Source organism: Talpa occidentalis, unplaced genomic scaffold, assembly GCF_014898055.3.
Source record: "Talpa occidentalis isolate TD23 unplaced genomic scaffold, MPIMG_talOcc4v2.1 talOcc4.14, whole genome shotgun sequence".
Lineage (NCBI taxonomy): Eukaryota > Metazoa > Chordata > Mammalia > Eulipotyphla > Talpidae > Talpa > Talpa occidentalis.
This window is the reverse complement of record NW_023601433.1, coordinates 79684760-79973117: the sequence shown is the minus strand read 5'-3', so window position 1 is coordinate 79973117 and position 288358 is coordinate 79684760. Positions and strand designations below refer to the sequence as shown.

General features: G+C 46.0%; 2 protein-coding genes and 1 long non-coding RNA gene across 3 annotated transcripts; 2 read left to right on the top strand and 1 right to left on the bottom strand.

The window, feature by feature from the left end:
• Positions 1–78937: 78937 nt before the first annotated feature.
• SRRM4 (serine/arginine repetitive matrix 4) lies at positions 78938–220641 on the top strand. The gene is made up of 13 exons (XM_037509862.1): positions 78938–79068; positions 180112–180258; positions 184646–184732; positions 186919–186990; positions 189376–189402; positions 191074–191124; positions 193970–194068; positions 196787–196940; positions 209970–210274; positions 213749–213949; positions 218033–218143; positions 218708–218845; positions 220368–220641. The coding sequence occupies exons 1-13, from the start codon at positions 78938–78940 to the stop codon at positions 220639–220641; spliced, it is 1797 nt and encodes a 598-aa protein (XP_037365759.1).
• LOC119244928 (uncharacterized) lies at positions 138599–143490 on the bottom strand. Its single transcript, XR_005125160.2, has 3 exons — positions 143261–143490; positions 142251–142356; positions 138599–138862 (listed from the first exon to the last, which is right to left on the bottom strand). It is a non-coding gene; the product is annotated as an uncharacterized LOC119244928 (long non-coding RNA).
• A 19768-nt stretch (positions 220642–240409) lies between the features above and the next one.
• Positions 240410–253552, top strand: HSPB8 (heat shock protein family B (small) member 8). The gene is made up of 3 exons (XM_037511080.2): positions 240410–241257; positions 247152–247215; positions 252442–253552. The coding sequence occupies exons 1-3, from the start codon at positions 240891–240893 to the stop codon at positions 252599–252601; spliced, it is 591 nt and encodes a 196-aa protein (XP_037366977.1). The 5' UTR covers positions 240410–240890; the 3' UTR covers positions 252602–253552.
• Positions 253553–288358: the final 34806 nt, after the last annotated feature.

The following is a 288358-nucleotide window of genomic DNA, read 5'->3' as shown; positions in this document are numbered from 1 at the left end:
CATCACACATAGCTTAAGTTTCAATAGAGAAAACTTGACAAACAAATGCACATACACTTAAACAACTTAAACAAAAGCACATACACTTTCATTTAGAAGTAAGTGTTATTAAGAAAACAAGACATGTAAGGGGCTAGAGAGTGCTGAAGTGGTGTAAAGGGGAGCTATTTTAGACAGGGATGATTCTTGCAAAGGAGGTACAAAGACCTGCATCATGAGTAGTGCAGTGTGCAAAGATCTGAAAGGTGATATGCCAGGCAAATAGAACACCATGTGCAAAGATCCTGAGGCAGGAATAGAATTGCAAGTTCAAAGACTAGCAAGGCAGATGGTTTTGGAGGGATGTGAGCAAAGGAGAGAGTGAGAGAAGATGCAGTCAGAGAGGGAGACAAATGCCAGATCTTTATCCTGGACTTTGACCATGAAAAAGGAAACAGATTCCATTTTAGGAGAGAAAGTACATCTGAATTACATTGTAAAATATCACTGCTGTGGATTGTTCCATCACTCTTGTCTCAAATCAGTGAAACAATTTGATCAGTTAGTATAAGAATGAAAAACAGTTGTTTGTCCTCTTTTGAATGATTTCAGCTGTCTTTCTCTTCCTCTCCCTTCCTCCTTGGGAATCCATTTGTAATTGGCACTGCCACCTGTTGGCACCAGCATCTTTTCTGGAAGTCATCCATTCTTCCTCTGCTCTTTTTGTCTCTGGGGACCCTTGACCTAGCTATGCATCCCCAAATCCAATCCTACAGAAAAGGAAAACGACAACTTTTATGGCCAACAATAGGGGATTTGTTAAGCAAATCCATTCACTATAATGCTTTTGGCCACCAAAAATAATGTAGGGGAGAGGTAATTGCTGATGTTACAACAATAATGATGATCGCTGCTAGAACATTTATTATGCAACAGGCTCAGTGTTAATAACTTACACATTTTCCTTCATTAAATCTTCTCGACACAGAGAGATCGATTTCACTTTTGTCCCCAGTTTATAGATGAGGAAATTAAGGTTTAAGCATATTGCCAAGAGAACTAAATAGTATGTGGTTCAGCAAGAGCAAAATGTGGGTCTATCTGATAACAAAGTTCATGTTTTTAACTGATGCCATCTGCCTCCCATTGGAATATAATTGTGTTGCCTTGCTAAGTGAAGAAGGCTGGCTATTAAATAATAAGTGCTGCCTGAAGCCCGTATTTTTCAGTATCAAAGGGCATGCAGCTAAATATTAAGAGTTGTTATCTCTGGGTGGTTAATTATGAGAGATTTTTGCGTGTGTTTATGATTTTTGTAATTAGAGTGAAACAAAAGCAATAAAAGGTCTCCACGTGTTTTTCTCTCCTACTCAGCCTCTCTCTTCCCCCTCTGTGGTCTCCAGATAGGCTCTGGGGTTCTCTGTGAATATAAACTAGCATGGCCTCTTCCCCTTGGCCTCCCGGCTTTGCAGTTTCAGCACAATCCTCTAGATTGCCTCAAATTTTGCCAGCATTCTAGTTGCTGAGTTAGTTGCAAATTTTTCACCTCCAAAAAAAATGTGTTGTTTCTGAGCTAGAGGCTTAAATAATGCATTTGCAAAAGATCCCAGTCTCTACCATCTTTTTCCATTTATGGCTTGGTCTTGGTAACGGCCTTGGCTCTTGAGGTGAGGGCCTGGGGGGTCTTTGGTGATAAGAGGAGCTACTTGATCTGCTCACTGAGGGGCTGGAACTGAAAAGTAACTGAGGCCCTGTGCACTGAGACCCTGCTACCAACACTGAGATCTGAAATCACCCACGTATCCTTGCACACCCTTTCAGAGCATGGGGATCAGTGTTTGTCCCATGTTCAGAGATCATTTCAGTGGGAGATAACTCCCAGACTCTGCCAGCCGTGCGCGCATGCATTCATTCATAAATGCAATGTTTATTGAGCACTGACTCTCCCCAGGATGGTGGTTAATGCAGAGAACCTAGCAGTCGGGAGAGAAAACCAGTCCCTTCCTTGGTGGAGTTCAAAAGGTAGAGTCTATGGGAAGACACACGCGGGGAGAATGCTCAAATGTTTACATGTGGCAGAAGGTGGAAGTGCAGGGTGCAGTGAAGACATGTAAGAGGGGCGCTAGCTGAGCCTGAGAATTCAGAAAAGGCAGCCCAGGAAGTGATGTTTAAACTGAGGATGGAAGGATGCTTAGGAATTAACCGGGTGGGGAGAGAGGGAGAGGAAAGAGGGTTTCAGGAGGAAGGGTGCTTATCGAAAGCCCTTAACGTGGGGGAAAGCAGAGCCTCCTGTCCATTTGAGGGAACATATGAGAGCTGTAAAACAGAATAGAGCCCGTGATGGGTGGGAGGGGGAACCTCAACTGGAATGGGAGGCCTCATACTATCTGAGGCATGAGGAGGAGAAAGCTGTTGTAGGATTGAACTAGAAAAAATAAGTATCATTTTTAAATGACATCATCAAGCAAGAACTGCAACTGGAGTTGCTTCCTGGAACCAGAATACTTTTGAGTGAACACATTGCTTTTTCATTCAAAAAATATTTATGAAGTTATCTGTGGTTAACAGCCACTGTCCTGCAAAGATCTCTAACTTCATGGGAGCAAGGCAATAGATGAACTAGTGAGTAAATATCTGGTACCATGAAGAGTCATGAAGAAATGCAAAGGAGAGGGCCTCCCTGGTGGCCTTGGGGTTCAGTGTCAGCGCTTTTCACCGCTACGGCCTGAGTTCGATCCCCGGCCAAGGACCAGATTCACATGGCACAGCAGACCTCTCCCGTCTCGCCTGCTGCTCCCCCCAGCAGTGTATTTCAGTGGATCCACCTGTTCTGCTCCCCGCTCTGTCTCTGGTGAGTCCTCTCACCTCCGCACCTCTGACCTGTACCCCAGTTCTTCTACACAAAAAAGAAATTTTTAACAAAAGAAGAAGAAAGACAAACAATAGTAAAGGGCAAAGAAGGCCAGAGAGGTGAGGCCGTACTATCCCCAGTAGGTAGTCAGAGAAGTCCTCTGGGAGTTGACAATGGAATAGGGAACTGGAGGAAGGAGAGAGCAGCCCAGAGCTCTGATTCACCAGAACTTCTGATGTGGTCTCCCCTCCACCGACTTTTTGATGGTCACAGAGGGTTGGAGCAGGGGTGGCAGGCAGTAAGGCTTTTGAACAGTAAGGAAGATTGCCATCACCACCACCATTTTCCCCCACCCCCCACCCCTGGTCACTTAGATCCATGACCTGAACCTTTAACCTCTTTGACCTTGCATATTTGAACCTACATGGTGACGAACAGAATGTCCAACTACGCAGTTTGCATCCAGAGCTGAGACAAACCCCAATGATTATTTCACAGTTGCTTTAACTTCATCTCCTGATCACTAGTTACTCTACTGGCTGCATGTACTTATTGACCCTTTTATTTAAAAACAGAAATGAGCCGGATCAAACATAGAACAGCACCGGCACCGCCGCGCAAGTGTGTGATAACAAAGTATTGCTGAGATGGAAATCTCCTGATGATCTAACAGGCATCTATTAGGAAGCTAGTCCAGGGCTTCGCTCATTAATCAGAGCCTCCTGATAAAGTCAGCCGCTGCCAGGGTAGAGGTGTCTTCTTTCTTTATTTTACAGCATCATTGTCTGCATCCATCTCTACAACTATTATTATCAGAATATACTCTCTCTAAGTCACTTCCTTTAGCTCCCCTTTGCACACCTTGTCCTGTAACCTTGCATTCAGAGAGGCAGTGCCTGGCCGTGAGTGAGACCAAACGTTTGATGTCTGATGTCCCATGTTTAGATCACACCTCTGTCATCTCAAGACCTTCCTGAACCGCAGTATCCCTCATCACAAATTAAGGATAATCATACCTGCTTCCTTGAATAGTTGAGAGGATTAAATGAAATGGTCAACTTGGTGCATTTTGGAAACAATTCCCAACGTGTAGTTCATAAGAATGGATTTGGGAGTTAGAATTTTGGTCTGTGAGCTTCAGCAGCAGAGATTCTGACCCAGCAGGTGAGGGATAGTTATTTCCAGGTGATTTTGTGTAAAGAGTTTCTTAGGACACACTCAGAGAAACATTATCCTACATTGATGTTTTGCTGACATTTTAACCTACTGTTTCCTTAGCCTGGATTGTGCTGAGTCCAGACAGCCTGCAGCCATGTCAAATATCTCTTCTTCTATAATGCCTTTCCCAATTTCTGCAGGTTGGAAGCCATTTCTCTTTCTTCTGAATGCCCACATGCTTTCATTCTTCCTACATGGTATCTTCTACTCTAGGTTATAAACAAAATATTATAGACTCAATGTTACCCTCTGGAACCATGAAAGTAATGCAGATTAGACATAAATTCTTCACTGTATATTACCTGCTTGGTAATGCAGGTAACATATGACACTGTCATAGACAGGCAGCATGCTTTATGGATGTCTTCGTTCATCCATTCACCTACACTGTGAACATTTACTCTGTGTAGCTCCTGGGAATATGGCAGGAGGAAGACTGACAGGATCTCTAGAATCGATTTGTCTCTCCTTCTTTTGTCTCCTAACCCCCACAGTAATCCAGTCACACCGAATAGAATGACATCCATGTTCTTGGAGCAAGCAGACTAAGCCCAGGCTGCCTCCACATCTGCACCATCCAACTTGTACCTGCAGCTGATGGTCAAACATTTTCTTCTTGAAATTGAGCTAAATCTCTCTGTGGATTTTAGTCTCTTAGCAGTCAAACCATTCCTCACTCCCCTGGGCTTGTGCATTTGTCACTTTTGCAGCAGCTGGACTAGCATCTTTGGGTGTTTGCCATATAGCCATCTCTTCTAGCTAATTTCCTTTGGATGTGAGTGCTTTTTTGAAAATTCAATTTCTGAAAGAGGAAGCATCTTGGATTTCACAATATAAAAACTTCCATCCTTCTATTCATCATTGAAAAAGAATTGATTTCACACCTACCCACACAGTAGGCACTGTGTTAGCTTAAGCCTCTTCCCTACAGGTGCTCAAGAAAGGTTGGTAGAATTGGTGCTTTCTGGCAAACACTGTCCTTCTCTGGCTTTGGGCATTTTCTCTGTCTTTACTAAGCAGTGGCATGTGAGTGTAGTTGATCCAGTCATTTCTGTCATCCCAGTTAGTGGTGATGGTGCATTGACTGGCTTCCATGCAGAGCCCTTACGAACATTAGAGCCCTATTACCTTCAATGACAAGGATGTGTTGTGCAAGACCAAAACACTGATGTGCCAACATGGGAAGAAAGAAACACAGAATTTTACAATGACAATAAAACTCCCATCAATCACATCACCAAGCCTCAGAGCAACTGAACTAATAATCTGAGCTGTAAGATTGCACTTTCTCTGACTTCCCGTCAATAGGAAATGTTTGTGCATAGCAAATCACCAGCTGATACAAACACCAAGAGACAAGAGAAAAGGAACATAACAAGGACACAGAAACATCCTGTCAATCTGCCCGAGTGTGCTAATTACACTCAAGCCTGTAATGGATTCCAGATATATGATAGATCCATATCCATTCCTGATCCTATTTGGTATGTATTCCAGCCAATCCACATTGCCCTAGAATGAAGCAATGGGATAGGGGCAGTATCATTGTGTCAGTGATGATGTCACTATCAATGTCATCATAATCATTGTCATCCCAAAAAACATTTGTGAGGCCTACTCTGCCCTAAAGAGTATCTGCCTGTCTGTCTGCCTGTCTCTCTCTCCATCCATCCATCCATCCATCCATCACCTGTCTGTCTATTATATATCATCCCTCTAATTCCTTATAACCACTCCATAGGAAAGGTACTAGTATTATCCCCATACCAAGGATGACGAGATTAAGACCAAAACAGGAAAATTTTCCCAAGTAAGTGACGGAGCTGAGGTTTGAGCCCAGTTCAGTTCTTGGATCCCCGAGGCAGCTAAACTGTCATTTGGATCACTGCTCATCAGAAAAACACAAGCTGATAAACTTGACGGCCATTTGCTTCAGTCAACTGAGTTGGTGAGACCCAAGCTGACCCAACCCAACCAAGCTGGTTGACATGGGTACCTTGGACTGAACCAAACTGAGGATGAGATCCTGTCTTGATGCTTGGCTTTATTGCAGCTGAAGGAAGCTGACTCGTGGGTTCACATTTCCATAAGTGCTTAGAATCAGCCAACACTGATGTGAACAAGACACAGTCCATGCCTTTGAGAAGCTCGTAATCTGGCAGAGCAGAGGAGGATGGAAATATTTAGAACCTGGAAGCACAAGGTCTGTGGGGGGCAGAGGAGGAACCCTGAACCTATTATTGGCAAGATTAGTAAAATTTCTATTTTAAGGATGATCTTACTCAGTGAACAGGTTGGATGCCTGTCTTCTTGCATGTATTAATTACCTCTTTTTATAAAGCAGCTAGAGAAAGCCTCAGAACTAGAAAGAACAGAAATAATCAGTACAAATTTTTTTTCCAACTAGTATTCCAACTAGCCCCTTTATTTTCTACCATTAAGAAATAATCAACTATTGCCCCATTGGCTTTTGAACTCTTTGCTCATAAAGCTCTCACTTTTAAATGATTTCAAAAGTCTACGTGAAATGAAAACACATCCATCTTAGATCCCTTTCCTGCCTCAGTCTTAGCAAAATAGGATGGACAAGATCCATTCTGATCAAGTTCCTTATATCAACCTGGTCACTTCTCTGCTACTTCCTCAGTGGGGGTAACCTTCCCCCTACCTTGTACCCAGGATGATCAATGTAATGACATCAATTGCCATATTTTATTTCTATTTGGGCAAGGAGTGGAGACTTCCTATTTACTGTAATAGAAATAACTAACAACATGTAATATTTTTTTTGCAACATAGAGCAAGTTGAACTTAAAGGCTCAAGGTCTTATTTCTTCCCCTTTTGTAACTCATAGAATTCATTTCATAGAATGGCCCAAATCTATGGTACTAGGACTTCCAAGTGACAATTTATTCAACTCTGTATTTCAATCTCATTTCAAATGACTAGGAGTTTTCCACTGCTGTAATGGGACTATCTAAAGGTCACCTGATACAAATTCTTGAACAAATTCTAGAAGTGGACATCTAAGCCAAAATCTGAAGGATAAGGAGGAGAGAGCAAGGAAGAGAGAATGTCCCCATAGATATTCTGTGTGTGCACAACCTAGAGAGAGGAACTACGCAGTGTTCCCCAAAGTTTGTAATAATGGGTGGAAGGTAACATGCAAGAAGGGAAAAGTAAGGAAATGGAGTGGGGGTACTCCATAAGATGGAGAAATAACCTTGTAATAATAATTCTGATAATGGGAAGAGTTGCAGAATGGAGGTGGATTGGAGAAGGAAATGTTTCTGCTTTAGGGAAAAATTTCTGTTTAGGGAAAGTCTTCAAGCATTGCTTCTTACATGTCCAAATGCCCATTTTGATATCAGTTTGTGATTGTTACCTTTATGTCAAAAAGAGTCCTATCTCAGCCCCTTTCTTCCATCCTGATATTTCCATGGTGATACTGACAAATGCAATTTTACCTACAGCTCTAAGTCTTTTGCATCATTGATGCCATTTCTGTTTTCCTCATTGGCATCATTATTTTAAGTAACCCAGTCTGTTTGTGTTGTTGTTACTATTACTATCATTTTTGGTCCAAGACCTTTCTATATACTCCATTTTTCACCCTCCCATGGAATTCCTGTCATGTTTTTCCTCTAGGAGATGTGTTTCCTGAATAGGTCTTTGAGTTGTAGTGAGTATATGAGGGGTTTATATGAGCATAAAATCTCTCAAACCACCATTTTATAACTTCCTTCACCTTGCCTAGACAAGCAGAGAGAGTATTTCCTCCTGGCACCTCCATAGTTCTCCCTTAGGTCCCCAGGGAATGGGGGGAATGGCCATTGTCAGGAGTGGGGAGGTATATCTTTTCTACAATCTCATGAAGGAAGAAAGAAAGATTGAGAAAGAGTCAATCTGCCATCTTTACCCACTGTCACCTTTGCCCCAGTCACATGTTGGTTTGGTCAATCGAGATCAACCTCCTACTCTTTGATGATGGGATGAGGGAAGGGAACACTATGAGTATGGTGAGAATAACTCAACAAATATACTTCCACTCTTGGTTCTTTCCCCTATTAACTAATATTTCTTACCAACCATGTATATTGCAGTCACCCTGCGGAGGGGAAATGAGCGCAGTAAGTTGTGCCTGGAGTGGGATAAGACAAGCCCCGAGCACCATGCTCAGAAGGCTTTGGTAGAGCAATGGCTTATTTCGCCAGTGGCCCTTGAGTACCTGAATGCTTTGAATTCTTCTAGAAGAAGGTGCCATAGTCTGAGCTCTTGGGGACACTTTTCAGATTGCCCAAGGATCTTACCAGATGCTACAGAGCCAAAAACCAAAAACTAACACAAAACCCCACAACAACAAATGTGGGGACACAATTCATTATATCATTTCCAAGGGTAGGGGACAGGAATTGTGTGCTAAAAAGTGGTCATAGCAAGTCACAGCACATCTGGACTATGTATCAGTTAGTTTTACTGTGTAACAAATGAGCTCAAAAGTCAGTGACTTCAAAGAATAAACACTGACTGCTCTCACTAGTCTATGGATCAACTTGGCAGTTCTTCTGATCTAGGACAAGATGGGTTGATATCAGCTATGTCTCATGAATCTGTGCTGAAGTTGTGATTGCTGGAGGCTTGCCACACTGTGCCTCATGGACACACCTAGATGTTAGCTGATGGGTGGGGAGACTAACAGATAGTGACTAGATTCAGGTATCTTTAATCATCCAGTAGAGTAACCCAAACCAGTTATGAGAAAGTGGTCATGTGTAAGCTCTCTTGAGCTCTAACCTTGGTACTCATACACATTTACTTCTGCTGCATTCAATTAGCCAAAGCAAGTCATATGACCTGCCCATGTCAAGGACTGGGAAGAGTCTCTGCCTCTTGATGAGGGAAACTGCAAAGCCATATTGCAAGGAGCATGCAATATGGACTGCATATTCATGTGGATGATTCTGCAACTGATCTCCCACAGACCTTAAGGAAGCAAAAGGTTTCTTGAGAGACATAAAAGCTGTGAAGTGAGTTTCATAACCTATGTAACTGACCTCATGAATTTTTGACAGATTTATCACATTTCTGAAAGATACAAGAGATTTTTTTCCACCTCTGGGAAGGCAGAGTGGGGTGGTAGATCATATCCTTCCTCCCCGTCAGCTTCTACTTTCCCTTCTACTTTCATGAAACCTACCCCTGGCTCCAGTCACCTTTAATCCTCTAGTAAGTGCATTTGTGTTTGATGGAGTCAATGAGATGAAGTCAACCAGATGGGAAGAAGATGCCAGGATGTGTATAAAGGCAGCAGAGGAACAAACCCAGACTCTTCCTCTGCTTCCTGACTCTGCCAGCTGCTGATCCCCCCCCCCCCCCCGCCCAGATGGATGAGTCAGAGCCTTTCCAGAAAGCTCAGCTCAGGCCTGGCACCACCACGCAGGTATTTAATATGGGAAAATTTTAATCACGTTTGTTTTCCCATGTTTCGTCCTAACGACAAATCATTTTTAATGGGAGACTAGGGGGTGGAAAAAAAAGATGTAGCAAATCTTGGCTGACGGTTTTATCACCAGTCTCAGATCTCTAGTCCCAGGGCTGAATTTGCCACCAACTGCAAATCATCCTGAATGAGTGAGATGCACAGGAAGTGGAAAAAGGAACTGATGTAAGGTTTTCCTGGAAGGGCAGCCATACTCCTTGCTCCTGTTTTGTCCAGCTCCTTCCTGCCTCAGTGAGAATTTGGAGGTGTCTACTGTGTCCCTATTTCAAACTTCTCCAAGACTCCACAGGATAGGGAATTTCTCTCCCCTTTTGGCAATATATGGATATTGACACTCTCAAGTCCCCAATGACTTGTGAAAAATTCACCTCCCTTGTAACACACAACAGGGGCTTCCATCCAAGTCTATCTTATTTGAGAACCTCTGTTCTTCATTGAGCAACATGCTGCCTCCCTACAAATCAAAAAAATCTATAGCTTTGTGATATATTTTTTTGTCATCATTATAATTTTCCAAGATTTGAGTGATCCAACATTGATTTCCCTACCAGGAATATATTTTCGTAAGTATGTTTCCATGTACAGTGAGACCCACTTCAGCGCGGATATACATGCTGTTCAAAGTCCCATATATGAAACCTAGCAGAGCCAAATCTAGAACCCAGGTTTTGTGCCAACAGGTACAGGTTTCCTCAATTGTCATGTACACACCATGGTTCTTTACCTCCCCCATGTAAGGCAGGCCATTATGAACCCTTGCTTGGCTAAGACCTCATTTAGATCATCTGATGTGTGTTGATTTTTGTGGAAGAGCATTGGTTTTAGAACTCCAAGAACTTGTTTTCTAAGATGGGGTCATGGTGGTGGATCATGCAACTTTTTATCTTATTTTTGAATTATACTTACCTTTTGGATTTCACAGATACCACTTGACTATATCTGGCGTATCTTAAAGCAATTTCAAGATAAATCATGTCCCTCAAAAATGCCTTAATGAATATCTTTAACTGATGAAGACTTTGGAAAAACATATTCAAACCATATGGCTTATTTTATCCTTTGTTTATTTACCTGTCAAATGGCATGAAAAACCCAGAAATTTCATTAGAGGGAAATAAACAGAAATCACAGTCAAAGATGTAAGTAAAGAGCCAGAAAATATTTCTACAGACATCAAAGGATAGAAAAATTTCAAACCCAGGGCAGGTGGTCAAGAGCATTGAATGTTACCAAGGGTCAAGTAGAGTGAAGGCTTAAAACTGACCATTGAACTTGGCATTAGGTGGTCCCTGGGGTACTCCAGAGCTATTTCAGTGTATTTGTGAGAACAGAAGTCAGATGGTGAAGGAAGGAAAGGGTGAAGAACTAGAAATAGTAAACTAGAGTTTCTAGAAGTTTGACTGAACAGTACCATCTTGGAGGAAGCCAGGATTGAATGAAAGGGCTTTTTAGGATGAGGATGTGTGAATTCTTCTCCTTCTGTTTCTTCAACTTCTGTTGTTCTAGTTAAGAGGTTGAGCTTGAATAAATTAGAGAGAGAAAAGACAATTGATGGAACAGGACTTTGTGAAGTAGGTAGAGTTGGTCTCAAGAGCAATAGTTGGTTATAAGGGGAGGAGATGGCATGAAGAAAAGGTGGGGTTATTCAATCACCTGACACATTTATTGAGCTCTTCTGTGTCCTGCTGCAGGGAACTGGGGGATATAGTGAGAAACAAGACCTGATCTCTTTAGGTTTCCAGTCTATTAGTTGCTAAGAGTCAACTAAGCAGGCAACCATGGTGCTGCATGCCTGTTTTCTAAGCCAGCCGTTTATGGAGAGTCAGAAAGAAATTCTTAAAAGAAAAGCTCTGAGCTGAGACTTGAAGACTGAGTACAAGTAAATTGGGTGAGAGGGATGAGGAGAGAGCATTCTTGGCTGAAGGAACAATGTGAGTAAAGGTGTGAAGGCCAGAGCAAATGTGGTCTACCTTTCAGCTTCTGGAGAACAGGCACAGGTAAGGATGGGTAAGGGTGCAGGTAAGTTTGGAAGAGGGGTTCATAATTGCGTATTGATGGCACACTTTCTTGCAGTGTAGAAGGCTGGGAGAGCTAATGGAGGCAACAGAGACATGGTGAGCAAGGGCTGTAAGAATGGGGATGAGCCAATTTATTATGTGTTTAAAGGACACCCTTAGGCAGTAGGGCTGCTCTACACCTCCACTAGCTGCAGTTGGTACCCAAGTTCTCCTCCCCTCTTCCTAGACCACAGAAACAGTCCCCTCACTGATCCCTGGCCGTCCATTCTTGCTTCCTGCATTGACTTCTCTATGCACTGGCCTTTAAATAGATCACATAATTGCTCTACTTAAAACCCTCTGCTGGCTTCCTAGTGCATATAGTAAAAATCTAGACTCAGTCACATCCAACGAAGTCTTGTGTGATTTCTCTGCACAATCCCAGAGCTCATCTTGAGTCTCTTCCTCTTTCTGTTTCAGCCATTTCGCCCCTTTTCAACTCTTCCTCACATCTACTGTGCTCCCTCTTGTCCCCAGCCCTTGCACGCATGGCCTCCTATAGCTGGATCACTCTTGTGTCTGTCCTATCTCCCAAACTCTGCCTCCACGCTCACCCTAGCTAACCTCAAATTACTTACTCTTTAGACCTTAACTCAATCATCACCACCTCCAGGAAGCTCTCCTTGACTTCACAGAATAGGTCACATCTTCCTCTTTATGCACTCAGGACATTATAAACTCTTCTTTGTGGGCACTCAACATGCAGGAAGATTTACTTTTAGTTACCTAATTATTTGACCGACACACCTTTCAACCACTACTAAACACTCCATGGGAGTGGAAATGGTATTTTTTTTCCTCCCTGTCATTGTGTTCCCAGCACTCAACACAGGGTCTGACACATAATAGGCACTCAAGAAATAATGAATGAATAAAAAAATGAAAATGTGGTATTTTTACTCCTTGGAATACCACTACACCCTTAACAATTTTTTTTTAAGATTTATTTATGCATACAAGAACTGGCGCACAGGCCAGAGGAGTGGGGGGTGAGAGGTTTCACCAGAGAGAGTGTGGAACAGAACAGGCAGATTGACTAAAATACACTGCTGAGGGGAGCAGAGGGAAAGTCAGGAGAGGTCTTCTGTGTCATGTGGGTAGCTCCCTGGCCGGGACCAAGCTCATGGTGCAGTGGCTGCGGATAGCTTCATAGGTTGCATCTTAACCCCTTGTGTCACCAGGGAGGTCCCACCCTTCACAAATTCTTTTAGAACTGTTGCTTCAATCCTGATTCATCCACATGATGGTTTTCATCTTTTTGTACAAATGTTTCAACTCCACACTCGCCCACACATGTGTGTTGGTGTACACCACCCCCCTCCCTCAGTAAACACATCGTTTAGACAAGAAACAGCAGACACGTTCTCATCAAATCCACGCCTGCGACCAGGAGGTGAAGCAGCCCTTGTTACTTTAGCACACATGTTTATTGATGATGCAGATTAAACTTTAATCATATTGCACAGTTTCAATTTCCAATTGAAATTGAAACTCTGAGCCACGTATGGGCTTTTATTACCTTCCACTTACGCTGCTGATGGAAGCAATCGGAGGGGAGCCATCTTCTTGGGCCTCAGGTGGGGTGTCTGGGCCATAAATCAAATTAATACTGCAATGTAGTGGAGGTGGTAATGCACAATAGGAGAGGAAATAGGTGGGGAGCAATTCAGTGAGTGTGGGGCTCATCACCTGGGCAGGATGGTGTTTGGGGGGGGCTCCAGTGGAGAGAGGCTTCCTGCCTCCAGTTATCTGTTTGGCACATGCAGTGACAGGTGTTTTTATAAGCAAAGGAAAACCCCATTCCACCATGATTTCCAAAACAGCTACGGGGGCAAAAGTTCCTCCAGACGAAGATTACTGCTGTTGCATGTATTTTAACACGTGAATCCCTCTGGAGAGCAGTGCCTTGTGAAGAGGATGGCAATGGAAGCTTATCTCATATGAGACTGGAAGGAATTTTTGCAAATGTATTTAGTAATGCTATAATAATACCTGTTGCTCAAAATGTCGTATCCGTGTCTTCACCAATGCATGATATCAGTGCCCGTGGTTTGTAGTTTTCATAGTCTCCTGGAAAGATTGTTTATCTATTTGGGGTCGATGGCAGCAGCCATGAAGTTGTCTTAGGTATCAGACTGATCCTGGACAGGAAATGAAAATTATGTAACCTTCCTGCCCCAGTGGGAGAATAACAGCAATAAGTAGCAATTGTTGAGTACTTCTGGTGTGCCAATCTTTGCACTGAGCACTTATCTAGTTTCCAAAAAACATATGAATGTAGGTGCCATTAATGATCAAGGTGTGAAGTACTGTTGAGCACGTGACACATGCTAAGTACGTGATATGCATTAGTTAGATGTTCTTGTTATTGTCGCCCCATTGCACACTGGGGAGAATGAGAGTCCAGAGAGCTGAGATGACTTGGCCAAGGTCACAGAGCTAGGAAGTGGCTCAGGTGTAATTGGACATCAAAATGTTTGACTTCAGTGCCTGGATCTCTAATCACGGCATACTGATGTCCCCTCACTTAGAAATCCTTCCCAGAAGAATAGATATGTGTCTGAGGGGCAAGACTGAATGGGTGAGTTCAGTGTGGGTGCAGATAGAAGAATTTCAGAGCTCATGAGAAATTGGAGATTCAGGTTAATAACCAGCTGAATGAATCAGTGACCTGATCATTATTTATAAGCTGTCCACTTTTGGTAGGCTCCTGGGGTGCAAGAATGAAAGGAGGCAGATGGTCTTTAGGGATCTTGGTCTGTAAGGAAATCCACTGTTTCTATGACTTCATCTGGTACCTCCGTCCACTTCACAGCAAATCCTTGGTTTGCTCAGATCCCTGTCCCAGAGTGTACATTAGTGTGGCATCTTGGCTTCCTGCCATGAGCCCTTTTCCTTGTGTGGCTTTGTTTTTGCTCAACTGCATCGAAAACACTGTGGGGGAGCATCCTGAGTTCCATCTTGTACATCTTTAAAGACCCTGGCTCTCTCGTTCACCTAAGACAAATGCTTAACAATTCAGCACTGGAAAATCCCCATGCCACTAACTGACAGAGGAGGGAAACAGGTGGGAAAAGCTGAACTAAACCATCTAAAAACCCAGCAGGATAACAGAAGGTAGTAGCTCTATGGCCTGTGTGGCAAGGTCGTAGTGCCCACAGTGTGCTGGGTATGTCCTGGATGCATTAGATACAGTATTGCCACTGTCTTTCAAGGGAGATGGAAGAATCCCCATTTTACAGAAGAAGATACAGTCTTTGAGAAGTTGAGACACCTACCCAGAGTCACACAACGAGAATCTCTGGGTGCAGATATGCACATCTGATTCCAGATGCATGCTCTTTCAACTGCAACATTGCCTCTCCTTTTTGTTATAAATTTTAATTTCCCTCACCTTTTGAATAAATATCTGCAAATGTCACAAAATCCAAAGGTGCAGCAGTGTGTAGGGCACCTCTATCTCCTGTTTCTCAAAGTTTGACAGTGAACATCCACTGGAGAAGGAGGGCGGGCTCTTTGGACCTTGTCCTTATGGAGTTTCCAAGTCAGCTAAGTTGCCAGGAAAAGCACCCCAGAGACAGATTTATTGGACAAAACAGGCAGCATGATGGGTTAATCAAGCTGGAAGCAAAAGCTTTGGGTGAAAAGCTAGACTATTTCCAGATATTGGAGAGAAGAAATCATGGATGACTGCATGGAAGAGGTGGCATTTGACTTGTCTTTGTATAAGATGCCAGAGAGGAAGATCTGTGAAGAAAGTCATCAGCTTATTTGTTTTCTGCCCCGGGGTCTTTCCAGAGACTCTTCTCAGTTCCTGGGAAATGCTTCCTGCCTCTCTTATTACCCAACCAATTCTCAGTCCCTGAAGGAACGCCCCCTCCTTAAGAAAACCTTTTCTGATAAGCCATACTTAGATTAGATACCTAACCATACTTAGGTTAGACACCCCTCTTCAGATGCAGATCAAAAGTAATAGTTACCTGAATTCCCCCAACTTCCATCAAACTTGGCTACAAATATGTACCCATGACCTCCTTTTGGATTTTCAATATTTGCTAGAATGACTCACAGAACTCTGGGAAACTCTAACTTAACTTTTAACATATTGTTAAAGAATATAATAAAGGAAACAAATGAACAACCAGATGAAGAGACAAATAGGTGAGATTTGGGAGGATCCTGAGTCAGGACCTGCTGTCCCTGTTGGAGTTGGGGTGCATCACCCTCACGGTACATGAAACTCTTCACCAGCCTGGAAGCTCTCTGAAGCCAATACATTTGGGATTTTATGGAGGCTTCCTCCCATAGCTGTGATCAATCATGAACTCCATATTCAGGCTTTCTCCCTTCTCAAGAGAATGGAGGACAGGACTAAAAATTTCTAGCTTCTACTGCTGGCTTGGTCTTTCTGGCAACCAGTCCTCATCTAATAGTCATCTAGGAGTCAGCCAGAGTCATCTCACTAGAAAAATGATGCTCCTGTCATCCAGGGACTTACAAGGATTTCAGGAGCTCTGTGTTAGGAATTGGGGGCCAAAGACCAAATATTGTAACAGAAGATGCTCTTTGTGCTCTGATTACTTAGGACATTACCAGGATTTAGGAACTCGGTACCAGGAATGGAGGGCACATATACCCATATATATACATATTTATATAATTTTCTCTATTATGTCACAGGGACTTGACAAAAGTAGAAAGAACACAGCCCTGACTCAGAGGCCTGTGTTTCATTCCCCAACCATAATTGACTTTGATGATAGAAAAGTTATAACTTTATTCACAGGAAGGCTTAATATTTCGACAAAATTGGAATGCATCTTTCCCATGGGCAGAAAAATGTGAAATATATCCTGGTTCCCTCTTTATCAGCCTTACCAGAAATTTGCATAAAACTGAGTTTTATGCTTATACAATGGCCTTTATTAGCTTTTTCTCAGTTTCTCGTTGATGTCTCATCTCTGATTTTACATTTTTGCTTTTCTTTATAGAGAGCAGTTTTCTTCTTGGTATGTTTATATACACTAAATGATGTAAAATTCTTTATATATGGCTACTGGCCTTTAGGAAAACACAAGTACATTTACAATAGTATGAGGATCCAAGAAATTCACAGTGTTTGAAGACACCCTTGACTGGTCTGTTAGTAGCATACCTTGAAATGTCAAAACTTAAATCCAAAGAAGTCAATGCCTGAATTCTTCCCTTATTTGTTATTGCTTCTACTATTTTATTATAGAGCACAGGTTGTTATGGTGATGGACAGCTAGGTTATTGAGAGACTCTTGGAGAAAATATATTATCTATGTGAAATGATCCATTTCTAAGTCAAGTTGGGGATGGTGAATACACTCCTCCTATGTCCCAATCAGTCAGGCGTCGTAAGGTTAATAAATATCTAAATGTTACTTGATTCACACCTTAAGAGGTCTTCTTCAAAGCTCTCAGGACTCTAGTGGGTTTTAGCAGTGGAAAGAGGAGAAGCCCTCCAAACACACAGGGATTTAGTAGAGGTAAATAAAGTTGTTTATAAATAAAACTTTATTGAAACACAGTCATGCCCATTTATTTACAGATAGTCTAAGACCCTTTTGTGTTATAACAGCAGAGTTGAGTATTCATGACAGAGACAGAAAATGGATTGCTGAATTCTAAAATATATACCATCTGGCTCTTTGAGTAAAAGTTTTCCAACCCTTGGTGAAGTCATGCCTGTGGGAGAAACATAGACTCTAGAATGATGATGAGTTCAGGAAACCTGAGCTAATATCTGCTTGGCTAGCCAGCTGAGTAACCCCATCTTGGTCTGTCTCCTCTTTTGTAAAGTACAGATACTTCTGTCCACAGCTGGCATTCTCCTCCAGGGAGGGGCTATGACCTTTGGCCTCTCTTTCCTTCTTCCATTTACTCCTGGAATAGCACCAATGACATAATAGCAGGAGCCGAACAAATGTTTCTTGAATGAATGTGTGGCCAACATTATTATCTCCCGGAGTTGTCATAAAGCACAAAGGGGATAATGGTACATACCATTTGAGAAATGTGCTTCAGACACAAGAGGCTATTCTAGACAGATTCACTTCTAGCTTGGATGCTGGGGTCAGAGAATATTGGAATTGGTTCATGTGACCCTCACCTCAGTCTTTGTGTACTTGGTTTCAGTTTGGTTCTTTTGGTCACAAGAAACAGACTCCTTCAAGTTACTACCAAAAGTAAGGTGTATTAATAGGAGAACTGTGAACTTTAATTAGAACTGCAAAGCTGTCAGGACCCGTGGCTGCTTTAGAAGTTAGTCTTTCCTTTATTCTCTATCTCATCCTGTGTCTTGTTGTCTTTAATTATTTGTTCAATTCTTTTTTTTTTTCTGTTGGCTAGTTTCTTCACACTCTTCAGCTTTTCTGTTCACAATGAAGTTTGGTTTATTCATGATTTGTCTCCTGTATCTCAAGGTGTCTATTCATCCTTAGGCCTATTCTATCTCAATACTTCCAAGAAATCTGACTGACCCAATATGTATTTTCATCCCAGGTCACACAGTGATAAATCACTGGCCATATTTTGGATCCATCATCCTTGGTTAACATATAAACAGTTCACACATAGCCTAATTAGCTGGGGGGATGTGAGGAGGTTGTCAAAGCAATGGGGACATGGGGCAGACAGTTTTCCTTAAATGGGTGTGTGTTGGCAAGCACTGTATCACATCCAAAGTGTGACACCTTTTTTGGCTCTTCTTTCTAGTATTGAGTTAATAAAATAATATTACCTTGGTGGCAATTAAAGGTAGAAGAGTACTCTCATAAGCCTCCAATTTGTTTCCTGACATGTGGACTATTGGAAAGTCATGACATATTCAGATATGGTGTCCCCATGATGCTCTTGAGATTTTTCCCCTCTGTGAAATCTCTGAGGTTGGAGCATTTTTTGTAGATAAGGTGTGGATCCCATGGCTGGGCACTAGGACTCCCTTGGAAATGAAACCAAGAAACTAGATACAAGGAGAACTATCAGGAAGGTCTTTGAGTTCTGTTAATCATGTGGAATCTCTACTTCCCTACCTGAAGCTAAATTGATTAGAATTTTTTAACTGACTTGACATTGAAGGCTAACAAAACAGGCACAAGACTGGTCCTTTAGCTGACCTCTGCTATTGGTTTCCTACCACCACTAGGTGGTGACATCCTCATTAACATCCTGATTTTTCTCCCCCTTATTTCTATCATGAGACATTGACTTCTTTTGGATTATCTTCGTTGGAAGTGGATAGCCAATAAATGTGATAAATAACCTGTATCATTGGAAGAGAGTTTGGAAACCCAGACAATGCCCCATCTCTTGCCTCAACTCTTGCTCTCCAACTCAAAGTGTCAGAGATGTTTAACATGTCTGTATAATTAATTAATTAAAACATGTCTCTTTTAATTTAAGAAAATGAATTCATTAGAAGGATATTGGATCATAGAATCAATGAGAAGACTGGAGAACCCAACTCAGAAAAGGAAAGGAAGCTCTGATATCTGGATGATGTGAAATGATAGTATTCTGGAAACAGTGATATCAACCACTTTTCCTCCTTATGTCACTCTTTTCAAAGATTCAGTGTCACGACAGGAATCAAATGGCCTTGGGAGGGGACAGTAAAGTGACTTGATCTTTGCTATCATTAAGACTACATGTTGAATGAACATCCATGGTGATCTGGGGGTTAAGTCTCGGCACTATCACCGCTATGGCCTGAGTTCGATCCCTGACAGGGGAGTTGACCTACATATAGCACAGTAGACCTCTCCTGCCTCACTGGCTGCTCCCTTTAGCAGTGCATTTCAGTAAATCTCCCTGTTCTGCTCCCTACTCTGTCTCTGATGAATCCTCTCACCCCCCACACCTCTGGCCTGTACCCCAGTTCTTCTATGCAAAAAAAAAAAAAAAAAAGACTACATGCTGAATAAGAGGAAATTCTCAGAAAAGAAATGAAAGAACCAAAGTTAAAAGGAAGTGATGGTGGGCTCTCAAAAGCCATGAAATGGCCTTTACTCCAAAGCTGAGACAATAAAGTTAGGGGTTTCCAAAAGAAGAGGGGAGAAAAGATGGAGGGGGACCTGTTGGCCCCAGGTTACCTGATTCAGGTCAAATCTTATCAAGAATCAGATTGTATTTTCTCAGACACTTCACACATTGTGAGAATTTAGTGGTCTTTTTGCTCCACTAAATGGACAGTTTCTGTTCACTGAAGCCAGACCAGCATGTAATCAGAGGAGATAGACATCCACAAGCTGTAATTTGATGAATTATTGGAAGTATCCTCTCCCAATACTATCCCTTTAGCCTCTATCCACTTGTCAAGGCTGGAGTAAGCCATGAGCCAGCCATCTGTAAGGATTCCATATTGCTATATATACATATTGCTATCTATAAGCCTCTCACTCAAATTGCAAATGCACTGGCAAGAGTAGCATTTGGAATCCTTAACATCTGAAATTGAACAAGAGTTTTGCTTATTTACATTAGATAAATTCAAGACAATACTGAATACCTATTGTTTCCAGACAATATGCTATATGCTGGCATGTAATAGTAAACAAGATAGAAGCAGTTGTTTAACTCATGCACCTTATAGACCTGTAGGTCTATAAAATGCAATGGTAATAAAGCAGCAGAGCTTCAGGAGCATTAGGTCCTTGGAGGAAAGAAGATAGAAATAGGCACTGAACAAAGAGGTGGGGCAAGAAAAGGTGAGCTCAGTAAATTTTTTGGAGACCCGTATTGTTCTTAGCCACTAGCTGCTGGGCGCTCTCCAGGGTTCTGAAACACCTCCCAAAGCTGTTTTTCACTCTACCTTTCTATGGAATCCCAGTGTGAAGATCTCAACAGAGTGTTGGGCCTGCGACCTGCAATTAGCACTTCTGGCACATATGTTTTAAGATGAGTAGGAAAACCCTTGGTCATTCCAGAGACTGCCAACCAGCATGTGTCTGATTTACCCAATTGTTTGCTCTATATCTTGCAATGGAAGATTGCTTTAGTATTCTTCTTCTAACAGGTCATTAATTCTCATTACTTTGGCATCTACACATTTTTGCATGGATATCAGATTCCTGAGTTTTGGGATGAGAAGTTTCAAAGAAGGAATCTGTCAAGGTTGTGATATATGAGTTAAAATCTTTTTTTGCCTATATTTTTTAAAAGGGATCTATTTTACCCTTTTAATATTCCTCCAAGTATGAGGCTAATGTGATTACAATAACAAAATTAGCTCATCACTTACTAACTGTTAATTTAATTTTTAATTGTCCATTAAATCAAGCGCTCGGCTGTTTATATTTTAATTTTTAATGTCAGGGAGTTAAATTGCTTTCTAAATGAAGGTTAACAAGGGAGGGCCATTTCTGACTCTGGAAACAATTGAAATCATGTGGAATCATAATGCAGCTGTGCATGGGGGACAGTGTAAAGAGTGGACAAGGCGTGAGATATGGGGACAATCATATCTTGAGTACTCACTGTGTGCTAGATTCTCTACTGTTTTAGATATATTAGCTCATTATTCCTTACAAAAATTCTATGATGTAACTCCTATTCTTATTGAGAGGATGAAGAGGATGAGAGGATGAAGGCTCTGGGGATGAGAGGTGGGGATGCATGAGCTCAAGGCTCACAGCTTAAACTTGCTGAGCCAGGAATCAAACCAAAGTCTCTCTTGCACCAATTCTGGCACTCTAAGCTAAAATGCTACACTGTCTTGTTCAAAATGTTGCTCTGAGGAAAACAATAGGGGAAAAAAACAAGAAAGTGGAAAGATGGTGTACTATAATGATGGCCAGGCCTTGGGGAAAACTAGAGGATTTCCCTAAATTAAGATCAAGAAGTCCTAGACAAGATGATCTCACAGGACCTTTGGGCTGATGTGTTCTCAGATTCTGTGACATTTCACCTGCAGTTAAATACTATCACTCACTGAAGTTCTTATGGCCAGAAAAGAGCTTGGAACTGTAAGTATATCTGCTGCCCAAAAGGTCCTTGCTCTGGGTCTCTGTTGAGCCAAAAAAGTAGCAGAATGTGAGATCTAGGGGCTTAGCTAGTTAGGACAATGGTATTCTGGAGGGAGGGACGTGTGTGTGTGTGTGTGTGTGTGTGTGTGTGTGTGTGTGTGTTTGTGTTGATTTTTCTCAGTAGCAGGTAAGGGATATGAGGTAGAAGGGGTATTGCAGAAGAAATTCAGAGGGGACAAAAATGATAGTCGTTTCTGAAATTATTTCTTTTAAGAGTACCTTGAAACATCCTTAGGAGAAGCAACCTTCAAGCTCTCATCAGGTGAACCCAAGCTGTGGATTAGATGGATAGTTGAGAACTAAGGAACGTCCTCCTTCCTTCCTTTTGTTACAGGGCAGAAGGAGGGGCACTCTGGGACTCCCACACCTGCCTGCTCTAAATAGGTTCTGCTACCCACAACGTCAAACCAAAACATACTCTAGTGCATAACCTTTAACAGAAAACACAATTAATGTGCAGTAAAGAGAAGAGAAAGAAACTTAAAATGGTTTCTAATTAAACACCCAAAATTACCCATCCCCTCATGAGTAAATGTCCAGCCAAACAGGATTGGCCCAAACCAGGACCACTGAGGCCCAAAACCTTGCCACAAGTCTAAGGCCCCTTCTGGTGGGGACCCATAGGGAAGTGGTAGAAGAGGCCAGGCAAGACTGGGAAGAAAGGAGTAAAAGCAAAATCAAGATAAAGGCTGCCACTGTCAGCCTCTCCATGAGTCTCTCACCCCCCACATCTGTTTATTTGAAGTGTCTCCTTCCATGTCCCACAAGTGCCTGGCACAAGTCCAAGGCTGAGAATGAGCGCAGCTTCTTCACCTGTTTCTCTGTTCCAAGTGATGCTTCCAGGTCTTCTTAAGCTCCTTCCTTCCTTCTTCCTGCCTTTTCTAGTTTTCCCTCTCTGCTCAGCCCCACCCTTCATTGGGTGGGGACAGGGACCCTGGAAACTTCCCTTTCCCTGGGGACCACCCTGTTACATTTTTTTCCTTCCTCCCTCCTTCCATCATTCCCTCTCTGCTTCTTTTCCTCCATTCCTTCCTTCTAAGAAATACTTATTTGGCGTTCTCTCATTCAGGCCCTATATTTGGGCCTATGAACCAGTGGTGCAAAGAATTGCTCTGTTCCTGCACCATGGGCATTCACATTCTAGAAATTTCCCAGAAACATGAAATATTGGGGAAATGTCTAATGTTCAATCTCCAACCCATTCTGCTTAGCATCACAACTGAAAGGGAAAGTATACAGTTTTCTCTGTAATCGGTTCAGTTTTACCAAGATCTGATTTCTCCATGCTGATGTAGAAGCCTCACAGCATAGAAATCAAGAGTATGGTCTCTGGAGGCAGAATTCCTGGGTCCACATCTGCCTTCTCCATTTCTAGCTCTTAGAATTTGGATAAGTTATCTAAACACTCTGTGCCTGAGTTTCTTCATCTGTAGAATAGGGTAAGAGTTTCTACTTCAGAGCATTGTTGCCTGTGTTAGGTAATGAAATCTACAAAATGTTGAAAAAACTGTCTGGAATATAGTATTTATTATATGAATGTTTCTTAAATAAATGAAACTTTCATTGCATATCCCTGTCTAGTTCCTGGACTAATTCATAGAAAACAGTCCAGTTCCCCATGTGCTTTCTTGAACCTCGCCCTGAGTCTATAGAAAGGTAGAGGGACATCAAAGCAAATATCAGCCTTTCTATCAGTTTCCTCATGAACAAGCTCCAGGCAGAGCCATGATTTTTGAAATTTTATTTTAATTTATTTTCAGATTTATTTATTTATGCATACAAGAACTAGGGTACAGGCTGGAGGTGCAGGGGGTGAGAGGATTCACCAGAGACAGAGCAGGGAGCAGAACAGGCAGATCTACTGAAATACACTGCTGAGGGGAGCAGCGGGCGAGACCGGAGAGGTCTGCTTCACCATGTGGGTCAGCTCCCTGGCTGGCCGGGGGATTGAACTCATGCAGAGGAGGCTGTGGATAGCTTCATAGTATTGTACTTAACCCCTTGCGCCACCAGGGAGGCCCTAATTTTTTTCATTTTTGATTGAAATTTTATTTTCTTACATTGTTGTTGATTTTTGTTCAATATTTGATTTCTCCATTCATGTGTGGTCCCCATAAATCTCCCACCACCGCATCACCTGTGAACTGTCACCACAGTCCCTTGTACATAGCCATAATTTACCTGGAACCAGGAGGGCCCAAGGACAGTCACTTTGCAGAATTCTCAGAACTCTGCAGGACAGTCAGGTTGCCTGGGTGACACAGTCCTTTTCCTTGCATACTGAATACTGAAGGCCCAGATCTAACTCCTGGGAATTCAATGTTTATGCTCTGAATGATGCCCCAAAGAACAAATTATATGTGTGTAGATGTACATTTTTAGGAAGAATTAGCTTTGGTGGCAAGCCTGCCTGGGTGCCCAGATGTCCCTGTCATTCCTAAGAAGAACATCAGCAAAGAATGAAATCCCACATTCTAATCCTGTCCCACCAGACCACTTCCAGGTCTTTCCGAGGGCTTCTGAAAAGCAATTGAGTCCTAAAAGCAAAGAGGGACAGTCAATGGAATCTGGTGGTACTGGCCAAATTCTCATGGTGATTAAATTTCATATTTTACCCTGGACTGGGATGGTTTCCAGAGACCAGTTTATGAAAACAGCTATACTGAGCCAACTCTGTTTTCCTAAATAACTGTAAAATTCAGAGCCCTTTTCTGACTTGGCAAGGACTCAGAGAGGAAAGGGCTCTCATTGGTGAAAAACACACCAGCTTGGAGTCTGAAGATACTTGGCTTTCCAGATTATTACAGGAGCTCTGCAGAAAGAGACATTATCTTTCACCAGAATGACCTTGTAGAATAATAGCTTGGAGAGAGGGGACAAACTGAGTTTGAGTACTGGGTACTGATTACCAGATGAGTGCCTTTGAGAAAGGTGCAAATTCATTTCTTGAAGCCTTAGATTCTTCATCTGTAAAATGGGAGGGTTAGTCAGCTGCACTGAGTTATGCTGCAGTAACAAACAGCCTCTCCCCAGCTCTTGATGGCTCATAGCAACAAAGCCTCATTTCTCCCTTATTACATTTTTTGTGGCAGATTAGCTCTCAGCTTTAACTCTGTGACTTTTCTCCATGCGGAGATCTTCTTCGTTGGAGATCCAAGAGGAAGAAATATCTACTCACCACCTTGGTATTGTGATTGGGTGTCCAGATGTCCTTGTCATTCCTAAGAAGAGCATCAGGCATTGTGGCAGAGTCTTGCAATGGTTCTTTGGGTTTTGCGCGAATGTCTCCTCTATTCCCTTCTGCTCACATTCTGTTTGCCATGGGGGCAGGGCTGTTATGTAAATCATCTGGCTACAGTAAGCAGGGTTGTATAATTTTCTTACAGGCCAGGAGGTTCATAATTTGGGACAATAATATAGCCTACCATGATGAGACAATAATACTCCCTTCTTCACAGGATAGTAATGAAGCACAAAGGTAGCACATGAAAGTTTATTATAAACTATTAAATTCTGTTTTCATGCTAATTATTACCCCATAACACTAAGTTCTCTAGGGATCTTATAGAGGTTGAATGGACACATATTTTGTGCATGTCTCAATTTGTATGGAAATCTATTTGTCTTCAAATATATTCCCCATGTGCTTTGATACTGAAATTGTTGTTTGGTATCAATTTCACTCCACCCAGCCTTTTTTATAGAATCCTGGAATCTAAGGAATTTAGTTCATTTTCATGCAGTTGAATTTCCAGCCCAATATGTTGGGAACTCATGATAACAAATTGTGGCTATGCCTTGTTTTGTGTCACTGTGAATGATAGACTCCCCTGAATGGAGCTGGGCTTTGTCAGTTGGGATATGACCCCTCCATATCAACTACTCATTGATTGACTCCTTGGTCTTACTACAGGAGAGGACATTTACAGGCCCACTTAGAGACTGGCCAAAAAACCCCACAAAACTCCATGGACAATTGGTTGGAAAACTGGACACTTGAGAAGAGCATTGAGAAATATGAAAAAGGCAGGGAAAAAAACTCATTTATACTTATCAGAAAATTTCACTCATTAATTTACTCAATGAATTATATTGAGTGTCTACAATATAATAGGCATGTTGTATTGAAATGGTTTGTTCATTTTTTTAGCAAATAATTACAGACCATCTACACTGTCCCAGGCACTGGATTTAAATCAGTTAACAGAACACTCAAAAATCTTGTCATTAAGGAACTGATCTTTTGGGGATTGAGGCTACTTAGGATACACACAGTAAATAAATGGACAGGTAAAACATGCTTGTTTTAACACATATGTTATAATGCCTCAAAATTAAGAAAACAACAAAGGAAGATAGAACCTGTGGAAGGGACTATAATTTTAAGCAGGATTTCTAGAAAGGTCTGATTGAAAGAGTGACATTTGAGAAAAGACATGAAGGAGGTGAGGGAGCAAACCTTGCAGAGGATGGCCTACACAGAGGGAATAATAAGTGTCTGACCCGGGGTTGGGCGGGTAGCATGCCTGGGGTGCTGGAGGGACTGCAAGTGGCCATGGGTGCTGGCAGGGCATGAGCAGGCAGGAGCAGCGATTTAGCAATATAGGACATTGTAAGCCATTGTAGGGACTTCCATTTTTGTCCAAGTGAATGAGAAGCCCAATTTAAGGTTTTAAGCGGGCACTCAAAAGAACCGAATTACAGTTTTCGAGGTTCATTCTAGCTGCTGTTTTGATTATGAATGGGAAAGAATCCAGGGAACCTGGTGGAAGGCTAAAGTAACAATGTAAATGAGAAATGGTGGTGACTCAGACCAAGGTAGTATGTGACAGTGGTTGGATTTGGGATGTAGAAATATATCCTCAAGGTGGAGTTGACAAGGATTTGCACATGAATTAGACATGAAGTGTGAGCAAAAGAATAAGAAAGACACCCAAATGCATAATCACAGAGTGGAATAAAGTGTGGGGATAGAGGTACACACGAGTCCTTTTGCAGGTGCCTAGTGGAGAGGTAAGGAAGATACACTGGATTGTAAAGGTGAGTGAGTGGGGTTTCCATAAGAGAAGAGGGGGCTCTGCATGTGGCCTATGCAGTGAGTAGAAGTCACCTGGTGTTTGTGCAGGTGAAAGTGTCAGAGGGGATGAGAAGAGATGCTAGAACATAGCCAGATGCCAAACTTTGGAGGGTCTTGAGCCACTGGGACTCTTTTTTTCCAGGTAATATACGTGGGATTTAATAACAAGTAACATGGCCAGATATGCATCCCCAAAAGTGTCCTCCAATGCAGTGTGAAGAGTGGACTGGAGGTAGAAGAAAAATTGGAGGTCGGTGTGCAAGTTAGGAGGGTCATGAAAGGGGAGAGGATGAGGCTTGATTCATGGAAACAACTGGGTGTGCAGGCTGATCCTCACAGGGTTCACAGCTCTAGAATGAGAACAAGCACACTCAGCAGAACAGAGTCACAGAGACATGATCCAAAAACTGCACTCAATGCCTCTTCCTCTCATGTGCTATAAGCTTCCTACCCCCTTCCAGAGCCTGCAAGAGGTTTTGCAGCATTCAGATGAATGCAGGAGAACATGACCAAACTTAAAATTGGGGCAACCCAATTTAAGCTACAAAAACAAAGTCATGGAAGTATCATGGGGCAGCCCTCCAAATCAGTTTCCAGTTGCTTTTACCCACAGTAGAAAAAAAAATATTTTTCCAAATCTGTCTGTAAAAGATATGACCCTGATTGGTTAAATCTGGGCCATATAACCAACCCTAGCCCAGTCACAGTGAACAGGATCATCCGGAACATGATCGACTTCTCCTGTAGCCAGTGATACCCCTGTGGACCTGGAGGGAGTATCTCTTAACAGAGACAGGGGCATGGGGGAAGCTTACAGGGTACACTCAAGACGACAGAGTCCAGAGCACATGCCCTTATGAAGAAAGCTCTCAGGGGGTATACTGAAGAAGAGATGACTTATGAATAAGGAATCCAGCCTAACACCGCTGTTCTCCAAATCCTTCTCTTGCTTGGCCATCGGCCCTGCATTACACTCATAGCCATCACTCACTTTGCTATTAAGCCAGAAGCTTCCACACTGCAAGTGCGTTCTCAGGTAGTTCTCTATTCCAGGATAACCCACACTTTTCCAACTTGGCCTCTTCCCAAGCACAACACAAACGTCTTCTCCACGGAAGTGTCTGCAGCCTCAAGGCAGATCCAGCCTCTCCTCTGTCCCTGTGGCTGTCTATTCATACCTCTGTGGGAATTGCTAGAATGTTGCTTGTACTTAGCTGCTTATTGTCTGCCCCAGAGTTTTGCTTCCCTGACTCTGAACTTCTCAAAGATGATGACTGTATCTCATTCACCTGTGCATCCAAGTTCCATGAACAGAAACAGGCACTTAATAATACCCCAAAAATGGCAGCTCAGAAAGATTTCCTTTCCTCTGTTGAGATGGAGTTTGTACAGAATCAGCATTTTTATTTTATTTATTTTTTTTAAAGATTTATTTATTTATTTATACAAGCACTGGGTACAGTCAGAAGCGCGGGAGGGTGAGAGAATTCACCAGAGCCAGAGCGGGGAGCAGAGCAGGCAGAAGGACCGAAGTACACTGCTGAGGGGAGCAGCGGGTGGCAGGAGAGGTCTGCGCGCCATGTGGGACCCTCCTCCAGTGGCCAGAGAGCAGCCGGGGATCGAACCGGCGCTGCAGAGGCTGCGGGCAGCTTCGCAACCCAGCGCTCAACCACTGCGCCAACAGGGAGGCCCAGAATCAGCATTTTTAAAGGAACAGTAGCCAGTCAGATGAAACGCTAAATGTTTAGAGTAGGTGTGTGTTTTTTGTCATCTTTGCAACTCTTGGGGAAACACCTGCATAGTTTATTTTCACCTGCCGGTCAAAAGACTTTATATTCCAGGCCACAGAAATTAAATCAGAGATGGGTCTGTGACCCAAGAAAGGTAAATAAGGGAGATATATTTTCTTTCTTTGTATCATAATGATACAGGGCAGGGTGAAGTGTACCCCAGGACCCCCAAACATGCCTGTTCTAAATAGGTTCTGCTATCCACTGCATCAAGACAAAATAAACTCGGGTATATGACCTTCAATAGGTAATAACTTTAATACAATTAGTGGGTAGTAAAGAGAAGAGAAAGAAACTTGAAATAGTTTCTACTTAAGCACCCAAAATTACCCATCCCCTTGTGGGTAAATGCCCAGCCAAACAGTGTTGGCCCAAAGCAGGGCCACTGAGGCCCAAAAGCCTGCCACAAGTCTAAGACACCTTCTGGTGGGAACCCACAAAAAAGGAGCAGAAGGGGCCAGGCAAGCCTGGGAAGAAAAGAGTAAAATCAAAATCAAGATAAAGGCTGCCGTTGTCAGCCTTCCCACGGGTCTCTCACCCCTGTCTCTGTCTCTGTCAAATGTCTCCTGCCATGTCCCCTAAATCCCTCATACAAGTCCAAGGCCAAGAAGCAAAAGCAATTCTTCACATGTCTCTGCACCCTGTGCCTCCTCCAGGTCCTCTTCTTGATCTCCTTGCTTCCTTCTCCCAGTCTTCTCTTGATTCTTCTCTGTGCCCTGTTCCACCCTTCCCTAGATTGTAAACTTGGGACTTCCATGGAGCCATACTCTTGCCAAATGCAAAAGCCTAATAATGAAGCTCAACAGAGAAGAAATATTCAAATAGATAAAGACAATAAGAGAGGAATAAAAAAATGAGGGAGGAAGGGAGTGAGCGAGGGAGAAAGATAGAAACAGAGAGGAGAGATCAGATAGCCTAATTTGAACCCCTGCATCCAGTTACCCTGCTTCTGTACACCCTGAAGTATGTACAATCCTAGTACTTAGAACTACATGAACCAATAAATTCTTTTTGCAAAAGCTAAATTCAGCTGAACTTCTGCCATTTTCAGTGGAAAATGTCAAGATCAATAAAATATTATATCTGCCTCTTAGAGAACCAGGAATCCCTTTGGATGACAAAATGCTCTGATACGTCCTGCAGGAAAGAAATTTGTTTCACTTTGTTTAACCAAGTGTCTCCCAAACATATTGGATTGTCAATTCCTGTTTTCCAGTAACAAGTATCAATATCTGTAGCTCTATTGTTTCTACACTTTGTAAAATACAGGGCGGAGACATTTGCCATCTTAGAATAAAAATAGAGCATACATTTAATAAAACAAAATTAAATTAACTAGTGTGCACAGATCTATGACTTAGGTCAGCTTAATGGGGAAAGAGCTAATGTTCTGAATTAGGGGAGTTCTCTTGTCCCTGAAGTGCTCAAATTTATAATGCTAGTAATAAAATACTAGTAATTTAGCTACTACTACTACTTGAAGCAGCTAATATTTGTCAAGCATTTTCTATGTACCAGGCCCAGTGCAGAAGCTCACAGAAATTGAATGACTTGGCTGTGAAGCCAGGAGGTGGAGGGTCCGGGGTGGTCAAATAGGGACTTGCCTATTTGAAGCCAGCCTTGGCTGACATTGAGATCCCATTCTCTTTGCCATTACATGTTTATTCTTTTATTTTATTTTAAAATTTTTTAAATTTTATATATTTTTTACATCATTTTTCATTTTTGTTCTTGAAAACTTGAAAAATAAATCATTTAACTTGATGCACTGGGTATCTCTGATAACTGTTGCTTGGTTGGCACATCTGCATTTTTACCAAGGAATCCGGTCTAAGAACTCACATTTTAACAAGCATATTTGCCACTATACCCGTCTGAAGCAGCTCATGGAGATTATAAATGCAGGCCATTACCATTGTATTGTCATTTGTCTCAGTGCTCTTGGAATGGCCTAGTGTTTGCAGATCCTTGGAGGTGTGGTGCTAAATAGCAATTCTGCACAGCAAAAGAGACAATAACAAAAACAAAGAGAAATCCCACCAACTGGGAGAACATTTTTGCACACAACACTAATGATAAAGGACTGATCACAAAAATCTGCAAAGAGCTGATGAGACTCAACAACAACAAAGAAAATAATCCAGTCAAAAAATGGGCAGAAGAGCTAAAAAGAAACTTCTCTGAAGAGGAAATGCAAATGGCCAACAGGCATATGAAAAAATGTTCAACATCACTTGTCATCAGGGAAATGCAAATCAAAACTACCATGAGATACCATCTTACACCAGTGAGAATGGCACATAATAAAAAAAACTAGCAACAACAAATGCTGGCGAGGATGGGGAGAAAAAGGAACTCTCCTGCACTGTTGGTGGGAGTGCAAACTGGTCCAACCACTATGGAGAGCTGTGTGGAGATTTCTGGACCTACTAAACATAGAGCTTCCATAGGATCCAGCAATTCCACTCCTAGGTATTTACCCAAAGGACACAGAAACATCAATTCCAAAGAACACCTGCACCCCTATGTTTATAGCAGCACTGTTTACAGTAGCTAAGCTTTGGAAACAGCCCAAATGCCCAAAAATAGATGACTGGATCAAGAAGATGTGGTACATATATACCATGGAATATTACTCAGCATTCAAAAAAGATAAACACATGCAATTTGCAGCAACAAGGATGGCGCTGGAAGGGATCATGCTCAGTGAAATAAGCCAGAAAGAAAAAGAAAATACCGGATGGTCTCACTCATAGCAGGAATCTAGAAAACTTAAATAAGGGATCAGGAAAATGAATAACTATAAGAAAGTGAAAATCAAAATCAACAAAAAACTATGAACCAGAGACACTTTTTGGGGGGTGGGGGCTGGGAGGGGAGGGATTGGGGTCAGAATGGGGCATGTGCAGTTGTATGGGGGAATATAAAAATAAAATTTATTATTTAATTAAAAAAATAAAATAAAATAAAATAAATAGCAATTCTGGAAAAAACAAACAAATTTATACCAGCTACCCCCTGAACACTGCTATTTGGGGATAAAGTTGTGGTGTAAATAAGAAAGTGACTTAGCTGGGTTTCTTGTCCGTTGGTAGCTGCTGACTCAACACTGCACTTCTTTCTCTGGCGTCTGGGGACCCGCTCCCCCATAGTTTGGTTATTTCCTGGCATGGGAAGATCACGATCTGACACATGACCAGTCACAGAGGGAGTCAGCAGAAGGGAATTCAGGGAGTGCTAGAGACGGGCAGTTAAAGGGAAGGACATTGATTCACAGCAACATAAATAAAGCTGGAAGGGATTATGCTCAGTGAAATAAGCCAGAAGGAAAAAGAAAAATATAGGAAGATTTCACTATATAGGAGGAATATAGGAGAACCAAATAAGGGATCAGGAAAAATAATAATAATTTGAAAAAACAAAACTAGCAAGCAACAATCAGAGACATTCTGCAGGGAAGGGGAAGGGAGAAGTAGCAAAATAGGGGCAGAAAGAGCACGAGGTACTATGGTAATTGTTCATGGATGAATTGGTAGAGGTAATTTTACCTGGACTATACCTGAGAGGAGAAAGCAAACACTGTACAAAAATGAAAAATGATGTAAATATATATATATGTATATATTAAAATAAATAAACAAAGAGAAGGTCATTGGATGAGCCAGCCAGGGCTCTGAAACCCAACTCTGTCACCTACTAAATGAGTGGCTTTCTTTATCTCTCTAGGATCTAATCTTCTCTGGAAATGGGGAATCAGAGTTTGCATTTGCAACTGATAAGGAGCTTATTGTAAGGCTGTAAAAATTCTGTTATGTGAAAGCACTTTTAAAATTCTTATGTGCCCTATAAAATATAAGGTAGTAAGTACTGCACTAGATTATTGGTTATCTGGGGAAGGCCAGAGACGAGTGGGAAAGTGTTAATAATATATATGTGTGTGTTTGTGTGTGTGTGTGTGATGTCAATAATAACAACTGCATATTTTGTATATCATTTTCATAAAATATACATAGATATGTATATGTATAGAAAATATACAAAGGATTTTTGCAAAATATCTAGCAGTTCTGGATGACTTTTACCTTTTCCCATTTACTTCTTTATCTTCACTTTTTTGAATGGACATGGATTATTTAGGTAGTCAGAAAAAAGAAAGAATAATAGCTATTTTCATTTGGGAGTTGTGGTGGACACAGAGATACGTTGGTTAGATTCCCCTTCGAGAAAGGAAGTGCCACCTGGCTGTGAGGATTGTGGTGGGCTGACTGCCTTCAAGGTCACACACTTGAAGGTGGCCCAGTCAATGATGAGACTTGAAAAGGATGGAGGGCCCAATCATTTCCACCCACAGTAGAATCTTTTTTGTAAAACAAAAACAAAAGCAAAACCCAACATTGTGGTTTTGATTTGCATCTCCCTCATAATTAATGATGTTGATCATTTTTTCGTATGCCTCTCAGCCATTTGCATTTCCTCTTTGGAGAAGTGTCTTTTTAGCTCTCTGCCTGTTTTTTGACTGGATGGTTTGCTTTGTTTTTGTTGAGTTATGTGAGCTCTTTGTAGATCTTTGTGATCAGTCCCTTATAGCTAAGATATGGAAACAACCTAATACCCCTAAACAGATGACTGGATCAAAAAGTTGTAGTATATGTACACAATGGAATACTATTCAGCAATCAAAAAAGACAAACTCAAGTCATTTGTGGCAACATGGATGGAAGGGATTATACTTAGTGAAATAAGTCAGAAAGGAAAACATAAATTAAGGTTGGTTTCACTTATAGGTGAAATGTAGAGAAACTGAACAAAAAGTCAAGAGAAAGATAAAACTCACAAGTTGACCACAGATCTGAAGCATACAGCAGTGACAGGGGCTGGGGATGGGGGTGGAGTGAGAGGTCAAAACAGGTGTGGGAATGAGCCCAAGGGACTATGGAGATGGATCAAGGGAGCTATGGTGGTGGGAATACTACAGGGACTATACTTGACAGAAGAAATCAAATACTGTCTAAAAATGAACATTGATGTAAGAAAATAAATTAATTAAATTTTTTTTTAAAAAACAGCTTTATCAAGGTATAACTGATATGTATGTATATGTAGATATAAAACTAAATGCATTTAATATAGGATTAATTACTAATTAATCTATGAATTTGGATAGAGGCATCAACCTCACAACCATCACCATGATCCATCCAGCAAATATGCGTCCATCACCTGTATAAGCTTCCCCTTTTTTTGTAGTGGTGGTAAGAACACTGAACATGACATCTACCCTCTTACATTTCTTGGTGTGTTTGAGTTGATTCTCATTTTCCTTTCTGAGGTAATGATATAAAAGTTTATATTAGCTTCAGGTGTGTGACCTCACACCCACCCATACCCCTCTTTGTTCCCTTGAGAAAAAACACTGTATTCACTGGATGATTTGTTTTTGTGTCTGTCTCTCTCTCACTAGCTCTGAATAGCCCAATGGCAGGGATGTGCTTTGTTTGTATTTGAACCCCAGCCCTGTGAATAGTTCTTAGTCTGGCACATAATAATTGTGCAGTGAATTTTTACTACATAACTTCACCATTTAAACTAAATAAATGATTTATGGTATTGGAACAAGAACAGACACACAGACCAATGGAATCGAATAGAAAATCCAGAAATAAATCCACAGATTTATGGTCAACTAATTTTTGACAAAGGAGCAAAGAATATGCATTGGAGCAAAGAAAGTCTGTTCAATAAATGGTGCTGGGAAAACTGGGCCGCTACATGCAAAAGAATGAAGCTTGACTACTACCTCACACCATACACAAAAACCAACTCAAAATGGATTAAAGAACTAGACATAAGACCTGAAACCATAAAATATATAGAAGGAAATATAGGCGAAACACTACGTGATTTGCACATCAAAGACATCTTTACAGATACATCACCCAAAGCAGTGATAGTGAAGAGAAAGATAAACAGCTGGGACTACATCAAATTAAAGAGCTTCTGCACAGCAAAAGAGACAATAACAAAAACAAAGAGAAACCCCACCAACTGGGAGAACATTTTTGCACCCAACACTAATGATAAAGGACTGATCACAAAAATCTGCAAAGAGCTGATGAGACTCAACAACAACAAAGAAAATAATCCAGTCAAAAAAATGGGCAGAAGAGCTAAAAAGAAACTTCTCTGAAGAGGAAATGCAAATGGCCAACAGGCGTATGAAAAAATGTTCAACATCACTTGTAATCAGGGGAATGCAAATCAAAACTACCATGAGATACCATCTTACACCAGTGAGAATGGCACATATTAAAAAAAACTAGCAACAACAAATGTTGGCGAGGGTGTGGAGAAAAAGGAACTCTTCTGCACTGTTGGTGGGAGTGCAAACTGGTCCAACCACTATGGAGAGCTGTGTGGAGATTTCTGGACCTACTAAACATAGAGCTTCCATATGATCCAGCAATTCCACTCCTAGGTATTTACCCAAAGGACACAGAAACATCAATTCCAAAGAGCACCTGCACCCCTATGTTTATAGCAGCACTATTTACAATAGCTAAGCTTTGGAAACAGCCCAAATGCCCAAAAATAGATGACTGGATCAAGAAGATGTGGTACATATACACCATGGAATATTACTCAGCATTCAAAAAAGATAAACACATGCAATTTGCAGCAACAAGGATGGCGCTGGAAGGGATCATGCTCAGCGAAATAAGCCAGAAAGAAAAAGAAAAATACCGGATGGTCTCACTCATAGCAGTAATCTAGAAAACTTAAATAAGGGACCAGGAAAATGAATAACTATAAGAAAGTGAAAATCAAAATCAACAAAAATCTATGAACCAGAGACACTTTTTGGGGGTGGGTGGAGGGAGGGGAGGGATTGGGGTCAAAATGGGGGAGTTGAAATTGTATGGGGAATATAAAAATAAAATTTATTATAAAAAAATAAACTAAATAAATGCTTTAATGGAAATTTTTTATGACAAAATCCTACTTAAGGGAATAAAAAACATGTATGGATACATAAATGAAAACATTAGGTAAAAATAACATCAAAAAAGACGGGCGGTCTAAGTGAAATCATTTGCAGTCAACCTTATTCCTGTCTCTTGGCCCTGCCATATCCTCTGTGGTCTTCATTCTCAGGTGGCCTCTCCTGGGGGGGTTGCGCTAAGTCTGAATCCCATCAGATAAGGAAACTGAGAGGGAAAACAATGAGTCTCTCTCTTTTTTTAAGATTTATTTCTGCAAACAATAACTGGGGTGTAGGCCAGAGGTGTGGGGGGTGGTGAGAGGATTCACCAGAGACAGAGTGGGGAGCAGAACAGGCAGATCTATTGAAATACACTGCTGAGGGGAGCAGTGGGTGAGACAAGAAAGGTCTGCTGTGCCATGTGGGTCAGCTCCCTGGCCAGGGATCAAACTTGTGCTGCGGATAGCTTCATAGTGCTGAGACTTAGCCCCTTATGCCACCAGGGAGGCTCCAGTGAGTCTCTCTTGATGGTCCCAGTGAAAAACCAGTGTTGAATCTCACTGGCCCAGCCTGGGCCGCAGACCCATCCCTGAGTCAATCCTTGTGGCCAGATGAAATATACGGACTGGCTCCACTTAGATCTCTGTTCACCCTTGGGAGGCCAAGATGTGTTAGCCCCACCAGAATTACACCTTGAAGATTGGAAAGGGAGTGAATTAGCAAAGGAAGTTACGGGTATTTTTACCGGAAGACAGGGAATGGATCACATCAGGCCAAGAAAAGATGTTAGGATTCTCTATTGGGGATGTTAGCAAAGAGTAGAGAGGTGTAACCCATTAGAGAAAATGTTGCAGGCCAACAGCAGATCCTGGGGGACAGATAAATGAGGGAGTATTTCTTCCCTTTATGAAATCAATCTAGTTTTTCCCTTTTCCTATGGTATAATGCTCTGTAACATTTTAGCATTTGTCTTCAACATTGTATGTAAACGCTTCTATGTGTGAACTGCAAAAAGTAGATATTGAATGAAATTCCTTCTAAAATAGAGAAGCAGCTCTGTGGCTATTGCACCTCTGTCTCTTTGCTTTCTGTCTTGCTTACCTGACAGGGCTAAATTAAAGGCATACCCTGCTCCCCCTCGCCCCAGGTAGACACAGGATAACTGATTCCATTCCATCAGGATATTTACAAGATTACTCAAGACAGGATTTCTATGATCAAGGTTTGTGAACCCCGAATTCAACAAAGTTCCATGGATATCTTTCCTGCAAGACTTCTCAGAGTCTTGTGTAATCTGATGATCATTTTGGGATTTTCCATGAGGGAGAATAAATATGGCAGAATTTCCCATTCTTTCCCAATGTTGAACACTCTTTGGGGTGTGCCTATCCTGGGGCTGGTTCTGCTAAGAAAATATTTTGGATTAACTCAAAGATAGCATCTTTCAAAACATTTTAAAAATTCTAATGATGGGATTTTATTGTTGCACTGAGCTGTCAAAAATGAAATTCGTTTGTGTTTTTATTGGACACATGATTGACCATAGGTACAGCTATTAAACAACTTCTCTATTTTAGAAGGAATGTCACTGGGTTTATGTGGACACCAACACGACCTCAGAAGGTCATACATCCCTTCTCCCCATCAGCTTCCTTATCCAGGAAAGTGACATCAAATCCCTTCCCAATCATACCTCAATCTTATTAAATTCTGATCTCTACTTAATCCTCCTTACCATCCTCGGCTTCTGGTACTTTCATTCTTTGCAGTTTCCCCTGCCTGATGTGCCCTCCTGAACAGCCCACTAGGTCACATCGAGCTGTCAATAGACTGTGAGTCTCTCCCCTCCCACTCTGGGTCCGGTTTGCCAGATTAAAGCTGTGTTTTGGGAGACCAGCTGTCAGGGAAAAGGAAGAGTGTTTAGGCGTGTGTGTGTGTGTGTGTGTGTGTGTGTGTGTGTTGGGAGGGTTGGTGTCTGGGAATCAATATTGAGAAATCCGGTTGTAGTAAGATCATGAAGGTGGTGACTCATGGGGCCTTGTCCCCCAGTGAGGATGCAGCCTGGGACAGGTGATGAGCTATAAAAAGACGAGGGGACTGAAAAGCAGGAAAGCTCATCTTATTCCTCCTCTCTGCTTCTTCCTGGAGGTGTGACTGGGTGAACTACTTCCTCCTCGGTGCCTCACTTTCTTCCTTGGTAAAAAGACAGGGTTGGGATAGAGCAGTGATTCTAAAGCTAGCTGCCTGCTAGCTTCACCTGGAGAACTGGTTAAAAATAGTTTCCTGGGCTGCTTGCTGTTCCTGGAAACAGGTTTAGAAGTTTGGTACCTAGGAATGTGAATTTAACAAGCTCCTCCTCCTGGACTAGATTATTTCTAAGATCTTTGCCCAAAACGAAGCATTAATAAGAAACCTACCCTTGCTGGGGCTGGGAGGTTTCTCTCCACATCCTCCCTACTGCTGGAGTTCTAGTGATGGCAGACCTTCATCAGACCTGAGTCTATCCAATCACATGACCACTCTCTTCTGATCACTGAAGGGAGCCCATGAAAGTCATGTGACCAAGCTAAGCCAATCAGAGCTCTTCCCTGGAAGTTTTAACTTAGAGCTGGAGGAGAACTAATCTATTCCCCGAGGTCATGGACCTTGAAGCTCCTTATCCAGAGCTTTCAGTTACTGTATGCTCTGCCCCATGGAGAAGGTCTGTCTGTTGCAGGAGAGTGTGACACCAGGCAGAAAAAAGCTGAAATGAGATGGACAGAGTCAGGTAATCCCACTATGTCATCCAAAGCCACAGTCAAAGCCTTCAGCCCCTAAAGTCCCCAGAGCTTCCTTAAATGCCCCTGTGAGCTTCCCCTTCTTCTGTGAACCAATTAACCCCTATTCTACTCAAGCCAGCTTAAATTAGGTCTCTGTCATTTTGAACTTAGAGAACCTCTGGGCAATTCAGAATTGAAATCTGCATTGGGTCTGTCTCCAAAGTCTGTGCTTCCAACCACTGTTCAACCTTGTTTTCTTCAATGGGGGAAAAGCTAGCATTTTTATTAATGTCCTCTGCTCCCTGCAGAAAATTTCCTGCTCCTTAATCAGCTCCAGCAGTTTTTAAAGTCTCAACCCTCCTGCATGAATCACATTGTGCGCTTTCCCTCCTCCTTTCTGCTCTTCTGGCACTACTTTTTGCACAATCCATTTGCTAATGATCATTTACTGCCATGCACCATAATTTCTCATATCTATATAAAACCTTTGTAAATTTTTTTGTCTGTGGCCTCAATTCAATTTTAAACTCCTGCAGGGCAGAAGACATAAGTTGTATTTTTAAACACCGATTCTTCACCATTATAGGCATGGGGATGATCAAAACACAATTCCAGTTTTTTAAATGGAGGAGCTGGGATTTGAACCCAGGAAGGGTGGGCTCAGAACCTGTGCTACTAGGCATTAGGCACCATGTCATCCAAAGCCACATATGTGATGGGTTGGGGAATCCGAGGAGTGAACACTCAGAGCAACCTGCCTGTTTATTTGATATGATTTGGAGGAAGTCCCTTCCCTCTGTAAAAGCAGCCAGCTGGCCAGCCATAGGCAGGATCCCCAAAGGAAATGGAAGCCTTGGTTATAAATCTGGTAGATATGATTTAAGTAGATGCCATTAACCTTGAATCCCTTGCCTCACTTCCTTCCACCACTGAGAATGGTGGGAGCTGCCCTCTCAAGATCCAGAACTCGTGCTCCCAAATGATGAGAGGCTCATGGTTCTCCAGGGCCACTGCTGGGAAAATCATTCAGCCTGACCTTTACCCCTGCTTTGGCTAAGTCCTCATGCTGAAGGCCCCACCTCATACTGGGACAGTCAGAAGCCAAGACCCACAGCAAAGTGAGACCTGGTCTCTGCCCTCAGAGTCTAGAATTTATTTGAGGACACAACTCACATCCACACATGAAAACCAGTTTGGAATATTTATGAGGCCGCCTGGTATCCAGTGTAAACAAACACTGTGTATGCCGAGAACTGATAGGGACAGCAGGTCCTGCAGAAAGAAAGGACCTTGCAAAATATCTAGCCCAGAGGTCACTGAATGTTAGTTCATAAGCTGAACTGACCTTTAGATGCATATGTTTGACTCATCAAGTGTTTTGTTTTATTTTAATTTTCTTTGAACCAACCTTTAAACTTGGGGAGAATTCATATAAAACAAAGGCTTGGGTTTCTCTTACAAAAACAGGTAATCTACAGCCCTGGGCTTATATTCCTCCCTGGTAATGCCTGACTAGAGCTAAGAAGTAGGCTTTCTCAAGAAAAGAGTATATGTTCTTCAATTTACCAGAGTCCTTACTAATCCCTATTGCCTCCCCAACTCTTAATACCAGTGTCCTTTGCTATGCTTCATTGCATGTGTGTTCTTGACCTGATTTTCTCACTTAAATAACTGCATTTTGCATTCAACTTCTGAACATGGGATCCCTGGTTTCTTCTCAATGCTGTATTTAATGATATTGATCCTCTGAGAGGAAGAGACTTAAGACTGGCATCATGGAATGATCTCTGGGCTCAGACTACATCAAGATGGCTAGGAGCCTGTGTCTAAAGCCCATCACTAGCACCTTATGATTATATATCATTAGGTTACCCCAGCAGTATAAACCTCAGGTGACCCATCCATAAAATGGACATTGTAGAAATCATTCTACAGGGGTTATTGTGAAGATTAAAAGAGATAATTGAACAAGCACTATACAGACTTTAAAAAGTACCAACAGCCATAATAACACATCTATTTATACAGTCTCTGAATGTTCCAGCATTCATATTTTGTACTTGATTTCAGCCTCACAGCTCCTGCTATTGGCTTACTGAGCTGTAATGCTGGAAGGAAACTTCAGCCTTTCTGACTTTTATTGCCTTATCTCCCTCTGTTTAGGTTGGATAACAGAAAAATTATTCTTGGTTCTTTATCACCTGTGCCTTAACAAATTTTCTAATACCTCTTCCAGTGCATAATTTTATAGACACACTTCCCAGAACCCTTGAATCAGAACAAAAGCAAATAATTTTTATTATGGCCAAAAATAACAATAATGAGTGCTATTTCCTGAAATGTTATTATAGTCCAGACACCGTGCAAGGCAGAATCTTCACATGCATTTAAAGTTCATAGTGGCTCTGTGAGGTGAGCAGGCTAGGTATCTTTTCCTAATATGGATTGATATTTGAATCATTCTAAAAAAAATTCATCTTTAAACAGCAAAAACACATTTCCCACCACACATAAAATTTTTGATGGGAGTGATTTAGCTGAGGGGTTCTAGTGATTGGGGTGTCTCATAGGGTTGCTGTCTCATCTGAAGGCTTGATGGGGGCTGGGGAGTCCACTTTAATGTGTTTAACTCACACAGCTGGCATGTTAGTTAAATAGTGAACTGGCTATCGGCAGAAGACCTCACCTTCTTGCTGCTCAGATTTCTATGCGCAGGGCTACTTGGGTATCCTCAGAACATAATGGCCAGCTTCCCCCAGAAGGGCAGATCCAAGGAATAATAAGAAAGAGGCTGCAATATCCTTCATGGCAGTCTTGGGAGTCACATGCCATCATTTCAGCAACATCTATTTATTGTAGAGTGTCAGCCTTATTCATTTTCTTTCTTTTTTTTTTGTAAAGAAGACTGGGGTGCAGGCCAGAGATGCGGGGGTGAGAGAATTCACTAGAGACAGAGCAGGGAGAAGAACAGGCAGATTGATTGCTAAGGGGAGCAGCGGGCAAGACAGGAAAGGTCTGCTGTGCCATATGTGGGTTAGCTCCCTGGCCGGGGATCAAACTCAGGCCTTAGCAGTGATAGCTTTGAGACTTAACCCCTAGGCCACCAGCCCTATTCATTTTCAAAGGGGCTCCACAAGAAGTGGCACATCAGCAGCCAGGATCATTGGGGGCCACCTCGGAGGCTGGCTAGCACAGCGAGATCCCCTGTCCTTCCCATATGAAAAGCAGCAACTAAGGCTTAGAAGGATTATAACTTGTCCCAAATCACATGGGTGGTATTGACACAGCTGGGATTCAAACCCAGATTTGTCCATTTTTTATATGCAAATATAAACAACTACTCAGCCATACTGCATTCCTGTATTTTCAAAACTGCAAAGCACCCTGCAAATATATTCTATTACTTGATAGAATATTCCAGGAATAGGAATAATTTTACTGATGAGAAAGAGAACATGTGTTCATTCATCAACTTAAAATTTATCCATGAAATCCTTTATTTATACTAGTATCTGAGGTCAACAGCATATCTAAGGTCAAAATCATACAGTTAGTAACTGGCTAAGCAGGACCCACACCCAAATCTGTATGACTTTAGTATAGTTAACTTTCCACTCTATATGATTACTTTGAATTTATTTTACATATCTTCAGAGCATCTTGAGGGGCTAGAGCTATTGAAACAACTTCCCACAATGTAAAAGAATAGACAATGGGCTGGAGAAAATACCAGTCTCGGCTTCCTCCCTAGAAATGTCTCTGAGCCCGGGACCAGACAAGCATCGAGACCTGCAAGAAAGACTTAGCCAGGATCATCATTCAGATGGTGCAGAATTTGTAACAATGGTTGTCAGATCTAAATCCTGAACATGTTCTAGACACTGAGCAAAAATATTGTCGTGACCAACCAGCACAAGAAAAGATGCCCGGTGTCGCTCATCATTAGGAAATGCACATCAAAACCACATGACATGTCACCTTACACATCCATTAGGGTAGCTACTGTCAAAACAAACAAAATAACTCTTGCAAAGATGCAGAGAAATCGGAACCTTTGTGCACCATCGGGGGGGGGGGCAGGGGGGGCGGGGGGGCGGGTGTAAAATGGTGCGGCTACTATGGAAAACATTATGAGGGTTTCTCAAAAGATTAAAAATAGATATTGCTTTATGTTCAGCCATAATAGCACCCTGCAATTCCACTCCCAGGTATACACCCAAAGGAATTGAAAGCAGGGACTAAAATTGCTGTTTGTACATCCACGATCATAGCTGCATTGTTTGCAGTAGCTAAAATGGGGAAGAAGCCCAATGATGTCTGCAGATAAACAAACGTGTCGTGCTGTGTGTTTACAGTGGGATGTTTTTCAACCCAGATGTGGTGTGTTGTATACATGAAATGGAATATTACTCAGCTTTAAGGGGAAGAAGATTCTGACACAGGCTACAGCATGGATGAAGCTGACATTATTCTACGTGAAATAAGCCTGTCACAAGAGGAAAAATACTGTATGACTCTGGGGCCTCCCTGGTGATGCAAGGGGTTATGTCTCAGCATTATGAAGCTATCAGCAGCCACTGCAGCAGGAGTTCGATCCCTGGCCAGGGAGATAATCCACATGGCGCAGCAGACCTCTCCTGTCTGACCCGCTGCTCCACTCAGCAGTGTATTTCAGTAGATCCACCTGTTTTGCTCCCCACTCTGTCTCTAATGAATCCTCTCACACACACCCCCCACAACTCTGGCCTACACCCCAGCTTTTCTATGCATAAATAAATACATCTTTAAGAAAAAATACTGTATGTCTCCACTTTTACCAGGTACCCAGAGTGGCCCAAGGCATAGAGGAGACAGAAGGTGAAATAGTGTTTGGCAGGGGTTGTGGGGTGAGAGGAGAATGGGGAGCTGTTTAATGGGGAGAGTTTCAGTTTTACAAGGCAAAGAGCTCTGAGGATGGAGGGCGGGGTTGGCCACACAACCATGTGGATGTCCTAATGCCAGGGGGCTGTGCCCTTAAAAGTGGCTAAGATGACAAATTTGACACTATGTGCATCGACCACCATTTATAAAAGAACTACAACTACATCTTTTTTTTTTAAAGATTTATTTATTTATACAAGAACCAGGGCCAGAGGTGGGGGTGAGAGGATTCACCAGAGATAGTGGGGAGCAGAACAGGTGGATCTACTGAAATGCACTGCTGAGGGCAACCGCGGGCAAGACAGAAGAGGTCTGCTGCACTATGTGGGTCAGCCATGCTGCAGAGGCTGCTGATAGCTTCACAGCGCTGTGCTTAACCCCTTGTGCCACCAGCGAGGCCCTACATTTACATCTTGAAGTCAGCCCAGAGAATAAAGAGCGGCTCAGGGATACTAAGTTACTTGCTCCAAATCATAGATCTGGGAATCCTTGTGCTCCTTCTCTGGCCTCTCTCTGGCGTCCTCAGCCTTGGGTTGTCTCGTGGCCTCACCTCATCCTGTTCCACAGATGTGGGGGACTGGACCCCCAGTTCTTTCCAGTGGGACCTGCCACCTCTTTTTCCCTTGCTCCTGGACTTGCCGCCAGAGGAAGGCCTGGGAACCACTTCGCCATTCCTCAGCAGCAATTTGTCAGTCACTGAAGGCCTCAGGGAGGCAGTTGGCTCTCCTGGTCTGAAATCAAGCTGGGGAGGAGGAATTGCTGGGGCTCTGAGCTCCTTGGCTAGGGACAGCTGAAGTCAGAGGGACATGTTTGCTGTGAGCGAGTTCTCTCAAGGATGCCCCGGTGGGCTTCGCTGCACAGCTGGGGGAATGGGCTGGCCCAGGAACACCGCGAAAGACATTTACAGACCCAGCTGCTGTTGACTATTTCCCTGTACCAGCTGAGCCAAATGCCCTCAGTTTTTAAGAATCTCCATCATATTGGGGCTTATTTTTGTTTACCTTGCAGGTGAGAGATAGTGGGGAGTGAAAGGATCTTTGTGGCTCCAGGAGAGGGGGTGGGCACCACCTGGGGGCTGCCCTCCTTTTCCTCTCCTGCCCCCCAAGCTTTGTGCTTATACTTTCCACCTGCAGCCCCTTGCTGGGGAAGGTGACGCTTTAATTCAGAACAAGTGAAACGGAGGCTACGCTCGACTTAATGAGAAGTGACCGGGGAACACGCTGGATTAACCAAGGGAGATTGTAAAGTGCTGTGTAAATAGCAACTGCTGTGCCGCCGGCGGGGAGGCGTGAGAGGCTGTCTCCAAGCAGCAGCAGCTCCCGGGCCCAGGCTGAGCTCGTGGCTTTGCAACCTGCTGAAATTTGGGACCTGCCGGGTGCTGTCTGACACAGACGAACTGGTTCTGAAAAGAACTTCCAGGCCTATCTGGACCTGGCAGGAGTTTCTTACTGGTTAAGATTCTGACATGGTTCCAGCACGTGGTTTCTCTGGCGCCTCTCTCTTCTCCACCAATTTGCTGACACCAACTGGATGTCCCGTGGTCTATTCAATTCTGGCCCCACCTACCTGAGATAGCATCAGATCCTGCAGGCTAAGGGTTCAGCCTCACAAGACAGCCCCCCACCACTTCAGATGCCAATCACAAGTCCATGTCACCCCCTGTGCCTCTGCCCATGGGGCTTGTAATGCAAGCATGCCTAGGTGGGCTGCTTCACTGTCCATTAGGGCAGATGAGTAAAGGAATCTTGGAGGCCTCGGTGGATTTTAACAGGCCTCTAACGCTCTCTCGGGGAACTCTGTGTGCAGGCACACCAGGCCGGGAGTCTGGCATGTGAGGAGGCAGGCGTGGGCCATGCAGGAGGCTGGGAGGCTGGCAGGTAACTGAGCCTCCCAGTCTCCTATGAATCCTTATGCTCTTTCTCTGTCCTCTCTCTGGTGTCCTCAGTCTTGGGTTGTCTCATGGCCTCACCTCATCCTGTTCCAGAGGTGTGAATCTGCCTATCTTTTGGCTTGTTGGGGAGACCAGGAGGTTAGCTCTTCACTAGTCAGCATCCCACATGTGGGATTTGTTCATTTTATTGCTGCTATTGCCAATTGCCATCACAGGGGATGTCAACCCAATGCACTTGAGGAACCCGAAGTGTGGGTAACTTTCAGTAAGGGTCATCCCTCTTTTCACCTACAGTGGGATCACCAAATTTTTTCTGTAAAGGACTGTGGACTAAATATTTTTGACTTTATGGCCAGATGGTTTTGGTAGTGATTGTGCAACTCAGAAAGAGCCATAAGCATATATGTAAACAAACGGGTGTTGCTGTGTGCCAAGAAAGCATGTTTCACAAAAATAGGCATGTTTCACAAAAATTCAGCAGCTGAATTTGACCCAGGCGCCACTGTTGGCCGGTTCCCGTCTTACAGACCTTCACCTCCTTCTTCTCTATGGCCTGATCAGTTTTTATCATGTGTGACAGCTAGTGGGGAATATGCCTGGGCTCAGCCTTTGAGTGTAAGCTCCTTTAGGAGGGAGGGATTCCAGAATGGCTCCTCAGTATCCCCAACTTCTCTCAATAAATAGCACCCCACTGGATAAGCACAGGAGATGTCTCATGGGATGCAGGACAAGAGAATGATTGACAGCACAGGGTTTGGTGTCATGAATGCGTCGGTTCCAGCACTGGTGACTTCAGTCAAATGATTTCACTTCTCTGAATCTTAATTTCCCAACGACAAAAATAGAGATATACAGAGTACCCATTTCATTGGCTGTTGGCAGGACTCAATTAAATGACGCATGCACAATTCTTAGCGAAATCCTTGACTGGTAGGAAACACATAGTAAGTGTTAGCAGAAGGAACAGATCCCTCAAACAGAAACAAGATATCCCAGATACTCAATAAATGTGTGTGGAATGCCATCACATCGCCCGAGGGGAGATCTCTTTCTCTAAGCCTCAGTTTACTCATCTGTTAGATGTACAGGACAGTCATGAAGTTCTAGTTCAAGAGCGCGGTAGATCGAACAGGTCCTCCACCAATTGGGCTGCTCTTACAAGTGCCTTTGTTTGCATCCTCTGCCTCCTTCTCAGCTGCCAGCTCTCCACTCCCCCTCCCTCTAATCCTTTTAGACAAGGGTCTGTCAACCTCGGCACTATGAGTATTTTGGGCCATACACATATCTATTGGGGAGCTGTCTGTGCATTATAGGATGCTTAGCGGCATCCCTGACTCTGCTCTAGTAGATGGCAGTGGTACTCTGTACCCAGCTCCCAGTTGTAACAACCAAAAATGGCTTCTGACGTCAACTGTCTCCACTGTATTAGAACAAGCGAGACACATTTTTGGAGGAGGAAGAATCCTTTGGAGGTGGCTGGGGCATCTTGTGTTGCAAAAGGTACATAGGGAAATGAGAGACCCCAGAATAGTCCAGCTTGACCTTGGCAAGTGACTTAACCTCTGTGAGCCTCAGTTTCCTCCTGAGTTGGGATAAATATTTCTATACCCCAGGACTGTGGTGAAGACTTAATGGATAACATAAGCAAATTCTTCAGCACACAGGCAAGTTGTTCCTTGCTCTGTGTGTTTCATTGTGGTAATTGATCATGTATTAAAATTTCCTTCTGTCGCTGGAATTTTGAGTTTCTTCTCAAAACATACCACAGTTTGCAAACTGGAACAAGTAGAATGGATTTGAGCTTCAGATGTGTTTTATTTGATTTGCAATGGAATTTTAAAATGTTTAGATTCATAGCTTCCATTTAAATGGCAGATTTCACCTAAAGTTCCAGGTTTGGGGAGTTTCCTGGAAATTGGCCCATGTGCTGGAGCTGCAGACCCATCCACTGCAAGTAGCTGGAACAGATGGCTGCCAGCTTTAATGGGGTGAGCACTCTTCTGTTCCCCAGAAGCCTCCCTAAGTTCATTTCAACTTCACTTAATGCTGGTTTCCTATTGGTGCCTATAGGATTTGAGTTTGCAACTCCTATATCTGGAATTCTTTTTCCAGAAGCTCAGGCCCTTTTTCAAGATTCTGCCCAAGGTATCTTGACTCCTTAAAGCTGAGCTTCCTTTCCAACCTGAGAGATGAGTCACTTACGACTCACTCTGTCTCATCTCAACGCCCCTTTGACTGTCTCACTCTTGACAAGGAGTCAACTCAGTTTGGGGTGCTGTGCCAAGTTGAGACTCTGGGGTCTCCATCCTGTCATCTATTCCTGTTCCCTTGACCCATGTTCCTCCCCCAATCCAATCTCCCCTGGAGAAACCAGAACTGGCAGCTTCTCAACAACCGTTTATCAGAAGCAAGGAAATAACAGCTTTTAACCGGGGTTCTTATGCTTGAAGACTGTGATCAAATTCTGAAACATTTCCAGAAGTGCCCCTTGGGGCCCAGAGGGAGACGTGGTTTCCATGATAACAACTGCTTGCTGTCTCCTGTCCCTCAAAGGGTAGCAGATCTTACCTCCCAATGGTGCTGGAGGAAATCTAACTACAACCCTCAGCGGAATGTCATGTTCCACACAGACAGCCCCCCACCTGTGGGACCTGTGGTGGAGTGTGCTGTGGGTGGCTGCAGGAGAACAGGAAGGCTGGTGGCACTGTCCCCCAACCCCCACTTCCAGACTTGCCTGCATCAGTGTGCAAACCAGAGAGACCAGGGGAACGTGGATGGGGAGAAAGACACAAGTTCTTTCCCAGCAGGATTATTGCCTCTCTCAGGCTCTCTTGGGTCTTAAGTGCTTTCCTGGGAGAGATAAAGAACTAACTAGACAAAAGAGAAACCAGAAAATTAGACTACAAGAGGCTGGGGTGGTAGCGAAGATGCTTCCTAGATATATAATGGTAATATATGCAAATTACTCTGAGTTCTCTGGTATTGAGAAAGCACTCCATATTAGTGATAATATTTATTATCATCTGATTGGTTCTGCTTCAGAGGCTGCAGTGATAACCATAGCAAACATTGATGGAATCCTTATACTGGTTTATGTCCATGATCTTATTTAATTCTCACAGCAATCATATCATAGCTGAGTATCTGTACTGCTCTTTGAGATCATCTGAGACTCAGAGTAGCTAACTATCTTGCACTGGGACACACAGCCCTTAGGGGGTGAAGCTTGGCCCCAAACCCAGGTCTGTCTGATTCTTCAGTCTGCGATCATATCATCCACACAGTATTATTGCACCCCCTTATTTGCATCTGAGTAGAGGACAGTGTTAAGTCTATTGGGAGGGGGGAAGAATCTGTGAACTTCTAAAGGCAATGGATCGATTTACTTAACCTGTTATTTTATCTCCAGTGTCTAGTACAGCACCAGGAATCTAGTAGGTGCACAAAAAATACTTGGTTATTGACGAGAGCAACCATGCATTCATATGGGTGCAACTCTGTTGGTAGACCTTCAGGCAGAGTGAAGAGATATGTTTTTATTATAATTGTTGACTTACTTTTACTTCTTTCTGAGCATAATATGTGGTGTCTGTGTTCATTTTCTAGAACTGCCATAGCAAAATGCCACAGGCTGGGGGACTTAATCAACTGAAAATTATTTTCTCATGCTTCTGGAGGTTGGAAGCCCAAGACCAAAGTGGGCAGACTTGGGTTCCTTGGGGCCTACTCTGGCCACCTTGCACTGTATGTTCACCTCGGCACATGTTGCCCTCCCAATCTGTGCCCTAGTTTCTCCTTCATATAAGGACATTAGGTGCTTTGTATTAGGGTACCCCCTAATGACCCCATTTTAACTTATTTCTTTAAGGGCCTTATTTCTAAATTTGGTTACATTCTGAGATGTTGGAGGTTAGGACTTCAACATATGAATTTGAAAGAAGACACAATTCATTCCTTAATAGTGTCTGTCTTGTTCATTTTTGGAATCTGTAGAACTTCACAGGGGGGTCAAGCACACAGTTGGCTGGGTAGATTGGGTAAATAAAGGAAAGAGGGAAAGAATAAATTGTAGACAGATGGATAATGGGGTAGATAGATGACTTAAGGAGTAGACAAATAGGGGGATGGGTGTATGACCTGTGACCAGATCTGGATGTAAGCATGGATCAGCCATCACAGATGGTTCAACATGGTGTCATAGTGGTGGCCTCTTGCCAAGAGAATCCTGTTTCTATAACATCATCTTACATGCTTGAAATGCATTTCCATCAAAGGCCTCTGCTATGTTCTTCTTTTCCACGCTTGCCACCATACTATAGGCTAAGTGTTTTGCCTATCTATTTTATTACCTGTCTTCCCCAACTAGATTCACAAGGATAAAGGGGGTTTTTCTTTCTTGTTTACTGTTTTCTTCTTGGCACCTAGAACAAAGTAGATGTTGAGTGAAGACCTTGTGAATCAACAAATGAATGAATGAATGTCCTCCTGTGCTCCCCCATCTAGATATTTCAAGACCCAACTGAAGGCTGGTTCTCTTCCTATGAGAAAGCTTCCCTAGCCTGCAGTGAGCTTCAGGATTTCCCAGAGGTGGGAGGTGTGTTGGATTATTCTCACCAGTTGCTAACTATGCTTCACCAGCATTAACATGTCTTGATTAAGTGAGTCGCATAAGTACAACAGATTATATTTCTTCAAATTTTAGATTCCCCAGCCCCAACTCCAAATGGACTGAATCCAAGTGTCTGGGTATAAGGCCCTGGAATCAGCATTTAAGATCCCCACTCCCCCAGTATATTCTTTTTTTAAAAAAAGTTTTTATTTATTTTGCAAAAGAAGAACTGGGGTATAGCCCAGAGATGAGGGGGTGAGAGGATTCGCCAGAGACAGAGTGGGGAACAGAACAGGCAGATTGACTGAAACACACTGCTAAGGGGAGCAGCAGGCGAGACAGAAGAGGTTTGCTGTGCCATGTGGGTCAGCTCCCTGGCTGGGGATCGAACTCAGGTCGTAGTAGTGATAGTGTAAGGTCTCACTCATAGCAGGAATCTAGAAAACTTAAATAAGGGACCAGGAAAATGAATAACTATAAGAAAGTGAAAATCAAAATCAACAAAAAACTATGAACCAGAGACACTTTTGGGGGGGTGGGGGGCGGGAGGGGAGGGATTGGGGTCAGAATGGGGGAGTTGCAATTGTATGGGGAATATAAAAATAAAATTTATTATTTGAAAAAAAAAAAAAAAGACTTAACCATAGGCCACCAGGGAGGCTCATCAGCATATTCTGAATCAACTTTGATAAACTACACAAAGCCAAACATTATCTAGTCAAATGTCCCATATTTCTTTTGACAAACAGGTATCTGGCAACTTTCCCTCCTTTGGCTTAGAAGGTCTTGCTTTTCCTCGGAGATACATGTATAACATATAAACCCTGCCACATGGAGAGCTGGTCTGATTACAGATGCTGAAAATGAGGGCAGGTCTTAGCTCCCAAAGATTTTATGAAGCCCAGATCCTTTGGTGTTTTTTTCTCAGGGCAGTTTGCAGATCCAAGGGCAAAGGTCCCTGGGGCCAACTGATTTATTTCATTGCTTTTGTTCACACATCCTTTCTCAACCTCTCAACCCCCACCCTTGCCTTACCATGTGGGTGGTTGTAGTATTCTCTTGGGAAGAAGGTAAGGTTGTGGGGTTAGGGACCTTTCACTGGGGAAAGCATATTTTTTTTCTTCCTGGTTGACCTTTGATGTATTTGGAAATTGAATAAGAATTATTTCCCTTCAATTCCCTTTCCCTCCATTCTTCTGTTCCTCTGTCCCTTTTTTCTCTGTCACCAATTCCTTTTACTTATCCTTCTTCCAACATCCAGCCACCATATACTGAGTGCTTACCATAGCCTGGCTCTACATCAAGAGTTTTGCAAGTATAAGCCATTAAATGCTTATAGCATCTGGAGTTCATTCTGCTTCCTTTCCCACTTTACCTATTAGGAGGCTGAGCTCTGAGAGGAGAGGTCACTTGCTCAAGGTCACATAGCTCATTTGAGGGCAGAGGTAGCATTCAAACTCATGTCTGATGCTAAACAAAGCCCATGCTTAGACCCACAACACAAGGTCAAACAAATACAAATGCTCACCTGGAACATTTAGATTATAGGGAGTGGTGGAGACTGTGGCAAAGTGAAATGCCATGTTCCTGTGAAAGGTTGGTGCTACTCAGCTCCACTACTTCGGGTGGGTTCTTCTGATGTTTCTTGAGAAGCCGGAAGTCTTTATGGAAATCTCTTGGTTTTTGAATGTTAGTACCAAATATTTTTTTTCACTGATTTAGTTAAATATGCAAGCAGTTGAATTTAACCCATGGACCACCTCTGCTCTAAACTTGTCTATAGCTCCCATGGCACGGAGCATCATGGCACCCATCCATCAACCCTGAATTCTGTGAGTCAGACTGGTCTTTGTCTCATCTATTATCCATGACTCACAAAGAACTGTGGCTAATGTGCAAGGGGATGGTCCAGAGAACCTCAGAATAATACCTTACAGAGTCTCAGTTTTCAGCACTCTAGCCACTAGCCTCTCATTGCTACTGACATTCAAAATAAATGGAATTAAAAATTTAATTCCTTGGGCCTCCCCGGTGGCACAGCAGTTGAGCGCTGGGTTGAGAAGCTGCCCGCAGTCTCTGCAGCGCCGGTTTGATCCCCGGCTGCTCCCCGGCCACCGGAGGAGGGTCCCACATGGTGCACAGACCTCTCCCGTCACCCGCTGCTCCCCTCAGCAGTGTCTTCGGTTCTTCTGCCTGCTCTGCTCCCCGCTCTGGCTCTGGTGAATTCTCTCGCCCTCCCATGCTTCTAACTGTACCCAGTGCTTGTATAAATAAATAAAATAAATCTTAAAAAAAAAATTAATTCCTCAGTCACACTAGCCATCCATCTTTGCTGTAGTTTGTAGCTCCTCCATCAGACAGCACAGGTATAGAACACTTCCATCATCACAGAATTTTCTCCTGGACAGTGCATTTGAGAATCAGACTCTAGACTTGCCTCTTTGTTCTGCTCACTCTCCCGTTACTGTCTCCTAATGTCTCTTTATCTAGAGGGAGAAAAGAAGCTCATGCCGTATGTGCTAATAGGAGACCAGTCCATCAGCTCACCTTTCTTTCTCAGTAAAAATGTGTATTTACTGAGTGCCCTTTGGGAGACTTTTTTTAAAAAGATTTATTTTTATACAAGAGCCAGGGTACAGACCAGATGCACGGGAGGGTGAGAGGATTCACTGGAGACAGAGGGGGGAACAGAACAGGCAGACTGATGAAATACACTGCTGAGGGGAGCAGCAAGCGAGGCAGGAGAGCTCTGCTTCGCCATGTGGGATTCTCGCCAGCCAGCTGGGATCGAACCCGTGCTGCAGAGGCTGTGGACAGCTTCACAGTGCGGCGCTCAACTGCCTGCGCCACCAGGGAGGCCCCTTCTGGAGACTTTTGACCACCTCTGATACTCAAGCAAAAGTAATTCTTGGAAAGTATTTCAGAACAGACAGAGGAGAAGCAGGCCCTTGGAAGAGATGTCTTAAGGGCCCCCAGTGCCAGGAGTCTCTACCTGGGACCCACCCCCCAATGCTGGGTCTGGAGCTGCTTCTGCAAGGACATGATTAGAGTAAGTTAGTCCAGGCTCAGTAATGGGAAAGAAGATTAAATGAGGGTTTTCAAACGCATCAAGGAGGAAAGAGTTCTCGGTGGGAATGTAGGACAGCTAATAAAAGAAGACAAGCTTGAAATTAATGATGATTCAAAAATGCCAGAGTTACCAAGTTTTTTTAAATTTTTTTAATGATTCAGTGAGAAAGACAAAGTAGAGAAGTTGGAACATTTACCAGACAAGAAGAAATTGCTAGAGTAGTTATCAGCCAAGAAGTAATTAGAAAAGACTTGGATGAGTCAAGGCATCTGCAGGGTTGGCAGAGGGTAAGGCTTGGGTATCAGGTGGATCTGCCAAATTGCTCCATGATTCAGGACCTAGGTGGGTGGGGAGCCAGTGTGGCAGGGGAGAAGGGAGCCAAAGCAGAGCTATCTCTGCAGAAAGTTTGCTTAGGATAGCCATCTGGAATCATGACAAGGAGACTTAATGAAGGATTGGAATGAGCAACATAAAAAGAGAGGAGTGAACCCTTTCAAAACTAATTGTAAGAGACACGAAAGAATCAGTCAGATGGAGATTGGAGTGTCAGCTTTATTACTGATAAAAACTTCCTTTGGAAGACACAGCTTGCTAAATAGCTTCTGAATTGAACTTACCCTCCATCCCCAGTTTCATGTAAACTGATGAGCAAGGTCTGCTCTGCTATGACCAGGATGCACCTTCACTGTAGGCCGGATCCCAAGGGACAGAAAACTAAGCTTGGCATGTCTGGTTCCTTCTTGCAGATGCACCCATCAGAGGCAAGAGGCTAGGAGTGCCCCTCGCCTGGAGGTCCCCCATAGCCAAACAAGAACAGTAGGGACTAAGCATTCTCCTTCCTACCCCCACCCCAACTCCCACTCAGCAGTAACAGGTTGGCTCAAGAAAATGACTTTCAATTAGTTTTAAGGATGTGAAAGAATCTGCACTGCAAAGTCGTCAGAATCTGAGGAAAATAATGGGGTTACCTGGTCTTTCTCTCAGTTTCCCCACTATTAAGTTTTTACTTGGACAGGTTTACTGAGGCCCTTTAAGTTCAAGGCATCCTCTTATCTTCACTGCTTGTGTTTTCTGTGCATTATCACATTGACTCCACGAGTTAGGAGTCGCGAATCTCTCCGTTTTACTGTTGTGAAAATGGAAGCTCAGAGATATCCATTACCTTGCCAAAGGTCACTCAGCTAGTATGTGGAAGAGCCAGGATTTGAACCCAGGCCTGTGCCCTTATCCACTCTTCTCTATTATGGCCCCAGGGTAGAGAGAGAACCTGACTGACCCAGCCTCTGGTCTATGAGAAGAATGTGTGAGCCCCAAGTATTAAGAGATTTGTCCAGAAAAACTGGGTGCCTCTCACTTTTGAGTCACCTCAAAAGTTACACAGCGAATCGGGGAGAGAGCTGCTCTAGAGTCAGACAGACCAAAGTTCATGCCCAGGTGAGCTTGTGACTCTCTGGGACCTTGAGCAAGTCACTTCTACTCTCTGTGCTTCAGTTTCCTCATGATGAGCGATTTTTTTCCCCACTTCATAGGAATATTATAGGAATTCAATGAGATTCTGAGTGTGGAGACTTAACAGAATGAACATTGAGTAAATGCAGACTAGGAAATGATGTCAATATGGAGAGGTGTCGGGTTCAGAGAGGGGGTCCTTGGGTTACCTCAGAAAAGTTTCATCGGTGCTCCCCTCCCAGCGGCATGCGGTGAGTTTCCACAGTAAAGTTTCCCTGTCAGGTAGAGATGTTTTGTTATATCTAAAAGGGCAAGTTTGTTATAAAAAGGGAGGGAAGGAAAGGACTCTTGCCCAGATACAAGCGGGCAGAAAGAGGTGCCCCTATAAGGGCCAGTTTGGCTAAAAGAGAGGCCTGCATGGTCAGGGGCAGGCAGCCTGGGGAGGAGCTGCCTCTGCTGCTTTGCAAAGGGAGAAGGTGTGTGGAGAGAAGCACTGGCTTAGTCATAGGTGGGCAGGAGGCTGCTGCCCCTTGCCAGGCAGGAATTGCTCTGAGATAGTCTTCTTCTCTTTGGGAGGGGCTCATTCCTTTGTGGGACTGTTAACTGCTGTTGAATTAATTATTTCTAAAGTTGGTGCCTAAGGATTTTTTCTATATTAGGTTTGACTAGGTCAGTTGGGAAGGAATGGGGATTCTCTACAATGGCCCTCAACCTCCATATCCCCATCTCCTGTCTGCACCTCTAGATAATTTGCTCTTCTATATAGCTTGTTTAATGACCGTGATAATAATTTCTACCCCTAACTCCAGCTGCTGGCCTAGTGTAAGTGTGTTTCTGGTCTTGTGATGACTTCTTCCCAAATTTTCTACTCTTTGCTTCCATCAGAAATACTAAACTTTTCATTTGTGTCAAGATACATGCCCCTACTCCCAGACTGCCAGCGGGCAATCCACATGGCATGGCAGAACTTTCCTGTTGCGCCCGCTGCTCCCCTCAGCAGTGTGTTTCAGTCAGTCTGCCTGTTCTGCTCCCCGCTCTGTCTCTGGTGAATTCTCTCACCCCCTACCCGCCCCCATGCCTCTGGCCTATGCCCCAGCTCTTGTATGCATAAATAGATAAAAGCTTTCTTTAAAAAATTGTTCATACCCCTATATCTTTATCAGAATGTTCCTTTTGCACGGAATGTCCTTCCCTCACTGGTACCCAACACCATCCATTTGATGACCCCCAACTTGTGCTCTAAGGTGAGCTCAACATTCACCTTTTTAGAGCCCTCTTGGATTCTTCCAAGTAGAATGAGTTGCTGTCCCTCTCCATCTCTACTGAATATCTCTTCCTTCCTCCATGAGAACTCTTGGATGATTTGATATTACAGTGATCTGATAAGTTGTCTCACTTTCCAACTCCCAACTCGCCTAAAGATTTTCAAAACTGAAGCTCCATACCCAAGTCATCAAAATGTGCCCCCATTTAAAAAGGACACCATGTTAAATGCTTAACAAATGTTTGAGTAATGAACGCTTAGTGTATTTGTTATCTATGGCTGTTTAACAATTCACCCCACTAAAACAACATATTTATCTCAAGCAGTTTCTGGGGATCAGGAGTCTGGGCATGGTTTAGCTAGATCCTCTGGGCATGGGTCACTTACCAGGCTGCATTAAGGTATGTCCAGGACTGCAGTTGTCAGTCATCTCAAAGCTCAACTTGGAAGGATCCACTTCCAAATCCATTATGTAGTTATTGACAGGACACATTTCCTTGAAGATTTTTGTACTGACACGTCACTTCTTCACGAGTGCTTGGTCAGAGGCATTCTTTGAGTCTTTGCCATATGGGTCTCTAAATAGAACATTTTACAACATGCAGGAAACTGCCTTCACCAGAGCAAGAAAGATGACGAGAAAGAATTCCAGCAAGAGAGTACTAACAGGAGAGACACAGTCTTTTGTAATTTAATCATGGAAGTGACATATCATCATTACCTTCCCTCTATTCTTTTCATTAAGAGTCACTAGGTACAGCCCACACCAATGAGGGGGGATTGCACAAGGCCATGAATTTCAGGAGGAAAAGATCACTGTGCTCCATGTCAGCAGCTGTTCGCCACACTTAAGAATACAGAGGGGAGCCGAGGGAAGGGAATGCCAAAGGGAGAGGATGAGAAGTGGGTGGAGAAGAATGAAAAAGAGAAGAAAAGACAACAGGAAGGCAGTCAGAATGGGAGAAAACAGCTACATATCATGTGTCCAACAAGGGGCTAAGATCCAAGATCTACAAAGCACTCAACAAAAAGAAAACAAAAATCCCGATTAAAAAAAATGGGCAGAAGAGCTAAATAGTCACTTCTCCAATGAAGACACATTGATGGCCAGTAGGCACATGAAAAAATGTTCACTATCACTTGTCATTAGGGAAATGCAAATCAAAACCACAATGAGATGCCATCTCATGCCAGTGAGAATGCCCATATCACAAACAAAAACAACCCAGAAACAGCAAGTGTTGGTGGTGGTGTTTAGGGAGTGGCTTAGAGAGATGTGTTATAGGGGCCCCCTGGTGGCACAAGGGGTTAAGTCTCAGCAGTATGAAGCTATCCGCAGCCACTGCAGCAGGAGTTCGATCCCCGGCCAGGGAGCTGACCCACATGGCACAGCAGACCTCTCCTATCTCTCCCACTGCTCCCCTCAGCAGTGTATTTCAGTAGATCTGCCTGTTCTGATCCCCACTCTGTCTCTGGTGAATCCTCACCCCCCTCCCCGCACCTCTGGCCTGAACCCAATTCTTTCACATAAAAATAAATAAAATCTTTAAAAAAAAAAAAAGAATATGTGGTGTATATATATATATATATATATCCCATTATATATATTATATATATAATATATATATGGGATACTACCAGCTATTAAAAAAAGATAAACTCTTGCCACTGGTGACAACATGGATGGAACTGGAGGGGATTATGCTAAGTGAAATAAGTCAGAAGGAGAAAGACAAATACCAGATGATTTCACTCATATGTGGACTATAGAAAAAGAAAACAAAGGAGCTGACAACCCCTAGAAAGCTGCCTGTAGACTTGAGGCTCCTGGAGGGGCAGGGAGATTATGTTGGAAACAAAGGCAGAAGGACCCCAATGTTCTATGATGAAGGACCGTGGGTGATTTGGTGGTGGGTATGATGCAGTGACTACGTCTGAGGAGATGGGCCTCTGTTCCCCCAAACCATCCATAGTGTTGCAAACCAATGTTACCTCAATGGAAAAAAAAATTTTAAAGAAGAATTGTAAAAGAAAAAAGAATGAAAGAAAAGGGCATTAGTCAGCAAACACTGATTGAACATCGCCTGTGTTCCTAGGAAGGTGACACAAAAGACACACAGATTGTGACATGCCTCTTCCCGTGGGTGTCTGTCAAGATGGGGAGCTGAAACACCCACCTGAGAGATGATTGCAGACAACTTGAGGTCACCGTGGGATGGGCTGTGTGGTGCATCAAACCCCAGGTGTGGAGAGACTGAGGTGAAGGTGAGCTCACTGGGTCTAGGATGCTGACAAAGGTGGAACTTGAGTTGGGATTTGCACCATAGGTAGATTTGGGATGGGGACACAGCAGCTGGGGAGTGAGGAATAATGTGAGAAAAGGCTCAATGAGAAGAGACTTCTGAAGCAAAAGGAACTCGAATATACCTGCCATGGAGGATTCCAGCAGGGTGTGAGCAGAAACAAGACTGTGGAACCAGTTCTTGAAGGGTCTTGAAAGCCCACAGGAGCATTTTGAGTCCCATTTAGTGGGCTGCTAAACAGGGGCTGAGAGGACGCCATATTAAGGAAAGTTAAGCACAGACTTTTAGAACCAAGAACACTGGCTTTCCAACCCCCAGCCCCACAATTTTAGCTGCGCGAGAAGCTCCAAGGGCAAGTGATTTAAGTTCTCTGAGCCTCAGTTTCTTGACTGTAACATGATGACATTCCCCCAGGGGGTTGTTGTGAAGATGAAATGAAATAACTCTGGAAAAGACTTAGCCTCATGCCTGGAGATAGAAGCTCTCAAAAAGCAGTTAAATAGTTGCTATTGTTATTATCACTCCCATGTTGGAGGGTTGTGGGGGTAGAGGACATGTTGATCCTGAGAGATGGAGACCTTAAATATGCCAGAGACTTCCTTTCAGTGGCAAAACATTCATCTGGCCTTTCCTTATCTCTTCCTGGTGGTGGACCGTGACAGATAAGCAATGGTGGCTTAAAAGTGACAGATGTATCCATCTAGGATAAGAAAAAGAGGGGAGGGAAGGATGGAGGAAGGGTTGAGGAATGACCTAACAAAGCCTGGCATCGTGGTCAATGGGGCGACAGAGATTTAAAGAAGTGTCTTCACAGAGGTCTAATTCTGGGGGCCGAGGCAAGGGGAAGTTCCCAGAATTTGCTCAGGGCACTAGCAAGGCAGTTCTCATGGAGCGGGAGGAGCCTGACTCGGATCCCAAAGACAGGAGGAACCTGGAGGTCACGGGATGAACATCCTTCCTTGTATTGCATTGTTGTTCTTTGAAGGAGGGTGTTGACTTGGGCCTTCAGGGGAGGGACACTTGGGAGGGCCTTGGATTTCAGTAAATTTAGATCCTAAATTGTGACTTGGTAGGGTTATGTCCTGGGTAAGCTGGGAAGTTAGGGAAAGTTTGTTTGCTTTTTTCATCCATCATTTTGCTCCCCCCAACTCCTTTAAGAGTTGCCATTTAGATAAAAGGCACCTCCTCTCCATTTCTTCCCATCAAAACTTACCAGTCATGGGTTACATTTCCTCCAGTTCTGTTTTTTATTCTATTATCTCATTAAGTGGTAGTTCTCAGACTTTTGAATTTCAAGTGCTAGTTCATTTTCAATATTGAATCTTTCTTGTTGAAATAGATATAGATGCAGAGATACGGATGTATCTCAACACAGAGGTTGCTAACTATTTTGTCAAATAAATTTAAAAATTATTCCATAAATGTCATTTTTTTTTCACTCCAAAGAAGACAGGATTGTCTTAAAGGCAGGCCTTCAAATGGAATGATTTTAACCTTTTGAGAACCTCCCTATACCCATTGTGTGTGTGTGTGTGTGTGTGTGTGTGTGTGTGTCTGAGTGTGTGTTTGTGTGCATTTGGGAACTATAGTCATAGATAATATTATGCTAAGGTAGTAATGGTTTGAAAACATGTTCACTTAGGAAATATTGAGCTCTTCCTATTTGTTAAGTCCAGTGCTACTTGCTAGACCTATGGAGATGAAGGGAATTTGGCATCTGATATCAAAAAATTCAGTCTGGTAGGGAAAACATTCATGAACTAGGATCTGATACCATCCAATAACATCTCAGAATGGCAAAGGCATTTCTCACAGTTTAGACAAAATGGTATGGAATGGGCGGATGAGAAGAAGGAGACAGCTTCTCGGGTGAGGAGGAAAAAGAGGAAGGGCTTTCCAGGAGAAAGGAGCTGTCCACGGGATGGTGGAGAGGCCTGATAATAAGAGCTGCCATTGTCACAAGCCCCAACCCAAAAGAGTGGGTCCTTGGCCCCCTAAGGGAGAAATTCACCAGAAACTACTAAGTGTAGTTGAACGAGGTCAGGCTTTATTAGAGACTCGTGCATGAGGGAACCAGTTCTGGAAAGGGGAATTTAGGTTGACTCCATGAAGCAATTAGAAGGTGACATTTGTGGGTAGGGTGGGGGAGAGCGGTGTCTAGCTTTTTCTAGGATGAGCCTTGGGCATGAGGGTTACATTCCAACTTCACATGCAGGCTCCTGGTCTCCTCCCTCGGGGAAATGATGAGATAATCAGTAGCTGCCTAATGCTTCCTGTTCAGCACACTATCTCGTGGTCAGTGTGGTGGGTCAACTGTCTGGACATGATGTTGGAACGGAGCTTGCCAGTCCATCTGTTCAAACAGGGCTCAAGGCAACTCATCCTACCAGCTTACAGTTTGTCTTACCTAGATTTTCTTACTATTTATCTAGGATCTACAGTGAGTCTGGTGCCTTATCGTCACCTCATTTTAATCTTCACAATTACTCTGTAAGTTAGATAATGTGATTCACATTTTACCATAAAGAAAGGAGACTCAGAAGGGATGTCAGTTGCTGGAGATCATTTAGTAAGAGGCACCCGTGGAGTTAGAATCTAGCCCTCCCTGACATCAAAACCCATGGATATAAGCAGCCCAGTAACTTCCCCAGAAAATCTTCAGTGACTCTTATCTATACTCCTGACACTGTATAAATAAATGAAAGAGAAAATGCAGGTTGGAGTTAGTTTCTTAATAGGTGAGGTTGTCAAAAAAAAAAAAAAAAAAACAACAACAACAAAAACCCACAGTTTAATTTGAAATTCAGATAAACAATGGATTTTTCTTTTTTAGTATAAGTATGTCCCAAACACTGCATGGGACATGCTTATTCTCCTAAGACATGTGTCATTTATTTGAAACTCAAATATAACTGGTTGTCCTATATTTGTATTTGCTACATCTGTCGAGCTTATCAACAAGCCAACACATTTACATTTATATTCCAACCAGAACTTTCAGAACCCAAGAGTGATTTGAGTAGAAAAGTTCTTGCCTCCCATGAAAACTCAAAACTCAAGTTCTTCAATTGCCTAGGTGAAATTGGATTTCAGTGAAGCAAGATGGATTGAGGTTAGCCCCCTCCAAACTTCCCCAATCCCATCTTCCCCCACTCTGCTCAAATCTTTTTGAGCGGAATACTTGTTTTCCTCCAGAATAAGATTTCCTGTATGGAGCATGTCATGGAACAGAGTGGTTTCAAATGATGCAATGTCCCAAAAAGAAAGGTGTGGTCCACAATCCTATGGGATGTTTTTAGGGCCCCCCCACCCCATCCCTATTTTCTCTCCTGTTCTTTGCAGCTGAACCTCAGCTTTGGTTGCCATCTCCCAAGTCCCTTTGTAGGCACTGGTTCCCCTAATCAGCGGGAGCTGGGAGGGAGCACCTTTCAGAGCACTTAATAGCTACAAGAGCTTCCCTTTCTTCTGGTCTCCCTGCTATTCAACAAACAGGAGGGTTGTTTAATCACAAAAGCAGACTGAAGTAGAGTTTTTATCTTGAGCCATTCACTAAAGGGATCAAATTTGGGTTGCCTTTGAAGAAATGAAAAAGAGTGGCTTCTTTTTTTTTTTTTTCCTGTTCCATGAGCTTTTAAAAAAAAAGCACAGTTTGAAAAGAAAATGGCTACAACATGGAAAAAGACATAGAAAGTTCCCTGTTTGTTAAAGCTGCATAACCAAGCCTTTTGGATTAATGAAACCCAATCCTGTTCAACATCATTTCTTTCTTTTTTGCACTACCACTTTTCTGTAAACTTTGGAACCCAGAGCTTCACATTTTGCCTGCTGCATTGCTGTGGCTGCCTAGAATTTGGAATCTCATGTTAATCCTAAGATTGTGTGTAAGTGTGGGCTAGTGTCAGGGTCCGGGAGATAGAGAGGTAACTATCCCACATACATGATCTCATAAGCTCCCAACCATCCTATTAGATCAATGTTTTCTCCAGTTTCACAGATAAGGAAACTGAGGCTCACACAGGTTCAGGCTACGTGAGGTAAGATGAAAGCTTTGGGGAATCATGGCCATTGGGTGGGAGGCAGAACAGGGAGGCTGATGCTGCTAATTCGACGCCCACCAAAAGACTGTTGACTCACCGGGGTTGCACTCTTTGCCTTTGGAATTACTCATCCTTACTCTAATAATATTAATCCCAAAGCTGCTGTTGTAACGTGGGTATTTTTTCTTCTCTTTTCTTCAGTTGGGATGATGTAGAACAAATGAAAGTCTTCCCACCTTCCTGACAGCCCAGAAGGAATTAGCCAAATAAGGCAACTTGCTCTTAGGGAACAGGTATCTGGATTTTCAAAATAGAGGCAGGAATGACCCGCGGGTGCTGGTCAGTGATGGAGTTTGCAGACCACTCTGGGAAGTGGATTCTCACCCAGAGACTGAATCTGCTCACTAAGTGATTAAAAGTGTCCACATGAAGCCACTGGGTCAAGTTTTGGAGATCGGCCTGGTACATTCGATTCCCTACAAATCTTTCCCCCTACATTTCCCTGCAATTCTTTTTCATCACACACTGGACAAAGGTCTATGGCTCTGCAAGGGTCAGAGTTTAAAATACAAACAGATGAGCTGGGTGATGATTTGAGTTAAGATTTGAGAAGGGAACAGATTCAAGTGGTAATGATCCGCTATGTGAATCCACTCATTCATTCATTAAAATAGTCATGCAATCGGGGCCTCCCCTGGTGGTGCAGCAGTTGAGCGCTGGGCTGCAAGGCTGCCCACAACCTCTGCAGTGCCAGTTCGATCCCCAGCTGCCGGCGAGGGTCCCACAAAAAAAAAAATAGTCATGCAATCACTCAATAAAATTTGTTGAGTCGCCCTATGTGCCAAGTCCTGTTCAGGGTATTAAAGTTATAGTTATGAAAAGAACAGGTGTATCTTCCCGCAAAGGGTGTTTATTCTAGTCTAGTGTGGAGAGCTGAGTGATGAATTACATACTTCATTATGTCACGACAACGTGTGGCAGTTGTTTCGAAGGCGCTATGCCCTGACCTCGTGGGGGAACACGGGTCACTCTTCCCCAAGTGGGGAAGATTTTGAGTTGTGTTAACTGGCTGGCACCAGCAGAGAGAAAGAGTGTCCTAGGCCCAGAGAACTGATGTGCAAAGCTTCAAGGGGGAAGGTAAGAATGGGGTGGTGGGTTCATCCTCTATTGCTGGACCCTACACCCCAATGTTTGTCATATCCCTTTGCTTCCACAGAATGAGCCCTCATCAATGGCTCAGTGGGGCGCTTAAATCCCACATCCAGCTCCCAGAGAGTCTTACCTATCTGCAGATCTGCAATCCTTTGCAGAGTCTGATGGAAACCCCATAGTTTTTATCCCAGCACATGCAAGATTTTATCTTGTATAGACAAGAAGATAAACCTTTTCAGACAGTGGTCAGGGGCTTCATAGGCCCAACAATCCTGTCTTCAAAAAGAAGTAGAAGTGCCTACGTGTGGCATTCCAGTCCCAGCATTGCAGATCCAATGCCTATGGGCTGGGCTGTTTCCAGGAAGAGATTTGCTCTAACTTCCTGTTTTAGGCACTGCTCTCCCCTTGGTCTCTCTGCTCCCACCTCCTGGGTAAGTCTTGTTTATCTTTCAAGACACAGCTCAGCCATTGCTTCCCCTAAGACTCTTTTCATAGCTCCAGTGGGCTGGGCCAAGAACCTTTCCCTAAAGCTCCCTCCATGAGAGTACTGGGCACTTTGGATTCTGAATTGTGTCTGTTTAATGGTTGGTCCCCTTCAAACTTCCAGGCCCTTGAGCTCCCTGAGGGCAGGAGCTGTAGTTACAGTTAGACCCTGGTGCCCTGGGTTCTGGCAGGTGCTCAGGAAAGAGTCCCTGAGCTAATCAATGGAATGTCCTAACCTTGTCCCTGAAATTTCACTTCCTACCCCTCTAGTTTTGATTCCTGGCATGAACCAAGACTCCTGCTGGCTTCCAGGCCAGGGTGTCTGGTTCACAATTATTATACCCTCAGGCCTCACAGTTCCCATCTCTCTGAGTATCAGGAGACACTCTAAAGGATTATTCACTTCAAATAAACCCCACACTGATGCAACAGGCTCTTGCTTCCTCTCGGAGATGGTGGATTTACTCTTACCACTGGCTCACTCGCACTTACTCCAGAGCCCCCTAAATGTCATTCCTCTTCTTAGCTGACATTTATGAGCACTTAATCTGGGGCAGACTGGGCCTGGCTTGGGCTTTTTAGAACCTTGAGACTTCAAGTGTGGACTGGGGACCAGCCTCCATGGTGTCACCTGGGAATTGATTAGAAATACAGCCTCCCTGGCTCCCGCTTAGACCCACGCTCTCAGAATCTGAGTTTAAATATGATCCCTGGATGATTCTTAAAGAACACTGGAACACACTCTTACCCATTTTATTTGCACTTTAGAGTCACCTGGTGAGCTCATACACACACACACACACACACACACACACAACCAAAAAGGACTGGCACTATCTAGGACCAATTGAATCACAATCTTTGGGAGTAGGGTCCAAGCCCCAGGAATTTTAAGAAGCATCCGGGTGTTTCTGATGTGTAGCCAGAATTATTGGGATTGGATGACTCAGCCACAGCAGTGGCATCGCCATCATCCTATTAATTCCCTTCGAGGGAGATGCTATTATTGCCCCATTTTACAGATGGTGAAAACAGGCTCAGAGACGGCTTGTCTCTAACCCGAATTCAGAACGTTGCTAGTGGAAGAGGAGTTTATATCCAGGTCTGGAGCCTCCGTGATCAACCCACACTCTTACCAAGGGAGCTTTCTGACTTTCTATTCTGCTATTGCTTACACTTATCTCATAAGAGGGCATCTTCTTCCTCCAGATTTTGCTTTTCACAATTGAGGAGCAAGTCTTTCTCTTACAGAACTAGCCCAGGGTTTTGAAGACAGGATGTTCTCATGAATTCCCTTGGTCTCTTAACTCCCCCAAGGTGGAAGTAAGACTGCTGCAGTTTAATTCTTGTTTATTCCTGGCTTCCTTCTTCCACACTGCGCTGCTTTCCTGGCCTCTTTGGCTTAGAGTCAGAGGCACTGACTGTGCCAGTGCTAGAAAAACTGGCTGTGGAAGAGCAGACTCCTGTGCGGGGAATGCCTGCCTGTCACTCTCCTTGAGGCTGGTCCCCTGCTTTCTCCCCTTCCTTTGTTAATGTCCACTGTCTGGGACTGACCGAGAGTCAGGGAGTCTACTCCCAACATCACCACCCAAGGTCAATGCCGAACTCACTTCAGGCTTCCATTCTTTAACATGTAAAATGAAGGGCAGTTTCCTAAAAAAAAATTGAACATGGAATTATCTTACGATCCGGCAAACCTTCCCCATGTGCATCGTCCAAAGAATTGCAAGCAGGGACTCAAAGTAATATTTGAAGAGCAGTGCTCTGAGCAGCAATAATCACAAGAGCCAAAAGGTGAAAATCACCCAAGTGTCAGTTGGTGGGGACAAGGATAGAGAGAAGATGGTGTATGCATAAAATGGAATATTGTCCTGCCTTTAAAAGAAATGAAATTATGATGCATGCTACAATGAGGATGAACTAAAAACAGTTTACATGAAATAAGTCACGCATGAAAGGACAAATATCATATTTTTTCACTGATATGAAGTGCCTAGAGTAGTAAGTTCATAGAGATAAAAAGTGGGGTGGTCATGGCCACAGGCTGGGGGAGGAAGAGAGCTATTGCTTCGTGAGTTTTGTCTGGATGATGGATAGTGATGGTGTCCAACATTGCAAGTACACTTGATGGCATTGATTTGTCTTGAAAAATGGTAGTTTTATATTATGTATAGTTTTTACCATAATAAAAATATCATATATATACATAAATATATATCCATGTATATAGGTGTATATACACACCTGGATGTGTGTGTGTGTGTGTGTGTGTGTGTGTGTGTTAGAGAGAGACAGAGAGAAGTAGATAGATAGATCTGTAAAGTTAGTGATTCTGTGAATTTAACTATGACTTACATGCTGGGTAAAAAGTCCCTGATTCTGCTACTTATTTTAAATATACTCAGTTACTCCTCTCCAGCCTCCTTTTGGAGCTGACTGATCACATCCAGGACAATGCTTCAAAGTGCTTTCTCCTGGTCAGATGTGAATCTTTTCCACCAATTTCTAACAAAATAAGAAAAACCCCAATATTGTGTATATTCCATAGTGTGAGATTGAGTCAATTTAGGAGTAAATTCTTTATTCTGAAATAATGTCTCTCTCTTTCCTACATTTGGGGTATCAAATGGACTCCCTTTTGTGAAGTGATGGTAATGATTTATGAGAATTGATTCTTTAGAAAACTATCAACATGACACATAATCGGATGGATACTATTTCATTTGTTTACATTTTAAAAGTTATACTTGATTATGGAAATCCAGTGTGTAAGAACACTCATTTCTAACTTAGCCAGGGCCAACAGTCCTAGTGGGATGGATGAATAGCTGGATGTCTGGCTGGATGGATGACTGGATGGATACTATTTCATTTGTTTACATTTTAAAAGTTATACTTGATTATGGAAATCCAGTGTGTAAGAACACTCATTTCTAACTTAGCCAGGGCCAACAGTCCTAGTGGGATGGATGAATGGCTGGATGTCTGGCTGGATGGATGACTGGGTGGAGGGATGGCTGGGTGGAGGGATATCTGGGTGATTGAATGCATGGACACATGATCATATGGACAGATGGATGATGATTTGATGGATGGATTTATGATGGATATATGGATGATTGGATGGGTGGGCAGATAGATGGGTATACAAACAGACAGATGGATAATGATTGGATGGATGGTTGGATGGATGGATGGATGGATGGATGGATGGATGATTGGATGGATGGATGGATGGATGGATGGATGGATGGATGGATGGATGGATGATTGGATGGATGGATGGATGGATGGATGGATGGATGGATGGATGGATGGATGGATGGTACCTGAAGCAGTGGCTAATGTTTGCTTACCTATAATCTCCATGTTCATGATTTATGAGAATCCCTTCCTACTCCTCAGACCTGCCTTCCTCCTCCCATCCACCTTCTGCATTATTTCCCTTCTCTGTTTTGCTCTGGCACACTTAACCCCTTGAGTTCCTTGCTTTCAACTGGCTCATTCTGGCTCTGACCTGTCCTGGGTTTTCTTCTTGCTTCTTCTTGCTTTCTTCTTGCTTCTTCTCTTCTCTTTGCTTGGTTTATTGTTCTGAAGAAAATTCAAAACCTGCCTCTTTCTGGAAGCCATTCCAGGTAATACACTTGGTTTCAGGCCCTCTCCTCTGAGCTCTCTCAGTGTCTGTGTGTTTTGATGGTCATCATGAGAATTCCCTCTGCTTGGATTCCCTCTGCATCTTGTATTCACTACGTTCGGTGACAGAAAGCACCCTACTGTGTGCAGGATGCTGCCTTGGAGGATGGTGATACACAGGTATGAACAAGGCTTTTTTCTTTCTGGGCTTACATTTCAGTAGCAAGAAACAAAAAATAAACTCACAATAAGCAGGGTGGTAGCAGGTAGAGATGAGAGCTGCAAGACATAATGCAAGCTGGTGGGGAAGAGGAGAACAGAAGGACTGTATTTTGTATTTTGGGGTGATCAGAGGAAGTAGCATTTGACCTGAGATCTAAATAATGAGAAGTAAGCATTTAAAAACCTGTGGGATAGAATATGCCACACAAATGGTACGGCAAATGCAAAAGCTTAGAATTAAGAACAAACTCAGCTGTTTTGAGGGACATTTATGTGGGGAAAAGCAAGTGACATATCACTGCTCCCCCTAAAGTTCCTCAAAAGCTCCCCATTGCCCTCAAGGTAAAACCTGGACCACATAAGACTTTTGATGATCTGACCCCGCCCACCAACCATACCTCTGAGCGCTCAGCCATGGAATCCTGTTCTTGGTGTTCCTCAAACTTGAACCTGAATCAGAGTAACTTGGAGGTCTTGTCAAGACAGATTGCAGGGTCCCCCCCACCTCCAGTATTCAAATCAGTAAGTCTAGGCTGGGGCCTGAGAATCTGCATTCATTGGGTTCCCAGGGCATCGTGCTGCTGCTGATCTGGACTCCGCTTTGAGAATCACTGCTGTATGTGGTGCTCAGCCTGACTTCTGGGTCTTTGTAGATGCGAGGTCTCCCTGCCCTGGTCTCCTGGGCCTGTATAGCTCATACTGCGAGCCTCATTTTTCCCTGATCGCCCCAACGCAGAGATGGGGGCTCCTTCTGTGGTCACCCGCAGTCCTCTGAGTCTAGCTCATATATCACAGATCACACTGGAGGACTGTCAGACTGCTCATCTGGCCCCTCCCTCTGGACTCTGAGCCTATGAAGGCAGAGATGTTTCCTTGTTGAAATATCAGCATTTGGTCTAAATCCCTCGCACATAGTCTGTGTCCCATAAGTTATGTGAATGTGTTATAAAGTTAGAAAGGGCATGTGACTTGAATTACGTTTCTAAGGGTCCACCACATTCTCTATAGTTTGCGGCCAGAGCCATATGATATGGTCCATGTAATATCAATGCTGGCCCCCTTTACTCAGGGAGAAGCCCACGGGACTGTCTTTCCAGGTCAAGTCCACCTTTCTCTGCGATGTGCAAGTCTCTGACAACAGGGGTACTGGATGTCATTTCTGAGTTTTCCCCGCCTCCCCATCTCCCCTAAAGCCTCCATCCCTCTCCCCAGGGCCACCTGCCCTGCTGCCCTCTGGAAAGCACTTTGGACTTTGTGCTTTGTGACCAAAGATTCTAAAGATACTTCCAGTGCCTCCTGCTCAGTATGGTGAGGGGTAAGTGGAGTGATTAGCAGAGTCTGACCTCTGGGTCAGAGAGCTCAGTCACAGCCACACTGAAGTTCAAGACTGAAGTACTTCCATTCCACTGTAAGCCTGGGCCACCTCCAGGCCCTCTGTCTGCACTGGCCTGTCCACTTCCTTGGGACCCCGGCTGCCCTGTGCCCAGCATCCATCTCACTAGGCAACTCCATATGGACTGGTTGTTAAGTATTTTGAACATGTCTCCTGTGCTCAGAATGGCCTAGATCTAAATCCCAGCTCTCCCACTGTGTGATGTTGAGCAAAGCACTTCTTCTTTTTGAGCTTCTGTTTCCTTGTAGACAAAAGTGGGGGGTCCTAATAATAGCCTCCTCTTTGGAGATGATGAGGAGTGAACATGATGTATTGAAAGAGTTTAATCCAATCCTAGGCAGATAGTAATTGCTCAACAAATGCTAATTTCTGCTAATATTAAAGTTAGTTTTATATATATTCTAGAAGAGAAAAACAAAAAGTGACTACAGAATGTCACTCCTGGGAAGGACCTTAGAGATGCGTAAGCCCAGGAGATACCATAATGTTAAGGTGGAAAATGTATGTGGATAGGGAAGCCTGGATGAGAGACCATTAGGAGTGGTGGGGTCTGTGTCAAAAAGGAGAGTAGTCAAATCCCTGTTTTTAAATATTTTGTGGTCATCAAATAGAACATACCACAGGCTGGATTCGTCCTGTGGACTGCCAGTTTGAGACCTCTGAGAAGTCTATCCCTTAATTTCACAGAAAACTGAGGCCATGGTGAGGATAAGAGTTGCCTCAGTTCAGTGAAAACAGGCATCCTGGCTTTTCAGGTCCTCCACGCATCGCACAACTTCATCTAATTTTTGCATGAAGGATGTGGGGCTGGAGACCTAAGCTTGTTGTTCAAATTCTCCATAAAGTCAAGTTGAGAGGAATTAAAAAAAAATAACACATTGCTTTTCTAAGAACAAAATTCTATGACACATTTATTTTAATCACCCCCAAAGAAAAGCCAAAGGAAAAGGCATGCCAGACTGAGCTGGAGGCTCAGTCAAGTCTCTTCACTTCTCACAGAGCCTGCTTCAAAGGGCCACAGCAAGAAACAAATATAAAAATGTCCATAAAGAGCTTGTCCACAGAGGAACCAAGAAATGCTCCAGAAGTCATTCTGGCCTTTGGGGTTGTCAGGAGCATACACAGGATCCTGCCTGCCTGAAAGGTACGCTGTTTCCAGGAGAAAAATGCACTAACAACCGTGGTCACGTCACAACACTATCAATTTGCTGGGTAGTTATTTCGCCAACATGCAACCCTGGGGCAAGCGGAAGGGAGGTGTTGCCTCAGAGAGTTAGCCCCCCAAGCCCTGGCTATGGGCTGCCTGCAAATCTCTGGAGAGTAGGGACAGAGGAGCGGCCTTGGTTTCTCTCTTTCTGGTTTTTTCCAAACCAAAGGTCAGTTGCTTTTGTCTTCTGCTTCAAAGCATTCCAGGGGAGAATTCTGTATTCCTTTCCTGTAAAAAGAAGTAACAGACAAGACAAAGCAAGCCACATTCAGAAGTGGCTTCCTATCTTTAAAAGCAGAAGGCACTGGAGGCCGTATCTCTCTGACACACACACACACAAACACACACACACACACATTAAGGTGAACCATGACAGATGGAGGGAAGCTTTTACATGCAAAACTGCGTTCTCTAAGGCAAGTTCTTTTTTCACCTTCCTATTTAAAAAAAACACATAGTTTTGTGTCTACATTTAAATAGGACACTGACTTAGTACTGTAGATGTGAAGTCTACAGTGGAAATACTCCCAATTCCTGCTGCTTGTAAGGAAAGCAGCTATGCTACATACCTCTGTGCAAAAGGGGTATCGGTTCCAGTGCTGACAGGGCCCCAGAAAAGGTGGTGTCCACCTATTACACACAGAGAGATACTAGGGTGTGACCGGAACATAGTGCTTTAAAGACTTCTTTCAGATTTCTGTAGCGTCTTTGTCTCACCTGTGCTTTTGCTATTTGCACTTAAAAGTCATGGAATAATTTTGAATGAGAGGTATCTTTTCAATGGAAATATAAGTCATGCAATTTTTACAAATTTTACTGGAGAGGTAGGCAGGCGTGGACAGGACAAGGTCTGACTAGTCTTGTCCAAACACACCTTTTTGGCAGCATTGATATTTGAACCATGTAAATGTTATACATAATGGAAGTATTATGTATTAAAAATATAACATTCAGTTCCCTCAAATCAAAAGTAAATGTGGGGCCTCCCCAGTGGCGCAGCAGTTGAGCGCTGGGTTTTGAAGCTGCCCGCAGCCTCCGCGGCGCCGGTTCGATCCCCGGCTACTCCCTGGCCACCGGAGGAGGGTCCTGCATGGCGGACAGACCTCTCCTGCCGCCTGCTGCTCCCCTCAGCAGTGTACTTCGGTCCTTCTGCCTGCTCTGCTCCCCGCTCTGGCTCTGGTGAATTCTCTCACCCTCCCGCGTTTCTGACTGTACCCAGTGCTTGTATGAATAAATAAATAAATAAATCTTTAAAAAAAAATGTGAATTACTAACTTTTTTTAGATTTATTTATTTATGCAAGAACTGGGGTATAGGCCAGAGGTGCCGGGGGTGAGAGGATTCACCAGAGACAGAGTGGGGAGCAGAACAGGTGGATCTACTGAAATACACTGCTGAGGGGAGCAGTGGGTTAGACAGGAGCTGTCTGCTGTGCCATGTGGGTAGCTCCCTGGCAGGGGATTGAACTCGTGCTGCAGTGGCTGTGGATAGCTTCATAGTGCTGTGCTTAACCCCTTGCGCCACCAGGGGGGCCCTTAATTAATAAACTGCTGTATCACTATCCCAGCTGCCTTTAAAGCAGAGTAAGTTGAATAGACACCCAGGGCGTAAACTGATTCCATTTCGGGTGGTAGTGTAAATCTAGATGTTTTCAAACTGGAATGTGTGTTTGGTGGGATAAGGGAATAAGTCATTATTTTGGTGCCATAGAATTTGAATTTTTGGTGGTCAGAAAGGAGATACAAATGTAAGATATCTGATTTATGAGAAAAATAAGTAGCTCTTGTTTGCATGAGAAATATTAGTAGAAACTCATGATGTTTTGTGTCTTAAAATGACTTAGGCACCGACTAAAGAGGCTCTCCTAGCTTTAAGGTGACATCATTTTTGCATTAATAAGAATAGTAATGGCCACCCATTTAAACCCAAAATAAATTTAAATCTATGAGTTCATCATAAGAATAAACAAATTTGGGCCTCCCTGGTGGCGCAAGGGGTTAAGATGCTACCTATGAACCTATCCGCAGCCACTATAGCACTGAGTTCAATCCCCAGCCAGGGAGCTACCCCACATGGTGCAGCAAACCTCTCCTCTCTCACCCGCTGCTCCCCTCAGCAGTGTATTTCAGTCAGTCTGCCTGTTCTGCTCCCCACTCTGTCTCTGGTGAGTCCTCTCACCCTCTCGCGCATCTGGCCTGTACCCTGGTTCTTGTATGCATAAAAAAATAAATCTTTTTTAAAAAGAATAAACAAATTCAATAGTACCTTTTAAGGATGTAAGAGCACCAACTTATTTTAAACTAGTAAATAAATGGAAAGGTCAAAGTATTTATTCTGCCTCTTCTATACTAATGGTAACCTGAGCTACCCAAATAGTTGATGCGGGGAAATTTCTCTGCAGAAGTATTCCAGCTAATACATGAAAAATAAATGCTAGATAGGAAGACCACCACTATGCAAACCCTAATAAATTAATAAATTAGGCAAAGATCTTCAGTGTCAGTAGTATCCCAGGAAAAGAAAAAAATCATACATTATTAACTTCCTGGAGGAATTTCACTAGAATTTAAATCTGATTAAACTTCTGGATCTTACTGCCACTAAACAGGAAATAGATGGGGTAGAGAATCATACCATCAGGGCCACAGGTATACGGCCAGGAAAATACAACTGATGGGAAACTCAACTAGACAAACAACCCAGTTTCTTATTGAAAGCTAAGAAGAAAGAGAGGTGGGATGTATTTATGTATGTGTGGTGGTGGGAAGAGGTTTACAGACCTGAGAATACTTAAGGAGACATAGTAACTATCCACAATGAATGAGCCTTATTTGAATTCCAGTGCAAACCAACAAATATTCAAACACTTAAAATACAAGTGGGGAAAAGAGGACATTGACTCTGTATTTGAGGATATCAAAGAATTAATGTCAATTTTGTTTACAATGATAATGATATTGCAATTATACTAAAAAAAAAAAAAAGGTTCCCATTTTTTATAGCTACATCCTGAAGTATTTACAACTGGAAAAATCAATGTCTTGGATTTGCTTAAAAATGATTTAGGAGCAGGAAAGTGGGTCAGGGTAAGATGAAACAGAATTGACTATGTATTGAAAGGAGTTGAAATTGAAAATGGGTACACATAGGGTTCGTTAAACTCGTGTCTTTACTTGTATATAGGTTTATACCGTTCTCTAATGAAAGTTTCTATTCTTAAAACGACTCACCTCTTTGTAGAAATGAAAAACCAATATCATAATGGAAGGTAGCTATAAAAATAAATTCAATGAAGGCAAAGCAAGTTTATTAAATTCTAGTTTCCCATGCTCTGAATCTGAAGTTATTTTCTCATTGTTGATAAGTGAACACTCAGAGATGTGTTCAAGACATTTCAAGAAAAGCTACACATGGAGATTTATACCGGAGGTAAACTAGTGGGAGGAAGACAATTGATAAAAGGAATATCTTCTCACCATACATGACCAGAAATCTAATGTTACTTAGTGCTCTGTGTGCCTGGCCACCACCTAAAATTAGGTGGGGCACAGCCAGTGTGCTGAGAAGCCTCACTTTGAATAATAATGAGCTGATATCTCTGGCTTTAAAAGCGGGCAGAACAATGCCAGTTCTTTTATTTGGTTGCACAGAGCTCATTCTTCTATCACTCACTCTTGCATTCACTCCCCTAGTCTTCCATCACTGTGTTCTCTTGTCTCCTTTCTCTTCCTCCAGTGTTTCCAACTCTTCTCTCGCTTTTCCAACATGTGGTCTTTGTACCCATTGGAATCTCTTACTGCTTTGAGACTCAGTTTCCAAATCTGCAACGTTCGGACAATATAGTTCCATAGAATTGTTGCAAGGATTAGAAAGGATAATGCTTATCAAGGGTTCGGCACACTTGGTGACTAGAGTAGAGACCATAGTAACATCCGCTGGATAAGTGCGGTTGTTATTATTATCTGAGTCAGCAATGTATTTGTCTTGTAGAATCTTGACAACTACGCAAGCAGGGAAGGAGAATTCCTAGTTTATCTATATTGGTTCTGGGGCCTTTGAAGCAGTATATATCATTCTAGAAGAGGAATGAGCAATCAGCAGCAGAGTTGGAATTCAGATGAGACACACAATAGAACTTTCAAGAAGTGAGGATTGGTAAACCCTGGATAGTGCAGGCATTCTTCTCTTTCCAGTGTCTAGGTGAAGAAATAGAGAATTCTGTAACTTGAATATCATAGCACGATCCTGTGTAAAGGCACAAAGACAGATGAATTGGTCTCATTATCATATTTCCCATTATCTCAGTAATTATTTGAATCATTCACTGTTCACCGGACATTTGGAAATGGGTACAGGCTGTCAAGCGCCCTGATGTCCCTTGCTTCTGATGGATGATTAGCCCTATCATCCTCAGGGGCATTATGGGCACAGAGATAGTAAGGGGCTCACCCCAGGTAACACAGTAATACCAACGAGGAGGGACTTGAACTGCATCAGGAGGAGCCATAGCTATGTCTCTGGACTGGAGGTGCTGTCTCTGTGGATCACTAGGGAAAAGCATGCATGAGTCAGTCTAGCTCCTGCTTTAGAGTGCCAAGGTAGTCAAACCCTAGAATCACTTTTCCCTAATCTTTTGGAATTCTGAAACCCATTTCCAGTGTAGGAGAGGTGGTGCCCCAAACTTCCAAAAAATGATGCTAGGACACCAAGTGGGTATTTTAGAACCATCTCAGTTCTGACACTGTCTACCCAGACATTGCATCATATTCCATAGGTTAAGAACTGAGCCCTAAAAGATTGCCCCCACTCTAGTTCAGACTCTAGTTGCAAACCAGGGTGTTACCTGGACTTCTGAGTAACTGACTACAGAGGTTCCCATAAACTCCTCCTCGCATTTGAAACATTTGTTAAGTCAATTCCCAGACCTCTGAGAAACACTTTACCTATTAGACTACCAGCTTATAACCAAAAGATATGATAAAGTATACAGCTGAGCATCCAAATGGAAGAGATGCATAGGGCAGAGCCTGAGGTGGGGGATGGAACTTTTGTGCCTTCTATAAGTGTTTCATTCTCCCCAAATCTCCACCTGTTCACCAACCTGGAAGCTCTCTGAATCCCATCCTTTTGGATTTTGATGGAGGTTTTATGATGTAAGCATAACTGATGAACTCATTGGCCATTGGTGAGTGATTCAACCACCAGGCCCTCTCTTCACCCTGGAGGTTGGGTGATGAGACTAGAAGTGCCAACTTTCTGATGCCTTGGGTGGTTTCCTTGGCAACCAACCTCCATCCTGAGGTGGGGACCAAAAACCATCTCAAAACACAGAAAAACACATCCTTATTACTTATAACCTATGTGATTCCAAGGATTTTAAGATTTCTTTGCTAGAAATGGGGGCTATGACCATATATATCTCTCTCTCTATATATATACACATACACATACACATACGCATATATATATACACACATATGTATATATATATATTTATTAAAGAGATAGGCAGCTATATAGGACTTACACTTTTAGGTCCTGCTTCTCCAATATAACTCAAACTTCAGTTCTTCCATCAGTTTATCAAAATAGAAGCATTTTGTTCTCATTCCCTCAGGCTACTGCTTTCTGTTTTCCCAGGTAGAAGCAGCCCATCTCATAAGCTGAGACCTATCACTATGCTAGTTAGTGAAAACAAATATGCAGTACAATTGCTGCCTGTCCTCTGTGCTGTGCTGGTGGCAGACATTACTAATCCATCACAGCACTTTTCCTGGGATACAACCTCAGAAACCTTCTCCAAACATCCTTTAGATAGCCACTGTCTAAATAGCCACTATTGGAGTTGGCATTTCAGATTTAATGATGGAAAGGGGATAATTGTGGATAATGGAGACCCAGAAGGTGAATTACATTGTGAACTCCTTCAGGGAAGGGAACATGTATCATTTACCATTGGTTCCCTCCATGCCCAAGACTGTACCTGACCAAGTCTAAGCATTAATTAATGATTATTTAACCAAATATGGCCTGACTTAAGGTGCTAATAGATGATAATTTCAACAGCATCAGCAATTGTAGCTTCATTAATGAGTGTTTCTCTGAACTGGCTGGCCACTGAACTGGCTGGCTAAGCCCTTCTCAGGTGATATTTTATGTAATCCTCACAAAATACTCATGAAAACCCTATGAAATTTGGACTAACATTTCCATTTTGTAGATGGGGAAACTGAGGCAAAGATTAGTAACTAGCCCAAGACCCTTCAGATGGACACAGCTAGACTTCAGATCTTTTTTTCTAAGTATAGTGTTCTTAATCATATGAATAGAAACTATTATTTTTTAAGCAAACCACATTCTAAATGCTATTGTATGAAATGTGTGTGCATTAACTCCATTCATCCTTATAGACAGTTAACTTAAATATAACATTGAATCTTTAGAAAAGCTTTATATTACTGATAAAAAAAAAAAAAACAACTCAGTCACAGATCAGAGAAGTCACTCTTCCAGGATACAGCAGGGCTGGAGTTTGAACTGAGGCAGCCTGACTTCCAGGTCCTGAATTTATTCCCCAAGACTCCCAACTTAGAAGTCTCCACACCTCGTTCCTCTCAGTATGTTGTTCACCAGTTACTGATGTAGTGATCTTTTATACACAATCCCATGCACCCTGGTATGTCTGGGCTACCAAGGACCACGCCCCGCCCCCTCCAGCAGAAACAGAAACTGTATTTTTCACAGGCTTCACTTCTCCCCACAGAATCACAGCATCCTACACTTCAACTTCTTCACCTCTAAAACCGAGGGATAAGAGCAGCTTCCTCTCCCACCTCACTTGGCTGCTGTTTCAGATCACAAAGCAAATGGGAGTGTTATCAACATTCTAGGAACTTAGAACAGAAGCAGCCTGGGAGATGTTGATTGATCTTGATGGGTAGACTCCCAACTACCTCTCCTCTGCAGGTGACTCAGTTCAGACCCCAAATGCCATGACGAAGCATGGTTTTAAATAGCCCAGGCTACTTAGGGAACCAATTCTCCATGGCTTTTAAAATGACATCAGTTCAGTGTTACTTCAGTTAATTTTTTTAATTCAATGACACAGCTTCAGGGTAGGAAACAGGGCCTGAGCGTCATCGGGGAGTGAGAATTTTCTCTTGGGGGAGAGAAGTGAGTCTAGTTTCCACTTTCTTCTACCTCCCAACTCCCCAGCCTGACCCCCACCTCCTGGCAGTGGCCAACCACCTTAAGGCCTCAAGTGCAGCTCCAGTTGTCGACCAGAAGGGGTCGCTGTGGAGCGACAGCGCTCACAGGCACTCGCAGAAGCGGACACGCACCTACCCACATGCACAGGCATCCAGATGTCGGTTTTGTAGCTTCTGCACCCATGCTCGGCTGCTCCAAGGTTCTTTCTCCTTCTCGTCCCCATTTTTTCTCTCTAACTTCCTCCTTCCCTTTCTCTCCTATTCCCTTCCTGTTTCCTTGCAAAGAACTTCTGAAGTTCCCATTGGTGCCCTGGTCCCTTGGGTCCCGGTTGCTAGGAGCCTCAGGAAGAAGCAGGGGTTTATATCTGCTCTGGACAGAATCTGATACCAGGTGCTGGGAGGCCTTAAAGATCGGGCGAGGGCTCCTTCCAGGAACTTGCAGCCTGCGCGTGGGAAGGCTCCAGGGCAGGACACCTCAGGGGTCCTGCATCTGTCTCTTTCTTAATGTAACCCCATGGAAAGGGAGAGGAAGAATTAGAGAAATATTGTCCAGATCCTCTGATCTCAGGGCTCAGGTGTGATTTCAAACTTCCACTTTCTCAGATTAGACTTGAATTGCGGGAGAGAAGATGGGGAAGAGATAAAAAAGTAACTATCACCTGCAATCTTCTGCTACCCCCTTCCACCTTATCCCCCAGTATTTTCTGAATTTTTTTTTTTTTTAAACCGGTTGAGCTGAATTCCCCCGCTTGCATGGGCTGGATGGGGCGGGGGACTCTCCCATTTGGAAGCGCTTGGCGGCGGGGACTCGGGCTGGGCTGGCTGCAGGCACAAAGCCCGCTCCCCGCCGCGCCGCGTGCACAGATGCCGCGCTGCGCCCCTCTGCGGGCTGGGGCGCTGCTGGGCAGATGGCGAGGAGCCTGAAAAGCCGAATTGGGGACGGATTGTCCATCAAACGGCACTTTCTGGGTGGTGGGGATTTCGCAGCGGGCAGGGCACCTTCTTGGCCGGCTTAGGCGGCCCCTCCCGGGAGCAGGGGTGGGCGGGCGACTCGGGCGGAGAGGGTAAGTTTTGCGCTTCCCTTCCACGGGGAGACCCGCTCCAGGACTCGTGAAGCGAAGCGGCTGGGAAGGGAGGTGGCCGGGCCCCGAGGCACGCAGGAAGGGCTGGGTGGGGTGGGGGAGCGGGCGGTGGGGGGTGGGATAAGGGGGTGGGAAGCAGGATCTCCAGCTGGGTTCGGTTCGGGGCGCCCGGATTGCTTCCCCAGGGGTCAGCTCTGCAACTCCGTGGCCGCCGGCCCGGGTGACAGGCGCACGCCCCGCCCTTTCCCCCTCCCTGGACCTGCGGGCTTTTGTTATGCAGATGGCGGCGGGAGGCTGAGCCGAGGGAGGGGGGAGTCGGTGGGAGGAGCAGAGACCGGGAGGGGGAGGAAAGTACAGCTCTCGCGACCAGCCTCCTCCTCCAACGTCACATTGTGCGAGAGACAAAACCCGGGCGCGCCTGAGCTCACACGCGCGCACACTCGGCGACCCCAGGCTCCTCTCTCCTGGCGCCGCCGAGGAAGCCAGCCCTGCCTTCCCGGGCCGGGGCGCGGGCGTCGGAAGCCCAGAGCGCAGCCTGGAGCCAGCCCAGAAGGCACACAAACCCGAGGACCAGCCTCCTTTCTCCCCCGCCTGCCTGGACGGAGGCGCCCCATCCCCCGCCCCGAACCCCGATCTCTCCCTGCGCACCCCTGTGGGTTTCACGCGGACGGAGCCCGGCGCCGGGTGTGCCCCGTGGCGGAGCCGCGTTTCAGCACTTCGGACAGCGCCCGGGCACCCGGCCCTTGGGTTGGCGATGGCCAGCGTGCAGCAAGGCGAGAAGCAGCTTTTTGAGAAGTTCTGGCGAGGGACCTTTAAAGCTGTGGCCACTCCGCGTCCCGAGAGCATCATCGTCGCCAGCATCACAGCCCGAAAGCCGCTGCCAAGGTAATGACCTGCTCCTCGAGAGGGGAGACTCTGACCGCCCCTCTTGCTGGCCTGTGCCCCGGAGTCCTGAGGGGTGGAGGATGCTGGCAGCTGGGCCAGGGCGCCTGTCTCTTCTGCCAGTCCCGGGTAGCTCCCGCTGGAGGATGGGAACTAATTGCTTGTCTGAGGGGGAAGCTGCTGAGAGGCAGAGGAGGGTCCTGGGGAAGCAATACTCCTCGGTCTGCTGACCGGCAGCTGCTATTCAAGAGGTGTCGCCTGCTCAGGGTGGGCGGTGTCGGTTGGATATGACTTGACTGAGAAACTTTTCTTGATATCACAGAGCTCGGGGTGGGGGGGGTTGGCGAAGGGAGGGTAGGTTTTGTGGTGTTTGGGGGTGTTGTGCAGAAAGAGACGACCAGGCTTGAGCCATTTCAAGCAGTGTTCAGAAACAGGGACACATTTCTATACTCAGCTCAGAAACTAGCGAGCTCTGAACGATTTGCAAAAGCCCATATGCTGTTCTTTCAAATACACCCTAAACAGCACCCTCCCCCACGCCTCTGGCTGCTGTTGCTACCAAATCCTCTCCCTCTTCAGCATCCAAAGCCAGGACTCTGAGCTCAGGAGTCAGGGGGAGCCTCCAAGAGTGTGAAGACAGTCTTGGAAGAGTTTTATTTGTTGTTTTTTTTTTTTTTTTTTTTTCAAAAAGAACCTGATTGCTTTGAACTCAGGGATGAGAACAGATCCCTGAGGGGGGAGAGCATAAAAAAGGAAAGAGAAAAAAGACAGAAAGAGGGAATGGAGAGAAATGGAAGGGAGGCTGGGGCAAACAGAAATGTTTTGAGACAGAAAAACCCAATTCTTTTCACCAATCATTCGATTTTGAGGAGTTTGAGAATGAAAGGGAGAGGGCTGTGCCCTCTGTCAGGAAGCATCTAGGCAGGAGGAGAATTCATCTTTTCCTGGTGTTGGATGAGTGGTTCAATGGGAGAAAAGGGAAGGGAAGGGCAGGGGAGGCTGCTTGGAGGATTTATTAATCGTGGCAGACTACATTAGGGAGTAGATTGAAAACATGTCTGGAAAAGCACTTTGGACAGAATGCCTGTTCTAGCACAACTGAATCTGAACTTTGCAGTGGGTGAGGGGTGCAGGGCTGGCGGGGAATCGTATCCAAAGAATCAAACTCAGACTGGAGAACTTTTCATAGTCTGATGGGAGCCTGGCTTAGGTGGATATTTGGGGGAATGCATGCTCCGTGTTGGGAAGGGGAAGCCTGAGGGCAGTGGGGTATGGCAAGCAGCAGGCATGGCCAGTTTTTTGTGGACATGAGGGAGGGGACACCCGTTGACACAGGCTGGAGGCGGGGAACAATAACACCGATGCCTCCAAAAGCTCGTGTTTCTCTGCCAGGAAGGAGGTTCTTTGTAGAGAGTTTTGACGTCAGAGGTTTTTTATCTTCCTGGCTTTCTGTCCTTCCTGTCTACCTTTGGAGTGCCCCTGCTGCTGGCAAATCAGGTGCTGTGCTGACCAAAGAATATGCCCTTGTAGAAGGGACGAGAGGAAATTTCATCGGAAACTAAAAGTCTGGCATTTGGTCCAGAGTCTTTCTATAATTCAGGGTGTAGGGAGAGGAGAGCAGTTTCCTGGGGGCATTTTAAGTTAGAAGAGCCTGTCTAAGTCCACCTTGCTTGGTACCTTCACCCTTTGCCCATCAGTCTGCTACTGCCATGCCCATTTCTTGGCCACAATCTCAACCATAGGCATTGCCCACAAGGTCTTCCCACCCCTGTGCTTTCTGCAGCATAATTGAATCCATCTGAGACTCACAATAGCCAGCCTTCCCCGCCCAGGTGTCGTTTCACTTCTGGTGTCTTTTAATGTCCTGGGTCTTCTTTCTGTTGCTAGCAGCTCCTGAATTGAAATTCTAACCCAGAAGTCCTTTTGTCTGTCATGCTGGAAGGATCTTCTTCAGTACTTCTATAACAGGTGTGACCTCTCTGTAGAATACAGTCCTGCTTTGTAGCTGTTACTCCTGGTTTGGGATGAAGAGTGAACAGGGAGCATTTATATTCGTCTTCGTTCAGAAAGGCTAGGTTTGTGTTCTCTTCTAGCAGACTGGCTATAAACCCTGACTCATCTCTATTCTCACCCAAAACAGCCACATCTAGTGATGGTCAGTTTCCACCTCATTTTTTAATAGTCTATAATAAAAGAACCCCTCTTTCTAAAACAGAGTTCTCAGGAAAGAAAGGGACAGATCCTGGTAGAGCATCCACTGGGCCCCAGTGACTTCCACTAGAGGCAATCTGGGGACTTGGTCTCATCAGAAACGTTGTTTAGTTCGAGTCAAGCCCAGTTCAGTCAGCATATCTGCCCAACTAGCTGACTGCAAACCACCAGCCAGTCCTGTTGGTTTCACACTTACTATTTGTTTCTAGATGAGGGCTCCCTTGTCAGTGAACTTCCCTGGGATATTTTAAGTCTGTCCCTGAAGATAATTTAGTACTAAGATAGAAGCACACATTCAATTGGTTGATTTCCTAGCAATAGGCATACATCATACACCCGCACGCCAAGCAAAACCTCCCCTCTCGTCCCCCTACTTTTAGTCCTCTCCCCCTCTGTGAGGCATACTTGATGAGGCAATAGCTTTGTCATGTATCAAATTGCAAGCAGATGTCTGACTCAAATGTCAGAACAGTATACAGAGAGGGAGGCAAGATGTTATAGTGGTTAGGAGGGCTCAGAAGGACCTGGAGCCCTGTCTTAGCTCTACAGTTTAGATGAGGGTCCTGGTTAAATGACTTTACCTGGCTAAGCCTGTTTTTCCAGGTTGCAAATAGAAATAATCATAGTTGCCAACTCAGACAGTGAGTTATGAGGACTGAGCCAGGTAAAGCACTTTCTACAGTGTGTGGTGATTGTTTAATAGACATGGCTTCTAAAACAAACAGCCCAGAGCTCTCTTGGCTAAAGGAAATCAACAATGCCTTCCAGGACCGAGTTCTTCATGCCTACCCATTTCTCTCCCGAATAATGCAGACAATAAAAATTGTGGGATTTCTGCTTCTGACAAGCAAGGGCATGTGTGTGTGTGTTGGGGGGGGGGTGGCTGTGGAGAGGGTTGAGGAGTTGGGGTGGGGGAGGCCTGGAGAGGCCCCTCTCCCCTCCAAGGGAAGGTTAGCTGCTTTCTGATCCGAATCAGTTAGGAGGTGGGTAGCTGGTGATGAATTATCTGGTTTCAGAATTGGTTCATACAACATCCTCACAGTGTGTTTTTACTTTGTGTAGAGATGACCAGGCTCATACTCCTTGAAAATCACAATTTTAATTGCTAGGTCCATCAAATCTAGAGGAACCAGATAATTTTTTTCATAATGGAGTTCCTAGCCTTCTTGAAAGGGGTTGCTGTGAAAAGCAGTTTCAGAGGGAAAGATCTCATAGGGGCTGTCCCAGGCAAACCAGGATGTCGGGGGTCTCACAGCTCGGCAGGTGGAGGAGAGCCAGCCTGAACTGATACAATTCTCGGAGTAGAAAAGACCCCCCCCCCTTTTGTTTCCACCAAAAAATTGTAGTCATTTTTCCTGGCATTCTCTGTGTTAATTGCTTAATCCAGAAAAGTTTGTACCTAAGAAGTTTAGGCTCAAAGTGGTAAACCTAACATTCGAGGCCAGCTCAGACTGAGGTACCCATAAGACAAATATAGTCAAGGACTTTGTGGACATACAAAAATCATTCCAAATGAGCCTATCAATCCTTTGTGGGTATAGGGCTATTGTCAAGCCCTGGCAAGGCAGCCCCCTTAAAGAGAACAGCTTTTCCCTTACAATTCTTTTGGCAAGCTATTAATTTTCTTCGAAAATCCTTTCTATGCAGAATAGTCCAGAAGCAGACTTCAGCCTAGTCCCTGTCCAAAAGATCATAAATTCCAAACTATTGGAGATTTTACTGCATAAAAGAGAAGGTGTCCAAATTGCAAGGCAGGAAAAATGCCTTTGAACCATTTAATTCAAGTCTCCCCTTTGTGCCAAGAGATCAGTTAGCACATTTGTGCTGACTCTGTCCTCAGAGCCAGTGAGGGGCTGTAGGGAAGTGATTTCCTGACAGCTGGTGGTTGAGATCCAGTGCACCCAGGGTCAGGGAGACCGCTTGTCCTGGAGACGAAAGAACATTCTTCTCTGGGAAGGGAGTGTTAAGGTTTGGGTCAAATTTTCCTCCTTCTGGAAGGTGAAATCTGTTGATTAGGGCACAGGGAACAGTGCGGGGGAGGGGGGTGTCACTTCTGATGTGGCTGCGTTTACTCATCAACTGGGCTATCTTAGAAATGGGCTGGCGTGAATGTGCAGTGAAAGTTGGATGCATTAATTGAATGAGTGCACCTGCTCCAAATCCAGCATCAGATTAGCTCTCTCCAGCCCTGCCCCCAGTCCTGACACACTGGGGATTCTGATCAATGCAACCCAGGAGACGCACACACTGCAAATAGGTCTGACTCTTCCCTGGTGTCAGAATGGAGCTCCCTAGGTAGAGGCAACTCTCTGGCAGGGAGAGAAGAGCTGTCAGCAGGGATGGGGGCAGGAGGTTGGGCTAACTGCCACCTGCAAGTGTTTTCCAAGCCTATGAGTCTCCAGCCCCACTTCAAGTCACCAAAAAGGAAAATAACCTATAAGCTTCCCAGTAATAGGAGGGAAGCTGGGGTCCCATGTCTTCTGCTCTGTGAGCCCCCCAAGCAAGCCCCCACAGGCACAGTACATTTAAAAACCATCCTTTCTTCCGAGTGCCTGACTTCACCTTCCGGTGAGGACAAAAATTTGTAGGAGCTCCACAAAACCTGAGCTCTTTCATTGCTGGCCACTAAGACTTTCTCTGAGGTGGGAGAGAATATTTCTGAGGTGGAAGGAGTAGAATGGTGAGGAGCTGGGGTACTGAAGTGAGTTCTAGTCAAGCTGAAATCCTGTTTTGCTACCGCCTAGTTTTGGAATCTGCTAGTCACTTGACCTCTATGGGCCTCAGTTTCCCCTTGTGTGAAATACTCGTCTCTTGGGATTGTAGTGAGGAGGGCCTGGGGTAAGTCATATAAAGAACATGGCACAGGGACTGACATAGGCCAAGACGTTCCAGAAATGGTGCTGTTGGCCCCATGACCTGAGCTCTAGGAAGAGAAGCAGTAAGAGTGTCAGGGCCTCGCCCCTGGGCTGGGACAGCGTCAGTGATGGGGCTCCTGGCCTTGTCAGTGACCGCTCAGTGCCTTCTTTTCATTTTTTAATATGGTTTTGACATTCGCTAGAGAATCTCTGGAGATAGGTAGAGCTGGCAGGCCCTGATGGCAGACTGAGCAAAAGGATTGTTTCCTTCTGCTGTTTGCAAATACTCCCTGGCTCTGTGACTTCTGGTGACCACTTGACCTTCTCCTTCTCAAGTTCCTCATCCAGATGATGGGGTTCATCACAGCTCACCCGAGAGCTGTTGGGAGGACCCAATGAGCTCATTTATAGAAAGTGCTGCTTGGCACACGGTAAGGGTTCCGTCAGTGTTAGCTCTTATTGCTAATAATAGAGTGTTTATTATTACTATATGCCAGGCCCATCAGAGAGGAAAAGATGAATGAAATGCAACCTACCCTTTTGTGGGCCTTTCAAAGGTGGACACGCACATGACTAGGTTTGATGTGGGTCAATCTTTACGTACTTCACTACAGAAGAATAAAGAAAGGGGGAGTGTGGAAACTAGAGGAAGGGGAGACCCTCACTGAGGCATGATATGTAAAATGGAAATGACTTTTTTATTTCATCAATTTTGCCAGCAAATGCAAAGAATGATCAGAACATATCAGGTCTTTGTTCCCAGTAGAGTCTCAAGAAAGACCTTTTCTTTTCCCAGAAAATAAAGCAGGGTACCCCTCCTCAAGAGGGAACATTGCCTCCTGGGGTTCATAGTCGGTGCTCATAAAGGGGAGGTCTGTGGAAAGGAACTTCCCTTATAATAGAACATTTTCAACTCTCCTGCCATTAGATCAGGGATGCAGACTCTGGTGTGGGCCATTAGGTTTCCTGTCCTTCATGGTCTAGCTCTGGCTAATATGAAATCTAGTCTGCATTCCTTGAGCAACCAGCAATGGTGGGGGGATGGGAAAGAGCCTGAACATGTCAAAGATAAAATTAACTCCAGGGGAATAAATGCAGAAAATGGAAGAAGCATGTGGCTACAAAATAAAGTTGTACTGTCATTCATTCATTCATCCAACAATTTTATTGAGATCCTACTTGATGCACAGTGAATGACATCAAGTCCCTGCTCTAGTGGGAGAGGAAGAGAAGAGATGAAGAATAAATAAATAAATAATAATTCAGGGGGTGATACACCCTTTAAAGAAGAGTGAAGCAGGCGAGAAGGAATAGAGGGCAAGGAAGGGTGTTATCAGGGGTCTGGATGGAGGGAACAAGCCAGCTGCGAGCATAACTGGGGAGGAGGTGCTTGAGATAACAGACACAGCAAGCACAGAGGCCCTGGGGCAGAAGCACACTTGGTATATTTGAGGACCAGCAAGGAGGTCAGGGTGGCTGGAACAGTGAGTGAAGGAGAGAGTGACACGAGGCAGGAAGCAGATCAAGCAGACCTTGTAAGCCAGTTAAAAATTTCACAGGTTTTCAGTGGTAGGCTGGGGTCAGGGAGGGGCCCCCCTGGGATCCTGCCCTCTTAGCGGGTTCCTGGATCTGCTCTGCTTCTCTTGGCTCCTCTTCCCCCACTCAAATGCCACCAGGAATGACTTTGAACAGCAGTGTCAGAAGCTTAGCTGGGCCCCTCCCTGTGTTATGGACAGGCATGAAATTTACAATCTCTCTGATTGTGATCAATCAGATTAGAAAATTCAAAGAGACACGGTTAAGACTTTCAAGTGGCAGTGGCAAATCTTGTTCCCATGAACCTGAGAGTTTGGTCTGTCTGTCATGTCCTTGCAGCCAGACTATCCCTGGAACCCAGCAGCCCCCCTCTACTGCACACCCTTGAAGCTCCCGCCTGCTCCCCCCCACCCACTCTTTTTCCCTCTCCCTCCCTCCTCCCATTTCCATTTGAGAGTTTGCTGAGGGAGCTCCCATATGCCACAGCCTGTGTGCGGAGCTCCGTGAAATAAAACACAGAATTAAGATGTCATAGAGACAAAGCCAAACCAAACACAGGAACAATGCCGAACCCTAAAACAGTCATTAAGCAATTCACGTCTACATGTGTCTGTTCAAAACAAATATTAAGATCCTCTGGACGCAAATGTTTCTCATCAGGAGAATCCCCTAGCTGCCGGATTCCCAGAGCTTACATCCTGCTGACAGCTTTGCAGAGCAGAAACATCAACGGCTCACTGTTCTCTGGCTTCATTAAAAGTTAAGCTTAGGCAAGTGAGCTGGAATTTTACAAGACAGTTAGCACTCCTTCGGGAAGAGAGGGGCCATCTGGACCGCAAGTGTGTGTATTCATGGTGTGTGTGCGAGCTCACTCGCCGTGGGAAACGTGTGTGCCCAGCTCTATGCTGAGCTTGTCTCACCTGTCACCTAATTCCACTCACACTCATTCCAGGAGAGAGGGGTGTTTGAGAGCCTATTGAACAGGTGGGGAAAGGGAGGCTCAGAGAGTAGAAGTGACCTGCTCAAGGGCCTGTCCCTGGGGAGAGCCAGAGAGCTCTGGGGAGCTCTTAACTGGTATCTTTTACTCTAGCGCATTTTGGACACGAGGGAAAGCTGAGACCAGGGAGGGCAGAGGTGGCTTATCCCAGGAGGAACAGTTTGTCATTATAAAACCAGGATCTGAACTCAGGTCTGCCTGATTGCAACTTTATTCTCTGTCTGCTATACCTCCTGTCACTGTGGTCTGGATTTTAAGGTGTGGTCATTTTTGTTTTGTTTGCTCACCTCGTTTTATGTTCAGTCAGCCTAGGCACTCGTCACTGCGAAATACACGACTCCTGAGACGAGGCAGGAAACAGGTCAGCACACTCAGGAATACAGCCTCTCTCTTCCTAGTCTTCCTCACCTTCCATCCTCCATGTGGAGCACAACACCTCTTTTTTATTTATTATTTTTATTACTTTATTTTTTTGTTTGCTTACATTGTTGCTTATTTTTGTACAACAGTTGATTTTTCTCCACTCAGATGTAGTCCCCATAAATCTGACATCACCACATCACCTGTGAACCGTCACCACAGTCTCTGGTGCTCAGAAGAACCTCTTTGAAAAGAAAGGCAGACCATACAAACCCTCTCTCCCCCACCATCTAAAGGCCCCCGTTGCTCTCCATTGGTTTGCAGAATGCAGAGCTGACTCCCTGCCAAGGACTAAAATCTTTTCATGGCCCAGTTTACGCTCATCTCCCCAAGACCATTTCTAAAATGCTGCCCCTCATTCTCTCTGCTCTGGTTGCCCCCCACTTTTTTCATTTACTCAAATTTTCCATGCTCGACCTGCCACAGGCAGGGCCTTTGCACCTGCTGCTGGGGACACTCTCCTCTCCCTTGGTGTCTCCTTTACACCAATAACATTTACTTCTAGATCTCAGCTCAAATGCTGTTTCTTTGGGAATCCTGTGCAATCCTTCCACAATGCTCCAGACTAGGTCATACCCTGAATTAGAAACTTTCAAGCTTTTTTGCCATCACAGTCCCTGACTTGGTTCTCAACATACTTGTAATGTTACACTGATTTGTGGGATAGTTGGTTAAAGTGTAGCTGACCATCAGGAAGGTGGGAACTATTTGATCATTGGTTGTCTCTTTCACCTGCATCACAGGGGGGGCAAACAAACATTGGCTGAATGCATAAATGACATCACATTCCCCTCATCTAAACCTTTTCATGCCTAATAGTCTGAACAACATGGAATTGCCAGTTCTCAAGAGCAGCAATGCTGATTCCTCTGATTGCAGGAGAGCGCTCTGAGCTATTGAGGGAAGAGACCATGTCTGTCTCATTCCTTACTGTATTGCAGCACCTAGAGCAGTGACCCATGGGTTTTAACCACCCATGGGGGGGTGGTTAAAATGTTTGTTGACTAATTAATTCATTATTAATTATTGGACATGTAGGTGTAAGCAGATGGTACAGATGGCAAAACTCAGACACCTACAAGGTACAGCATCAGAATCTGAAAACTAAAGGAACATTGAAGATCATCCAGTCTCCTCATTTTATATGTGGAGGACAACCCAATATATTGGAACCATACATTAGATATACAATACAAGGCACATATTATTTATAAATAAATAGGTGTAAATATATGAGGGTTTCATCCTCAAAACACCTCACTGAGAGAGAGAGATGAGATCAGAAGAGCTTTAGGTACCTCCGTTCTAACTCATTTTCCAGAAGGAGACTGAGTCAACCTGGGTGAGTCCTGGGATCAGTGAAGTATTTCCCCCTCGTCATGTGTTTGAACGACCTTGCTGTGATCAGGGGACCAGACCCCACTCAGGCCATCCCACCCCCAGTGTGAGACATGGCGTCCTGCCCTGTAAGGCCCTCCTGTGGCATATGCTGGCCTGGGGTCCTGAGGAGACATCCATCTGTACCCAGCCTGTGCCCAGCAGAGCAGGCGAGCAGCTCTGGCTATTTCTGGAATCACATTTCAGAGCTTCCAGCAGATAAGGAGGCTTTTGTTTGGCCAGCCTCCCTGCCATGGGCCTCCCTTCCAGGTGCCAGGTGATTCTGGGGCTACCTTCCAGGTGACAGGTGATTCTGGGGCCCAGTCGCCTCCCACAGCGGGCAGGTGTGTGAGCAGCAGTGCAGGATGAACTCAGGGCCTTGATTTCCCACGTGGACAGTTGTTGCTGGTGGGAAACCATCACCATCATAGCACCTTCCAATGGTCACTGTGGCATTTAGTTGTGTCAGGCTGGGAATGCCAGAGGGGTTTTGGGGGGAACTCAAATGCAGCCTCTTCATTTTATAAGTGGGGAAACTGAGGCACATGTGTATCCAAAGGTTAATACCAGAGCTATAGCTGAGATATGAGCTTCCTGACACCCCCAGTCTTAAGACTCCACACTCTTAAGAGTTCCATGGGGAAGAGGGCAGAAAGGTTAATTTAGTCGCATTTTACATAGAGGACAAATGAGCCTCAGAGTTATGAGATGAATTGCCTAAAGTTGCATTGTGAAATGGTGTATTATATTGTTGCCGCTGTTTTTGTGAGACAAATACTATTGAGATCATTTGATCCTCACAGCAGGGCATGCCAGTTTTATGTCCATTTTGCAGATGAAGAAACTGAGGCTCAAAATCTTAGAAAGATCCAGAATAAACCCCAAGTCCCCTGTAGGATAAAATCTCTGCCCCCGAGAGTTTGTGCCCTGAACATAGCTCCACAGAACAAAGGAAGAAATGGTGTGGTCATCTCCAGTTGTTGACCAATCAGCGATGCCAGTGTGACCCTCAGTAAGTCCCCCCCTTTTTACTCTGCCTTATCCCTGAGGGGACCAGCCTCAGGCCCTTTCAACTGCCCCCACAGCATCCTTTTCCAAAGTACAGTTTTATAAAGTGACATCCCCTTTAATGGTATGGTGGGGTTGGAGTGAGACCCCAAAAATTCCAAGGGTATTCAGAGTTCAAGAACCTTAGAAATAAACATCATTGAATCCCATGCCTGCAGAAGCCAGATTGAGGGGAGACAAACTGGATGCTAAATTGCAGCAGAGGGACTTAGTCTAAAAACCTTCCTCCCAGGAGGAAGCTTTCATAGGACCCTCAAACAAAGGACATTTTGGCAACTAAGAGAGTTAGGGGTGGCTTTCAGAGTCATCTATCCCACCCTCTCTGACTCTTCAATTTCTCAAAGGAATCCAGCTCACAGTAACTACCTAAGGTCTCACATACAAATAATGCCATAGATAGCGGGTCCATGGTAGAGCTCCTGGGGGTTCCAGGAATGAGAAAAAGACCTAGTATGATTGCCATCCACTGTCTGCACCCAAACACACCCCAAAACTCTGGCTGACCCAGAGTTAGCAATTAACTCTCAACTGTCCCCACCAGTGGGTTGAATTCAAGAACTAGAAACTGTGGTCTAAATGTTTCTAGATGCATATGATGCTTTCCACAAAAACACAGGCACTCTTGCGGCTTGGGCAAGATGCCCTCTAAGTCACCATGATAGTTATTATCCCTGACTCTGGTCCCAAAGAGCCTGTTGCCTCCAACCCATGGAAGGCTCCAGCTTCCATTTACCAAGCACATGTTACTGTGCAACAGGCCAAGGGAAGGGTGTTGCATTGTTGGGTGAGAGGCAAGGAGACTAAGCCCTTCTTCAGTGAGAAATTTGGGACTTCTAATTGCAGTGCTTACCCCAAGCTGACCCATTTAGATACAGTCATTCTACAATCATGGTCCTCTTCGTAGGCATAATGCTTCATGCTTGCAGAGAACTTGATCCATACCTTCACCCAGTCTTCCATGCATCATACATTCATTCATTAGCTATTTCTCCATCCATTTATTTGTCCATCCAATATCTAGTCATGGTATCCATCAATCCATCCATCCAACCACCCATCCATCCATCCATTGATCAAGGAACCATTCACTCACTCTTGCATCCATTTGGCATCTGTTCACTCATTTTTTTCTCCAACTGTATTCTTTCTCCATTCATCCATCCATTCATCCATCAACCAACCAACTCACATATATTGAACATCTATTTTGTGCCTTTCTTAGCTGTGTCCCTATATTTATGGAACATAAAGCTTATTCATTTCATTTATTGGATGATAAGAAATAGTAGCTCAGATCATTTCTTTTCCAAAACCTTTCATCAATAAAGTCTGGGGCCCAGAGAAGTTACTTGGTATGTCCTAGGTTGCCCAGTCTGGCAGCATTCCGGCCATTGGCAGTTAGTCCTCACATTCACCATGGAGACCTCTACCTCTATCTCTATCTCTAACTCTCTCCTCTTTTCCTCATCCCCTGCCAGAGTCCATATCTTACTATTTTGAAGAAATCATTTTTCCTCTGTGTTTCTTCAAGATGCTCTCAAGTCCATAAGTCCTTCCTCTAAAGCTTTTGACTTTTTCAAAAAGCTAAATCTCATGTTCCTGCTTTCAGCCCTGATACGTGCCTCCCCTAAAAGAAAGAGGGTAGAAACAACGTGTGATCTCCATAAAAGTCAAAAATGAAAAGGGGAAAATGTATGGAAGAGGGAAAAATTGCCTAGGTCAGTATCTCAGAATATTATTCAATTGCACATGCAACGTCTTTAAGCTTTTGAGATGGGCATTGTTGTTATCCCCAGTTAGCAGATGAAGAAGCTGAAGTTCAGGAAGATTATGTGACTTCTGCTAGGAAACACGACTAAGATGTGGATTTAGGATTCAAACCCAAGCTTCTGAGTCCCCAGTACTCAATATTTTAGCCACCATGTCCTACTAATACACAACCTGTGAGAAAAAATATCAAAATTTCCCAGAAGGGAGGAGTGGTTTGCTCAAGATCATTCAACAAGTCAGCAGAATGGAAGCCAAGTCTGCAGATCAGAGGTACATCAATCAGTACCTATATTTAATGGGCACCACCTGCATGTATCTGGGCCTATGCCTATGTAAGTTCAGTCGCTAAGGCAGTTACACTCAACACCCAAGGTAAAAATCCAGAGAAAGAGCTATTCCTTAGAGTGTCGGCCAAATCACAAACTTATGCAACTGTGTGGGTTAGGGCAGGGGGCTGAAAAATGTTCCATAGGGAGTGTCAGCACTTCCATTAATTAGTGATGGTTGCCCAGAGCACAGTGTTGAGATGGCTTCTTGGGCTGTGTCTGAGCTCAGTAGCAAAGAGTGCTTTGATTGATTAGTGATGTCTGCTATTAGTGCAGAAAAGGGAGGTGGCAGGATGTATGCTATGTATTTATCTTTCCCAGAAAGGAAAATCTACAGATTTTGGAAGGATTGGATCAAGTACCAACCACTGAACACCTAATATGCCATTGGTATCACCCTTTTTACATTCATCATTTCAATTAATGCTCTTCACAGGACACCGTCCATCCTCATCCCCCTCAATTTTACATATGTGGAAACAGAACCCAGAAAAGTGAAGTCACTTGCCCAAGGCTAAAGAAGCTAGTCAGTGGCTAACCAGCTCTGATAATTACTGTTAAATACATAAACCATTAGGCTGATGAATAGAAATGTCAATAGAAGAGCAATGCTGGAAGCTGTTAATTAGCATGTGAATATATGTATTTGACCAGAAGGTTTATATCCATATATCCACAACCAGCATAGTGCCCTAAACCCAACAGGTACCCAATACATATTTATTTAGAACTATGAACAGGCACTGAGCCAGACACCCTAGGAAGGGTGGTTCAGAGAATAAAGGTATTCAATGCACACACAGGAAAAATCTAGTCCAGTGGTTGGCCCATGATAAATATTTGTTGCACCAGTGAGTGGTAGATGAGTTGGCTACTGGTGGGCTTTGGAAGGTAAGATGGAGACAATCTTGGCAAAGACAGGGTTCAAGGATCAGCCTGCCCAGTGCTGATTCTCAAGATGTCAAGCTAAGTGGACACATTTCATGGTCTTCTCAGGCAAGCCAGGGAGCCAAAGCAGGAGGAGGAGAAAGTGGGTGTCTTGCACCAAGGGAGATATTTCTGGCTTTGTATTCTGCCAGCAGGTGCTGGGAGGCTACAGGAGCCCTATCTGCTGCTGGAGCTCTGGAACTTAATGTTGGGGCAATGCCAGCTTCTGTTTGCCTGGGCAGCTGAAGGCTGTGCAAAAGGAAGAAGACAGAAGGATGGGATGGCCTCGGGGAGCCCAACCTTCTGCCACACCCTTTCCTAGTTGCCAAGTCTGTATTAAGTTTGAGCAAGATCTGTCTTATCTGCAGAGTTGGCATATTGCATTTTGAAAGATTTTCAATTGTGACATCACTGTGAGCTGGATAGGCTTATTTTTTCCATTTCACAGATGAGAAAACAAAAACTCTTAGAGCTCTTGATAATATAATAATGTGAAAGACTCATTAAAACTTCACAATGCCCCACAAGACAGCTGATATTCTTATCTTTTTGCTAATGAGAAACTGAGGCTCAGAGAGGCCACAAGTTCATTGAACCCAGCCTTGTCTGATTTGAATTCCTGCACTAAACCTTCATGCTAGTCTACCTCTTTGTCAATCAACTGGTCAAAGTATTGATTAATAATTTGCATTTATATAATCTTCCACATTTTCCAAATGCTTCATGTATATTTGTGCCTTTGGGCTGTGCTCTAATCCTCTAAGTGAGGTGGAAAAGATATTCTTTTTTTGCCCATCTTTTGACACATCAAAGATGGTGCCTTCAGTGGGGGAGGGACTTTCTGCTCTGCTCTGCACTGTACTTTGTACAGTATGTTGTCACACGCTACTTTAAACAGTACAGCAAAATAACCCTGCACTGTATTATACTTTACTTCCCCAAGCCTCAATTTTATCATCTCTAAAGAAGAGAAATAAATTTTTCCAAGGTTACCGTGAGTGTTGGAGATGGTAAATTGGAAAAGAATCTAACCACCTTGCCAGATGAGAACAGTAGCCAGCGCTACACCTTGGAGGCTGCTATTTCATAAGTGAGCACATGTTTCTCTTGCCAGTTCTCTTTAAGGGCAGGAATGAATTGTCCTGGCTGGAGAACCGGCCAAATGGTTGTCAAGGTGACTGGCTGGAGTTAACCTGGTCATCTGTAAAGGAGGAGTAGCACCAAGTTTATTCTTAGCATTGTCTTCTCACTGCCCACACAGCTAGAAAGGAAGGCGCTCTGACCCACAATATTTAACCCCACTGTTTCCTGCAATTCCAGGCACTGGTTCTGTGCCAGGACCATAGGTGTGTTAGTCTCCACTTGGGCAAAGTCACGCCAGAGCTTTAGCCGGAATTGGGTTAACTGTTTCTAGGTGCAAGAGGCATCTCTGGAAAAATAGAGGCAACTAGAAGAACACAGAAAATCTATTCACTCCTGGAACATAGATTTTTTTGATTACAAGTCATCTCTCTAGTCATGCACAGCTCCGTCCTTGGATTGTAATTATGCTTGTTTGGAGTTTTTTCAAGTAATAGCTAGAGTGAAAGGCATTGCAGAGTTTAAACTAAGTACATGTTTAGCATTGGCCACAGTCATGGGATTGCTTGGCCCCCCATTGGGGTATTACCCTGTAGAGATGGGAATTCCTTTCTGATGGATCTACCAGCCTACTGGAATCTGCTCCCAGCTCTCCTTCTCTCAAGGAACATATCCTCATGCCTTCTCTCAAGGAACATAAGAGAGTTTTTGCTGGCTGAGTAGATCATTTGGACTTGAAAAATAAGCAGATGTGTCATCTTGGATGTGACAAGAAGATTATCCAGTGAGGACAGTGTAGTTAGAACAGTCAAGATTAGTGCTCTGACAGATAACCCCTGGGATCTCAGTGGCTTCATATGATCCATTAATTTCTTGCTCATATCTTAGTCCCAGATGGGTGGAAGGAGCTGGGGGCCTAGCTCTGTAATGTGGCTTTGAGGTGATGTGGCATAATCCAGTGGAAGTTAAGGAAAACGAAGCAAGATAAGGAGTCCCACTTGCTCATACCTGCCTCAGCCTGGAAGTGATCCTGCTTCTATTTGCATCCCATGGCTGAAAGCTAGTGACAAGTTCCCACCTCCATGCTAAAGAGAAGAGGGAAGTGTCATTTAGTAGCAAGTCTAGGTGAAAAGGGAAGAAAGTTTAGTGCCAGCCTTCCCCATATATAAGAATCACTTTTCATCACTGGAATCACATACTCGGGTGAACATCTGAGGCCTCTCTGAGTTCTTCAAAGGAATGGAAGATGGCATGACAGTTACTATTGGGTTTTCAGAAAAGTCATGACACATTTTTGCTTGAAAAACAGAAAAAAATGTGTCATCACTTTTCTGACAACCCAATATATATTGAGCATTTACTACAGCCGGGCCAGGCACTTGCTAAGCTCTCCATATGCATTCTCATGTTTAATATACTAACAGTCTGGTACATATTGCTATTTCCATCTTAGAGACAAGGAAAGCCCAGAAGAGAAAAGCAACAGATCAAGGTCATGTAGTTAGAAACTGCTAGAGCCAGGATTTGAACATAGGTCAGATTCTAACCTTTGGACCACACTGTCTGAGCAGCTTTCAAAAGTGAATTTAGGAGGCTTGAACATGGTGATAACCCAGTACCTGACCCACATTTAATGTTTATCAAATGTTGGCTACAAAGAAGGGAGGGAGGGGAGAGGGGAAAGGTAAAAAAAAAAAAAAATCTCAGCTGTCAAGAAAGTTTCTCTTGATCTTTGGAAAATAATCTCCCCTGGTTGTCTTCTCCTTTGCAAATCGGTATCCCAGGTATTCACTTGCACATTCAGTCACATGTATTGAGTATATTTATGTCCCAAACCTTGTGTTGGGCACTGGGGATGTGATGAGGGACTAGATACAGATTCTGCCCTCAAGGAGCAGAGATCAGGTGTGGGATGAACTCATTCTCAGAATTCTTAGAGATGCTGCGATCTCCAGGTCTGTCAGATCTCTGTCTCTATTTCCCACTTGTGGTCTGTCTGTCAGTAGACAGACGTAAGGGGCTGGAAATATTTTTATTTAGGTCTTCCCGAAAGCTTTTCCTTTCCATGTAGTGACAGAGCCTTGCTCCCATACTAGTTAGGGCCACGAGACACAAATGTATTTCTTAATTACCCTGGACACTATAATTGGTGCAGGACAAGCATATGGTACTGGGAGAGCCAATCTCTGCTCTCCTCTGGGATCAAGTTCGGGGTTGGAGGGTGTGGGGGGCTCTCATTGGGCTCCGGTGATGAGAAAGGCCAAGCTGGACAGGAATGTGATAGTAACACCCAGCACTGATGGAGAGTTTATCCCAATGCCAAGCACTGTGCTGAGTATTGTATATGAATTATATGACTTCATCATCACAACTGCTCTATAAGGTGGATACATTTTGATCATGCTTATTATTTTTAAGATTTGTTTATTTATGCATACAAGAGCTGGGGTACAGGCCAGAGATGTGGGGGGTGAGAGGATCCACCAGAGACAGAGTGGGGAACAGAACAGGCGGATCTACTGAAATCCACTGCTGAGGGGAGCAGCGGGCGAGACAGGAGAGGTCTGCCTCGCCATGTGGGTTGCTCCCTGGCCGACCGGGGATCAAACTTGTGCTGCAGAGGCTGCGGATTGCTTTATAGTGCAGTGCTTAAACCCTTGCACCACGAGAGAGGCCCATTTTTATCATACTTATTGCGCAGTTGAGAAACATGGTGTTCAGAGAAGTTACAGCTTCCACTCAGGGTCACACAGCTGGTATGGAATGAAGCAGGGACTTGAGTTCCAGGCTCTGTACTGTCCCACATTGTGACTTATCATGTTTTAGAGTTATGAGATCTGGGGGAGGAAGGGCATGTGGGTAAGGCTTGGGGTGTAGGCTGTGATCAAGGACCAGCTACAAGTAGATTAAACCCATCCCCTGGTTTATGCTCCCTTGTGTCCCCATCCCCCCAACAACAGTGTCATCCAATCAGAGCCCCAAACTGCATAGCTCTGTATCCTTATAGTCCCAGCATGTCCTGAGCCGCAGTCCCCAGGGTTCTGTGGCATCCTTGATTCTTGATTCTTGATTCTCTCAGGAACAAGCAGCAAAAAATTGAAGTCAGCAATTGTATAGATCGCTGACGATCAAAAATGAGGGCAATTGGGCCTCCCCGGTGGCGCAGCGGTTGAGCGCGGGGTTGCGAAGCTGCCCGCAGCCTCTGCAGCGCAGGTTCGATCCCCGGCTGCTCCCAGGCCACCAGAGGAGGGTCCCGCATGGCGCGCAGACCTCTCCTGCTGCCCACTGCTCCCCTCAGCAGTGTACTTCGTTCCTTCTGCCTGCTCTGCTCCCCACTCTGGCTCTGGTGAATTCGCTCACCCTCCCGCACTTCTGACTGTACCCAGAATAAATAAATAAATAAATAAATAAATAAATAAATAAATAAATAAATAAATATTAAAAAAAAAAAAATGAGGGCAATTTTATATATATTTTTGGTTTCCTATTTCCCCAACCTGCTCTTCCCCAAGGGTTTGAGACTGTCAAGCAAGCGAGCTGGTCGAGGTTATGAAGGGAGGTCACCGAATCAAAATGAGACATCTTCTATGCATGGACATCCAAATGTGCTGAGACTCCACTCCCTGCATGCCTCTGAAGTCAAGTCCTCTTAATGGACAACAGACACGCAAGGCCTTATGCTCCCAAGTGCCTTTGGCACTTGTCATAACCTGATCTGTCACTTTCACCGTTTCCGTCCGCTTTCCTATCTCAGTGGGAACTTCAGATCTCTCTGTCACGTGTCCCCAAAGTCCTGCCCAACAAACCATCCTAGGAAATATTGTTACCTTCCTATTCTCTCTATAGATGACATCACAAAATTGTCCTATGAAGAAGTGATGAAGAGATGCTGCCCAAAAGTCTAGGGAATAAGATAGCATAGAGATGTTTGAGGCTGTTAATTTTAAAATGTTGTGTTCTGGATTGGAGATGTTTATGGTTTTTCTCAGCTTTTAAAAATTTGTCATGTGTTATATTTACCCTCTCATTCTGAATAAATATTCACTCGCATACCCAATTTCATTTTTGAAATTTTATGTTGTTTTACATCAGAGGGGCTGTCAAGCTGTGTAAGCTGCAGGCCCCTCACACCCGGCTGGGGCTCTGCTTCTAGGACTCTGGGATCCTAAGAGTCAATATTTTTTATGTTCCATGGATGCAAGATTTGTCGTCAGCTGAGCCCCTGAGTCTCTCCTACCTCCCATGGGACACTGTTCATTAGGACATCTGATTCTTAGGCTTCCCAATCCTAGATGACCCCCTTTTGTGCCCCAAACACTTATAGAGCAGGACTGAGTTTCAAGGGCCTTGGCCAAGCCCTGCAGCCTCCGGGGTGGCTCTCCTGATGGGGTCGGGAGGTCCCCCAGAGCTCTCAGGAGGCCTGCTTTCTTTTGATTTCTACATCCCTTTGGGTTCCTCTTCCATCCTGTGGCTGACAATGCAGGGAGGGATCGAGGTAGATCAGGCTCAGAAGGGGCTCCAACTTCCTTTTTTCCCCAGAAAGGAAACTGGCCAGGGTGGCAGCAGCTAGGCAACCCACTCACCCAGTCAGCGGGCACCAGGACTGGAGCCCAGGGAACAGAACCCTCCTCTACACTCTGCTCCCACAGCCTCAGCAGGAAGGCAAGCACAAAAAAGGCCCTTTGCTTCCAGCGGTGGAAATAGGGGGTGATCTCAGAGATAGAGTGGAGTGACTCCAGAGCCTGGAAAATAAAAACTTCTCAGTTCCCAACAAGCCATGGCCTCTTCTTCCAGGATCTCTTCTCATTTGCTCCCTTGGCAGCACCCTGGGTCCCCTCTCCTTCCCCATTATGATTTCCCTGAAGAGGTAAAATGCTGGTCATGGCATCCTGGTCCCTGTGGCTGCAAATTCCAACATTTGTAGTTGCACAAAAACCTAATTTGAAATGAACCGTGTAGCAGTTTGCCAGCAGGTTGATGAAGGTGCAGGGTCCCCAGACTCCAGCTGACTCTAGGAGAGCAGGAGAGGGCACAGCTGGGAGCAGGCTGCTTTCTGGAGCTCTGAGCTCCAAGCTCTGGTGGTTAACACCTTCCTGTCCTCTCCTGGAGAAGATGGCTCGCCACCTGTCAAAACTGAAAAAGCTCCAGGGCCTCCCCGGTGGCGCAGCGGTTGAGCGCTTGGTTGCGAAGCTGCCCGCAGCCTCTGCAGCGCCGATTCGATCCCTGGCTGCTCCCCGGCCACCGGAGGAGGGTCCCGCATGGCGCGCAGACCTCTCCTGCCGCCCCTGCTCCCCTCAGCAGTGTACTTCGGTCCTTCTGCCTGCTCTGCTCCCTGCTCTGGCTCTGGTGAATTCTCTCACCCTCCCGCGCTTCTGACTGTACCCAGTGCTCATATAAATAAATAAATAAAAAAAAAACAAAAAAAAACTGAAAAGGCTCCATTTTACAGATGGGGCAACGGAGAGAAACTCTCCTGAGATAACAAATGGTACCGATCTTGGAACCACCTGGGATCTTTACAAACACTGATGTCTGGGCTGCAGGTGCAGGCATTCTGCTTTAACTGATTGGGGCTGGTACCTGGGCATCAGGATTTTTAAACGCTCCTTAGGTGATTCCAGTGGGCAGTGACGATTGGGAACCAGTGGCATGGAAGTGACAGAACAGGGACATCTGTGTTTGGCTCTTAACTTCATTGTTTTATAACTGTCCTTGAGCAGGATATTTCGTTCCTGTGAGCCAAAGTCTCCTACCTCTGTAAGTGGAAGCCAAGAATAATATGTCGGGTCAAAGTGAGGATGAATAAGGTATAGACATCAAGTGCTTAAAGCAGTGCCTATGGTTTTATAAGTAGTCAATGCATGTTGCTGTTATTGTTATCTTCCTACTAACATAGATTGTCACTCCAAGATCCCACCTTAAAAATGGGGGTACGAATCGCAAGTCCACTGATGGGTGAACTAGGATTCAGGAGACCCGGTTCTCTTTTTGACTGTCCTGACAGCAAACGAGCTGTGTGACCTTGGGCCAACCTCTTAACCTCTCTGGGTTTAGTTGCTTCATCTTGCCAGATGGGTCTCTCAGCCCCTGGCCATCTACTGTCCAGGGAGATGTGAGATTCCAATAAGATAATGGATTTGAATGAGTTTTGAAAGAGGACTGCACCGGAGGAATTTGAGCCATTATGATTATGTCGGCCATTTCATCCCCCTCGCGCCCCAGCCGGCCCATCTGTTCTGGGAGCTTTTGCCTCTCTTCCTGCCTCCTCTGGCCGCCAGTCCTGAGCTGCTCTCTGACATTTGGGCAGGTTCCAGGGAGGATTCTGTCCCTCCTCCATCTGTCCCTCAAATTAACTCTTTTCTCTCTCTTTTGGTCTACCAGAGACCAAATATCTGATTCTGGGGTGTGCAGAGATGGTGTGCAGGAAGAGAGGCTTACTGGACTCTTTTCCTGGGGTCAGGAAGTAGCTGGAGGCTTTGGATTTGCCACAGTGGAAGACTTGGAGGGCTCCTGAGCCCTTCTAGACAGGTGAGGCAGAGTGGAGAGGTGCAGTCAGAATTTGCACCCAGCTTTCTGGACCTCTTCTAGTGCTCTTGTACCCACCCCCTTCCATCCCCACCTCACTGCCCTGAGCTCTTGGTGATGGGCTGTGGAATGTGGGTTTCACCTAGCACCTTACCTGCTGTTGGAGAAGTTAAGGCCTGTCGGAGGGTATCAGGGCAAGGGGGGGTTGCTGTTTCCCCAAGATCCTGGCTGTCTTCTAAGGAGACTCTATGTCCTTGTCCAAGTCCTTTAGCTCATAGGAGACTCAATGGTCTTAGCTCTACAATGGGAGAACCAGCACCTTTTCTGTGGTTCCACAAAACAATAAATGAGAAAGCGTGTGTGACTTCCCTTGCCTTGGATGCTGGTGCTGCTGCTGGGGATGGAGAGAGGATGTGTTCATCTGCCAAGCCAGACCCCCTGGCTGAAGACGGAGGCCAAGGCGCAGGCATCTGGGTTGGGCTGCTCTGAGCGGTGTGGGCTGGGAGGAGCTTGGGAGAAGGCAGGGCCTGTCTGGGATTGGCAGCTGCAGGGCCTGCTGGCAGATGGTCTCCTAAGTGGGCCACCCCAGGGTCAGCTTTATGGATTTGCACACTTAACCCTTCCCTCTCCAGCTGCTGCTTCTTTATGACTTGGACACAATTAGACAGAATTTGCTGGGTCTCTAAGTGAGCTGTAGACTAGAACACCCCCCAGTCCACATCTATCCCTCCCCTCACCACCCTGAGAGAGAGATAAGCCATCCCTCCCATGTGGGGGGCACTTTACAGTGTGCAGAGCCAGACTGTTCGGGTCCTCACAACACTTGGGCCTGAGTAAGATTGATGACAAGCCTTTTCATATCTGTCACTTGTGTTAATATTAATTTTTATAAATGTTGGTGTACCAGAAAGAAAATATCACTGCACAGAGTAACCTCCATGAATATTTTGGAGCTGGTCCTTTTGGACTCACTCTTGTATTTCCTCTCTCCTTTTTTTATGTCATTCTTTCTCTTCATAGAGGATGATATTGGGCATTTTTAAAAATGTCAGGCTTTTTTTCCATTTAACAATACAGTCTGAGTATTTTCCCATGAAAAATATTTCCCAGGAAAAATCCATCCTCCTGATCATTTTTAATGCCTGCATAGTGTTTCATTATAGGCATTTACCAACAGAGTAGTTGCGTGCCATTTAATGCTGTTGTGGCAAACACTGGATATGGCGGTGATCCCAACAGGTTATGCTATTTAGCCTGTCTGTGTAGGAGGCAATTCCATCTGGGTTTGTGTAACTATACTCTATTATCTTCACACCAGGACAAAATTGCCAACTGACAGATTTCTCAGAATGGATCCCGGTAGTTAAGCACACATGACTGTAATTTACCCATCCCCCATTGTTGGATGACAACCTAGGATGGAAGAGGAAGTGAATTCCGGAGACAGTGATTTGCTCAAGGTCAAGAGCTGGAACTTGAATTTTGGTCTTGGGACTTGAAATTCAGTCCTCTTCTTTAGGGTAAAACATAATGAGAGCTTAATAGTGCTGCTCCTCTAAACCAGTATGACCCCACCCTCTAAACCAGTATGACCCCCACCCCTGCCTCAAAGGAGGATCCAAACCAGTCTAGCTTGTTGATTATTTGGTTGGCTCAGTTCTGGGTTAGAATCTCAGCCCAGTCTTTATTTGCTGTGTGACTCTGGGCCACCAGACTCCAGTCTCTGAGCCTCAATTTCTTTATCCATAAAGGCTATTAAGATCCAGCTTGTCAGGCCTTTGGGTGGATTAGGTCAGATAAGAAATTGTCTGCCAGGTGTGGAGTGGCATACAGTGGGTGCCCACCAATGAGGCTAATGCTCTTCCATGGCTGCTAGAATTTGTGATATTATTAGCTACTAGCCTATTACTAATAATATCAATATCACCTAATACTAATAGCATTATCTAAAACCTAATGTCCAATATCTAATAATATTAGAGCTCTAATAGTAATACAAAAACCCCAGTCTGCAAGGGACATATAAGGGGTTTGTAAGCCTTCAGGAAGTGCCTTGCCTCCTCCAGCCTCAGTTTACCCTTCTGTGAAAGCAGGCTGCTGTACATGATGATTTCTGGGGTGATTCTATTCCTCACTCTCAGCTGCCTGTGAGCATGCATGTTAACTCCTTGTGGGCTGAGAGCTGCTCTCAGTTCCCCCTCCTGCCTGCCCTCTCTTCCCCTCCCCCACCACCCTGAGCCAACTGGCCGCCCCTCCCCCACCAGCTCTTTGGGCCTTTGACACTAATTGATACGGAGTTTCCCCTTCTAATCCTGCCTCTGCCTCAGGCCCTTGTTCTTGGGGCATCTGCTTGGTGAGAGGAGGAGGAGGCAGGGCCGACCGCCACCCGCCTGTCTGCCATCTGGTCCCCTTCCCCTCCCTCCTCTCAGAGCCACCAAGAAAAATCTGTAATGAGTCTGTGGCCCCCGCCCAAAGGGTGGGGTGAGACCAGGCGCTTGCTGGCTGTGCACACACGCACGCACATGCGCGCACAAGCACGCACACGCGCACACACACACACACATGCACGCGCGCAGCCTTAGACACAATTATTAGTAAAGCTTTTGTGCGACCCTCCCAGGTCCGCTGCAGCAGAACAGCTGCTGGGAGGACTCGGAGCAGCGAGAGGCTATCAGGAGGGAACTTTAATTATCCAACCAACGAATGGCATCTTTGGCAGCCCCCGGGGATGGATGAAATGGGGCAGAGGGAGTCAGGCAGGGGAGAGAAAGACAATTAAAGAAGAGAATCTGTGCAGAAGGCTGGGACTCCATAGCCAATGGAGGAATTGTTACAGGGCAGGGAGAGGGGCACCCCAGAACCCCCAAACCTGACTGCTTTAAACAGGTTCTGCCATCTGCCGCATCAACACAAAACATATGAGACTTTAATGGGAAGGAACTTTAATACAACTAGGAAACAATACAGGAAAGGCAAAGAATATAGTTTCTAAATCCAGCCCCCAAAGTTACCCATCCCCTCGTGAGTAAAAGCCCACCCAAGCAGGACTGGCCCAGAGCAAGGCCCCAAAGTCTAAAGCATCTTCCAGTGGGGACCTGCAGAAAAGGATCAGAAACCACCAGATATGTCTGGAAGGAAAAGAGCAAAATCAAAATCAAGACAAAAACCGCCATGGTCACCTCCCCACAGGTCTCTCACCCACATCTGTGTCACCCGGTCCATGACCAAAAGGCAAGCAGTTTCTTCACATGTCTCTCTGCTCCATGTACCTCCTCCAGGTCTCCTTCTGGCTCCATCCTGCTTCCTTCCTTCCTCAGTCTCCTCTGCAGCTTCTCTCTCTGTCCAGCTCCACCCTCCCTTGGGTGGGGCAGGAAGCCTGGAACCTCCCCTTTTCCTGGGGACCACCCTGTTACAGAATGACAGTGGAAAGTCACTTGGCTCCCAGCTTCAAAGAGCCAGACCTTCTCAAATCCAGAGAGATGGAAAAAAAGATTTGGAAAAGTTCTTTCCAGTGCACCCGCCCTGCATGACACTCTCTCACTCAGCCTCCAGGGCTGTCTAGGTAATGCGGGTCTAGGGCAGGGCTCTGAACATCTGGCTTCCAATAATTCTCTTTTGTTCCTTGCTGGCTGTGTGACCTTGGGCCAAGTACTTGGCCTCTCTGAACCTTAGGGTTCCTCTGTGTAAAATAGAATTACTGCTTCTACCCATTCACAGGGTTGTTGAGCCAGATCAGATCATTCATTCAAAGAGCAAATGTTGGCCTCCCCTAGTGGTGCAGGAGGTTGAGCAGTGTTGTGAAGCTATCCGCAACCTCTGCATTGTGGGTTTGATCCCAGTTGGCCGCAGAGATACCCACATGGTGCTGCAGACCTCTCCTGTCTCACCCACTGCTCCCCCAGGCAGTGTATTTCGTCAGTCTGCCTGTTCTGTTCCCCACTCTGTCTCTGGTGAATCCTCTCACCCTCCTGTGCATCTGGCCTGTACCCTGGTTCTTATATGCACGAATAAATAAATCTTTTTTTAAAAATTTTGATAAAATTCATTCAAAAAAAAAAAAGAGCAAATGTTTACTGAGTGCCTGCTGTATACCAGGCTCTATGCCAGGAGTTAGAGATATGGGAGAACATGATGGGCTGGGATGAGGAGGTGCAGACAGTAACCAGAAAACCAATAAATAAAATCAATAAATTGTGAATAGGGTTCAAACAACAATTGCTTTAAACAACTTTTCTAGATGCTTCGCCTTCCATTCATGTCACTCAGAATATTTTCCCCCTTCCTGAGCTGGCATGGCCCCGCATAACCATATGTGCTAATATTTCATGAGTGTTTGTCCAGGAGCATATATTCTGCATGTCAGGACAGTGTGAGCTCAGCACCTGGCACGTGATAAGGGATGCATCTAAGACACCCCACAAACAGTAAGTGGTGGGATGAAGAGAACCAGCTGTCATGTGGGAGACCAAAGAGGTGCTTGTTCACTTTAAAATTTCATCTTATATCTTCAAAACATTAAAAATGGATCTGCCCTTCAGCCTCCCCTGGTGGCAGCGGTTGAGTGCTGGGCTGCAAAGCTGCCCGCAGCCTCTGCAGTGCCAGTTCGATCCACGGCCACTGGCGAGGGTCCCACATGGCGCACAGACCTCTCCTGTTGCTCCCGCTGCCCCCCTCAGCAGAGTATTTCGAAAGTCTACCTGTTCTGTTCCCCGCTCTGGCTCTGGTGAATCCTCTCACTCTCCAGCGCTTCTGACTGTACCCAGTGCTTGTATAAATCAATCAATCAATCAATCAATCTTTTTTTTTCTGATTTTCCATGGTTTTATTGCTATTCTGAAATTCAAATTTTATTTAAATTTTATTTTTTTATAATAAATTTTATTTTTATATTCCCCATACAATTTCAACCCCCCCATTTTGACCCCAATCACTCCCCTCCCTCAATCTTTAAAAAAAAAATGGATCTGCCCTGATTCAGCTATTCCACTTCTAGGAATCTACCCAAAGGACCCCAAAACACTAATATGAAAGGAAGCCTGAACTCCTTTGTATATTGCAACCCTAGTCACAATAGCCAAGATATGGAAACAACCTGCTATAAATGGATCAAGGTGTGTTATATATATGCAGTGGAATATTACTCAGCGATAAAAAAGATAAACTCATGCCATTTGCAGCAACATGGATGGAGCTGGAAGGCATTATGCTAGCCAAATAAATCAGAAGGAAAAAGATAAATACTGGATGGTTTCATTTATGTTTGGAATATAGAAAAAAACAAAGGGTCAGGAATAAGACAAAACTTGCAAGCTAACCATAGATCTGAGGCTTCAGCAGGGGAAGTGAAGGGAGAGATCAAAATGGGAGGGAAGAGCACAAGGGACTATGGTAATGGATCAAGGGTGCTATGGTGGTAGGAGAACTACAGAGATTATACCTGAGGGGAGAAATCAAATACTTCACAAAAACTAACAATGATGTAAAAAAAAATAAATTAACTGAAAAGTAAAAATAAAATAAAATTTCATCTTTTGGGTTAAAAACTAGACATTTTTCATCATTCTGATTGGCCAAACAAAAACATGCAAGAAATATTTGGGTGAAGATGTAGAGGAATGGATATTCCCATGTACTGTTGGTGGGTGTGTAAACTGCCTTTTGGGAGGAGGAGATTTCAGCATTTATTGAAATTTTAAAAATAGTCTGTGCTATAGCTAGTTTTTTATATTAATTTTGGAGGAAAAAGGAGGCAAGTCCAAGCGTATTCATTACAGTCACGTTTGTTGTCAAAGAAAAACTACCAACAGCCCACATGACCTTCAATAAGAGAAAGTTTAAATAAACTGTGGAACAGGCAAACTATGAACTACAGTGGAACAGCTAGAAAAAATGTGGTGGATTCATGTGTATCTACACTGAATTCTAAGAGATTGTAAGGAAAGGAAGTTGCAGAATGATTCACAGATTATAGCCATATTTTATAGAGCAAGGATATAAATGCATATGTATAGAAAAATATCTCCAAGGATGTATACCAAACTGCTGATGACAGTGTGTCTATGGAGGAGGGGAATGGGGAATTGGTGAATATTTAGCTTTATCTCTCTGTTTTACATTTTTAATGAATATGCTTTCAAACTTACAAGATTTCCCCCGTGTTAGCTATGCATATGAATATTAATTTTTAAAAAAAGCAGAGAGAAGACATCAAGTAGCAAAAACCAAATAAGTAATAGCTTATGAAGAAGCTTGGGATTTCCATAGTCAGATTTTTCAACCTTGCCACTACTGATACTCGGGGCCAAATAATTCTCTGTTGTGGGGACTGTCTTGTGTACCACAGGATAATTAGTAGTGTCCTGGCCTCTAATTGTGACAACCAAAAATGTCTCCAAATGTCTCCTGGGGAGCAACATCACCACTGCTTGAGATACATTGATCTAGTGAGAAAAATCCCAAATGACTGAAAGATCAGAACAGTGAAGACAACTTTTACAAATCAAGAGATATTTGAAAGCTTTGGAAATTAAAAAAAAAAAAAAAAGCCACATTGAGTCATACCTCTCTTCTCCCGGTGGGTGGGGAGGGGCAGAGCTACACAGTTGAAGGAGCATGTGATTGGAGCCTGGACTTCAGTACCCTGGGTCTCCATCTTCTCATCTGTAAAATAGGGAGACTCATTTCTCCTTCACATGGCCCATTGTTAACCTTGGGCATCCTGGTGCAAATGGCTTGTGTTTTGCAATTGATAGTCCTGATTTCAAGACCCACCTGGGCAGCCTTGGGCAGATTGCTTCACTTTCTAAGCTCTTCATGTGTGAAAGGGAGAGGATGATAACACCCACCTTGTAGGTGGGCTTTGAGGATTAAAATAATACCTGCCAGCACTTAGCAGTGTCCCAAGATGATTCAGTGCCCAGTAGCTTCGATGTCGTTGGTGGCAATGTTTGTAAATTGTGCATTGGCCAGTTGTCCAGATGTAAACCAACAGCATTTCCTTGAAGAAGAGGGTCAGAGTGTTTTGGTTTTATTTTCCCACCCTTGGAAGGCCAGATGCTAGCCCAAAAGCGACTGGTCACCTCTCATTCATTTATGCAGCAATTGTTTACCATGAGCTCCCTGTGGGCCTTTTTCCTTTGGACAGAAATGAATCAGACACAGAGTCCCACCCCTGGGGAGATCCAATACTCCGCAGTAACCTGGCATCTGAGCTGGGAGTCACCCAAGTGTCTTTCTTATAGAGGTTCCCATGACATCACTCCCAGGAGGACACTTCTGACTTAGCAATATTCCCCGGAGACCAAGCTTTCTGTGAACTGTTCTCTACCACTCATATTCCCTGCCTCTATAGTCAGCCTTTGCCACCTGTCTCCCTTTTCCCCACTTTGGAACTACAGGAGCAAATTGATATCACTCCTAAGAAAGCAGCTTTCTCATGTCTTTCCTATTCTCCACTTGTCTGTTCCCATCCCCCATTTTTTAAATCAACCAATAAACTCCTCTAAGACCATCTGGTCTACTACACTTCCCCCCTCCACACGCCTGCTTACACAACCAGCTTCTTCCTTCTACCCCACTGTGGCTCCATCTTGTTCTTTACCCCATAGTTCTCTGCACTCTCTCTCTGCAAAGACTCTGCACGTTCTTTTTATTATTTTTTTAATCAAAGTATATTTGACATGCAATATTATATGAGTTTCAGGTGTACAACATAATGATTTGACATTTGTGTGTAGTGCTCAATGATCTCCACGACAAGTCTATTCCCCATCCAAGCAATTTTTTCAAATGCACAATATTCATTGCCTATTGTTTTTTGCCAGTTGCCTCTTACCTAAGCATTTCCAGCTTTCTTGTCCCTATTAATAATACCTTCCCTGCTTAGTGATCTCCCCTGTTGACATCTTCCATGTCTCTGTGTCCTCCGACCCAAGACAGACACCAACCCAATTACCTTTTGAACTTCAGGAAGGGCTCTGGAGAAAAATCTCACTGGGTGTTAAACATCAACCTGGGAAGTAATGCTATTTACTCCCAGCATGCACCAGGCCACAGGTGGAATTAACAGAAGGTTAGGAGAAAATTGGATCCACCCTCTGACTTCTCCAAATAGGCCCTGATGATGGGGAATCATCATTATTATTTCTTTATCTGAGTAAGTGACATAATCTCCAAGAATATCAGATGGATATTTGCACACAAGTAACAAACGAAACAAAATCTGGAGCCAAATAACCAAGCTGCTGATTTTCCTGTACCAGCTTGCCACCCCCACCCCTACCCCCATCTCTGCCCGCCCAGTAGCTTGAAGAACATAAACGATGGTGACCACACAAACCGGTGACATCTCCAGTTCAATCATGAGAAAACCAGAGAGGCTGAGTAATTAACATGGTGTAACTCAGGTATAAATAGAACACGGATAGGGATTAGGACTCAAGTTTTCCTGTTTCCAAATTTTAAGTATAGTACAGAATCATCTTTCTGCTGAACATTTTAAAGCAAGTTTTAATCATATAAGTAAAATTTGGTAATCATTTCTCCAAAGCACTGCAGAACTATAAAAAATTGAAAGTCCCTTCACTTTAATTTTCTATTCCTATCGCTAGAGGTGATTACTATTCTGCTCTCTTATACATCCTTCCAGAAATGTTTTGTATGAAAACACAATGCATTTTGCTGGAAAGTTATCTTTTCTTCTTAACTTTGTGTCTTGGATTTTAAAATACATGACTACATTTAAAAGGTGTCTCGTTCTTTTTAAATAGTTGTATATAGGCACCCTCCTTTATTTAATCAATGTCTTACTGATTCATCCAGCTGTTTTCAGAATTTTTGTTATAGTAAGCAAATACTACAGTCCTCATTCTGGCACATCTTTGCCCATTTTGAGGGTTGTATTTCTACTATAAACTATAAATGGAGTCATTAGAAATTCCTAGAGGAAGATAATACCCAGCTGTCCTTCCCAAAGTCTGCACCCACCCCTTCCAAGGATATGAGTCTTTCCCCCTGACCTTTAGAAGACAAGGGATGATCAAACTCTTTCATCTGTCATGCTGAGAGTTAGAATGTGGTATATGCTTGTTTTAATTTCCTTTTCTTTCATAATGAGAGAGGACACAATCTTTGCCTACATGCTGTTTGTTTTGTATTTTTCTGTGATTGCTTTACCACTTCGTGTCCATCATCCACTTAATAGAATTGGGTCATTTTTTTTTAATTTGTAAGAGCTCTTTGCATATGAAGGAAATTATTCTTCTATCTGTCCTGAGTGTTGCTGCTTAAATTTTTTTCTTTGTTTCTGATAAGGTTAAAGGTTCAGAACAGACCACAAAAACATTGTAGGTGGCTTTTAGAGAAGGGACAGAAAGTGAACCTAGATTCTCTCTCACTCCCCAGTCCTCTCTCTCTACCAATAATGATTTGCTGTAACAGATGGAGTTCTGTGAGTCAGAACAGGTATGAGGATTTAATCTCCTTTCTTACTGCTGGATCTGGGTTCAAGGGAGGGTATGTGTCAGAGAAAAAAAGAACTGTCTACAAGGAGGGTCTGGCTATTTCCCAGATCCCAGCTATAGTTGGCAACTTGGTCCCCATTCTCAAAATGCCACTCTAGGATTTTAGGGACCAAGTGCAGGGAGCATATGTTCTACAGGAACCCTGCAATTTTTAAATTTAGGAAGGCGCAGGAAGTGAGGAGGTGGGGGCTACTCTGGGACTGTTCATTTTCAGAAGATGGGAACAGGATCAGCTTTCTCTGCTTCAAGGGACAAGCACATCCATGATTAATAAAACTGTGGGAGGATCTTTTGGCATAATCCCACTAGAGTGAGAGGCCCCTACAACTTAGTAAGCCCCCTTTCAACCCAAAGAACCTCTCAAACATGTGCCCAAATTCTGTTCACAAAATTTGTTGAGGGCAAGCAATTGAATTATTGTTGATGGCAGGATTGATGTAACTGAGAAATTAGATTACAACCTAAGTGTCCAACAGGGGGATTTATGATAATATATTGTGACCCATCCCAAATATGGAATGCAATGAAGCAGTTGAAAAGAATGAGACATAACTCTCAAATGTGGGCACAGAAAGAGGACCAAGGTGTTGGTTGAGTTGTTGAATGGAAAATGTGGGAGAATAGGTGGGTAGTTCACCATGTAGGTCTTCAGGGTGGTCCTTTGCTTCCCCCACATGTAATCGATCTGTCAGCAAGTTGATCAATTATAAAGATGTCAGAATCCCTTCTCCTGTATCCCCATCTATCATCATCTCTCACCTGTACTCTCAGAAACTGTTCCCCAAACCCTCACTGCTGTTTACACAGTATACTCCCTTCCATGTGATCTCTTAAAAGCCAAACTCTTATATCCCTCCTCTGCTCAAAACTTACACCACTGGGTTTAAACACGATCTTGGAATCAACTCCCAACACTAGTAACGCTGGCAAAACTATGGCTGACTCCTCTCTTGTCTTTCCCTCCACCACCTTTGCTACTAAGAGTGGGTTATTTTTCTTAATTTGGGTTGTGCAAGCTTTATTTGTATGTCTACCTAGTTTACTGTGTTTGGAGGAACATATCGGTCACTTTTTTCTTTTTTTTAGGATGTATTTATGCATACAAGAACTGGGGTACAGGCCAGAGGTGCGAAATTAAGAGGATTCATCAGAGACAGAGTGGGGAGCAGTGGGCAAGACAGGAGAAGGTCTGCTGCACCATGTGGGTCAGCTCTCTGGCCAGGCATTGAACTCTTGCTGCAGTAGCCATGGATAGCTTCAGAGTGCTGAGAATTAACCCCTTGTGCCACCAGGGAGGATCCCCAATTTTTTCTTTTAAAACATGACACTGGAAGTAGCTGAGAAAGGCCACGTGGCAGGGTGCAGCCAGGCAACCCCAATCTGAAACCCAGCTCTGCTGATCACTGGCTGAGGTAGTCAAGTTAATTCACTTCTCTGTACCCCAACTTTATGACTGCAAAATGGGGAGAAAATAGGACATACCTCATAGACTCGTTGTGGGAATGAATGAGGTAATTGTCATAAACGCAATGGGATGTAGAACATGGTAAGTGCAATTATGCCTGTTACATAAATCACCAGCTTTAATATCTTCATGAGATAAAAAATTCCTTAATCTGGGGACTGTACCATCTACAACCAAGACTGCAAGCTCTTTGAAGCTGTTTTATTCCATGTTGTGTCTGTATCTTCTATAACTGGCTGTGACAATGTTTGATAAATCTTGGATGGATGGATGGATGGATGGATGGATGGATGGATGGATGGATGGATGGAACTTAGTTCTTCCATGCATTAAGTACATGATGGTGGACTAGTCTTTCTCTCTCCCCATTTGAACTGGACATGCTTAAAAGATTTCTTCCAGTTCTAAAAGGCCCTGATTCTATGTCTGAAATGGCACAATAGCACCTATTTCCTTAGGTGAGGCACTGGCCCCTCTCTGGATACTTTCTTCTAGAGTTTTCCCCTCAAGACTGTGGACTTCAGTGTCTGGATAAGAACATAGCACATGCTCAGTGGTGAACTGGTGGGGGAGGTGTGAAGCAGGAGGAGCTGGAGGAGGCAGGAGTGGAAGTTCTGGAAAGCGGAGGAGGAGACATGGGGGGGTGAGAGTAGCTATGCCAATGCAACTGGGAGACCAGAATCTTGGGGACTTGGAAATTCTTCAAAGCAACAAAGACGAGTCCATTGAGGAAGTGAAGAAAAAGGCTTTCCAGCACCCTTTGGGGAGGGGCCCACCTCATCTTTGCTCCAGCTAAGATCCTCTTTCAAACCCCCTTTTCTGACCCTCTACAAGCTCAGTCAGTTCCCTGGTGGATGGCACCTCACCTCAGACTGACCTAGGTTCAAAGCCTGGCTTTGCTACTTACCAGCTGTGTGACCTTGGGCAAGTTACTTAACCTCTCTGAACCCTGATTTCCTCATTGTTATCATGGGGGGGAAATAACCTAGCAAATGTGTTGTAAATATTAAATGAAATATCAATAAAAGGCTAAGCTCGGCATTAGGACTAAGTATGAGCTCAAACTATGACAACTGTTATCATCATAAAAAAAAAGAGAAGTGGGGGGTGGGAATGCATTTGTTCAGGCACCCAAAATGAGAGCTGGAAAGAGCGGATTTAATTGAAGACACTGGGAGGCCACTAGTATTGAAAAAATAATCCTGTTGCCAGTATTGCAGAGTAATCGAAAGGATGACTGATTTGCTTTTTTCCAAATTGAAACTTTCATATCCTGGGATTACTTAAAGCAGGCCATACCTGCTCTTCAATTGCGTAGCGTGCTGAAGACTCTAGAGCATGTAGCTCACCCCCCTCACATGAAGCAGTGACTGAAGTTTGTGTTTCCTTTAAGATGGTTTGGTTGCAGGAATTTAAAACTGAATGAATGAAGCTCAAGCAGAGAGAGGTGTATCCCAGGCAAATCTCCCAGGACCCAGTTGCTAAGTTTCCAGATTTGCCCCCCACCTCTCAGTAAGCTCCCAGGTCTCCTCCCAGTGTGGAGGGACGGAATCCCTTCACCCCACGTTCATTTTCTCCCATGAGAGAACATGATTGGCTAAGGTGAGGTGTAAACCAATTTTTACACGAATCACAATCCAATTGAAATGCTCTACAGCCCAGCTCCTTAAATATTCAATGGAGGCTTAAGGGGGGAAGTTGAGCACAAAGTCCTTTGTGCCACAGGAATGATCAAGCCCTAATCAAAGACTGTTGACCATCCCTGGGTTGGAATATTGTTTTTTCTGCATGTGAGGGCTGCCCGCAAATCCAAGCCTCTCTTCTTTGATTCATGGTTTAAAAAAAAAAAAATAGGATTCACGTCATCCCTGAAGTGTTCCAGAATTTGAATTCCCCACCCATTCCCCACCATATATTCTCCTCATTTGCACCTCTTTTAATTTTTTGCTCTCAGCCCCAAAGCCCAAACAATAGCAGCTTTTTGCTTCCTGTCTTCCCCATCTAAAACATTTTCTCCATCTAACACATTTTCTGCATGTTTTATCCCACTCATCATAATGGCTCCTTTCTGTGGCCATGCACTTTCTGCCTTAGTCTCCCAGGGCCAAACTGCTTCTCTGAGAAATGCAACTGTTGCCCCAGCCCTGCAGCTATTTTGTTGAGGAGTAGGGCTCTGTGATTACTGATGGTTTCAGACTAGAAGGGGGTATTTGAAGGAGAAAGGAAATACCAGCAGACTCACAGAAAGACAGGGAAGCAAGGAACCCAAGAGACCATATAAACTAATGGTTTGGATCCTTCAGGGGAATGGGGGCGCTTGAGAAGCTGGAAAGCAAAGGATAATTTTTTTCAGAAAAGAAAAAAACAAAAAACCCCACCAGGACAGCTGCTTAACTTTAAGGCGCCTGTGTGTGAATTTAAGGGAGGAAACACCTTCAGGGTGACCTGGCTGGTAAGTGAAGTAGGGCTGAACTTCAGCCTCCACTGAAGCCCTCCCTGAAGTACCCTCCTTGCACACTGAAGGGTGGTGCCCCTGCTGCGAACTCTGCCATATCACCTCCCCCCCCCCACACCCCCCTTCTGATTTTGTGTCCCTACCCATCATTTTACTGATAGTGTTATAGGGCAGCCCCGATATTGAACGGGTTGCCTGGCTGTGGGTCCTCACCCGCGCGCTTACAAGGGACTTATGAATACTCCACTACAGACACACACAAAAGGTTAATAAAAAGTTTATTTACAAGGGAGAAGGAAATAAGGAAAATGTACAACTCAGGGAGAAAATAGGGAAATAAAGTCTTTAATGCGTCCTATGGAGCTCCCAGTGTCTTTGGCTTTGGCCTGGGGTGGGGGTGGCGTCCACAAAGCCTGTATGGAATTAGCTTTAGGACAGCCTTTTCCCCTAACAATTGGACCTGGAGGCTCAGAGTGGAGAGGTGACATTCTCAAGGTCACGCAGTGATTTCTTTACCTGGGGTGACAGTGACTCTCTGTCGTCATTGTGTCCCTTCCATCCCTCTGCCCCGCTCCAGACCTTCTCACCTCCCTCCTGATGAAACAGCCCATCGGTTATCCCCCCTCTACTCAGGCAAAGCAGCCAGGGCACTAGATAAAAATCTGTTGTCTAAATATCTAAATTAAATCCTGTAGAAGATGCTGACATCCAAGTGCTGGTAAACTCTGTGGCCCCAGGCAGGGAAGAGCCGTCCCTCTTATCAGGACAGCCTGGTTGAATGATCCGTTTCCAACGGCGCAGGAAGGAGAGCGTGCACAGGAGAAGGGTCTGGATGGAGGGGCGCACTGGGAGCTGGCGGCGCTGAAAAGGCGTGGGGTGGGGTGGGGGGGGGGTGGGGGGAGGCGGTCCCGAAGAGCATCCTTCAGGTGTGGTAAAGACAGGCCCCGTGCGAAAGCGCAAATGAATCTCCCAAAAATAGATGAGATTTCTCTCCGTGGTAATTGCAAGAGGAGCTGGCGAGAGGTTTTATATCCAGAGCCCAGGAAGGAAAGAGCTGGGCAAAGAAAGAGGATTTTATTTAGGAGCCAAGCATGAGGAAGGGCTTTTTGAAATGGGAGGGGGTGTGAAGCGGGGCTTTTCCAAAGAGAAATTTTTTTGTTGGTGAACAGGAAGAGGAAAGACTGATTCCCTCCCACCCCCATTTCCCCCACTCATCCAACACACACACACAAACACACACACACACACAGTGCACAAGACAGGGGCAGTAGGGGCAGCAGAAGGCAAGTGACTCAGAAACGATGGGGCAAGCCTAGTTCCTTGGTTGTCTGGGAGACCTAGTTGCGATTCCTCAACCTCATCATTAAAATGGGAGCAGGCGATTTAGAAACCCTAAATAAGGGACCAGGAAAAAGACTAATTATAATAAAATCAAAATCAAAATCAGGGCCTCCCTGGTGGTGCAAGAAGTTGAGACGCAACCTATGAAGCTGTCTGCAGCCTCTGCAGCACGAGTTCAATCCCCGGCCAGGGAGCTACCACACGGCGCAGCAGACCTCTCCTGTCTCGTCCGCTGCTCCCCTCAGCAGTGTATTTCCATCTATCTACCTGCTCTGTTCCCCACACTGTCTCTGGTGAATCCTCTTGCCACCTGCACCTCTGGCCTGTACCCCAGTTCTTGCATGCGTAGATGAATAGATCTTTAAAAAAAAAAAGTCAAAATCAACAAGCAACTATAAACCAGAGACACACTACAGGGCAGGGAGGAGGAAGAGGAGCAAAACAAGGGGGGTGGGAATTGCATGGGGACTATAACCAAGATGAAAATGCATACATTCTGCAAAAATGAAACATGATGTAAAAATATATACAATTAAAATAATAATAATAATAATAATAATAAAGACACTAAAAAAAGATGGGCCTGTAGGAGTCCGTGTACAGTCAGCCCAAAACCAGGCCAAACTCATCTAGAAGTTAGAGAAAACCAGGAAAGGGAGCTGGGAGTGACTGCAAGTGAGCAAGGAAGGGGAAGCTCCTGGGTGTTGAAATGTTCTGTTTCTTAATCTGGTGGAAATTCATCGAGTTCTAGCGTGGCCATTTGGGGGCTCTTCTGAAAGGATGTTCTGTTTTACTTAAAAATTTACTTGGAAAAAAAAAAGACAAAGAACCAACTCTGTGCTCCTAGCCTCTCAGATGGAACTCCAGGCAGAAAGTGGAAGAGTCAGGAAGAGCGCGCAGGATGACCCTTAGGAGCATCCGGAGGGGTTGGTTTCATCAGCCCATGGGGTCAGAGTGGAAGGGCTTCTGGGACACCCCAGGTCTGGGTGCAGGAGACCCTGTCCCACACACCCCAGCCCATGTCTGCTCTCCTCCCTGCACACACACACCCCAGCCCATATCTGCTGAATCAGAAACTGGGGCTGGAGCCCAGAAATCAGGGGAGCGTGCGCACCACTGCCCCCCAGTGGCCGTTGATACCAGCATCCTCTGAACAGGGGTGGGAATTCCAGCCATTGTCCCAACACAGCAAGGACACCTCCCCCCCAACTGAAGTTAGTAGGAAAGGGTGTGTTTGTGACTCAAGGGAAAAGAATGCTTGTTTCCTTTCTCTTTTAGAGAAGGCTTGGCCCTCTGACAAAGGCTTCACATTTATTGGCTCATTAAAAAAAATCCTTTTTCAAGATCCGCTCTGCACTAGGGACAGATGTGTAGGGATCCAACCACACCTGAGGTTATTACCCTGTAGGGCCAAGATTCTAGGTGGCTCTTTAATGCAAAGACATGATCGCCACAGGACTTCCTTTACAGAGAGAAAGTCCCTAAAGCAGCAGTAAAATTTAAGCCAGATGTGGCTTCCTAACTGCAATGTCAGTTGAAAATGTACCGGATCTGAAGGAGGGAAGCTTTACTGGACATAGATTTCATATATCATGGAGCTGGGTTGCCAGCCACTGCCTACCCACTATTGGCAGAGGGACCATATAGAAAGCATTGTTCCATTTATCTAAACAGAGATCCAGAGAACTTGTGCCAGGTAGTGTGTTTTCAATTGCAGCTCCCAGAAAACACAATGGGAGGTGGTTTAAATAATGAGAACTTGACCAAAGTCCCAAGAGAGGCACATGACCCTGCCATTCTCAGGGTGATAATGATGTTTTCCCTTAACACTACAAAAGGGCTGCAAGCTCTCCAGCCATTGCATGCGGACACATGAGCTAGAGCAACTTTTTCATGTCCTATTTTATAGACAAAGAAAACCTTCTCCCAAAATTATATCCTGTGCCTGCACCTAAGCCAGTCACCACGGTTAAGGAGAGTGTACTTTCATGGTTCATTTCGATCAATCAAGACTCATTCTCTGGTGCCACAGGAGGGGCCAGCCTTCTCTAATGAGGCAGGTTCTGTTCTCCTAACCCAAATTCCTGAACAGAATGAGGATTCTAGTTAGCAGAGGGGAGTGTCTGCTGAATGGGAAAATGAAGTGTCTGTGAGTGAAAAATTAGAGAGTGTGAATCAATCCCTGGGCTACCAAAGAGAAAGCAACGTGGGTGCCTTGCAGAGGAACAGATTCTAGGACCAGCTCAGCCCTTGAGTGGTTGGGTTTTCTCTGTTCTCCTTCATTCCTTTGAAACCAGCAGTTCCCTTGGGTGGGGGGTACCAGTGAGAGTTGAGATCTTAAAAGGCATAACAACCCCTCTGGCCCCTGTTAAGGGTGGAATGATGAAGAGGTCACAGGTGACACATGTGTTTTGGAGCAGAATTAGAACAATCCAACAATAGCCCACAGGCACTGAGCTCTTAGCACACACTGGGCTGTAGCTCCCACACCCACCAGTGTGTTCTCATGTACAATCAGATTATGTCACACAACTTCTTAAAACCTTCCAACATCTTTGCCTTATTCCCAGAACTCCAACCCTTACCTTGTCCTCCAAAGTCCAAAATGATCTGACCCCTGCCTCCACCTTCCACATCAACTCATTCTTTGTCCTCTCATCCATTCGCTCCTACCTCACTAACTTTGTTCCCTTTCTTCATTGCTGCAGACCCAACACATAGTAGGTGCTCAATAAATATGTGTTGCTTCATCAGTGCTCTTCTTCCCTGTCACTAGTCTTCCTGGTTTCCTCCCACATCGTTACCTCCTGCCTGTGCTTCCTCCTTAACAATGCCTCCCTTTTTGCAAATGAAATCCTCCCTATCATTTTCACAGAAATCTAGGCTTTTCTTCATGGTGCTTATCATGGCTGTTTTTGATGTATTTATGTGTTACTTGCTTGATATCTATTTTCTCCATCAATGTGTGCATTTCCCAAGGACTGCTCGTCTCTGTGTCTCCCCAGCTATCTTCTCAGTGGCTGGCCTGTTGCGGGGGCTCAAAAATAGTACCTGACACCCTGAGAAGGAGGTATTCCCCGTAGCTTCACTGAGTCTGGTCTCTCCTCATTCAGAGTCACCTTCTGGTGTATCTCTGTGCGGTTAACAAAGGTGCCCTCACTCAGTGATTGGATTCTGGCTGATGCAGCCTGGCAGCGGGACACCCAGGGTGGGGTGGGTGTCAGCCCCTCTGAGTCCCTTAGGCTGGTTCCTTCATGCAGCCCGTCAGTGGCTCACACACAGCAACCCGGCCCTTTGCTGGTCTCTGCTTTGTGTGTGTCCTGTCCCAAGCCCCCCTTATGTCCAGGCTGGGCTGCCTGCCTCCTCTAAAGCCAGCATGTCAGCTTTGATCTTTTAATCCAGGGTTCGCCAGAGCATGATTGACAAGCATTTAAAATGAGCTTCCCTGGGGCTGAGACCTGCCCGTGTCCGCGCGGGGATGAGCAGGTGGGCCAGGTCTCTGAGCTTCATCTTGGGGCCTGAGGATCTGTTCTGATCCTCCTACCTCCCAAACAGGCTGATGTCAGGGAGCATAGCATGCATCTTTCAGGGTTCTCTCAAGAACTCGGTGTCTTCCCAGCTGTGTACTGGGGCCACAGGAAGAGCCCGGTGGTCCATAAGCACTTGCTGTGTCAGGTCCTGTTTTGGGTACTGGAAATTTGGGAGAAATGAGTCAAAAATTACAACAGGGACAGAGGAGAGCTTTGATGGGGGTCTGCGAAGAGTGTTTTGGGTGTACAGAGCCAAGGCACACAACCCTGGTGTGTGTGTGTGTGTGTGTGTGTGTGTGTGTGTTTAGGGAGACAGAGGGTAAGGATATCCGGGAAAAATTACAATGGTGTTGAGAATTTAGCCAAACAGGGAGTATAGAGCTGGGATGGTGTTGAAGAGGACCAGTGTGTGAAAGACAGGGAGCAAGAGGGAGTTGTTCGTATTTCAAGGTCATCAGAGTATCTGGTGCAAGAGGTAAAGAGTGAGAGATGAGGCTGGCCAGGTAGGCAGAGTACAGGTGTGAATGTCATGAGGCCAGATCTGCTGACAATATCTCTGCCAAGATAAGGTCGCATGTATAATAAGGATTGCACATAGGCAACTACCTGAGAATAAATGGGAATGGAGGGTGGGGTTGGTCAGGAAGGGCTAGGAGATCATCTGACCTTGAGTGAAAGATAAAGGGGAGGAAGCCGAGCTGGCTGTGAAGTATAAGGGAGGTTGGGCAGGGCTTGGGGGCGCGGAGGGGCTTATGACACATTCACCCACGGAGGAGTCCTACATGTACCTGCCTTAGTATCTCAAAGCCTAGCATGGACTGGGGGCATCCCGCGGGAAGGATGACCTTCCAGAAAGGTCAGCGCGTGGCACCCACTGAAAGCCTTCTGCCATGATGCTCCCTGCGGTTGAAGATCTGGGAGGTACATACTCCTGACCACCACCTAGGGGTCTGATTTTATTCTAGGGAGAATGGGAAGCCATAGGGGTTTTTAATTTTTCATGTTATTAAAATAAATCACTTGAGTGGCTCTGGAGAGAATGGGCAGGAAGAGATCAATAATTTTAAAAATTGGTGAGTGGAGCTGTTGCAGAGGCCCAGGGAAGAGATGACATGGCCAGGACCTGGGTTGTGATGGGTCATAGGAAATGGACACATTGAAATCCCATTAAAATGACAGAATAATTAGAACGTGGTAGCTTTTTGTGAAAGGTGAAACAAGGGACTCAAAGTGGAAGATCTTATTTAATTGCCACAACAACCCAGTAAGTTTGGTTCTAGATAGCAACAATGGTGAGCCCCCAATCCATCCACGCCACTCCAAGTGATTAGCTAACTCCAATCATGGCAATCCCACTCTCATACCTGCAATTCTGTCAGAAATGAGCATGTGATTCAATCCATGCCATTGAGATATAAAGAGAAATCTGTTGTGGGATTTGGGGGATGTATTCTTCTTAAGAAGGAGTCACATTTAAAAATGATCTTTTCATCTGGACATTCTGGTATCCTGGTTATTGTGTCTGGGACTGTTAGCCAACATGATGGGGCAGCCTGAGAGTGCAGTCCTCACATGGCAGAGCAACAAGATAGAAAGAACCTGGGCTCTGAATGACATAGAGACTCTGAATCAGCTCAGTCTGGGGCCGACCCAACCATTGGGCTTCTTGGGATTAAGGTTAAATATTTCCTTATGGTTCTCACCAATTTGAGTCAGATTTTCTGTTTCTAAACGCAGATAAATCATATTTCCTGCTGTCTAGAAAAAGAAAGAGAATCTTAAAGTCACCCAGCTACTACCTGGCAGAGTAAGGACCCAGTCTCAGATCCTCCTACAAGATCACCCCCCTTCCTCATTGATAATTTTCCTCTTTGACGGTAACTCAAATTGTCAGACACTAATAAAGCTAGAGGTCTTACCCTGAGTGATATTAACATTTAGGGCAATACGAGTCAGATCTACTGCCTTCATTGTGCCCTTGCTGAATACTCTGTAAGATGAGAATTATGGTGGAGGACATAAATGACCCGCCTTTGAAGACTTTATGATATCACAAGGAGAAATGCATGTAATTAGAGAATAGAATACTAGATCACGTTTAGGGAACACTTATTACATGTTGGACAATGGGATGAGTATTAGCACATCTTGTCACTGTTTCTTCCTCACAACAAACAACAGGGTATTTCCTACCACTGTCTCCCCATCACAGATAGAGAGGCTGCTATGTCACCCAAGATCGCAAAGATGGTAAAATGGAATTTAGGGCTGTCTGATTCCAGAAACTGTACCCTTATAGCCACTATGCTATACCATCTCCTCCACCAGATTAATTAATGCAAGACAGCATCAGGCCAAATGGTGTACAGACAGGATGATAACAGCCGAGGTGTTTCAGGTGCTTTGCCCACGTTGCTGCTAATCTCAGTGGTTCTCAAACTTGAACATGTACTGAAGTTACCTGGAGGCTTGTTAAAGCCCTGATTTCTGGGCTCCAGCTCCAGTTTCTGATTCAGCAGATATGGGCTGGTGTGTGTGTGTGCAGCAGGGGAGAGGAGGTCTTAGAATTTGCATTTCTGATAAGTTCCCAGCTGATACTGAATATTAGGAACCACACTGTGAAAGCTACTGCCTTAGACTCCTGTAAAGGAGAAATTACTGTGCACATTTTGTGGATGGGAAAACTGGATGATCGTTGGCAACTCATCTGTCCATGCTTACAGTGGATAAATGCCAGAGACAGGATTTGAACCTGGTTCAGCCTGACTACAAAATCTGTGTACTCTCCATTGTACCACGCTATCTCAAAATAGAAGCAATCACAAATTCAGGAGGAGAGAAGACTGTGGGAATGGTCAGAGAAGGCTTACTGGAAGAAGAGACCTTGTAGGAAAGTTAACCTAAATTGGCCTCCCCAGGCACTGAACATCATCAAAGGGATGCTGGACTTGCCATGTTATGTCTGTGCAGACACTTGCCTTGGATTGCACATCATGGGAGGGCTGCAGTGAGGACAGAGTCAGGATTGGGTTGCTCCATAAAGGGAGGCCTGGGCAGAATACACAGCCTGGAGCAGAAAGACTGAAAGGAAGGACTGAAACACACACCACTGAAAAACATCAACACAGGTGGGAAAATACCTGCTCCAGACCAAAGGGGAGGAGCAACTCACAAAATCTTTTTTTCACGAGAGGGGATGGGGTGGCCTCAGGACAAGCCCTTTCCAGTGGGAATGGAGAAGCTGGGTTGGATCTACTCATGCCAGAAGCTGCTCCCTTATTCCCCTTCTAATTTCCTGAATCAAGCAAAGGACAAGGATGGTGACATCTCCTTTGTCATTGCATGAGAAATGATAATATTCTGTGACTGAAGGCACAGGGATTGTTCAATCAGAACATTCAACTGATTCCTTCTAACATGGAGACACAAACTTGGTGAGCAAACATCTCAAAAATTACATGCAAAAGAGCTTTTTTCCCTCTGTGGTTGCCAAGATGAGAAGTTGGGCTAATAGGTGGAAATTCCAAAGGAAGACAGAATGTGCTGGTTGTTCTTGTGTCACCCATCAATCCAGTCACTGAGTCATTCACCCACCAAGTATTGAGACCCCGCTGCGCACAGAGAGGTTGCTAGGTGTTCAGTGAATCAGCCGGTCCTATCTTCATGGTTGACCTAAATCCATCTGTTACAATTTGGCTTAGTTTTGAAGTTGAAGTGTTTTAAGTCCTTTGTCAGAAAGAAAAAATGTGGCGCATCACTGACAAACCCTTCCCTTCCTGTCCCCCGTCTCTCCCTGCCGTGATAAGACAAGCCTTGATTGTAATGAAACTTGCCGAAAATGCCAGAATCTCATCAGTCAGAGCCCTTTCTCCTCCAGGGAGTGGGAGCCTTGGATTAAATGCAGATGTGACGTGGCCAGGGAAGCAGTAAGCCGTCTGCTCCAGGTAACCGTGGCAGGAGCCGGTGCTGATGGAGGGGGCTGTTTCCTGTGAGGACAAGTCCCAGCTAATGACCTATCCCCCAGGGACCCAGACAGCTGTCCCAAGGCATTTCTGAGGTCTGGGAGAGAAAATCCATCAGCCTTTCACGACTAAGCAGAGGAATGTTTCAGTTCTCTAATAGAGTCATTAGCTGGGTAACAGATGAAACCGAACAGCGACAGAAGGGCAGAGGTAACCGAAACACGAGAGGAAAATACAGGGTGAGGCTTCACCTTCTTCCAGAACACATGTTTTTGTCAAAAATCCCTCTACTGCCCAGCTTCATGAAACGTCAGAAAGCAAAGGATTTGTAAAGAGTGACCCAAAGAACTTAGGGTCCACCAGAGGATGAGACAGGAACTATCCAGAAGGGAGGGAGGACAGATTCCCAGAAAACAGCAAGCTAATCCAGCTGAGATGCTGATGATATTAGAGGGCACTTATAAATGCTCTCTCAGTGGTTCCGTAAGCCCAGGAAATCAAGCAGAATGATTCGTGAGAAATAAAGGACTGTGTTCGCAAAAGAAAGTTTAGTTCTACCTTGGGAATTTTTCTCACTGGTGATTTGTATTAATTAACCTTGCTTTTGGACCATAAAAAAATAATACATGCCCCTTGTGGGAAGTAGGGGAAATAGAAGGTAAAAATTACCCCAATCACATAATTTAAAGATAAATACTATTAACTTTTTACTGCTATCCCTACAGTCTTTTGTCATTGCACATGAGCTTCGTGCACTGTTGCAAAATTAAAATCGTATTTTCATAGTTTTGTAAACTGTTTTTCTCACTTAACAATATATTGTGAAATTACCATCAGGTGCCCTCCCTCTTTTTCCCCCAATGTTGAAATTTTTTTTGGGGGGTGAGCACTATTTTAATGTCTATATTATATGAATGTAGTAAGTTCAAAAGTATAAAATTAGTGATATTTGACCTACTTTAACCTACAAAAAGGGAAATTTCCTATTGTTCACCTGTATTGTAATTGCTTTCTCTCGTCTGACATACTCTGACATTTAGAATGTTCCCAGATGTTCTCAATTATTAAAATTTTGCAGAGAATTCCTTTGTGTCCAGGTCTTTGCATGTATCTACGATTATTTCTTTACGACAAATCCTCATGCACTAGTTACATCATCAATTAACACAATGAAAATTTAGCAGCTTAAACAACAGGCATTGTTAGCTCATTATTTCCATGGATCAGATTTAGTGGGTCTTTGTTTTGGGAGTTCTCATAGGTTGCAACCTAAATGTGAACCAGAGCTGAGGTCTTATCTGATGGCTCAACTGGGGCAAGATCTGCTTCTATATTCATCTGCTTCCAAGCTCATCTAGCTGACTGTGGGCAGGAGTCAGTTTGTATTAGCTGTTGATCTGAGACCTCGCTGAGTTCCTTGCCATGTAGGCTTCTTCATAAAAAGCTCACAGTCAGATAACTGACTTCATTAAAGCCAGCCAGGGAAGAGTCTGCTCGCAGGATGGAGTTACAATCTTATGTACCTGAATCACACATGTGACAGCCCATCACCTTTGCTATATTCTTGGGGTTAGAAGCAATCCACATTCAAAGGGAAGGAATTCCACAAAGGTGTGAATGCCAGAGGTGGGATTATCTTAGAGTCTGTCCATGATATTTTAGCAGTGGAATTTCTCGATAAAATGATACAAAGCATTTTTAGGATTTCTAGATTTGCTGATGAATTCTGAAATAGTTATATGAGTTTATCTTCCCGGGAGCAGTTAATGAGAGAGCTTATCTGTTTGCAGTTTCACCAATGCTGCCTATTATCATTTTTTTGAAACATTCTTTTCTATTTGATAAGGAAAAGATAATACCCTGTTTTTATTTATATTTCTTCAATCACTTTTTTATTTATTAATTGGTCACTGTATTTCTTTCCTATTTTTTGATAAATTTTTCCTATTTTTTTTGACCAAATAAGGTCTTCTGCCCATTTATTAGAAAAAAAATTGTTCACATTTTTCATATAATAAGTTTTATTGACCATTTATCACTCACACATGTTTTAGCTATTGTTTTTCAGATTCATCCTTTGTTTACAAATCTTGGTCACAAAATTTACAAAAATATTTTCTATGGTCAAATCCAACAATAATTTCTTTATGGTTTCTTCTTTGGCTTTTATTCCCAAATGGTCCACATCCCAAAATGAAATAGATTATCACTCATGGTTTTCTTTTATCAGCACTTCAACATTGCAATATTTATCTTTAATTTAATCAATCCTGTGGTTCATCTTCCTGATCTCACCTGGGTGACTGTGTCAGAGACAGGGTCAGCATGTGTCTCAGTGGTACAGATGGAAAGATGGAGTATGGAAATGCTAATCCAGTGATTTCTGTTTCCTGCTTTAGTGTGTTGATTAGAAATTCTGGGGAAAATTGTCAAATAAAAGAAATAGGCATCTTTGTTAAGAATATCCCTAGTGTTTTGCCACAAAGCGTGGTATTCTTTTGTTGGTTTGAAATCAGTAATTCAGATCACATTTATTCCTAGTTCTGTAATAAATGTTGGCTTTGGGGAGGGGTACCTTAATTTAAATAATTCCAACTTTTTTCGTAGTTGACATTGTGATAAATCTCATCGGTGGTGGCACATTTACTGCTTAATAAACTTTTGGTATCTATTTGTTAATATTTTACACCAAATTTTGGCACGTATATTTAAAGTAATTTTTTTTAAGATTTATTTTATTTATTTATGCATACAAGAGCTGGGGTGTAGGCCAGAGGTGCAGGGGCCAGGGAAAAGATTCACCAGAGACAGAGTGGAGAGCAGAACAGGCAGAATGACTGAAATAACTGCTGAGGGGAGCAGCGGGGAGACAGGAGTGGTCTGCTGTGTCATGTGGGTCAGCTCCCGGGCTGGGGATCAAACTCATGCTACAGTAGCTGCTGATAGCTGAGTTATATTAATCTAATTAAATACTTTGGGAAACTGTCTCCTTTTTTTTTAGGCTTAGGTCTGATGTATAAACTGTGGCATTGTGGGTTTTTGAAGTTTGGAAGATCTTTCTCTAGAGTTGCCTATACCCAAGGCACTCAACAGTTAACTGTGGAACAATTTTCCATTCTCTGCTATCAATGATTTAGTCAATTTTTCTGCCTTTTGTGTTAATATGGAGATTGATATTTCCCCTACAAATTGACCATATTGGACATTCATTAAAAGTGTTTAAAACTTGTTAGCTAAAACTTACAATAATCCCATAATATTAAAGCTAAATTTTGATCTGTAATTATATTCCTAATTATATATATATTCATTTGTTCTCTCTTTTATCCTTGATTAGATATAATGAATCCTCTATTTTGTTGTTGATTTTTCTGAGAATTTTTATATATCAATATTTTCTTAACATTTTAATTTTTTTCTAATTCACCAATGTCTTCAATTATTTTTATTAAATAAATGTTTCATCCTTTCTGTTTTTAATATTTTTAGGATGCAAATATTCAATACACTTGAAATAAGAACAATATAAGATACTCTTATATATTCATGAATATGCAACAGTTTTTAAGATTTGACCACATTTGCTTTTATCTTTGCCTTATTTGCCAAAGTATTTTAAAGAAAACCCTAGAAATCTCATTATTTTATCCCCACATAATTCAGAATGCCTCTCTAACAGAATTTTTCCCTTATCTTCCTAGAGGTATTTCATTGTTCTTTATCCACATTGTTACATCAATTTTTCTTAGTTTGTTGATTTTTCCATCCTTTTATATAATAAAGGCATTTATTACTATGAATTTGCTTTTGAGTACAGAACTTACAGCACCCACTAATAAATTCAGTATATGCTCATTACCAATGTTTTTAATGTTATTTAAAGTTGAACTGTTAATTTTTTGGTCTAATAACTGTAGCGAATAAATGTCTATATAGCTTTTTGGTTTTCTTGGTTACCTATTCTGGAAGCAATTCTCTGATGATCTCTTTGGTTACAGAGAGACAATTTCCTCTTCCATCTTATGAAGAACATTCCTAAATATTTCTCCTTATTGTGGCTCTTGATTGCTGAGTCTTTGTCTTTATCTCCTTCTTCTGAACTTAGAGTTTTTTTCAAATGGTCAAACGCTGTTCTCCGTTTGCTCAGGCTACAGGGTGAGGTTCATGCTTATCATAAATTGGAATCCTATATCATTTCTAATAGAAGTTTAGTAGATCTTAGATTGTATATTCAGACCAGATGAAGAGGAAAGGGAAACCCTTAGTTTTGTTGTAATACTCAGCTGTTTGGAGAGGTTGCCGAAGCCAACAATACTCTGGTAAGGAACTTTGCCTGTGTGATAGATTTCATTCTCTTGTCAGTGGAGAAACTGAAAGTGGCCTGGTCTTAGGTCCCAAGACCCCAGCAGTGTCTGATTGTGTTCACGCACCAAGTATGAATCTGCTCATGTAAACACCAGTTGGACTTCTCTTCCCCAAGACAAGGGAGGGTTCCAGCATCATCCTTGGATGACGTCACAGCCCACCATGGCTCCCAGCAGGATTGGGCCAAGGTCTCTTCCACCTGCTGGGTTGGTTGTTCTGAGCACACAGTGACCTCAGTGGAGCTCCGGCCTTCTTCCAAGCCCACCCCCCAACCTCTGCCTTGCTGCTGTTCCTCAGTCTCCTTCAGGCTTTTGAGAGTTGCCCTTCCTGAGTTTCTAGTATAAGCAGAGTATCTTGTAGTTGAAGAAATAGCCCGGTTGTCTCTCTTTGTTTCTAGTCTGTTGGTTGTTGTGACAGGAACTATGTTGCCACTTTGCGGCAGGAATGCGATGAGGACACAGCAGTCATGGAGCAGGTTTGTAAGGCAAGACTCTGCTACTTGAGCAGTTCTTGTGCCATTTATTGAAATCATACAGGCTAGTAAAAGCTGATCATGTGACAGTGGTATGAGGATTAAGGTCTGCGGGGTGAGGGGGACAAGGATTTACAAAGGAGTATAGAAGGGGACACTGTGACCATGTGTCAGGAGACATTTGCGTCCGCAAAGTATTTGATGTTATCACAGGCAGAGTTATCCCAAGACCACCATGGAGATAGTCACATAATCAGGTCAACAGAGGCCTAGGCATTCCCAGGCCTGGCTCGTGATACGGGCTATACTCTGTGGGTAGTCAGGGAATGCACTGCTGTGGTTTGCAGATAGCAAATAGGTCACAGTTGCCCATGAGTGCTCAGCTCATAGGAATCCACAGTTGGTCGCCTCGATGGCATTTTGGGGACCACCAGGGAAGAGAGATGATGATACCCTTGGGGAGTTCTTGACTGTCAATATGACTCCAGGCAACACCCAAGGGAATAAGTTTCCAAGTTTAGGGGAGAAGGAAAGGAGCCAGGAAGGAGTAGGTGCAGAGAGGCATGGAAAAGCGGGGGAAAGACAGAAGACACAGGAGAGAAAAGAGAGTGGGCCTCCAAGGAAGTGCCCAGCTGTGCGTTATGAGACTGCCCTCCACCCTAGTCAGCTGTGTCCAGAGCCCAGGGGGACCCCAGATCCTCCAGTGATGTTTATGGAACACGATGATGCTAAGGGTGTCATCCTGGGTGAGTTCCTTGCCAGTCCTGTTCACTTCAGCCTTCTTCTGGGGAAAGGAAGTTCCCAAAGGATTTTTTTTGGTCTCATTCCCAAAAGATCTTAGCAATGGGTTGTGATAAAAGCAACAAGGGGTGTCAAAGACAAGATGGATTTTTGCGCCCCCTGCTGGTGAAAGTGAGCCATAACTCCACCTCTTGACCCCAGTTTTTGAGTGGGTCACTGAACTGGCTGGCCTCTTTGGTCCGGTGGGAAGATAGGAGCAGAAGGGGAGAAGAAAGGAAGGAGAGAGGGGCCATAAGAGAGAGGATGGGAAGGAGGGAGAGATTTCAGAATGAATGTGACCCAGATTGCAAAAGGCCATGCCATCGGAGGGGGGATATACTCTAGGAGTTAAGAAACGTTAGCAGAAAATAGATTTTCCTGTGCAGAATGAAAAAACAGATGTGGAGCCTGGTGGATGAGACTGGCAGGGAGATTAGGGGGCGGGGGGAGAGGCAGGGCACTGGTAAACCTTCAGGATGAGGATTGGATTTCTGTCGAATTTTTAGTAGATGTCTGCATGCCTCCTCGCCACATTACAGTCTAGGTGAAAGATTATCCAGTCACATCAAGAAACAGACCTGTGTGAGCTAAGATTTTGTCACCATGGGCCATGTTGTGACATGGAATTTCTTTAGGGGTCAATATGGCTGATTTATTTTTGTGTAGACCCCGTGGTGTCCATTAGGCCTCCCAGGCTGTGGTTATCACAGGGACAGATGACTTCCATATTTGTTGTCTGGGCATGTGGCATTGTCCCTGTACACATTTGATAAAGGAAGAAGGAAGAAAAGTGTATCTGGGCAGCTTCTGAGCACCGAACACCAGTCTAGGGCTGGCAGTTGAGATACCTGGGCTCTATGCCAGCCCCATCAGTTGCCAGATACATCAACTTGGGCAATAGCATCACGTTTCTGAGTCTGTTTCCTCAGGAGCCAAATGAAGGTAGTTAGTAATCCCTGCTGGGATTACTAATTCAGGCAGGAATAATAATACTGTTATATCCACTTATTCGTTCAACAAACATTTATTGAGCAACTACTTGGGCCACAGGCTCTGATAAGTGTTGGGACACAGCTATGACCATCCCTGGGACACAGCTATGACCATCTGGGCATTGTCTGTGCCCAGAGTCCAGTGGCTGAACAGATTCTTCCCTGTCTTGCTTATAGGCTTACTTTCTTATCCCTAAAATTCAAAACATTTACCAAGAAATATTTACCAAGTTTGTCTTTCTCATTTTTGTGGGGGTGGGGGGCGTGGAACTTACTAAGCCTATTTGATTTGCCAACAGAAGTCAGCCTTTAACTCAGCAAAGTTTTCTTCATTATTTCTGCCTGCTCTTTTATTTCCCTCTTATTAGACAATATTGAGTGTCCTGGATTCGTGTTCCATGTCTTCTTTTGCCCTCTTCACTTTCTTATCTTCCTGGAATGATATAAGGGGAGGTTTCCCCAGGAGTTTGTTAGCAGTGATTCTGGCTGCCCAGTTAGACCAGCTTATTATAAGTTCTTGCTGCACAGTCATTCTGATTCTCCCTCACTGCCCCTCACCTTCCATTAAGTGGAAGTCCAGAGGGTGCAAAGGAGGAACTGGACTGACCTTTTGATGTTCAGCTCTGTTCCTGATATTGGGCAGAATACAGGGAACAGATCTCAAATATCTCAGCCTTTCCTCCCAACACTCTCTAAATGCCAGAGAAATGAACAGGAAGCTCCTTACAAACATTAGCTTGTTTCATCTTCATGATAATCCTCTTTCTACGAAAGCTACACATATGACTTCCATCGTTCAAAGGAAGAAACTGTAGTACAGAGAGGTGAAGCTATTTGCCTAAAACACTAGCTAGTAAGTGCAGAACTGGGATTCAAATCCAGCGTTATCTGGGTCTGATTAAATGATCTGGGTTCTAGTCACAAATCTCAATCTCTCTGACTTTGGTTGAGGCCCTTAACTTATCTATGCTTCAGTTTCATCATCTGTCAAGTGAAGATGAAATCCCCTGACTAATTTTAGAGATATTATGAAGATTCAGTGAAGTGGTAGATAGGAAAGTACTTTAATAGTGCTACTCAGATACATTTTAATATAATTTCTGTAATGTCAATGACATTTCAATTCAGAATAAAACAAACTATGGACATTCAAAAGGCAGACCTGTGATATGGAGCCTGAGGGAATTTTTAAGCTGGAAATTTAGACAAGTAGAGTAAGTAATAGGGTGAGGTTTGGCCACAAATCAAGACCTCTGAATTCTTTGGCTTTTGCAGGAGGTCTTCTGTCTTTAGAGGGATCTAAGGTGCAATGAATCCACATGGAACCTAACCAATGCCTCAGTTGATTCTTGAAGGAAAATCATTTAGGCTGGGGACTCCCATCTGTTAAATGGGAACAGCAGCACTGAGGTGGTTAGAAGGTCTGGATGGTAGCCGGGGTGGGGTGAAGTGCATGTTCAGTGAAAGGAGAGAGGGACTACATCTATCAAAACCAGGTGAGGGCCTCCCTGGTGGTGCGAGAAGTTTAGTCTCAGTAGCCTCTGCAGCACGAGTTCAATCCCCGGCCAGAGAGCTACCCACATGGCACAACAGACCTCTCCTGTCTTGCCTGCTCCTCCCCTCAGCAGTGTATTTCAGTGGATCTGCCTGTTTGCTCCCCACTGTCTCTGGTGAATCCTCTCACCCTCCCACACCTCTGGTCTACACCCCAGATCTAGTATGCACAAATAAATAAATAGCTGAGTTCTGTGCATTCAGCTTGACTTGGTCCTACCAGGGGCCTTGCTCAGAGGCAAGAAACCGACTGGTCTCTGCAGGATCCTCAACTCAAGGAATCTTTGAGACCACCTTGCAGCATCGTTCATGAGACTGCTGGCTTTAGAGCGAGGTGTGACCTTGGAAACCACCTAGTCCAGGCCTCCAATGGGCCCGAGTTCTAGAAAGACTCCAGAACTTTTCCCAAAAGCACACAGTCAGTTCATGGAAGAGCCAAACACTAGAACTCAAGTTTCCTGTCTCCCAGTTCAGTGCTCTTTCCAACAGCTAACTCTCTAGAATGTGGAGCCCAGGTGATGGGAATCAGGCTGTGCGGTGGGGGTGGGCGGGCAACGGCCAGCTGCAGGCAGACCTAGTGGGAGAGGGAAGGCGAGAGGGTCTGTGGGTGGAAAAGAGAGCGAGCGAGTGAGAGAGAGAGAGAGAGTGGGGGTGGGGGGTGGGGAAGAGAGAGGTGGGGAGGGGACCAGACATGGCAGCATGACAGAGAGACAAGATTTACAATAAATACCAGGGACACGACGAAATTACTTTTTGAATGGCATTTAATTGGTTTATTAGTGTAATTCAGTTGCAGTTTGATTTGATTCAAACCACTGATGTGTGTGATCCACCAAGGACACTGCCGGCCTTTGCAAACAGAAACAAAGGCCGACCTGGGGGAGGAGGTGGTAGCGGTGGAAGGTTTGAGGGGGGAAGGGAGGAGAAGTCAAGACAGGATGGATGGAGGTGGGGGACGGGGGAGGAGAAGACAAAGGAAGGAGAAGAGAGAGGCAGGCAGGACGCAGGGGAGCGAGAACAAGATGGCGGAGAGAGGTCCGCCTGGAGGAAAGGGGAGATGCAGAGAAGAGAGGTAAAGGGCGAGGAAAGCAGGCTGGAAGGGGAGGGGACAGGTGATTTGAGGGGAGCGGGAGGGAAAGTTAGGAGCTGGGAGAGATCAAGGGGAGAGAAATGAGGGAAAAGCAGGCACAGCCCTGGGGAGGTTGGGAAGGCTGGGAGACCAGGACGTCAGGAGACAACAGAGCGTAGATGCTCAGAGCAAGACGAGGCAGAAACAAAGAGAATCGGACCAGGGAGAGATGAAGAGGAAACAGCGTAGGGGACAGTAGGTCGCAAACACACACACACACTGTCCCGAGCATCAAATCTCTCCATGCCCCAAAACCCACTGGCGGCTGCTCTCCTGACACGGGGTGGCTTTCCAGCCCCCTGAAAAGGAAGCCCTTCTGTGTCACCTGCCTGTCCCCATCGGGATGGCAGGGATCAGGGTGGAGACAAGCAGCTCCCTGCAGGCACCTGGGGACACAAGATGCAGAGCGGGAGGCCAGGGAGGCACAGATTGGCAGCATCCGAGCTGCAGTCCTGAAGTCTTTTGCAGCTGGGGGCTGGGGAATCCCCAAGAAAAGAATGAAGGGCCTCCCCAGTGGCGCAGTGGGTTGAGTGCAGTGCTGTAAAGCTGTCCACAGCCTCTGCAGTGCGGGTTCGATTCCTGGCCGGCCAGGGAGATTCCCACATGGCGCAGCAGACCTCTCCTGTTACACCCACTGCTCCCCTCAGCAGTGTATCTCGGTCATCCGCCTGTTCTGCTCCCTGCTCTGTCTCTGGTGAATCCTCTCACCCTCCCATGCCACTGGCCTGTACCCCAGCTCTTGTATAAAAATAAATAAATCTTAAAAAAAAAGAAAAGAAAAGAATGGAGACAGAAGTTAAGCTTCCAAAGCTGCTTGTCCTGCCTCCCAGGTCAAGGCAGGTGCCCCCTCAGTAGGCTGTGGCAACGGCACCATGCAGTAATATGTGGGAGCAGGCTCTGGACCCAAGCACTCCTGGCTGTGCTTGGCCAAGTGCGTTCCCCTCTCTGAGTGACACTTTCTAAAAATGTAGATCAAGGTAGCGCCTGTGTTGTAGGATTGCTGTGAAGAACCAGGGACTTAAACACATCTGGGAAGTAGCTAGACAAACCTTGTCACATACAAAGTGCTAGATACAGCATGGTTATTAATGAAAGAGGACACTGAGCCACCCAGCAAAGTTAGGAGACGTTCTCCTCAGCCAGGACTTGAGAAGAGCAGTGGGATTATGAGTATGAACACTCTGAACATATAAAGGCTTCATTTGGATCTGGCTCCACCACTGAACCACCTTGGTCAAGTTCATTACCTTGCTGCGCCTCCTTTTCTTCCTCTGTGAAATGGGATGGAATTAGATGCTAATTGTAGGCTGTTCATGAGGATTAAAGAAAATAACATGAAGGAAGAGCTCAGACAGGGCTGATCCATAGTAGGTGTTAGATACATGTCAGCCCTCTCTGTTATTATCTCTGGCTCAGCTATAGGGATGTTGGGCCCAAGAAGCAAAAGTAGACACCCCCACAATTACACACAATTGGTGTGGAGTGGAATTTGAACCCAGATCTGCCTGCTGGCTTAGCACACACCCTCCATCTCTGTCTGCAATTACAGAAGTCTATGGAGCTGATGGTAATGGTCTGGATTTGTCTCTAATGCTGATTCCAGGGATCTATAATTTTCATCAGCACCATATGACTTTTTATGGAACTGAAAAATGCACACACAGCTAATGAGCTGTGATTCTGAAGAGCTCCTGTCTTGATTGGGATAATTATTTTTATAAAGAAAATAATTAACAATCCCAGTGACCCGCTGATGGGAAATAGACGCCACTTTGGGCATCATTAATTATCCCTGGGCTGGTTTTCAGGACCCTTTTATCTCTTCTCAGTCCAGCCTGGACAGAGTGAGAGGAGAGAGGAGATCTTGTTTCTACTGTCCTCATAAAGCCTCTGCCAGGGGCCCAGGGATAGGAGGAAGAGAGCCTGTGTCTGATCCTTTAGCCAGGGAAAGAACTCTTGCCTTCTGTCTATACTGAAGCACACCCAAAGACTCTTGGACCTGGAATTCTGGTTTGAATTTTAACTGTGACCTTTTTAGCAAGTTACTGAACTTCTCTGTGTCTCAGAATATCAGTGACAAGAACTAGAAGAATCAAGACCTGAGAAGTACCATAGAGCTTAATGGCAGCTTATAATTATTTTCATAAATGATTCCGAATTCAGTCTCCTCATTGTGCAGTTAAGGCCCACAGAAGGGAGAGGACTTAGACCAAGAACTGTACCTTTGTGCCACTGTGTTTTATTTGCTTGCTTGCTTGCTCGTTTTTAATGTCACCATGGTATCTGAACTCTTCCTTATCCAATTCCTCCAGAAATATCCAAAACACTGACAATAGGGCATTTCTTTGCCTGAATTATCTGGATATATTTTAGCTTCTGTTTCATAGGTGTAAGGAAGGAGTATTAAATGTGAGGATTCTGCACATTTCAGTGTTTTATGGCTGGTCTATGCCACTTCCTTGCTGAGTGACCTCAGGAAAACCTTTGCAATAGTCTGCTCTCAGTTACCTTGTCTTTAAAATGGGGCTAGTCGGGCCTCCCCTATTGGCACAGCGGTTGAGCACTGGGCTGCAAAGCTGCCCGCAGCCTCTGCAGTGCCGGTTCCATCCCTGGCCACTGGCGAGGGTCTCACATGGTGCGACAGACCTCTCCTGCCATGCCCACTGCTCCCCTCAGCAGTGTATTTTGTAGGTCTGCCTGTTCTGTTCCCCGCTCTGGCTCTGGTGAATTCTCTCACCCTCCTGTGACTTCTGACTGTACCCAGTGCTTGTATAAATTAATAAATAAATATTAAAAAAATAAAATAAAATGGGGATAGTCATGGAACCTAGCACATATTTCATGAGATAATACCCATAATGTGAGTTAGCAAGTATGTGTATCAGTCAGCTATTGCCACAATGGTGCTGCATAACAAATCATACTAGCACTCAGTGTTTTAAAACATTGATCATTTATTTTCACTCTTATATCTGCAGGTTGACTGGAAACCAGCTTGATTAGGTTGAGTCTAGCTGGCTTGACTTTAGGTCTACACTACATGCATTCATTTCCTTGTGGTGGTGATTGCTCAGGACAGGTTTTCACATGACATCAGACACGCAGGAGAGACAGGCAGAAATACACAAGGCTTCTTAAGGCTTAAGCTTGGACCTGGCACTCTGTCCCTTCCATCTGCACCCCATTGCCAAAGCAAGTTATATGGCCAACCCCAACACCTATGGGGTGGAGAAATAAACCTGTGCCTCATGGGAAGGACTAAAGTCACATGACAAAGGGTGTGGATGTAAGGAAGCAGAAGGACAGAGAACAATAATGCAAGCTGCTACAATATACAATAATTGCCAGCAGTTTTTAGAAGAGACCAGTGTTTGAGCCCAATAGCTTGAGAATTAATGTGCCCATTTACAGGTTTCAAAGTTTCCCTTTCTTCTATGTTTCCCTTTCTTCACAATGCTTTCAAGCAAGAATTAGAATTCCCATCTTACAGCCAGGGAACTGGAGTCCAGAACAGCAATGGCGCTTGCCCTATATCATTGCAGATGAAGAGTGTGGCAGAATACAGCCTGAATCTGGGTTCCCAACCTCAGCCCCGAATAGAATTGGGTCCATGACCTCATATGAAAAGTGATAATTCCCAGTGACCTTAGAATCAAATCATCAAGACTTATTCATTCATCCCATGTGATGGAGGTGAAGGAGCTAAGTAGAGCCCCAAGAATAAGCATCAGTGTAGTGAGCTGTGGGGGGTACTCTCACAATCTCTCACAGCAGAATTTCCAAATGCTTCCCAATGGGAACTTCAGGCAGAGAGAACTGGGTTCCAGTTCCACCTCAGTTCCCATTTGGCATTTGATCTTGGCTATGTGAATTGATTTCTCTAAATCCTGGTTCCATACCTGTAAAATGAGAATGGTAGTCACAGCTATTGCACAGAAAGATTGTGAGGACCTATTCATTCATTCATTCATTCACTCATTCAAGAGATATTTAAGCTACCATGTGCCTGACACTGTTGTAGATACCAGATGACTTTACTCACTTGTGGCTTATAAATAACCAGAAGAAACAAATTGCAGAACACAACAGAAATAATTCTCAAAATTCTGGTTATTACCAGAGGAAAGTGGGGAGAGTAGGAGAGGATGGATGAGGTAATGTGATCATATATTGGCACTGGGACATTGGTGGGGGGGTAAGTCAAGCATGTGGCCAAGTTAAGGTGTGAAGTTACACTCCTAATGTTATCCAGTTATGTAAATGAATGACAAGTCAGTTGCATTTAATTTTAAAAAGAAAAGTATTTACTGATCACCCACATGTGCCAGGCTCCGTGCCAGGCTCTGTTGGTGATAATGAGGAAGACAGGACTCCGCTTTCGGAGCGATTGGGACTGTGTTCAATGGAGCTAATCACATAAACAAGTTCATCCTGACACATCAGTGGGTGTAAATAAATTTTCCTCTTGAGATAACATATGTGCTTTTTGGAGACCTTGTGATTCAGTGCAGGTGGTGGGATTTTAGACAGAGTGGCAGGTCTGTAGGGGGAGGTATCTCTTGGCAGGGGGGCCCAAATCACATATTGTCTTGTAAACTCACTAATTTGCAGGCATCTACTGTCCTGGTGAGCGCTGGAGTCATGCCTGTCATTCTTCACTCAATTTCCAGTGCACTGCATCATGGTTGACAGGGAGTAGGTGATCAACAAATATTTATGCAATTGGGCCTTGCTGGTGGCTTAGGAGTTAAGTCCCAGCACTATCACCCCAACAGGCTGAGCTCAAGCCTGGCCAGGGAGCTAACCCACATATGGTGCAGCAGACCTCTCCTGTCTTGCCCACTGATCCCCTTAGCAATGTTTTTCAGTCAATCCACCTGTTCTGCTCCCCACTCTGTCTTTGGTGAATCCTCTCACCCCTGCACCTCTGGCCTACACCCCAGTTTTCTATGCAAAAAAAATAACAAATATTTATGCAATGAATAGATGGACAGTCACTCACCACTGGAGACATATCTTTCAACGTAAAATTAAGTGAAATATTTATTATTAGAATGTATTATTTATTGAAGATTAGATGTATTATTAAAATTAAAAAATCCACTTCCTCCGTCCACTTCCTCCATCCCCTAAACCACAGGCTTCCCACATGTAGCTACATTGGACACACCGATACAAGATCAGAGTCTCCATCTTGGCAGAAAGCTTGGTGATCTGGAAGAGCAGCTCTCAGTGGGAGCAATTTTACCCCTCAAGGGCATTTGACAATGTTTGGAGATGTTTTAGTTGCTACTGGTATCTAGTGGATGGAGACCGGGGATGCTGTTCAACACCCCACAATCCACAAGACAGCCCCCCCACTGCAGCTGGTTGTTGATAAGCCCTGTTCTGAATGATCTGTCATGGTGAAAGCTGGTCGTGAGGCTTCCCACCTGCAGTGGTTTATTTATGTGAGTCTGTGATGCTGCTTTTCACTCGGCAGCTCACATATGTACATCACTCAACAGTTTACCAAGTTATCCTGTGTAATTCTCCCAGCCCGGGGAGATGATTAAGGTGAGCATCATTCCTTCCTTATGTGGCAGAAAAAGCAAAGCTCAGAAACGTTATGTGTCTCAGAAGGGAGCGGAAATGGAAGTCAAAGGTTTAACTTACAGGGAGGTTGTTTTTGCTCAGTTAAGGAAGAATTTTCCAACCATCAGGGTTTTCTGAAAGTGAAAGGACTTTCTTCCCTTGAAGGTATTTTGTCTGGATTAGACCATGGATCTGTCTTGCTGATTCCCAAAGTACTGCATGGATTAGAAGCTCACCAGACCACAGGACAGCCTCTGCAACCAGAGAGTTCTGAGAAATCTGCATAACATATTCCCTTCTTGGGCCTTCACATCACACTTGACATAACCTGTCTCTTTGTTTTTGTTATTTTTTTTAGCCTAGCATTTCTCACTACCACTTGAATACACAGTACCATCCCCACACCATGATAGGAGCAAGCCATGCATAGCATATTTAGAACCAGAGTTCAAGGAAACACATTTTGGGAAAGGTTGCTGCATAGCATAGTCAGGCATGGGATGAAATATCAATCCCTCTGTCCCTTGGTTCTGTCTGTACTTCTGTTACTATCTGTGTGACCATGGGCAAGTCCTTACATTTGGGAAGAGTCATTTGGTGAATCTGGACCTGGAATAAATGACTTACCCAAGGCCACAGAGCTGTTGGGTTCATTCCAGAGCTTGGCAAGCACTTATTTATCATTTTCCTCTTTTGTGACTCTTGGGAGTTTGTTTGGTTCTATGTGGTGTCTTCCTCCCCAGGAGTCTGAATCAGATGCCATGTGCCCTAATCATCTGCCTGATGCCACATCCCTAAGGAAAATTACATCACCTGCCTTGTTTAGACTATATTACCATGGCAACCATGGTTGCTCTTGTTGTGTGGATGGAGTAGTGGGTGGGTGCTGGTTGATCTAAAAGCAAGGGCAGGCCCATGAGTTTCAGGCTGATAAAGACATGTGTGTCTTCCAGGTGGTAACCGGATGGGTGTATGTGTCAGCATGCAACAATGTGTTTCCAAGACACCTGGGGAAAAATACTTGTGAATAGAAGACCTTTTTTTAGCTTCCTTTCATTCCAATCAAGTGCCAACATAGAGATGATCTAGAATGCCTAAGTGTTGGGGGTAGGAGGTGCAAGGTAGAGAAGAAAGGGTCCAAGGGAGGGTCCTTAGAGAATAGGTAGATTGGATTTGGGGGTGCTGCATTTCCCAATGTCTTGCACCCACCTTATTACTTGTCTGAGAGATTTAGGGTTGCCCCATGGACACAGCATGAAATGACATGTAATCACACAGCAAGAAAGTAATTTTCTGTTCAATTCACTTTCCATCCTTCTGATTGTCAAGGAGTTGTGTCAGTTTGGGACTACTACATTTTTAGCACCTCTCAACACTTGCTAATATTCCCTTCTTAACCGAAGAGGGAGCAGGTGCCAGGCTCAGAGCCTGGGGCAGGTAGCAGGGGACAGCTGGCCTATAAGATGCTCCTCTGTTTCCATTGCGTCTATTTTTAAGTCAATCTTCTATTTCTGCACAGGCCACTCATGTCCCGTCTCCAATTGTGATAAAAGCTTCCTGTTTACCTAAATGTATTAAGTCAAAAAGCAAGTCAATTTCAGGAATGTGAATATAGGGAACCCATAAAGAAATAGATAAAAAACCATGATTGGTCTTCTGTGAGCAGCTGAGATTTAAAAAGCACGTTTGCAGGGAGATGTGGCTTTGGAGGCAGCAAGTCTGGTTAAGTGTCAGTTTGGTCCCTAGTTATGTTGCCTCAAGCAAGACTTTTTGACGCTGAGTCTTGGTTTTGTAGTCCATCAAGTGGGGGGTAGCAAATTACCTGTCTTATATGGTTGGTGTGAAACAATCATAGGAAGCACATAATGGCAATTCTCACTGTGCTTGTCTTGTGACTTAAATATCAATTTGTACACATGGTGCCATAAGGGTCCAAGATTTGGGGTGAAACATGGTCTTTCTTTTTTTTTAAATTCATGCATACAAGAACTGGGATGCAGGCCAGAGGTGAGGGGGTGAGAGGATTTACCAGAGACAGAGTGGGGACCAGAACAGGTAGAATGACTGAAATACACTGCTGAAGGGAGCAGCAGGCGAGACAGGAGAGGTCTGCTGTGCCATGTCAGCTCCCTGGCAGGAGATCGAACTCATGCTGCAGCGGCTGCACATAGCTTCATAGTCCTGAGACTTAACCCCTTGCACCACAAGGGAGGCCCTAAAAGATCTTCTTTCTGATCAACATTTTCATAGTACCATTTTTGGAAGACTCACTCTGTGCCAGGTGCATTCTAAGCTAGCCATGTATTGGCTCATTTAATATTCCTTTCCAGTGATTCAGCAAGGTAGAAGATATTATTATCCCACTTTATAAATGAGGAGCAGGGAGGCAAACTATAGTTTGAAGACCTGCAGTAATGTTTTGTTGATGATGAGAGTGATTGCACTAGTTAGGAGTCCTCTGGTTACCAGGGACATAAACCACACACCACTGTATCTCCATTATTCTTATAACTGGAAAATTGAATAGCATCAGGTCTAGCTGGATCCAGAAGCTTAAATAGTCTTATCTCCTCCTCCATTTCTTAGACCACCTTTCCTCTTGACAAGGTGACAAGGAGGCTGCCAGGAGCTCTGAGTTTTCGTTTACCTTCTTTAGCTACCACTAGCAAAGGAGGATCCCTTCTCAAAGACTTCAATAAAAGTTCCAGAATTGAGTGTCACCAGCTCTCACTGACTTAGTTTGGATAGATGCCTATCTGGGAATGAATCACCATGGCCAGGGGCATGAGATACTTTGATTGGCTAGAAGTGGAGCATAACCAATTCCCTGAAATTGAGTAGAAGCAACCTTTGCTTGAATCAGTTAGCCTGAGTGTAGAAAAGAAGATGATCCCTTGGAGAAGAATCTATTGTTCATATAACAATAGAGAATGGATCCTCAGCTGAGAAAATCATACCTTCTGTAACTCACTCAGTCTTCATTGAGAAGATTTATGGGTTAGGAACCTGCAGACTGGGGTTTCATCACTTCTCCCATTGGTTTGCTCTGTGACATTGGACAACCCCATAAACCCTAATGGGTCTCAGCATCTTCAGTGGTTACATGGGATGGTAAATTCTTGCCCACATGCCTCGAAGACTATTTTAAAGAGCACATGCAATAGTGTTATTTATAAATGTAATTAACTTTGCAGCTTTTTCCACTCTCCATGTTTTCTTTAAAAAACATACTTTAGTCTAAGTTATTCTGTTTGAATCCAAATGGCTAGTACCCCTCTCAAAATACTGACTTAGCCAGTTCCTGCTGGATTTTTAGGTCCCACACAAAAATAAAGTACCATACATTTGCTATGTACCCAATAAGCAGTTTCAAAGTGGGCAAGTGACATCTTACCAAGGTGTCTACCTGCCAAGATCCTCTGTGGCCAGAACTGTGCTGAGTATTTTGCATGTTCTGTGTCATTGAGTTGTCCTGACAGCTCTGTTGTGAATAATTTGAGCCAGGAAGGATAACACAGAACAAACAGTTTGGGGTCTGGAGAGCTGGGTTTAAAACCTGCTTCTTCTTCTAATAGCAGCAAGACCATGGCGCAAGTCACTTAACCTCTATGGACTTCACCTTCCTCATCTGTAAAATGGGAACAGCACAGAGGCCGTGTCATCAGGGTGTTGGGAGGATACAATGAGTTAATGCATGTAGGATGCTTGGCATCAAGCCTGGCACCTAGTGGGCACTAGCCCTAGTGGGCTTCAGGCCCAGTCCTGCCTGCTGCCAAGGCCCATATCAAACTGCCTTATGAAAGAAGCATGCCTCTTCGGGGGCCATCTAGGGACATTCTTTTGCTTCCAGCCATTCAGGGTCTCTGTCCCCTCCAGTCTCTCCAGATTTGCTCTATACACTCAGGCTACAAATTGCCTGCTGCAATGTCCTGAAATAACTCTGATTTTCTGGCCAGCCCCCCTCCCAGCCTCCCTCCTACCCAGCCCAGAATAGCCACATTCATCATGGCTCCAAAACAGACTGCAGGATGCTTCCTCCCCTTTGATAATAGCTCAGCCTTTTCTCAGTGCCAGTATAACCCAGGCCACGTTGCCTGGTACAGCCACAAAAAGGCTTAGGTTTGCTGTGTTGATATATAGAGACACCGCTTGATTTCACTTGCAAGGAGATATCACCGTTACACCTGGGTTGGGAGATAGGGGTTAGGAGACATAATATTATCTCACTTTGCCAGCGGTGAAACCAAAAAGCCAGTTACAGGTTCTTAGTCATGGTCTTATGTGATATTTCCATCCAGCTTTGCCTTTAAGCTGACCTCCCTTGTCTCACTTACAATGTCCTTTCTGTGATTTGTAAGATTTGGCAGACCTGGTTCCTGGCCATCTTTCTGACTTTATCTTATCCCTTTCTTCTTTCCCATTGTGCTTGGGTCCATTCCACCTGTCTTCAGTTTTCCAAACTCCCTAGTTCTTTCTCCCACCTCAGGGCCTTTGCATATGCTATTTTCTCTGCCTGGCATAATCTCACCCAGCCCTCCCTTGGTTATTTCCTTCTTACCATTCAGATTTCATGCAAGTGTTTCCTCCCTTCCTTTGTTGCACAAATTACAAATTATAATTACATTTATCTCGAAGAACACTCTAACTGCTTCTTTCATGTCTGACTCCTGGCTAGATTTTATAATCCATTATGGTAGAGACCCTGTCTTGTTCATGAAGTTTCTCCAGAGCCCAATCCAATGCCTGATCCATAGGAGAAGTTCAATAAATAATTTTCAAGGAGAGGAATATTGACAACAATACTATATAGTAACCATCATCACCCACATTCAACAGGTGATGAGACAGAGGTGCAGAGTATTGAAATATTTTGCAAGGTCACTGCTCAAGGGTAGACACAGAAGATAAAATAAAACTCAGGTCCCCAGACATTCAGCCCAGGGTTATTTCTACCTTTGACAGCTGTTTTTAGAACGTATTTTCTCCCAAGTGATGCCAGGAAGGACTCTACCCAGGATGTAGACTCTCTGAGCTGAATCTTGACTTCCATAGGCAATCACTAGAAAAGAAGGAGAGGGTGTTCTAAGCAGAGGCAACAGCAGACACAAGACGTGTAACTGCCTCATAGTAAGCAGTGAGCATACAACAAATGTTTTCTTGGACTTATTCACTCATTCATTCATTCATCTGTTCCCTATTTACTTGAGATAGACTATGTGCTAGTCATTTTGGGAGGACAATAAATATATAAGGAAGTAATGCGAGATGCAAAAAAATGCATAGGTAAGTAATTCAACATGCTAATAATACCAGTTAATCTTGAATTGATATCATGTCCCAGACACTGTATTAAGTGCCTTTCATATACTGTCTCATGTTTAACCACCATGATGATGAGGTCAATATTCCCTGCCACTCATATGGGAATTGTCCCCATTTTACATAGTGATCGGGGGAGGCTTAAAGAAATTAAATGACTTTGTCATATCATTCACTCCTTAGGTGGAAAAGCTAGAATTGGAGCCTAAAGAGCTTGAGTCAAAAACCCAAATTCGTAAACCCTTGATCACCTCGCCCTTTTATAGCTCCCCTATGGGAAGTGTCCATCATAATGTAGATTTCCAGAAATAATGACTTGAGCATTCCTCAGAACTTAAGTATAAGCTGTTGTCAGAATATCTCTTCCCACCTTTCTGATACTCTCCAGAGTTGGAGACCAGCCAGCCACTCCCTCTTCCCTGGAGCACATTCTCCAGCTCCATGCCTCTGCCTCACCCTTACATTTTTCTTCCCTTAACACCCTTCATCTTCTCCCTGCCCATGGCTGCCAAATTCAGTGCCATCCACTCCACCTGCAGCTGTCTCTGATACTCAACTACCTCTCTAGTTGAGAGGGCTGTGATCGATTTTTCCCCTGAGCAGAACCAGACATGGAAAAAGTCACCTTCAGATCCTGCAATTACCTCACTCTAGATTTTAGGTATTGGGGTGAAGACACCTCTGCCCGGCTCTCTTCTGTGCCCGGGCATGTGAATAACAGAGAAGCATTTCAGGGCCTCCAGGGCCATCCTCAGCCCTGAAATCATCCTTGTTTCGGTTTTGGCTTTAAGAAATATTTATTCTACCAGTTACATGTCCCCTTCTAAACCCACTCCTCAAGACTTCGACTTCATACTCTCCCTTGCCAACTCTGTTGAAAAGACCCAGAAGGATGTTTGTTCACTCATTCATTCATCTATTCACTCATTCATTCATTGTGACAGACACTGAGCTAAACTCTGGTGCAACAATGAACCCACCAGACATAGACACCAATAAGAACTTACTTTCTCTCTCCTTCAGTGATGGGGCAGCAGAAGAGGGACATTTATTAAGGGCTTTGTGGAGACAGGGAAGACTTTGAGAGGAAGTAATGATGAAGATGAAACTTGAGGCATAGCAGGACTTGACCAAGAAAGAGGAAAGGAGTGGTGAAAACTTTCCCCACTGTGTGAAAAGACTGACATGAGAAAGGGCCTGGTTTACCTAGGAGAATGCCACCCTGGCTAGACTATGGGGTGTAAGTCAGGAGCTGAAGCAGGAAGGGATCAGATCCTGCTGAGCGCCATAAAGGCATGATCTTATGTTAATGATAATGGGAAGACACAGACAGTTTTAGATGCCTTCTTTGTGTCCCATGTCAATGCTAACTTGGGTCTTGACACCTCTATTGTATCTTTCTCCCAGGAGATCTTTACTCAATACTAGCTCAGATATAAGCAGCCCATAGCTGGTCAGATTCCAGGACTGAAGTATCCAGCAACACTGGGGGAAAGAGAGAGGGTGCAAGGTCCTTCCATGCTGGGGATTTGAGGGAGATTTGAGCTGACTGGCTAAGTCAGTTCTCAGCTTGATGCCAATCCAGAGAGTGGAAGTAACCCCAGAGTAGGCAAAATCTAGGCACTGCTCCTGACTGCCATGTGACTCTGTGTGAATTTAGCTCACTTTATTAACCTTGGCTTCTCCACCAATAAAATGAAGTGATTGTAGGGCCCTTTCAGCTTTGACATTCTGTGAATTTAGTGGGTATCAAGGGGGATAAAATCTGAGGTGATTGGGACCAATGAAACATCTTGCATATTGGTTCAGGTGGTAAAAACCCCCTTTCCTTTAGAATTAACCACTTAAGGTACAGATAGACAAAGAGGAAAAACAAAATTGCAAATTGCAAAATTCCCAGGAGAATCATGGATCCAAAGGAAAAATGGCCATTGATTTAACACTCCAATCCCACACTGTTGAACACTCATGGGCAGATCCATGCACACATTCTCTCACATCTCCACTACATAGATAACATATATGTGTGCATTCACAGACATGCTCTCTCACATGCAATCTTATACAAACTCCTTTAGGATCATTCTGTGCCTTAAATATCCTCAGTTCAACCAAGTTTCAGTGGAGAGTAAGGGAGACTTAACTGAATGAGAATTAGTTGACTTTCTCCATGTATCGTATACTACTTCCTTGACTGAAATCCTCCCCAAGCATGGTTCAAAGGAACATAATAATGAGGATAAATATTTCAGTTCCATCACACTCAACTTCCCATCCCATCGTAAACCTTGGAGAACTATTCCCATATGCTGAATCCTCCACATTCCACATTCTAGGTCTTCCCATATCCTGAAGGACATACCTCCAGGGACAGGCTTCTGGAACGAGATCAGCTCAATCTTGTTCTTATTATACATCTTATCAACTTTAACTGAGTGTATTAGATGGGAGAAAGAAACGTAACTTTCCCCTGCCAATCAAATCCTGGTCACTGACTAGTTTGCTTTTATAAGGAAATCTTGTACTCCATCACTTCATTTCCTCTGCTTTTCTTTTATGATACCCTACTTCGTGGTTTATCTGAGCATGCCTACTTTCTCCTACACTTCTTAATGTAAAGTTAGTGTGTGTGTGTGCAGGTGTGCACGTATGCACAGGAACACAAAGCAGCATTTGTGGCAGGACTGTGTGTTCAGTGGCAGAAAAGTCCTTGAAGGTTGGAGAAATGAATAATGGAAGGAAAACAATCGCCACCTTGTCAAACCCCAGACTGAAAATTCTTCAAGATGGACTCAAAAATAGCAGTGCTTCCTGCATGTTAATTAACTTGTTCCAAAGGTGGGGGCAGAGTGTCCTTGAGATGTGAAGACTAGGAAAGAAAAAAAAAAAAGTGTCTCTCTGTGTGTGCACTTGGGCATGTGGGCAGAACTTCCGCTCAGACCCAGGGGCTTGGCTGATTCATGTCCCTGAGAGCCTGACAGAGGTTCAGCACCGAGGACAGCGGCCGCTGATTAAACCTCTAAGGCTGTGGGGAATCCAACCATGAAGCTACCTGGAGGCAATACAAGCCACCCTTATCTACTGAACCTACTAGTTACATCATCTTTTTAGGTTTTATGGGAAATGTGTGTTCCTTCAAAACTTCATGTAAATCTGTATTTTATAGTGTGATAAATTCAGAAACATCTTTCTTTTTAATTCCCTAGAAGTTTTCCAGGAGAATGGGATGGAGAACTTGAAGTTTTGGCTCCCTGATTTCTAAAAAGATAGGTGTGTCCAGAGATGGTGTAACTTATAGTTAGGAGTATAATAGGACTATGTCAAGGTTTCTTGGCATTTGTAGCAATGGGGGGGGAGTCGGGGCACAGATCATTCTTTGAGAAATGGCACTGTCCATTGTAGCATGTTTGCAGCATATCTGACCTCTTCCCAGAAATGCCTGTTATACTTCCCCAGTCTTGACTAACAAAGGTGTCTCCAGAGATTGTCAAATGCTTCTGGGGTGGGGGAGGGCAAAATCTCTGACCTTCATTGAGGACCTGTGGACTAGATGAGTCGGGACTTGAATCCTGATCCTGTGATTTGTTAATGTCCCTGGGCTGTTGACTTGCCAGCTTCCTATTCAGGAATCTACTTTCTCATATGCAAACTGAAGACATTAACATTTGCCTTATTGAGTTTGTGTGGGAACTGAATAAAATACTGCTTTTCAACTTATTTGTGGTGGGTACATAGTAGTAAGTCATTAACAGATGCTAGCATCAATAAGGTGGCTGCCATCATCTTCATCATTATCATCATCATCTTCATCATCTTCTCAACCATTTAACTGCAGAGATTATGCTGTCCTATTTCTAAATAATTCATTCCAAAACCATTACTAGTGTCCACTAGATATTTGGCACTTTGCTAGGCAATGGATGTCAAAGATGAACAAGATATAGTCTCTTTCCCCAAAGCACTAGAAGTCTTGGATTTGACCTCATGGTCACAGATGTATATGAATTTCATATCACTGTATACTTTGTAGTTTATCCTGCACGTATCAATAAGGATGGGTTTGGTTGTGCTGCACTATAAATCAACCCCCAGATGCCAGGGGTTTAAAACAACATGCACACATTACAAGTCCACCATGGCTAGATAGGAATCTCTGTTCCTGTTTCCTGTTGTCCTCACTCAAGGACCCAGACCGAGTGAAACTCTACCATCTTGAATGTTTGTAGTTACTAGAGCTTGGGGAAAGTGGGAGCAGAGAGAAACACTTACCTTTGAAGGCATATATTCAGAAGTTATACACATCATTCCTTTCATACTTCATTATGCAACACAAGTCATAGCATCATATCTACATCCAAGGGAAAAGGTAAGTGCCTGGAAGAAGTAGGATATTAATTAACAGCTATTAACTACCATACTACCATTTCACAAGTGCTAGACATTGGTCTGTTGGGGGATATTATGAGTCAGAGTGAAAGATTGTACAACCCTTCCCACCAACAGAAATAACGTAGTAGTTCCATCTTACTGGTGGCAAATAAGGAATATCATGTCATGCCAAACATGGCTTCATGCTTTCTTGACATGAAGAATAGGGGGTTGGAGAGAAATACACACACACACACACACACACACACAGAGAGAGAGAGAGAGAGAGAGAGAGAAAAGAGAGAGAGAAATTAATGAAAGCCAGGGGTCTGACCCCCCAAATCCATTCCCAAGCCACAACATCAGATCCCCAGTATTTAACATGTGATGATAATACTGGGTTGAGTGCTTAAAACATCACAAGAAGAGCTCATACTTTTCAAAAGAAAACAAGAAGCAAAACAATACCCTCACATCTGGTTGTTCTGATTATCTTCCCAAAATAATTAACAAGGAAATTTGAATGGGAGCAGGGCGAGACCAACTCCATTGATTTATAGCTCAAATAGGGATAATCCACATCAAGGCTCCATTGGCCATTTCATTTTGACTTCCAAAGGCTCCATTATTAATTCATTTCTAAAGTGATCGTTCTCACTCCCAAGGGGTGTATCTCGCTAAACTACGTGCTTACAAAACTCTATTTGATTAAAATTTAACAAGCTATGTTATTGGCAAATAAACTATTTATTTCAGTGCTGTTGCCAATGCCAAAAGGAATGTTTCAAACAAAGGAATGGAATTGACACACTAAAGAGATTGTCATTAATAATTGACAATAGCCAAAATGTAAGTATATGCATATATATTTCTTCAGTGATGGCATTAGGGTATAACAAGCGAAAGGAGTCAGTCAAAGACCTCTGGTTCCTACTTATTAAAAGGGGTAAAACCAAGAAAATGAAGTTAGTTTGTCTTAGGGTGGCGTAGTAGAAAGAGCATTTTAAAAATTAGCCAGAGCCTTATCGTTACCTTTCTGTGCAACCTTAGGGAAGCCACTTAACCTCCCAGAGCTGTTTCCTCTTTTTCAAAATGAGACTGAAAAAACTTTGCTTATTTAAAACTTAGAGTTTTGTCAAGATAAAATGAGAGAAAATGCATCAATATGCTTTGGAAATGCAGAAAGTGTTTTATAAATATCAGAATTATAGCAATAAGGGCTTATCTAGCTTATCTATTTTATTTCTCAAACCATGCACTGATTTTCCCAGTAGAAACTTGGGAAAAGACTGTTCTCTTGTGTTTCTCTGTGTCTTTGGGGAGTTTATAGTCCCAGAAAATCCCCAAACGAAGTTTGGCTTCAGCTGATGACATTGATTTAAGTAAATTGCCCCATCGACCCTCATATCCCAGCTTCACTGCTAACAGTAATAGTTACGGTTTGTTTAGTGTTTACTTAATAAACACCAGGAATCGTGCCAGCCTCTTTATGTACAGTATGTATTATCGCACAACCACCCCCATGAGATGGGCACTATTAACACTTCCATTTTTCTTGAGAAGACATTTGAGGCTCACAGAGCAGGTACTTGTCCAAGACCCTGCAACCAACAGCGGGTAGGAATAGTGGTCAGGAACCTACTCAGGCCTGTCTGGCTCCAGACCTCATTCTTAACCACCTGCCTCCTTTGGTTTTCGTGTTGGCTGAAGACGTGCTGATATTTGTTGCTCCCTGCCCGCCTCCCACCAGGATATAGATTGCTCTGGTTTAAACATGGGAACATGAGCCAATTGGAATGCCAGTGGGGTACAAATACTAGGCCCTCTTGATTGAAGGTTTTTCCCTTTGAATTTATAGTACCAGGAACAATTTTTAGCCCAGAGTAGGTGCTGAGGACCAGCCTTTGGCAAAATGTCGTGTTAGGGGTTCCTGAAAGGATGCAATGGCCTAGGCGACACATTAAGGGCTGAAGGGAAGGGGATGAGGTAGTGAGGAGACACTGACACTCGATGAGGTGCAAGTATTTTTTACTGAGGGACTAGGGTTTTAGAAAAATCCTATGGGAGGGTGGTTGAGTATATGAGAGATGGAGGGGTGAATGGATGGATGGATGGATGGATAATGGATGGGTGGGTGGGTGGATGACTGGAAAAATGGTGGATAAACAAATGGAGGGAATTTCTACTTAGTGGATGGATGAATAGAAAAGCTGACTTAGCAACCACGAAGGGAATCCCTCGAATTTGTCTGCCTTTGAAACCTTGTTTGACAAAAGAGTAACCCCTCAATATCTGTTACTAACTTTTTGTTATCATTTATCAATATTAGCTATTTGCTGCTTTCGTGGCCCCAGGATTTGGGTGTTCTTTGAAGATACCATTTTTAGTTTCGATGCTCATGTGTTGTTGGCTCAGTGTTACATTTTTTTCCTCTGTATACTAACAAAAACAGTGGTTACTACGTATTGATGCTCATAATTATGTGTCATACCTGATTTACTATCAATATGCAATGCATTCACAATGTTGATATTATGTCCCATTTTATAGATTGGAGAGGTAATTCAGTTCTACTCAGGTGAAATAGGGGCAGAAACAGGATTTAACACTAAGTGAATACAGCTACAAATTGGGTGCTTGCTACTCTATAAGACTGGTTCTCAAAGATGGTCCCCATATAGCAGAACAAGCATCACCTGGGAGCTTGTTAGAATTGCAAATCCTTGGTTCCTAACCCAACCTACTGAGTCAGAAACTCCAGGGATAGGGCCTGGCAATCTGCACTATAACAAGGCCACCAGGTGTTTCTCATGCACATTTCAGCCTGAGAACCACTGTTCTAGAAATGTTTCTTTCTTAGGTTGCATTTATACTAAAGTACTTTCACCTGATGTTTCTCTGGCTGCAGCAGTGACTGGATGTAGGGAGAAACTTATACCAGGGAGTAAGTTACATATTCTTTCCTTTCTCCTCAATCCTATACCATATCTTGCTCCATCTGTGCAAGGGCCTCCTACCCACCTTCCTATCACTAGCCAGTGGTAGGAAAAAGCCAGGCCTCAGCCAGAGCGAGAGAAGCTCTGTGGCGTGCTGAGTGTGGATTACCGTGCCCGGGGTCCATCACGGATGGCAGATAAATATCTAAAACTCCCAAAGCCATGGAAACAGCGGCTCTTCAAGGTGATTTTGCACACACACAAAAGGAGAAGGGAGTGGAGCTCAGATGAGGCACCCCCGCCCCACTGGGCTACCCAGCCTCTCTCTATGTGGTTGAAGGGGGTATGGCCCCTGCTCCCACTGTTCCTAGTCTACATTCCTACACACTCACATCTTCATATAGCTCCTGAAGCCAGAGGGCTCTTTCTGAAGAATGGGCCTGACCGTGTCACTCCTATTTCATAACCATCAAAAGCTCCCCACCACTCTCAGAACAATGCCCAGATACTCCCCCACCACTTGCTAGGCTCTGCCATCTCATTCCATCCTTCCTCACTCCGGCCACTCCTTCTTCACGTCCACCCAGGACCCTCCACGTTCCCTTGTAGTTCTTCTATTTAATTACAGAAATTTTGCTTCTTCCACTGGACTGTGCTCTCCATAAGGGCAGAAATTGTGTCTGTTGTTCTCAACCCAGTACCTAGTACTGTGCCTGGCACATATTAAGTGCTAATAAATATTTACGCAAGTAAAGCCTGGGAGCCCATCCCTTTCATCATAGTGAACCTTACCGTAAGCCGAGTTTGATTTGTTACCTTTTCCTAAATCTATCGGGTCAGACCTTGGGCTCTAGAAGGTAACAGGGCTGAACTGAATCCTGGTTCCTTCACCCACACCCTGACCTTGGGCATGTGCTTTCATCTCCTGAGCCTCAGTTTCCTTACCTGTAAAGCAGAGCTCAGTTGGGAGAGATGAAATGAGAGCGTGCACCAAAGCTCTTAGTATTAGCACCAAACCATCTGTTTTTCACAAATTGAAGCTCCCTAGCTATACTGCAATTCTTCCAGTGGCTGGTGGCACACACCATCTAGCAGATGGTCATGAAATATAAGTCCACTGGGATGTCCAAGTGGGGCAGAGCTTGGGACTGTCCCAGCATAACCAGGGGCTTAAGTGCCAGGCTCCAGATTCAGACTGGGCCGTGCCTGGCTCCTCCATCCCCAGCTGCATGAGCTTGGGCAAGTCTCTGACCTTCCCAGTTCCTCAGTTTCCCCCTCTGTAACCCAGCCCTGGTAACAGGACCTGCCATGGCCATGGGGCACATAGAGTGCCCTGCTAAGCCAGTAGGGGGTCTGAGCTGAATACATGTGAGCTGTCGTCATGGGCACAACTGCCTTCATCGCTGCTATGAATGTGTCCAGAAGGACAAAAAAGGAGAAAAAGCAGGCTTTGTGCAGACTGCTGCCCCACAGCCAAATCCTCCGCTACCTTTTTCCTTCCCTCCCCTTTCTAAACTACCCCCTTCAGCCACATAGAGAGAGGCTGGGTAGCCCAGTGGGGGCGGGGGTGCCTCATCTGAGCTCCACTCCCTTCTCCTTTTGTGTGTGTGCAAAATCACCTTGAAGAGCCGCTCTTTCCACGGCTGTGGGAGTTTTAGATATTTATCTGCCGTCCGTGATGGACCCCGGGGCACAGTAATCCACACTCGGCACGCCATGGAGCTTCTCTCGCTCTGGCTGAGGCCTGGCTTCTTCCAAGTACCCACCATGGAGGTGTCGGGTGTAGCTGATGGATTTCCAAAGCCGAGAGACAAAATGGCACTTGTTCCTATTAACTGATCCTAAAAGGAAGGAGAGGCTTAAACATGGAGAGGCTGGGGGTGCTTGAGAGAAGGAACAAGATGATCTGGAGTCTGGGGGTCATCCCCACGTAGGACTTGGGGCAGTGGAGGGGGTGAGCGATGGCCTTGCATTTCTCTGCCTCCTGTTTAAAATGCTATCCCCAAAGATACTGTTTTGGGGCCTCTTTCTCTTTCCTGCCTGTCTATCATTGGAGAGTCGGGAATTGGGGAATCTAAGCCCAGAGGGTATAATTCAGGGTGGCTGAGGGAGAAAGCCTCAGGGGGAAGGCTATGGACTTGGGACATATCCTTGGGCGAAGTTCAAGGTGAGGCAAAAATAGAAGCAAGAGCCCCTCATAGTAAAGTCAACCTTTAAAGACATGGAAGGCAGAGCAGGAGGAAGAAAATGAAGGGTTTAGCCTGTTACCTGTGGTTCCCGCCTCTGGGCAGGCGCGGGCATCACCTGCCTGGAGAGCTTTCTATGGAGATACCCATGTCCACCCCTTCTCCACCATGACCTATACGAGCAGGACCCCTTGGGGCAGGTCCAGGCATCTGTATTTACAGAAAGTGTCTTGCCTGACTGAAGTAGCTGATCAGCATGTGCTGTGGATCCACATTTGGGAGCCATGGATTTGAGTGATTGCAATGTAATCCCAGCAGCTGGAGCGCACCATGTCAGCTTCACGGCACTCCCCGAACCCGATGGAGGCTGAACGCGCACTTTGGAACCTGGGAGCAACGTGTCCTACGTGAACGAGGAGAAAAGTAGCCGGTTGTGTCTCTCCTCAAAGAAAATGGGGATGTGGCGCGGACCCAGTGGCAATCCCTGGAGCAAATGAAATGTACATCCCCCGCTTGCTTCCCGGCCACAAGAGAAGAGGATGGACCTCGGTTTTCTAGGCCAGCCTTATAGAGGCCAGTTCCTTTCTTAGAAGTGGCCTGCCATCAGGAAGCACCATCCTCTGTGTGAGAGCCGCCTGGCTGGGCCACCTGCCTAGTTCTGTGAGCTTTTTTAGGGTAACAAAAGAAACTAGCTTTTCATCTGGAACTCACAAAATTAAATCTCTACCTGGGTCGTGTAGGTACCGTAAATGGGTGAAATAAGCCTGGTGGGGGCTCAGATGAGTTAGGGGGTCACTGCAGCTGATGGCTGCCTCGGCATGGAGAGCAGGGGTGGGAGAGTATGTAGGTCTCTTGTCTCCAATCTAGATCTTACCTGAAATGAAAATTTGGGCATGAAATGCCTGATTTTGAAATGCCAGCAAGGAATTGGAGTATTTGAAAAGTACTTGCAACCCAAACAAAGCATTCTACAGGCTCCTTCTCTCTAGGAGCTGCTTCACACAGAGGAGAGGAAAAATCCCGGCCACTTTACCTGACCACTGAATGAACAGACTTCCCCAGTCCCTGTCCTCTCAACATCTGCTTATGGGACAGGCACTGCTCCCAGTATGGGGGGCTCAGATGTGACCCAGACAGACCCCAGGATTCTTCCTATTTGGCAACTGGGAAGTCCTAGGGCCCACCCGTGTCTGTAGCTTCCAAACTCCACTTGCCTTGAAGAGTAAGAAGCTTGAGTTGTTGGGTGAGACCAGCCTGCTTCAAACAGAGGAGCTCCAAGTTTAGCTCTTTTGTGGGGGGAGATTAAGCGCTCACCAAATTTACACATGAGGACCCCGACGGTGCTGGGTTGCACCATAGATCACATACAAGTAGCCAGTCATTTCCTGGCTTCATGGCAAATAGAACGGACTGAGAAATTACAGTTCTGCCTCCTGTTCTGACTGTTCCCTTCCCTGGTCCTGAGCCAGCCTTCTACTAGCCCCGGGGGTCTGGCTCTGCAGCCAGAATGAGAACCAGATGACTAGAGATGGAGTGGGAGGGGCCTTGGGACTCACACACACACACACACACACACACACACCCACCACCACCACCCCCCTGCCGCATCTGATTTCAGACTTGTCAGGCAGCTTCCCCCACCCGCCGTGCATCTGTCTGGCAGAGGGTCACACATGAAACAGACGGGAAGGGCTGGAAGGGGCTGTGAGCTGATAGAGCAGAATGCTTGGCTCTCACCTCTTCTGGGGGGGCGTCGGGATGTCCTCCCCAAGTCCCAGATCATGTCACACTGTGATCTGATCAGTTGTTTCCATGTCTTCCTCTCACAAGCCTGGGGCATGTTTTAATCACGGGGTTCTGATCCTCGACCCCATGTATGGCACATCAAACCTCTATTGACTGCGAGGATGAATAAATAAATACAAATGAGTCTCGGTGTGAGCACTGACAAAGGGGAGGCAGGAGAGCACAGTGGTAGAAGGCATGTGTTCTCATGTCAGAAGCATCTGGGCTGTAATCCTGGCTCCGACTTCCTGCAGCAGGACTCCTTGGACACACTGCTTACCTTCCCAGAGCCTCCGTACTGCTGGCCTGAGAATTAAACACATCATGCTTGTGAAGACCAGCACACGCTAAGCCTGCAGGAAATGGCTGCCACTCTTGTTACTTTGGTTTACTTTTCAATATTTGTTCACAGTAATTTTTAGGGAAAATTCACGTACGATGAAACGCACCTATCCGAATATGAATTTCAGTGTTTTCACAAATGTCTGTGCCCCGCCACCTGGACTGTAGTAAGAAAATCCTCTCAGCAAGTGAAATAAGCCAGAAAGAAAAAGAAAAATATTGGATGGTTTCACTTATAGGAGGAATAAGGGATGGGAGGGAATAATTATAATAAATTACAAATCAAAATCAACAGGCAACTATAAACCAGAGACACTCTGCAGGGGAAGAGGAGGTAGGACGACCAAAACAGGCGAGGGAAGAGCACAAGGGACTATGGTGATGGTGCACGGGTCACCTGGTGGGAATTTCATGGGGACTATACCTGAGAAGAGAAAGCATGCATTGTACAAGAATGATGTAAAAAATATATATAAATACATTTTTATATTCAATATTAATATTAATATATTTAATGTTAATATATTTAATATTTAATATTAATCTATATACATATATAAATATATCTATAATTTTTAAAAAGAGAAAATCCCCCTGGGTTTCTCCTTAGTCCCCAACTCCTATAAGCTTAGACCTGCCTGTTCTAGAACTTCACGCAAACAGAATCACATGCTATGCCATCTCCCTCGTTTGTGTCTGGCTCCTTTTGCATAGCGAGGTGTCTGAGAGCCACCCATGCTGCCTGCCAGGGATAGTCCTTCTCCATGATGGTGCCGGCATTATCCTCCCATCAGAGGTAGATCGTCTGGGGGCTGGGCTCCTCGAGTTGGGGCCTCGCCTCCCTGGCACCTCGCCAGAGTCTGGCACGTAGCAAATGCTCATCAGGGAACTGCTGAGTGCACGGCTGAGTCTCAGGTGAGAAAGGATGAGGGTGACTCAGGTACACTTGGGGTGAGAGATGGAGCTAGACAACCTTCCATCTGGATCCAGCACCCCTGGTTAGAAAGGAAGGGGAGCAGAACCTGAGAGCTTGGGATTCACAGACTCGCAGCCTGTGCTGCCTGGCTCTGCTGCCTGCCAGCTGGGACGTCCTCAGCTTCTTCAAACCTCAGTTTCTTCATCTGCATAATGGGCACTAATAGCAGCACCTTCCTCATCAGGTTGAATGAGGAAAAAGGAGATGACACCTTTGTGGGCACAATAGTAAGAAATCCACAATACAAGAGAACCATGAGTAGTTCTGTCCAGCCATCCTTGGAGAAAAGTGGGTGTAGGCACAGGAACAGGGCACGGAACAGGTTTTCTGATCCAGCAGACCGGGTACAGGAGGAGTCAGAGTCCTCAGGGGTTCTGCAGGCTTTTATTGGGATCACCAGGTACACGGCAGCCAGGGGCACTGGGGGCCCGGGAGGCTGGCAGGCCTCCCAGCCCCCAGCAGGACTTCACTCTGGGCTCTCCCGCCTTCTCTCGGCTTCTGCCTCTCTGCTTCTCTCTTGGCTTCTCTTTCGGCTTCTGCTGGCGTCCCCTTGACACCGCCCTTAAAAGCCCAGTCTCAGTCCAGGTGAATCCCATCTACCTCTGCCCACACCCTACTCCAGGTGCCCGCCGTCAGGCATGCGTTCAGGACCGCAAGGATCCATCATCTGTCCTGATGGCGGGAGGGCAGAAAAGCCTGACATTTTCCACTGGAGTTCCTTACCCCCTACTTACACACTCCAAACTCAAGTAGGGACCATATTTACAAATGGGGGTGGGGAGTGGCAGCTGTCATAGAACCTGAGAGATAACTGACCCCTCTCTCCTCTCACCTTCCTCCTCCCCTGCTCCCGAGGCAGCCTTTCTCGGGGCACCCTGAGTCCCCATCTTGAGTGTGATGAAAGACCAGCTAAAGGAGGCATGGAGGGAAGACATATCCTGCCGCCCCCCAGGCCATTAGGGAAGGGAGGGTGAAGCTGCCCTCTCTGAGTTGATGGATGTTACGCTTGGGGATCTGAATTCTCTGATGTAATTACACTGTGTGCTCCGTGCGATAAGGAGATTAATCAGTCCATTACGCAGGGGCTGTTTTACCCACAGATGGAGGTAATTGAACGGAGACATCGGACGTCAGCGGGGCCCCGCCAGCCAGCCAGTCTGCTCCAGTCACAGGCAGGTGGCTGGACTCCGGGCGGCTGGGTCATCTTCTTCAAAGAGGAGCAGCAGCTGCGGCTACTACCACTTACAAGCTCATTTTGAGCCCTGCATGTGTTACCTCATGCTAACACCCTGGGAGGTGGCTGCTCTTTCTAGCCCCATTGTACAGAAGGAATAACTGAGTCTCACCTACTTGAGGACACTGGCTCAAAGTCACAGAGCTAGTCGAAGTTCAGATTTGAATCTCGCTCAGGTAGAGTGGAGAATGCCCACAACCATCACTGCCTCTGGAAAGGAACAAAGACATGAAATAAGGCCAATAGCCCACAGGCAGCTCATCACATTATTTCATGATCTGAGTGGACAGGTGAGCCTAGAGGCTTTGTCCACCTCAGCTGGACACACAAAGAAAGAAAGAGCATGACATGGAGCAGAGAATGAGTCTGAGAGTCTGCACAATGAATTGCCGGTCTCTGAAAAAGAGGGACGTGCAGGGAGGGATGCCTGTGAGGGAGGTGGTTAAAAACACTGGGTTTAACCTTGGCATCATTTCTTCACGGCGTGACCTTGGCCTTGTTAGATCATCTTTTGAGCTCCATTTCCGGTCTGAAAACTGGCATCATAATACCTAACTTATAGGATCGTCATTGACTTAAGAAATAATCAATGTAAAGTACTTTTATTAAGTGCCTGTGTAGAGTTTAGGCTCGTTATTAATAATGGTGATACTGATAATGGAGGTGATGCTGGTGATGGAGGTGATGCTGATTAAGGAGGTGATGCTGGTGACGCTGCTGCTGGCGATGGTGAGGCTGTGGCCATTTCAGGTATTTGCATATATTTCCCACTAAGTTTAGGCAAGCAGGGCTTCTTCTTTCCCAGCCTTGTGATGTTTGCCATAGGCTTAGTAAAGGGAAAAGAAGAAAAAAATCACTTCTTGCAGGCATTTCTGATGTTCCTGGCTCCAGCTAGGCCCATTTGCACACATTATCTCATCAGTGCTCACTATACATAGGTGGTGCTGCAAGAAATAGGTGTGATTCTCACCTCCAGTGTAGAGGTGGGGAAACAGGTTCACAGAAGGACTAGATCAGAAGCACCATCTCCATGAGCCGACAAGGGTCATGGTGTTTATGATATCAGATCATTGCCACCTACATCATAAGCACTTAAGTGCCAATGAATCCTTATGTTCAGGCTATTGTAATGCCAGGAAGGCACAGAGCAGGATCTCTATGATCCAGGCAGAGGGGTAAAGGAGAGTCCTGGAGCCCTTGGTGACTTTTCAGGCTTTTATTGACCTTTTACCAGGTACACGGCAGGCAGGGGAGCCGGCGAATCTTCACTCTTTCTGGGCTCTCTGGCCTTCCCTCTGGTCTCTGATTCTCCTTTGCTGCTCTGCTTGTTCTTCTTCTTGTTCTCTCTCTCGTTCTCTTGTTCATCCTGCTCTTTCTCTGTTGGCATCCCTGTGACACCACCTTATAAGCCCAGTCTCAGCCCAGGTGTGTCCACCTCTGCATGCCCACACCCTGCTCAAGGTGTCCGCCATCAGGCGTGCATGCAGGACCGCAGGGATCCATCATTAATGCTAATGGTGGGTGGGCAGAAAAGCCTGATAATTTTTCACTTACCCTAAACTATGCAGGTCAAGAGAATAAGACCTGCTCAATGGGTTCTCAGTCAGGTAGGCTAGAAAATCATACACCTGTGTTTAAATATGTTTATATATTTAAGTTATTTAAATAACTTAAAATAGTAGTTACCTCTGGCTCTATATTAGAATGAACTTCTGGAAGGAGGAAGGTGTTTTTAAAAAAAAAAAATCAATGTCCAGGCACCTGCCCTAGAAATTCTGTTTAATTGATCAGACACAGGCCTAGACAGCGATGTTTAAAAAGCTCCTTGGCAATTCTTACATGAAGTCACAGGTCTAGAGGCCGAGCAGGGAATGTAAAAGCACTAAAATTTATTGAGGGTTTGCTATGTGCCAGCTACTGTGCACCCCAGTTTAAACGACTAATTTAATCTTCACAAGAGGGTTTGAGGTGTTAGTACCATCCCCATTTCACAGATGAGAAAAACGAGGTAGAGAGTGTTTTAGTCTGAGGTGGAGATCGGAATTCCAGAAGAAGCAATCTGGCTTAGTCAGAAGACTTCTAACTTGTAAGCAGGGTGCGTGGGTTCTAGACCAGCCCCACATATGTCACCTCAGGCAAGCTCCTCCCCAGAGCTTCCTGCCTCAGTTTCCCCTTCTCTTCCTGCCTCAGTTTTCTCTTCATGCCTCGCTTTCCTCATCTGTGAATAAAGTCTTTGAACCTCTCAGGTCTTAAAATGAGATGATGTTATTTACAAGATCTAAAGCACCGACGCATAATGAAATAGGTTTGGGGGAAGGAAGTGAGGGCTGGTCCCACTGGATGGGAGATTTATTTTGGGAAGTTGTCGAGGTCTGGTATTCAACCACCCCAAGGAAGTCTAAGAGTGCAGCTGGCACTTTGCTGATTCAGAGGAACGGCTGGCAGGGAGCTGAGAGCCAAATGCACTGGGAATCTGTGTAATCAGAGAAAATGTCTCCGTGATTTGCCATTATAATTCTCGATGACAAACTCTGGGACTCCAGCATCAATACTAATAACTGGTTGAAGGAGGTGGGGTGAAGAATGAATTAAAATTTTTAAAACTGCTTTTTGGTAAAGCACTGGGAAATGTTCTGGGCTCCTAAATTTAAAGGGGGTATTTTTAGCACCTGTAATCAAACTGACTTGCGTAAACACATCTGCTGGAGTATTGGCATCAAAACGTCTTTGCCATCTTCATTTTCTGTCTCTCGCAGCCCTCCTGGGACCTTGCGAGAGTTTTACTGATTTTCTTCCTTTCGTTATGTTTTTCCAAATCAACTGAGTGAGAAAGTCAAATGGAATATTTTTTTTTTTGCTGGTGAAAGCTGCTGGGTCCCTACCTACAGACTGGAAACAAAATTCTCAAGCTTTAGTGACGATACATTACCTGGATCTTTGTATAAAATGGCACTCCCTGGACCTCGCCCAAGCTCTGGAGTTCTGGGGAGGGTCCAGGATTCTGCATTCTACACACATGCTCCTGGTGGTTCCGATGCAGCTGATCTCTGGACCTCGCTGAAAGTTCCAGATTAGGGAATCAAGCAGGCCTAGGTTGAGATTCCACCCCATTGTTCACAAGCTATTAGCTCTGGACAAGTTATTGCACCTTTTTAGTATCAATCACTTTGTCTATAAAACGGAATATGACTGGTACCTGCCCCGTAACTTTGTTGTGAGGATTAAATTTAATGTATTAACATCATGCCAGGCATGTAATAAATGGTCCATATGTTCACTGTTATCATCATTATTTTTTTTAAAGATTTATTTATTTTTATACAAGAGCTGGGGTACAGGCCAGAGGTGTGGGAGGGTGAGAGGATTCACCAGAGACAGAGCAGGGAGCAGAACAGGCAGACGTTCAAAATATATTGCTGAGGGGAGCAGCGGGTATCACAGGAGAGGTCTGCCATGCCATGTGGGAATCTCCCTGGTCAGCCGGGAATCGAACCTGCGCTGCAGAGGCTGCGGACAGCTTCACAGTGCTGCGCTCAACCTGCTGTGCCCCCGGGGAGACCCTGTTATCATCATTATTATTAACTACCAGTTTCCACATCTACAAGGTGGGAATAATTATAATAACATATAATGTATAGCAGAAAATCACCTTCAACTCAAGGGTTGTATAGAAAATGGGGTAATATCTGCAACATTCTTAACACACTGCCTGGCCCCCAGTGGATACCATATATAAATATTTGTTCAATGAATGAATGATTGTAAATATTTATTGAATGAATGAATTCAATGAGTGGGTCAAAGCTCATCTTTCACAGAATGATTTTAAGAGAACATCTTTCCCCCAACACCACAAGTTTAGCCTTCAGCAGACACCTAATGTATAGGATTCTTGTCCAGCGCCTCACTTTTGGGGCTTTTTGTGCCTCCCATGACTCGAATCCTCACACTGCTCTAAACCACATCCACCCCAAATACAGTCAGGCTTCACTGGAAGAACATCTCCAATGGATCTGGCTTTTTTGGTGGCTCGGAAGTTTCTCTCCCACCTAAGATGACAAGGGCGTATTGAGGAGAGGCAGGCAGGAGGCATGTTATTTGCATGTCTTCAGTCCGTGACTTTGGGGAAGCCAGAACACATCTCTGTGTCGCAGCCCCCTCCCCTAAAAGCCTCTGTAGAGCAAATCTATTCATTCCCATGTCCTGTTGATGTAAAGACCCATTTGCACACTTGTTGCACACAGATCTGTGAGCTCTCGTGGGACAGATGTCACCGTAGTGAGCTTTCTGAAGCTCGGCTGTCCAGCTCAGCGCCAGGCAATTGCAGATTAATAACCGGGGGCTGTTTGACAGAACAACAGAAGCAGTGATATCTCCAGCAGCTCTGGTCACTGCTGCCTGCATCCTAGAAGGCTCAGCAGAACAAGCTGACAGCGGGTCTCATCGCACTAGTGTAAAAGGCAAGAAAGCATCCCAGATGACACAAGGTTTTTCCACACCAGTCACTGGCAAATCGGCACTCACTCATCCAACAAAGTCCCCGAGCAGGTCTGGACACTGAACTCAGTTCAGGGACAAAATAAATCAACAGAACTAAGAGCCTGCCCTCAATGAGCTCACAGACAGTTATCCTTCTGGGTAACCTTGCCATGACAGGAAAAAGTGCGGCTTCCCTGAAAGCATGGACAAGATGTTGCAAAGCCATCCAGGGGAAGAAGTGGGTCAGGAGGAGATGAGGCAGGAGTCTGTGGGGCAGGGAAGGCAGGGAAGGGTGTAACTGATAGAGGGAACAGCATAGTAGAAGGCATGAAATCATGAGTGCATGAAAGGTTTTGGGGGAGGGGGAAACCCCACTGACTGGATACACTTGGAACAAAGGATGCAGGACACGGAGGGAGTAAGGGCTGGAGAAATGATGGTGTGGAACCAGATCTTGTCTGGCCCCGAGCCATGGTAGGGAGTCTGTGGGCTGTTCTAATCTCACCAAGAATCCAATGAGGAGTTTTAATCAAGGAAGCGACTCGATGAGATGTGCTTTCTAAAGATGCCCCTGGCTGTAGTGAAGAGGAGAGATGGGAGACCAATCAGAAGGCCACAATCCAGGATCTGAATGGCAGGACACTTGTCGGTAATTTCTTTGAGGCATTTGGTCGCTGATTGCCGGCGATCTTCCCCGGCCCTGTGTGTTTGCAATGACTCCGAACTGTGCAGAGAAAAGCCATTTAATCACGCTTGCCTGCTGCATTGCACACTCAGCCCTGCCCAGTGGCCACTTTCTTTGTTGGGAGAATTGTGAGTTGCACTGTGAGTTAAGGGGACTTTGGGTCAAATCCCAGAGCATCCGGTGTTGTCACATCCTTAGAAAGCTCTGGCTATTATGCCTGATCGTTTCCACCCATGAAACTGTTGAGATCGCCTAGTCAATTACTAGTCAAGTGGGATAATGCGCATTTCATTAGAAGCCTCTCATTTGAGATACACAAGGCCATATATGAAATGAAATGTTCTGGAGTTATTTTTTTCAGCCAGTGATTAGGTGCTGTAATTAAGAAGGCATTGTGCCTGATTTCCAATCTTTTTTCTTTATTTAAATTTAATTGATTTTCTCCTTGATTTAATCAACCCGGATTCAGCTACCTGGTGCCCCTCTCCATTCGGATGCTCTCGAGAACTCTGGTGCTTGAAGATCTAGGATCGTGCCTGGGAAATGTGGGGTGTGAGCTGGTCGTAAGCTCCATCTTTGTCAGCTGGGGTGAGAAGTGTTGGCTGATAAGGCACCAGGTGGCTCTATTTAGGGCTAGAGAGGGAGGCAGGAGGAAGGGCTAGTTTTAGACTTTTGAAACCTGACTGAGCTGTGTGACCATGGGCACTTGTTTAACCACTCTGTGACCTCACTTTCCTCATTTTACAATAGAAAGAATAATAATGTTGTCCTCACAGAATTGTGATGAGGACAACGGCTGGAACCTAAGTACTAAAAATATAAATTACCTGTAGTTTTTTCCATATCATTGTCTAGCCAGTAATATTTAATCCTTTAATTCTGAGAGGTTGGGCTATCCCCTTTTAAGGTAAAGAAACTGAGGCTCGCAACCAGTGAATAGCTGAGCCAAGACTCAAATCCCTGATCTTAATTCCATAGCTCATTCACGTATGCCCTTTCCAGCCTGTACTGGTCAAGAGGAAACAGAGGCTTCTGAAATTCAGTTCTTATTTTTTTTAATTTATTATTATTTGTTTTTGTATAGAACTGGGGTGTAGGCCAGAGGCACAGGGGGTGAAAGGATTCGCCGGAGACAGAGTGGGGAGCACAACAGTTGGATCTACCAAAATACACTGCTGAGGGGAGCGGCAGGCGAGACAGGAGAGGTCTGCTGTGCTATTGTGGGTTAGCTCCCTGGCTGGGGATCGAACTCAGGCCTCAGCCGTGATAGTGCTGAAACATAACCCCTAGGCCACCAGGGTGACCCTGAAATTCAGTTCTTTAGCCAAAGTCACTTAGCTTGTGGTGGCAGGATTGGGACTTGAGCCAAAAGCTCTGGGTATAAAGATAGTCCCGCTACTCCCCTGTTATCTCTCAGAGAGGGCAGGCAACTTCTTCAAAGTCACACAGCAGTTAAGAGTTGTGCAATACCCCAAGGCTGCTCATTAGTCCTATTGTTCTCAACCTTTCCTTTCAACAATCCAGACATAAGACAGACAATGTTCACATGCACAATATACACACTTGCATAAACCCAAGATCACATAATGTTAACATTCTCATCACACAGACTTAATTCCAGCCCTTTCTTTCCTGCTCAAGAATGCATAACAGAATACAACTCAGGATAAAGGACTCTGTTAGAGGAGGGATCTCAAGTCCGTTCACTTATTTATATAACAAATATTACCTGGGCCCTTATTGTGGACCAGGTACTATTTAAGAGTCTGGGAAAACAGCTGTGAATAAAAGAGACCAGAAAAAAATCTCTCATGAGATCTCTAAGACCTGATAAAATTTAGATTCTAGTGAGGGGGGGGAACTCGTGTAATAAACAAAACACACATGTAAATGGTTATATTATCAATAGGTAGCCAGCACTGTAGAGAGAAATAAAGCAGGGAGAGATAAACATACAATAGGGAGGTCTTTCCATTTTAAATAGGTTTCTTTATAGGGTTGTCAGAGAAGAAGGTGGCACTTGAGTAAAGACCAAGAAGATGAGCGAGGAAATCACATGGATATGTGGAAGAAGAGGGCTTCAGGCAGTGGAAATAGCATGTGCAAAGGTCCTGAGGCAGCACAGTAAATTGAGGAACAGGAGGAGGTCAGGAGTGGAGAGAGCAGGAGAAAGAGTAGGTAATAAGGTCAGTGTGGTTAACAGACCAGAATGTGTGGGCCTTATTGTTAGTTTGGCTTTAAGACAGAAGGATTTGAAAAGGAGGTACGATGATCTGACTTGAGTTTTAATAGGATCCCTCCAGCTGTCTTCTGGGAACAGATTACAGGAGGGCAAGGGTGGAAACACAGACATATTAGGAGGTGCTTGCAATAATGCAGGTGAGACATGATGGGGGGGCTGGGCCAATCAGGGTGATAGCCGCATAGGAGGATAGAAGTGACTGGCATCTGGTTATACTTTGTAGGTAGCATATAGATTTGCTGATAGGTCAGATCTGGGATTTGAAAGAGAGAAGTCAAGGACAACTCCAAGGTTATCACCTGCAAGGAGCCATCGTTAACTGACATGATGACGATTCATCTATTTTAACATTTATTTTAATTGGACACCATTCTGAAATTGTCATGTTTAATACTCATTAGTAACAAACCCATGACAGAGCTTACAATTGATCGTGACGGATCAGCATGTCACGCTGTGGCTGACAACTGCTGAGCGGTTCGGCGGGGACACATCACCCCCTCGAGTTGTAGCTGCTGCATCCCTGGCAGACTCTGGCTCTCGAGATCAGGCTCATTATCCGGCAGGAGTTATTGAGAGGGGACAGAACCCCCAATGGGGGGTCTTGGAAGGACTCTGCAGCTCCTCTCAATATGAGCTGAATCCTCCACCAAGAAAAGGCGCTTACACCCTGGGCAGCTTCCCTCTCTCGCCTCCCCTGCCTTAGAAGTAAAGACAAGGAGAGACAATGTGGAGCCCCCTCCCCTGCCATTGTGGATAACTCCACCCCCACCCCCAGCCACAGAGCCCCTTTTTCTCTGTCTCTCCCCTCTGTAATTTGGGATGTGTGGACCTGAATGGGCTTTGGCTGAAAATAGTTGATTGATCTTCTCAAATGGGCCGTTCTTTGGTAAGAGGGAAGAATATATTTGTGAGGCCCCTCCCCCGACTTTTAAATTGCAACAAAAGGCAAAAATCCTATTTTCTTCCTGAGACTGTTCCAATGCATCAGGATGCATTTGAAATTTTAAGCCAAGGCTGCCTGGCAGCAGTTCAGTCTGGGGCTACGGGAGGACGAAGGTCTGCTCGCTGCCAGCTCTGCCTGAGCAGCCCAGCCCAGCCCCTACCCCGGTGCCGCCCCACCCTGGGCCTCCAGAGCACAGGCAGAATGGACCAGGATGGAATTTCCAGAAAGTCCTCTTCAGAGTAGCTAGAAACACAAGATATGGGAGGATTGGGGTTCTTCTCCTCAGAGAGGTGAATTCATTTACCTGAAGCCACACAGCTAGTAGGAGGCAAAGCTGGAACAGGAACCCAGGTCTTGGGTTCAGAGAATCTGACTGATGGGAAGGGAAACACCTGGGGGAGGGAAACACTTGGAGGAAAGAGAGGAAGGACAGTAGGGCCCAGGTGGGGGGATCCTGAAAACCAGGAGGAGGGGTTAGATTTGTCCTCTGCACCCTGGAGCTGAGGAGTTGGTTCTCTGGAAGGAGTAAGTAGGCGAGAGAAAGAGGGCTAGGTATTTACAACAGGAGGAGGTGGTCAGGCTCCCTTTCTATGCGCAGTGTCCTCAGGGACTACCCCGCTGCCCAGCAGTACCTGCCTATCTTGGAGCGCAGAAACATCTTTTATAAATACCAGTGTCCTGGGCCTCGGGAGCTGTCTTGAGTAGGCTGTTCATGACATGGCATGAACATGGTGTCATCTGTTACCTGGTCCATCAGCCTCTCCCTTGCTGGTTTGCTTGGATGCTTTATCTAATCAGTTCTCCCTTTCAGTTGTTAATTACACACTTTGGGGCTGTCTTCTTCCTTAGTGCTGGGAATATGATGTGGCAAAAGGTTCAATCTCTGCCTTAAAGAGCCCACAGCCTGGTGGGGAAACAATTAAACAGACAATTGCAATGGAAGGGTATTGTGAGTGAAAAGAAGAAACGTAATAGCCCTAGCAGTCTAGGAAGGCTTTCTGGAGGAGGTGGCATTCTTAGCTGCTAAATGGTTGGGAAGTGCTTGAATTGAGGAGAACAAGAGAGTGAGGCTATTTCTTATTTAATGAACACAGAACACTTACTATGTGTCGGCACTGTTCCAAGAGCTTTACATATATTCACTAGCAATCCCTGTAATAACCCAATGAGGTAAGTACTATTATTACTCACATCTCTCAGATGAAGATCTGAAGCCCTAAAAGGTGAAGTCAGTTGCCCAAGGTGACAGGACCAGGGTTTAAAGCCGGCAGTCTGACTCTAGGCTGAGTCTTTAGGGTCCACGCTCTGCTGCATCTACTGCGGAGAACACTGCAAGCCAGGATGCTGGGGCTGTTCAGAGGCCTGCCAGGACTTCAGGGTCTGAGCACAGCATGTGGGGAGCAGCAGAAAATGAAAAACCTGGAGCAGTCAGCCAGGGTCATGGACCTTGAAGGCCGTGAGAGCCACATTGTGAAGTTTGGACTTGCTTCTCGGGCTCTGCAGGAGGGAGTGGCGTGAGCAAGAGCAATGTGCGATGGAATTGGTATTTTGGAAGCTAACCCTTCCTGCAGGTGGAGAGTGGGCTGGGCGAGGCCAGTTGTCTGGGCAAAGAGATGATGGTGGACCAAGGAGGTGGCAGTAGAGATGGAAAGGAGATGGATGCTGAGATACTTTGAGGTGAGGCTGGCCAAGATGTGCTGCTGGGCTGGGTGGGAGAGTGCCGCAGGCCCTTTGCATAGGCCAGGGTGACGGGAACGGTGGTCAGCTTTCCGGCTGTGTTTCTCATCTCTACCCACCGCAAGAGCTTTGGGAAGAAAGTGGGGCTTCGATTAGATGATTGTGCCCTAAGGGTAATCAACACTCACAAACAGGATGTTGAAAGAGCCACACTCCTTCCACCAGTATCTTGAAGGTTCTGTGTGGTTCTGCAGTGGCCACAGTGATGGAAGGTGGAGGCAGCTTTTCCACTAACTTCTAGCCTCTGGATCTACATGCTGACCATACAGCTACTGAAGGTCAAAGCTTTTTTGTCCCTTGTGTGATGCATTCAGAATGGGAAACCCTATTGGGGTCTCCTACAAGTAGCCCCCTGGTGCTAGCCCAGAGGCCCTACAATGTAAGGGTTAAGACCATGGTTTCTGGAGGGAGGCTGGGTTCAAATCCCATCTCCTATTGATGGAAGCACCTCTTGCCTCAGTTTCTTCATTGGTAAAATGGGACAGATAATTCATTATTCATAATTAAATCACTGTGGTGAGGAATTAGAGCAGACAAATGCAAAGTACCCACTGTGACTACCAGCATTAGCATTTATAATGGTGACGTCTGTAATGATCCGACTTAGAAACAGAAGCAGGTGGAAGAAACCAGGAGAAAGAACAAAGAGGAGAGGAGTGTAAATGGGGCCTTTTCGCTGCCAGGGAATTGCTCCGAAGCCCCCAAGGGCCCATGTGATGACATTTCATTCAGGCTCTTTTTTTATCGAAATGAGAAATGCAGGTTCTGTGTCAGAAATCATTGCAAATTCCAAATTAGTGAGGTTTCATGATCCACAGAAAGTTGCTAGAGGGAAAATTGGTCGACGGGGTGTTTTTTAGCTGTCGGAGCAAGCTGGCTGATTGATGAAGTGTCTCAGTCAATAGACTGTGTAGACAGCAGCCTGGAAACTGACCGAGGCAAAGAACCAGGAAGAGGGAACGCCAGTGGGGCGGGGAGAGACATAGTGGGCAGTAGGAAAGGACCTAGTTATACCAAAAGTTGGGTAGACACAGCCTGGACAGTGTAGACATACTCAGGCCGGAGGCCAGGGACACCCAGCCATGGTTACTTTAGAGCTCTGGGCGACCTCACTAGCTCGCGGTGTGTCCTTGGGCAAGTTGTCAGACCTCTCTGAGCCCATTTCCTCATCTGAAAACAATCCCTACACTACTTACCACCAGGCCTTTTTATGCTCCCAAAAGATGATTCTGGAAGGAGAATCCGTAAGAATCCTCACCCAGCACCAATTCTTAATCACATGGGAGCTACCAAGCCTCTTTCAATAATAATTGCAAATATGATTACAGTGCATTGTACTTAGCTTAATAAATGTCTCCACAACCACCACGATAAGGGAGGGATTATTCTCATATAAAAACTGAGAAAAATAGAGGCCCTCTTGATGCAACAGGCAGCATGTCCGTCTCTTAAAAAATGAGAAAACTGAGGCTTAAATAGATAAAGGACCTTGTTCAAGGTCATGCTGCACTACCTGAGAGATTTATAAAGAGTTGCTGGAGGATGGTGGAGCAAAGAACTGCCTCCTCTGGACAGATGGGTGGGTGGGGGGTTTGGCAGGTAGGAGGGCCTAGTTGAGCCGAGCCTTTAAACATGAGTGAGGTTTTTCCCAGCAAGACAGGAAGAAAGGGCGGTGCGGGCAAAGCTTGAACAATGATAGTGAAGTTGGGAGCCTCTTTACAACATCCCGAAGGCTATTTACAATGAATAATTACAATTGCAATGACAGCTAACATTGATTAAGTGCTTCTTCTGCACCAGGAAGGGTGTTTGGCACGTGCATCGTCTCCATGAGGGGGGCACAATCATTAACCCCGTTTGGCAGAAGAGAGATGAAGTGACTCATCCAAGATCATAGCTTGAAAACACCAGAACCAGTTTTCAAGCTCTTGTCTACCTGATTCCAAGCTCCTGGTGGCTCCTGGTTGTTCTGTTGCTGCCTGTTGTCTGTGGAGAAACTATGGAGCTTTAGAGTCCTCTCCCTGCCATGTGGGGGGCTGTCCTGAGACTTCCCCATCTGTCTGCCCTACACCTTCCCCCAAGTCTTCTTGGAGCCAGTGGGAACCCATTGAGTTGGACGGTGGTGATCATGAATCTGGCTGTCTAATAAAGATAAAGCTCTCTAATAAGCCGGCAATCCTGCAATAATGGGTTTGACTTTTAAAAGCCTGGGAAAAGTCCCAGTGGAGGGACAGACCTTTCCCATCAACTCCTTAATCAGAATTAGTGTGGAGGAGCCATCTCCTACAGGTGGGACAGCTGGATGCCTGGGTTGGCGTTGAAAAATGGCCACCTCCCTGTAAAGCCAGACATGGGCTCTCTCCAGAGATCCTTCCCTCCCACAGGGAATCCTTTGTCAGAGAAGAGTGATAATGGCAGAGGATGAGGATGGGGCTTTTGGGACAAGCCTAGAGGAGGGAGAATAGAAAGGGTGTGATTTGAGAACTTGTTGATGATTGGTGCCTGCTCTGCAGGCAGGGGCTTCTGAAAGCTTCCTGCTGATTGGTGGAGTTGTAAGGGCCCAACCTCTTCATTCATTCTGCAGCCACCACCACCACCAAACAACGTGGGATATTTATTATGTGTCTGGGAAATATGCTAAGCATCTTGCAACCGTCTTAGGAAGCAGATGATTAACATCTCCATGGACATCTCCCAACTTCAGATGGGAAAATTACGACTTGATGTAATTAAATAACTTGCTGTAGTTCAACAGAGCCCGAAAGTGGCAAAGTAGAGCTTCTAAGCCATGTCCGTCTGTCTCCAATGATAGTACTCAACTATGGCTTTGCATTTGGTGATCTGATAGAGAAAAACTGAGTGTGAGTCAGTGTCTTAGATGGAATTCATAAAAAATCAAGCCTGACACGGGGAGGCAGGTGCTGGAGACTTCGTGAGGGTGTGATTTCAGAAGGGGAGTGAACAAGCAGGCTAGGGCAGGGGCAGAAAGATAAGGAGAGATTTTTTTTTTAAAGACTTTTTTTATTATTTATACAAGCATTGGGGTACAGTCCAGAGGCACAGGAGGGTGAGAGAATTCACCCGAGACAGAGCCAGGAGCAGAACAGGCAGAAGGACCTAAATGCACCGCTGAGGGGAGCAGCGGATGAGGCAGGAGAGGTCTGCCGCGCCATGTGGGTTTCTCCCTGGCCGGCCAGGAATCGAATCGGCACTGCAGAGGCTGCGGACAGCTTCCCAGCGTGGCGCTCAACCTGCTGCACCACCGCCACCGGGGAGGCCCAGGAGAGATGGAGTTTTAACTGGAATCTAGCTTCAGCCTGATCCCACAGGGAGCTCCGGGAGTGTGAATTGCACCATAGGACTGATCCCACCCTGAGACAAGGGGGCATATCCTTTGTTCTCCTGTGCCAGTCAGTCATTGGCTGTGGGCTGCCTCCCCGCCTCAAGCTGGGGTGCATAACCTGGAAGGGTACACATGTGAGGCATTTGCAGCCAACACTCACACCAGCCTCGCTCTGACCAACAGTATATAGTGTAGCTGCAGAATTGAGTGGCGGTCCCTGTGCAGCCCTTGAGCGGAGCCCTGGGCGCCCTGGACTTCAGTTTCTCTGGTTTGGGTTCAATGTCCTCCCCAGGACATTGAGGAGTGCTGACAAGTTTGGCCCCTGTGATCTCCCTATGCTCCCTGGCCGGCTGGAAATCTCTGACTATAGCCAGGGAGGAGAAACAGGGCCCCTCTGGTAGTTCCAACTGTGTGAAGCAGGGTGTCTGACAGCTTCCCCAGCGGAAACCCTTTATCTCACTTCTCTGCTGTGTTATTTTAAAACTAACGAGCCCAGACCTCAGGAGCTCACCGCCTGCCATGGAGATTTGTGGCTTGTCTGTTCTGTCCTCTCTGCAGATTTTAGCAGCAGCTTACTCCCTGCTTGTTAGGAATTTTCTTCCAAACCTGTTTCAGGAAGGGCACGCTGGGGTGTACGTGTGTGTGCACACACCTCCACCTGCAGCTGTCCGCTGCTCAGTAACCAACAACTTCATCTTTCCATGTGCTCAGACCAAAGCCCTGGAGTCATGCCTGACCCTCCTCTTTCACACTCCGTACCCAAGCCATGAGCAAAGGATCGATTCCAACGTCAGTAGATGGCCAGAATCTGATCCCTTCTCACCACTAAAGCAGTGATAACACTGTGCCCAGCCACCATCTTCTCTCAGGTGGGTGAGTGCAGTGATCTCCTCGCCAGTCCTCCTGCAATTACTCTAGCCTGCTTACCCTTTACTCAGCAAGCTGCGAGAGGGGTCCTTCAATGCCTACATCAGATTATATCTCTCCTCTGCTCAGAACCATCCAATGGCTTCTCATCTCATTCAGTGAAAAAGAAAAGTCCTTGTACAGTTCACCAGACTCTCCATGGTCTGGTCCTTCATTACCTCTCTGATGTCACCCCCAACTCTTCTCCCCCTTGCACACTCAGTTCTAACTTCAACACATCTGGTATATGCTCCTGCCTCAGGGCCTTTGCACTGGCTGTGCTTTCTGCCTATATGCTCGTCCCCCATGAGGCTCCCCTCCTCATCACCCTCAAGTCTTGCTCAGATGTTACCTTCTCAGTGAGCCTTTCTCTGGCCACCTCATTTCAAATTGTGACCCCTGCCTGCTCCATTTCCTTTCTCTATGCACTCCTGACTTTTAATAGTCTATGTATATATCACTTCACTATGTGTATTTTCTGCTCTCCTCCTTCTGCTCATCCCAGGACAATGTAAGCACCACCAGACAGTGATTGGCCTTCACACAGTAGGTACTCAATAAATATTTGTTAAGTCAACAAGCAAATGAATAAGTGAATAGTCCCTGACAGTAACTCTGGGGACCAGCTTTACTCTCTCAGCTCTGTACCAAGGTTCCTTCTGCCCTGGCATTAAGTTGAGGGAGTCTGCTGTGTTCCCAGCAGATCTTGGTTGGCACCTCCCCCAGTGGTGGCCATCATGTTGCCCAAAAGTGACTCACCACCGTCCTTGGTAAGGAAAAATAATCAGCAACTTGCCCTCATAAGGCAAATCCAAACCCTGTCTGCAATTTCAGTGGATCAGAAGGTCCTGCGGGTGCACTGGGCTACAGGGAGAGATACTATTCTTGACTGAGGTGGCACAGCTTGGTAGAATCAGGGCTCGAACCCAGATCTGTAGGACTCTGGGAACTGTGCTCGCTCCCAGCATCCCCTCATGCCCTTTTGCAACCTTTTCAAGGGGGAAACCCAGGTTTTGGAATTCAGCCATTTCACAAGTCAAAGGCAGCCTGCATTTCCAGCAGTCCTAAGAATCAAACCCAGTTTGTCTCTCAGCAGCGTGATCGCTCACTGGGCAAATAGGCAATCGACAGGCCAGCCTCTGGAGGGAGAATGACTGGGTGGATGTAGGGTTGATTGGAGGGCAGCAGGTGGATGTGTTCCATGATGAGAGTTCAAACTCCAGTCAGGCTGGGGGCTTGCCCTGCTTGGCTGAGCTGGGTAAGAAACGCTGAACTGATTTCTCGCCATATGGTTCTTTTTGTCCTTTGACCTGAACTTGGGAACTAGACAATTTTTGATATGGACGAGTGTTCACCCCACACACATACACCTGTTCACACACTCACATGCTTTCAGCCCTGAGAACTGAACTACTTGTGAGCAAAGAGTGCTGGGGTGCTGCGTGTGCCTATGCAGACCAGCCCTCAGGATGGAATCTAAATCCTCTGTAAACACCACAATCTAGCTGCTCAGAGTATGGACCACAGAGCAGCAGCAGCTCCTGGAATTGGTTAGAAATGCAGCTGCAGGGCCTCCCTGGTGGCACAGGTGGTTGAGCACAGCACTATGAAGCTGTCCGCAGCCTCTGCAGTGCCAGTTCAATCCCAGCCAGCCACAGAGCAACCCACATGGCGCAGCAGACCTCTCCAGTCTCACCCGCTGCGCCCCTCAGCACTGTATTTCAGTCTGTCTGCCTGTTCTGTTCCCCGCTCTGTCTCTGGTGAATCCTCTCACCCTCCCACACATCTAACCTGTACCCCAGTTCTTGTATAAATAAAATAAATCTTAAAAAAAAAAAAGAAAGAAATGCAGCTGCTTAGGTCCTAACAGACCCATGGAATCAGAATCTGCATTCAAATAAGATCCCCAGGTGACTCACATGCCCAAGAAGGTATGAGAAACCCTGTCCACTTGGCCTGAAAGGATCCAGTCCCTGTCTTCCTCCCCCACTTTGCTCCTTCCATTTTGCTCCCTCTTGTTCATTGCAGCATTGCTCATCATAGCCAAGACATGGAAACAACCCAAATATCCATCAAAGGATGAGCACATTTAAAAAGTGTGGCATGAATATATGTGATGGAATACTACTCAGCCATGAAAAGGACGTCTTGCCGCCTGTGAAAACATGAATGGGCAGTGAGGGTGTTACTCTAAATGAAAAAAAAAAAAAACAGTCTCAATTCTTGCTCAATTCTTGTTTTCCACTTTCTCCTCTCCCCCCACCCCCATCTTTTCCAGCTTCCTCCTGTTTTCTAGATTGCTCTTCTTTTTTCTCAGCTTAATATTTGGCAGAGCAGTGGTGTTTGGGCCACTTTAGTATCCCTGAGACTCCTCAGTTCCATGAAGTCCACTGCTGTGTCTTGGCTCTGGGCATTTGTATCTGCTGCTTTGCTCTCCCAACTAATTCTCATATAATTTCTAGGACATTCTCCACAGCCACTTGTCCGTGTTCCTTAAGCTACATCACACACTCTTTGTGGTTGCGTGTCCCTCTGAAATTCTCCCCATCAGAGAACTTCTGACATCACATTATAATTCCCAGGTGAGAGATCTGTTCTTCCCTTCTGTCTTCCTTGAGGACAAAAACAAGTCTTAGTTACTTTGGGGTTCTTGAAATCTGATACAAAGTAGGAGGTCAGTAAACAATAGTTAATAAATGAATGAAATAATGAGAGAGACGCCAGTCTCATAAACTGACTCATTTCTCATTCAGCTCCTACTAAGATGAACATCACTATCCTTGCATCCAGATGATGTCTCCTGGAAAGCCCAGTTCCTCTGTTTCTTCCAGCCATGATAGCAGAGCGCACAGTCACAACTCCCACAGGTCACCACCAACCAGGCTTAATTAACTGGATTAACCTTGAAAAGGACTTGGTAGCAAGACCTCAGGCTGAGATATTAACAGGGCCCAGACTGAAATCCCAGGAGCCACAGCACAAATTAGCAAAGCCATCTTGTCATTGGGCTGGGTCAGCCCCATGGGAAGTTTGGGGTTTTTGGCAGACTCATAAGTGAAGGGTCTGGCCAGATTGCAGATGTGCAGGGACAAGGGAGTCTCGCTCGCGGTCCTGGGGCAACTGTGCAGCAGGGACTTGGGACATGAGCTTTGGAGGGGAAGCAAGCCCCTTTGTCTCTCCAGTGTCTTCCTCTGTGTCCTGGGGATAAAGTCCAGGGCTGAGGACACTGCGGCTGGGGTGGGGGTGGGGTGGGGATTAGCCTGCCTGAGACACAGGACTAGCAGGCACTGAACTTCAGCAGAAGCAATCAGGGGCATGGGAGCAAGTGTCAGGGCTGTCCCGAATCTGTCAACCAAGTGCCATTGTGCTTGTGGGCACAAGAGTCAGGCCCAACCCGGAGCTCCAGGCCTTTCCCAGACAATTGAGGTGAGTGCCCATCTCACCGGAGAATTGTTGAGATTGACCCTCCGCCCCACTTATCACTTCCTTCCATTTTCAGAGTGTTTTCCAGATTTCTCTCCTGTTTTCTCAGTGGATGCTTACAAATTTGGCAGGGCAGTGGTGTGTGGGCCACTTAGGTATCCCTGAGGCTCAGTTTTGCCATCTGTAGTGGGGATGGCTTTGACTGCTGCTGGGTTTCTTTGGAAGCTTGGATGAGAGGACCTTTAAGGGAAGGACTCAGCCAGGTATCTGGCAGGGAGCAGGTGCTGAATAAACGCAGGCTGAGGCTAGGACCTAGTGGCAGGGAAAGAATGCTGGAGTAGGGGTCAGTAGGACACCGTTTCAACCACAGTAATGGTGCAAGTCACCTAATGGCCTGGGGCACATCCCCTGGCTCCCAGAGGCTTCAGTTTCCCCACTTTGCACACAGATAGACCAGGCCCAGGGTCCCTTGCCACTGGTCTCCAATATTATTTGTCTCTAATATCCCAAAAGGTGCTTAACTCAATCTAGTAACATGGGGCACCTGGATCTGCAGTCACCGGGTGCAGGGGCATTTGGTGGGGAGAGGGCTGCTTGGCCAGGCAGGCAGGGCAGCTGCTAGGGAGCCAGGCACCTTGGAGAGTTTAGGGAAAATTCAACCCTGACTCTATCTGAGGCTGGAATCAGCTGGTTGCCATGACTACGAGGGAGCAGCATCTAAGCTCTGATTAGCAGGAAGGAGCAGGGAAGCCTTGAGAAATTCAGCCCTTTAGGCTGCCTCCTCCCTCTGTGAAGTGGAGTGTGCCAGCCCTTGACTTCACTGTTTCAGCTGTCCCCCCAAGATCTCGCCTTCTTATAAGTATATTTTTATGTGACATTGAGGGGCCCTGTGATAAAAGCCAGGCAGCTGCCAGTGTCCCTCAACAGATATGGAGCAGAAGATTTTTCATGAAGTCCTGCCAGGATGCACAGCTGGAGGCAGGGAAGGAAGTCGGGTGCGGGTATGGAGAAGGGATGCCATAGCAGAGGGCAGAGTCCCTTAAAGTGCTTGTGACCTCAGACTGGCCCTCCTCCCTGGACCTCTGCTGACTTTCTTTGTAAGGGAAGAAAGGGACCCACAGGTTAAATCTGATCTGTGGGTCCCACATGAGATGGCTCATCAGAATTCATTTATCCATCTGTCTATCCATCCAATGTGCACTGATCAGAAAGGCATACTCTCTCAGGCACTACATTCCTGGGATTCAGTGAGGAAAAAGGAGCCTCATTCCCACACTCAAGAAGCTTACATTCTGGTCCAGAAAACAAATTGTTAGCAGATGATCATAAAGTGACCGTTTCCATTGTAACAACTGCAAAGGGAGGCAGGACAGGCTTCAGTGAGGGAGCAGGGAAGAGAGAAACAAGATTATGTAAGGTCAGGGAGGGTCTCTCTGGGAAAGTGATGTGTGAACAAAGGGTCAGAGGTGGCCAATGAAAGAACTGGAGGAACAGCATGCCGGGTGGAGGGAACAGAAAGCACAGACTCTGAGCAAAGACCCTGTTGCATCTGAGGAACAGCAAAGAGGCCGTTTGATGTTTGACTCCAGCAGAGGAAGGGCTGGGAGAGGAGCAGCAGGTGGGTTCCAGAGCTCACAGAGTTTGGACTTTATTCTTTAAAAAAAAAAAAAAAAAAAAATTATTTGTTTGTTTGTTTGTTTGTTTGTTTGTTTGTTTGTTTGTTTGTTTGTTTATACAAGCACTGGGTACAGTCAGAAGCCTGGGAGGGTGAGAGAATTCACCAGAGCCAAAGGGAGCAGTGGGCCTGCCAGGAGAGGTCTGTCGCGCCATGTGGGACCCTTGCCTGAGCTGGGGATCCAACCAGTGCTGGCTGCAGGCAGCTTTGCAGCCCAGTGCTCAACCATGGAGCCACCAGGGGAGGCCCTGGATTTTATTCTTAATCCAATAGGAAGCAGAATTACCTGGGTTGTTTCTTTAAGATGCAGATTTCCTCATTTTAAGATGCAAATCCAAGACTCACTTATTCCCTAGGGCTACAATAGGATCTAAGAAGCTATAGTTTTAAAAGCTTCTATGGGGAAGAATTTCTGAGACTGTGTCAGATTTAGGTAACCCTGGTACATCTCTTTCCGTTTTAAGAAAGCTAAGAAGCAAAGTGTTGGAACATGTCTTCAAAAAATTCTTCAATGCTATATTATATCTTGGAAAATTCCTTTGTCTGACACACCCTAGTAGCATTTTTTGTGGGGGGCGTTTTTGTTTGCTTTATTGTAAAATCCCAGGTGGGGTACCCCACACTAGGAAGGTGAGGCCAGGGCTACTGGAGGAAAGAACAGCCTACCACGTCAGGGAGTGCCGAGTCATCTAGAATCAGTAACTCCATTATATCAATACCTTTCCTCATCCAAACATCCTTACGATTTCCCCATCCTTGATTCTGACCCCTGATGCTGGCGTGATAGGTGAAGCATTGCCTACACCCAAGCCTTGTCCCCCAGTGCCTGGCAATTACAACCACTGCAGATGACCCTTGCCTCTACTTGCTCCCTGCATACAACTCTCTGAGACCTTCCACCCAATGTCACTGGGTTTTTATTTATTCCCAAATTCTTCACCTTAACCGGCAGTTTTGCCTACTGTGAGTTTGCCTCCAGGACAGATTTGAGACTTTGTTTTTTATAATGTTGCAGAGATTCTAAGAGTCCGTCTTTGTGTGTCTAACTCAAGGCTCTGCTGGGCTAGATGCATTCTTAGATGAGTTCACTGATCATTTTCCTAAGAGAAATATAGGGTAGAATAGAAAAGGCATTGATTGTGCATCTGAGTAGCCTAAGACTTTGGCTGGGTGATCTCTGCCAACTGTCACACAAGGGATAAGTCTGGACCATCTTAAAAATCCTCTCTAATTTTTAAAAACAAATGGATGTCCTCTTTAGCCAATGCATGTGTGTTCTTGTGTATTCACTGAAAAAACGTTGCTGAGCATTTGTCAAACAGTGGTCTCTGAGACAGTAAGACTTGACCCTACTCCCAGGGATCACATGGGCAACGAAATGCCAACAACATATGATTAAAAGCTGCAGTAAAGGGACTGTCATATACTAGGAAAGAGATTAAGTCTGCCCATAAGCCAACTGCCTACAACACCTCATCAGCACTATTCCATCCTTCTAGTTGCTCAGATTCAAAGCTTTCACATCTTCCTTGATCTACTCTATTTCTCTTATTCTCTTACTTTCCACATTTAACCAGGTGCAAATGATACTAGTTCTGCTTTCAAAGTATATCAGACTATGACCGCAACTCATCATCTCCCCTGCTGTCACCCTGACCTGAGTTTGGAATATAGCAGTAGTCTCTTCTCTGCCCTTCCTTCCACCTTCCTTGGCCCAGGAGACTGATCCTTCTCAAATGTAAGGCAGACCATAGGACTCCTCTGTTCCAAGAGCTTCCTGCCTCAATCAGAAAACCCACAGGTCTTCCCAGTAACCTACAAAGACTTCATCTCTATCTCCCCTCTCATACACTTCCTTGCTCTTATATACACATTCCTTTTTGCCTGGAGATGCTTCCCTCTTCTCACAGATACCTGTGTAGAAATTATATATTACTGGGCAACACATTGCCCCAAATCTTTGTGGCCTAAAAGAGTAAGTGGGTAGAATATCACATAGTTTCTGTGAGTCAGGAATTTGGTTGGATGACTGGTTCACCAGCTCTCAGAAGATTGTAATCAGATGTCAGCTAGGGCTGCAGTCTCATCTGAAGTCTTGACTGTGGCTGGGAGACCAGCTTTCGAGGTTATTCACTCATGTGGATGGTTGGTGATGCCTTTTGGCAGGAGGTCTTAGTTCTTTTTTCATAGCCTCTCCATAGGGATGTTTGAGTGTCTCATAGCATAATGCCCAGCTTCCCTTGAAGTGATTAGTCCAAGAGAGTGAGGTAGTGTGGCCTTTGTGACTTCGTCATGGAACTCACACATTATAACTCATGCTACATTCTAATCGTTAAAATGAGTCACTAAAGCCCACCCAATATTCAAGGGGAGGAAAATTAAGCTCTATCTTTTGATGGCAAGAATATCAAAGAATATCTGAATACATTTTAAAATTACCACAGACTACAAACTTAGCTGTAATCCTTCAAGTCTTCACTCCCGTTATTTCTCCATTCAGGCCTTCTCTAATTAGTAAACACAGAATAATAACAAAAGTCACTCCCTCTTACTCCTTAGGCCTGTTACACTGATTTGTTCTCTCTATAACTTATTACCTTCCAATAAACTACATACTTGGTTATGTGTTTATTGCCTGCTTTCCCAGCTAAAATGCAAACTCTGTGATCACAGGAGACATCCGCATCTTGTTCACTTCATCCCCATACCTGTAACTGGCCTGTACAAATTGCAGGCACTCAGGAAATGGGAGTCAGTGAATGCAGGTTTGCCTAGGCTCGGACAAGTAAGGAAAGAGGCAAGTCTTGCTGGGGACTGGGTAGATACTGCAAGCCTTGAATTGTCTTAGTCAGGACAGCAGTCCACATAGACTGGCCAGAGCAAAGAACTAGAAATGGAACCTTCCTGGTAGGAGAAGAGGGGCGGGGAAGTGCAGGGAAACTGAAGCTGAGCAGTATAGGTGGTGGAGCTCTGGAAACATGGAATTGACAGTGAGGAGGGCAGGAAAGCTCCGATTAAAGTCTCCATTGCTCCAGGGCTTGCAGTAACTCCCAGCTCTGCTTCTAAAGATGTACCAGTAAGTGGCTGACAGAGATGGATGTATTTTGCTGTACTTACTTAAATATTGACTGTACTTGGCCTGCTCTCCCGGCATCCCTAAAGAGCTGGGGGCTTATCAGCTACATTCATCCTGAGTCATAAAACCAATCTTGATGCAGTGGTGGCAGGAGCTGGGTGCATAAGAAATGCTAAAGTCTTTGCTCAATGCTTGACCTGGGATCTGTAGGTAGGATGATCAGGGAGTGACACTTCATGGGTGGTACCAAATTCACCTGCAGTTTCTCACTCCTGACTCATCCCAGTTAGGAGCCAGGAGATTTGAGTAACAGTTTTTTTCAAGACTGAGTAGCCAGACACCAACATCCTGAGAGCTTGGAATGAAAGAAGCAAGGAGGCACTCAAATAATTTCCCAAAGTTGTTTGGGGCTAATGTCAGAGGCGGAGGAGACAATTTCAGACCTTTGTGGGAAAAGGATTGGAAGCTTGGTTCACAAAAACATAAAGGGAGAGGGAACTCACAACTTGTAGATCTTTCTGTTTGCATATATTATCTCATTTTCTCTTCCAACAACTCAACAATGTATAGCTAGATATTATCCCCTATTTTATAATTGAGGAAACTGAAACAGAGAGTTTGAGTGACTGTCCCAGGTCCTAGAGCTTCTAGTGAAGATAGTGATAGAATGCAGGTATAGTGTTCCATATACAGATAAAGTAGAGAACTGGGTTGAATAAATCCTATGTGCTTTTGCCTGCAATGATGTTTTGAAAAGGTAGTGAAATGCTGATTTCCAGTCTTAATGATTTAGTTAGGATAGACTAAACTATGCTGCAGTGATAAATAAACCCCCAAATCTCACTAGCCTATGTTAACTAAGGCTTATTTTTATCAAGCAATATCTGATGTGGTTCAGGCATCTCTCCTCTTCCACCAAGTCAATCTCCTCCATCAAGTAGCTTCACTTTCTGAAAATGTGGCTCCCAAAGTCCCTGAGACAGAAGAAGAGAAAACGAGAAATTCTACCAATCTTGTCCTGAACTAGAAATGATATATGTCACTTTCACTCAGGTTTCATTGGAAAGTTGGAAATATTAAGATATCTATGAATGTCTGATGAACTTTGAGTCTTTATCAGATTCTAACACTTTGCCTCATAATTTCCTCCCTCTAGGACAGAGCCCCAGAGCAGCTCCATGGTCCCAGCTCAGGATGGACCCTCGGAAAAGCTGAGCCAGCATCTGGCCACAGAGGCTGTGGGCACCAACAGCTGGGAGAGAGACAAGGCCTGCCGGGAGCTCAGTCCTGCCAGAGCACACAGGTGAGATGCTGCCCCATCCCCTCTCTTCAATCCAGTGGAAATGCTCAAATGGAAGATGTAGATGTGAAGTTTGTCTCTCCGATCATACTTACCCTCCCTTTTGCAAGTTCCTATTTCAGACCCTTAAATCAAATCAAAAATCAGCAAATGTCTTCTGTAACGGACCAGACAGCAAATATTTTAGGTCTGTGGGCCAGATAGTCTCTGCCTTGACTACCCAACCCTGCCATTGCAGCACAAAATCAGTGATGAACAGTTTGTAAGCAATGAACATTAGCTGGGTTTCAGTAAAATTCATCTATAAAACCAGGGGACAGACTAGAGTTGGCACCTGGCCACTGTTTATTGACTCTGCTTAAGTGATAGTTAGTTTATCTCCATTTGAATGACTCAATGAGCCACTGGTTCCCAAATTTGACATCAACCCTAACCTATCTCCTAAGTTCCAGGTCTTTGTTTTCTTTCCTTAATTCACTCTACCTGGACTTAATTGAGCAGCTATTATGTGCCCAGGTGCTGTATTGGCATCTAAGGCTATGTATTCTACCCAGGCCTGGAAAGGTAAAGTGACCTACTGAAAATATGGCAACCAGGAAGGGGTTGAGTAAAGTCTTAGACTCTGTTTTCTCTGATCTTAAATCCTAGACCTAAACCTAGCACATTAGACCATTGATGCTAGTGAAAAGATCAACCTATTCCCCTGATTTCTATTTTTAAATGCTGTTCCACACACATATAGAGCCTGGCCCATTTTTGGCCTCTGGACAATTGATTCTATTTACAGCATTGTCTAATTAATCCAGCACTAGCAGCTGGTTGGAAGCCATATTCCTGGTTCTCAAATTAATCTATCACTTCTGCTGCCTTGCGTCTCTATCTACCCTCCCATAACAGGTAGAAAATTAATCTAGTGCCCTTGTCAGCAAAACTCTCCAGAAACAGCCCCTGCCTCCTTTCATTGAATCAAAGCTATTTTACAGATAGAGAAATGGAGGTCAATTGGTTGCAGAGCCAGGATTAGTTAGAAAATCCTAGATTTGATCAGATATTTTCCTTGATCCTGGTTTACTGAAGCAGAAATTCTAAGCCACACTGGGCACCCATCTGAGAATGAGATGGCAGCTCTGAGTGCTGCCTCCAGGTAAAGCTATATGCTTGAGAACACCTCAGATTCTGCGTTCCGTGTCAGATACATAGACCCCTGAGGCTGAACAGGGCTTTCTATTAGGAATCTGATCTTTGAAGAATTGATTTGGGAAGCCAGAGTAGATTTCAGGGATGAAGACTGCCCCTCCTCCAGTCTGTCATCTAGGGGTTACTCCCTAGATGTGATTTCGTTGAGGGAGAAACTGTGAAGACCTGTCAGCAAGAAGTGAAGTTCAACCTCAGCTCTGGAGAGTGATCTGCAGCTAATGGGCAGGGGTGGGGGTGAGACAGGTGAAAAATCTTTGTTTCCATCAGAGGCCTAGGGATGAAAGTGAGATGAAGGGGGGAGGGGTAGGAGAATTTTTTTGTTTGTTTGCAAAGCATTGTCTCCAGACAGCCAAGGGGAGTTAGTATGTCCTGGAGATTTGCCTTCAAACCTGGATGCCAGCACTTACTGAGTGACCTTGGGCAAGATGGTTTTCCTACCTGGATCTTAGCTTTCACAACCATAAAATGGGAATATAAAATCTGTTAAAAAGGTCCAGTGATGATTATATCAGACCAGGAATGTAAAAACCCTGACAGTGGGTCTTTTCTTATACAGTAGGTGCTTAAAATATTCATCAGAGCCAGAAGGGAAGATTTTGGACATGAAAATATGAAAAATGAGGCTATATTGTCACCTTGATTATGTAGTAACTGGACCCCTTGCTTCCTTCTTTAATCTGTGACTCACTCTGACATGATAATAACCACAAGGATGATGGTGATGGTGCTGGTGATAATGAAAAGCACAGTAATTATAAAAATAGAAGCTACATTTACTGTAAACTTTTTTTTTTTTTTTAGTTGAAGAACTGAGGTGTAGGCCAGAGGTACAGGGGGGTGAGAACATTCACCAGAGACAGATTAAAGAGCAGAACATTCACATTGACCGAAGTACACTGCTGAGGGGAGTAGCGGGCGAGACAGGAGAGGTCTGCTGCGCCCTATGTGGGTCAGCTCCCTGGCCGGGGATCCAACTCGTGTCATGGTGATGACAGTGCTGAGACTTAACCCGTAGGCCACAGGGAGGTCCCCATTTACTGTAAACTTAATCTGTGTCAGACCAGAGCACGTTGTATGAGTGAGCATCTTTATTTCTTACATCAAACTTGTAGCACAGGTATCATGTTTTAATTCTATCCTTTGATGAGGTTGAGAGGCTGCTGAACTAGGAAATGATAGAGCAGGAATTTAAATTTAAATTTAAATCCAGGTGTGTCGTTTCTAGAGCCTGCATTTTTCATGGACACATACTCAGCATTGGCCTATTTGGCCCCTGTGTCCTGAACTCCTGTATATGTAACCACTGCATACTTCACCAGTACAAATATAACTGCTGCTTATGTCACTAGAGGGTGTTTAACCTATTAACTCCTGCCCCTTGCAGCCCTCTCTGAGGACATACCTAGGAGCAAAGGGAGTAAATGCAGACCCACCTGGGTAAAAGCAAGTGTGATTTATGGAAGGAGATGACTATTCCCCCTCCTGGACTTCTGTCCCAATTCAAGGACTTTCTTGATGTTAATGCATCCTTGAGCCTGGGATAGTGGTTCTCAAACCTGCCTCCCCTGAGAAGTTTGGGTTCCAGAAGTGCAAGTAATTCCTGAAACAGTGAAATAATCCCCTGTTTTATAAGACTCACTTTTAAATGATTTTTCCTTTTCTTTAGCATCTCTCCCTTAAATTTTTTCCCCTCAAATTCCTGGCAACTGTTACACTGGGAAGTGTTTATCTAAAACAAGATTTAACAAATGGTTAAGTTATTTCATCCATTCATCTCTCATTTGGTCACTTGACAAATATTTCTAAGACTCTTTTACTCTGTGTCAAATACTTGAAGGAAAAATTTGTAAAGTCATTTTCCATGCTTTCACAAGCAGGCTATTTGCTGCCTGGAATGTGTTCTGTGCTTTGTGCTTTATAGCATTTAAGTACAGTTAAGCAATTAGGTATTTAATCCCTCTGAAATTTATTTTGAACTTCCTAGTATTGACTATCAAAAATGTTCAAGATAGAACTGTATAGTTTTTATTAATTGGAGTCGCAGGAACCTTAGCATACATACTAATCACATTGTGATTTTTTTTTCTTCTAACCTTGACAATGCAGATACTTAGAACAGAATCAATCATGGCACCTTTTTTTTTTATAATGTCCTGTAAAGAGTTACATACTTTCTACAAGATCAGCTACACAAACCAGTTTGAGAAGGTCTCTGGTTGTGTGGGAAAGCATTCAAGGTTGGAATAACACAGAGCTTGTTTCAAAGCCCAGCTCAGAGGCTTCTGTACTGTGCAGCCATGGCTAAGCAAATTCAAACTTCTGAGCCTCCTGTCCTTCACCTGTAAAATGGGACTATAAAAATCATACCTTCAAAGTGTTTTTGTGAGTAGGAAGGTATCTTTAAAAAAAAAATGGCACCTAAGCAATGAATAAATCACAGTTGTGTCACTAATCATGATAAAAATATCCTTAACATTATATTTTCCCAGTAAGTTTCAACTGAGTTGTCCTGTTTCAATTCCCATTCCGTTTTTCATCCAAAACCATCTCCTTTTGCCATGGGATAGTGCTTAAAAAAAAAATCCCTGGAGCCTGCCCCAATTATAAAAGGAGATAACTTGACTTCATTTAACTGCAGCCTGAGCATTTGAATTTAATTGAACGGGAAATAATTATTCCTGAAGAGCGGAGGTTTTTGAGGTTCTGCAAGGTGATATAAGATATGTATCTCGTTACATTAGACCTCGGCAAATATGCTTTTAATAATCAGCTGCTACTTAACATCCCTTCCGCCTCCTATTAAATTTCCAGCAGGAACTACAGACACAGAGTATTTGGGAGGGAGGGTGCTGAACTGCCAATTAATTATTTAAAAAGTGATTTATTTACCAAGGTGAACCATTTGCAAATTCAATAATAAATCTATTAAGGAGCAGTTAACCTCTATAACTCGGTTTTAAATAATCAATTGGTGTTTGGGTAACATACAGAGTGTGTCTCATTAGATGGGCATTAACTCCTTATTTGAGGCACTTAATCTGAAGTGTGACCGAATCAGCCTTGAGGTGGTAATTAGGTATTTGCTATGATGCCCTCAACCTCTGAGGCACCAGGTCCTTCCCTGGCTACAAGTGTCTGGGTGGGAGCTTGGGGAACGCTGAGTCTGCTAATGCTGAGTGTGTGCTCCCCACAGTGCCTCCCATGACAAAGACTTGACACCACCGCCCTCCTCCAGGGGGAAGAAGAAAAAGAAGAAATCCACCAGGAAGAAGAGAAGGAGGTGAGGCCCCCAGGGGAAAAGAAGTCTTGACTCAGGGAAAGGACTAACTAGGGTTAAAATGAGCGTCAGAACCAAACAGTGACTTCCCCTGTGCCCCAATCCCCTCTCTGCCTCTTAACTAGCTGTGTGACCTTGGGCAAGTCACTTCACCTCTCTGTGCCTATTTCAAATTTTATAAAATGATGCTAATATCAACCTCTTGGGGTTTTGTGAGAATTAGATGAGAAAATGGATATGGGAGCAGCTGTCACTGTGCCTGGCAATAGTAAATGACCAATTAATTGGAAGCATAGTCATGACTATGAATATTAAATTTTTTTGAGAATTTACTCCATGTGGTGGGTTGAACTGAGCTCTGTGATCTCCACGGTCTCATTTACCCTTGACCACAGTCTGCCAGGCAAGCATTATTATCACCATTTTATTTTTATTTTTCCCAGTTTCATTGAGGCACACTTGCTATTATATTACTTTAAGGTGTACAGCCTAGAGACTTGATATCTGTGTATACTGCAAAGTGATCACCACAATAAGTTTAGGTGACATCACATGGTTTTCATGTGATGAGAACTTTTTAGATCTAACATGTAAAATTCTTTTTTCCCCTCATATTTAAAAAGATTTCCATATTTTCTTCTAAATTGCCACGGACTAGACTAGAAACACGTCCTCCCAGACCAGAGGGATGGGCACACCTACCAAAGGGGAGCCAACTGAGTATCACACCAAACCTCGAAGGCAATATTTGAAAAAACCTGCAGGGGGCAGCAGAGAGCAGTAGCTGAATGATTAAGGTTACAACTCTAGGTTTTTGGGTGACCTTGATTTGTAGATACGCCTTTAGCCTAACTTTAAGAGAGCAAGCTCAGAGAAGAATCACAAGGGAATATGAATGAAAACCTTGAATTCTAGTCCTTGTAGGGTGAGTGGTGGGGACAAGTGACTGGAGCTTCATAATTGTACAGGTAAGCAGAATAAAGAAGGAAATCATTGGCATCAGGCTTCACTCATTCATTCAATCAATCGCTATCCACTGAGCATGTGTTTGGGGACAGGCACAATGATTCCCTAAGAATCAAGTTTTTCTCAACCCTGCATTTCCCCCCTACAGACATGTTTTGTTTGACCTGCAAAGTGTTTTTATTGTCTTTTAAAATTGGTAACCAACATTTAAAAAACAGATTACATAGAAACTATGGATTGCTGGTGACTACTACTAAGAAAGCAAGTGCTCGGGAAGCCCAGGTCTGCTTTCACACTGAGGAAGTGCTTTGAGCAGCAACCATCCCCTTCAGTCAGGTGATCTCTAGTTCACCTCAGTCCCCTCCACTCCCCTATTGCCTTTTACCCAACCTGCTTCATTCACTTATGCTATCTAAGACACCCTTACTGGCACTGAGTTTGCAAATTCTGGTCTGTTTCAAGCGTGGTATTTTGTCCCTTGGAAATAAAAATCCCAGAGATGAGCAATGACATACTCAGGTGGCTTCATGAGTTTGTGGTAGAGTCTTGAACTTTTATTTGTCATAGAGTCTTGAACAATTATTGGTCTTGAGTCACTTGAACCTCAGCTGAAGTCACAATTATAGGGTGGCTCTGCGTCTGGGTAATCTTGATGGTACCACTCATGCTGACCAGAGCCCGACCAGATCTCCTCCAGAGGCTTGACCTCACCAGGGAGACAGGAGGATAAAGAAGAGGGGAGGTCAGAAGTATGTAAGAGAAGGGGCATAGGTTGAGGAGAAGAGCAGACAAAAAGTTCACTGTGTGGCCTGAGCAGAAAGGTAGCTATGAGGTAATGAGTAATTGAGAGCAAAGCCCTTGGAGAAAGAGGTCTCTCTTTCCATCTCAGCTCATCTACTTTCTGGCTGTGTGTCTTTGGGCAAATCATCTCACCTCTCTGAAACCTTCTCACTTTCTTTGTCTGAAAAAGGAAGGTAGCAGTTGTACCTACTAACAACTATTTGGAAGGATTGAATGAGATCACGTATAGAAAACACACACTAACAGCTAAGACAAATGTTAAGCTAATATCAATATTGATTTTATCCTTAACATGTGTTACTGAAAGAGCTGATACCCTGTATGGAGGCTGGAGACCATCTGGGGACTGGAGAAGGGTCTCTTTGAAACCGTTGTGGCCTTAAAAATCTTTCCTCTGAAGTGTGTCTCCCCTCCCCCGGCAGGTCCCCATCCTATAGCCCATCGCCTGTCAAGAAGAAGAAGAAGAAAAATTCTAAGAAACATAAACGCCGCAGGTATGGTGCCCCCTCTGCCCCAACTCCCCCCACCCCCGCAGACAGGGATGCTCCGGGGGAGGTGGAGTGCCTTGGCCCCAAAAAGGTCATTTGGAAGTTCATCTCATTTAGGTAAAATACTCATCTGTTATTTGTTTCCTGCATCGTGCAAAACTCTGTTTGCAGCACAGAACTCAATCCATAAGGGGGATTTGATGATAAGGAGACAGAAGAGCCTCAGGGAGCAGCCAGGCCTCAGTGAGCAGGATGCCTGCTTCCCTAGGCCATTTGGGAACACAGGGCTGCAGCCTGTTCCCGCCACTCCCTGCCACAGGGCCAGCCACAGTGACTCCATATCTTGCTCCTTATTCCAACTTCCCAAGAAGAAACCTCTCTTGTTGGCCCAACTGTGTCCTAGAGGGTGGAATCATGTTGTAAAACATGGCCACTGGGGACAGCAGTGAAGGGACACCACAAGCCCACTCTGCACTCATACTTATACTCACACACAGGAGTATGGGGAGGGGGAAATGGAAAAATATACTCAAAGAACTCAAATCTGTGGCTCATAGACCAAGCCAACAGTTTATACTTGGGAGATTTTGCACTACAAAAATCAAGTTTTCAGTTCCTCTGTAAAATAAGATGCCCCACCCTCCCTGGATCAGTTCCCCACAAGCAACCATTAGCCAGAGCTAAGGGGACAGATGCCGAGTCTTTAGACAAGGTGTGGGTACTTGGGATCTACCCTAGACCTCACTCAGTTAACTCCCCACTTGTACCTGCTTACAAGGCTGTGTAAATGACTTGCTATGGTGACTGTGCTAATCTGTATCTTCCAACTTTCCTACATCATCTGTGAATTACTTGTGCCATTAAAATACCACAATAGAACAAAGCCTAGGAGTTCTTTCAGATTTCCTCCCTGCATCTCACCCCAGGTTTAAAGTTCCCCCCATGTAGCATCTCCCAGGGGTGTGCTCACATCTCAACTCTTGGAGCCAGAATGGCCTCAACTAAGTTTGGTTTCACCCATTATGTCCATGCCCTGCCCAGATATTCTAAATGATGCTATCTGAATCTGAACTTCATCAAGACTTGGGCAAACCAATGAGGGAAGTGATGTTCCTTTGGTGCTAGAAACATTTCCTGGCCTGGAGTCCTCTGCTCTGCAGCAGCCATGGCTGTAGACTGTCACCTTGTCACTTCCCCATGCTGAACAATTCATCCCAGTTGGGGAGGCTTTTCCGTGTCTGGGCTTGGGTAGCCAAATGGTTTATCCCTCAAGGGTTTCTTCTCATGGGAAACTGTGCTAGAAGATTACAGCCAGGCTTGTTCTGGGGGTGGTGCTTTAGAGGTAGGGGAGCTCACTAAGGGGCTCACTGGGGTGGGGAGAAACTATGGCCACACACAACTACTGGGCGCCACCCTACCCCCTGACCCACTTCCCCAAGTTCTTGAGATGCTTGGTTAATGGCAGTTGAATTTTTTTGGAGATAGGAGCTATGAGTAGGGGAAGCACTGAGATTGTTTTATCCCCACTTTTCACCTCTGTTTTTTGAACCCCTGTTATATGGGCCATGAATGAGGATCCTGGATCCCAGTCATGGAAACCTAGGCGCCGTGCTCAAGTTGTTCATATTCTAGTAAGAAAGTATGTAATTATAACAGGTAGAGGTCTGTGTTGACTTGAGACCAAGCTCAGAAGCTCATCCAGGGTTTGAACGAGCAGACAGGAGGCCCCCAACCAGCCCCAGCATTCAGGAAATGCTCTAAGGAGAAAGTGACATCCGAGGGGCCCTCTGAAGAATGAGTGGGAGTCACAGAGGTGAAGCTGTGTGACTCTGGGCAACTTACCTAGCTTTGCTGATCTTCCCTGGCTTTGTAAATCGGTTGTTAGTTGTACTCCACGGGGTTTTGGGGAAGTTGGTTGTCCCAAGATCATGAAAATATGATCAGATGGTCGTGATCATGAAACCACATCTTGGGAGAGGAAAAATAAAAGTGAGATCGGGGGACGAGGGCGGGCAGAGGATTCTTTCTTATGTCGCCCTCATCCCTCCTCTACCTGGGACAGGTTTGCTAAAACTCCAGGTGAGGAAAGACGCATTGGTAGGCTTGCACCTGCAAACTCAGAATGCAAAGCAATGTCTCTTCTATCATCTTCATGTTCTTGGACATCTAAGAGAGGGGGAGGGAGGCTCCAGGGCCCTGCCCCCTGTGGCGTGACTGTGCGTGCACTGACGCACGCCTCCTGGGAAGAGAGACTGAAACTCACCTGGATTTATTTTCTTCCCTCTCCTTCCCTCCCTCTCCCTTCCCTCTCTCCACCCCTTTCTCCTTCCCTTGCTCCCCCTCTTTCCATCCCCTCCTCCCCCTTTCTCTTGCTTTTTTCCCTTTATTCAGGTCATTCTCCAAGAAGAGAAGGCACAGGTAAGAGTCTTGTCGCCTCTGGCTGCTGGCTTCAGCTTTTCTGCTTTCCCAACCAGGCATGAGGCGGTTTCTAGAATCAGCTGTCAGTCCCCAACTCCGTGTTCTCGGGTGTACCCCTTCATCACCTGGGCCTCAGTTGCCTCCAGAATGAAGGCCTAGGCTGGTTCCCCTGAAAGTTCCAAGTTCGGTTTCCATCCATCAGCCAGGTGCTGCTCGGGCACCAGCCGCCGCCACTGCCCCTCCCTGGAAGGTCTCGCTACTCTTGCCAGACTCTTTGTTTGACCACTGGCTGAAATCTTGGGTTGAGGCATGTAGAGAAACATGATCCCCAGTAACTCCCCCAAAACCTTCCCAGATCCTGACCTGGGACAGAGGCCAAGGGCCACTGCACTGGAAACACTGGGAGAGCACAAATAAACTCAGACCCCCCCCCCGCCTCCCCATGGGGCCCATGCTGTACTCTAGACCCCGTGCTAAGCCCTTTCCTTGTGTGGGCCTAGTTAATCCCCATCGCAACCCCGTGGAGTGAATATGTTTATCATTCCCATTTTACAAATGGAGAAACTGAGACTCAGACAACAGATAGGACTGGCCTGTCCACAGACACCAGGCAGAAGGTGGCAGAGCCAACATTCAGACCAAATCTATCAGATAGAGGATGGGGCCCCCTATGGTAACTCCTTAAATAATAGCCACACCAAGAGGGGAGCAGTGGCATGTGCAAAGCCCTTTCATTCATTCAGTTAGCACCCAGGTAGCAGTCAATGTCATCCATGCATTCAGCCCCACAGCCTGAGCAATCACTCATTTCTTGGCCAAGGAAACCAGGTCTTCGAAGGCACAGGCAACTTGCCTGATGTCACACAGCCCGGGCTGTGAGCTGGGACATGAACTTGGATCTTCCAATGAAGTCCTGGGCTCCTGGAGAGAGGTCCCACAGCTAAGGTCAAGCCAGGATTGCTGTGAGCTGGAATCAGAGATCCCCTTTCCAGGACCCAGGCCATGAACATGTTGTTGATGACCCCCGGAAGCCAGTCTGGCTTCAACTAGCAGATGGCATTCCCCCTGGTCATTGGCCATCCTACCCACACCCATCTTCTGATTGAAAAAAAGGCACAAAACAGAAACAGATACCTGATATTTATGGGCAGAACATTTCAGAATCTATCAGATGACAGCAAGCTTCAGAGTATGTCATATCGAGAACTTGGGCTCTGGGGACTGAGGGCCCGGCACCACACCCTAGCTCCCCTGTGTGATCCTGGGCAGGTTTCTCGGACCATTGGAGGCTCAGTTTCTACATCTGTAAAACAAGTGCTTATTAAATGAGTTTGTTGACAAAAACACTTAGCAGAGTGCCCAACTGACAATAAAGCCTTGAAGGAGGGCAGCTGTCTCATGACCTGTATTGCTACTGTTATTATTAAGCCACCAAAGTTGACCAAGGCGTCCTCAGCAGCCCATTCTCAGATACCCTCTGGGTCTCTGGCTCAACCTGCTGGGTGAAAAAATCAGCCGTGCCTGCTCTGGTCTTAGAAATGATCAGTGTCCAAAATGGTCAGCATAGCAAACCTGCCTGGACCTAGTAGCCGTGTGTTGAGCAACTTAGCTACTTTTTTATTCTTAAACTGGGATTTTGCACCATCCATTAATTGGCCATTTCCTGTTTAGCTCCTCTAGCCCAAAAAGCAAAAGAAGGGAAGAGAAGAGGCACAAAAAACAGTAAGTAGAGACCACCTGGCACGTGGTCTCCAGTTTGGGGGGACCAGTGGGGGAGACCTGGCCTTTTAACAGCCAGAGCGTTAGGGTTGACAAATCAGCAGGGAAAAGAGGAGGCAGGTGGGGAGGGGAGAGGGAGGGAGTGAGAGAACTCTGTGTGGACTTGGGCGTGCATGTGAGCACAGGTGAGGTATAGGATGCGTGTGGACTCACGTGTGTTTGCGTGTGCATGGAGTGAACTCATGCGTGTGCTCTGTGTCTGTCTTTGTATGTGTTTGGTATCTGTTTCATGTGCATGTTGTAAATATCGGTGCAATTTCTCTATCATGCAAACGTTTGTGTGCACCGTGTGTACCAATATATGCACTGTGGCCACTATATGCACTGTGGGCCCGGTACATATTTGTGTTCACACCAATGCATTCTGCATCCTCGTGCTTACGTGAGCAAGGGCATGAACAGAGTGCATGTCTGTCTGTGCACTGTCTGCTCGTGTGCCAGCTCTGGGCACTCCACATGTGTGCCGCTTATGTGTCTGCGTGCATGATGGGAAGGGTGGGTGGGGGTGGTTTTTACCTGTGCACATGTGTGTGCTGGTGTGTATGTATGGTTAAGGGGCATGGTCACAAGCGTGCACACGTGTGAGCGCGCATGAGTCAGATTCCAGCTTTGGGATCAGCACGGAGAGACAGTGAGGCTCCTCCCCACACCCCCACCCCCAGCCATGGGACCCCAGCTGGTTCACGGTTTACAGCTAGTAGTAGAAATTCAAATCAGCCAGCGCTGCCTGTGGAGTTCAGTTCCCAGCCAAATTAAAAGTAAATTTGGTTACATCCCTACTTTATACACTGCGAATGGTAGCGCGTGTGTTTTCCAGTCAACTAATATTTTATCTCCCGCCAAGAAACTTCTAAAGTGAGGATCAAAGGCAATGGGATGAAGGGAGTCTCGGCTGCTGGGGAGGGCAGAGGAGGCAGTGGTGAGGAGGGAGGGCAGCCCCCTTAGCTGCCTCAGAGGGCCTCTCACCCAAGGTCAACGCAAAAGAGGGCATTTCAGCCACCACCGTGCACCAGAAAGAAGCAGTCAAGCTTCAGGTTAGCTGGGAGAAGAACTTCCCAGTCCAGTCATCAAACTCGTTTAGCTCGTCACCAGGGGCGGTCATGGTCACGGGCAGTGAGTGCGCGCTCACACTCAGCATGAAGAGCGGATGTTCTCGGAGACCTCAGATCACCTGTGCAGTGGGGCTGCAGTGTAGACAGCCACAGAGCCAAGAGCGCTGACCTCAGGGGACCCCAGAGCGCTGGGACCGTTACTGAGATAAGGACCGCCTGCCTGAGGCAGCTGCCCTCCCGGTGCCAAGCCCTGGAAGAGTCCAGATCCCTAGGCTGTGTGCGCCAAAAGGCAAGAGTCAGGACAGGGAAGAGCAGGAGAGGCAAGGCACCCCAAAGATAGCAAGGAGTTGCTCCTACCAAGTCCATGGTCAGAGCTGCCTCCAAACTGGTGACCCCTGGGGTGATTAGCCCCCTTTATTCTTCCATGTGCCTCCGTGAGACCCTAACATGTGGCAGGACAGAGACTAGCCAGAGGCTCTCCTGGCCTCGAGGAGCTCACAGGACAGTGGGCACAGGAGATAGACATGGGACAGGGTGCAGCATGGCAGCATCAGGCGGTGCCCAGGGTGTGGGGGGCACAGAGTGCCAGAAAAGGGGGGCCGGGGGAGAGGAGAGTCTTCTGCAGGAGCAGATGTCTTAGTTGGGGCTGAGGATGGAGGGGAAGTCGGGCAACGGCTTTAAACTCTGTCCCTCTCTTCATCAATAAGGTGGGAATAAGAGGTGTCATAGGGAAGGCTGCAGAGCTAGGCAGGTGCTGACACTGAAGGCGCTGAGGGTTCTGGGTCTGAGTTTGCCCTTGACATGAGGGCAATGGGAAGGTTTTAAGCAGGAAAGAGATACGGGGTGAGTAGCTTATGACAAGAACCCCTGAGTCCTTCGGGACAACCGAGAAACCTCCCCATAGAGTCACCTCTAACTCCCGCTTGACCCAAACTATTGCTATTCGCTGGAGGACCTCAGTGACCACTGCTGCTGCCGCTACTTCTCAGCGGTCATTATGATAGCACAGTGTGTCATTGTGAGAGGTAGTCATCGCTGTTCTCTCATTGTTACTGGTGAGTTTGTGGTTTACTAGAACCTGACTTTTCGCCCCAGGCTAAGAATCTGGACTTCATTTTCCAGGTCTTAGCTTGCACACAGGCAATCCAGGGTCTAATTCACTCTGTAAATGTGTTTTATTTGCACAACAGTGTCTTTCAAAAAAATAGTGAGCTTCCCTTTAAAATAGCGAAATTTTACATGAAGATCTCTATTTCTACATTCCTTTGCAAGGGAGAAGATCCAGCACCCAGCCCCCATTTGGGGGGCCAAGTCACAACTTTTTTTAGTCCGTGCTCTCGGGTTGCTATTGCAGTGCCTGGTTGAGCCACGCTTGATGTGACTGACTCCTGAAACTGTCCCAACTTGAGACTCCTGCTGTGGGTGAAGGAGAGGTGACTGGTGGAGGCGACATTCCCTTTGTGGGTGTAGCCTCCTCGGGCCTGCTTCCAGCGGGTGGGAAGGCCCTGAGTCACCCGGACTGTCTCCTCCAGGGGACCCCTTTCCACTCGCTGAGAAACCTCCCCCACCTCACCCCCCAATGCCCTGTGAAGGGGAGGGAGGCGGGGGTGTGGGCATGGGGGCTGCTGGGAATTGCGTGAGTTGGGAGGGACAGTGACTAGTGTGTTACAGGAAAACGTGTATCACGAGGTCAAAATCTCTCCTCCTCTGACTCGCGCCTTCTCATCCCCTCCAAGATCTCGAAGCCGGCCCCGAAAGTCTCACCGCCACCGCCACCACCGCTGCCCCTCCCGGTCCCAGAGTTCGGAGTCCCGCTCCTCAAGCTGCGGGAGCAGGTAACCCCCGACCCCCCTCCCCACCCCAGAGCCCTCGCCCAGCCACCGCCCAGGCTGCCATGCAGAGAGATGGAGGCCATTGTCACTTCCCTCCAGAGAAAGGTCTGCAGACCAAGGGACTCACTGCCTCCACTTTGGGAATAATAAGTGTCCTTACTAAGCAGCTGCTTCCTCAGTGCCTGGAGCACCACGCTGAGGTGCTGAGCAGCCTTCCTGTGTCTACTCCAGTGTTTGCCTCTAGGCCCCATGGTGACGTGGGTACTATTGTCTTCTGCATTTGAAAGATGAGCAAGTGCAGGCACAGACAGGCTAAAGAACTTGTTAGACACTCAGCTACTAAGTGACAAGGCTGGGATGGAGACTGGAGCTTCTGGACTTGGCACTGTCACTGCGAGTCTCTGGAGGCACAGAGAAGCCAAGCAATCTGTGAAAGGTCACACAGCACAAAGCACCAAGTTGGGAGGCCCTTCTAAGTCAGGTCTCTCTCACCTGGCCTCTGCACTCTGAGAAGTCTTGGTGGGTGGGATTCTTGGTGAGGAGAAGAAGGAACTGGGGCTTTGTGGACATCGATGCTTGAAATTGTAGACATTATCAGGAGCACGGGAGACGTACCCCACAGTACCAGGCAGCTCCTGGATGTCAGGAGGGTTCACTGTCTGGACTGACCTCATCCCAGTTGAATCAGAATGTTTAAGGGGAAAAGGAAGAAGAGTAGGAGAAGGAAAAGAAATATTTATCTAAATCCCACCCTGCCCGAGTTACCATTTCAGATACATTTTCTGTCTACTTCATCCCATTAACACCACTGAGCAAGACCAGAGCTTCTCCACTTTGGCTGTACTTTAGGGTCACCTTGGAAGTTTTTGAAAGTACTTAGACCCCATGGCCTGGACATTCTGATCTGATTCGGATGCACCAGGTCCAGCGCAGCAAGACTTAGAAATCTCCCCACATGGTGTGAATGTGGAGACAAGTGAGAGAAGCAATGGAGAAAGAGAAAGTGGTCCGGCTACCTAGCATTACCGCCAAGGGAATACTGGGCCTCGGTATTTCCGCTAAACATCAGCCACTTCAAGATCTTTGATATTGAACAGGCCACTCTGTGACCCCAAGTAATCAAGACAAAGAAGACTCAGTCATGAGCCCAGACAGTACAGAAATATTGTCCAGAACCACAAAAGTAACCCAGCATGTCTGTCCTAGATATATGAGCCTCTGCTGTTCTTTACCAGCTCCAATCCTGGCCTTGGTCTAGTCTCTGCTTTCTGGGTAAGATCTGCAGATACCCCATCAGGGAATTACCTCTGCTTCCTGACAGCATCCAATCCAGAGCAAAGCCCCAGTCCCTTAAATGCTCCCCTGAGTCACCTGCCACAGACCCATAATAGGTTCATCCTAACACTCAGATCCAGAGTCGTGTGGTGTGCGTCCTCCCTCCTTCAGTAAACACGCTTGCTCAACCACAGGCATGCTCCAGCTGGTTTTGTCTGGAGGACATTAGTGTACTGAACTCAACTGCATTACTGATGTGTTCCAGCAGAGAAAACTGCATCTTGGTGGCAGAGGGAACTGAACCCGGTCACAGTGACGGGCTGAGCCTGGATGGGGCCCAGGCCCATGTGACTCAGCTGGAGCCCTGTGCCTCCAGCCCAAGCTGCATCAGCTCTTGGCAGCTAACCCTGCTGGCCGCGGGGCCAGAGGATAGTGCAGGATCTACCTACAGAGTCTCAGGGCGCTGGGTTCTACCTTCTCTGAATGTCACCTTTTGGGGAAGAGGCTAAGACCCCTGTCCCCAGCCCTCCTGCTGTCAGTCTCCTGGTGGTGTTGCCACCTGTGCTCCTCAGTGCCTGCTGGGCTGAGTGACTCTCTAGCCATCAAGGAAGCAACCTCGGACCTCATACCTAGTAGAAAAGTTCTCTCCCATAGCAGAGAACAGGCTGCTCCAGAACAGGCACTACAGGCATCAGTTCCTACAGGGGCAGAAAATGCTGCCCTTGGCTGTGTGACCTCAGGCAAGTCCCTAAACATCTCTGAGCCTCAGCTCCCTCATCTGTACAATGGGAAAGTAATACCTGTTCTGTCTTTTACTTCAAGCTGTAGAGGGCACTGCGAAAGTCCTCTGGCATTTACAAGTGCCAGACAAATCCATCAGGTGTTATTTTCCTTACGATTGTGGCTCAGAGCTAACAGGCAGAGATTTCTTTAGTTTCCACCACAGACAGGGCAGCCAGATCGACATCTGACAAACATGCAGACAGCATCGTCTTCATTTCTGTCAGCTATTTTTTTCCCCAAAAGTTTGGGTGACTGTCAATAGGATGTCTCTGTTTCACAGATGGTAAAGTCGCATACACAAAGTCACACAGATAGACGCAGTGATGTTTATAGGCAAACACATGAAAACACAGATGAACAGACCCAGACACACAGTCACACACAGACACAGACAGACAGACAATTTTCTGCCTTCACAGCTGCATCCCCGGGCCCAAAACAGTTTCAGACCCAGGAATAAGCATTTATTAAATGTATAAATGAGAGAAAGAATGAATGAATGGGCAGGTGGACGATGGATGGATGGCTGCATGGGTGATGCATGAGTGGATGCACACGTAACATACAAACACCCTCTAGCATCCTCAGATCCTGTTGGTCACTCAACACCTCTCAGTCATGGTCCCCTTCAAAACACCCTCAGGTTTATCCCCCTGCCCCCAGGCACCGCGGCCGGTCCCCCGAGGAAAGGCGGAAGTCCCGCCGAAGGCACTCCGGCCGCTGCTCCAAGACCCTCTGCAAGGCCAGCCCCGAGGCCCGGTCCAGCCACCTGCCCAGCCAGCCCCTCCAGCTCAGCTTCCTGTCGTCCAGGAGCGTAGTAAGTATTCTGCGCAGCCTCTTCTGCCAGCTTGGCCACGGCTCTTAGGGGAGGTGGCGGCACAAGTTCAGGGCAGCAAATTCAGTTTCGGGTAACTAGCCCACTGGTTTCAGACCTCGTATTGATTGAGCAAGTTGTCGTTCGCCAGCCTATGGCAGCGCTAGGGTTGGGGGTTTGGGCTTGGAAGAGGGAGAAAAGCTAAAATACGCAGACTTTTATAGGGGAATGTTGAAAAATACATATTGGTTTCCACAGTGACATCTGCAGGAATGCATGTGTGAGACTCAATAGGCGAGTGGTTCTTTTTGGGGGGCTGGAGGGGCTGTCTTTGACGTAACAGGCACCCAGCTTTTCAGTGAAGTCTGCATCTCTGCTGTCAGTTAACTTGCAGTATTGACGATTGACTGGCAGCTGTGATTTGATTTCACCTGTATAAACACAGCCTTGCATTTGGATGAGAATTTTCCTTCAAGGAGCCGTAGTGTCCTCACATGTGTCCATGCCAGGTCTCAGGGAATTGAGAGAGCAGCTGCTCTCACTCATCCCACACAGATGGGACAGAAAAACCAATGCTCAGAGAGGTTAAGGGCTGGGATAAAGCCACAAAGCAAAGCAAGAAGCGAATCCAATTTACAAACCAGCTTTGAATGGAATCCAGTCCTGCTCCCTCGGGTCAGGAAGAAGGAGCTGGGTAGTTTGACACTAGGAAGTTTCCGATAGTTGGATCTAAATCCCAGTCCTAGCATTGCATGTCCTAGGTGAGTGGCTTTGGGCAAATGACTTCACCTCTTTGAACCTGTTTTCTTATTGGTGAACTTTAAATAATATCACTTTCATACAAGGTTGCTGGGGGTAGCCAAAATGATAAAGCATGGGAAGGCCTTTTGTAGACTCTAATGGGACAGTTAGACAAATATGAGAGTCTGCATTGCCAAAGTCTGCAGTCACAGCTGACAACGGGGGAGGGACCTGTCTCCACCAGCTACAGGTGAATCTGAAAATTTCAGAGAGCTGCTCCTATAGACAGGATGGCATGGAAGTAAGGAAAAGTCCAGGAGGGCTTACAGGAAGGTCAAGGAAGAGAATGAGATGTTAAACAATGGCTGGGCATGGTTGACACAATAGTTGTTTGCAGTGAATTCTGGAAACTGTTCTTTACCTGTCAAGCACCCTGTATCACCAAGGTCTAATATTGTCCATGTCCTCTACCCGCCTGAAACTATCCACAACTCTCCCCAGCCCCTCCTTTGTAGAGATGCCTGTGGTTGCAGAGGATTTGCAGATGGAATGCCCATCTGCAGTCTTTCTCCTCCCAGAATGCCCTCGGAAAGGTCTCGGAATAGCAGAGTCTGGAGGCCTGGGTTCGAATCTTGACTTGGCAGGCCTAACCTTTTACTCCTCCCAGCCTCAGCTTCTTCAACTAGCAAGTGTGCATAACTATCCCAGGGCTGGTCTCCCTAGCAAGGGTAGAAACAAATTTAAAACATGACTCAATAAGAGATGAAAGAACGTGTGTAAGTTAGGAAACCCCCTAATCGCCCTGGTCATGGGTATTGGTGACCATGGCCAAACAGGGCCTCACTAAAAAGTGGCATTGGGAGCAATGGGCCTTTGCTTTCTCACCTGCCTAGGATGGATAACAGGTCCCGTCTGTCTAGATGTTGCTAAAAAGTTGAGTGTTGTCCAAACCAAAGATGGATGGTCCTTCCACAGCAGCTCATGAGATCCCAGATTGGTTGTTGATTCTGGAAATTCCGATGTCCTCCCAAGGTCCAACCCCAAGCAGAAGAGTGGGAAGCTCACCTGTCCCTAGGAAGGAGAGGCATTAAGAGCTCACCTAGTTCAACATCCTGACTGCAAGAGGAGAAACTGAGGCTCTTAGCAGAGAAATGACTTTCATGGGCTCTGGCAAGTCATAGGATTACAATAATGCAGCCATGTGCCGGTTCTGAGCTCCGGATAGTTAGCTAAGCCTTTTTCTTATCTGTTAAAAAAACAGTTTCCTCATCTCTTCTCCAAAAGCCTTGTTTAACAGAAGCAAAGTAATGTAAACTGGTGAGCCCAGGCTTGACACGGGGCAAAGTTCAGCAGGATGGCAGGTGTTATAAGGATGGCGTTCTAGATGCTGACTCTGCCTTACGAGCTGTGGAACCCCAAGCAAGTGACATACATGCACTGTGCCTGGGTTTCCTCCAAATTTGCAAAACGAGGATCATATTAAGACTTACCTCCTAAGAGAGATGTCATAAGGATTCAATAACTTGGTGGAAGTAAAACTTGTAGACTGTAACAGGCAAGTGGTAACTGTTATGTAATGTTGGCTGCTAACGATAGTACCAGCAATAGTATTAACAGCAGAAATAGTGGTAACATGAGTGACAGTGGTGGCTATTGTAGTGTAGTTCCCGGTTCAGGCTAATTGGGATGAGTCGGTATGAGAGCAGGGGCCCCTTCTTCCCTTGCTTCTGGTTTCCTTCCGTCCTTTGTTAAAGAGAAAGAACAGCAAAGTCATTTTCAGTGACTCACCCTTCAGTCATTCATTCAAGTCTACCAGTGTCTATCGAACATCTATAAAGGATCAGGTTCTGATGTGGCTTTTAGAATCCAGTGAGTAAGACAGAAACAGTCTGTGCCTTCTGATGAGACACAGACAAGATAAAACCATCAAGCACAATACTCAACAACTAATGTGGAAATGTTGAGGTGGAGTGAAAGGTAAGCAGGCAGGGAAGGAGACCAGGGTTGGGTTAGGGCTAAGATGACAACTAGCTGGGAAACTAAAGGTGAGCAGCAGTTAGCTTCCAGGGAAATAAAGATTGGAGTCTGGGATGGTGATAGATTCCAGGGCAAAGCTGGGGCTCTGGAGATGAACAGGAGTGAAGGGTCTTCTATGCCATGGTCCCTGCCACACTTCATTGCTGGTATTTCATATGCACAAGCTCTTTAAAAATCAAGAGCATTAGATCAAGGGGGATATTTGCATATATGAATATGCAAAATTTGGGTTCCTGTCTTATTGAAATCTTGCTTGGTGAGATAAAGATAACCTGAAGCCCTCTTGCCTGGTCAGGACCTAAATCCAAATGGCAAATCCCGAGGAGACAGTTTAGGGACCCTTCACAGCTCACTCATGTTCCTTTTCTCCACTTAACCATCTCTGTTCAAGGTACTGGGGAGACAGACAGTTGAACAAAACACTCTTCTTGAACTCCAGCACTCATGGTCTAGCAGTCAACAGAATGCTGTCATACAGTGAGATAAGAGTTGTAATTAGGCGGGAGATTGAGTGGGTGAGCACCAGTACTTCCAACAGCTGTTAAAATACTCAAATACTTGTGCCCAGTTAGTAAACAGACCCTGTCACCCCCAGCTCCCAATCAACTTAGCCATCCCTTCCCTCTGCTGGTACCTTCTAGATCTTCATACAACTAAAGAGTAATACATGGCAGTCCTTCAGTGCTAAAGCCAGCTACATGGTGATGGGGTAGCATAACACTCAATCAGTTGTTAAATATTTTAAATATCACCCTTGACAGTGATGGAAACAAGTACAATGTGTAGTGGAGGGACCAAGCAATGTAACTTGTTGTCAGAGACAGCCTTACAAATAAGAGGACATTTGAGCTGGGCTTTGAAGGATGAGTAGGAGTTTACCAGCTTGAGATGACTGATGAATGGAGCGTAAAGAAAATACCCTCTGTTGCAGGCACTGTCACATACTTTATATAGAATTTTTTTTCCATTGGATCCACAAAACAGTTTTTTGAGGTAGATGCAATTATTGTCAAAATTGTGCAAATGGGAAAACTGTGGCTCAGGGAGGGAAATGACTTTAGTATATAACCCAATTGGGAGGAAGGGGAGCTGGTATTAATCATGGCTTCAGTCTCTGAAGTTTACACTGATAGTGTGGAGAACAGATTAGATGACACAGAGTCTGGTGGCCCGAAGGTTTGGCCAAGCCCCTTCCCAGTTCTGTGGGGTCCTCTGTTAAGTCTCCTCTAACTGGAGGGGGACACTGAGTGGGCTGATCAAAACTGAAGCAAGACAAGAAGGGCAGATTCCTGTCTTCCTCCTTCTGCCTCCAGCTCGACCTAATTGCTCACATATTCCTTGCCAGCAAAGACTTGCATAGATTCCACAACAAAAGAAAAGAGCAGACCTTGGGGGCCTTAAAATATAGTCTCATGAAATCTGTGAACAGGAGGAGACAATAGAGAGTAGAGATGCAGACATGGACTTTGGAGCAGAGTTGCATACTCGGGAGCTCCTGGTCTCATCTCCCTTTGAAACCTCGCAGAACAGCAACAACTCATGCTACCTGAGCACTTACTGTGTGCCAAACACTACACCGCATTCTTCAGCTGTGTCGTCTCATGGCTTTCAAGGGAGCCTCTACCAATATCCCCATTTTACAATGAAAAAGCTACATCTAGAAAAATTAAGTGAAAGGCAGCTATGAAATGAAGCAGTTAGAATTCAAATCCAGAAAGCCTGCCCTCCGAACTCATAGGTTACATTTATATGACTCCTTCGCGTCATTTCACTTCTCTGGGCCTCAGTCTCCTCATCTGTACCTTGGGCTAGTAATCATACTTACCTCATAGGATACAGTTGTGTATCACTTAACAACATTTAGATCCATGACAGACTGAATATACAACCGGGGTCCCAACAGGCTCTACCTTCTAGCCTCTGGCGCGCAGCTCCGCCATCTAGATTGTGATGTTCATACCAGATACACTCACCACTGGCACATTTCTCAGAACATCTCCCTGTCATTAAGCTACAGGTGACTGTAGTTATAAGGATGGAGTGAGATACCGTCACATGCCAGGCGCTGTTCCAGGCACCAGATGGACAGCAGTGAATAAAACAGATGAGGTCCCTGCCCTCAGGAGGCTTCTGTTCTGTGTGGATAACTCAGCCCAATGTTCGGTACATGACATTCAAACCACACTAGCTTCTAATATTTGGCATCACCACGGCTTCATTAAACCTCCTCCAGCTAAACCCAGGCATGGTATTTTTGGAATATATCTGGCCTCAAAAAACAGAGTCATAGCCAAGATCTCAGGTGAGCTTCAGAGAAGTCTGAGAGAATGGCAGGTTGGACAGGTCCCACTTTGCAGAGAAAATGGAGCTGGGGAGAGTGGCTGGATGGTCCAGCCTCCAGAGCCCTGATCCAGGCCTCGCACATCCCGAGGAGGCCTCGGAGTGTGTGCTGAGCTGGGGGACTCTGCCTTGAACACCTTCCATCGCAGTTTGGAGAGGAGAGGGACTAAAAGGCAGAAGGGGGGTGGGTGCCCCGGGAATCTGTGGGGCTAATTACTTTCTTTTAACAGAAAGCGGCCTAGCATTGTCCGCTTTTACTTTTCCAAACAAGGATGGACAAAAGAAAACTACCACTTTTATCATGAAAGCAACATTTTCCAGCAGAAAAGCTGGGACAGACAGGCCTCCGAAGAAAGGGGGAGCCTTTCAATCAAATGCAATGAACTAGATGAAAAACTCATTGCATCAAACCTAACTTTTCCTCACTTCAATTTGGGCTGGTGAAAAGTTTGTCTAACTGAGTCCTTGTCAAGATTTTCAAGAACAAGGGGGCTGGGAGCCATTAAGAGGGACTTCAGAGAAATGACCAGGCAGAAGCCTCTGTGCATGTCCTTGGTCTTCTGCTGGAGGAAGGACAGGGGAGGTTCGATCCCTTCCCTGAGCCCAAGGCCAACTGCAGAGTACAGTCCTGTGAGATGCCCCAGCCTGAAAGAACCTTATCACCTTCCCACAATCCCCAGCACGGCTCCTTTCTCCATCCTCCATCCCTCCTCCCAAATGAACTCCCAACAGGTCAATGAAGCCATTCTTTTGCTGTCTTCCTAATTAGTTTGCAAAGGAAGATGAACAGCAGCAAGGAAAATAAACTTAATGTCTTTGTGAAACAAAAGCATTTTTTTTAAAGGAATAACCAGAACCCTCTAGCTAAAAGCTCTGCCAGGCAGCTCTAGATTCACAAGAGAATTTCCAGTCCCCCATATGGCAGGGAAAGAAAAAAAAGTTATAGCCATCTCTCTCCATGGGGCCATTTGAAGCTCAGTAAATGGACTTGTTCAGTTTAATTGGAATTCTCTTCTTGATTGTATTTTTTGTAACCTATTAGGCCGTGCTGCCTCTTGATCTCGGAATTCAACTGAAATTAAATTTTGAAGTGTAAGTGAGAGCTTGCCTTTTTTCCCTGTTCTTGATTAAATAATGATTTGAAACAAAAACACTAAATAAGAGTGCCAGCTTCCCTAGAGGACGGAGGGGGCTCCCCATGAAACGCCAGGAGTTGGGATTCATAGTGGGGGGATTTAATTACTTATGAGAAAAAAACCCAAGTGTTAACACCAAGGATATTAAGGAACAAGGAGATGCGGCAAACTTATGGGTTCAAAAGGAAGAAACAAATTGGAATTTCACACTGGAGAAGGCTAAGAGGGTAGTGGGTAACATTTGCCTGCTTTCTCTCAATGGCCCTGAGTTTGTAAAAAAAACAGGTAGTCCTTAAAAAAAAAAAAAAAGATTGACCATCCTGTCCCGGAAGGGAAGCGTTTGTAATAACTCTGTGGTCTGGGCGCATGTGACAGCTCTGGCCTTCTGGTTCCTTTCATTGACGAAAGTCCCAGATGGGAAGGGCCGAGCCGTGGAGATGGAGCAATCCATTTCTCAGTTCTGGAAGGGAGAGATGGAACACACAGGAGGCGCTGTGCTCGTGTTTTGAGAACGATCAGGTAGCAACACACTCTTAGAACAGAGGGTCCCGAATTAAGCTGTCCTGGGAACCAGGTGCCAGTAACAGGGACTTCATGGGGCCTGGGCCCAGGGCCCTCGTGCGCCCTCCTAAAGGGGCAGTTGTAATCACCCTCCAACCATTGATTGCTCATCAAGAAGCGGATCCGATTCTGCCAGGTCTTATTTTTTCAGCACAAACTAGAAGCGGGGCTGTTCCATGAGCCCACCCCATTCTACAGTGCTGGCGGTTCATTCCAATTTATTGTCAAACCTGTGAAGGGGGCCGCAGAGAGCATGGCCGAAACAGAGCATAAGATGGCCGCCAGCTTGCAATGGTGGCTTAGAGTGTTGAGGCACAGGCTGCGGTGTATGTCTCGCCTCCTCCCCACTTACAGGCATGCAATCAACTGCCGGCTTCCAGATGATGCAGGCTACCTGCTGAGGGCCAGTCTGCCCAGAGTGTGCCCATCTGGACCTACTAGAGAGACTCCCTGGGTGCAGCCTTCTATTCGTGCGTGGTAGAGAATTGGCCATAAATAACCCCAGCTCCCTCACTCCCCATTCGGGGTTAAATCTGGGATTAGGGTCTCAGGGTGACCCCAGTGAGGTCAAGTTCCAGCCTCCCCCTATGATGTAGCTGGTTTGGCAACTGTCTTACATTGGCTCCTCCTCTTTCCCATCTCATCTCCTCACTCCCATGGAGGTTCCTGGGTCTCCCCAATAAACCACAAGCATGCAGATTCCTGTCTTGTTTTCTGGGAGAATCCAAATTAAAAGGTATTATTTCACTTGGTGATTAAGAAGATCCTACATGGGTCGAATTTTCATGCCATGTCCCAAAGGTAGGTGTATGTGAAGACTTGAAAGAAAGAGCAAGCCCAAGAGAGAGAGGACAGGGTAGAATGAGAGCCTTGGCGTGAGGGCCCAGGTCTTACACGAGGCGCCCAGGTCCCATGAGGACATTGTTGCTGCACCTCAGGGGTCCAGGATGACTTCTGTAGAGGCTCGTGAGGACTGGATTTGGTGCCAATTTGGAGGTGCAGGGCCAGCAAGGCACAGAGGAGGAATTCCCAACAGAGGAAGGAGGGCTCTTGAAAGATGAAAGACCTATTATGTAAAAGAGGAGACACAGAGGAGCAAGGGGGAGCCTCCTGTTGTGTCAACATCCAATGGGCAGCCACTGTGTGTCCGTGCCAAAAACAGTGTCTGGCCAGGAAGGAGACACTCACAGATGAGCGGGCAGAAGTAAGAGCTCAGCCACTATTGTCTGCCAGTCAGGAAGCCTGGAATTTGAAGGCCTCCCCTGAGTTCTCTTGGCTGTCACCCCTCCCCCATCACACACACACACACACACACACACATTCTCATCCTGCCCTAGACAGCCAGATCTTTCCTCCACTTAGTGGGTGAAGGGAGAGCCCGGAGAAGCCAGAGACTGAGAGTAGAAGGCCACTACACCACGCAGATCTCTCTAATGAGGTCATTAAAATGCAAAGACAAACCAAGTGGAGTTCAGCTGAAAGTGAAAGGAGTATCTTCAGGCCACCTCCTCCCCCAGCCCTCCCCCAAAGTAGTGTCCTAAGCGGGTCGAAGAGAGCAAGAAGATTTCTCTGTTCAATATTCGCCGGGGATGCTATGTTCTCTTACGCTGGTGTGCCCCAACCTAAGGCAACTGGCCTTGGAGTTAAACCTCAGCCCCTCCATTGGCCAAGCTGACTTGGGGCTGTTTCAGGCAAGCCAGGTACAGGTGGCCTCGTATCCACAGGTTCTGCATCCCAGGATTCAACAGAGCACGGGTGAAAAGTGCATACTATGTAGTTAGCAGTGGTGGTTGCATCTGTCCTGAACATGGACACACTTTTTTTTTCTTGTCTTTATTCTCTAAACAACAGAGTATATAATGACTATGTGCACAGCACTAGCATTGTGCGAGCAACTGTAAGTCATCCAGAGATGACTTAGAGTGTGCGGGAGGATATGTGTAGGTTGTGTGCAAATATTGTACCATGTTAAAATAAAGGACTTGAATATCTTCAGATTTTGTATGCAAGGGGGGCCTGAAACTAACCCCCCACCCCTTAGGGATGGCTATATGCCTATCTCTTTTCTAATTTGCCCAGCCAGAGGGGCACCTTTTCTTATTTCCTGATCCAGAAGAAACACCTTTAGATAATCTTACAAAATTACTGTGTGGGCCAGCAGCCTAGTTGCTTGCAAATTTCCAGACCCAAGCCACCTTTTAATCAGACCTCTGTAGCAGCAGAGGGTAAAGGAAGGAAGATGACCTAGCACAGTTAGTCTCATCTGGAAGGTTTCGCTGGTCTGGAGCATGTCACCCTCACCGAAGCTTGTGCTATTGAGAATCTGTAGCTAGAGATCTGGTGGGCCTTCCCTAAGGGTCCTGTGTCTGAGAAAGCAGGAGGAAGATGAGAGGTTACTCCTTCCCTCTGTCACAGCTCCCCTGGTTCTCTCCCACTCACACACCTAGCCCTGAGCTGGTCTCAGAACTCTAACCTTCAGCCAAGGGTCCAGCTCAGACCGAGATTATGTAAATTATGTCATGGAGGCAAGTCCTATCTTAAAAAGTGACCAGTTCCTAAATTTTAGTCACCCAGCTGGACCCCACCAGAACCAGATCACCCAGCCATCTTCAGGAATGAATTACGTTAGGATGGGCCCAGGCCTCCCAGCCCAGGGCCCCAAGGGACTGTGAGCAGCTTTGTTCATTCTGCAAGAGTTACTGAGCACTTAATCTGTGCCAGGCACTGCCAGATGAACAGACAGGAAAGAAAACAAGCAATTGCCCCTCTGAGTAATGGTGTGGGGGCATGCAGAAGGCACTCATCTTGAATGTGTGAATAAAAGTTTGACTGGATGAATGAAGTCAAGTATGTTGTGCTACCCTGACCTGGGGGGTAAAAGAACACCACCCAGAGGTGGTGATATGTGACCTGAAGGATGAATACATTTAGCTAAGTGAAGCAGGTTGTGCAAATGGTCTGGGGTGAGAAGAATAAGATGTGGCAGAACCAAGAAAAATCTCATCAACTGGCTTAGGGTGTGGGGGTCATTGTGGGGTGTGTGTAAGAGATGAGGTTGGTGAAGTACACAGGGCTGGTTGTTAAGAACATTGCCATTCACATCAAAGAATTTAGAAATGGGACTTTTAAGCAAGCAAGAGAGGTTGGCATTTTCAGGCACTGAGTTCAATCCAATGAGAATATTTCAGTAGTACCTTAATCTCTGTTTTCTGGTGATGATGGAAAAATGTGATGCCTTATGAATTCTCAGTTCTAATCACAAAAGTTCCATGTGGATAATGAGCATGTCTGTGGAGAGACATTCTGAAGGCATCCCTGTGAGTTCAGGGCGTGGAGCTGTTGAGAAGGGAAAGAAGGCAAAGTCCCCTTTAATATCTCCTGGCGCTGAGGGCGCCTCATGCTCAGGAATCCCATGAGCATGGGGGGCCCATGGATGGGGCCTGGGAACATACTTTGGAATTGAGAGTTGGAATTGAGGGCTAGAAACAAGTATCTGGGAGAGAAAGAGCGAGCCCACATGGCGCCAGGTAGAAGCCACGAGGTCATGGAAGAGAACTCACGGGAGTTATCTGGTCCCCTCCGAAAGGACTTGCCTGATTCTCTGGCCACCAGACTTTCGCCATCTCTGAGGCAAAGATTCCTGGGCCCAGCCCCAGGCTGTGACCTCAGCTCCAGCGTCTAGCTGCCCAGCATGACGCCTTCTCAGTCCCGACCAAAGCAGTAGAGATTCACCTTACCCCTGAACTGCCAGAGATGAGAAAGATACAGCATCCAAACTGCAAGCAGGAAGCCAGAGGGGGATAAATGAGTGGGAACAGGGCCTGTGCATTGTTTTTAAAGAAGTGTCACTCTAGAAAACTCCACTTGGGCAAACTTATTTCATTGCGGTCCCTTCTCCCCAAGCAAAACCAACCAGCTCACCAAACAGTGTGGCAGCTGCGCTGGGTAGAACTCGGTAGAGCTGCCTCATCACCTGGCCTGTGTGCAAGGACTCCTGGGAGAATCCACAAAAGAAAGGCCCCGCTCCTTGGCTGCAGGATCTGACCTCCCAAGCAGCGGAATTGATTTCTTATTCCTGTGGTTCTGGGGGTTTCTGTGTGTCTCTCTCACGACCAGTTGCTGAGAAGGCAGAATTTCTTAAGAAAGCCCCAATGGTCCCCCCGCCTCTTAGGGCCCAATGTACTGTGGGATAAAGCGTGAGGGCAGCAGGTTCCTGATGGTGAGGCCTGCACTAGTGTTGCGGCGCCCACATATGAGATGTCCGGATGTTTATAAATCAAGGCAGCAAACTTACATGAAGCATGTTTTCTTATTTTGGCAAATACACCCGCGAAGTGATCTAGAAGGTCAGATTTAAATTTAGAATCTCAGGCCCCTCACAGAGCTGGGTTTCAACATGGCAATATGGGGGGGAGGAGGGGGGAGCCCCTTCCTTTCTCCTCCCACCTCTTCCACCAACCAACACCAAGACGGGCCTCCGGCAGGCACATGGACATCTCAACCTGAACACCTGAGTTCTGAACAAATAGCCACCCGTGGATCTTGGGGTGCATGCATTGAAGCATGCTCTATCCCTGGGAGAACAGATCTATGAAAGAGTCCACGGAGGCACGGACGTGGGCTCAGGGGCCCTTTAAACAGAGAATCTGGGATCTCAGGTACCCAGAGCATGGTCTTGGGGGAAGTGGTTTCCAGGTGGTACACTCAGTCCCACACTTTCCTCACGCCTTAGGGATGGTGACTGCTGGATGAGTCCCAGGGCAGGGATCCCCCTTTGCCCACAGCTACACCTGATACTACTGGCAGGGGAGCCAGAGCCAATCCCCTGTGTCATCCCCCCAAGAGACTGGCCCGAACACTTAAAAAAAGCCATGTGTGCTTCTAAATGCGCCATTTCCTTCCCAAGACCGGGGTCTCTACCCCCTCCTTTCCTGCTTCATCTAGATCTGCCCTGCACAGGAATCTGGGACCCCTTCTCCATTCCCAACCCCCCAAAGCCAAGTCTCCCAGCCCCTTGTGCCAACCACCTTCTCCCGGCTTCCCCTTCATCTGACACCCAGAGAGACACGAGCCCTAGCACCCCACTTTGCGCATTCAGCAAGGGTTCCTCCACCCCACCTTGGGCATTCAGGGACTGGCCAGGTCAGCGCTGGTGGCGTGAGGTCCCCCTCCTGAGAAAACCACGCCTCACCTGTCAAGAGCACTGAAAACCAGAACTGGAAGTTCAGAGGCAAGTGTGAGGATATGCAGAAAGGTGTGTGTTTTTTCTTGTCATTTGCGACTCTAATGATGGACTCACGTTGCCCGCTCTTCCCTTTCTCTTACACCTTACCTACCTACTAAAGGAGGAGTTCTTGCTTGGTAAGTGGATATGATCCGCAAAGACATGAGAGAATTTATTAGAAGCCACTCGAGAGCCTTAGCTACCTTCTCCAAGGGGAAAAGGACACACGAGATATCCGTAGAGAGCTTTTTGTTTTTCCTTTGTTTTCAGTCAGACTATTTGACTTCCTTTTTTTTGTTTTTTTTGTTTTTTTGGTTTTTTTTTTGGCCCTCCTTGCTTTTCCCCTTTAGTTGAAAGTGACGACAATGTCCTTTTGTGACCTTGACTTTATATTAGACATAGCAAAAAACACTCATCTTTATTTCATTTCTGTTCCCCATGTGGCATTTGTTTCTATCCAAGCAACTTTTTCTTTAAAAAAAACAAAAACAAAAACTAGTCTAATTCATTGAGGATTTGGTTGACGTTGAAAATTTTGGCTTTATCTCCTTTTTTAAGTTCCAAAATATATTTTTTCCAGGCCCATAGCCCTGTTTTCTTTTTCCCCTTCCTTTATTTTTCTTATTGTTTTAGATTAAGGGTGTTTCTACCCCCCTCCCCTTTCTATTAAGTTGTCTTTTTCGTTTGAGTTAATTCATTAGAAATTAAATTTTGTATAATTTGCTTTTTCTTTTGTTTAATCTGGATCGCATGCTTTTTCTCTGCATGATACCTAAATTTTCCAGTTATCCTAGAAGGGGGTAAAAACAATCTCCTTTCTGTGGTATTCTTTCAGGAATTTGTGCTTTTGTTTTTTGGCGTCTCTTTTCTCCTCTCCTCTCTCTCTCTTTCCTTTCGTTACAGTGCATCATGACGGTAAACATTTCTTGGTTATTTAGACACAGCCCACAGACCCCGCAATCAGCAGTGTCCAACGGGTGTTTTTGCTTTCAGATCACTGGGTCGGGGTCTGCTGCTGACCTCTTTACCAAAACAGCCAGCCCGCTCACCACCTCCAGAGGACGCTCCCAGGAGTATGACTCAGGCAATGACACCTCCTCGCCACCCTCCACGCAAATCAGCTCAGCCAGGTCGAGGGGTCAGGAGAAGGGGAGCCCCAGTGGGGGCCTAAGCAAGAGCCGGGAACTCAACAGTGGCAACACCTCTGATTCAGGGAACTCCTTCACCACCTCCTCACCCCAGAACAAGGGGGCCACTTTGGAGAATCTCTCCCCCACCAGCAGGGGCCGAGAGTCAAGGTCAGTGTATCTGAATGGGAGGAGAGTCCTCCTTAGCCCCACCATATCAGTCTCTCACCCTACCCACACACCTACACCCCTGATTCTTTTATTTGCAAGGGAGAGAAAACACAATTTGAAGTGCATAGTTTTTGAGGGAAAAAAATCCAGAGATAACAGCTTCAGGTATAGCTGGATCCAGGAGCTCAACAATATATCATTGGGAATTTTCAATGAGTTGGGTTATTTCCCATTACATCTCTCAACTCTCCTCTCATCTCCATTGATTTTATTCTCAAGCAGGCAAAGCATTGGCGAATATGCCATTCAGTGACCATACTATCAGCTTAGTCAGCCAACGGAAGAAGAATGCCTCTTTCCCAAAAATTTCAGCAAAACAGAGGTCAGGTGCTTATAGTTTTCTTCACCCAGTGTGGATCACTTGCTCACTCTGAACCAATGCCACAACTCAGGGCTGGAGACTAAGATTTTCCCATACAAACTAAAATTGGGTTCTCTGAAGGAATAGCCAGTTTCTGATATGAGGATGAGGGTGGATGCAGAGACCCGGGGGAAGATTTGCTGGTGCACTCTGCCATGCTATCAGTCCCTTCTAGGAGCGCCAGTCTTTTTGTTCAAGCAGTCAAGGTTTTAGTAGCAAAAGCCTTAGTATTGAAGCAGTTAACGGCTTCTTCAAGGACAGAGTGCCCTTTGTCCCCAAAGGGCACTGGACAAATAGCTTGGCATTCACATGTAGACCTGGCTTGTGGTTTGCCTGCCCCAGGACATCCTTGGCCTCTGCTCATGCCCAAGCTTGGCTGGGAGCCAAGGTTGGGTCAGAGCAAATGTCAATGTCACCAAGAACAACAGTGATATTTCCAGATAAGAGAGCACACGTGATTGCTGATATACTGCAGAGCTATACGCAGGAGAAATTGAGAATAGAAGCAACAACAGTAAAGGCAGCTAATATTTACTGAGCCTACCTATATGCCAGGTACTTAACTTCTCATAAAACCTTTATGAGACAGGTACTAGTATAACCCTTTGTTAGCTCATGGGGAAATTGAGGCGCAGAGCAGTCCAAAAAAGTCAGTTAATAAGGGCCAGCACCAGGGTTCAAACACAGATTGGCCCTGAGAACTGAAGTGAAAGCGTGAGCTGCATCCAGGAGTTACTTGCTCAATTTGATCTGCATGGACAGATAATTTAGACTCAGCTTTTCACTTTGAAAAATAAATGGTCTTTAAATCCATGGTTATTTATGTCATATCTGCTATGGGGAAAAGGCTGAGTGGAGGAAACATCAGCACTTAGTATGAAGAGCCAGATTAGTTTGGGGGTGCTGGGAAGGTGGCAGGGGCATAGACTTTGGAGCTGGACAAATCAGGCTTTGGGACTCAGGGTGCCCTTCAGCAACTAACTAGCTCTTCGGAATCTTCTCTGTAAGTCAGGGAGAATAATAGTCAGCTTTATAATGTTTTTGAAAGGACTAAATGAAATGATGCTTGTGAAGTACCCAGGATGTTAAAAGGCTCAAAATGTTTTTTCCACAGCTATTTATTGATGACCTAGGACATATGTCTCTGGATCTGTGCTCCATGCTGGAATACTGTCCCGAGAGAGATGAGCCCTGTCCCCATATTTATGTGATTTGAACTTGACCCTTGGCCCAATGAGCATGTCCTGATTGAGAACCCAGCATGGTTCCAGGCAGGGCGTGAATAGAAGAGACAAGACTGTACTTGGGGTGATTTTGAACAATCCTTTGAGTCTCAATTCTCTTCATCTGTAAAACCGACTACACTACAGTTTCCCAAATGTAAACTAACTACAGTTGACTCTTAAACTACTACAGGGATGCCAACCCCATACAGCTGGAAATCTGGTCAAAATACCTTTTGAGGAGCCTCCCTGATGGCACAAGGGGTTAAGTCTCAGCACTCTGAAGCTGTCACCAGCCACTGCAGCACGAGCTTGGTCCCCAGCCAAGGAGCTACCCACATGATGCAGCAGACCTCTCCTGTCTCGCCCGCTGCTCCCCTCAGCAGCATATTTCAGTAGATCTGCCTGTTCTGCTCCCCAATCTGTCTCTGGAGAATCCTTTCACCCCACCCCCACCTCTGGCGTACACCCCAGCTCTTGTATGAATAAATAAAAATAAGTCTTAAAAAAAAATACCTTTTGACCCTCCCCCCAAAACTTTATAACCGTCTGTTGGTATTCTTGGGGAATTGGCTTCAGGACCCCCCCCACCTTATGAGTACCCAAACCCAAGGTTACTCAAGTCCCTTAGACTCAGCCCTTGATTTCTCTACATTCTGCATGGATTCAGCCACCAGTGCACGCTACTTTGCCGCTGTTAACTCAATCTGTGAGTGCAGAACCCAGAACCGTGGGTAGAAAAAGCCTAAGCGTGCGTGGACCCGCTGCACAGCTCAGCCTGCGTCAAGGGTCAATTTTGACCACATGCACATTCTTTTCTTACTTTAATAAGCTTTTTGAAGTCAGGAAACTTATAGCACAATCTTAACAGAAAATTACTATCACTTGCCCTAAATAGAAGGCACCTGTAAAACAGTGTATTTAATTCTAAATTTTAAAACAATTAAAACAGTGTATATAATTCTAGTGACAGTTGCTTAAGCAGTACCCTGAGCCCCAGGCCTGCTCTCCCTTTTCAGGAGGTTGCAAGTGTTAAGAGACGTAAGCCCCAGCCCAGGCCTTCTCCCTAATGGAATCGGAAGGGTTGAAAATGACCACAAACCATATAATTTGATGTCACCCTCATGAGGCCAACAACCAAAAACTGCTGCACCTCCTGGGGTTTATGCCCCACTCTTGGGAAAATGCTGGACTGGACAATTTTTTTTTTCCAGTCCTAAATGCCTTTGTTATTGAAGAAAAAAAATGAACGTGATGAGCACTTAAGTCAAGAGTTAGGGGAACAAAATAAAGCCCCAAATATTAAAATATAGCAGTTAAACCTGTGTGACAATCTAAGGCATGCCCATATAATAGAAAGTCCTAGAGCATTTTGTTTATATTTCTTTTTTAAAATTTTATTTTGCATGATTTTTTTATTGAGGTAGTGTTGGTTTACAACACTGCATAGGATTTTGGGGTATGGGCTCATGCCTCTTCAGATGTATGTTACCACATGACACCCACCATCAAGACACCCCTCTCCTCCACCACAGTCCATTGGGGCCCCTCCCCCCACTTCTCTGCACCCCACTCTACCCTTCTGGTGGCCTCAATTCTCCAGTCAGATTTCTAGGACTTGTTTTGGTGTAGTTTTGTCTGTTCCTTTGTTTTGTTTCTCTATGTTTCACAAGAGTGTGAAATAACACTGGGACACTCTAGCATCTGGATGGGAAAAGGCTAAAAGAGGCTTCTGAGAACACAACAGGCAAAGATAGGGAGGTTGGTATTAGCTAGAGACACCCCCAGACCAGGCAGCCCAGTGTTAACAGAGGTCTCCACCCCTTACAGAGGATTTCAGTCTCCTTGTCTGGAATGCACTGAGGTGAAGAAGTCCAGTTTGGTCCCATCCACAGCCCGGAGCTCTCCAAGAGAGTGCTCCCGCAGCTCCTCCTATGCCAGCACCCGTTCCTCCAGTCACTCCTCCCGATCCCCACATCCCAGAGCCTCCCCCAGGTATACCCGGAGCCGATCCACCTCCTCTGGAAAAAGGTGAGTGCAGTTTTGACCTTTGCTCTGCAGCATTTTCCTTCTTAAGGAGGTAGTTAAGATATGGTCATGTCCTTTGACCTGGGGGGGGCGGCGGGGGGGGGGTCAGTTAGTCTTTCTGAGTTTCAGTTTCCTTATCTGCAAAATAAAAACAATAACAATACTTACCCCATGGGGTTGTTGTAAGGACCATAAAGCACTTAGGTCATTGTTTGAAACATAATGAAGATCAGATATTATTGTTGTTATTGGCAACTCATATGTATCAATAATGAGCTTCTGCTGCATTAAAAAAAATTATCCTTCAACTTAGCATCTTTAAAACAATTAGTTTTTATTTAGTTCCTGATTCTGTGGATCAGCAGTTTGGGTTGGGCCCAGCTGGGTGGTTCTTCTGCTCTCTTGTGAACTGATGCATGTTTTCTAAATGCTAGTGGGTGGGCTGGGGGCTGGCTGGGTTGGATGAAATCAGCTGACTCATCTCTGCTCCATATGGTCTCTCATCTTCTAGCAGGCTTGTCTGGGCTTGTTCACATGGTGATGGCAGGCTTCCAAAAAAAGTCAGCCATAATATGGAAGGCCTCCTGAGGCCTAAGCTTGGAATAGACATGACATCTCTTCTGTCATTCTATTAGCCACAGCGAGTCATAAGACCAATTAGATACAAGTGATTGTTCTCTTACTGAGAGGTGCTGCAAAGTCACATTGCAAAGGGTGTGAATATAGGAAGAATTGTGCCCACCAAATGCACCAAACTGCATTCAATTCCAAAAACCATGTGTAATTGCTTGATTTTTTTCTTATGGAATAATAATGTAGCAGAATGCACATAAATGAGACCTTAGCAACTGGAAGATTCTCTCCAATCTAATCAATCTTTATCTTCATGGAATCCAACTTCCCTATACAAATAGGAATTTCCGATAAAATCCAACTATTGCTCTTTTGCAATCATATGATTTAAAAAAAAAACTGCTTGTTTAGTTAGTTACCTCAAGACCAGTTCATTCACAAAAAGAAGACAAGGCAGGTGACAGAAATGTTCAACAAAACAGAATGGCATGAATAGAAGAATAAGGCAAGCTAAAAGGAAAATTAAGTAAAGAGAGAGGTTAAATCCCAACAGCACGTCCTGCCATTCTGTACAATTGCTGTGGATTTAGGCTGCAAATGTGTCTCTGAGCTCCCTAGCAGAAAAAGGAAAAAGGGAAAATGTCTATTGTTATATCATTAACAAAAAAGATAAGAACTGAACTAGTTGCTTAGAAGTGCTTTTATTGCTGATTTTGAGTGTATGAAAAATGACATCATTCCACAGAAAAGGATATTATATGCTATAGTGGATGGAAATGTGTGGCACCCTTTCAATATATCTGAGAGTATATTTCATCTTTGTGTTTCTTAATTTTGCTGGGTTTGTTTAAATGTTTGATTTGGGGATAAAATTGGATTTTATAACCTTGTTCAGTGTCACTAATTACCTTGATTCTCCTCCTATGTGGAAGAATATTTATTGAAATATTATCCTGCTAAACTTGGTACCTACAATTCCTTCATTCACTCATTCAACAATCACTTATTGAGCTCCTCCTATACGCCAAGAGCTATATCAGATGTTGGAACTATAACATTAAGCAATGTTAACCAGTGTCTTTAGGGTAATCACAGTCCAGTTTTCCAATTTTATGCTGGAATGCCTTGAACTAAGTAACTTTTAGTAAAATTTTTAATAAAAACATGTATGATATTTATTTCCCCCACCAAACTGGGCATTCTTGGGGAGCAGAAATATGTACTAGTCCTCTTGTTTCCTCAAAGTCTGTCACAGCACCAGGTATACAGTAAGTGCCCAGTAAATATAGCTGACATTTCCTCATTCTAGACCTGGCCAATTCTAAACATCTTGATAATGTCAGATAAAAGATAAAGATAAAAATCAATTGTTTCCCCTAGTGACATCTTGAGAGGGTCGAAGAGTTTTAGACCAAATTGAAAATTGTCACGATCGTCCTGAAATAAATTAAGATATGAAGTGGGACTGGAGTGTCACTTGGCCTAAAATCTTATATTTCTAAGAGTTATCTGATTCCTCATAAAACTGGATCTATAAAGATATGCTCATAGATATGTTATGTGACTTTAAGGACTAGACAGTTGTCTGTTGTATCTCTAATGGACAGATTTAATCAGAAGTCTGAATTCCCAAATCTTTGTCCAACCATTTACTACAGCACAGTGTCCTCCATTGAACGGGGCACCAACCATCCAATCAATAGCTATTTACTGAGCACTTTCCATGTTCTAAAGAATGGATTGAATTCTGCATTAGATACTTGGCACTGTGCTCAGTACTTTGTACAATTCCAGTAGAAACTTCTCCTGAGCACTAATTTCACCTTCAACACAGGGCTCAGAAATAAGCAAGCAAACAACCTTCCTGACCCTTTCTTATGTCTCTCAAGGCATAGCCAGTGCTTCTCGGCCTTTTGGCTAAGATCAAGTGTAGTATCTCAAGACATAGCCAAAGAGCAAGTTGGCAAGAGCAAGCTCTCCAGGGGCCACAACTGGATACTGTACCAAGGCACTGAGATACTCCTTGTCCACACGCCTTCTATCATTTTTGGCAACAAATAAGAATGGAGTCTCAGAGTAATATTTAAGGGGCGTGGTTATTTTGATCACCCCAGAAAATCAGGGATTTACTAAGGAACATCTAGGTGAGAGCAAGTCATAATGAGTCTTCTTTTCAAGTTAAAAAGGATAGATAGGAAAACTTGAATGTTTTCATGAGGAAAAAAAGCTAAAAAACAAAGAGTATGAGAGAGTATTTCTACCACCCCTTTCTGTGCCCTTAGCAGACATTACTAATCCATCGTAGCACTTCTTCCCACTGAACATGAACATGGCCATACAATTCCCCTCTAGCCAAGGAGATCATAATCAGCATATAAGAGATGGAAATTATTTGAAAGTCTGACTTTCGAGAGATTAAAAAAAAGGGCAGATATTCCTGGGAAACTGCTGGCAAAACCAAGGCTGGGAGGCATTAGCAGAGGAGACTGGAGATAGCATATAAGTTAGAGACAGTATATAAGTTAGTGATATACACAACAATATATCCTTGCAGAAGTCAGAACTAGCCATAGAAACCCTTACCTGAGTGACCTTGAACTAATCACATCACCTCTCTGTTTCTATTTCCCCCAGTATAGAATAAGTACCTAACCTTAGAGTGTGTAGAGAATTTTTTTGAAGATTTATTTATTATTTATACAAGCACTGGGGTACCGTCCGGAGGCGCAGTGGTACCTCTCACCAGAGGATCCACCAGAGGATCCACCAGAGACAGAGTGGGGAGCAGAACAGGCAGAAGGACCAAAGTACACTGCTGACGGGAGCAGCAGGAGAGAGGTCTGCCACGCCATGTGGGTATCAGTCTCTGACAAGCAAGGGGATTTAGCCAGACTTTTGTAACAGTATTTTTTTAAAGATTTATTTATTTATGCATACAAGAGCTGGGGTACAGGCCCAGAGTACAGAGGATTTACCAGAGACGGAGTAGGGAATAGAACAGGCAGACTGACCAAAGCATACTGCTGAGGGGAGCAGCGGCTAGGCAGGAGAGGTCTGCTGTGCCATGTGTTGAGAATTTAAATGAGATGACGCACACAGAGCATTAGTTCCATATCTGGCACACAGTAAAACACATAATAATCATAGCTAACATTTCTGGTGTGCCAAGATACTAAATGCTTTACTAATTTACTCATTTAATTTTCAACTCTATAGGGTCACTACTATTATTATTCCCATTTTACAGATCAGAAAACAGAGACCCAGAGAAGTTAAATCAACTGCAGTCAATTTAATAAGTGATTGGGACAGTATGAGAAATTTGTAGAAATTATTATTCACCATCCAAAAGGAGATGTCATTTCCCTGCTAGGGTCTGGTTCTTCCGCCTGTGCTCCAGAGAGAAAAAGATTGCTCCTTGGCTGAGTAAGGTTGCCCCAGCTGAATTAAACGCGTACTCGGGACAACTCAAGAGGAGCTCAGCAGGCTCCTCAGGGGCTAATTCTTCTCCAGGTCTTACTCCCGCTCTCCCAGCTATTCCTCCAAATCTGGCAAGAGGAGCCCGCCTAGCAGAAGCTCGAGACCTCGTCGCAGCCCCAGCTACTCCCGCTACAGCCCCAGCAGGTACGAGCCCCGCCCCAGGATAGGCCCAACCCCCTGGGGCTCACTCCTCTGGCCCCACCTCCAGGCGTGGGGACGTGACTCAGCCTTCTTGCCACTGTCGGGAATGGCAAGCAGGCCCCCCAAACACCCTTGAGTGCTAAGATACCTTTGAGTCCACCCCAAACACTCCTACAGGTGAATTCATGTCACCGGCCTTCAGCCTCATCACACACCTAATAGTACCCCTCATTCCTGTATTCAGCGTACCCCAATTCTTAATCGCGTGCCACAGTCCTCTTAAAGTTCACATGCCCACTCTTGCAACACCCGCACCCTTAGATAATGCCTGCGCTGGAAGGGCTGGGACCCCTGCACACGCCCACCCCCATCCTCACAATGCTCACCCCTGCAGACTCCCCCCATAGCAGAGTCACACCCCCTCTAGCCCCCTGGGGTCCAGTGCACACCCCATCGCCTGCTCCAGTGGGGTGAAGGGCAGGGGTTAGCAGAGGAACCCTGTCCCACACCCTCGTACAGAAAAAGCAGTCCAGCCCCAGCTCCCCAGTAACCCCCAAATCCCTTCAGGGAGCGGGACCCTAAGTACAGTGAGGACTCGCAGCAGCGGGAGCGCGAACGAGCGCGTCGGAGACGTCGGTCCTACTCGCCCATGAGGAAGCGCCGGAGAGACTCCCCCAGCCACCTGGAGGCCCGGAGGATAACCAGGTGAGGCCAGGGGGCGGGTACCTGCAGCCTCACTCCCGCCCCTACCCTCCCACCGGGCCTCGGGCTCTCTCTGCGCCTTGCTGGGGCGGGATCTCTGGAAAGTGAGCTCAGCACCGCACCCCCAGCCCCAGGCCCGTCCCCATCCCTCCCAGAAGTTGATTCTCTCCAAAGCCTGGGCGCTCAGTCACCCCTCCACGCGGGGGCGGGGCCTAGGCGGGGGGGCGGGGCTAGGCCTGGTGGGCGGGGCGGTCTCCGGAATGGGATGTGGCCGAGAGGTAAAGGCCCTGGGTGCGGCCCGAGTGAGGATGGAGCCGGGTGGCCCTGGGCTTGAGAGAGAGATCAGGCCAGGGAACGAGGCCAAAGCACGGGGGAGGGCCTCTGCCTGGGACTGATGGCTGGAGGCCTTGGAGACAGGCCTCCACCCGAGACCCTCCACTCTAGACCCTCCACCCTAGACCCACCCTAGACCCACCCTAGACCCACACGCTTTAACAGATTCATGAATTATGTTATAGAGCAGCCCCGAGATTGAACAGGTTGCCTGGCTGTGGGTCCTCACTCAAAGGGACTTATGAATACTCCACTGCAGGCACACACAAAAGGTTAATAAAAGGTTTATTTACAAGGGAAAAGGAAAGAAGGAAAATGTGCAACTCAGGGAGAAAATAGGGAAATAAAGTCTTTAATGCGTCCTACCCCATCCACCGACCTGGAAACCCAAAGGCACTCTCAGAGCTGGCCGGACGCTGCGAGCTGGTGGAGAGCCAAAATGGGGGACCCCCTCCAAAGCCCACGTGTCTGGCTTTATACCAACCTGGCTGCTTAACCCCACCCTCAGGTCCCAGCCACCTTCCCTTTGGTGGTGATGGGATTTGGAGTTCCCAGTGTCTTTGGCTTTGGCCTGGGGTGGGGGTGGAGTCCACAAAGCCTGTATGGAATTAGCTCAGGACATCCTTTCCCCCTAACAATTAGACTGAACCAAGTGTGCCGTGAGCACGCAGGAATGTTCACTGCGAACGGAGTGCATGGTGGGGGAGGCTGAGAGAGTCTGTTCGCCTTAGCCAGCCCCGAAGCATCCATCTGGATGAAACCACTCGTGGTTCTCGAAGTGCAGCCACACACCTCTTTGCCTTGTCTGCTCGTGAAGTGTGCTAATGTTTAATTGTCCTTAAACACTACGCCCTTGTTAGAGGCTCATGCATTTCTGTCCAAGGGAACTTTGATACACCCCTGTCCATGGAAAATCCGCCTCTGCCTCTCTTCCCATAAAAAGAAGGTTCTAGTAAAAGTGAAAATAGCAAAACAAAACCCCAATTAAACTTTATTTAGGTGTTGATTTTGTTGAGCCTCTGGGGAGACTCTGAGCCCCAGGCCTGCTAGGTCCAAAGGAGATCACATTTCAGCCTTCTCCATGCGCTCAGGAGCTCAGGCCTGCAGGGAGGTGTGGAGGGAGGGTCCCCCCAGGGACGGGGAGATGGAAGGATGCGCCCATCCCTCACGCCCCTTCCTCCGGCCTCCGCAGCGCTCGGAAGCGCCCCATCCCCTACTACCGGCCCAGCCCCTCGTCGTCCAGCGGCCTCAGCAGCTCGTCCTCCTGGTACAGCAGCGGCAGCAGCCGCTCCGCCAGCCGCAGCTACTCCCGGAGCCGCAGCCGCAGCCGGAGCCGCAGCCGGAGCCGCAGCCGGAGCAGGACCCGCTCGAACAGCAGCTCCAGCTCGCGCAGCCCCAGCCTGGGCTCCCGGAGCCGAAGCCGGAGCTCCAGCTCCGCACACAGCTACTGCAGCACGAGGCGCTAAGCCGGGCCTCCCTCGAGCCAGCTGTCCCCAGGGCCCCTTTTACTTTGCCAGCCTCCCCCACCCCCTGCCCACCCTGCCCTCTCCCTGGTGACAGACAGCGAGGCTTCCTGGACCCTGTCCTTCCTCCCGCTCTCCTGGGGAGGAGGAGAAGAGGGTTTGGGGGGCGCGGGGCTCGGGCCTGGGTGTGGAGCTGCGCGCAGCCTCTGCCGGGCGGGCAGCATCTGGGGCTTGGCTCAGGTCTGGGCATATGGAGAGATGCACCCTCTGTTGGCACAAAAAGAAAAACTCAAGGTTTCCTGAGAAGCAATGGGCCCAGGACTCAAAAGTTGGGGCCCGCCCAGGAAAATGTCAGGACAGCTCTGCTGACCCATTGCGCATAGGAGGCCCCTGGGGGCCAGTGGGATGCCCCCCAGGGCCCTCCTTCCCTCCTTCAAGCTCATGCTGCCTGTTCATGGACCCCCAAGAGGGATGGGGGTGCTGAGAGGAGAGGAATGAGAGGGTAGTTCAGGCTCAGAGCAGGTGGGAACTCTCACCCCTGCAAACAGGCCAGAGTTCAGACTGGAAGACCTGGGTCCTAGCCGCGGGCACTCGGGCGAGTAGGGGACATGGGCATTTCAGTTGGCTCCCAGGTCATGAAAGGCAGAGGTCAGTGCCCTGCTCTCCGTAGCTCAGCACGGTCAGCAAAAGCTGCCGGTGGGTTCCAGCCATGGAGGGGCCACCTCATGGCTGACACAAACGGCCTCTTGGCTGTGCCCAGGGACCCTGTGACCTCACTGAGAGGACACAGTGGCAGTTGGGACAACGTGGTGTACAGCCCCACTTCCCAAATTTGCCTCAGCCCCACTGGCTGGCACCCGCTAATTGCACGGGACCATCTGCTGAACATTCCCCAGTGCCATGGCCAGCTGCCAGTCCCCAGCGCCAGGCAGTCTGGTCTGATCCTCCCTTTGGCGCCTGCCTGCCCCCTCCCCACTGCCAGGACTGCCAGAGCCTGGAACCTACCCAGTGCAGCCAAGCACCCACCCGCCCTCCCTCAGCCTAAGCCACCCCCTTTGCCTCTCAGGAATTTTGCCAGGTTGGGGCACAGCAGCTCAGTTTTGGGGAGAAAGACCCAAACCCAGAGAGTCCTGGGGGAGAGAAGGGGGCTTGATGCTCCATAGCTTGGGCTCCCACTGGCTTCTGAGGTTGCTCATCAGCTTGGGAAAGCCCCACCTTCGTCTCTGCCCTCACCCCACCTTTCCCCTGCCCAGGGCTGGGCAGAGAGGGTAAGTTGATCTGTGCCACACAAATGCCACCAGCTGCTTCATCCGCGGGAGGCACTGAAAACAGGGCCATGAGGGAGAAGAGCCTTAAAATAAATCTTGGGCATCCCCCTCACCAGCTGACCAGCTTTCCGGAGCCTGTGGGTGAGTTTCAAGTTTGTGGTGGCAACTGCAGAGGTGGTGCAGGGCCTGGAGGAGAGGGCCAGAGGGGACATGTCCAGCTGTGAATCTGGGGCTGTGGGGGAGCAGGGACCACAGTCTTGATCCCTCAAAACCCAGGGACAATATTTGGAACAAATCCCCTTCCTCTCCCCACCCTCCCCATCACATCAGCCTGTGGGATGGGAAACTGCCCTGCAAGCACCCCAAATGTCCTTCTCCTACCAGGAGAGCAGAAGTGGGGCCTGTCCCCCTCGAACGACGGATGCCACGGCTGTCACCACGGGAGGCTGGTGGCAGGTGCTGGCATGGGGCAGGTGCCTGGGAGGGCATGTACAGCAACTGTAAATAACCCCCTTCCCCGCCCAGGAACCCGAACTGGACTCGTCTCTCTTCACGGAGACAAAGGCTTCCCAAGCCACAGAACCTCCTTAGCAGGACAGCAGTGGGGGGTCCAGGAATCCCCCCTGCAGATTGCCTTCACTCAAGCAACTCTAGGGGGCCATTTTGCCTGGGGCTCCTAGCAAACCTTTTATTTATTTAATTTATTTATTTATGTTTATTTATTTATGTGATGACTCTCTCACTCACTTGCCATTAGCAGTATTCGACTATTTATTTATTTATATGGAGAGGTTGTGCGTGTGTGTGTCTCTGTGTGTGTGTGTGTGTGTGTGTGTGTGTGTGTTGGGGGGTGGGCAGAAAACGTGTCCATTATTTTTGGCCATCTCTTTTTTTTCCTCGTTTCTCCACAGATGGGGTCTGAGGGGCCAGGTGTGCGTGGGGGGCGGAGGGACATTGGCCTTTTTCCTGAAGGTGAGACCTGGTTTGCTCTAAAGCCTGAATGTGCTGTAGATGGCCTCGAAGAGGCCAGGTCAATGAGGTCAGGCCTGCGGCCTAGCCCCTTACCCACCCCCGCCTCCCTATGTATCAGGAAGATGAGAAGAGCCAAGAGCCCCTGAGCTAAGCCACTTGAGTCTACACGGCAGAGTCACAGCTTAGTGGGGGCTGGAGTCTAAAGTTAGCGCCTGAGGAAAAGCCAGCAGAGCCGAAATTGCCTGTGAAAGTCCTTTAGGGAGGCTCCTAGTTGGAGACAGAAGTGTTACCTCCTGGTGGACTGATGAGGCTTCCGTTAGTACTGATTGAAGTAGCTGCCTTGCATTCGGGGGCCACAGTGGTTGAAAATAATGTCACTTTAACGTGTAGGCCCCACTTGGAGCAGAGATGGAGCTGAGGGAAGGGAAGACACCGCTCCACCCCACCCTTGCCCCAGGGCTTGCAGGAGTGGCGGGTCTCAGCCCTGGGCTGCCCTGGAGCTGACTTCTCCACACCCCCTGAGGCTCCCCAGCTGTGCTGTTCCTTCTGCAGTGGACACACAGTCCCTTGCAAAAAGCCACCAGCCACCGCGGAGAGACACACAACCCCCCAGCAACGGCTTGATATTCCATTAGGGAGGGCACCCAACTCTGCAATTAGGGAGAAAAAGCAAAACCAAGATGAAAGATGAAAGCAGCAGCTAAAGGCCCCCCACCCCAAGAAGTCTTTTTGGAGGCCATCCTGGGAACCAGGATCCAGAGGCCTTCACCAGGCCTGGCTGGCTGACCAGCTGGCAGGGTCTCCTGGCTGCTGACCAGAGAGGGCCGCTGTCCTTTCCAAAGCCGCCAGCTTCTGTCTGGAAGCTGCCAGCTTGCGTGGTCCAGGTTTGGTGAGAGACTTTTGAGACCGCTGTTTCCCTGGCAATGTGACTTTACCCTGCGCTGGCCCCTGCAAGGGAGTACCCCTCACCGAGGAGGGTTTGCAAGATGTTTAAATGCCTCCTGGGGGACATCTCTGTTCCTCCCTCTCACTTGGGGAAGTCTCTAACTTCCTTTCAGTTTCCTTTTTTCCATCCAAATATGAAAACTCCTGTTGGGGCACTGGTAACCTTGCCTATCCAGACCCCCAATCCCTGGCATTGCTGCTCCTTGGCCAGTTTCATCCTCATCACCTTCTGCTTCCAAGGAATCCCATCACCTGAAACCTGCTCATGGTGGGGGCTTACTGAAAAATCAGCACCCCAAAATGGAAGCGGGGTGTGGTTTGAGGTCAAATGACATATAGTCCAGACCTCTGTGATAGATGTTCCCCAAATGAGTGCACCAGGGAGCAAATTCCTCCCTTACTCTGAGGCAAAGTTCCCACTATAAGGGGCTTTTTGAGATAAAGTCAAAAATGTTGACCTAAGACCTGGGAAATTCTTTTTCGACAGAGAGAGTTCATGGAGACCTAGAAAAGGAAAACACTCACATGTTGAGGTGGTTCTGTCAGGAGAGTCAAAACTAAGGGCAATATGTGAATTCCCTTTAGTCCATTAAGAAAAGCTGCCAAACTCAAGACCCCCACCCAAGAATATCATTTCTGACAGCATTCCTACCTATTTCTTCCCTTTGTGGGTGGAAAGTTAATCAGAAGCAAATCAAAATTAAAGTGTTTGAAAGACACAGGGTGTGAGTCTCAGAAAGGCCCTTCTGCTTCATTTGCTCAGACCCCATCCGCATAAGGCTTTGCCTGAAGTGGATGAAATTTAGGATGCTTCCAAAGATTCAAAAGCACATTTTTCCTTCTCATAGCTCCCTTCCCTCTTTCTTTCTGGTGCGTTCATTTCCACGGCTATCCACATTACCCTGCATGCCTTGCTTTTCTCTCCAGCTGAACATAAAGTTCCGTCTAATATACAGGAAAAAAAAAAAAAAAACAGGATCCCTCAAACCACACCCTTTTCCTCCACTGGCCAGCTGAGTTCAGCTAAGGATGTGTGCATCAAGCAAAGCCCTTCTGAGACCCTCACCACACAGATAAGCCTAGGACAAGGGGTGGACGGCTCCCCTCCCTCAGTGGCTGCTTGGGGTTTTCTTTTTGTTTGCTTCTCCAGGGTTTTGTTTCAGTAGTTGTTTTACATTGTAAATACCATGATGGGGTTCCCTCATCAGAACATGGCTTATTTAATAATTTATTTCCTATTTATTGGGTGGTACGGGACAGGAGAAGGACCACCCCTTCCCCTGAATTGCATTGCGAATCAGTCCACCTCGAGGCTCCGGGTGCAGCTGTCTGCAGTGGGGGGCATTATCATCCAGGTAATGAGTGCTAGAATCACCCAGCAAATTGGAATTGGCAGAAACGGAGGCTTCAGTCATACAAATTAAGCTCAAATGGAACTAAAACACTGGTTATCTCCGGGAAAACCTCATTTAGATGGAAATTAATTGAGGAATAAAATGCCTGCACACGAACCAACTTCTATTAAAAAGTCACAGCTCCTTGAAAGAGAGAGAGAGATGTAATCCCTTTTCTCTGGCCAAAAAAACTATGTCTCATCTTCTAACGAGTTGAGACAGAGAGTCTGGAATGGCATTGCTTTATGGTTCTCTTGCCTGTGTGTGTCTGCATGAAATGGAATGAGCCCCAGGCCTCAGTCTTAGCATCTGTAAAATGGGGCTTGGCCTAAGTGTTCCTGGCCCAGAGGCGGGAGGAGAGTCTGACTCTGATGTTGTGAACTCCAAACTGTCACCTCTGTGGTCCCCTGTGTCTTGTGCTGACTGTAGTTTGCAGGGTGTCTCCCAAGGAAGGAAATAAAGCAGGGTGTGCTTTTCCTTTGTAGGGTGAGCCCTACAGTCAGATGGGGGAGACCCCCAGTGCTGCCACCCTGATCACGCTTGTGACCTGGGTTAAAACCCTTTCTATTTAAAATTGAACTTCTTTCCAAGTAGCCACCCACACCAACGTAGGAGGTGCCCAGATGGTTTTGCTGGGCCCTGGATTTTGCCACGTCCATGGTGCCAGGCCACATTTTGTACAGTTGTTCAAGCAAGCCAGTGACATAGGGCACGTTGCCATTTAAAAGATGAGAAAACCGAGGCCTGGAAAGGGGGATCTGACATTTGCCAGCTCCCTGCAGCTCAGACCTGCCTGGCCCCCAGCCCCACACTGTCTCGCAGCTCTTTCTTGTCGGGTCTGAGCTGTGAGGACTTCCTTTGTGCTTTATCTTCTCTCTCCCAATTCTCAGCGGTTTCCTTAAGCAGTCATTGGCCAAGGACCCAGCAGAATCCACCATCAGCCCAGGGGGCTTGGTGCACCCCAAGACCATTTTCTCCATGTTGGGGGCTGGAACTCCCACCTGGAAAACCCCCAAACCAGGGGACCACCACCAGCCCAGCCTCTGCCTGGAAACACCTGCAGCAGGGGCACGACTTCCCTGTGTCGTCCAGCACCCGGGACCCTGTCCTCTACCCAGTGACACAGCGGTCGCGCCTTGTCTGATTTCTGGTCTCCACAGCTAAGCATCACCTCCCGGGGTTTCTGGTTTTTCAGCCTGTATGAAACATGTCTGTTCTAATAAAAGGTCCCATGGTATGGTGTTCTCATACATGGCCCAGTGTCCTCTGTCTGCATGGGGTGCCCAGACTCAGAGGGAGGCAGGGGGCACAGGACACTCAGCAGCACCTGCTCTGTGCCACACACCTTCCCGCTGCTCTTCTCAATTCTGTCATCTTCCAACAAGCCCAAGAGAGTTAGTTGAGAAGGACACGAACAGCACCCGTGGGGTAGCTTCCTCAGCGCAGTATTCTCGTCACCACAACCCCGCAAGGGAGGTGTTAGGATCTCCTTTCTACAAGGAAGGAAACCGACACCAGGAGAAGCAAAGCCCTCGCCCAAGGCCACAGCATCCATGATGTAATCCAGGCAGGTCTGCTGCAGCCCCAAGCTACCGGGCACCACTGTGTTTCGGCAAATGCAACTAGTAACCAGTTTTCTTAGCTAGAATTGCTTCTCTCCCGGGCCTTGATGGTCAGGAGGGAGGTCAGTGTTGGGTACAGATTTGGGAGCCCACAGGCCTGCATCCAGGCTGACACCTTTTCTAGCTGCATGGCCCTGAGCAAAGGCGCCCTGTTGGGGCTTGATTTGCTTGTCTGTAAAGTGGGAACAGCACCAGCTACCTCCCTGGGCTGCTGTGGGAACTGAAGGGCGTGGTGGCACTAAAATAAAAAAGGTGTTGGGCCTCCTTGGGTGGCTCAGGGGTTAAAGTCTCAGCGATATCAAGCTATGGGCAGCCACTGCGGCCTGAGTTCAATCCCCGGCCAGGGAGCTGACCCACATGGCTCAGCAGTCCTCTCCTGTCAACCCGCCACTCCCCTCAGCAGTGTATTTCAATAGATCTGCCTCTTCTTTTCCCCATTCTGTCTCTAGTGAATCCTCTAACCCCCCACACCTCTGGCCTACACCCTAGTTGTTCTATGCATAAGTAAGTAAAATAAATCTTCAAAAAATAAATAAAAAAGGTGTTGACTGGAAAGTATTTGGTGGGTATCAGGAGCACAATGACTATTTCCTAAACCAGACTGAGCAATGGAAGCAGACTCAAGAGACAGGGTGGCCAGCTTGGAGCAGAAGGCCCCAAAAAGCCCTGTGGAGGCCTCTGGACATGTTCTCAGCATCGAGTTTGAATTTTTTTGTGTGTGAAAGTATCAGGGTTGAAAACACCCATGGGGGCAGGCAGCCCAGGGAAGCGGACGGGGTTAGGAAGGTGGGGGGCTGGAGAGCCCAATAAATCATTGCCGCGTAGGAATCTCTCAGTTTATCGGGAAAAACTGAATCGTTCGATAAAAATCTCAATTTAAAAATGTTCATAAGTTATTTCCTCCCAAAACTAAGTGGTTCAGAAATGTTACACACACCCATCCAAACACACAGAATATGTATCACTCCAGGGGTCAGGTAAGAGAAGGTAACTCAGCACCCCACCTCCCCCCAGGGCTATGGAGGGGGCTGTTTCAATCCCTGTTTACACCTGAGTGGGTTTTCAGGGGAGAAAGAGCAAAGGAAGTTCCCACCATCCCCCGCTCCATGCATCCTGCCCTTCTGGAAATCTCCCTTGGGAATCCCTTGAATGGGCTAAGTAAGCTCCCTGGGGTAAACCCTTGCTCTCTGCCCCATACACAAGCTGATTTCTTTCTTCTCTAATTGACTGGGGAAAGGCAACAACCAGAATCCTCTTCTGAGCCTCCATCAGTGAATAATAGCATATATTATAATAATGTCATAATTATAATGATTGTTCTCATCGATGGCTCAGTTATCAAGTGCCAGATGCTTTGCATGTATTGACTTATTCCATTTTCATAAAAACCTCATTGAGTCCCATTTGATAGAAGGGAAATGTGAGGCTTATCGAGGGAAGACCATTTAGCTAATGGGTATTTAAACCTAGGTCTGTGGGCTCCAGGGCTGTTTATGCCTCTGCTCTCTACCTCTCGAGGAGTGAACACTTTAGAGCCAGCCCTCCAACAGTGCCAGCTGACAATTTTACCAGAAATGTGGCTGTCAGGAGGCTGTCGCCACGGTGCTAGTCACCCCACCACCACCACTACTAGTGACTCACAGAGGAGGCCTTTGCCCTTCTACACCCACCCCCGCCCACCCCCATTACGGGAATCTGCTTGTTTGTTCTTCCAGCCTCTGTTCTGAAGATGGCCCGCTGCCTCCTGGGCTCTGCTGTCCTGGCTGCCAATGCAAGAGAAATTGCTTCCGGACTCATCTCTTTGCAAGCCAGATTGGCAGTTGCCCAGAGACAGAGGGAAGGTAGCTTGCAATCAACACCCTCACCTCTGCAGCCCCCGGGCACATGCCACCCTTCCATGGGCAAAGACAGACAGGCAGGCAGGGGGACAGGGAGGAGCACTGAAAAATAAAAGCTCCTAAGAGGCAGGAGCTGAAGACTCTGCCCTCAGCTTGCTTCGTGACCAAGCAAACCCAGCCCTGTGCCAGCCTGGTTACTCTACCTGTTTGTTCAAAGAGATCGGATTAGCAGAGACTCTCACCCTGACTCTACATTCTGAACACCTTTGAACTGGAGAAAGCCACCCACACTGCAGTCCCGCCCACCAAGGAATAAGAATTGCTGAGGGTTGGGAACCAGAGGTCCATGTTCATGGAGGTGTCCTGGGTCACACCAATAAGAAACCCAGATAGAGACCCACTGCTTTAGGGGCACCAGAGATGTCATCTGCCCTCTAGTTCTGCCATCCTCCATGTGCTACCAGGGGTCATGATGTCAATAACATTGCCCACAATAACCTCCGCCACTTAGCAGGGCCACACTCAGTAGGGCCACCTAGGTGCCCAGCACAGTTCCAAGCACCTCATCCACATTAACTTAAATCACTTATCTGAGTTCATCCACACAACATCCTTATAAGGTCCGTGCTATTTTAACGTTTATTCTACAGATGCAGAGACTGAGACACCTACAGGTTGCCTCGTGTCACACAGCTAGGGCGTGGCACAGCTGGACGCGCCAAAGGAAGGTGCGCCAAAGGAACTCCTACAACAGCTGTGGAGGTTCAAGGGCGGTGTTACCCCGAAACTGAGGTCTAGGTTGGTGCCTGGGAAATGAGTGGAGCTAACTGGGCCACTCAGAGAAGGGGAGGTGGGGGAGGGAGCCCAGGGCGGGTCCCCTCCTGTGGGTATAGGACCAAATGACTTCCTCCTGCCTGCTATTGGTTCTCCATCTCCTGCCTGCCCTGTTCATTCCTTCTATGGTACTTATTACTACCCATACTGCTTTACTTGCTCACGGCCCGGCTCTACAAAGACAAAAACCCGCCCCACCCATGCCCAGCATAAAGTGCCATGCCGCCTGGCACTGTGCACTCAAGGGGTCGAACCTGCCTGGAGTGTCCAGCTTTATTCCCTTCCAATTCCCCTACATTTTTGAGTGGGTTAATTTTTGCTTTAGGTGGGGGAGGAGGGAGTGTGGGCAGGAGGACTGTGACAAAACAGTGACAAATCCCACCCTGGGACGGTAACACCCTCTTGTGCACACACTTCCCTCACTAAAGGCTGTGCCTGTCTCTGGGAGTGGGAGTGGCACCAGGGGAGGGTGGGAGAGAGATGTGAGCACCTACTCTACAGCCAGCAGCACGTGAGGCTCTGGGGAATGTTCCCTAGGATTAGAGAATGGCAATTTTTTTTATTTATATCTATTTTACATTACCCTTCATTTTTGTGCAATGTTTGATGTCTCCTCTCAGGTGTAGTCCCTGTAAAATTCCCACCACCAGTTCACCCGGGCACCATCACCACAGTTCCTTGTGCTCTTTCCTCCCCTGATTTGAGCCCTTTCTGTCTCCCTCCCTTGCAGAATGTCTCTGATTTATAGTTGCCTCATATTTTTGTTTTTTTATTTGTGATAATTAGGTTTTTTCCTGATCCTGTAGTTGGTTCCCCTACATTCCTCCTATAAGTGAAACCATCTGATAATTTTCTTTTTCTTTCTGGCTTATTTCACTGAACATGATCCCTTCCAGCTCCATCCATGTTGCTGTGAATGGCATGAGTTTATCTTTTTTGACTGCCAAATAACATTCCATTGTGTATACACACCACACTTCTTGATCCTGTCATTTATTTGAGGGCATTCGGGTTGTTTCCACATCTTATCTATTGTAAATAGTGCTGCAATAAACATAGGAGTGCAGGTATCCCTTTGAATTAATGTTTGAGAATGACATAATTTTTAAAAGGCAGTGGCAGAGAGTGAGGAGTTAGGAGTCAGAAAGATCTGGGTTTATGCTACTTCCTAGCTGTGTGTCTATGTTTAAGTGACTCAGTCTCTCTAGCCTCATCTTTCCAATGGGGATAATAAAAGTATCAATTGCATAAGGGTGCCTTCAAGACTAGTAAAGTGAATGGGGGCGTCCCTGGCCAGCCACTGCAACACGAGTTCAATCCCTGGCCAGGGAGCTGACCCACATGGCACAGCAGACCTCTCCTGTCTCTTCTGCTGCTCCCCTCTCAGGTGTATTTCAATATATCTGCCTGTCCTGCTCCCCACTCTGTCTCTTGTGAATCCTCTCACTGCCCCCACACCTCTGGCCTGTACCCCAGCTCTTGTATGTATAAATAATAAATCTTTAAAAAAAAAAAAAAAAAAAAGAGGGCCTCCCCGGTGGCGCAGTGGTTGAGTGCTGGGTTGTGAAGCTGCCCGCAGCCTCTGCAGCGCCGGTTCGATCCCTGTCTGCTCCCCAGCCACCGGAGGAGGGTCCCGCATGGCACACAGACCTCTCCTGCCGCCCGCTGCTCCCTCAGCAGTGTACTTCGGTCCTGCCTGCTCTGCTCCCCGCTCTGGCTCTGGTGAATTTTCTCACCCTCCCGCGCTTCTGACTGTACCCAGTGCTTGCATAAATAAATAAATAAATCTTAAAAAAAATAAAAAAATAAAAAAGAGTAGGAAAGTGAAACATTTAACCCAAGACCTGTTTGATTTAGCATCATTGTTTCTAATACAAAAGCAATGGAGGGTAGACTGGGTCGCCTAGGGGAACTCACCATCAGCTGGGAGGGTTCCAGGTCACCTTCACAAAAGCTCAAACCGCCTCTCTTCTCACCTTTCATCACCACCAGTGCCAAATTCTCAGGAAAGGCACTCCCAGCAGCTGCTTTTCTTAAATCTCTCCTCCACTCAGAAGACTCTAGAATCTCTGAGGAATTTGGCCATCTCCCCGTGTATAACTCCACCCTGATATTTCATCAACATTTTCCAGCAGGTTGTTCTAACATCAATCTACGAGTGGAAAGATGCGGGGCCCTGTTCCACCCAACGCCATGTGGGTTTCCACTGCCCAGCCCTGGCCCTAAACCCTTCGAGAGCTGCGGCCAGCCTGTCACCAGGTGACGTACGGCCATTTGTTTTGAAGGGGATGACATACTGTTTTATTATTACAAAATTGCATTTTGCTACCTCTTTTCCCTCTTCTTATTTTCCTCCCAGATTTCTTTTCATTATCTTCTCACCTTTGTCTAACAGATCCGGTGACATAGATGATCTCTCCTGTGTGGGGTTTTGTTTGGTTTTGGTTTGGTTTTTTCTATTTGTTCATTTGAATTCCTTTTCTTTTTTAATTTTTTAATTTTTATTTTATGTATATGTTACATCGCTCTTCCTTTTCGTACAAGGTATGCTGTCTCCTCTCAGGTATAACCGGGCATGTTTCTCTTTTCCTTCTTTGCCATGGAGACTTTCAAATACTTTCTCAGGGTGGGTCCCTTTGATGATGTATTCTCCAGTCTGAAACCAAAACAAACAACAGCAACCACATTAAATAGACTCGTATTACCCAATGAAAAGGGGGTGGGATAGCTGTATACACACACACATGCCTCAAACCCTGTTTCTCGATTAAGTAATCTCAGCCTCAAGGAAACCAGAATCTCCTGGGCTTGGGCTTCATTTGCAGGTCTGTGAATTACTTGAAATCCCAGACAAAATTTTATGTGTGAATATATCAGCACTTCAGGGCAGAGAACTACATATTTCCCACCAGTTTACCAAAGGAACCCAATTTAAAGAAGCCTTAGGATGCTTCTCCAAAATCTGTCTATACTGTCTCAGAAAATGGTAGCATTTCTAGCTGCCTCCCAGATCATTGTCCTTTCATCCATGATAATAAACCCCCCAATTTTTAACCAGGTTCATGACCATGCATAATAGAGATGATGTCTGCAAACTCCCTTGCAGCTAGACTCCGCCATGTGACTAATTAGCCAATAAGATACAAACAGAATGCGTGCATGGTAGCTTCCAGAAATTACTATAAAAGAGATATGGTGTGTGCTGTTTCCTTCCTCCTTGCTGGCTGGACGTGGCACCCTGGTCCCTGCGGAGGCCCAGGGAATGGTGTCCACACACAGCATCTTGTCAGTTAAGGACAGCACGTCACTCCTGTTCCAGCCACTGTTGCTTGAACTCTGCATTGTTCATGGCTACAGTTAATCCTAATTCATATTCAAAGTGGAACCAAGATGGGCCCCAGAAAGAAGCATTTTATTTATGTCAATCCTTGTCCATCTCTCTGCATCCTCGTCCCCGGCTCCTCCAACTTCCTCCCCATCTCAGCACAAACCGTGAGAACCCTCTCAGCAGAACCTTCCTTGATCTGTCATTCTCAGACCTAAAAAAAACTGTTTCCAAAGCAGTTGCCTGGTGTCATGGTCACCAACTGGCCAGACCAGCTCCCGCTCTGACCTCAGTGTATCTGGGAAAGGGACCTTCAAATGAGAGACTTTCCACTTTTTTCTCCCCCAGAGGTCCCTATGCCCTTCCAGATCCCCTCTGCAAAGTGCCTCAGAAAGGCACCCTACGGAAATGTCCCAAATAAAGTGGAACAGGTGTCACTTCCCAGCCAGGTCTTTGGGAGGTGGAGTCAGGATGGTGTACCCCTAAAACGCTAGCGGCCCTGAGAAAGTCCTTTTGCATCAACACCAACAGCCACCAAGGCCATGTTGGTGATTGCTCCCACACATCAGTCCAAACTTAAGAGCCTTCGAAGAACAAATGTTCTTTATCCTTCATCTGAGTCCACTGTGGGCAGAAGGGCAGGTTAATCATTAGTGACGCTGGTGACCCAGGGGAAAGAGAATTCACCCAGGGCTCCTGCCTTCAGGGAGCTGGGGTTACTCCATGGACTTTTATAGTAAATGTTTTGAACTGGCAGCAAAGCATGTCACTTGTGCTTATCACTCTCTGGCCACATCCGGCTACACGGTTTTTCCCAACCATGGTGGCGTGGGGAGATGTACCACCACTTACCAGTAGCCCCAAGTGTCACTGCACCCCTACTAGTGCCAGGGACTGCTCTGGGGCTCAATAAGACAGCCCTAAACCATCCAAGGAAAGATCCCACTTTGGCCCCCGTGGAGCCCGCACTCTAAGGGAGGTGGCAGATTTAAAATAATAATAATAATAGAGATGTAAAATAGAACTTGGGGCCTCCCTGGTGGTGCAGGTGGTTGAGCACCACACTGTGCGGCTGTCCACACCTCTGCAGTGCCAGTTCCATCCAGGCCGGCTGGCGAGAATCCCACATGCGAAGCAGACCTCTCCTGTCTCGCCCGCTGCTCCCCTCTGCAGTGTATTTCATCAGTCTGCCTGTTCTGTTCCCCGCTCTGTCTCTGGTGAGTCCTCTCACCCTCCCGTGCATCTGGCCTGTACTCCCATTCTTGCATAAAATAAATAAATCTTTTAAAAAAATAAAAAATAAAATAGAACTTCTTGTGAAAAGGAAACCAGTCCATGTGAAAGAATGGAACTTAAGATGGAGCGTTGGAGAAGGTTCCACCGAGTGGTGAAATTGAAGCCGCATGCAAACCTGGTGGGAGACCAGCTGTACAGCAGAGTGTGGGAGGCAGAGGGACAGCAGGTGCATGGTCCTCAGACAAGGGTGTGTGCGGCTCCTCTGAGGGACAGAGGGGTGACTGGGATTGGGGCACAGTGAGCTCGGGTGGAGGGCTGCAGGGTGTCAGATGACAAGGTAGCTGGGACCTTTGCTTTCTTGCTAGAATCTTTCAGTATGTAAAATTGTTTTAATTTTAATCAAAATTGATTTGCTGATTTGTTAGATGAGCGAGCAGAACCTTACCTCATTCTCTGCTTCATCTCTAGCCCCGGGCTAGTGTTTTGCACATAAAAACGTAATAAATACGTAATGAATGGATGAACCCATGAGCACATAAATGCACTGAGTCTCCCTCCTCCCCACAGCCCACGTGCTCCCCCCCATGTTCATTCACATCCACTCTGTTGCCTACATCTAGAAACTGGGCATTGTGTGCCCCTCTCCTTCCCTTCCATCCAATCGTGTGGTTAAAATGCTTCTCCTCCTTTAAAATGGGCCTCCCTGGTGGTGCAAGGGGGTAAGCCTCAGCACTATGAAGCTATCCACAGCCACTGCAGCACAAGTTCGATCCCCGTCCAGGGAGCTACCCACATGGTGCAGCAGACCTCTCCTGTCTCGCCCGCTGCTCCCCTCAGCAGCGTGTTTTAGTCAGTCTGCCTGTTCTGTTCCCCACTCTGTCTCTGGTGAATCCTCTCACCCCCCCACACCTCTGACCTGTCCCCCAGCTCTTGGATGCATAAATAAATAAAAATATAAAGGAATAAGTCCACCTTTTAGTGATCTTCAGCCAACAGCCGAGCCCAGGCCACCATCTCCCCTGGACCCATAGCTGCCTTCTTCACTGGCCTCCCTTGCCCCCTTACATAAGCAGCTAGAGATTTTTCTAGAATTTCAGCTCTTGTCACATCACTCTCCTCCACACAGTTTACTGGTTCTTCAATGTGCATGGTCTACAGGTCCTTAGTAAGTCTACAGGAGCCTACATCCATCATCAGACTTAGGCCCATTCCCCGACCTCTCCCCACTTAAAATCTTTGCTGACGATTACCCTGCAAAATTGGTGCTATTATCACCTCCATTTTACAGATGACAAAACAGAGGTTCAGAGAGATTAAGTCACTTGTTCAGAGCAGCACAGCCAACAGGAAGCAAATTCAGGTCTGATTCAAGCCCAGGTACACTGCCCGCTAAGCAGTAAGAGCCAGCACTGTCACTTCTTGAAAAATATGGTTAGTTGGGATATTAGTTGTGTGGATGCAGAATAACTGAGCAATGAAAGAGGATCCAAGAGACCCTGATAAAGGCTCAGGGACAAGTAGTGGGCCCCCTGGAGGCCTCAGCTTGGGGGAATTCAGCTTAGAAGACACTTGGACAGAGGGCAATCTCTCCAGCCCAGAGTCAACCCTGACTCCCTTCTCCTCCAGGCAGGTGCAGCCCAGAGGAGCTCCTGCTGAGTCCCCCCAACACCTTCCACATTAGCACCAGGGAAGGGGCCCTTCTGTTGTCATGTGGGACTCCTCCTGGGCAGCCTCGGGCTCCCCAGTGCTCCCCAATGCCAGTGTGTTCCTGATGTCTCTTGTTCTGAGAAAGTCTGGGGAGACCCAGAGAAGTGGGGTAGGGCTGTTATGAGGACAAAGACGGGTAAGGCCTATTGTTTCAAATAACATGAGACCATTACTGTCTTGTTTTGGTTGTTGTTACTCAGAGAATCATACAGTGTTCAGGAGCACAGACTCTAGTGCCAGAGCTGCCTGGATGTGTACATCAGCTCTGCCCTCCGCAGCTGTGCGACTTTGAGCAAGGTGCTTAACCTCTCTGTGCCACAGTATTGCCATCTGTGAGTGGGGATAATAATAGCCATCGTAGAGCAATTTGGGATACATGAACTAAATTAGCATATGCAAAGCAAGGTTGGGACAAAATAAATGCTTACTATAAGTATTTTTATTAATAGAGGTAATCAAGGGAAGTGACCTTGGAGAGAAGGGTCCATAGAGCAGTGGAAGGAATTTTTTTAAGACAATAACAGGAGGCAGCTAGAGCTCACTAAATAAATATCGCCTGCCTGCATAGGATTGTGAGGACACAGACTTGTTTAGGGAGGGACGCTGTGGGATGTTTATTTTATTTCTTAATCATTTGTTTTTGTGTGGGTGTGTGGCAGAGGCAAGAGCACTGGGCTTGAAGTTCACACACACCTGGGTATAGAAGCCATAATCTGATGGCCCTGGGCAAGCAACTTCCTGTCTGAGCCTCAGTTTCCCCATCTGTGAAATGGGGATGTGGGTAGCACAAACCTCTTGGGGGCTGTTCAGATGATCAAGAAAATTCTGCTCAGAAAGCGTTTAGCTTGGGCCTCCCTGGTGGCGCAAGAGGTTAAGTACCACACTATGAAGCAATCCACAGCCTCTGCAGCACGAGTTCAATCCCCTGCCAGTCAGGGAGCAACCCACATGGCAGAGCAGACCTCTCCTGTCTCGCCCGCTGCTCCCCTCAGCAGTGTATTTCAGTCTGCCTTTTCTGTTCCCCACTCTGTTTCTGGTGAGTCCTCTCACCCCCTGCATCTCTGGCCTGTACCCCAGCTCTTGTATGCATAAATAAATAACTTAAAAAAAAAAAAAAAGAAAGTGTTTAGCCTGGTGCATAGTCTAAGGCTGTAACTGTGTGGAGTCGGCCTCTGTGAGCCAGGCACCAACTGGGGGACTTCAGGGTGCTGCTGAATCTGGCCCCGGGGCCCCAGTTTTTGGAATACCACCCTCCCCCTGGGTTGTTTGAGGAGTAATCATGGCATTCCCTGTGGGAAATTTCTAAGAGGATGGCAGCCAGAGACCCCTTGTTCTGGGACCCGGCAACCCATCGCCACTTCCCTGCACCCCAGTATCTCCTAAGCAGAACAGTCAGCGGCGTTTTCCCTGGCCTCTCCCGGCCTGTGTGTATTTTCGCCTGCTGATGACAGCCCAGCCTTGAGGTTATTGACCACTTTCCACGTGTTTGCTGACTCCTCTCCAGCTGGCTGGGCCAGCAGGAATGAGCAGCTGCCTCTCCCCTCAGCTTCCCAGAACAGAAGGCTGTCCTCACACAGAGAGGCAGCGGAAACCCAAGGGGTCAACAGGACAGCAGGCACGTGGAGGATCAGCGGGCAGCACAGTCTCGTTCGGGGAGGGCTGCAGTGGCTCCTGAGTCCCATTGGGCTCGGGTTCGAGTCCTCAGCCAGCTGTGTGGCCCAAGGTAGGTGGCCCCATCTCTCTGAACCATGAGGATGAGATGAGGTTAGACAAAAGTGTTGAGAACAGAGCCTGGCACATGGGTTCAGTTGTCGTGACCCACGTCTGTGATCTAAAGAGGCGAAGTAGCAGAGGGATCAGAGGCCAAACTGCTAGGTTCCTATCGCAGTTCTTCCGCTCAACCAGGTCTGTAGACATGAGCAAGACACGGCATCACTCTGTGCCTCAGTTTCTTCATCTCTAAAATAGGGATAAAAATAATCTTTTCCTTGTAGGGCTGTAGGGTGGATTAGTTGAACTAAATACATGTTTAGAATAGAACCCAGCTCATGGAAAATTCCAGATTAATGCTAATAATGGCTGTTTCTGCTTTCTAGCAGGATACCCTCTCTTCCCTCGCTGGGCCCTGAATGTAGGCATCCTAGGGACGAGAGGTGGGTGAGGCTCAGAGGATCACAATGAGCAGCCCTCTGGATTCTTCTCCAACTGGTCGAGCAATCAAAACATCATCAGGGCCTCCCTGGCGGAGCAGGGGTTAAAGACAAGGCTATCAAGCTATCGCCAGCCACTGCAGCACAAGCTCAATCCCAGGCCGGTTCTGCTCCCCACTCTGTCTCTCGTGAATCCTCTCAGCCTCCCCCACCTCTGGCCTGTACCCCAGTTCTTGTATGCATAAATAAATAAATCTTTAAAAAAAAATAGTATTAGATGAGTTGGCACAAGGAAAAAGAACAATTCAATAATGTGCACGCAGAGGATGAAGGTCAATATGTGGGTCCCCATCTCAGGGGTGGAGAGGAATGGGGTAGGGCCCAGGCACACCGAAGAGAAAAGGGGGGGGCATCATAGGATAAGGAGTGATGGCTGCACCATACTTTGAAAGTCAAGATGGGTTTCTCAGATAGAACTTTTTTGCAGGATAATCCTGCACCAGGATAATGCTCACAGTCTTCATTCTTCTAGGCAGTAAAGGGGGGGCTGCAATTACTTCCTCTTTTAGGGAGAAAGCAAGAGCTGCTCCTTAGCCTCCAGGGCCCCAGTTGATCTCAACTTGAATTAACTACATGGCAAAGTGGGGCATCCTAGGGAGTCCAGCTCTTGGGGTGATCTCTTCTGAGCACCTTCAGGTCACTGAGGTTATGCTCCCCACTATCCCTTCTTTTCTGGACCCTGTGCCCAGCTGAGCCTTGTTTTAGGCTGAAGGGAGGCCTGGGAGGAAGGAAAAGGATCTTCCAGAACAAACCATTCAGCAGCCTCGCCCATAAATAAACAGCTCCATCTGCACATAAACACCTACTCAAATCCTCACACAAGCTTACTGGGGACCAAGCCACCCCCAGTCCATCGTACCTACTCAGAAACCTCACCCCTACCACCCCAGCCCAGGACCAGCTTTCTCCCCGTACTGATTCCAACCCCGGCCAACCTCACCCCAGCTATAATTACAGAGAGTTGAGGCTTCTGTGTCCAGCGTGACGTCAGCCTGAAGCTTCTAGCCTGATGAGCTCACTCTGAGTCAAGTGGAGGCCCAGTCACTCAGAATGTGGGCCACGGGTTGGGGATCTCCTCCTCTGGAAGGTGGTGGGGTCTCTAGGTCAGCTCTGCATGGATCTGAGATTCAGAACAACATGGGCCTGCACCTAGGTCCTGCCTTCCCATGTTTGGGTACAGGGGCCGCAGAGGCTCCCGGTATCTGTTTCCCCACCTGCAAAGTGGGGGTGGTGAGCACACCCGGTGCTGCTGTGGGGATTAATGTGACAATGTCTGCCATGTGCTCACCTCCCTGGCAGGTACACAGGAGCCAGGAAATGTGGGTGTCAGTTGTTGTTACTGTTCTCCATATCAGTATTTTTAGCAAACTGCCTCATGCAGGCAATGCTTCACATCAAACCAATGACTCACTGAATTCCTTAACCCCCCAACCCTCCCCACCCCGCAGAGAGGGCCAACTCAGACCCTGAAGCCACAGAGAATGCCCTCCCCCAATTGCCCACCTGTTGGGAATCGATCAAAGATTGGAACCGAAGCTCCAGAGGCTTTAGCTCAAAGGTGATTTAGAAATTCTTTCTCCAACTTGCCTGGGGGCTGGAAAGTGGGGAGAGGCAAGTCTAGAAACAGGTCCTTTCTGAACTTCAAAATTCAGACCGGACACCCGGCCCTGGCACAGCACCCTTTGATAATTGTCATCCTTAGCAATATCATTGTAACAGAGGCTGTCATTGCTTCACCTGTCCCAGGCAGTTTCCTCCTCTGTAAAATGGGGATAAATCTGTAAAATCGTTGTGCTCTTACATCACAGGAACTTGCTGATGACGGAGCAATTTTATGAAGCACGTAGAACAGGACTTCAGCAAGCTTTAAGAGCTTTTAGTAACTGAGAACGTGCCACTGAAAATATAAAGGTCCCGGCCTGCTAGATGCTTCAGGCGGGTTCTCCGTGGCTCCCTCCTGAGACATCATAAGGAGGCTCCTCTACTGTCCATTTCACAGGTGAGAAAACTGACAGCTCAGAGGTGTCTGGGAATACATTAAGGCTCTCAGCCGGCTGGTGGTGGGGGGGGGTGGGCAAGCTGTGAACATTTGAATAACGCAGCCCAGCCGGGCCCTAAGGTCCTAAATGAGGATGGCAACCCAGGGCCTTGGGTCCCTTTCCGCCAGCCCTTCTGCAGGTCCCCACGGGGGTGGGGTGGGGTGCGGCTGGCTCCCAGATGGTATTTACGGAGTGTGACTTGAGCCCTCAGCCAGGGGGAGGGTTATTAATAGTTGGGTCCTAGTGCCCAGCTCACAGAGGGCCCTGGGAGGGGAGGGAAGGAACAGGAGGGAAAGGGCGGAGCCTGGCCTAGCTGGGGGAGGAGAGTCCAGAGAGGCTGGCTGAACTGGCATGCAAAGGCCCCTCCCAGGCCCCTGGGAGCCCAGTTGTTCTCCAAGCGGATTCTCAGGGGCTGGTTCATCACCTCCGAATACTCTTGTGACAGGAGGCGCTTGCAAAACCCGCCTCCCGCCCCTAGCAGCAATAAATAGAAGGCTCCAGCCCAGGAGAAGCCAGGAGAAGTTTCTAGGCCTGCGTCCCAGGGTTTATTAAGCTCCTGGCTCCTCTCTAAACCACAGCAGGCTCTGGCTGAGAGCCTGGGTGCCTGGGAGGACGGAGGCCGGCTGATCTCTGGTGAGGCAGTGCAGAGAGGCCCTCGGGGATTCTGCTGGACCAGCCGGGGCCTGGAGTGTCTTTGGAGGCTGGGACCCCAGCCTGCTGTGTGCCTCTGTCCTTGGCGGTGGATGGTTCACATTTCCTGGGGCTGAAGACGCTGTGAAGGCCAGCCTATCCACCTCACCTTGCTGTGTGACCTTGGGCAAGTGGGCCCCTCTCTCTGAGCCCTTCCAGCTCAGCAGCCACCATGGCTGACGGTCAGATGCCCTTCCCTTGCCACTACCCCAGCCGTCTGCGCAGAGACCCCTTCCGAGACTCGCCCCTCTCCTCCCGCCTGCTGGACGATGGCTTTGGCATGGACCCCTTCCCTGACGACTTGACTGCCTCGTGGCCTGACTGGGCCCTGCCTCGACTCTCCTCCGCCTGGCCGGGAACCCTGAGGTCAGGCATGGTGCCCCGGGGGCCGACCGCCTCAGCCAGGTTTGGGGTACCTGCCGAAGGCAGGAGCCCCCCGCCTTTCCCCGGGGAGCCCTGGAAAGTGTGTGTCAACGTGCACAGCTTCAAACCAGAGGAGCTGATGGTGAAGACCAAGGACGGATATGTGGAGGTGTCTGGTGAGTGGGGGTCAGGGGAGCAGAGAACCCAGGCAGGGGCTCAGTCCCTGAGAATAGGCAGGAGAGCATTTCCTTAGAGGGGAAGAGTGACAGGATGACACAGGTGACTTCAGGGCTCAGGAATGCAGCCCACAAAAGTTGTCTTTGCTCTCCTCTCCCCGGGGCTGCAGGGGAAATCTTAACCTGACCCAGCAACTGGAAGCTTTGGGTGTTGGATCCATCAGAACAGACAGAAAAATAGTGCATTGGATATCTTGATGAAGAGAATTTAGTGTAAAGAATAAGCTGAACTGGTAGAGTAGAAATCAAAAGACCAAGAAGAAATGGGTTTTGTAGTCCTCCGGCATCACAGAACAATCTAGAAGGGCGAGTTTTCTGCTGGGCCATGACAGTGTTAGTAACCAGCAGGGGGTGGAGTAAAATGCCTCCCCTTATCCCAGTAAGGAGAGTGAGGTCTGGAGGGGTGCAGGGGAAATTCCCCTTCCTCTCTGGGTTCTTCTTGTGTTAGGGGGAAAAGGATGTCCTAAGCTAATTCCATACAGGCTTTGATCAAAACAGTCTCAGACAGGTTGGCAGAAGGAGAGAGAACAATCTAACAAGGTGCGCACAGCGTGTCTACACTGATTCTGTGGATCCAGACTTGCCTGGCTCACCAGGGGTCCTTCTCATGAGACTGAGCTGTAACCTCGATGAGCACCTACTATCTGCTAAGCGCCAGGTTGAGCCTTTTATTTGTAGCATCTCGCTTAGGTTAACATAACCCAAGGAGGTGGGTCCTGGTTGGAGGGATCCTCAGGAAACTGAGGCACAGAGAGGATAAAGGAACTTGTCCAAGGCCCCCAGTGATTCAGAAACCAGGCAGGCCTGTCTGGGAACGGGGAGGGCAGAAGCAAATGTGGTGGCCACCTACCAGGGGCCAAGGACTGGGCTAAAACGCTTGTTTCCCTTCTCCCAAATAATCCTGACTCCTGCCCCTGAGAAGCAGAAACTTCTGGCCCCATTTTGCAGTCAAGGAAACTGAGGCCAAGAGGAGTAACTCTTCCCAGGTCACACCATGAGTCAGCACAGAGAGAGTCGGGGCCTGTCCCTGGACGCCAGGCCCCGCCAGGTCCCAGCCTCAGGCCCCCACATCCCAGCCCAGGAGAGAGAATTTATAGAGTCTGGGAAAAAGGAAGAGGGGACTCAGAGGCTCAGCCCTTGGTAAGCTGCACTGCAGAGGAAAAGCTTTCTCTGGCTTCCCTCCCAATTAACGCTCCATTATAAAGAGCAGGTTCCGGGCAGGCTGCAGGCCAGAAAATCAATAAAAGCCTTTGCAAACACAGGCTGGGCAGGGACAAGCCCTGGCAAGGCATGGAGCAGGGGGAGCTTCAAAGCACCACCAAATTATAAACATCAGAGGATCCAGAGGGTGTGGTGGGCCAGGAGACGCACTGGGGCCACGCGGGGAGGGAGGGGATCAGCCAGGGCTCTGTGGGCTGTCTGGGGAATACGCAGGAACTCTGGAACTGTCTAGCCAGCACAACATGCAAATGACCAGACTCGGTGCTTGGTCTTATTTTCTGGAAATTGGGGTTCCAGCAACTCTCCTGCATTAGGATTGCTCTGTTAAGTGAGGGGATGTGCGAACATGGTGCCGGGAACATGAGGGGTTAGCTTTGCTGTTGTTGATGAGTTATAAGATGCCAGACACAGCGTGAGGCCCCAATAAATTGGACATGGTCAATGCTCTTTGAGACCTGGGTTCAAATACCAGCTCTGCTATTTGCTCTCTGGATGGATATAGAAAAGAAAGTCATTTTACATCCCCCAGCCTTAGTTTCCTCATCTGCAGAATGGGGTCATAATCACATCTATCCCTCTAGGCTCTTGGAAAGATGAACTCTATGCAGACAACATGTATTTGCAGTGACTGGAGCTCTATTAACGGGGTGACAATTATTACCTCTCCTCAGGTTTTTGTCCCGTCTTCCACGCAGGCCAGAGGTCCTCTCAGACCCTGTGCCCCCTCCAGGAACCTCTGTCCAGCCTGGAGGGCTTTCTCTCCATCCATTCTAGATACTTCTTAACCAGCAGGGTCTGGCAGCTCCAGACTGAGATCCCACCTAAGTACCCAACTCACCCAGAGGCTTTGAGTGAGTCCTGGAGCCTCAGTTTCCAGAGCTATGAAAGGGATATATGGGGCCTTAAATAAGACAAAGCCTTTTGAGGTGGTAAAATGCCTCACAGCTAAACACTTAGCAAACTCAGTTCGCCAGGATCCAAACCCCCTGAGCACATGTAGACTCTTATGAAAGGAGCTCTGAAACATCAGACCAGCATGAGGGGCTCCATGTAACAAACAGCAACTCTGTAGGGAAGTCAGTGCTCAGCTCCAACATTACATAATGACAAGCCTTTTCTGCCCCAAGCACTTGGTGCTGGGCTTGGTGCTGGATGCCATATATGCTGGCTCCAGTTTCCTCCAGGGAAACACCAGTAGGATTTTATGCCCATTTGACAGATGAGGAAACTGAGGCGCAGAGAAAATAACCCACTTGAGATCCACTGCAGTGTCTGAAGCGCAAAGCCAGCCCTGCTAAATTGGTTCCGAGTCAGGATGGCTGGACGTGCTTCTGAGTGTACGGCCTGACAAATCCAACCACCACTTAGGCCTCACAGCGTTAAAACTGGAAGGAGGAGGTGAACTCCTCCTATGAACCTATTAACTAGATACTAGGCATCTCCTCAAGGCAGAACTCTCCTGGGCTTTGCTAATGGAGCTTATGAATCTAAGAGGCACCCCTGTCTGACCACATAAGAGTGTCCAGTTCCAGGGAAGCGATTGGAAAATTCTGGACTAGATGATTTCCAACCTGCCTTATACTCCCCAGCCCACCCCGGCAGCCACCAGCCAAGAAATGTTCCCTTCATAGGCCACCGGGCCAGGCCTGACCAAGGAAGGAACTGGAAAGTCTGGGGCCTTTATTCCCACCCCTTCTTCTTAATCTCACAGCCTCTGCCTCCCCTGGAAACAGGGCTTCTTCCTTGAGTCAGGCCCATGGTTCTCCCTGAGGTGGATGCTTCTTGGTGTCTATTCTCTTTCCCTGAGGCCTTCAGAGAAAATGGTGGCTGTGAGAGCCCCTGGCTTCCCCTGGCCTCCAGATCATCTTTTTTTTTTTTGGAAAAAAAAAACACAAAACCCTTTATAATTACTTTTTCTGTTTACAAAAATAAAATATTTCCATGGTAGAAAATGTAAATAGGAAAGCAACGTAAGAAATTAAAAATAACTCATAATCCTTAAGCTGCCACAATAAACAGGAATTCGAATGATATGCAGATTAACTTCCAAAATGAGTCTCCTGGCAGCACCCTCTTCAACCAGGCCCCCCCTTTATGGACTCTTGGAGCTGCCCCCACTGGGGATCGGCCCACCCTAACCGCAATGTCCTATTTTCGGACCGTGGACAAGGAGGTCTGGCTTCTGGGTAGCCGTCCTTTTCTCGAACATCAAAATAAACCACCAGCATTAACCCTTACACGGTATTTTTACAACTTACAAAACAATTCTGTGACTCATTCACATTTGTTCCTGATGGTAACCTGATGATCAGGAAGATGCTGTCACCCCCCGATTTAGAGAAAAATAAGCTGAGTTTCAGAGAATTATAGAAATACCCAGGAAAGGTCAGAGCAGGGTTCTAGTCCAGATCCTGCCTACCTGCTTTTGAGTCTGGGCTCCATCACCTCCGAGTTGGGTGACCTTGGCCATACACTTCACCTCTCTCAACTTCCACGTCCCTATCACAAAATGGCAATAACAAAAGCGTCTGCTTTGCAAGGTTGTCGTGAAAACTAGAGGAACTGAAACAAGTAATGTGCCTAGAACACTGACCGACACCAAGTAAGCACTAGACAAGAGTTTGCTATTACTATTCTCATCACCGTTACCGCTACTGTTTATGATTTGGGGAGCAATTCCATGTGTGATTATTCTGTGTGTGTAAAAGGGCTGAGTCAGAGGCACTGGCCTGTCCCCAGGGACAGCAGGCCTCTGGAGGCCCAGGCCTGGGGAGGGCAAGCAGGGGACAGCGCCCCTCTGGCTGTGGGCCTGTGTTACAGCTGAGCCGTGGGTGGTCATGGACTTGGCATGTCAGCATCAAGTCCCAGAGCAGCGATACATCCACATACGTGCATGGGCTGGTTAGCCAGACACTCCCATTTAAAACCAAGTTCCTATAAATGTACCCCTTTCTGCCCAGCTGGTGGGAGAATAAATTGGTGCAGCCTTTCCTAAGAGCAATTGAGTGCTATTGATTAAGCTTAGAAATTCTAGTACTTGGAGTTTATCCTGAAGAAGTCACCAGACCAGTATGAAGATCTAGCTAGAGCTCAGTGCAGGGAGGGTCTTTCCAATAATAACAACCTCGGCGCACAAAAGTCAGGCACTGATTAAATAAAGTGATATCCCAGCTGTGGCCATTGAAAATCGTGCCTTCAAAGAATATTTGCTGTAATGCGGAACAATAATCACGATGTGTGAGCTAGAGATAAATCCAGGTTCCAAGCAGAGTGGTACAGTACAATCCCATTTGATAAATCTGCTCTCTATCACATGCGTTTTGAAATGACATAGAAAGAAAAGCTTGGAACGTGTACCAAAATGTTATTAGTGGTTTCCTCAGTGGGATGGACTATGGGCATTTTCATTATTTTTTATTTTCTATCTTTTCTCATATAGCCTTGTATTATCAGAAAATTATCAATAAAGGAATAATGAACAATTTCTTTTAAGTAATTGATAATGGAATCCTCTGTAAGTTGTCAGTTTAAAAAGATCTGGACTACAAAAAAAATCCCTCAAGGTGATTTAAGCTGGGCTTCCAAACACCCTCAGCAAGTCCTCTCTGTGTAAAGGAGGGTCCTTGGCTCTGAAATGTGACCACAAATGAGGTGTGAGCAGTGAGAGGAGCGGAGCTCTCCTCTGGGCACTGATACTGTTTGTTTAAAGAGAAGTAAAGAGTCTATTAAAGAAGAAAAGAGGGGGGCAGAGCTAGGGGGTTCAGACTTTGTTGTTGAAATTGCAAGATAAAAGCCAGTTTGGGACCTGACCTTCTTGTAATTTCATCTTTCTCCTTCCTAAGGAAAACAAAAGGCCCTTGGCTGTACCCTCTGGGGTGGAACGGATGGAATTTTTCCCCCTTGGGGACTAATGCGTCATTTCTTGGGAGAGCCTCTTTGCAGGGTGTTTTTTAAGCAGGTTGAGTTCCAGGTGGTTCTTTCAGCAGCAGATACAGGTCAGGTGGTGCAAAGAGCTGGTCCGGAGCAGAGAGAGGGGCATCAGCCCCGCCCCCCCCCGTACTTGACTTAAATTCAGAAAGCTGCTTCAGAGTCCAGAGCTGCCACACTCCTGCTGGGTGACCATGGACCTACCCCTGGGCCTCAGTTTCCGTATTGGTGATCAAAAGAGAAAGAAGCGCATCCTCAGAACTAGGGAAGGCCTCTGCCAGCTGGGGGTGGGGGTAGGGGCAAACTAAGCCTCAGTGTGTGACCCCAGTTCTTTCCTTCCATGCTAGTGGGATGTGAGTCTCAGGCTGCCACTGGCTGGAGTGAGGTCAGATGCAAGATTTAGGGTACAGTGCACGGTATGGCCCACATTCCGTGATCTCCTAAGATTCATGCATTGTTGTTTGAGAGCCAGGACAGGGCCTCCTATCCTGTCCAGGATTTCATTTCAACTTCACAACAGCCGGGGAGGTGGGCTCAGGTGGGTCTATTCTGTAGATGAGAGACCTCAGGTTCAGAGACCTCTAGACTAGAACTGCCAGGCACATCCTATGTGGGGCAGGGCAGGATTGGAACCCCGTCCCAGTCCTGACCTCCATGCTGACCGGCCCTGTTCCTCTCCCTTCCAGGCAAACATGAAGAGAAGCAGCACGAAGGCGGCATCGTTTCCAAGAACTTCACAAAGAAAATCCAGTAAGTCACCTGGGCTGTGTGTTTTAGGGTGGGGTAGAGGAAGAGAGGGGTGCCTGGGACTCAAGATCTGGGGTCCTTCCCTCTTGGGCATCTCTCCTGTGAGGCTCTGCCCAGGGGTAGGGGATTCAGCACCACCCTTGAAGCCCACAATGGGCGTGATCCCAGGAAGGGGGGTGCATGTGGTGCCTTCTCATCTTCCCAGTGCCCGTAAGATGGAGTCACAGTCAGATGAAGCTGAGAATCAGAGGCAAAATGACTCACAATTTCCCGGATACGGGGCATTCGTGTGCCCTCTTGGTGTGGCTGAGGGAGAATCCCCATCCCCGTCAACAAAGACCCTCTCCTATGCACCCCCAATGTCCCCACTCAAATTCTCCCAAGGTGGGAGAATGTGCATCCTCCTGAGAGCACCTACAAATTAAACCAGGTGTCCTGACATCCTTGCTTACCGGCACAGGGGACTGCACACAGTAGGTCCTCAGAAGTAGCGGTTCGTTATTACTGTTATTGTTGCTATGGATGTCAGCTCCACCCCTGGAGTGACATGGATGTCCTGTGTCTGGAGAGATAGTGTCAGCTGAATTCTGGGGTTTCTTCCAGCTTTGGGGTTCTGGAGCCCTTTGGGGTTCTGTCCTCCCCATATGCCTATTCCTTATGGCCTGGTGCCTCAGGAATAGGCAAAAGTCAAACTCTTTCTCCACTTTCCCCTCTCACGTGCTGCTGTCCCCCACATCTCCACCTCTCCCTGGTACAGCAGCCAGTTTAAGGTTGCCAAGCTGGAGAAAAATGGAGGAGGGAGCTGACATAAGACTTTTAAGAGACTCAAATAAGGTCTCAGGATGAAGTCACAGGCAGGACAAAGTTGTGAGTGGAGCTGAGCCAGAAAGAAGTGGGTGAATTAACCATGTTTTAAGAGCTGTCCATTTTGTGGATTTCCCCATCTCTCAGGCCTCTGGAAAGATAGCTTGCTTGACCAGTTTCCTTGACCAGATAGAAACACCTCAAGCTGGGCCTTCCCTGGTGGTGCAGGCAGTTGAGCGCCGTGCTGTAAAGCTGCAGTGCCAGTTCAATCCCAGCTGGCAAGGGTCCCACATGGGGCGGCAGACCTCTCCTATCTCACCCACTGCTCCCCTCAGCAATGTCAGCCTGCCTGTACTGTTTCCCGCTCTGCCTCTGGTGAATCTCTCACCCTCCCGCGCATCTGGCCTGTACCCCAGTTCTTGTATAAATAAATAAATCTTCAAAAAAAAAAAAAAAAAGGCCTCAAGCTGCTCCCAGGTGGGGCTGCTCTCCAGCAGCTGAGCCAGGCTAGTTGTTGCAAATGAGCCTAGTTGATGCCCTTACACCCCAAGTGCCGCCCTAACCATCCTGCCATCCCACCCTGTCCTGGGCCCCTCCAGGCCCCCCATCATTCCAAAAACCAAAGGGTCTCTGGGACCCTCCTCCATACATTCTGGTTGGTCAGTGTTCAATGTTACAACTAGAATTATGAGACCTGTTAAGTGATTTTGAATTATTGTTGTTAAGTGATTTGAATTCTGCAAACCCCCCACCTGCTCCATGACAAAACGTGGATGACTTGGAGCCACTTGCTGAACTGCTCACCTTTGCTGTTCATGCGTCTGCTCTGGAGGGGCTGATGTGGGGCATGAGAGGATGCCTGCAAAGCTGTTAGCACGGGTACAAACTCAGTGCTCAGCCCATGGAAACGAATATTTTACAACCTCAGCAAGACTAGAATCACTCCAGAGCAGCCCTGTCTTCTGGGACCCCCTGGCTTTGGCCAGACTCCAGAGGCCAAGGAGAGGGACTGGAAGCTGGCATGGCCCTGAGCTGATGCCAGGAGCCTGCGTTGCCTCCCCCAGGAAACACTGTGGCCATGAGAGGACAGGGAGGCTGGGATCCTAGGAGATTTCCAGGCCGGCAGTCGGGATGCTGTAGCTGTGTGCCTCACCGCCTGGGAAACACATCCCAGCCCATCCATGTCTGTGTGAAAGGCCCGTTTGGACCGGATGAGCAGGAGAGGGAGGGCGCTTGGAATTTTCCAACAGATTGGGGGGCAGGGAAAAGACTGTGCAGGGGGTCCTGCTGAGAGGCCAGGAAGTAGGAGACACAGAAAGTTATCATGGGGGATTCCCAGAGCCCAAGTAAACTTCACTGTCTTGGTTGCATTTCTTCTCACTTATGTGTTCAGCCTCTTGTGGGCCAGTACAGTGTGCCAGGTGCCCGAGGAGGCTTATGGGCTTATTTCATTCTTGAAAGCATTCTATAGAGTGAGTGTTGTTAAGACCACCTCGTAGATGAGAAAAGAGGTCACCAGGGTTGATGGGACTCAACTGCAGGTCACACAGGGAGTAGTAATGAGAAGACCTGGGATTTGAATGTAGACCAGGACCTTCCCACTAGGATTGGGGCAACCAAATTACCGTCCTTTGCCTACCATCATCACTGCCTCTGCCTCCTGTGCTTAAGTTCCCATACTGGTTTTGGCTGAAGATTTTTTTTTTCTTTTTGATGGATCACTTCTGATAAAGCTAAATTCTCATCACTAAAATGTTCACCAAAGAAGGCAATTATAAAATAAATCCAGTGAAAGCAGAATGTGGTTAAATGCTAACTGGATAGCGTTGCCTGCCCATGGGTGTAAGCTTTCAATCAGCTTTCTTTGTTAAAAAGAGAAAATCTGCCAGGGACACAGGCCAAAGATGTGAAAGGTGTATTAGCACTTAGTTGATACTTTGATTTAGATGTAAATAGAAGGATTGAAGGAGAATTGAGGAGAAATAACATTCTCACCAGGTGGGTCTCACCTGGTGAGAACAGATCTTTTTCTAGCTCTGGGCCTCAGTTTCCCCTTTGTAATGTGAGACCTTTATCCTCAACAATCATCATCCTTTTGGGCTTTGATGCTCTGTGGCTCCATACCACAGCTTATGCTGAAATATTCACAGCTGGCAGGTGCCCAACTGTAGAGTCAACAACTGCAATCCCAATAAGAAGCCAACAATTATTGAGCACTAACTGTATACCAGGCATTGTGCTGAGCCCTTTGCTTTCATTATCCCACATGATTCTCACACCACCCTACATAGGTACTATCATTACCTCTCTGTCCTTTAAGGAAATAGGTCCAGAGAAGCAAGATCACTAACCCAAGGTCACAAAGTCAGGAAAAGTCAGAATTCAAACTCAGACCTACCTGCCTACAAAGTCCACACTCTGGAACCAGGCCGCCCAGTCACATTGTACCAGGTGCCCATTGGCTTGGTGCACAAACAGAGTCAGCCCATCCCCAGCAGAGAGAGGGAAGGCCCAGCTCTTGGCCTTGTCTCTGCTGTAGAAGATTGACTTGGCATCTGCCCTAGTTCTCTCTTTTCCCTTCCATCCTTCCCACCAGGCCTCTTATTAATCTCCATGGTTCCAACTGGCAAGAGTCTCATGAGAAGATGCAGATTTTGTGGTTATAGATTGCTATTCACAGCGAAAACCATCCCAGTACCCTCACCCCAGAAGAGTCCTGTCTATCACCAGAAATGGGCATAACTCGTTTCTAGGTTCTTCCATCAAGAACTCTACATTTACAACAGGCAGGGCCAGCCTCGACCCTGGAAATATCTATGAGGTTGAATTTTCTGACTTCCCCACATGGTCCTTTTCTCAAAAGTCTGGTGCCAAGGGAAGCAGGAGAGCATCAAGGGACTCAGGATTCTTAGATTCTAGGATTCCAGGAATTCCAGGAATTCCATTCCAATTTGCAAATGGCAAATTGCCATTTGCCAGCTGTGACTTTGGACCAAGCAGTTACCTCCCTGAACTCAATTTCTCCATCTGTAGGCTGGGAATAGTCATAATATTCTTATAAATAATTAAACAAAATGATTCAAATGAAGTACCTGGCACAGAGAAAGTCTTCACATAGTGTTCATAACTTTTTATGAATAATGGCATTCCAATGAGGTCATTAACATACTCACACTTCCAATAGTTCGTTAAAGAAGCCATGTCCCAGATAACCTTGTTCATCCAAAACAATCCAAAAATCAAAACCAGTGTCAGAACTAGAAGCAGATTCGTGTTCAGAAATTCCATTATTGATGCATTTTTCACTCTCTGAGCCTGTCATTTGATTCCCCAAGTCTCTTATGTTTTTTACAAGATGAAAACTTAACGAAAATTGATTAATGGGTATGTAAGAATCCACCAAGCGACATGGTTACAAGTCTCTTCAATGTGGGCATATAAACTCCTGTCTCGTAACCATTCTAGGCTCCTAGCTGTTCGCCATTCTAGGCTCTTTGTAAAGCTCCAAGCAGGTAAAGTGTACAACTGTGTTTAGGGAACAAAGCAATTAGGACCTGTTAACAGATATGCAAGATGTAACCCAATTTAAGGGTCATTCTAATCATCACATAGTATTTGCCATCTGAACCCTGACCACGTGAGTAGTCTTACCCTTTCATCCACCAAGTTGCTTATTTCACCATGAATTCCACCAGGAATACATTTTGTAGTAATGCACCCTCCAGAGACACATGACAAATGGCTGTGTGTCACCTGCCATGCGTAACACCTTACTTACACTCTATAAATGGACAGCAGTGGTGGCCATTTCTGCCAGAGGCTGGTCAATTGTGGGTTCTAGGGTGGAGAGCTTGACTGAGGATCAAATGCCCTTCTAAGTTACTGTTGGATTTTACCATTTGCAAAGCACATCCATACTGTCTAATTCTGGGGCCTCAAATACTGTCCAAATGTCTAGATGAGAAAACCAGCTGAGCAGTTGAGTGAACTTCCCAAAGTAGCACAGCTAGAAAGGGACAGAACCAGGATCCAAACCCAGCTTTGTAATTCCCCACACCCTAAGCGCCTTTCAAAAATATGTTCTTTCTTTCTTTTTTTTTTTTTTCCATTTTTGCATAGAAGAATTAGGGTGTAGGCCGGAGGTGCAGGGGGTGAGAGGATTCACCAAAAACAGAGTGGAGAGCAAAACTGGCGGCTCTACTGAAATACACCTCTGAGGGGAGCAGCGGGCGAGACAGGAGAGGTCTGCTGCACCATGTGCATCACCTCCCTGGCCGGGGATCGAACTCAGGCCGCAGTGGTGATAGAGCTGAGACTGAACCCATAGGCCACGGGGAGGCCACTGTGCTGTTTCTTTCAAATGAATTAAAGGGTGCTTCAGCTGTAGTAAATATAATAATGAGTAACATTGTGTACTTCTTCTAGGCTTCCTGCAGAGGTGGACCCTGTGACAGTATTTGCCTCGCTTTCCCCAGAGGGCCTGCTGATCATCGAAGCTCCCCAGGTCCCTCCTTATTCATCATATGGAGAGAGCGGTTTCAACAACGAGCTTCCCCAAGACAGCCAGGAAGTCACCTGCACCTGAGACCCCAGTCTTGGCCCATCCTTGTTCCCTCCCCAACCCCAGGGCTTCTCCAATTCCAGGATTCATTACTTTAGCTGAACTCTTAGATTTAGTGTGACTACAGTGTTGGGGGTGGGAGTGAACTGACCAGATTCCCTGGATAACGTAGGAGTAGGTTTTTCCACAGGATGGCGCAACTGGCAAGTCGTGCTCGGTTGCATTAAGCCAAGATGCTGGGAGTTTTTCTTTCCTTACCTTTCCTATCATGAAAATGTTGCACATGGATGCAAACAAACGCAAGGGGACATCACATTTCACATTGCATCTAACCTTGCAGCTAATGCAAGGGTTGCTTTCCTCTGGAGACCTCCCCCTCACCCAGAGTCCTTTTCTGGGCTCCTAATTTCCATGCTTACCCCATGGTTTGGTCAATGGAGCTCACACCATTGTGTTTCTGCAGTCCAGACCCACAAAGAGTTATATGCAGGTCTTACATCCCATGTGGCATCTCCCCAACGATCACACGAAAACAGACAGTGCCTTCTGTCCTCCACCCAGGCACCTCGTGCCAGTTCCCCAGCTGCACTCCTCAAGGACTCTGGAAGCCCCTCAGTTTATTCTCTGGCTCAAGTGCCCCCTTTCTTGCGTCTCCTATGTCCAAGTCAGGATTTTTACAGAGGGGGCTGTCTCCGGACAGCTCCGCCGGGAACCAAGTAAAGGCCAGACAACCTGGCAGGCAGGCTATGGTTTTGTGTTTTGGGTGGGACGTGTGTGTCATTATTATTTGACTTGTGCTGTTATTTAGGGGGAAATGACAGTAAATAATATTAATAAAGGAGCTGATGTTCTTAGCCTTGTGTGTTCTGTTGGTGAGGCATGAAATATGATGCCAGTCAGATTTGCAGTATCAATTAGGGGTGCTGTGGCTGCAGATAATAATGCCCAATGAATACTGGCTAAGAGACATGAACGTCTTCACCTGTGCTTTATAGGGGGGGTGGGGGCTTGGATGGAGTTGGGGACAACCCAGAGCAAAGTGAAGAGAGGCACACATGCTCCACCCGCAGGAAGTTGGAGTAAGTGGACCTCCTGAGACACCCCCACATGGAGGGTGTGACTCTGTTTTATTTAAATACCTCCAGAGGAAGTGACGTCACCAGATACCTGAACTGTCCTGGTAGAACACAGGTCTCAGGAAGGCAGAAGCTCTTCTTCTCCAGCGTATTCCTAATTCCTAACAGCGCCTGGTGCCGAGGCAGCATTCGTGCTGGCCAGAGCGGATGCATTGAACAAATGACATCCAGACTCCTTTCTGCTGCCCTCAAAGTCCCTGCCCCCCGTTATCCCTCACAGCTCCCTCTCCTGTCTGTCTGTCCCTCCAACCCCAGGGCCTTTGTACTGTAACAGGGTGGTCCCCAGGAAAGGGGGAGGTTCCCTGCCCCACCCAAGGGAGGGTGGAGCTGAGCAGGAAGAGGAGAAGCTGCAGAAGAGACTGAGGAAGGAGCAGGATGGAGCCAGGAGACCTGGAGGAGGCGCATGGAGCCTAGAAACACGTGAAGAAACTGCGCTTGTCTTTTGGTCGTGGACTGGGTGACACAGATGTGGGTGAGACCCGTGGGGAGGTGACAATGGCAGCTTTTATCTGGATGTTGATTTTGCTCTTTTCCTTCCGGGCTTGTCTGGTTGTTTGTGACCCTTTTCTGTGGGTCCCCACTGGAAGATGCTTTAGACTTGTGGCAGGATTTGGGGCCTTGTTCTGGGCCAGTCCCATATGGATGGACTTTTACCCACGAGGGGACGGGTAACTTTGGGTGCTTCATTTAGAAACTAGACTCTTTGCCTTGCCTGTGTTGTTTCCTAGTTTAATTAAAGTTCCTTCCCATTAAAGTCTCATATGTTTTGTGTTGATGCGGCGGATGACAGAACCCATTTAGAATAGGCAGGTTTGCGGGGTTTTGGGCTGCCCCTCTCCCTGTCCTATAACAGTACTTTTTTATTTTTGGTCACGCTCTTCCCCAGCTGTTTGCCTGGCTGCCTCTTTCTTCTTATGTTCTTATCCAGGTCTCCCCTGAAATGCCATCTGTCCAGAGAGGCCTCCCAGTAGCCCTCATCTGATTGCTGGGGAGAAAGGATGTCCTGAACAAACACCTCAAATAGGTTTTATGGACCCCACCCCCACCCCAGACCAAAGAGATCCAAGACACCAAGGACTACACATCCCATAATGTCATCACCACCGAAAGCAGAACTGCTGAGAACTGAGGGTGGAATTAAGCAGCCAGGCTTGGTCTATCACCAGACATGTGGGCCTTGAGGGTCCTGGGGTTTTGCCGGCTTTCAGCGTGCTATTGGGTTCCAGCTCAGCAGAACTTGGAGGACGCGTTCACCAATTTTTCTCTCTCTTTCTCCCTGAGCCAGTCCTTTCTTTATTTTCCTTTTCTTTTTTTTCTTTTGTAAAAAAAAAAAACCCTCATTTTTTTCTTTTTTTTCTTTTTTGTAAATAAACCCTCCTTTTCTCTTTTTTTTTTTTTTGGAAATAAACCCTTTATTAACCTTTTTGTGTGTGTGCCTGCAGAGTCTCAAAAGTCCCTTTTAAGTGCTCAGGTGAGGACCCACGGTCAGGCCAACCCATTTCACACTGGGGATGTCCTGCAACATGATCACTGGCTGTGAAACACCACACCATCGCACTGCCTCATTGCCTGCAGTGCACCTGTCAGAGTTGCGTTTGCTTGATTACAAACACATGCATATTAAAACCTAAGCTGCCCTCAACACACATTGCATATATAGATACACCCTAGAATGTCAAAGGAATCCCAAAGGCAAGCGATTCTCTTCTTTTTCTGTCTGGCCCACGACTGTGTCTTCCATGTTAAGTGCCATGGTTGGTGTATCAGGTAATTAATATGTATTGCATGAATGGATGAATGAGTGAGTGGTGTGCGTGGGTCGCCCTGGGAAGTTAGACCAAAGCATGATCTCAACCCCAGACACCTGGCTTGTTTCAGTCCTGACAGCTTCCAGCTTAAAGACATCAGCTTTGTATTCAAAACAGGTGACACGAGACCCTCCCTGTCCCGAGAGATGGACAACAAATAACAGAGGGACACTGTCCCTGGGGGCTCACTTAGGTGGTGATGCTGGGACAAAGGAGGCCCCAAAATCTGCTTCCCCCGCCTCACTCCCCGGTTCCCTGAAAGTTTTATGCACAGCCCATCTCCAACCCCACCCCCCCACACACACCCCAACTGCCTGCCAGCCGCCTGCCAGTGGTGATATATGGAGATGACTTGACTTGACCTTGAAGGGAAGAAGCAAATTAATGTGTCTCAAAATAAATTCCGGGAATCAGTGGCTGGCTTCTCCTCTACCCCCTCCTCCCGGTGCCTCACGAGTTGTGCATCATAATGTGAAAATCAATATTGTCTCTTGAATGAGCCAATACCTGCAGCTGGCAGGGGATGAGGCTACTGGGGGCGTCCCCCCACCCAGTGTCCTGGGCACGAAGCTGTCAGAAGGAGCGGGAGGCACCAGGCTGCAGTGGGCCCTGCCCCTGGCTGCTGAGGGCTGGCCCATCACCCTGTCTGCAGCCAGATCAACACATTCGTCCCCAAGCCCCAAGGCCTCCCGGGTGTGGGCTGTGGGATACCTGGTGGCTCCTGAGGGAAAGGGAAAGACTGATACGTGGAAGGAGACTGCCATGGCCATTCTCCAAGGGTATCTGCGATATGGGGAGGGGGTGACTGTCTAAGCCCAGTCCCCCAACTTGGCAATTAAATGTGTATGTTCTAGCGCCTGGGCTCAGCACCAATTCAACTGTGTGCCCAAGCGCATGGTGTCAGGTATTCAAATTTTGAAATATAAGTAGCACCGTCTGAGCCCCTAAGATGCCCCTGTGCCCTAGCTTGTATTAAGCATGTCTTTTTATTGGATACCTTGACCAATGAGAGCATTGCTGACCCTGGAGGAACTGTCCGGCCCAGGGATAGCTGCTGCTCAAAGGCAGCAAAGGACGCATATGAAACACAACCAATCCAGAGCCGGACCCCAACCACACCCTTAATCCTACTTACTCTCTGAGCCTCTAGCCTGCTAGTCTCCCAGGTCAGGTGCCAGACGGTGAGTGACAGCTCCTGTGCCCCACCGCCTGCTGAAATTTTTCCAGCAGCTCATCCTAAGCCTGCATCCCCCGCCTCGCCTCACCTGTTCCTTCCTGCAGAAACCACCAGAAACTCTCTCACCCATGCTTCCTGCCTCGCCCTGCTCCCTCTGCCTCCTGACCCACCCTGCTGCTTCTCTGTGTGCTCCTGTGTTGTGGCGAGCCCCTCTCCTTGGATCTGCAAGTCTAACAAGCTGTCTTTTCGATGGCAATTATCTCCTGATCTTTTGCCTTTGACATAATTAAATAATCATAAAATCTACATTTTAAGACACAGACACTTTCCTCCTCCCACCGCCAGCCCCACCAGCACCCCCTCTAGGAAGCAGCAGCTGCCTTTGGTCAGTGGCCATTCTGAAAAGTCAGTCCTGGTCCTCCCAGCTGGTAGATCTGGAATATAACCCCCCTTTCCTACTGCATATCAGATGCAGTGCCGGGACCCGAGGAAGGAGACCGAGGTGGGTCTCTGCCCTGTGGGTATATTTGGGGATACAGGGAATAAGCTAATAAGCAAAGAAATAGTCCTGGGCAGGACTCAGTACAGGCTCTGCGACCAGGAGGCCATTAGGGAGGCCCCTGCAAGGCCATTAGGGATATGAGGTGTGGTCCCAGCTCTGCTGCTGGCCAGTGGGGTGTGACTTTGCCACTTGACCTCTATGAACACGAGGCAGGGCTGAGGGGATGATGAAACGTGTGCATGCCAAGGGACCATGGGGCTAATGCAGCTAAGTCCACAGTTAATATGGAGCTGTTGGTGGAAATGCAAATAAAACCAACAGAAACTGGAACCACATAGGTTCCAGGGTCTTCCAAAAGTCTCCCAGGATAGGTTACAGAGCCAGGGACCCCTGGACTCTGTACCTGGAGCTGACATTCTCCAGGCCCCTGCCCCCCATTCTTAGTGTCTCTTATTGGAAGGATAGCTGGAATCAGGGGAATCTGAGGGATGTGAGTCTCCACTGTCAGAGGTCTCGAGTTAACCGTGACACCGCATGTCCAAAATCTTAGCTGCCAACCCCCAGTCCATGTCCCAGAATGAACCCGTTATTGCAAATCAGGAGAAATGTGCAAATATCACTTTGGATCTAAATTGCTTATTTTCTATGCATGAGGAAGATGCCTCTGGTCCCTTAGCAGCCAGCATAGTTCTGGAGCACAGCAAGTCTTCAGAACACCAGCTATTGTCGTAAGTTATCCTGCAGAACCATGGAGAGTGTTCATTTTTAAAAAGAACACCATGGAAGGAAGAGGGCCACGGTACAGGCTGTGGGACACTGCAACTTTTTTCTTCCTGGAAGATTTAGAGACTGAGGAAAGACACAACCAGCTTTCTTTCATAGCCATGTTGGTTGGATGCCCTCACGTCTCTCAGCCAGGTCCCAGGGCAGGTATCAGTGCCCTCCCCTGGCTGGCACCCACACACCCAGCCTCCAGCACCCTGTGCTGGGGAAGGTAAATGTGGGGAAATACTCCTGCTACCGAAATACTTGCTGAGATTCTCATGTTATTGATGAGAGCCTAGCCTGCTTGTCTCTTAAAAGCTCTCCAAAGAATTCTCTAATTCTCAGCCACAGTTAGGAGCCACTGGAATATTAAGCCCTGGAATGGGGGCTACGCAGGAGGAGCCCAGAAGAGGTTTGGACTCAGGCCCAGTGGGGCAGGAATATTAACCAGAGACTTCTCGAAAGAAATGATGTGAAGGTTGAACCCCAAAGGATAAGTTTTAATATTATATGTTTATTAGCTGCAAGGCTCTGTCTACACCATTTACATCTATGTACCATTTAATCTAACCAATTTGCAATGACCCAGAAAGGTTCCCAAGGTCCCATAGCCAGGAAGTGGCAGAGTAGCTGAGCCAACCTCAGACCCCAGGCAGATTGGCTCCAGACCATGTGTTAGCCACGCCAGGGAGCAGGTGGGATGTGCACAGGGATGAAGAATTTCTGGCAGAGGGATTAATTCTTGGGTTGGCAAATAAGTCTCAAAAAAAAAAAAAAAAAGCTTACTGCTCACCAGAACCTCAGTTTCTTCATCTGTAAAATGGAAATAATTCAGTACTACCCTGAATGGAAGATGAGCAGTTTATAAACTAAACAGGGCTCTTGATTAGTTATTAACACCATTCTGGCATCTCAGGGCAGCGAGGAGGGCAAAGGGCAGTGGGGACAGCTGTTTCAGAAACATTGCCTATTGGGCTGTTATCATAGGATGGTTTCATTCTCCTGACGCTGACTGTGCTCCATCAGAGTAGCATGACAGACTGGCTTATTTTGGTTCTCACAGTGACAGCTTAGAAATCCACAGCAAACAGGATGGTGGAGGTTACTGTCAATAGCGGTGCGCGCACACACACACACACACACACACACGCAGTAGCCTCAGATCTAAGGCAGCACACACAGACACAGTTGTTGGAGGACAAAGAATGTCTTTGCAGAAGTAACAGAAATTGAGAATCTCAGGGGGGTGCTCCTGATTTCACACTAGATGGGTCATTCCCTCCCAAAGTGGGTTCCATGAAAAGAAAAGAGGTTCTACAAGGGTTCTATGGTCCACTTTGGGGAAAATGGGTTTAGACAAATAGACATTCTTCTTTAGTCTGGTGATGTTTGTTGTGAATTTCCAAGAGGAAGATACAGCTGGTAGCTCTTGATGCAGAACTATTTAGCCTAAAACATAGAGACTTGAAACAATAAATATGATCACACAGTTCCTAAGCCTCAGAAATTCAGCTCAGGCTTAGCTGGGTGGTTCTGGTTTGGGGTGTCTCGTGAGCTGGAGTCAAGATGTCAGCTAGGGCTGCTGTCATCGGCACATCTGACAGGGGCTAGAGGATCTGCTTCTGAGCTCACTCTTGAGGGTGTGGGCTGGGGCTTGTTCCTCACCATGGGGACCTCTCCATGGGGCAGCTTGAGAGTCCTCAAGACACAGCACCTGTCTTCTCCTGAAATAAGTGATCCAAGAGAGAGCATGAAGCAGGAGCTGCCTGTGTCTTACCTGATCCAACCTTGTTAATGGGCTGGCATGACTATATGCCCACTGCCAGTGCATGGTCGAGAAACCTAGCGTGGATCCAAATTTGTTCCCACCTGAGAGAAAGGAGCCCAGCTTGAATGCCCCCACACCTTCCCCCATGGACCAAGATCTGTCCCAAGGTCATAAATGCTCAGTTACTTAAGCCTTAGAGCAAAGTGGCTCCAGTAGCTCCAGGGAGACCCTGCAAAGCAGTCACAGGTGCAAACCTGGGGAAACAAGGGTACCCCGAGGCCAAGGAGGCATGCACAGAACAATAAAGGTCACTCGAGAGCTCGGACCACCGCAGTCTGGGCATTACACTCACGATCACAGGACACCACAAGGGGCACCACTTGGGATTACATTCCCCACGGAAGGAGCAAAAGCACAAGGCTACTTCTGCTCACGTTCCTGAAAAGGGTTCATTGTCACAGAACTAGCACATGGGGAGAGCGGATCTCCAATAATCAGCATAGATGGTACCCCATTTAAAACAGATAGAAATCTGCATTTTTATTTTAATTGTTTAAGGGGTCACTTTTTTTTTTTTTTTTAAGAAAGCAGGTGTTCAAGTTATTTTTTTCCTTTCGTGTATTTCTGGGATTTTCAAATATACTGCAAAGGAAATGTATTGCATTTAAAAGTTACCTAGCTGTTCAATCTAAGATTAGATCCTCTTAAGGGACATGCTGATGTAATGTATGAGCTGGTGTCAATTCTGTTTCCTCTCCCAGAGCAGCATTTGTGCCAGGGTCTAGCCGGAGGGCTGTGCACACACCCTCCAGGGCAGGGCGGCCCTGGTTTGACTTCTGCTCCAGCATTTATTACCTGGGGGCCCTCTGCAGATGCCTGAACTTCCTAGTGCTTTGGAAGCCTTGGCAATAACCTGGGAGTCACAATAAGTTCCTTGTAGAGTTATGACGAGGAAGAAATGAATTAAGATATGTAAAATATTTAGAGCAATCTCTGGCATGTACAAAGTATATTAGCAGCATGGGCCTCCCTCCTACTCCTCAACCTTCACCCCTAATTTGTCTGAATGTCTAAGGTCTTGTTTTGCAATTCCTCCTCCCAATAAAGCTCTCCTGTTCCCCTTTCTGTTACATCTCTCTCAGACCCCACCAGGTAGAAGCAGGGAGGGATGAATAGGGTGGCCCAAGCACTGGCATCCAGGCTCTTTTTTTTTTTAAGTGGAAAATCACTGTGACTTTTAGTATTTTATGTTGTTTTATTTTTTTTTTAAGATTGATTTATTTATGTATACAATAACTGGGGTACAGGCCAGAGGTGTGGGCTGACTCTTAACCTCCTCCACAGACTGCCCATTAGCCCAGTTTGAGAGCCTACAGAGAGCCCTGGGGAGCCTGGGGTACATGCCTATGGCTTCTACATTGCAGCATCCTGGTGAGTCCCAGGGCAAGTTAGGGCTAAGTAGGCAGCTTCAGGGACAGTCCAGGCAGGAACTTCGGGAGAGTTAAAGAGCCTTTTGAGAAAAGGACAGTAAATTCTAAGACGTTCTAATCAAAACACACTCCAAAGATGAGGTCAGAAAGTCCAGGGAAATTTGAGAGAATAAGACCTTGGACAGAGGAGGTAAACTCTAAGATAAGAGCTGGGAAAATGGGCACATCTGCCAGGAGCAGGATAACAACTAAGAAGAAGAGCCAATTACAAAGTAGGATGATGAGATTTTAGAACAGAAAAAAAAAGGTTGGGTTTTTTTTAAAGATTTATTTATTTATGCATACAAAAACTGGGGTGTAGGTCAGAGGTACAGGGGTGAGAGGATTCACCAGAGGCAGACTGGGAAGTAGAACAGGTGGATCCACTGAAATACACTGCTGAGGGGAGCAGCGGCGAGTCTGGAGAGATCTGCTGCGCCATGTGGGTGAGGTCCCTGGCCCGGGATCGAATTCATGTTGCAGTGGCTGGTGATAGCTTGACAACGCTGAGATTTAACCCTTGTGCCAACAGGGAGGCCTGGATAAAAAAGGTTTAAATACCCCTAGGTGGGCCTAAGAGGTCTCAGACCTGGGAGTCCTTACTTTCTTCCTTTAAATAAACTTTACTTTCTTTTTTTTGTTTTATAAAGATTTATTTATTTATGTATACAAGCACTGGGTACAGTCAGAAGCGCGGGAGGGTGAGAGAATTCACCAGAGCCAGAGCGGGGAGCAGAGCAGGCAGAGGGACCGAAGTACACTGCTGAGGGGAGCAGCGGGCGGCAGGAGAGGTCTGCGCGCCATGTGGGACCCTCACCCGGCGGCCGGGGATTGAACTGGCGCTGCAGAGGCTGTGGGCAGCTTCGCAGCCCAGCGCTCAACTGCTGCGCCACCAGGGAGGCCCTAAACTTTACTTTCTTAAACAAAGTTTGTTTCTTTCTGCTTACTTATCAAAAATGTCTGTGAATTCCTTTTTTATGGCTTCATGGGACAAGAACCTACGGTGGTTCACGGGCTAAATTAACAGCCCACACTAGCGTCACTGGGACACCCTCTGGTCACAGCCCCTAGATACCTCTTTGGGGATATCCTCACCATTATGTTGTCTACCAAGAAATAATCAAGACATATAATCCAGAAAATCATTTGAAAATAGGGATCCTGACCTGGGTCCACAGCCAGAGGGCAGTTCCAAGGTGTGCTTCCATCTGGAATGGGGTACATGGTAATTTTGAAGGATTGAGTTTAGTGTATTTTGGGGAAAGGCATTTTTGGACTGGTGGACAGAAGAGGTGCAATAGGGGCCTTTTTGTAACAATCAGCAGGTTTCTTAGTCCTGGGTAGGAGAAAACTGGGAGGGGCTATTCTTTTGTCCTCACCCAGAAGGAGATAGCAGTGAGTGGGTGTTCTTTGGACCAGAAAGTAGAGCTTGGATGTTGTTTCATAGCCTCCATCCGTGGCTGACGCAGCGCCTACGTGTTTACCCAGAAGTCTCATGACGGCCGTCCAAAACAAGAGTCTGTTTGACTCAAAATAGGTTCCATGATGAGCAGTTTGACTGTGAATTTCCATCAAAGGGCCCAGCCTTCCCTCCCCGAGGGTGGGTGCGTGGCCGGAGCTAAGTCCATCAGGCCTCTGGTGGGAATGTGAGGGAGACGCCAGCATGGAAACTAGCTGAGGCTGATTCATCTCAGAGGCCGTGCCCTGAAGATATAGATGTCCATTATTCTTGCTCCCAACTTCCCGGAAGAAAGTCCATTCCTGACCTTCCTTGGAAGCAGTGTTTAGCTTTTCTTCCCATTACATAGGCAATTACACATCCTTTCCTCCTTAAATTAGGTAGAGTCCATTATTCACTTGAAAACAAAGAACACCAGCACCAGCTGATAGAGCAAGGGGGGCCAGGGGGTGAGGGAGAGAGAGAAGGTGAGTTGAGGTGCACCTTCCAGGCCATCTACAAGGTGACAGCTGAGTTCTAATCCAGTTCCATCACGAACTCTCCCTGTGACCTTAGGCAAGTCCTCCCACCTCCTCCTGTTCCTATCTCTTTGCAGAGTCCTCTTCCTGGGGCCATCTCATAAACACAGGTGTGCACAGGAGCCTGTGCATCTCAGGGAATCAGCACACGCATTCTTGAACTTGGATATCCATCTCTGAGCTAATGTACCCCATCCCTCCTTCCAGTACAGATCAGCTCTCCAGAGCCCCAAATTCCTCCAAGACATTTCCACCCAAGGTTTCTCAAATTCTACATGTTAAAACAGAATTCAATCTCACCCTACAAACTGTTCCCTCCCTGCTTTCCCTGCCTTAAAACATGATCTCAACTCACACCTCCCCTCCCCCAGAAAACCCAGAATTCTCCTAGATTTCTCTCTCTTCTGCTCAGCCCATCACCAAGCATCATTCATACTCTGACATCTTCTGTCTTGTGAATCCTCCTATTTGTCTAGCAGTTGTCACTTTATAACATCCATCCATCTGTCCCTTAACCCTAACAACAAATCCAGGAGGTGGGTAATATTATCCCAATTGGAGAAAATGGGGGATCAGAGGATGGAAGAGATCTGCCCAAGGTCACACAAGAAGTAGGAAGCAGAGCTGGGATTTGAACCCAGGACTCACAGCCCCAAGCTCAGTCCCCCAGGATTCCCCCTATCCATGGAGGATTCAGGAAGAGCAAGCTTTGGGCCCGCCTCACTCTGGTGTGTTACTAAGGTGCTTGGTGCAAACAGCAACAGTGTTGTTCAGGAGCTCACTGCCCCACTTTGCTCCACCCCATTCCTAATCTGGGCTTGTGACCTTGAAACTCATCTCCCAGGCAACCAGAGTGATGTAACAAACAGATGAGGCTGCCGACTTGGAGGGGATTGGTGGTGCCAGCGCTAGATGGAGGGTTGAGGTCCACAGGCCTCCAGCCCAGAGATGACTAGTCTCTACATAGTCATCCCCACGTGACCTGGATGAGCCAGAGGAGGAATCCAACACCCTGTCCTGGCAGGGCCATCCAGAGCTGGAAGCATTGGGTGGCGGGGAGGGTGGTGTCTGCAGTGAGCACAGACACCCTTTGTACAGTCAGAGGGTGCTAGGGGAGGTTCAGGAGGCCCAGATTCCAGGTCTGGCCCTGCACATTGCTAGTTCTACCTGCAACCCACCAGGAAATCCTTAACTCCCCATGTATCTAGCCTCAGACCTGCTCCCCTGTCTCCACATAGATCTGAACCTTTGTTACAGAACAGGTCAAGTTGACCATAGTCCGCAGAGTTAGTTTTTTAAAATTCTGTATTGTGGTAAAATGTAAAACAAAAATTTTAATCATTTTATATTTTAATTGAGGTAACCTTGGTTTACAACATTGCATATGATTTAGGGGTGCAGGGTCACACCTCTTCAGATCTATGTCACCACACCCACCACCAAAGTATCCACAGTGCCCCACCATAGACCAATGGACCCCCCACTCCTTTTGTTTCCACCCCACTCCCCGCTCAAGTAGCCTCAATTCCACAGTCATAATTCTAAGGTTTGTTTTGGTTCAATTGTCTGTTCCTTTGTTATTTATCTGCATTACACATGAGCAAAATCATCCAGTATTTGTCTTTGTGTTCATCTTACTGCACTTAGGATAATCCCCTCAAGTCCAGTCTATGTTGATGCAAATGACAAGAGTTCGTCTCTTTTCATGGCTGAGTAGTATTCCACTGTGTATACTTAGTGGTCTTTACCCATTTATCTGTTGTTGGGCACTTGGTCATTTCCATCAGTTGGCTATTTTAAATAGTGCTGCAATGAACACAGGAGTACATAGACCCTTCCAAATGGCCAGAAGGCACATGAAAAAATGTTCAACATTCCTCATCACTAGGGAAATGCAAATCAAAACCACAATGAGATACCACCTCCCTCTAGTGAGAATGACCCATATCAAAAATCCAGAAACAATAGATATTGGCGAGGATGTGGAGAAAAAGGAATCCTGTATGTTGTCGGTATTAATGTCAACTAATTCAGCCCCTATGAAAAACAGCACGGAGGGTCCTCAAAATATTATGATTCCACAATTCCACTCCATGGCATTTATCTGAAGGATGCATTTTAATCATTTTCACAAGAGCACAGTTCAGTGGAGTTGATTCCATCTACAATTTGTGCAATCATCACTGCTATCGATTTTTGAAACTTTGTCATGGCTTCAAACAGGACTCAGAGGTATTACTCAATGACCCCTCCCACCCTGCCTCTCCCCACTTCCTGCAACCTCTCTGTGAACTTGCCCTCAGGGTGTTACATGCAAGTAGGATGACACCATGTTTGTCCTTTTGTGTTTGCTTCTTTCATTCAACATAATGCTTTTTAGGCTCATTCGTGTTGTACCCTGTAGCAGAACTTCCTTTCATTTTTTAGTCGAATAATATCCCATTGTACGGATAAACCACATTTGTTTACACAGTCACCTGCTGATGGAGACCCCACTGTCAGGTCAGTACCATTAAATAGTCAGAGTGATCCTGGGAAAATATGAATCATACTAAGAAACAGCTTTATTTAAACCCTCCTATATTTTGGCTGAGCTCTTTGTGGATCTTTGAAATCATCCCTTATCAGTTGTATGAAGTACAAATATTTTTTCCCAATCAGTAGGGTATCTCTTTGTTTTGGTTATTGTCTCTTTTGCTGTACAGAAGATTTTTTGTTTGATAGTCACAATTGTTTATCTTTTCCTTTGACTTGCTGGTGGAAATTTTATGGGAACTACACGTGAGGGGAGAAATCAAAATTGTATAAAAACAAATAATGACATAAAATATATATATAAATATTTAAAAAATAAAATAAACTCTCTACAGCTGCTCAGTTCATTTGGGGGAAAGCTATAGTCCTTATTATGGCTACACCAGCTAAAGGGAGCTCTCTTACTTCTGTGCCTCTCCAACCTTACCCTTTCCCAAGCTCTCCTCTCTAATCCTCACTGTTCCAGAACACTCGGTCATACTTCCACCTAAGACCTTGGCACATGCCATTGCATCCGCCTGGAATACTCTTCCCCCCAATATGTGCATGGCTGACCCCCACATCTCTTTCAAGTGTTTGCTGAGATGTTACCTTTGCAATTAGTCTCATCCCAAACACCCTCTTTAAATCCACTCTCTCTAAATCCATGATTCTGACCCCTCCTTGTCATGATCTATTTTTTCCACAGTGCTTGTCACTTTCTAACATACCATTTATCTAGTTATTGTTTCTTACCTGCACTCCACTTCTAAAAGGCAACCTCTACAAAGGCAAGATTTTATTTATTTATTTATTTTTGCCTGTTTTGTTCATCAATATCTGAAGCATCTAAACAGTGACTGGTGTGCACAAGGCTCTCAGGAAACATTTGTTGAATGAATGAACGTGAGTTGGAATTAGTTGCAGCACTTTCTTTCTCTCTCTGTGAATCGGGGATTATGATATATCCCTGGGCGGGATGTGGCAGGTGGGAATCATATGCGATAATGATTGCCACTCCTCCATGTGAATCACAAAGGATTGTGCAAGAGGGAGCAAAAGGAAGCTGACCTCCTAGAGGCCAGATATTTCTAGGACGTATCTCATTGTATTATCCCTACTTTACAGACGAGGAAACTGAGTCTCAGGAAGGAGAAGTAATTTGCCTCAGTGTGAAAGTGTTGGGGAGTCAGAGCTTCAACCCAGCTGCCTGGATTTTTCTATAAACTGCTCCTAGTTCTGGCATTTCAGAAACCTCAGTGAAAACCCTCTGCTCCAGGGACAGGAGCTGAGCCCTGGGGGATAATAGGATGAAGATATGAAGAGTAGCTGCCTTTTATTAAGAGTTTCCTCCATATGTCAGGCTGCCTTTCTGATGAACTAGGCCTTATGCGTGCTCTGGCCCTATGCTTCAGGCCACGTGATTAATAAATAGCAGAGACAGCATTTGTGCCCAGAGCCACCTGACTCCCCAGACCATGTCCCTTACCATGGAGATGTGGTTTCTTCTCTAAGACCACATCTGCCCCACCACTGCCCCTTTCACCTCCAGGGACCTCCCGACCCAAGTCCACCCAAGAAGGCCCTTCTATGGGTGGCAAGACAAGCATACGACTAACCCCCACGCCCGCCGCCCCTCTCCGTGTGAGTGGCCAGACAGGAGGCACGGGAAGAATAAGGTGTCAGTTGGAGCTGGGATGGTGTAGGGTAAGGTAAAAAGGATCAGGCTTTTCTGCCCTCCCGCCATTAGGATAGATGACGGAACCCTGCGGTCCCGAATGCATGCCTGATGGCGGGCACCTGGAGCAGGGTGTGGGCATAGGTAGATTGGATTCACCTGGGCTAAGACTGGACTTTTAAGGGCAGTGTCACGGGGATGCCAGCAGAAGCAGGAGAAGCAGAAGCGAAGGAGAAGCCGAGAGAAGCAGAGAAGCAGAGAGAACGTCAGAGAGCCCAGATAGAGTGAGGATTTGCTGGGGGCTGGGAGGACTGCCAACCTCCCAGCACCCCCCAGCACCCCTGCCTGCATGTACCTGGTAAATCTAAATAAAAGCCTGCAAAAAAGCCACCGAGGGATCTTTCCTCCTTTACCCGGTCTGCTGGATCAGACAACCTGCACTGTGTCCTTCCTGCCCCCTACAGATGGGGATCCCACAGGCCCGCACTGCCAACAAAGACAAATGAATGAACCACTCAGCAAACCAGGGCACTTCCAGCCCAGAGCAGAACTGTCACTGGTAAATAAATCATCTGAGCTCACGCCGGACGTGCCAGTTGCAGCAGGAGAAGATGAACGCATTTATCTGCCTGGTGACACCAGGGATGTCTTCAGGCGGTGACAGGGTATGAAAATATTCCCCAGCATGCAGGCGGCTGGAGGCTGGTTCCAGGCCAGGGGGGTGGAGGCAAGAGGGAGGGGGAGGGTCCTCTTGCAGGAAATGCATCCTCCCAGATTTCCCTTGGCTGCCCAGTTGCAGGGTTCCAGGGCCTTCTCTGCCTTTTTAAATGATCATAACCCTAATAACACTTACTGAGGTGTGACTATGTGTCAGTCAGGGCGTTGAGTTCTGTTTTTTAATGCAGGCTAAATGGCTAAAAATACATGAATATTAAGGACTCTCTGGTGTGAAGGAAAATGACTCCTTCGAGGGAGTCTATTCTTATTTTTTTTTAAATAACTAGAATTTATTTGTGCAGGGGTGTAGGCCAGAGGTGTGGGTGGTGAGAGGATTCACATGTGACAGAGTAGGGAGCAGAATAGGCAGATCTACTGAAATACACTGCTGAGGGGAGCAGCGGGAGAGACAGGAGAGGTCTGCTGCGCCATGTGGGTAGCTCCCTGGTGGGGGATCGAACTCAGGTAGTGAAGCTCTGAGACTTAACCCCTAGGCCACCAGGGAGGTGGCCACCTGAGGGTGTCTATTCTTTACAATTATATAAAGTAACATGAGAGGAAGGTGGTCCAGCCCCAGATCACCCTCTCCCCACCAGCACCTTGCCAGCTTTCTAGCCTCACCCGCGCTAACATTCACCACCCGAGTCTCCCCACTCTGGGGATGAACTTCCAGAGAGCCAGCTGGGGAAGAGGAAGGGAGACCCAGCGGGAGGCACAAGAGGGTGGGCCAGCCCCTGGGGAGGGAAAGGCTGCAGAGACCCCCGGCCCCTCCGCCCTAGCCAAGTCCCAGCTTTCAGAAGAGTCAGGTCCCACTGTCCTGCCCAGTTCAGTGGTGCGCAGCCTAACAGGTAGTATCCCTGTAGGAGGAAAGTCACTAAACTCCCATGAGCTCTGGAGGGGTCTGCAGAGCCCTCCCGAGTCTCTGTGGAGGTGTCTGTATTAATAAACGGAGTGAAAAGAGATGGCGGAGGCTTATTTCAGTTACATGTCAAAACAGCCCCATTGGACACAGGAGACTAAGAAGATGGAGGCCTTCAGAACCCTGTTGAAGCTTGACTGGCCTGGGGGAGACCACAGGAGGTCCCTTCTCAGAGGTGGTCCCTCCAAACCCTCCAAGATCCCTGAAGCTGCCGCCAGCAGTTAGCCCCAAAGTAGTACCTGCCTCTCACCTCTTTGGAGACAGGGAATAAACCATCAACAATCAGAAATCTTCAATAGTAAAAAGGATGTCTTGTCTTCATTAATAGGGTCATAATAAATTAAGGGGATAAGGTCACACAATAGCAGGTATAATGTGGGCCCATTTAAAAATTGCAGAAGAACCAACACCCTGGGGGGAAACACACCCACTATTAATGATCTTCTGGAGCAGGGGACGGATGATTTATGGATGATTTTTATCTTACTGTTTTAGCTTATACATTATTTTCTAATTTATCAGTCATGCGTGTGATACGTGTCTTGATTTGGAAAATAAAGAACAAAATAGAAGGATATCCCCCCTCATAAGGAAGAGTGAATGGGTATTTTGGAAAACTGTCAAGTTGCTGCAGGGAAGCTGTGCAAGCCCCCACATCCATGGCTAGCATTGTTCCATCGTTCTCCTGCTGTTCTTTCTGCTTAGTTTTTTTTTTTTTTATGATTCAGGAAACATAATATCTCCTATCTGTGCTCTAAGCAATCACGTGGGTACGGAACAAGTAAATAGACAGGTAAATCATCAGAATTTCCATTATTTTCATTTCTCTATGGCACAAAAAAAGGGGGGAAAGGCCTATCCTTGTGACTCATGGTTTCCTTTTCCGGGCTTCCAGAACTTTGCCTGGTTCCACTAATATCCCAATGGAGAGGCCATCAGATCCTGGTTTAGCTCTTAGATTCCTTTACTCAGTCCCCCTACCAGGTCTCCCAACATTGACCATCATCTCTTTGTTCACTGGTTCAAGGAAGGTCATCCTGTGAGGAAAGGTTAGGTCCAATGGTGAAGACCCTGTGCCCAGTTCAAATCCCACTCTCCCCAGTTTAAAATCCCCACTCTGCCCGTGGCTCAGTTGATGATGTTGGACCAGTCACTTTTCCTGTATGAGTCTGTAATCCTCTGTAATTAAAAAGAATGCTTTCACAACCAAATCCTTGGGTTTGCTCAGGAACTAAAGCTCAGTGTCCTTGTCGGTGTAGCTTAGTTAAGATGAACCCCGTCCCCTCTCTCTTTTCTTCCTCTTTTTTTCCTTCATGAAGTTGGATCAAAAGATCAAGGAGGTGTTTGGAGACACAACAATGTTTTGTCAATTGCCCAAGTGCAACTCACAGCCTACCTCACAGTTCTAATAGGACCAGTTGATTCCAGTCTCCAATAGAATTAAGACATCGTGGCCCTGGGTGGGCCTAAGAGGTCTCAGACCTGGGTAAGAGCCAGGCTGCCAATAGGCCAATTTGCTAAAATTGCCAAAAATGTCCTGAAGATTAGCTTTCTTGAATATGTGCAATGAACATAAATATGGTCTCCTTAATAAATTAATATTGAACCTACTCAATGAATATATTCTTCTTAGTAGAATTTTAAGCAAAATTCATCTAAAGCTAAATATCAAGGGAGCTATTTAGCTTTCTTATGACTATCTTCTAATGAAGAATATCTTCTTGAATATCTTAGTCTGAGTCTTGAATATAATGAAAATATCTTGAATAAATTTGCAGATAAGAGTATAAATTCATTGAATATTATCATTGAGTATGTTAAAAAAAACACATGTATATGAATGCAGTCATTGCCTATTCAAGAGGAGTAGATTCATATTCATTAACTATATTTGATAAGAATTTTCCTTAAACAAGAATTTGAAAAATTGGCTACTTTGAGCAGTAGGTCGTCAACAGCTTGATTTTTCAGGGAGCTACCTATCATGGAATGGATTTCTGGTGGAAATCCATTTTCCTGGTCAAAGTCCCTCCAACATTCTTGAGGATGCAAAGATCCTCCTATGAGGTCTGAAGGAAGACCACCAAGATTCATCTCCGACTTTGGTCAGCGCCCCGTCTAGACTCCGAGCTCTCCCTTTGATTTCCTGAGAAACCCCATCCTCTCAAGGGCAGTCCATATTTTCAGTGGGGCCTGTCTCTTCATTCTTTTTCAGCTGATAAACACTTTTTTTTTTTTTGTAGAAGAACTAGGGTATAGGCCAGAGGTGGGAGGGATGGTGGGAGGTGAGAGGATTCACCAGAGTAAAAGTGGGGACCAGAACAGGCAGATCAACTGAAATCTGCTGCGCCATGTGGGTCAGCTCCTTGGCCGGGAATCGAACTTGTGCTGCAGTGGCTGCAGATAGCTTCATAGTGCTAATGCTTAAACCCTTGAGCCACCAGGGAGTCCCCCTTAGTAATTTTTAAGATTATAAAGGGGTCTAGAGACCAATAAGTTTGAAAACTTTTGGACTGTATTATTTCAAAAGACCCAATTGTCTGAATTATTATGTGCCAGGCACTCAGTATGTTGTCCATTCATTTTCATTCATTCATTCCTCATACACCTATTCTATAACAGGTGTGGAAAGAGTGTTCCCTAGGTGTCAGGTACTTTGCTAGATGATGGGGATTTAATGAGGAAAACGACACAGTTCATAGTAGGGAACAGGTCAAAATAAGCATCCTCAGATGACACACACCCAAACCTATGATGGCCCTTATAAGACAAGAGGGAGGAGAGACTTGAGCCAGTTGGGAGTGGGGGTGAGCATGGAGCAGAAAGGGGAAGACACCCCAGGTGAGGTGAGCAGTGATAGCAAAGCAAGGCAGAAAAGAAACTCAATTTGATTCACCAGAACATACTTGGCGCTAAGAGGGACACTTGGACAAAAAGTCAAGTTGAAGCTTGTGAGGGATGCACAGGGAGGAGGGTCCAAACATCTCTGGCAATAATTCAGGAACAGGGAGTTCTGTCTGTGGGCCAGGGAAGATCAGTGCCTGAGAGAGAAGCAACCAGAACTGGCACAGGCTTACCTTGAAGATGCCTGATGCTCTTGAGCAGTTCTCCAAATGAGCTGTCTTCTAGCTGCAACATGTTGGCCTGCCCTCCTTGTTTCCATCTGCTGGTTCTTCTTACCCTCCAGTGCTCGGCTCCTGTTGGCCCCAAAGCCAAGGCCCCCAAGGAAGAGGTGAGACACGCCAAAGCTCCTGTCACTGGGTCATCCACACCTGTTTTCTTCCCCCCACTAGACTGTGAGTTTTGTAAGGGATAGAATGGTATTTTGTCCCCTGTCCTATCTCCAGCTCACAGCTCAGAGCCTTGTATACAGCAGGCAGCAGCAGCAGTAGCAGCATCCGAGCCATCATTTTTGGTTATTTTTTTTTGTGCTGGAGGTACTGCATGGCACTATGAGAAATCAATGTTTTACGCAGGTCAGAAACAGTCAAATAGGGGCCATTTCAGATGCTTCCACCAAATAGTTACTTTCAGTTTTCCCCTTTCACAGATGAGAAGAGTGAGGCCCTGAGTTATAAATAAATGTATGAAGATTCTTAGAAATGAGAGAATGATCTAGACTGAGCCTCTGCTGTGTGACATGCTTTGTATGCATTGTTTCACCTATGATTTCTAACCAGGAGAATGATCTGGTCAAGTTGGATGCAGATGCATTGCCCGATTTAATCCTCACAACATCCCAAGAGGCAAATAGGCAGCTACGGGCACAGCTGGACAGAGAAGAAGGGGGACAGAGAGGGATCAAAACAGGGCGGGAAGGGCCTCTCTGGCTGTCCGCAGCCTCTGCAGCATGAGTTCAATCCCCAGCTGGCCAGGGAGCTACCCACATGGCACAGCAGACTTCTCCTGTCTCCCCGCTGCTCCCCTCAGCAGTGTATTTCAGTAGATCCGCCTTTCTGCTCCCCACTCTGTCTCTGGTGAATCCTCTCACCCCCACACACCTCTGGCCTGGACCCCAGTTCTTTAAATAAATCTTTAAAAAAAAACCAGGGAAGGGAAAAACACAAGAGACTATGGTGACACTTGATGGGTGTCTTGGTGGTAGGAATTTAATGGGGATTGCAGCTGAGAGGAGAAATCAAACATTGTACAAAAATAAAAAACAATGTAAATATATATAATAATATAATAATCATATAATATATATAATAATATATATATAACAATTTTCAAAAAGTTAGAGACCGAAGGGGCAGTGCTTGCCCACCATCACACAGCCAGGCAGGGGCAGAAGTAGGATTTGAACTTGGGTCCCTCTGACTCCCTTACCTCATTCAGACACCATGTAAGGAGGCCTCTCATCGCTAGAGTGGCAGACAGGAAGCCTGGAGGCAGCATGGAGGGGGCTCAGGCAGCCCGAACAAAATACCCCAGGCTGGCGGACTAAAAATAGAACTTTCTTTCCCTCAGTTCTAGAACTTGGGACGCCAAGATGAAGATGCCACAGACCAGGTCTCGGTGAACTCTCTCTCCCTGGATTGCAGATGGCTGCCTTCTTGCTGTGTCCTCACGGGACCTTCCCTGCTGCCTGCCAGTGTGGGAGAGTGTGTGCGCTTGTGTGTGCGCTTGTGTATGTGCACTTGTACGAACCTAATCCTATCAGATCAATTCTCACGACCTCATATAACCTTAATTACTCCCTTAGAGACCCCATCTACAAACACAGCCACACGGTGGGCTGAGACCTTCAACCTGTGAACTGGGGAGGACATGTGGGTTCCTATGAGCTGGCTACCAGCTGGCCACTCATGGGCAACTGTGACCTATTTGCTATCTGCCAACCACAGCAGAGCATTCCTTGACTACTCAGGGAGCACAGGCCGTATCACAAGGCAGGCCTGGGGACGCCAAGGCTGCTGTTGACCTGATTACATGACCATCTCCATGGTGGTCTCGGGATGACTCTGCCTGTGATAGCATCATACTTTGCCGACACAAAAGGCTCTTGATGTATGGTCAAGATGTCACCTTCCTTGTCCCTCGTAAAATTTTGTCCCCCATTCCTATCCCACCCTATGGACCCTATTCCTCATACCATTGTCACACGATCAGCTTTTACTGGCCTGCATGCTTTCGATAAATGGCATAAGAACTTCTGCTCAAGTAGCAGAGTCTTGCCTTGCAAACCTGCTCTATGACTGCGGTGTTCCTCATCCCGTCCCTGTGGAAAGCTGCAACAAAGCTCCTGTCACAACAAGCACACAAATGTTCAGCCCATACAGAGCCATGTCCAGTTACCACCACCTCCCTCCTGTGAACCTGCACTCCACACCCCACTGAGAAAGAATCTGCTGGTAGGAAAAACAAATGCTTCAGGGGATGGAGCATACAGACAAGAGAAAAAATACTCACCCAAGCAGCAAATATTTACAAAGTTGGCAAAGACCTTCCTGACTTCCCACGCAAATGCAAACAGACACCAGAGGTTCCCACTGCTGCTGTCTTAGTTTATTGAACTAAAAATATTTGTCACCAAAGTGCTTTGATTAGTGGTGTGATTAGGATTTTCTTTTTCAGCAGAGTCATGGCGGGAGCAGGAATCTGAGGAAACCCCACAAGAAGTCTGCGCTGGGGGCTCACCCTCATTTCTCAAATAGGATCGACATCAACTCTCCCTGCCGTACCCCCATAATGGTATTATTTTGCTAACTACATAAAAATATTTTATGGGAGGGGCCTCCCTGGTGGTGCAGGCAGTTTAGCGCCACACTGTGAAGCTGTCCGCAGCCTCTGCAGTGCGGGTTCGATCCCCGCTGGCCTTGGAGCAACCCACATGGCGCAGCAGACCTCTCCTGTCTCGCCCGCTGCTCCCCTCAGCAGTGGTTTCGGTCTATCTGCCTGCTCTGCTCCCCGCTCTGTCTCTGGTGCATCCTCTCACCCTCCCACACCTCTGGCCTGTACCCCGGCTCTTGTATAAATAAAATAAATCTTTAAAAAATATATTTTATGGGAGGAGAATCAGAAAACAACAATCACCCACATTTCCTCTGTTTAGAGAAGGTTTATGGTTCATTTCTCTTTTCCTTCAACACCCATATACTGACCACATGGAAGCTTTGTTAGTATTACTGTTGTAATTGTCACGGTTATTATTTTACAAAAGTGGTATCAAGTTTGCCTGGTATCTGTCTCTCTGCTATTATAAATCAAGACTATTATCTATGTCAATATACATTCACTTCACTTTTAATGTCTGCCTGCTCTACTGTTGTCTTAGATGGAAGTCGAACAATTTGTTTCAACACACTGCTTTCCATGCATGGTTAAATTGTTCCAAATTTTTCATTCTTACAAAGTTGTGATAACTTGGTCACTAAATATTTATACCCAGTCATGCTTGCTTTCTGAAGACAAAGTCTTAGGACCAGTATTTCTGAATTAATGGATATACATTGTCTTGCTGGTATTGTGGCATGTCCATAAAATTCACTTATATGACTTTCATTATCAAAACAGAGGGGTTGCTTTTCTCCCTCTCCTTACCCCTTGTTGGAAGAGATCTTTAGAAACACAGAGGTGGGGGGGCCTCCCCTGGTAGTGCAGGGAATTGGGTGCAGCGCTGTGAAGCTGTCTGCAGCCTCTGCAGTGCTGGTTCAATCCCGGCCAGCCGGCAAGAATCCCACATGGCGCGGCAGACCTCTCCTCTCTCACCTGCTGTTCCCCTTTGCAGTGTATTTCAGTAAGCACACCTGTTCTGCTCCCGACTCTGTCTCTGGTGAATCCTCTCACCCACCCCACTCACCTCTGGTCTACACCCCAGTTTTATGCATAAATCAATTAAATATATATATGTATATATATATAAACACATCAAACTTACACTTTTAGATTTAATTGATTGTTAAATTGGACTTACATCACATGTAATTAATTAACTTAAATTGTACAGTCTTTCATTAAATGTAAAACATCATCGATTTGAAGATACACCATCATTTTATGTAAATTTAAAAAATAAGAAAATAAAAGCTCTTTCAATTAAGCTACTACCCAATGCTTTAATAGTCCTATTCAACGCCATAATTGGTCACGATCTTTCTTGTTTGAAATTTCTTTCATCTATTCCAAGGGATTTAACAATCTCTCTTGTCTTTATTTGCCTGGCTTCTGTAGGACAAGGAATCCTTTTGCATATATCTCAGTGACAAAATGTAATACAGTTTCATCTGCTTGTGATTTCTTGCTTTTTAAAGAATCGGTAAAGATTGCTTGTTACTTTGCAAGGAAATATGAAACTGGAATCATTTCCCCAAAGACAAGAATTTGCTTCCCTAATATCAAATCTCCACTCCACTGTTTGGGGGCTTTTCTGTGCCCATAGAAACTTCTCAATTCATTGCCAAATCATAGCACAGCATAATACTTTCTAGACATTTTAAGTGGCAGTTAAGATCAATATGTGAAGGATGGTCATGAGTGTGTCTAACTCAGTAGAAATTATGACAATACAAACAAATATGACCATGTTGGTTTGGGTACAGGGCATGAAACTACATCATACCCTCTGCCTGGCTGAGAGGAAACTGTAAAATGCATTTCGATTTCCAAGATACTAAAATTAGAAAAAAAGCACATTTTATAATGAGGAAATATGATTGGGGGAAGTCTCAAAAAGTTTAAAAAAGAAAGAAAGAAAGGGCCTCGCCTGGTGGTACAGGCGGTTGAGCGCCACGCTATGAAGCTGTCCGTAGCCTCTGCAGCACGGGTTCGTTCCCAGCCGGCTGGCGAGAATCCCACACGGCGCAGCAGACCTCTCCTGCTTCGCCCACTGCTCCCCTCAGCAGTGTATTTCGTCAGTCTGCCTGTTCTGCTCCCCGCTCTGTCTCTGGTGAATCTTCTCACCCTCCCGTGCATCTGGCCTGTACCCCAGTTCTTGTATAAAAGAAATAAATAAATCTTTTTAAAGAAAGAAAAAAAGAAAGAAATATCAATAATTCAAATGTGCTGGTAATTATGTTCCTTAATTTTTCTCTGTCAGTATGTACCCCAGAATAGACGAGACCACATGACTAAATTTCAACCAGTGAAATGTGAGTGAAAGTAATGTGTTTAACAATGCCGCATTTGCTAGAAAGAAAACCATTCATCATATTCTTTTCCTCATTCCCCTTTATGCAAAGGCAGAGGGATGTGCTTGGATGCAGCTGGCCCTTGCAGATGAGAATATCGATGGTAGGGAGGAAATTGGGTACCTGATGAAGTGCGTGGTGCAAACCCTTCTGTGTTCCACAAATAAAGAATCATCTTCTGTCTGATGGGGTTCTTTGTTACAGCAGCTTAAACTTTATCTCAACTAACACAGAGATCTTTATGGCAGAGTCAGCAATATCAGGAGTGGATTACAACACAGTGTGGAATAGGAAACAACCTGTAACTTAATACCATCTCCATGATTAAAGCTCCTTAACTGAGACCCTGCAGGGCACTGCCCAGGCAGACCACACGTCTCCTTAACTCTTTGCCCCTTAGTCTGTTTCTACAGTTTCATTCCCCATATACATACTTCTTCAACTTCCCCATGCCAAGGGGACATTTGCAAAATTTAATTTTGTTAAGCAAATGGTTATTTTCCCAATTCCCATCGCAGATCAACTCCAGGCCCTGCCTTGGCATGTCTCAGAATTCTTAGTGGTACATCCTCAGAAGAGAGAGACGCATCCACACCAGGTCTTCATCTTACTAAGAATGAGCAGATACTTTAAAATCACTGTTTTCCTTTTGTCTCCTAGTAAATTCGTCAGCAGTTCTCACTCCCCTAAACACACACTCAGGAAGCAGAAAGGGTGAGGCCAGTGACACAGAAGAAAACATATTTTCTTGCCTGAGAAAAACCTTAAAATTTGCTCCTGGGGTTTTATCGTCGCCCTCTTATTCATGGGGACACAAATTTATGCCCTAGATAGGCAGCCATGTTGTTCTTTCTCACACGCACACACCCAGGTGTGCAGAGAGTTGAGCTGGGTTGGCAGACCCCGTGTTGCCCAGATTTTTCTTTTCTGCTTTCAAAGCCCAGCTCCCTAGCCAGCAGTCCTCCCCATGCACTGTTTCTTGGGGTGTCACCCCAGCTCTCACTGTGGACGTGTAATGTTGCCTCCTCATCTCCCTGCTTTACGGTCTGCTGTATTCATCAGAACGCTGCGAAGCAAGTTGTAAAACGCACCAGAAACAAGACAGACTCGTCTGTCCCCCTGAACAAGGCTGATGCTACTAATCACTGACCTTGGATGGCTGTGGGCTCGCCCCACCCCACTGACCCACTGAGTGAATGGAGGACACACCCCAAGACCCCAGCTCCGGATCTAACTGAAATTAACCCTGCTGCTTCCTGGGGTGCAAGGGAAAAAGAGGTGAATCAGTGGGAAATTATAGTTATCTTTTTGTATCATTGAAGATACAGATGTGAATGTGTATTGTATGTTGAATGTGCAGGCTGTCATATGCACACAAGTATAAATTCCATGTGTGAGTGTGTGTGTGTGTTGATATGGGAAAATGAGAGTGACCACTCCCTCTCCTTAACTCATTACCCAGCTCTCTCCTGGCCATGGATCTTCATTCTAGACTCAGGAACTCCTGTCACTCCCTGGGAGTCGTCTCTCTCTTGTCCCTGCAGCAGGTGATCCGGTGCCCCGTCCATCCCCTCAGTACACGCGGGCACGTGCCCTGCTCTCTATAACATCACAAATACCTCTGGCTCACCATGAAGACGCTGTCGCTACAGCTTTGCTTCAGGATGGAGCCAGCACAAGATAACTGCAGCCTTCAGCAGCCCTCCTCACCCCCTAATCCAGAAGAGTCCCTGCCCCCCATAATATGATCAAGACACCACCCCTCTGGTTAGCACAGCTTTATTATTGCTGGTGTTATTTCTAGATGCATGTTCAGATGCATGCACATTTCATGCATACTTACTTCTGTAAACACATATTGGATGGTGTGTTCCATAGTGTGTGCGCCGCATGGCTTTTAAGAACATGGATATGACACTGTATGTGTGTACAGGTACATTCACGAGCTAACACCTGCATAGGAAAGTATTTTCTATAGGTCTGACTCCCTAGGACCTTATTTAATTTGCACAAACTCTTGACAATGTAAATAATGTCATTGCATTTTATAAAGAGGAAATTTCCATTTAGCAAGGAAAGACTTCTGGCCAAATTAAAATCACTACAAATTGTAAGTAGTTTGTTGTTGGTGTTATGGGTGCCACCCCATTCTACATATACCCCCTTATCCGTGTGCACCCCTCACCTGACTACAGCCAATGGCACTAGCTTGGCTTGCATGTCCTGCTCAGAGATGCTTGCAAAGTTGCATCCTTCCCAGATTGATGGCTCTGGGACTCAAAGAGCCCATCAGGTATTACCTTATAGAAGGAGGAGAGTAAGGAAAGGTTATTAGGGCAGAGGAAGGAGTGAGGCAAATGGGATTTGGGGAGTATTCTAATCTGAATCCCCATCTCTGGCTCTGCTGCCTGAGATTCTGAGCTAGACATTATTGAACTAAGTCAGACCTAGGTTCTGTCTACCTCCAAAGCCTAGGGACGTTCCTCCACACCACACTGCATCCTCCCTGGGTGTTTGTGTTATAATTCGTGCTCATCTGGGATGATTTTCCTATACCTTTCTCCAGAGGTAGCAATGAATAGGAATTGTTTGTTTGTCTAAAAGCAGAGTGGAAGCTAACTGTTTTAGACTGTGGAACAGTGTAATGGACACAGTGCCTGTTACATTACATTTTATGGTTTTATAGCAATTACACTGCATTTTATGGTGTCATAACATATTACATTTTATGACTTAATATCAGCTTTAATACAAGACACCATGGCCCAGAATTTTAACAAGGGGAGGCTGCTCCTGGTGGGATAGTAATGGGCTTTCTGCGTGACCACTTGCCCTCCAGCGGGAGGTGGGGAAGGTGAAGCAGGGACCAGATCGTTCTCAAATCCCTGATAGCCACCCCATCCTGTGTCCCTTCATTCAATCCTGGCTTTCCCACTAGGGATTCTTATTTTTTCCCACTAGGGATTCTTGTGCAGACTAGTTGAACAGATGCTGCTGTGGGCTTCCTGCACCCCAGTTTCCTCCTACCTTATTTTCTTGTGCACGCAACACACAGGAGGATCTTTCCTGAAACACGGAGCTGATCATGTCACCTCTCTGCCTAAAAACTAGCTTTATCTTCCTATTGCCATCAAGGTCATGTCCACACTCAGATCTAAACTCAGCCGATGGTTCAGTTCTGATCCTCAGCCTTGGCTCACCCATCTCCCCCCACCCCATGTACCCTAGACTAAAGTCACCGTGAGCTGTCCCCTAAGGTGTTGTGTCGTATAGGGCCCTCGAGCCGTTGCATAAGCTATTCCTCCTACTGGGAGTCCCTTCCTGGATCTTTATTTTCTTATATATTATTTCAACAAACATTTTTTGAGCATCTACAATACTGGGCATTGTTCTGAGTTTTAGGGATGCAGCAATGAAAAAAAATACGCAAAGTCTGTACTCTCACAAAGCTCATTTTCTAGTGGAAGAGCTTAACACTGCATCAGTCCTTCAAAGTCTAACTCATGTCACCCCCTCCAGGAAGACAGCTCTGATGGACCCAGGTAGCAAGGTGTGCATTCCACGCCTGTGTCATAACATTTATCATCACTATTGTAGTCATTTGTTCCCTTCCCAAAGTCAGAGACAAGCCTGCTGCTCCCCTCAGCAGTGTATTTCAGTAGATCTGCCTGTTCTGCTCCCCACTCTGTCTCTGGTGAATCCTCTCACCGCCCTTCCCCCCACCTCTGGTCTGTATCCCAGTTCTTGTATGCATAAATAAATAAATCTTTAAAAAAAAAAAAAAAAGATTGCACCCCCACTAAGAAACATCTCCAGCACAAAAGCCTTCAGTCCTACAACCAGAAATTCACCACTTTGAGTTAAACATTGGTCCTCCAGCAGCTCTTTTGAATGCAAATGACCCTGAGAGTAAAATGTTTGCCTGAATTATTCCACCGGTGCCCTTGGGAGCTGGCTGAACAGGACTTAAGAGAGCTGCTCAAGGCAGCTTTTCCAGGACTCCACCCTGTCTGTTCTCAGGAAATTGGTTGCAAATATTGACAAATACATTGTCTGAAAAGCTTTGAAAATATTAGGGCTGTTAAAAAGGCACTCTGAAAACAGCTCCGGGTTAGGTCTAAGTTTCTATTCCGTTCTGCCACTAACTTGCTGTCCAACTACTGGCAAGACCCTCAACCTCTCTGGGCCTCAGTTTCATGAACTATATAATAAGGTGGTTGGGCATAGTATATAATCAGAGCCTCTCAGTGGTTCAAATCCCAGCACTGTTGATACAGAACACTGGCCTCAGGCTCACTCAGCCAATAAAAGAAAACAGAGTTTGAGGAAAAGGAAAGAGGTTTAATTTGTCGACAAATGAGGAGGTAGCAGACTCATGTCTAAAAGACAACCATCCTGCTCTTTGACAGAGTGCAGGGGTATTTATACAAAGGGAAAAAAAGGGGGAGCTGGCAAGGGTCTGCAAAGGGGGGGGGCAGCACGGAGATGGGTGGGTGCCAGCCCGCTTATTTAACTGCTGTATTCCTTGGAATGCAAGAAGAAAAACCTGTCAAACAAGGGGGGAATTGCAAGAAATACTGGAAAGACAAACTTGTTAATGCTTATCTGAGAGACCAGTCATAAAAAAGGCAAACTTGTCAAATAAGGGGGAAATTTCAGGAGATGGGGGATGACAAACTTGTTAATTCTTATCTGAGAGACCAGTCATTTGTAACTGCTTCAACGTCAGCGTCCATTCTGAGCCAGTTTCAATCCATTGATTTTTCTCCTCATAGTGGGTTATATTTTCCTGCTGGTTTGCAAGTTTGGTAACCTTTAATTGGATGCCAATCAGGAGTGGTCACATGACCTAATTCTGGGTACTGAGACCTGGGTCAAGGTCAACCATAGAAATTCCATTTCTCTAGCAAATGGATGGTTTAGAAGTGAGCACTTAACCTGATTCTGTAACAGGGTGGTCCCCAGGAAAGGGGGAGGTTCCCTGCCCCTCCCAAGGGAGGGTGGAGCTGAGCAGGAAGAGGAGAAGCTGCAGAAGAGACTGAGGAAGGAAGGAAGCAGGATGGAGCCAGGAGACCTGGAGGAGGCGCGTGGAGCCTAGAGACACGTGAAGAAACTGTGCTTGTCTTTTGGTCGTGGACTGGGTGACACAGATGTGGGTGAGACCCGTGGGGAGGTGACAATGGCAGCTTTTATCTGGATGTTGATTTTGCTCTTTTCCTTCCGGGCTTGTCCAGTTGTTTGTGACCCTTTTCTGTGGGTCCCCACTGGAAGATGTTTTAGACTTGTGGCAGGCTTTGGGGCTTTGCTCTGCGCCATTCCCATATGGATGGACTTTTACCCACGAGGGGATGGGTAGCTTTGGGTGCTTCATCTAGAAACTAGACTCTTTGCCTCACCTGTATTGTTTCCTAGTTTTTATTAAAGTTCCTTCCCATTAAAGTCTCCTATGTTTTGTGTTGATGCGGCGGATGGCAGAACCCATTTAGAATAGGCAGGTTTGCGGGGCTTGGGCTGCCCCTCTCCCTGTCCTATAACAGATTCTAGCTAAAAACTTATGAGGAGAAATCTGCAGGAAGAATTATGGAAAAGGTTTTTTCACTCTCAGAAAAGAGGCCACCTCCTCTGGGTGTGACCGTTTTGGGAGGGGTCCCCAGGAACTGAAGCATTTATTGAACAATTTTGGTGGCCACGCTATGCTACATGCCTCATGTCATGTGATTCTAACAGCACGTCTTTGAAGTATTTGTTATCATGATGCCCATTTTGCAGGTAAGGAATGTGAGGTGCAGAGTGGTGACTCCTCTTTCCCAAAGGCACCCGGGTAGCAATGGGGTTGAAGCTGTATCTCTCTGCAAAATTAGTGACCGTAACATCCTACTCTATACTATTTCTGTGTGAAGAAAACCTAACCCAGATGCAACTCTCCCGTCACACCTCCATATTTATACTGCTCAGAACCAAGTAACTGGGGCTGCTGAAGTGTGCCAAGGAGCCATCCTAGCCAAGGAGCCATCCTAACGAGCTTGCTCAGCTTATCTCTGAAATGCATCCCCTGCTGGGCTATAGGGCCTTTTCTGTCAATATTGATGTCTGAGAATTCAGAACCTGCTACGGACAGAGGAGCAACTGCTGCTGAGATTGAAAGAGAGAAAAGAAAATAAAAAGCATAAATCCCCTCCACAAAGCTACTGCTTGGCATCACAGACCCAGCATATCCTTGTACATCTGGAGAAACTGGGCAAGAAAAGGCTAGATCAAATGCCAGTCAAACTGCAAGGTACATGGCTGAGTTCCTGCACCCAGGGTCTCTCACCTGCCTGTTCAGCAGCACCGTGGAAAGTTGGAGAAATCTGCTCTGGCAAGGAAATGATGCTTCCTTGCCAGGCATGCTCCTGGGGGAGCTGAGATTCTAAGTTCCTAGACATGCTCACTCACACTGACCAATGTGCAGCACCCCGTAGGGCCAAAGTTACGCTCTAGGAGGGTCTGTTTCCGGTAGGGTAAGAAATCACAGGTTGGAATAATAAGTCCAACTTTTCAAGAAGGATTGTGCAATGTAAGGAGCATTGGTTCTGGAGACAGACAGTCCTGGGTTTAAATCCCATATTAAGCAAGTCACATGGCAAAAGTTAACCATTCACTCAACAAACACATTGTAACAGAATGGTCCCCAGGAAAGGGGGAGGTTCCAGGCTTCCTACCCCACCCCTTTTGGTCCTGGACTGGGTGACACAGGTGTGGGTGAGAGACCCATGGGGAGGTGACAATGGAGGTTTTTGTCTTGATTTTATTTTGCTCTTTTCCTTCCAGATTTGTCTGCTTGTTTCTGATCCTTTTCTGTGGGTCCCCACTGAAAGATGCTTTAGACTTGTGACAGGCTTTGGGGCCTTGCTCCTGGCCAATCCTGCTTGGGTGGACTTTTACCCACCAGGGGATGGGTAACTTTGGGTACTTGATTTAGAAACTATAATTTTTGCCTTTCCTGTATTGTTTCCTAATTGTATTAAAGTTCCTTCCCATTAAAGTCTCATATGTTTTGTGTTGATGCAGCGGGTGGCAGAACCTATTTAGAACAGGCAGGTTTGTGGGGTCTGGGCTGCCCCTCTCCCTGCCCTGCAATAACATGACCTACAAGGTCATGGGAGTATAAATAAAATACACAACAGAGCCTGGTACTAGAAGTTCCTCGAGAAAAAAAAAAAAGCAAGCATTGTTTCAAAATGAACAATGATGTAAAATATATATAAATAAATTTAAAAAAAATAAAGAAATGCAGACACTCCCGATGGATCATGCGGGTGTCACCACCCCGTGGCTGCCTGGTTCACAGGGACTATAGTAGCATGAGTACATAAAAAGAGCCTTGGAGATTGAGTTTGTCCTCAGCTCTGTCACACACAGTCATGCCACCCAAGGCAATTGCTCCATGTGATGGTTAATCTTATGTTTCAGCTTGACAGGGCCACTGGGCACCAGACATTTTGCCAAGCACTCTTCCAGGTGTGTCTGTGAGGGTGTTTCTGGATGACAGTAACATTGGAATCAATAGAATCAGGTAAGATTGCCCTCCCTCATGTGGATGGGCCTCTTTCAATCAATTGAAGCCCTGAATAGAATATAAAGTAAAAGGGAACTTCTTCCACCTAGCTGTTTGAGCTGGGATATTGGTTTTTCTAGCCTTCAAATTTGGAATGAAACATGGGCTCTTCGGAATCTGAGCATCACAGCCTTTGGACTGGAACTATATAAAGGCCGAGACCCCAGCTTGTCAATTGCAGGTCTTGAAACTTCTCAGCCTCCATAATTACGTGAGCCTAGTCCTTATATAAGTAGGTAGGTAGGTAGGTAGATGATAGATAGATAGATAGATAGATAGATAGATAGATAGATAGATAGATAGATAGATGTATCTATCTATCTATCTATCTATCTATCTATCTATCTATCTATCTATCTATCTAGATAGATAGATACATACATACATACATACATACATACATACATACACAGATACATAAATACATAGATAACTGGATGGATGGATGAGTGAGTGGATGGATGGATAGATAGACAGATAAATAGTTACTGTCTCTTTGGAGAACTCTGATTAATGCACTCTACTTTCCTAATACTGTTTCTTCCTCTGCAAATTGATGACAATCGTTCCTACTTAGTGGTGTTGTGAAAACAGGCAATTGCATCATTAATTATAACATAGTTGGCAATGCACTGTGAAATGGATAAGTACAGTGTGCTGGGGTTCCAAAGGAAGACATGACCCAGTCTGAAAGAAAAGCTTCTTGCAGGATGAGAGTAAAAGGAAGAATAGTTGATACCAGAAGAGGGTATAGAAAGGGTGTTTCAGGTAGAGGGAAGAGCATGTGCAAAGCCCAGGAACCCAAATAGTGTGTGGCCTCATTGGAGCACTCAATACATTCTAGTGTCAGTTAATTCATGTGACATCACATTAATTAATAGGTTGGTCTTTATCTTAAAGGCAATAGGGAGCGATTGTAGATCCACAAAGTAACACACTGACATAAATCTACGGGACTTCAAGCAGTACATTTTACCTCTCAGGAGACAGTCTCCTGTGACTGGCATCAAATAACTCCACTGCTTCCCTGCATTTTTGTGAAGATCACATGAAGTTATTTACCTTAAAGTAATCTCTGTAAATCATTGAATGCTGGGCAAATAGAAGGCAGGGTTATCAATCAGTAAGTCAATATTGCTACATCAACTTCCAGGTTTTTGCGTCCCTAGCAGTTTCTCTAACCAAGGCCACAAATCAAAGATGTGGGTAGGAACCTATTTAGCAAACTCTAGAACTTTTCATTTGTTAGTTTCCTCCCTGGCATCTGTGTCAATTTGGATCTTCCAAGAAACAGGTACTAAAATGGAATGAAACATGCAAGAGGTCTACCAGTGGAAATGCCAGCGAGAGAAACAGGAAGGGAGCTGGAAAGGCTGAGAGCCATGGCTGTTTCCTCCCACACCAGGGGGAGAGAAGGAAAGAAAGGGGTGGCTGGAAGCTTGGTAGACTGCACGGCAGAGCCTCTCCGCAAGGGCCCCAGGGAGTCCTTGAGTCAAAGCCACGGTCCAGGCAACGCCTGTCTCCCAGGAGTGGGAGACCTTGGCACAAACCCCCCAATGGATTTCAGGGCACAGACGAGCAGGCTTGAGGGCCATTCTGCTCCCTGCACCCAGAGATCTGAGAGGTGCATTCTCATGGTCCTTTGCCCTTTGTCTTCCCAGGGTCCTGAATGGCTTTAGAAATCTCTCCCTTTCCTGCCCTCATGCCACTTCACCCAGGCCTAAGGCAGTTCCCCAGCGACAGTGATGGATGCATTCAAGGCCATGGAGCCTCAGCTGGTCCAATTAAAATGCATTGCAGAGTTTTGCAAGGAACATGAGGGAGAGGATGCCGATTCTTTGCCCTGGATCTGAATGTGGAAGGATGGCGTCCAGGAGGCACGGCAGCCCTGTTGACCACATGAGGAGAGCCCTTGGGAGCAGCCGCACAGAGGAAGAGAAGCTGCACGATGAAAATATTTTCTTCTTGTTCAGATTCCTTTGGAGCCAGAATTATTCCCTTAGCTGTTCACATTGTTTAGATCTGTGTATTCAAACTTCTTCATTTTTTTATTTAACAGCTTTATTGAGGTATAATATACAATAAACAGCACAGGTTTAAAGAGTACAATTTGATGTTTTGATATATGTATACACCAGCGAAATCATTATCACAATCAAGATAAGAGCACATCCATCACGCCCCCTCCCCAGTTTCTTCCTGTCACATTCACTCCTTTCCTCCCACCCATGCTTGGGGCAATCACGGAGCTGCATTCTGTCACTAAAGATAAGCCTTTCTTTTCTAGAATTGAATATAAATTGAAACTCACAGCATAATCCTTTTTTTTGGTCTCACTTGTCTTATTCAGCATAATTATTTTGAGATTCCTCTCTGTTGTGTGTATCAACAGTGCATTCCTGTCTAGTGTTCAGTAATGTTCAATCAGATGGATACCCCGATTTGTTTATCCATTCACCTGTCTGCAACCATTCGGGGAGCAAACAGCTGGGGCCGTTATAAATAGGGCAGCTGTGAGCATTTGGGGGAAGTGTTTAAATGGCATATGATTTCATTTCTTGTAGGTAAAGACCTCAAGTGGAATAGCTGAGTCACACTGTAACTGGGTGGTGCCCAGGGAAAGGGGAGGTTCCAGGTTCCCTGCCCCACCCGAGGAAGGATGGAGTTGAGCGGCCTGGAGAAGGTGGAGAGGAGACTGGAGGGAGGAAGGGAGCAGGATGGGGAGCCAGGAGACCTGGAGGAGGCACGTGGAGCAGAGACATGTGGAGAAGCTGCGCTTGCTTCTTGGTCCTGGACTGGTTGAAACAGACGTGGGGGCGAGGCCCGTGCGGAGGTTAACAATGGCAGCTTTTGTCTTGATTTTGTGCCTTCTGCCCCGACGTGCTGGGCCCTTCTGCCCCTTTCCTATGAGTCCCCACCAGGAGGTGCCTTAGACCGTGGCAGGCTTTTAGGCCTCAGGGGCCCTGCTTTGGGCCAACCCTGTTTGGTGGGGCATTTACCCAGGTGGGGAAGGGTAACTTTGGGTGCTTGATTTGGAAACTATATTCTTTCTCTTTCTCTTCTATCTCACACTAATTGCACTAAAGTTCCTTTCCATTGAGGGTCTTATGTACTAGAGTATGTTATGTCTTGATGTGGCAGATGGCAAAACCTATTAAGAGTAGCAAGTTTGGGGGTCCCCAGGGTGCAGATCACCCTGCCTGACAACATAATCCTCTCCCCTTTAGAGTATGATGGATCTTTTGACCGCCTGTAACCAGCAACATACAGCAATGCTGGGATGTCTCTTCTGAACTAACTCTATATTCTTTGTCTTTTTTTATTGCATACTAATTGTATTAAAGTTATTTTCTATTGAAGTTCTTATGCGCTAGAATATGTTTTGTCTTGATGCAGCAGATGGCAGAACCTATTTAGAGCTGGAAGTATTGGGGGTCGGGGGTGCCCCTCACCATGCCCACTTAAAAAACTTACTTGTTATTCTATTTGGTTTCTTAACAATGTAGACTTGCCCCCATTTAATAGGTACCCCTTCGCTATTATGTTTTAAAATCATTTCATAGTACCCCATCATAAGGATACGCCGTCATTAACTGATGTGATTTCTTGTCATTGGGCAGTTAAA

Bases quoted from the DNA above. Each gene is read 5' to 3' on its own strand.
- HSPB8 (XM_037511080.2), top strand. From the start codon at position 240,891: ATGGCTGACGGTCAGATGCCCTTCCCTTGCCACTACCCCAGCCGTCTG. The intron at 241,258-247,151 runs GTGAGTGGGGGT...TCTCCCTTCCAG, and splicing joins CGGATATGTGGAGGTGTCTG to GCAAACATGAAGAGAAGCAG. The intron at 247,216-252,441 runs GTAAGTCACCTG...TACTTCTTCTAG, and splicing joins AACTTCACAAAGAAAATCCA to GCTTCCTGCAGAGGTGGACC.
- SRRM4 (XM_037509862.1), top strand. From the start codon at position 78,938: ATGGCCAGCGTGCAGCAAGGCGAGAAGCAGCTTTTTGAGAAGTTCTGG. The intron at 189,403-191,073 runs GTAAGAGTCTTG...TTTCCTGTTTAG, and splicing joins TCCAAGAAGAGAAGGCACAG to CTCCTCTAGCCCAAAAAGCA. The intron at 196,941-209,969 runs GTAAGTATTCTG...TTTTGCTTTCAG, and splicing joins TCCTGTCGTCCAGGAGCGTA to ATCACTGGGTCGGGGTCTGC.